Here is a 243,307-nt window from a genome sequence, read left to right on the forward strand (position 1 = left end):
GTTCTATGTTTTCAGAAGAAAAACGGAGCTAATAACAGTAACAAACTACCTACAGTACCTTTGACCACATTAATCATTTACAGCATTTTATTTTATTTCACCCTTACAATAGATATACTCTTTGTCGACACTATTACAGTTTGTGTGCCGTCCACTTAAATGAATTTCTGTAAAAAAAACAAGAAAAACAAAACTGTCTGCCACTGGCTTTTTATGTTTGTTTGTTCAAGGAGTTTATCTGTAATCGATCCGAGTGGAAAAACAACGGGGAGGTGGACCTTTAACAAAAGGTGATTGTCAGAGTGTGCACACAAGCGGAGTAGTGGTCAAGAGGGTGCGCTGTGTTTATGCTGTTACTGTAAATGTAGTCAATAAATACATTTGGCATGAATAATCTGTTATCAGGGTTCTGGTACCTCTTATCCACCGTGTCCTTACACGATTTATCCGTAGGGCAGTGAGGTGTTTGTACTCCAGCGATGCAGATGCCACGTGTATGAATATGAGAACGTTGGACACGTTCGGTCAGGTTGGTCCAACCCTCCGTCTGACCTCTGCTATTTCTACTTGAGATACAAGATCTCTTCTTCCAGGAAGGTCCTGGTCAAGATAGCGGCATAAATGGTACAAACAGTTCCAGAGACAAGACAATTTCCGATATATAAAACTCACAAGAGAATATAAAAGTTAAGGAAGTAATTAAATTGCCAGATCAAAGATATTTAAAAGATTATCAGATACATTAATTTCATGGGATACATGGGATGTTATATAGTACTACTATATAGTGTGCATGGATTTTCTCTGGGTTCTCCGGTTTCCTCCCACAGTCCAAAAACATGCAATTAGGTAAATTGGACACTCCAAATTGACTGTAGGTGTGAGTGTGAATGGATGTTTGTCTCTATGTGGCCAGGTGTGACCCCGCCTATCGCCCTATGTCAGCTGAGATTGGCACTAGCGCCCCTCGTGTGGAGGATAAAGCGGTAGAAAATGGATGAATGGATGTTATATACCAACATATGCAGAAGACAGATGTGCTACAGCAGCAGGTGCTGCGCCTGCCCATTTTTTGTAGGTGAACAACGTACCTAATAAAGTGGCCAGTGTGTTTATTTATTTGGATCATGTTGGAGTCGATGTGGGAAGATTGCGCTGGGCTCACGGGGCCTGTTGTCGATTGTCCTTGACAACAATGAAAGGGTGAGTATCGGGGAACAAGCACATAGATTGTGTGGTGACAGCAGCGTCTCAGTGCTTGTTGTATTGGTTATTTACAATTGCAGGCACACACACACACACTCAGACTGCTGTGACTGGAGTGGCTCTGCACTGTCTTTTGGCATCACTGTCATCACGGTCTGGCCTTGAGGTGACTTTTGCTGACAGACTGCTGTGAGTGTCAGGCCCCGCTCTCTGCAGTCAGGGGGTGTCGGAACAAAATGAGAGCAGAGCATTTTATTCCGCTCCAGGATGTTTGGGGGAAAAACATCCGACTGGTCATGTTCTCTTGCCCCACCTGCCATTCAATCACACCATTAGCCTCCAGAGCCAGAGAATAGATAAACACAGTTGCATATACCACCCATAAGTATGTTTGCATAAGTGTATAATGGCTTTAAAGCTGCAGTGTGCAACACAGTGTCCGGCAATAGTGTTACTAACCAGACTGAGGGAGCATTTATGTGCATACACCAGCAGGGCAGAGGCAAGAATTATTTATTTATCCTATATTATATATTTATTATCCTATTTATCTATGCAAGTGTTTTTTTGTGCAGTAAAATTCTGTTTTCACTCATAGCTGCTCGCAGTCGTCCGATTTTACCAGCACGATATATTGTGTTGTCGGCTGTCCTGCACACAGGAAGTGATGAAACATAATAACACAGAATTAAGCCTTACTATAGACAGGGGGTTTTGTTCTAGGCCGACATGTTTCTACAGGAGAATAAAGAGACAAACTGGCCAGAGTACGCATTTCATGTTATTAAGTAGAAGCTGCAAATAAACCTATAATCCTTTTTGGTATGGGAAGGCCATCATAGTTCCCTGATGTGCTCGGGTACGAGAGGGATGAGCGGAGAAATCTGTTTCTTATAGTCTGCCGTACACACTTGACCTTTAACTGCACAGACTCAAGAAGCAGAAAAGATTAGTTACACCTACAGTATATTAGATATAATTAATGATATCCTTATCATTCACTGCCTGAGGCTAAATGGAGCAGATAACGCTTAGTCGCTACAGCCTGACCCTTTTCCCTCTGTTGCAGCAGACTCTCCAACTTTCTAATGCATGAGATGTGGCTCGATGGGGGGGGGGGGGGGGCGGAAGACGGGGGCGAAGAGTGCCGCTCTCATCAATGGCAGCTGTTTTGGGCATGGCAGCTGTTTTGGGCGGTGAAGAGGGCTCACTCTGCGAGCGAGTACATGTGTTTTCTCTCACTTTCTCTCTCCTGCGATAGATAGGAAGCTTCACCCACGCCTGCTTGCTTGCACACTCACTCTCGGCATCCATCGCTGGCTCAGACCAACAGAAGCAAACTGATTTTATTAGTCATCCACCCCCATGTGATAAAAACTTTCCAAGAGGCTGCAGGAGGTTGAATTTCAACTTCTCTGCAAATATTTCATTACATGTGTGAAGTCCTTTTTGGTTTTTGCTTTTTAAAAAAAAAATGGCTCATGATATTGTCAGGTCTCAAACTCTTGGTCCTCGGGCCACATGTGGCCCCCCAGTCGATTTCCTGCAGCCCTAAACTGGTCAACAGGGAATAGCATTTTTATTATAATAAATTTTGGTTATATTTATCACATTATATAAATTCAACATTTAATATTATATATATATATATATATATATATATATATATATATATATATATATATATATATATATATATATATATATATATATATATATATATATATATATATATATATATATATATATATATATATATATATATATATATATATATATATATATATATATATATATATATATATATATATATATATATATATATATATATATATATATATATATATATATATATATATATATATATATATATATATATGTATGTATATATATATATATATATATATATATATATATATATATATATATATATATATATATATATATATATATATATATATGCTGCTGTAAATAAAAATGTATCTAAAATGAACTTAAAGGTCGATTTTTGTAAAGTTTCCAAAATAATACGCGCCAGAGGTCACATCGAGTAAACAGCAAGAAATAGAAACTAAAAATAATGAGACTTTCACAGAGAAGTAAAGTGAGAAACACATTTCTGGAAGGAAAAAAACAACAACGTGATGAATGGGCCGAAACAAAATGGATAAGCAAGTGAAAGGGAGTAGAAAGACAAAAAGACATTAGAGCCGAGTGCTACATTAATAAGGAGCATGATGCTCTTGACTGTTCATTTGGCTTAAAGGCGTTTTTTTCCAGGTTCTTATCGCTGCTTTGATAAAATACCTGTCACCGCTCTCAGCCGCCCCGCACACAGACAGCAGACGCATAAACAGCATCTTGATTTTGTGCCATTTGCCTCCTTGCAAAGGATGCATCAAGAAGAGGTCGCTCTGGTTACAGTAACTGAAAGCTGCATATTGAACCACTCTGTGTTTGTTGTCCTTAAAAGCTCCAAAAGCTCTTCCACTTTCAGTTGGAAGAGTGAGAACACTGCTGGAGTGGCGGTGTATTACAGAGGCTGTAAATAAAAACCACGTATTCCAGTCGTATGTTTGGTGGATTATAAACACCCTTCACGCCGTTTGAAGATTAAACAATTTACATTCAAGCAGAGAAAGGCAAAGTCTGATGAATTACCTGAAGATGATAAAAGAAGAGTGTCCTAAGAAGAGTGGCTGTGTGTGTTGTTGTATTTGTCCCCCTTTTTCTGACCTTTTCTGGTCTGGGCTGCCTCCAAGTCTCTGTGGGAATAATACACAGCTCAATGGACATCCTGGGGTGTGTGTGTGTGTTTATAGGTCACATATTCAGGCTCTTATGTGTTGTTAAGTAAAAGTTATGATTTATATCACATTTTTAGTCAGAATTGACAAAAGTAATTTGTTTTTGTTCATAAAAATGAGCCACGTGAACAGTGTGTTTATATAGTTGGTGAAAATGACAATTTTGTCTAGGTTGTGCTGGAAAAAAGGGATATAAGACTGTATGTTTTAAAGATAGTAATGGAAAAAAGCAGCCAAAATGCTCTGTGTTCTAAGGTTTCTAAGTCTTCGCTCGGATTAACCGAAAACCTCCCAGAAAACACATTCTCTCTATGGGATTTTGTGCAAATTAGCGTAAACAAACACTTGGAAAAAAAGGGCTGTCTATAGCAGCAGTGAACACATTCTGACGTAGGCTGTGGATGTTATTTGGTGAGTCTTTTGTTAAGTGGTTAAAATGTGTTTTTCCTTCATTCTGGGAACTGAAATAAATCCTTAAACTGCTGGATTATAAACCCCTGACATACAGCAAGTATCCGAGTACGTCTTCGTTACAGTTTATGCTGTGGACAAATGTGTATTTCAGGAAATGAGGACATCCATACAGCATTTCTTCAGATGCAGATGTCAGAATCCATCCCTGTAAACTCTCTCTCTCTCTCTCTACCTCTCTATTGCATTCCCTCGCTCCTCCTTTCACATCCGAGCTAAGCTCATCTTTGAAGAATTTCATACATGCATGCTTATCTGCCCTCACACCTTTGTGTCGCACAGCAACATGCCTCTTTCAGTAGGCGCCGGCTCTTTCAGACACACACACACACTGATAAGAAACCCCACAGCCTCATCCTCTGCCTTTACTTATCGCTCTCGAGCAACAAGGGAACTCTGTCTATCTGTCCATGTTTCTCTTCTCATAAAAAAGGTAGAGCTGAACAAGTGACTCAAAAACAGCTGCCTCATGTCAGCGTCGAATGATAAGTTGCTTTTTAATTGCAACCTGAGCACCAGACACTTCCAAAGGGAGGGAGGGAGGGAGGGAGGGAGGGAGGTGGTGGTGTCATCTTTCTGAAGCAAGAAGTAATAAAGGCTGGTGATATAATATCTGATGCGAACGGAGAGCAATTCGGTTAATATCTGCTCGGGTAACTGCAGCTGGCATCTGAAAGTGTCCACAGATGGCCTGTGGAACGTCCCCAATACTGAAGGCTGGACGGTGGACACAGTGGACGACAACTTAGTCCGTCTTTAAATATACCTGTCGTTGGAAGAGGCCACAGTGACAGAGAGGAATCCTGTCTGAGCTGTGACAGGAAAAGGTCACTCAAGGACACGAGATGCTTGTATTATCCTAAGAAAACGTGTTTTATTGCAGTTGGCGTCCATAATATTGCATTACATCTCATAACTGCCTTGGACATGTATGGATATCTTATATTCAGGAAAGTAATACTTCACGCCGCTTATATGCTGAAGGAAAATGTCATCAGATTAACAGACGGGGTAAATGAGATTCACCTTAATCTTCGTTATTCACTTTCCATGTACCTTCATCTGCTGCAGTCAGATTTTAATCTATCATATACCACAATTCTGATTTTGCTCTGAATTTTCTCAGAATTTATCATAATTCTGACTTTTCTCAGAAATGAACCTCAGAATTCTGACTTTTCTCAGAAATGAACCTCAGAATTCTGACTTTTCTCAGAATTTAATCTCAGAATTCAGATTTTTCTCAGAATTCGGACTTTTTTCCTCAGAATTTAACCTCAGAATTCTGATTCTATGTCTTATAACCCAAAATAAAACTGTCTTGGACACGTATGGATATCTTACATTTGGGAAAGTCATACTTCACACTTTACTGTTATGCTGAAGGAAAATGTCAACGTATTAACAGACAGGCAAATGAGATTCATCTTAATCTCCCTTATTCACTTTCCATGTCCCTTCATGTGCTGCAGTCAGATTCTAATCTATCATAATGAAAATAAAAATAAAATATCAGTGAGACATCGACGACAACAACAACAACAACGACTTCACTTGGAGCTGCCTAATCAAAAGGCTGCTGAGACTAAATTAACATAATTATGACACAAATACAGAGAGAAAATGTCTCAGAGCAACTTTAGAGTCCTGACAAACGGAGACGATGATGAATCTTATCCTGCAAAGAATCAAGAATCGGTCGACTGTGTGTGATCAGGCTCTGGGAAGATGATGAAATCAGTCCTCGGCCGTGACAGATCATTTAGCCACAGCATCAATCGTGTCTCCATTAACCCACAGCAGACAGACAGTCTCATCGCTGAGGACAGTGACAAGAGATGACAAATATTGATCAAGATATCACATCTTTTCTGCTGCGGAGCTTTTGCAACGAGCATGGGCCCTAACATGTCCTTCTTATCAGCCTGACAGACACCAGGACGTGTCAAGATGTCACTGCAGTGCTTTAAGGGCTGATCATCACGATGGCTACTGGTGGTCAAATGTGTGATCTTATATCACATCAGGTTCCAACTGGGTCTGTTTGATTTGATGAGGAAGGTGAACACTGCCACCATGTGGCTGAAGAAATGCAATGCGGTACATGGGTGAAAGAAATAGGTAAAATGAAATGTGCCAATAATTTGTGAATAAACGTATTAGGGCCACTTGTAAAAAAAAAAAAAAGATGAATGAATAACAGAGAAAAACATGAATTCTGATTTTTTTTTTTACCTCAGAATTCTGACGTTAATCTTTAATTCAGCTCTTCTGAAGTCAAACTGATTGGATTGAATTAAAGGGTAGTTTCACCCATTTTTCCCCCCACTTGGTCAAATGAAGAACAAACTAAAAATCATTGCAATGCTGCAGTTTGTTTTTAATTCACATTCTATTCCACAGTTGTATTAAATATGACCAGTTTTTAAATGTATTTATTTATTTATTAGATCTTTTACTCAAACTTGAAATATACACAGTAAAAGAGCAGGAAGTGACTTTGACGTCGACTTTCAATCCCAACTTCCTCTTTTGTTTGTGTGGATGAGACTTGTGTCTCAGATCCACTGTGTGATGATCAAATACCACATTTATCTGTCCCAAGTGGCCCTTTAAATATAATGAAAGTGTACTAAATACAAAGTCAAAGGCTAGTTGTAAAGTAGCACATAACAAAATGGAAACAATTAATTTCAATGACAGAGCTGCAATGCCACGAGTGACCAGCAGATGGCAGAACAGCACCACATACACAACACTACAGTTTAGTCTGGTCACCACAACTCCATTTGGTTTCATCTCAACAGAGCACTCCCAACAGTGCTCAGAGCCATCCCAAAATGATCTGCAGGCACTTAATCTCACCAATGAAATCATGGAATTGAACGTTAATATTGCATTAGTTGAAATCTTTCCATTAATCCCCCCTCATGCCGCCACTCTTGATCTCACTTAGCATGGATTGAGATGATTTTATGATGGTCTTCAACAAGCAGACGGCCCATCCCATCATAAGGGAGACTGTGAATTACCTCCTCAATCCCACCTCAATCCCAATGTAACCAGCTTGATCTTCAGCAAATCTCATACTCCACTCGCGTGGGATTAAACAGCCGTGCACTTTAGAGGAATAATCCCAACGCTGTGTATGTCTTGGCCTCAATAAATGAACTGCAGCGAGATTTCTATGGAAGCTGTCGTCACAGATCATTACGCTCACTCAGACTTAAACGGCTGTTCAGGAAATGTCTTCTTAAAGAGGATTGCATTTCTAATGATGCTTGTAATGACGCTTAGAGCCTAAAAACCCACAGGTAAACCCAGAGATATCGGATATTTTGCTTCAAATGGTAACATTGTGGCTTCAGGCCTTCATTGAGGAGAAACTGTGTGACACTGGCACTCACATTTATAATGTAGGCTCCTCCCACTTGCCGGCAATCACAATAATTAGCCTCCACCTGTTGGGAGGTTAACTGTTTTTCTCTCAGAATTCTTATCTTTTTTTCTCAGAATTTAATTCCAGAATTTTTCTCAGAATTTAATCTCACTTTTGCATTTCTAATGAAAGTTCTTTGTAATGAAAGTCTAAAACCCACATGTAAACCCAAAGGTATGATATTATAAACATTGTTGCTTAAAACTGAGTGACATTTTGGCTCTCAGGCCTTCATTGAGGAGAAACTGTGTGACACTGGCACTCACATTTATAATGTAGGCTCCTCCCACTCGACACTTGTGCTGGAAATCACAACAATCAGCCTCCACCTGTTGGGAGGGAGCAAACAAACAAGGGTGAATTTGATAGTTTAACTTACACAGAAAGCTTTTAACATCAGTATACATGAAATAAATACATTTGAACTATAAAACAAAAGGAGAAAAATAACACTTTCTAAAAGGTCATAGTCCATGTTTAGTCCTCACATGGTGAATCAAACAGTGAAAGTAAATCCTTCAAGTTACCTCCTCCTCCTCCTCCTCAGTACCAATATCCTCAGAGAGAAAATCAGCATTTTGGCTGCGTTTTTCCATCGCTATGTTTAAACGTACAGAGGCTATAAGAATGTGCAATATAGAGTGTCTTATTTCCTTTTTTCATCACAACCTAGGCAATCTGATGAAAAAAACATTTTCATTTTCACCAGCTATATAAACACACCCGAGCAACAAGTACTCAAAATGTGTAAAAATCGGATTGAATTTGAGAAATTTGTGAAATACGTCGCAGTTTTGTGATGCGATATAAAACGAATCATAACTTTGACTCAACACGAGTTGTGTATTATGAAAAAGTGGACATTGCATGAGTGTTTGAGCTGCGAAAGAAGAACAAACCTTCATTCAAGAGTCCAGTCTTACAGTATACGACCACAGTCTTCTCTGCTCTGGTAGCAGGCTGTAGCCATTAAGTCCCTATAAGCAGCAAACTGACAATATTGTTTGAGGACAGTTTTTGCTCCAACACACCTGATTCAAACGAGGGGGGCGGTTGTTGTTGTTGTCAGGCTTCAGCAGAGCTCGATGACGAGCTGGATATTTGAATCAGGTGTGTTGGAGTGAGGGAAACATCTAAAACAGGGTTTCCCAATCCTGGTCCCAGGGAGCCACTGCCCTGCTCCAACACACCTGATTCTAATGTGGCTCGTTAATCAGTATTTCAATCAGGTGTGTAGGGTTTTTTTTTTTTTAAGTTGTGTTGTGGTTTTGCACAAGTTGTCAAAATAAACGTAGAAATGTATTTTAAACGGTGAAGTTGCTTAATTTGAATTCCTTGTTTTCAGGTGTTGTAGAATGAGCTCTTATTTATTCACACCACTAATAAGGTAACGTGAGTGTCCTATTAAATCTGCATCACGGTGCGTCAACATTTCTAATTAAGGTTTTATTTCACCTCTGTCGACGATGCAATTAATGACCGGGCCTTTCTCCATTTGGAAACACAACATCTTTAACCCTTAGCGCACTCATGGTAAATTACCGTGGGAATAATACACAACTCCTTATATGGATATCCTGGGTGTGTGAGTGTGTTTATAGGTCACGTAGGTCACGGGGTTGTTTTTCCCTCTTCTTATGTGTTGTTGAGTCATTTTATATCACATTTTTAGTTGTGATATAAAGCAGCAACAATTGTTTTCTTTTCTTCTTTGTTCAGAAAAACGAGCCACGTGAACTTTGAACTGTGACGTATTTCACAAATTTCACAAATTCAATCTGATTTTAAACACTTTCAGTACTATTTGCTCAGGTGTGTTTTATACGGTTGGTGAAAATGACATTTTCTTTTCATCAGATTTTAAGTTGATAAAGGTCATTCCATTCAAAACACCACAAAACTGAAGAACACTGATACAAACGCACAATAACATGGTGTTTTTTTTATCCTTTATAGTGTTCTATTTTGCACTAAAATTGTGTTTCACACATCAGACAGTGCCAAGGAAATGTCGTTGTTTTGCTGTTCTGCACATACAAGCCTATATTATCCTATTAATGGAGGTGAAGTGTATAATCTTATATGGATTACACCTAATGCAGACATCGTGGACTTCGAGTGGCCTGATACAAAGTTTCATGAACAGCTTGAGGGAGGATTGCCAGCAAATAAAGCGGTTTGCTTTCAGCTAAGTGTTCAGATAAGAGGATGAAAAAGATTGAGTGTCGGCTGCTAATAGCATCTATTAAAAAGTGATTTTAAATCAGGGCTGAGGTGAGTCTGCTTGTAGTGGGGCGGGTTCTCACTGGCTCCCCTGTCCCAAAAGCTCCGGTCCCCGGGTTTAATCTGAAATTGAAGGCTCTCAACTGTGACGGATTATAAGGACTAACCCAAGCATAAAGCCAAAGCGCGGGACTAGGGTCTCTCCTAATGAGCCGGGGCCAGCCGAGCGTCGAGTGACAACAAGTCGCTGCTCCGACAAGGAGGGCGACTTTATGAGCAACAGTCATTTCTCTGACAATCAAATCATTTGTCACACACACACACACACAAGTACAAAAGAAGAGGAAAAGTTAGAACAGACACACAAAAAACAACACGTTTAATAAAAGGCTATTTCTATTTTTTTATGCTTTGTATTTTCAGTTATACACGTTTTTTTGAAATGAAAACACAAACATTTTTACTACAAGAAAAAAATATTTTCAAATTGTGCCTTAGAGAGAGAGAGAGAGAGATTAATATATCAATTATGTACAGCGGGACATAGGACGACATTTACTTTGTTTCTTTTCAAACTGGTGGTGCCAATGGTACAAGCAACATTAAAATGAATCTTTTAACAATGAAGTAAAGTCTGACTCGTTGGTAATCCGGATTAAAAATGGGATTAATGACACGTCAGACTCTATATAGTGCACATGAACCAATATTAACACGTCGCTCCCACTGAGCCCCGACTCCTCTCTGCCGCGCATCAGAAACAACAGCTTTACGTCGACACGTTTAAGTTTGGAAGTGAAATCATAAAAAGTGCATTTTGCGCTTTCTGTGGAGCAGATGAGTTTTTGAAGTCGATGACGACGCTGGGGGAGAAAAGCTGCAGGACGGAGTGCGTACACATGCTGACAGCAGATCACTGCATTCACTCAGGAGGAGGAGGAGGAGGAGGAGGAGGAGGAGGAGGACAACGGTCCTCAGTCTTTATTCTCCTCCTCTGCTGGACTGCTGGGATCAGTGGCTTTCTCCTCCGCCACCTGTCTCTCCTGTTTGGCCTCCTGCAGTCTGTCGTGAGAAACTGTCCCCAGCACTTTGGCACTGTGCTCCTGTGCTTTGGCCCTGAGTGCAGCAATGCTGTTCTCTCTCAGTTCCTCTTTAGAAATGGTGGACTTGCCGTCTGACCTCTTTTCCTCCACCTCAGCGTCTTCTGCCCTCTGAGAGCCGGGCGGCTGCTGCTGCTGCTGCTGCTGCTGCTGCTGTTGCTGTGGCGGCGGCTGTGGGGGCTGTGGCGGCTGGGGCACCTCGCACTTTTCGCCCGCCTCCATGGACTTTTTGTGCATCCCTGCAAAGAGTTGCGGGTATTCAGATTTAGAATTGCGTCTGTTGATTGGTAAGCCATCTTGGACTGAAAACATCAAGCAAAAAAAAATAGTTCCGGTTTAGAATATAGCATCTGAACGGTACATGATATTTACAATTACAACTCTATTTTGGAGTTTTGTTTGCTTTAAGTACTCAAGCTCAGCCAAATGAGAATCTCTATTGTACTTACAAAGACAAATGAGTAACTGTGTAAAGTCAAAGAAGGTAATAATATGGCAATACCATCTTATTTTCTAATAATAGTAGGTAATATTACAGTAATAATACATTATTTCCATCAGTGAAATATCTTTGCATGAAAATGTGTGCAAAACAAAATTGCAATAATGTTGAAATGACTCCTCCTACACACATCTTACATAATTACTTGGTAGTTCATAACATGTGAAATAACATGTGTTGCCTTTAACCCTTAGTGACAAATACACAACTCCTTATATGGACATCCAGGGGCGTGTGTCTATAGGTCACATATTCAGGCTTTAAAAATGTGTTGTTGAGGGACTGATAGTAATAGTAAAAAGTAGCAATAATTATGCAGAAGTCACAAAATAGATGATCCCATATTGTTATTGTGTTACAAGTGTTACCCTGGTGGGAATAGTTTTTAATGTTTGGGTGGAGCAGAGATCAGCCTCACCGAGCAGCCAGGGGGCGCACGACTCCATGATGCCGTCCTTGGCAGATTTAAGGATGGACTCGGGCAGAGGGATGGAGTGCCTGACCATGGCTCCATACAGCCCGTACTCGGCCATCACAGTGCTGCGGCCCCAGCATTTCTCCCTCTTCCTCCACTTGGCTCTGCGGTTCTGAAACCACACCTGTGATGGGACGACAGGTCACTGTCATTTTTAACCCTATAATACATTTTGTGGTCTATGGGGGGGCAAAAAACCTCATTATTTTCAATATACTTCATGCAAAGTGGATTATTTATGGTTTGATTATTGCATTTTATGGCAGCCTGGTATATGTGATGTAAGATTAGCAGAAATGTTTGCTTATATGCATTATAAAAATGCTAAATACTCACCTAGGGCACCAAAATACGCTCATAAAAAAATGAAAATTGTATAAATTATTATATTTTTTATTTTCTTTAAAAAAAAAATTAAACCAACATCAATCTTATCAAACTTTAATGCATTTGTAAAGTTTTTAACTCTTAAATTGCCACGTTTTGTCATGATGCACCTTCATTTTGTGGTCTAAGGGAAAAACCCCAATTCATTATTTTCAATATACTTTATGCAAACTGGATTATTGTTGGTATGCTTATTGCAGCCTGGTATATATGATGTATGTGATGTGATGTAAAAAACATTTGTTTATATGCATTATAAAAATGCAAAATGAATTCTGACTTTAATCTCAGAATTCTGACTTTTTTCTCAGAATTCTGACTTTAATCTCTGAATTCTGAATATAATCCCAGAATGTATGTTGTTTTATAATTGTTTTCTTTCTGTAAAATTGTTTTTGTTTGTTTTGTGGCCCTAATCCTCTTGTAGAAAATAAACGACACTGGACATATTCAGCATAAGAGGAGTGGTCATTCCTGACCACAAAGACGTTAACATGATGATTCCAGGATTAATGTTTTTGGCCACTAAATAATCCAGTTCCAACTTTTACAACATTTATATCTCCTTCTATTATATGTGTTGGCATTATTACATGCTATGACTGATAATGAGATATCAATAATTGTGATCATGAATGTGGCTGCAGGTGTTTATCCTACATATGTTAATGCTGCATAAATAAATGAAGCAAAAACATCCTCTAAGCAAAAAATGAGTCATGAAGATTTTTTCCACGTGTGTCCAAAATGTTCTCCTCAGATTTGTATTAATGATTCTGAACTGCACTATAAAGCTATAGGCTGTAATTTATCCACTAAACACATTAGTTACCTTCTCTGAAGGTAGTGGAGGCTCACATTTATTTATCAGGGGCACGAAAAAAACGATTATATTAAAATATTCCAGTGGTTATTTTCAAACCAGTGACTGTGTAACTTTAAGGAAACTGTTGCTTCTGTTTTCTGATTCAGTCCATTGATTCTCCATAATGTGCTGCTACAGGTGTGAGGGATCTCTGCCTGCTCTGTCAGGACTCATCTCCTGCTTCCTGCTCTGCCATCACAGACGCTTTGACACATGCAGGACACTGCACTCAGCCTCAGGCAGCAGCAGCAGCTGCTGAGCTGCAGGCTCTCTGTCAGCTCAGAGAGAGAGAGAGGCCAAATTGATTGTGTAGCACAACACAGGACTGTTAAACCTTCTACTTTAGGCTCCTGTGGTGATTCTGTGAGGATGGAGAGGAGGAGGAGGAGGAGGAGGAGGCCAGAGAGGAGATGAGGGGGCACATATTCAATTGAAAACGACCAAATCCCCTTTTTCTTCTTCTTCTGATAATAACCCTTATTTCATAACTACAGAAATTGCTTCCCTGTCGCTCAAAAAAGCCAGTTGTGGAGGCTGAGGCTGCTGAGGTTGAGGAGGAGGAGGAGGAGGAGGAGCGACCCTGGGGCAAGAAGAGCCTGATTGAAAAATAAGTTAATTTCAGGCCCAATCGATGGCGGACAGGCGGGCAAATATCACGGGAAATTAAACTACCGGGACTCGGGGGAGCAGCAGCAGCAGCAGCAGCAGCAGCAGCAGCTATTGACCTGTGCTAATACATTCAATGTAGTTATTTCATTTGAACTCCCTGCGTCTCTGCAGCAGCAGCAGCAGCAGCAGCAGCATCTTCCTCCTCCAGCTCATCTGATTTAACTAATTACACTCAGTGAGAAAATTGGGTGTTAATTTTATTTTGGATAGGAGCCTCCTCCTCCTCCCCCTCCTCCTCCTCCTCCAAATCTCTAGACACATTTACTTATTTATTTATTTATTTACTTATTTATTATTATTTATTCGCGTCGGTGGACACTGTTGCAGCTCGTAATGAGAACGAGATTAAAAGGCTTCCCGCGGGCAGATGGATGGTCCAGGTCACACCACACCACCACTCCCCCCCCTCCCCCCCTCCAGCCTTGATAGCTTGATTAGGTCGTTATAGGCTTCTTCTCCGAGAACAAATTGTTTCACATCCAACTACTGCGGCTGATGAGAGATTATCTGTCCTGGCTGCGCGTGCGCGGGCGCGCGCGAGGGAGGGAAGAGAGAGGAAGAGGAAGAGAGAGAGAGGGGCTTTGTTTAGAAAAAAGAAAAAGGGGGGAGCAGTGAGCACTGATCGATCCACGTGAAAGTGAAAAGATGAACGACCTGCATCTGCTTCCACAGGTGCTTCATTAATTGGGATTATAATTTAAGGAAAGTACAGATATTAGAGCTGCAGCTAACGATTATTTTCATCAGTGATTATTTTCTCGATTCATCGGGTAATCGTTTGGTCCATAAAATGCCAGAAAAACGATAATCAGTGTTGGTCAAACCTGGAAATGATGATGTTCTGGAATGTCTCAGTGTTAACTGATTTCTTTGTTCATCTGGAGCAAAGAAACCAGACGATATTCACATTTAAGAAGATCACAAATCTTGTTTTAATCATGAAAAAAAAGCTTCAAACCGATGAATCGGTCATCAAAATAGTTGACAATGAATCGAGTAATTCTTAGATATTTATATCATGTATATGTTACAGTTGCAAAGTCGGTAGTAATAATACAAGACATCATCTTCAGCCAGGCAATTATTTGAACATAAACATTTGTTAATGAGTGCATCTCAAAAACAAACTTAAAATCTAACGAATTGTTATTTTATGACCTTAAAAAATAAGTTTTAAACTGCTACAATGTGTTGATTATGTGTCCTTTCATAGTGTGTGTCAAGTTCTCCTCTGCGGGGGGTTTTGCCCCCAAATTAATAAGTAAATAAATAAATAGAGACAATAAATGATGTTTGATGTTTGTCTGAGGTTAAACTATTTTTTTTAGTGCTGTCAATTGTTAGTATTGACAGCACTGATATTGATCTAAATCGGGTAATTAGTCACACAGGTGTCCAACAATCCCTTAATCACTGAATTTAATGAAATACACACGCTTGTTTTTAAATTAAATTCGATTACATAATGTCAATTTATATAATTATGAAAGCAGACGAGCCTAAAAATAAGACAGTATTTTACCTGTATCCGGTCTTCAGGAAGCTCTGTTTTCATGGCCAGCATCTCTCGGGCGTAAACATCCGGGTAATGTGCTTCATTAAAGGCCTTTTCCAGCTCCTCCAGCTGATATGAGGTGAATATGGTTCTGTGGGAGCGGGGCAGTTATTTCATTATGTTCAATAACAAATAAAAAAAACAGTATAATTATAAACAAAACCTTGGATAAAACTGAATTTAAATTAAATGAATATATCCTTTAATAATAGCAGCTCAGAGGACTAATAATAATACTGATAAAAACCAATAATTACACACCTTAATTACCTGTATCAATATTCAAAAACACAGACTTTACAGGATGCATTTTGGCATCACTGTAAAATAATATTTTCAAGAAAGAAAACACATCCTGTAAATGATTATCAATGATTTTATAACAGTAAAAAAAAGAAGAAGAAAAGATTATTAGCCGAATAAACCAGAAATATCAACTAACCGGTGACGTCTTTTCTTGCGCTTCTTGCTCTGATTTACAGATGACTTTGGGAGTTTTCGTTCATTTGAAGACAAATCCTCGGAGTCTGGATTGAAAATAAAAGAAATAAAATAGAAATAAATAGAAATAATAAGTGAGGATAATAACAGAGCATATTTGACACAAACGCTATTTATAATTTACATTTCAATGTGAACAATTGACAAAAAATAGCAACAACAATAATGATAATAACTGTATTAAAGGAGAAAAACAGTAGCAGCTGAAACCCCCAACTTGTAGTTGCAGTGATTGCATCGTTTAATCTGTTGCTGTGTATTATTATATCATTGTTATTACAGTGGTAATGACAGTGTATGAGTGCAGTGTAATAAAAAGCAGACCTGAGCTCGCAGACTGGCTGGTGTCCATCGGCCCTGCAGCCGGGCAGAGGGGTCTGCTGTGCGGCTGCAGGTGAACGTCGTGTGCGTCCGACAGAACCGTCTCCAAAAACGCGGGCTGACTGTAAAACGACGGAATTCCACCAGGGCCGATTAATCCCATCCCGACTCCCACTCCCACGCCGGCGGGGCCCAGCACGGACCTGGCGGCGATGAGGTGCGCACCGGGCGGCAGCGAGCCCAGGCTGTGCCTCGGGGCCGCGGGCGGTTCCTTATTGAGCCCCAGTATCTCCTGGATGCCGAAGCCGGTGCACCTGTGCGGCGGGTGCGCGGCGCTGCTCTTCGCCTGGAGGCTGTTGCCGCCTCCATTTGCAGCCACGGACGTTTTCTCCGACACATTTAAACTTTCCGACAGCACGGCGCCTTGTTTCCCCGTCATAACTCGATTGCTACTTTATTTTTTTAATTATTTTTAATTTTATTTTATTTTTTTTAAAAAGAGACCTATGTCTTATTACAGCAGGCTGCTGGTCCCCAGTGCATGATCCTCCGTGTAACACACATGAGTCCTTTAGAAAATGGTCCTTTTATCCAACAGGTCCGACCCAACAAGAGGCAGCAGCCAGCAGCCAATCAGCTGCCAGGATTCAGGATTCTGTGAATCATGGATGCTTTATTATAAAACGCCCTCTCTCGGATAAATATCTGCATTTTTCCCGGGGACTGTGTGGATAAAAGAAGAAGAGGATTTAGACAGGATAATAATAATATAATGATAATAATAATAAAAAAAGAAGAAATGACATCTTCAAGATGTGCAGGGAATAAAATCCACGCTCACACAGAGAAATATCACACTGAATGAAGCCTTTTATAATAAACTCACTGAGCACGAGCTGCGTCTGTCTGTGCGCGTGTGATTTTTCGTTTGGCCCTAATTTAATCTTCCCTTTCACACGTCTTAGTCTTTGAAATGCTGCATGTTTGCAGAAAATTACCTCAATCTCACGGAATAAATCAGCGCGCGTGTGTACCTCCACACACACACACACACACACAGGGAAGCAGCTATGATCTCTCTGCCCAGACACTGGATCACACGGATGGATAATTGATATCCAGATGCCACAGGAAAGTCATCAAACAAGAAAAAAAAAAAAAAAAAAACGACAGCTGGACGACATGGACCCACTCTGCTGCATGCACGCTCCTGTAATCCCACAGCAGCAGCAGCAGCAGCAGATTATTATGATACAGAATGAGCCAACATAGAAAGACTAATAAATAACTTTATAATAGCTACTAATATACACCTAATAATGAGCTATTATTATTGTTGTTATAATTAGAGTTAATAATCTGTATTATAATCCAAACAATATGATGGTTAAAGGCTAATTATGACTGTGCGAGATTATTAAGGCCTATAGTTGATATTATAAATATGGCAGGATTTATTTATTTAAAGTGCATATTAATGATCATATAAATGTAAATAATATGCCAGATTATGGCCAGAGCTAATTTCAATCTCAGCAACACAGTGTGACAATAATAATAACATGAACGTGAATGTGTGGGATTATGTGAGGCAATGTTTAGAATTAAAGTGCAGAATAAAAAGAGACCAATGTTCAAGGAGATTAAAATGCAGATTAAAAGGAGACAATGCATCCGTTTACATGTTTTCATTAGGTGTGTGAGGGTCATTTGAGTTGAAGGTAACTATTGTTGAAATTAAAATGAAGTCACCGCCTATTAAAGCACAAGATTTTTAAGATTATGTCATTAAATGCTGTTATTTTTTTTAATTCCTCATTCCATTTTCTACATTGTTTATTGTATAAAAAGGACCAGTATGAGTTGGCCCACTTGCAGTAATAACAATAAGGAAAATACACTAATACAAACACCCACAGGGTATGATTATATTAACGGTGACAGTGTTTATGTGTCAACAAATGCAGCGCCTTAATAAAACAAAAAACAAAAAAACAAAAAAACAACTCCAGAGCTCACATCAAACGCCGTCGACTCATCATCCACTGATTAAGGAGGAGAAAATTATTGCTGCTGCAATTAGTGCTTGGCCAGTTGAAAGTAATTAGGGCCTAGTTAGTTGGGAATTCTATTAATGAAAGGAATCAATGTGATTAGGATATGCTAATGACACACCAGCCTGTTGGGATCCAGTCATTTATTAACACGGACGGGTGCGAGTGCGGATGACCCGTCAATTACAGGCGAGTCACTGCCCCACTCTCACTCCATCATCGCTGACTCTGCCTCTGTTTGTGTGTTTGCTTCCTTCCTTCCCCTCCCTCTCTCCCTCTCTCTCTCTCTCTCTCCCCCTCTCTCTCTCCATATATGACTTTTCATAACTCATCTCCATATGAACATGGCTGCTGCTCACTGATTTACATGCACAGGAGAGAGAGAGGGCCGCCTAATAAGGCTCTCCTCTCTAGATTAAGGGAAGATTTAGTGCAGTCGTGTGGATTGGGCCGCCCATCAAAGACGTGCAGGATCTGACGGCTGCAGCTTTAAAAGGCAAAACAGCTGTTGGACAGTTGTTTTGTTTGTTTGTTTGTTTGTTTGTTCATCTGGTGCCTCTTGTTCCTGCTTACTGCAAATGTTAGGGAGCTTATTTACAGAGAAGGTACAGATATGCAGTCTTTAACCTTCACTGAGGTCAAACACTGAGGAACAGGTGAATGCAAAAGAAAAAGGGGGCGGGGTGGGGGGGTGGGTGAGAGAAAGAAATAAACGCCCACTGTAATGAATATCATATCCTGCTGATGTGGCTGCGAAGAGCATGAAATGCATTTGTGCCATAATGGATACGCAGACATCTTGTTTATTTGCAGGAAGGTCACAGCAGAGATGTGTGAAGTGAATAATAACAAAAAGGGAAGAAATTGGTGTAAAAACGCCCTAAAAGGCCACTTTGCCACTCATTCAGTGTCTGAGCTTGGAAAGGGTTACTCTCAGGGAAACTCGATGAAAGCACACATGTGGAGCGGAGTGTGGGAGGTGATGTGATGCCCTCCTCTCTCACCCTCCTGTACAGAAGGAGTCTGCGTTCTCATGGCTCGTCCACAGTGACTTGTTTGGAAGCCGCCTGTTGGCATTGCTTAATTGGGCGAGGAGTTGATTAATTTGCACTAATTGACAGCTAATTTAAAAGGGGGCACATTGGACTGACGCTTGTGAGGGCACAGGGGTCATGTGAGGTCAAGGCAGGGCACTGAGGGTAGACGCGTAGATGAGCTGTGAATAGCCCCCTCCCTCCCTCCCCCGTCTGCTCTGTGTAGACTGACCCGTTACTTGGTGTGAGGGCAGACAGGCAGCAGCCACCAGTGTGTGTGCACCATATTGAGGACGACAGGTCTCTTACCCACATCAACACTGCTCAGTTTCCCCACTCGGCATCAACAAGTGTCCACATGTGCCTGTGGGAAAAAAGTCAATTATATATGCATGTGAATTTCTTACATAATACTGTATATATATATATATATATAATACTGTTTTTACATTTAGTCTAGAAACTATATGCACTTGTGTTTGCACATTACAACTATGTGACTTAACTAAACAAACATTTTAATGTATAAAACGGGCTTGAAACTTGAAACACACTCACCACAACAGCCTTGCACGATGAGCAGTTTTCAATTAAAGTGCATCTCGATTTACTACATAATTATTAAGTATTTTGAATTGTTTATTTAGCATGTGTTGTATTCCTGAAAACTTCATCAACATTTACCTTAACCACAGGAGAAATAGAGCTGAAACAATTACTCGATGAATCGATTATTAAATGAATTGTCAACTATTCTTCACGATTAAAACAAGATTTGTGATTGTTTTAGCTTCTTAAATGTGTATATGTTCTGGTTTCCTTGCTGCAGATAACAAGGGAATCATTAAAAACTGAATCATTTTGGTTTGTGGACAAACGATGACACGATTAATCGTGAAAATAATCATTAATTGAAGCTCTAGTTGTCACCTCCTGCTTAACCATCAACTTCAGCTAAATACAATAATAATATTACAGTACATATATACAAAAAATCAGCTACTTTGAGGATGTTAACATTGTATTGGAAAGTCAATGAGCCTATTCTTTATTAATCAAGATAAGATGTACTTTTATTCTGTTGGATAAATAAGATAAAAGCACAGTAGAAAAACACAATAACATGTGTACCAGGGGGGTCTAAACTTTTCTTCAAGGGCCATATTTGATAATGTACAGATTTCCGGGGACCAATGGTCCTTTTTTTTTAACATTTACATACAAATGCAGGAGTGAAAAAATGGAATAAAAACGTTTTAAAACCAAAGCTGCGGGCCGCACATTTCATCAAGGGCTATGATTAACCTAAACAATATAAAGGTAACAGTATAGTGTGCCTGTTACTGCTCTAGAGGTTCCACTATGATTAAATCTATTTGCACATGAATTATCCTACACTTTGTGCAGTTAATCTCCACCTGAAAGTGACTTAAAGTTCCTTAAAGCGGTAGAATTGTGTGAATAATCCATTCCCACTGGGGGAAACGGCAGCCTCTGTCCACACGAATCATAAAAACACTGGTTATTGGACGTCCGGGGAGGAGAAGTGTAACTTGTTGGACGTGAGTGACCAGAGCCTCGGCGACGTCTCCTGCAGAGAACAGTCCCAGGCTTTGTCTTACCTAATTACGGCGGATGGACTTCTTTTTTGTTTCCCATTCAGCATGCCTGTCTGATTCCCTCTCTGCTCAGCCACAACACTGAAGTGTGCTAATTAGAAAAGAAACGGTGCTAGTAATTATGTCAACCCTCATTATTGGCGACGACAATGAGCAATATTATTATTTTTTTTTTTTTTTACAATGCAGTGTTTTGTTTCAGGGACATTCCTGCGTCCAATCCTCATTAAAAGGGGGGAAAACAAGAGCCGGAAGCTGGGAATGTCCACAGTCAGAGAGGAGACACAGAGTTAGGGCCCTAATTAGAGGTTCTCAGGTCAGGCTAATGAAAACTGCTGCGTCACAATCGAATTTTCATGTTAAAACTTTATTATACAACCTCACAACTGCACACAAATCATGTTTAAAATAGAAATAAGAATAAATACCTGCAATCAAAAGAGGTCTAACAAGCTACAGAGAGATTCTGTTTAAGTTTTCCATTCACCCTTTAACACCGAGCGTATTGCGTATGCGTTACCGCGGTTACGCGACGGTTTCTGAAAGCTGAGAAAGTCGCCCGTCAGAGCCAACGTGTGGATATTACGGGAAATTTCACATGCGCCGTTTCAAGGAAGCCGGATAACCAGTGTCTTTGTCGCCAGAGAGACAAAGAAAAAAAATCTTATTGTAAATGTGCTTACACTGTTCAAATGTCAAATTTAACATGTTGTTTGTGTAGTAAAACTTCTTGTTTTTCTTCATTTTACACTTTTAAAACAGTATTTTAACATTTAGCACAAAATTAAGTCCAGTCGGATCATTTTGAGGGGGAGATGTTAAAGGGTTAAAGGAAAGGCTTCTATCTAGAATGGAGTTTTGTAAGAAGAGGACCTCGGCACAGTCTTTTGTTTGTCGTGTTTCTACACATATACATCACATTTTAGAAATCACAAACCAACAAAAACAAACAACAAAACTGGATTTGTCACTTCTTGGCTCTCTCCAAGATGTTCAGGAATTTCCCCCTGGTCATTTCCCTTGCTGAAAAAAACCAAAAACAAAACATGACACATTGAAGATAAAGCACAGCACAGGTTAACACACTCAGATTTAAGTCAGTACGATCAGAAGAGACCACGCTTTTCAGTGCTACACGGTTGCTTCTGTGGCTGCTGTTGTTTAGTTATGCAAAGCATGTATTTAATATCTGCAGCATCACGCTGAGAGGTAATTTATACCAACATCTGTTCAGCCACGACATGGAAAACAACATAAAATGGAGACGTAGTCGAAGAAGAGGCTGGTGATTGTCACCTCGATGCGTTGAAGCACGAGTTACTCAGACCTGCGTGTGCATTTAAGTGGGATTCTGTGTGTGTGTGTGTGTGTGTGCACCTCAACGTGACCACTGGCAAAATGTCTCCATCAACCTCAACCTATATTTAAATGTAGGACTAATGAAGACAGAAAAAATGTAAAATCTTTTGTTAGAATTATGCTAATTCACCATAACATATTTAACCCTGGGGGGGTGTTTATAGGTCACATATTCAAGCTTTAAATTTTTTTATTTTTTTCTGTCTTCTCATGTGTTGTTGAGTCAAAGTCATGATTCATTTTATCTCGCATTTTTAGTCATGATATAAAGTTGCGATATTTTGTGCAGAAGTCACAAAACTAGGACTCTTCTATCTGTCTCTAGTGGGTTGGGCTAATCCAAAATAGTGAAGACAAGTGCTCTGAATACCCCCATTAGCACTTGGTACTTCCCTCCTGATGAAATGAACCGTAGACTGTATGAAACTAGCAAAGCAAAAAAACCGACCAATCAGAATTTCGGTGGAGCCAGAACGTATCGACCAGTCAACTAGGTGTTTACAGCCCGAGAAGAGACGTCCGACACAAGAAACAAGCCGAACAATGCCGAACTGTAGATCACTTAAAAAGACTTAAAAATCCTTAAAAACGTGTGTTGATCTCCAACAATTACCAGTAAAATGTCTAAAATCTCAATATTTAACAGGAGTCTGGTGTATTTAGTGACAGCACTAATGATCACGAGCAGCATCACAAACCCTGCCGCTGTATTTCAGTCCAGTGACTGTCAGACAGAGTCTGTGCTCCGGTCACAGAGGAAGTACGGAAAATAATATGTTTTAATGAACTGATTCTAAGGATTCAGTTACACTGGCTTTACAAAGTCACTAGTCACTCGTTTGTGTGTGTGTCGTGCGTAAAACGAAGTCACACAGTTTCATGCAGCCGTGCAGTGATGACTCCGCCCACGTAGGTGAGTAGGTACTTTTTATTGTAGTGGAAAACCAACCTAAACCATGCCGTGTGAGGCGAGTTGAGGCGATGCTGGGACCATAGTGGAAAAGGGCCAATAGTCAATTATGTGTTGCTTTAGTGTGTTGATTATGTGCCACATAGTGTAGACAGTCGTGACACACTAATGTCTATGCTGTCCATCCTTTGTGCGACTGGTTCACTCTTTTGAAGGTCTTTTTCTTGCAAAGGACAAACCATTTTCTCTGCAGCAGCATCATCATCATAAACTGAGGAGAAGCGTCTTCCAAGTGCAGTGTACTTTACTCTTTAAGGAAAAGAAGCGAATCAGGCTCCACTACAGCCTTTATGAGCTGCACAGCTCCATCACCTCGGTGACTTTATTTTGCTTCTAACTAACCTTGTGCATCACACAAATATAAGACAACAGGCAGCGACGTGCGGAGTGATTGCAAATGGGCATTAAGGCAGTAAGTCATCCACCTTCACAATGTCTGTAAGAAGAATGTGATCGGGATCTCAACTGCCGTGTGCCGGCGTGAAGGGGGGCCCGCCTCCTCTGGCCCGCCGCGGCTAATGAAAAAGCCAGGGCAGTTTTGGTCATTTAGATGAGTCGCACAGCGCGGAATGATAATGGCGCCTCTGGGCGTGGGGGGCCACGTCACCTTGAGGTGTCCATCATTAGGTTAAAGATGATGCTAATTGGAATGGGACGGATTCATTTTGCACGTCGCTGTCTCCTCGAATCACACGGAACAAAGTCATCAGTGGACCACTGGGTGAGGACGACCGGCGCCTCGGATTGAAATGAAGCCGTCAAAATTAGGCGCGTGAAAGTAATTACACCGAGATGACCCTAAAACCGCCAAGTACATTCGTGTCATTTTTGTGATTAGGTGGAGTTATGCAAAGACCGTCAAAGGGAGGGTTCATATTTTAGATTTTTAAGGTGTCGTGCGACTCAATCTTAGCCCTCCGTCTCTTGATGAGAGCAAACTATAAAACGGTTCAAAAATGGCTGAGCCGTCTCCTCCCGAGACCGTCAACCTGCAGAGCGTTTCATTAATTATGGCTCGGCTCAAGATAGAAACTCGCAGCACTGATATCACATTAAAGACCCAATTACACATGAATCGGTGCTCAATTCACAACGTCTCTCTTTTCTGTAAAAACTAAAAAAAATGATATATAGGGGAAAACGATGCAGCAGGAAGAGGGAGAGCTCATGTTTTTGGTAATGGGGGGGGGGTTTACCAAACTTCAAACACCATTGAAGTTATTATGGCTGAAAGAGTCACATCTGTCAAAAACTCTCATGGGTTTTAATGATATCAGCGGGAAAGAATATTAAATAAAAATGTAACAAATCAGAACAAAAAGACACAAATGCCGCCTAATTTACGCATGAATGATGAATGAATGAATGCATTAATTAGGAGTGCAATACAATGCACAATAATGACACATGCATTCATTTGCATCTTTGTTGATAAATAAGCTAAAAAGTAACTTAAGGTTTGCAACAGAGACTGAAAAACACCCGAGATTAAGACAAAATTAGTCACAATAATTCATCTATTTGGGGTTTTTAACTTCTTAAACGTGGTGCTCAGTTTGAGGTTTGGAAGACACAGATCGACATATTTGTTTTTGTTTTTTTTACCATTTCCTGACCATTTCCAACTTACTTATTTATTTATTTAATTAATTAAATAATTGCCACATTAAATGGATCGTGAAAATAATGGCTTGGTGCAGCGCGAGCCAAAATAATGATGTGAAAATGGACCTCAGCCAAAAAAAGGTAGTAAAAATATCAATCAATATGGAGAAAAAAAAATTATTTTATATATTGTAATTATATTATTTGCAAACTTTTTTAACACACACTCTTAAACACACACACACACACACACACACACACAGACATGGTTTGTCATACAACAGGGGAGATCAATACTGATTAGGGGGACTTAGAGATTTGTTTAGTTGATTAGAAAGGTCAATTACTAATTTTGCACTAAGTTAATCAGCATCTTGTTACGACTGCCATCCATACTAAATGACACTTTATGGATTTCTGCGGGGGCCATTTCCGTGCCCTGTTGATTTGTTGCCATCTAATTATCATTCAGCCCCGACTGGTGTGAGATTCCATCGTTGTCTTGTACGCCGTCGAATTTGTACGTACATTTGATATTCACAATTATCAATTCACTTATTTATAATATATAAACAGCAACATATTAAAAAAGAAAACCACAGAAATCAGGGAAGAGACAGAGGATCTCTGTCTCATCATGGGTCTACTGAGCCTCGGGATAAAGACGTGTTTGATTTCGGCTTCTCCCGCAGTAAAAAAAGCAGTAGCAACAATGGAAATGAACTTCCATGTGAAGACAAATACACTCCACAGCTCGAGGTTATTTACGATGGGACCGTTTACTATAGAAGAATTAAAGAACCAGAGGAAGTCTAAACTACAGGAAATGCAGTGGTGCTGTTGCAATTTCCTGTTCCACACTGGCAAACTGTTTTCATTTGTCAAATCCCCGGTGGCTCAAATGTAAATTGCAAAGGAATCGCGCTGGTGTAACGTCTTACTTCCCCCCCCCACCCACACCCCCACCACCCCGTTTACGGTGAGTGAGCTGGGTGTCATTGTCACATCCCCTACTCTCAGCCCCCGCCACAATCCCCCTGTGTATCAAATGAGAGTAAGCGTCACTCTCATCTTCCACTCCCCCACCCCCCGATGCAAGATGGCACACTCCCAGTGAGCCACTGGACCCTGTGTTAGCTCCACAGACAGATGACCACCTGGGTTAACTGGAGTCTGCGACTGCCACCCCCCGCTCCCCACCCCCCAGTTCACTTTCATTAAGAGTTAAGAGGACTTATCTGACCCTCACTGCCCATCTCCGAGTGCTGCTCAGCTATTATGGGCTGTAAGCTTTATTTAATGGATTTAACATCTACTTTCACTGCTCTCGCCCCTCTGGGGACAAGGGAGACACAGAGAAGATGACACACACACACACACACACGTGTGTGAAGAAACACTTGGAGGCACATGTATTCAGCATATGCACCCCCTCCTCCCTGATACCCCCACCCTCGCCTGGCAACACATACACCTGACGCTCATGTTTGTGTTCAAAATTCAATTACCCACTTATTGATACTTCACAGGGATATTTAAGATGCAGACACGAGCTGTGATTTCCCAGGGGAGCCACTGGTTCCTCTTTATGTCCCAACCGAGAGGGCCCTCCTCTCCTCTCCTCCTCCTTCTCCAATGCATTTTCGCCTGGCTGACACACACACTCACACACACACACCAAAACAAACACATCTGCACCCTCCCACCCCCCCTGCCCCGGCCTATGCCTGTTCAAGAGGTGTCCTTATTAATAGGCAATCAGTCAAAAACCATTCATTAAAAAGCCTAAAAGGTTTTACACCCGCACTATGATTAGCTGGGAAAGAAAATCCAATGAATTCCTAATGCCTTTATGGAAATGAGGTGTCATTTCCGATCTGCTCAGGGAGGAGGCAAGCAGGCAGAACTAAGCAGCGGTGTTTGAGCGAGTGTGCACGCGCGTGTGTGTGTGTATGTGCAATTCTGCCTCCCTCTTCTTTTCTACACAGCTCCGACACTGATCCCGCTTTAGATATGGACAGACTCTAATAGATACAACCTGCTACACCGAGGAAACTTTCTGACAATATGCCGCACAATATTTCTGGATCAGCTAATAATGTGTAAGAAGCAACACCAAGGCCCACCATGCAAACTGTACAAGGCGTGAGGTTACTGAACGTTCAGGCGATGAAAGAACACAGCTCTGAACTGAACCTCCCTCCGTCCTTGTTTCACTTTCCTTCAAGGAAATAAGCATTGCTGCAATTCATCGCAACTATGAGCCTGCAGACACACAGGGGAGGTGAAAAGACAAGCATAGTGAGTAGTATTGGGTGAGGAGGATGAGGAGGAGGTGGGGGAGTAAAGGCAGTGGCGAGGAGGCATCCCCCTGTTCCTCATTCAGCGCCTGTCATCCCGGGCACTTCATAACCGAGCGCTCGGCGGTCAGCCCCGTCCTGATGGATTGATGGAGGCACATTAGCACCAGTGGGGCCCGGTGAATGCAATCATATTCAGCAGCGGCACGCGTCTAATAGGCCAGAGATTGATCCTGCGGGTGAGGAGGAGGCGGCGGCGGTGAATGTGGGCCCCATTAGAAGCTGTCAGGACAGGGCGACCTTCAGCCTCACCTTCACACAGGAGGATGTACCGGGGGTCAGAGCGGGTCTACGCTCGGTGGCATCGGAGGCAGAGCACAAGCGGTGCTGCACGGGTGCCAACAGGTGGTTTGATACCCAGTATAAGTCTAGTGATGGCGTTTTTGCCTGGATGTAGCAGCATCTTTTGTCTAAGCTTTAAAGCAACACACTTACTGTAATGTGTTTGATATTTAATATCTGTTTAAAAGATTACAACAAAAATACCTATGCTAGTCTGTGGATGAGAGAAGATGTTTGCATCACTTAAGAGAATAACAACCAACAAAGATATAGATTGAAACACATTTTTAGATCCTGCCAATGTGGTTTTTCTTCGGGTGGTTTGTGCTGTTAGTAAGCAGATTTATTCAAATGAAAAGGATGAATTTTCTGGCGATACTTTATGTCCCAAGGAAGAAATGATTAGATTTTAGAATATGGATTCAGTCATTTTGAGAAAATGTTTTAATCTTGTAAAATAGGGGAGTGAATTAATACTGGGGGACACTAAGCAGCCTTGGTGGAGGTTTGTACTTTCAAAAGGTTTTCTTTAGCTCTATCTCTGTGGACCTGTGAGTCAAATTTTGGAAATGTTCTACCACTGCTGAGATAATGAATGACAAAAAAACATAGGTTGTAAAATCACAGCAGTGTCTCCTGTTAAAACCTTGCCTCATTTGCATAGCATCCTGACGGCAATACAAGTGTTAAATGGGTAGTCGGTAGCCTTGAGCCCACAAGTGTGATAGAGCACCATTAACAACTCCAGCAGCCATGTTTAGCTGCCTCAAGACCCGAGGCCCTCCACTGACTCCCAAAGGAACACTCAGCTTTCAATTACCTCCAATAACAGCACTTATCAGAGTCTTCAGCTTTCCCCGGAGACGCGGGCTTGATGCCGGCGCTCAGTGGCCCAAGACAGGGGCATTCATCACGGGGTGGGGTAACAGCTGGGGCCTGAGGAAGAGGCACGCGCCAAAGCCCCTGTGGGACAGGACCAGGCCGTCCTCACACACACACACACACACACAGCACATTACTGAGGGTGCTGGTGGGAAGGGGGAGGGGCATACGGGGGCGTCACATCCTCCTTTCACATCTACGTTATCACACATGTACAAACATGAGTGCACAGAGAGTGCACAATCTGTAAGAAAAGGCAGAAAACAGCTGCTGAGGTGTATTCTAGCCAAGGAGTGATGATCATCAATGTCTCCTTCCTTACTGCAGTCGGGTGCATGAGTTTTTTTTTTCACTAGTTGATTGTGCTCTGCCCATTAACAAGCCCCCCCACTTTAATAGTCCACATGTTGAAGGGGGAGGGGCAGTAAATCCTGTCCCCTGCTCTTCCTCGGCTGTGACTCGTGCGGCGTCTCGTTTATGGGTGGTGAAGAGCGCACAAACATGATGAAAAAGTAGCCGAGATTTACAAGACCTCCCCTGACAGCCAGGAAAAGGAGAAAATTAAACCAGAGAGCATTAAACAGGCACCCATTACGGGGCTGCTCCCACACCAATAATAACCATCATTGTGTCCCATCATCCCAGGGCACATGACATGATTGCAAAAGCCTGCCGTCCCACACGCGTGACAGCGAACATCTTCATCCCAGCCAGATTACACGCTTCTCTGGGTTTGGAGTCATGGAAATTAGACACTTACTCAACAAAATCACTCTGTGACTCGTGGTCTATGCAAATGCAACACGTTACACAATCTACAGACACTTCTTGGTTTTCTGTGCTGTCCTAACTCCTGTAGTATGTAGGTATTTGTGCATGACAACATGGCCAAACATTGTAAAAACAACTCGGTCTGAAATCAACTAAAAATCTGATGATTAATTTAAAATCTTTATAAAGTTTCTCCCCCTTGTATCTCACAGATTTTGTCAAAGCTCTTCCAAATTTTGTTTGACCTCATTAGATTAATATGTAAGCCGTCATTATGAAGTATGACTCGTACGCTCAAGCCGCAGTGCAACATTTCTAATGCTCTTTCTGTGGATGAGGTCACATTACCCGTGTGCATGTTGGCTATATTCGACTGGTTTAAGCTCCATGTAAACTTATTTATATATCCGGTGGCAGTAAGAGGGCAGCTTTACCATCATTCTTCATTGCTTCTATGCTTTTTCACTGGGAAAACATAAATACCCATATTTCTCTTTTCAAAAATAAGAGCACTTATCTACTCTAATCCACACTCCACAAGGATTAGGACAATAGAGGCAGTGAGGAATGGATTAAAAATGAGATTTTGCATCCATCAAATGCTTGAGCACTTGTTGTATGGGCTCTTGAGCATGAGCATGAGCATGACCTTGTTTCTTACCTTTCCAAATTTAACCTGATTGACCTCAATCTATTATTTGAATTATTCACATTGTTAGACAGAAATAAAGAGCGGATTCTTAAATGTAAGCGAAGAAAATAGAAAATGTTTGCAACATGATGTATTTGGTTTTTGGATAAAAAAATAAATAAAAACAAACCACATCAGTTTGTATGCATTAACACTGTATGGGGCTTTGAATGTGAATGAACAGAGTGAGGCTGTACAAATCCAGCTGCTAAACACAGAAAGTCTATGAGCACCATCTAGTGGTATCATTTTATTATTACGTTTGCATCAACCCGAAGCCTTTTTAAAACCACAGTCTCTACTTGTGTAACTGTTTGTGTTGTTCATGTACTCACACTCCTCTAAGCCCAGCTGGTAGGCGAGGTTCTGAAGGCCTTTGACCTTCTCCATCAGGTTGGCTGTGGTCAAACTTCCTAGTTCTACAGAGGGATAAAGAAAACACTTATAGCAACATGTCTTTGGACTGCAGGAGGAAGCCGACGTACCTGGAGAAAACCCATGCAGGCGAAGGAAGAACATGCAAACTCACTGCACCAACACGGCACATAATAGCTTGTTTTAGCTTGTTGACAGTGTATGTATGTTATGTTCACTTGTAAATAGAGCTGCAACTAACGATTATTTTCATAATCAATTAATCTGTCGATCATTTTCTCGATTAATCGATGAATCGTTTGGTCCATAAAATATCAGAAAACCATAAAAAATGTTGATCGGTGTTTGTCAAACCTGGAAATGATGATGTTCTCAAATGTCTTGTTTTGTCCACAAACCAAAATGATTGACTTTTAATGATTAATTTGTTATCCAGAGCAAAGAAATTAAGAAAATATTCATATTTAAGAAGCTTAAACAATCAGAAATCTTGTTTTAATCATGAAAAAAGCTTCAAACCGATCAATCAATTATCAAAATAGTTGTCGATTAATAATCGATTCATCGATTAATCATTTCAGCTCTACTTGTAAATTTAAATTCTGCTCACACTCACTACAATCGGCCTGCTTTAACGCAGACTGTTGCTGGCACACAGTATGAACTTACCTTTGAGCATTTCAATATCTTCACTCTCTAGTTCAGCCATCCACTTGGGGGGTGAATTAGTGATGGGCTGTAATGTAAGACACAGCAGAGGTCTCAGTAGATCACGCACACAAGAGTTGTACTGCAGCCTTAAAGTACGTTACAGTACACCATGCCTATTTTCACCCAGTTTATCAATAAACATAAATAAATAAATAAATAAATAAAAAAATGTGACTCACATTTTTACAAGATGCAGCAAATTCTGCAACTCCGGGCACTGCAGGAGAGATTACAGGATCACATAAGATCCATGATAAAACAACATAAAATATTATTAAATCATAAAAAAAAAAAAATAATTATGCAAAGATGGGAGAGTGTAAACTTACACCGTTCAGGCCATAGGTCTGGCGACGCTCTGTCCAACTTCTCAAAACTCAGCAGAGAAGACTCAAAATCGTCACCTAGCCAGATAAAAAAAGGTTTTATTTCTGTTGTTATACTTGATGGAAATACATTATTTTTATTTCCTCTCAATTTTACTAGCAACCAAACATAGCATTTGCTCAAATCTTTGCAAATAGCTGTAGTTACATTATACTACCTTATACTACACAATGCAAATCGTCTATGACAAATAACAGGCTACTTATCTTTCCTGAAAATTAATTGGGCACACCTGCAGTAAACAAGATGTATGTATGTATTACACATCTAAATTAAATGTAGAAAAATCCTAAATTAACAGAACCTATTATAAAATGTACAAACAATTGGATATTTGGTCTGAAATAATGGTAATTCTATAAGAAATCAAACAGAATCCAGGTAAGTGTATGCAGCATCATCTCATGGACATGTTATCTACAGAAAGGGTTTTTCTCAAATATGAATAATTATTTAAAATACACCAAGCTCTAAGATCCAGAAAGTTGTGATATTGAAGCTAGTGGAAAAAAACAACAAACTGATATGTTCTTATTTTTCCCGATTTTTTTTATAAATATATATTGGTATAATGCTCAGGAGAAAACTGAAATAAATAAATACATTTATATGCGTTTTAAAAAGGTGAAATTATTGATGGTCCTTCAGTGAAAATGAGTGAATTCTTGTCGCTTATTCAACACCTTCACAGCGGTGTGTGTTCCACTATAGCACGGTTTGTTTTTGTTACACCAGTGTACAAGCTGCAGGGACTATAACGCGTTACAAGAGAGAGTTTGACTAGAATCCATAAATACTGACGATGCTGTGGACAAAGTGCAGAAAGTGTTAGCGTTAATATATCCAGGTTAGATAGAGTATTGTTGTTATGAGGTGAATCTGAACGGTAGGTCCAGGCTCTGTGTGTCTCTGTGTGCTTTCCCATTAGCCAACGCCACAAAACATCACAAAACAGTAGAAATACGGCGCTAACATATGTGCTCTGCCGTGTCAGCGTGTTCGTATAGAGAAACATGGGAGTCATTGCCGATTTAGCGAGCGTTACGCTGCCAAATGTACAATTTATGCACAGCACAGTCGAGTAAGGAATTAGAATTTACCTCCATTTGGCGACGCCATCTTCAGAATTAACACGTGACAGACGACAGCCAATCACAGCAGCCGTTCTCGGAGTTGACGTGTTGGGGTGTACTTCACAAACCCGCCACTGGGCGGTCAACAGTTGTGGTTGTAGCATCAAATTTGAGACCTAAAGAAACGGATACAGCCTACATAATGTGAGATACACTAATATAACAATAATAATTAAGACATACACCATGCAAATTTATTTAAAAAGTCAAAGTTTAAAGTACTACTTGTTTCTTTCTTTCTTTCCACATAAAAAACAGTATACTCGACAAGGAAGGTGAAATGTGAACACTTACATTTGACATGTTGTTGACTATAAACTATAGTAAAAAAAACTGTTTGCACTCAGTGTGTAGGTGCAACAGCTAAGGACTAAGTGAAACAGCAAGACCAAATAGAGCCATGGTGAAATAACAAGCACAGGCTATGAGAATATTCCACTTTATCAATCACACTGAAATGCAAATGACACAGAGTCAGCAGTGTCAAAACAGAACCCAGTACTGGGCAACACTATTAACAACACACAGTACAAAAATAACAGGCACAAAGATCAAGACAACTAAATGGGGGCAAAAAAAGAAGCATCTGATTCAATGCAACTGCGCAACACTTGTTCCTTTCAGGCACTTTAGCTTATTATTGTGACACATACAGTATACAAGTTCAGGATATACAGTATTTTGAGTGATGCAAGTTAAGGCAGTTAGGTGATGAGTATGTGTCATTTTTAATTGCCAACGTTCCTCAACACTCTGGCTCTCTTACTGCACCAATTCAAGTATCTCCTCAAGTTTTCTTTGTACCACAAAAATGTCAAAGACGCATGAATACTTAGGTAGTAATGTAGTGTGTATTGTCAGACCGTACCATAAAACCATAAAAAGACCATAGGGTCTGTGAGATGCATAGTTTAACTTCCTCATCATTTATAACAGTTGTTACACATCCCATGCTTTGTGTTATCTGTGAAGAGCTGCCTAGAACTCCCAGGAGTCCATCCACTTCAGACCAGCCATGGCGCTGCCTGGCTCATGTGCCAGCGGACCCGTCATCCCGTAAGAGAGCGGATGGAACAGGTAGAAACTGACAAGGGACAGAACATAGATTACAGTGAAGTCAACAAAGTACCTTTTTTTGATACAATGTACTTTCATAAGAGGGTTGTTTGCGAGATACTCGGCCACTTTGGTGCACTGCCATTTTAAACCTTCAGTGACTGTAATTGTAGCTTCAGCTGACTGAAGTTGTCTTTAGAGAAAGTGATAAATGTTGTTACAGAAAATGTATCTGCTTTCTTGCCAGGACTTAGCTAACAACATTGATACTTCTCTTATGTCACGTCTGCGTATTAAATATGAAGCTACAGTTAGATTAGTGAGGAATAAACACTGGGATATGAGATACATGTTGTATCTTGCTGGTTATGGATCAAATCATCTGTATAATCACAGAAACCTCATTAACTGCAAGAGGCAACACACACACATATATATGTCACTGCATAAGAATGAATCACAGTACAACATTAATACAGTAATTGCTGTACTGATCAGCTCACCTGTAAAGAAAAGTAAACAGAAGTACAATCAGCCCGGTTCTCTGGAGCCAGTCAGAATAAGGTGGACGGAGCAACAACTCAGTGCTTTTTAAGAGGATGTCAAAAGTAATTCCTGTGAGACAGAAAAAGATTATGTCATGTACCATTTTCTCAAAGCCTCAAACACCCTAATGCGACATTTAGGTGAGGTCTATAAACACGTTATTTAGCCAAAGTTTCTTCACAATTTGGATCTTCTAAACCAAGTAAATCAGCTACTAAAGGATCTTGTTCACAAAGCACCAACAAATAACTGCAGTACCGAAGCAAAGTTTCAGTAGACCCTCACTGGATCTTTAAAGAACTTATTTAGAATAAATATGTAGACAAAAATGGTTGATAAGTGTCTTTACTGTATGTAGTTTCTTATATTTCTAATGCATCTTTCCTACACACTCATCATTAACTCGCCCACAGTTTGAAAAACTCTTCTCTGAAAGAAGGAGTGGAATTGTAGGTGAACACAGTGGGATGTGATACCTGTGAGCATGCTGCTGAAGAGCATGGCAGGAAAGTAGTGGTGATAGTAGAGGACACGGCCCATAGCGTAGAAAGGTGCATAATGGAGCAACCAACCAAGCAGAAGCAGTCCTCCTCCTTTCATCAACACGTGAGAGTGCTCTAAAGTGGGGGTACAGAACAAATTATTTTATTTTTACAGCTGATGCATGCTCTGTCAAATCAAAGAAATCACCACTATCAGTGATTGTACCCATTCTTTTTTGGTCCAGGGAGAAACCTCTTTGCAAAGCTATGGATGCCACCGTCACCATGAGGAGATACAACCCCAAACTGGCCAAGTTCATCCACCAGATCACCTGAAAAAGAGTCATTTATTATGAGCTTTTTAATGTGTACTGATTGGGCCGAGAGCAACAGCAGAGAAATGAGAAAATACTTACAGGGTTCCCCAGCAGGTAAACACGATACTCCGTCTCATTCACCCCTGAAAACCTCAAACCCTTCACACACACACAAAAAAAAACAAGAACGTGTCCAAGTTGAAAATGGTCAAGCATTTAATTTCATATTTGCAATATTTTATAGCGTAATCCTTCAGTGTACCTGGTAGTTCATGGGCCAGTGCCAGGGTTTTGAGTTCATTTCATTGTCTTTAGGTTTCAAGCCACTGTTGCCCTAAAAAGACATTTTTTTTCAGAAAATCATTCCTTGTAAAAACGTTTTTTTTAAACACTAATGCTCAATGTTTCTTACTCTGATCATAACAATATGGGACTCCAGTAAGATCTCCAGAAAATGGGGCTTCAGCACAGACAGACTGATGTTTGGCACTGCCAAAACATACAAATGTAAAAGTTAAGTAGCTGCTGGCGAGTATTTGATGATCAATAAAAATATGAAGTTAGAAAGTCTTGAGTTTATTGTACATTTAGGATTGATATGATCTTCAATGTTCCACTGAGAGCTTGGGGTCTCCTTCAAGTAGGGACTGCACGTCACCTCCCCCTGTTCCCAGCCCCTGGGTGGAATCAGAACTTGTCGTACATTACAACTTACACACAAATAATTCACAAAGTCAGAGCAGAGATGACTACTTTTACCACTTTGGAAGAGTCTTGCCAGAGGAGTAAAGCACGCAACCGGTAACTCGGTGCAGAAAGCGGACTTTGCTGCGCAGAACCTTCACCAAATCACCCTTCCGACCTCCACACACCTCCACCTGCCACAGGTCATTACGGTCTCCTGTGGCATTCTATGGAGCGAGCAAAGATTTGTGATATGTTACACTGAACATGGAAGGTCATGGCATCTTGAGCTGCTGTTACGACTCAACAGCATAGATCAGATACAGTGGGTTGTACTCACGGTGCCATAGCCTGTGACTTGGAAGTGTTTTTTTGTCAGAGGGGCTTCATGGAGGTGGCTGTGAAGGTTGCGAGTTGTTCTGAAGAACGCAGAACATGAATCATTTAAATGGAATTAAGCAGATTATTACAATTCTTTGCTTATACACGTACTCTTTGTGCTCCAAACGGATGATGTCACCATGGCGAACCAGATCAGGGGTCCCAGATTGAGCTTGATGAACAATAGAGACACAGACATGAAGTCCCTGTGAAGTTTAACTCGTCTGTATCTCAAATCAACCTCATTTACTCACATTCATTATCAGCTGGTCTGTGAACACGCCACAGGTTGTTGTAGTCTTTATGAAGATAGGCTGTCACCTGAAAAAAGCAAAGGAAACAGTTGATTTATTTAAAATAAATACAATTATTAAAGGTGCATAATTATGTTAGTTAATGTTTAATCCGGACTGACCTGCTGCTGCCTTGCCCCCACTCCCTCTGGGTATAAATGCCAGTGAGAGTGCAAATAGCCTCCAGCAATTCGGAGATTTTTCACAGTAATGGTGGAGCCATAAGAAAGGTCTACATCATAAGAATATTAATACATCATAAGAACCACATGACAATGACACAACCACATTACTTATTTAATAAACACTGCTGCAGCATGATGTTAAATTTGTTTGGCACTCACACTCAGGCATGGATGCGTTGTGCAGGTTGTTACCAATTAGCCGGGACTGAAAAGCGGAACTGAAGAAACCATCTCCCTGTCCACTGGTGAGCGAATACAGTCAGGACACAAATAATTCAGTGGACGTCGTCGCACAAGCCAGTGTGAGGTGAACAGTAATCGCACAGATTCTGCAAAATATCACACTTACCTTTTGTTGAGCACGACAAAATGGACAGCAAATATTGTTACATAGAGAAAGAGTGGAAGAAGAATGAGGCCAACGACCCGCGCTAGGAAGTGCTTCACAATGTCCACCTAGGGCCAGAAAATAATAGTTCAGAGGAGCGACCAAACATCAGACAATATCGGTAAAACATGCTGTTGATTACCAGTGAGAGGCTAAGGTCTCCCAGAAGTCTCCAGAGGTCGAAGACTGTGTTCAGTCCCGCCAGAAGAATGACAAACAGGCCCACAAACTTAACCCCAAATGCACCAGCAAGGTTTGTGCCTGTCAGTAACAGCCACAGCCACCAGGAGGCAGTAAAAGGCCTGAAAGAAACAAGCAGGGGAGAACATATATATACAGTATTGATCAGCTTCCAGTTTCAGGATGACACTGCTTGGGACAGGGCAGCGAAACTAAATGTAAGGACCTGAGGTTGGTGGTCTCCTACCTGTGTGCCAGCTGGTTGAACTTGACCATGCTCAGCACGGCTGCCATGATGAAGAACATGAGTATAGGGTCTAACAGGATGTACTGGGATATGGTGATGCAGCCAGTGTCTGTCAAGACAGGGAAATTGAAGACATAAAATATATAAATATTGGATGTGGCAGAGCATATTTACACTTAAGCAGCTGAAATCAGAGATATATATAACAAAAACTCGTGCTGCATTCAGTGAAATACACAGAGAAATTAAAATAAAAGGTAATGTAATCGGTATAGTCCTGCATAAATATGTAATTATTAATCTATAAGATGATCACTTACCAAATATAAGCAGAGCGGCAGTAATGAGAGCAGCAATGTGAGACTGAGACAAGTCCCGAACTATGAGGTAGGCAAAAATCGGGAGAAAGGAACCTAGCACTGCACAAAACTGTACGGAAAAGGAGCAGACACAGACAGACACATACTTAGATAAGAAAATCTTACTTAAAATAATTCTGATAGTCACAAGTTTATCTTCACATCAAATCTTCATACCCCTCTCATCCCTGCATAGCTGTGGTGTTCATATTTATCCCCTGGCTTTACAAAAGGAAAGGTGCCATCATAGCCGGTCATGTAGCCAGCGAGGCCTATCAGCATCTAGAGAAGAGGACAGGAAATTAATGATAGAGAAGACATTTCCTATCACCAAAGATATGACTGCTGGCTCACTTTTCCAAGAGGTGGATGGACGTCAAAGAAGAAGGTCCTGTTGATGTAGTAGCTTCCCATCTTTCCAAAGTGTGTCTCATCCCAGCTGAAACACCAACATTATTAATTGTTAGGCAATGGGACAGTATGAATGACATGATTTTCCTGACCAATTGTGAAAATATGCTTTAAAATAGTTATTTGATGTTCACAAATACAGACAAATAAGGAACTAATGTCATTAAGGGCTGTTCTATAAACAAATTACACTACACTATGACAATACAATGACTGCGTTAACAAACAGCATGGACTCACCACACATGAGGGGGCTCTGTTATCTTGTAGAGGCGTGTAGAAAAAGACAGACCCACCACCAGCATCAGCAGCACTGCAGCTGAGGGACTCTCAGCTACAGACTCTCTGTTACTGACACGTTCCCTGGCCTCAGACTGAGCTAATGTCCCATTAGAGGACTGGGTGTCATCTTCTGTCAAGTGTCCAGCAACAGGAGGACAGTTTTTGTCCTCGGACACAACAGTCTTTTCCGAGGAGGAAAAGTTTTTCCTGTTTCGTAGTGATGCTGTTTCTCCTGTTGAGTTCCACTGTGTCAAGCGGTCTTGTGTTGCCATTTAGGAAAATAAAACCTGTAACAAACACCCCAGACTCCTCTTCCAGGCCTGGTAAAATCATTTACGTACAGCTAGTTAACATGTAGCTGTACTTAAACGCTAATGTTAACAATAATAAGGTGTTATACCTCTCTTGTTATGATAGCGTCTGTCCCAGATTCCTCCTTCTCAACAGATTGTCAGGCACTATTATAGACATATTGTCGTCAAATTACGAGAATAGCTTTATGAAAACACACTCGTGCTATATCTTAATAAATAGATTAACTAATAAATAGCAGCGACGTCCAAACTTTTTTTCATAAATACACATTAGCAACACTGGTAGCTCCAGTCTACACAACGCGTAGCGACCGACAGGGATTCTGGGAAGTGTAGTCCTGTGTGTTTCTTTAAAAATGGGTTCTGTATTGTTACTCAAACACATTTCCCAGAATCCTTATGGAAAAGCTCGCTGATTCCTGTTAGCCAATTGGAAAAGCAGCTGGAAAACCAAACAACGTCATTGCGACGTTAAAATAGGCCACTAGAGGGAGATGTCGTATAATAAATCGCTTTTCGTGTGCAATACATGAGATTTTTGTGAATATTTCTGAGCTTCAGTCCTGATTTATTTGTATATGACTGGATATATAAACCATCTGATTTCTAAATACAAACACTGTTCGTAGTATATTTGTGTTTTTCTCCTGGTCAATGCCTGCTGCTTCACTCCATCTCAGAAAGAGTGTGCCATTAATCCTAGTACACATGGAACTAGATTACATGTATACGATTTTATACATGAAAAACAAATTAACATAGTACACAGCTGTAACATTTAAGTGCTAGAATAATCCAGTAACACTTTATTTTTATTTAAAATCCTGAATGGTGTCATATAATTGCAAACATAATACTTTTAATAGAGTTCTGATGGTTTCCGTAGTTTTACTATCTGATGATCTGCTTTCACATGTACTATATTTGCACCAAAGTATTATATAACTACATTGAAATACTACTTTTAAATACTATATACTACATTTCATGGCAGAAAATTATTGTGTGAATGTATACAATAAAGTGTTACATGGTTTTCAAAGTAAGAGTCATCGTCAAGGAGATGGTTATTTCTTTTTATGTTTTTATTTTCATGACTGATAGCAATTACAGTCAAGAGGTAAACAAAATTAATGAGCATTATACTGTATTTCCAATGACCACAGCTTTACAGTGAGAAATGTATCTGGAAATGCTTTAATTATATGAACTTTGTCCTAAATGTTAATATTTCTGTTCAGGTTCAGCACAGTAAAGTACAGTAGACAAAAAGAGATTATGAAGCAGTTTGTAGGTTTGTAGATTATGAATATAGGTTAAAGGCATAAATCATCAACTTTAAGTCATCCTCCAAAGATAGAACGAGTTGCTGTTGGGCTTCCATAAGGACACTTTCATTCCTTAAGACAATTAATGCCATCATTTCCTTAAACCTGAATGTGTATGTGACAAAATTCCCAGAACCAAAGCTGATGTTGTCTTTGATACATTCATGACCAAACAATCAAATTTAGAGACTTGTTCACAATATTTAGCCATAACGTTGTGATGTGTTGTTGTTTTTTTTGCATTTCAAAAGCATCGTCTTTGTAACAAAATGTCTGCAATTAGAACAGTGCTGCCACTTCCAAAAATATATTTCATTGTCTGCTCCACAGGGCAGGGTATACACACACACACACACACACACGCACAGTTCCTCTGGTACAGTGTCAGCCACTCTCCTCATACATAAAAAGATATGCTTTAAAAAAAAAAAAGAAGAACATTTTTACAGACACAGATGTATAAATCTACAAAGCTATAATGCCAGAATCTCCTTACACTTTATGTTTTATGACAAACAAAATATTGGTTGTTCTATAATGCATTAAGATAATATGTAACAAACATAATACATAGTACTAGATCTGTACAAAACAAACCTCTCCAACACAGCCTTTTTGTCTAGAGATGCACACGCGGGAGTCGTCGTCTTCTGTGAGGAATGAAACATTATATTTACTTGAGGAGAGATGTTTGTGTTTTTACTTTCTAACTAACGTACCTTATATTTTGAGAAGTTAGGCTTGAATCAATCTTTGATGAGCAACGGTGCATCGTCTTAATTATAAAACAAGTTAATAGTGTTAAAAAGGAACAAAAAATAAAATAAAGTTTTGTTTTCATACTTGGGTCAATCCTACTGCACCTTTTCTTTTCAAACATAGAGCATCATATACATCTATAGTCTTTCCATGTCCCGGTAAAAAAGGTTGAAGATTTGAAAGTAAGAATTCTTCCACTTGCAGCTCGTATTGAATGTTGACGTACAGGGAGTCAGCTGAGGGAGAAGTGCTTTTTTTGCAGAGTTGTGATGTTTTGTCGCCTTTGGCATCCGTTCAGTCCGAGGCCAACGCTAAGGGACGACAACTGAGTGAGACAATATTGCTAAGAGGTTTGACAGTGATGCACAAGCTGCTTTTTTTCTTTCTTTTTTTATGAGTGTCTGATCTCACATGACAAAAGACAAATATTATCTCCCCACGCCGTCTCCGAATCAATTTAGTGAGACAAATAAAACTCGAGGATCCGAGTACGCCCTCTGAAATAGATCACTTTTCTTATACTTTGCAGAGGCCAGTCATGTAGAAGAAATAAATAATACAACAAGAAAAATAGGAACTGACAGAGAAAATAGTGTGGAAAATATATCTGTGTATCAAATTGCCCCGGGCTTACTGAATAAAAAAAAAAAAAATCAGTCCACAAAATCCCTTTAAGGCAAACGGATATCTGGAGAATGCTAAAACTCATGTAATACATTCACTGCATTGTATTCCTGGTCCTCTTGAATGTGTATGACAGGGATCTGTGTGTGTGCCTTTGTATGTTTGTTTGGATGTTTCAGCGTCAGTGTTGGAGGTTTAGTGCCAGGCCCTTGAGGAAGAGGGCAGTAGGGTGTTTAAGGGGGGACCTTTGAGGGAGAGGGAGAGGGAGAGGGAGAAGCCAGCGCTTTCGACAGTCGCCACCTCAGTTTCCCGCCTCCCTGGGCTCAGACTCCGGGATCGCTGGGATGCATTTGTGCGGCTGGGCGGACGCCACGAAGCCCGGCAAACAGGTGCACTTGTACGACCCTTCCGTGTTGGTGCACTGCCCGTTCTGACACAGGGGCACTTTGTCACTGATGTCTTCACACTCGTTTATGTCTGCAGGCAAAAAAAAAAAACAGAAAACAAAAGGAACATGAAGAAGCATTAGTCACCGGGGAGATTTCACAGCTGGAACAGCTGCATGCGTCACATCTGCTGCTGAGTGCTATGAAAGATGGGAGACTGGAAGTGAAATAATGATCAAACTCTGACAGTTCTTTCTCCTCCCGTTATGGTTCAATTAGTAGCTGTTCTGCAACGCTTTCATTAGCAGAGTTTGGAATGCGGAGATCAAAAGGTCAAAAATAATAATAATAGGTCTTATTCAAGAGTTGTTGCCCAATCTTTGTATTAATCGTCAATCAATCAATTGGTTGTTTGTTGTCTGTAGGGCTGCAATGATCAGTAGAATAATAATTATGACTATTTGAATGATCAACTGACTGGTGATTGCTGATTGAGTGTTGTTTTCATAAAAAAAAAAAAATTAAAACAAGCTCCTCTTGAGGTCCAAGAAACACAGATTTTCTAGGCCGAACAACTAAAGGAGTTGCAGCCCTGGACGTCTGTCTGTTGGAAGTGTGAATCAGAGATCTTGTATTCCATTGTATTCACATGTTTGCTTCCGTAGACAATCACATGACGAGTGGGCAAACCCCCCATGTGCAACCTTGTGAAACAACCAAGCTTCACAACAGCAACTCATCAGACTCGGAGAAGAAGTTGTTTGAAATATTGTTTCACCTTGTGAGCAATAAACAAGGGTGTTTTTAATTAGTTCCACAAAAGTTCACGTCTGGAGGCACAATTCCTCATTTTGTGTATCACTAATCAAACAGCGCCGTCACATTTGCACGTCAGCTGAACAGAATCTGAACTGAAATTAACAAAGCACTGGATTATGTTTACTTTTGGCCCCAAAGCGGTTTTTCTTTCCCTCGTCTGATTGTCATTTCACAGCGTTCGGTCTTAAATGAACCTTCTTCTGTTTATGTCATGTTTTGCTGGGGGGGGGGGGGGGGACGTTAACGGTGATATTTATAAGAGGAGGCATGGCACAAGTTGAGCAGCTCCCACATGTTTCCACCGCGTCGGTGTTCAATCACTTTCCTTGGCCGTAGCGCCGATAAGCATGTATGCAGTCGGAATATTGCAAACATAACATTCCACTACAACAAGACAGACTCGCAAAACAAACAAAATGCACTTAAAAGATATCATTTCTCATGGAATACACTGAGTGGCTGAGATTCAAGGCCTCCCTGCTCTTGGCAGCATGTGACCGGACAATTCCAGACCAAAGGCTAACACAAAAGGTTCTGTGGAATACACTGCTTTCATTAGTTTTTCCCATGAAACATAACTTAATGCAAGGTTGTCAAATTCAAAGCATTTCCATGAAATTAATGATCCACTACATGAGGAGTTACCTCACTGAAAATGAATTCAGGACCTGGCTCAAGACAAAGGCTTGAACGTGAAGGGAGAGTTCACAGTGATTTGATTTTTGAAGTGAAGTGACCGACTCTCTATTAGATTTTCGGAAAGGTCTGGACCTTCATACTTGGACAGCAGAGCCTGATACGTGGGTGGCCGGTGTGAACCTACCAATACAGGCCATCTTGTTTAAGTCAAGTTCGTATCCGTCGAAGCAGTCGCAGGTGTAGCCTTCTCGCACGCGAACGCAGCGGCCGTTCTCGCATCCATTCAGGACCCCACACTCCTCCGCTTGGAGACCCTCGAAACCGTTGAAGCGCTCTGAACGGACACAGAAATATGAATGAAGGACACAATGTTATTAGTAATATTTACTATACTCCACAGGGGGGGGGGGTTAGATGTCATGATACTGTAGCTAGCTAGAAAGCTAGTTAGCAAGTTAGCTAGATAGATGATTTACACAATATTTTATACGACGTACATGTACATTATGTACCTGCCCTCAAGCTGAGGAGAGCGTATACTGATGCAAACACTGGTTTCACATTTGTTATATATAATTAGCATTTTGCCTCTAGCTTATTGCTATTAAAGGGTTTGACTGCACTGGACATAATGATGGTCACTGGCTGGAGCTGATAGTTTGCTTGCATTTTACTGACAAAATGTTTTAATTTTGTGGCGGCACGTTGGCGTATTGGTAAGCACTGGTAGTGGTTAGCACTGTTGCCTCACAGCAAGAAGGTGCTGGGTTTGATTCCTGGTCTGGGACCTCCCTGTGTCTGAGTGGGCTTCCTCCGACCTTTCCTTTTCCTTTAAATCTCCATTCTTTCTATATTACGTTGGTAAATTTTGTCTTATTTAGGGAGCGCTTCATTGACCTTGCGTGACTGGGATTAAAATACAATTGTGCAGCCCTACTGGACATCCAAGTTTATTTTTTAATAAAATAATCTACTCCTAAAATGTCATTTTGGATGCTTCTTGTGGTTTTCAGGCAAAACTGGTCCAACTGTCTGTAGCCATCTCGCTTTACTAGCGCTATGAAGTTGTTGCCTCCATCCCTCGTGACATAAAATGCACGTCACTCCTTGTGTGCAACGTGGAATGCCTCCACTTTATTGAGACACAGAGAATCGTGAGGAGCTGATGGGCTTAACCGGCATTGTGTGAACTCGTATAACATTTATTTATATTTAAAGGATAAGAATATGCAAGAAACCACCAGATACCCACCAGGATAAGAATCCACTGGCCGTGGCTGTGGGTCCTCTGGTCGCGTGATGGGAACCCGGACAGGAGGCTGCTGGACGCTGTAGTCATTGTCATTGAAGAGCGGAACGCTTTCAGGAATGTCATAGTTTCCTGTGCGGCTGCCATAGATGTCCCAGTATGGAGGAGGGAAAGACTCATCAGGCCCCTCAGGACCGTACTCATACCCTTGATGCTCCCGCAGACTGTCTGAACCCCCTCTCCGTGGCAGGTTGCACATGACTGCATAGTCCTCTGGACACAACGGGATAATCACAACATTGATGGGTCAATACAAAGACAATTATGAAAAAAAAACAAAAAAAAACAGAATCAGCTCTGTGTATGTGCATACTGCTTCCCACCAGAGTCTCTTCTGGGACAGAAGGCACACTGTCCACTCCAGGCGACTCCGTACAGGCAGCAGCACTCAGTGTATGTAGTTCTGCGTCCCAGAAGAGGTTCTGCACACACATTGTCTCCCTCCAGGCGCTGCCAGCAAATATCCATGTGCACATCGTGATCGGGCTCAAGAGTGTCTTGGAGACAGAACGAGAGGGGATTCAAGAAGCTGAGTTATATATATGTATAAAAAACAAAAATGCTGAATTGCTTTGTTTGTTTTTAACTAAAGATAATTTGTGTGTGTGTGTGAGTGATTTGTGTCACACCTTCTGTGGCGTTGACGCTAATGCATCGCCGCCGCGTGCTGTCCAACACTAAAGGCGGGCTGCAGAAGCAGTTGAACGACCCGGCTGTGTTCACACAGGCTCCGTTCTCACAGGTATTCTCGAATTTACACTCATCGTAGTCTGTAATTATGTGGAGAGGCACACCATCGGTAACAGATCGTGACATTTGTAATACATTATTACACACACACACAATACTGGATGCACGGAGCACAGTTAATCTGTTATTGTATTAAAAATAAACCATTCACAGTTGCTGTTTCGGTAACACTTTAGACACTAGGGAACACATATTCACCATTAATTAGTTGCTTATTAGCATGCAAATTAGTAACATATTGGCTCTTATTTTGTCATTATTAAGTACTATTCTTCTGATACTACCACCTTATAAAGTCCATACTAAGCAAAGCATATTGAGATCGTAAGTCATATACAACAACTTCCTTCCTTACTTCTAATAAGCAATAATTCTATTATTGAATCTATCAATCGATCTATTTATTGAGGGAAAACTCTTAGTTAATGGCTTACTGGTCGTATAATGAGGCCATGCAGAATAAGGCATTAATAAGTACTTAATAATGACTAATTATGAGCCAATAAGTTACTTATTTGTATGCTAATAAGCAACTAATTAACGGTGAATATGTGTTCCCTAATCTAAAGTGTTACCGCCGTTTCTTACCCACACACTCGAGCCGGATGTTGTCATAGTAGAAGCCAGAGCGACAGTAGCAGGTGTAAGTGGAGAAGAGATTCGAGCACTTCCCGTTCTTACAAATGTCTGATCCAAACATCTCACACTCGTTTGCATCTGGGGGGGCGGGGACGGGGGGGACAGAGACAGAAGACTCACATTAGTTGTGAAAGAGAAACAACTCTGCTACAAAAACTCTGGCACCCTTCCTGCAATGTCATTCATTACACGTACAAGAAGCTGCCACACACTAATTACAGTTATTAGTGAGGTATGCAGGTGTCTCATTAGGCTTTGGCCTTGTAAAAATGGTGAGTCTGGCTCCAAAAGTAACTGACATTGCAGTTATAAGTATATAGTATATATATAATACACGTCTATGAAAGTGACAGTACCTATGTAAGGGTGCTGTCCGCCCAGAATCTGTGTGGAGGAGACAGAAACCGGCAACAGTCCACTGCCATGAGGGCACAACTGGTTATAATCATCTGGAAAACAGGAAATTGCAGCATTAGTGAAATCCAAAAATTCATTATAATAGAATAAAAAAAGCCCAAAGGTCTCTTCACAGTATGAGCGTACCTTTTCCTGGAACAGGGCAGCCATGAATCTCACAGTTGTCCCCCCAGCCGGCCCCCACCGTGCAGCAGCACTCCTGCTTGGTGGTGTTGTGCGACAGGACGTTGTCGCAGAAGTTGGCGTCGTTCAAGTTGTAGTAGCACTCCTTCCTCTCCTCGCCTGAGGCGGCGAACGGCGGAACCATGGCGGGATGTTTCAGGTCAGCGTCTGCGGTGGATACAGAAAGTATTTCAGCTCGGGGAGGTCAGTGCTCAAAGGTCATGGGGTTAACGACAGCAAAGGTGGTTCAAGAGATGCTACATTCAGATGACAAGGGTTAGAGTTAGTGACTGCAGTCTCAAATGGCACGCATGTCCACAAATACCACTTTGCATGTGTCATTAACACCATCAACTAGTAATCTAGTAATCGATTAATCGATTACTAAACGAATCGACAACTATTTTGATAATCGATTAATCTGTTTGAAGCTTTTTTTGATGATTAAAACAATATTTCTGATTGTTTAAGAGTATTTTCTTAATTTCTTTGCTCTGGATAAGAAAGAAATCATTAAACGTTAATCATTTTGGTTTGTGGACAAAACAAGACATTTGAGAACATCATCATTTCCAGGTTTGACGAACACCGATCATCATTTTTCAAGGTTTTCTGATATTTTATGGACGATTAATCGAGAAAATAATCGACAGATTAATCGATTATGAAAATAATCGTTAGTTGCAGCTCTACCGTCGACAGAAAATAACATATTTTTTGAGACTGCTCATTATTAAAGTGGGAGATATGTAAGATAAGATCAGAAATTCAGAAACAGAAGCTGTCGTAGCAAATTTGTTAGCCAGATTTAACTCTAGAGTTAAATCAAATGTTCTTATTTATGTCACATGGCTGAATTCCGGCTACATATCTGATCTAGGACCACATACTGAAGTGACACAGATCTGCATGTAGCCTGTACAGTCACATACTGTAGACCTTGTTCATATCTGGTATTAACATCCGTCGCCTGTGATCTGATCGCATGTTGAAGATCGACTGATCCCACCTGGTATTAAAGCAAAAGAAACTGTGTGATGATCGGGGTTAATACTGAACATATGAGCGCCAGAGTATAATGCTCAGGAATGTGTCCACAGGCCAACTCAAACCACCTCTGAATGTGGTTTTTAGAATCGGATCTGAGGACACATTGTGTTTGAACGGGGTCACATCATCACACATCCATCAGCGTGTCCTCATGCCTCCAGCAGGTAGCGCATTGCCCACGCCTGCCCACTGCTGAGCCTGCTCATTTGTCCAAAGGCAGGGGCTCAGGCATTTTACCCTTAAGCTGGCGGCTTAGCCAAATGGAAACACTGGCATGTGAGTCAACACACCATTCACTCTCACATGATTGATTAACACACGTCAAAAGCAAACAGTGGAATGTGGCAAAAAGGTACACAAAGGCATAGCTGGGGTTTAGTGCCCAGGCAGGAGAAAAAACATCCCCGCTGAGGGCGCGCCGCTCCGATAATGTAAATACACCCAATTTGTGCACACGTACGCCCATCGAACTGGACATGCGATGCTATTTCCATGACAGTTCTGTGATTTAGAAATTGCAGTAATGTGCATATCTAACATGTGCACTTAGGATCGATGTAGGACTGAAGAGCGCAGTGTGTCTTTAGTGCTTAATGCCAATAGCTACACCTTATCCTTGTTTGTCTTGGTGGGGAAATGGGGATACAGTAACAGCCTTCGGGCATTTGCTTGGTTCCACTGGAGGAGTTACTCCATCAATTGTCCAAGGGATTAGGCTAATACGAATTTTTGTAGGCAACCCACCCAACCATAATTCGAGCTTAAAAAATAAATGGAAACAGCCAGGTCAAAAGATACTCTAAGAGACATGGAACAGTTTATGTCCACCTCGTCACCCTTGTTGTTTGGATAATGAGAGACGGCTCATTAGAACAGGGAAAACTCCGTCTCCCAGTGATGGGACGGAGAATTAAGTCCTGTGAGTCACTGTGAGCGCTGGTCCTGCTCTATTACCCAGAGAGCGGCACTGGCTGGTGAAGGGATCAAATTCCTCATTGTCGTTGGGGCAGATGCACAGGAAGCTGCCGTCGGCGTTCTCACACAGGGCCTCACCGCACAGCGCCAAGCTCATCTCGCACTCGTTCATGTCTGAGAAAGACGGGAGAGGTGGACGCAAAGGTCAGTGAAAGAGCAGGAACAGCAAAGGCATGAAATAACCATATTGTGTCATCGCAAAAAGTAGTAGAAAGCCAATTGTAGACATTTATTGACTTGAGTATTGTTTCATGTATATTGTAAAATCTATCAAATGAGAATGAGTCAAACTTTCTTCTCTAACTGCCCTCGTTATGATAAATTGGGACAACCGACAACTCAATGTTAATCCTGAACTATTCTGGTGCACTGATGATGACAGAGTGGAATGGATGTTTAAATCACATGCATGTGCAGTAAGTTGTGTCTAAAGCCTGGAAAAAAAAACCCCTCAGGAAGTTTAATATTACGTGTAATTAACGTTCTGCTGTGGCTTACTGGTGTGTATTTCTAAATAATGGTGTCCTGTAAGCCCATTTGGGCTTATTCTCTATACAAATTAAAATAAACCAATAGAAAAATCTATCAATTATTCAAAGTCGGTCAATCCGCAGTAAAAATGGCCATTAAGTATTAAACGAAAAGATTTTTTTTTGATCTACCAAAACCACTACTTACTTGGATGGATAGTTTCCTAAAGTGGTAACAATAAACTGGACATACACTGTGCAATTTTCAGATTATTTTGAGCTGATTTTTCCACCCGTGCGACTATTTTTGGGATTTCGCGTGTCATGCATCGTGTAGCATGCACGGATTAACCCACCCCCCCTTATAATTTTGGTCGCCCCGCCCCCATAAGGTCACCACATCCGAGCATGGGACCGCATAGCGTGCGCACGTAACTCATCGCGTGCGATATAGTCGTCGGAGGTTTACAATATTCCCAGCTTTGACATACAGTAAATAATCCTGAGCTTATCTGCTCATCAATCAATCAACATTTGTCGCTGTTGTATTGTATGCGACTCAACTGGATTAAATGTTGTAACTCAATATTCCGTCTTTTTGGACAACAGTATTGTTGTGTTGCCAACAGGCGACTTCAGGCTTTTGGCCACACAGACAACACTGGTCCTTTTTAGCTCTTGGCTGTTGAATATTTATTGAAGAGCAGTCACACACCGACACATCTGGTCAAATCTCCGGGCGGGTTGGTGTAGCCTTGGTAACACTGGCAGTGGAAGGAGCCATCTGTGTTCTCGCAGAAGCCGTGGGTCCCACAGATGGTTTCGTTGACGCACTCATCAATATCTGCGAGGCCGGAGAGGAGAGGAGGAGAGGAGGAGAGGAGGAGAGGAGGAGAGGAGGAGAGAGGAGCAGCGTCAACATTTACAGTGTCACTCTGAACAATACACTCCAAACTGGCTCAGTAAACACAAGCGCTGCTTGTCCGAAATAAACACGGCGACCTTACAATAACAACAGAAATCATCCCCGTCAAAACATGTTGGGACACACTGTGCACTGATTACACAATCCATTAAGAGGCTTTTCAAACTGTGCTGTTTGTCAATGAATTCGCCGAGAGACGCCAAAGGAGCGTTCCTGGGTGAAGAGGCGAGGACGTGTGCAAAAGGTACGACGCGCAGGAGTTGAACGAGACGCTTCCGGTTAGCTGAGGTTTGTCATGCAGTGGTTTTTGGCAGGAAGTGCTTTCCGACTCAAAATGTTAAAAATGTGTTTGGCCTCGGCCGTAGGTGTCCGTAAAAAGTGAAAGGGGTCCCTATGAAAAGAGTAAGACTTGATTTTAGGCCCAAAAGGGAAGTTAGCGGCGTAATTACATCTGGCAGGTGGCAGCCCATAGTAGTTCCTTCTTTACATGGTAATAAATCATAAAGCAAGTTGAAGAGAGAGGGAGAGAGAGAGACGCCGGACCATGAAGCGGCGCTGCTGATTCTCCACCTCTCTCCTGACTGAAGGCAACATTTGTTAGCAATTTCTGACATACATGTTTTTGTATTTCTTGGCATGTGAAGTACAGACGAAAAAAGGCCAAAGAGTGAAGGGCAAGTCTGATTATAATTATTCAAAAAACAGTTGCATGGAATTGCCCTCTGGTCAGTTGCTTTTGGTACCCGTTGGTGTTTTTTGGACACGTCGCTGTCTCGGACCTTGCCTCTCCCCGCTCACCTGCTCACCTGTTCTCCATCACGTCATTGGCTCTCTCCTGTACACACCGCTCTGTTTCCACTCGCTCGCTGCCAGATTGTCTTTGTGCCATGTGCGTTAGCTTTCCATGACTTTGTTCTTTGCCTCCCTCCCTTTCTATCCTGATCAAGTTTTTGGACCTTGCCTTGTCTTTTTGAATTTGGCTGATCCCGATCCCTTTGTCCTTCCATTTGACTGTATACGTTTTTATTTTTATTCAATTCTTTTAACATCTACCTCATCGAGCTCTTGGGTCTATCTTCTGAAAAGACGCGGCGAGTTACTACGGCATAACTAATGTTTTTTTAGGATTCCCCGAATTGTATATTTTAGTGAATGTTTACTCGTTCTAAATAATAAACAGACCGAAGACAAAATGGCCCATTCATCTGTTTCAAACACAATACAAATGTATGAAAATGTATGATGTATGTCTTAAATTGCTAATGTTCAACAGTTCAATTTTATCCCTTTACGTTTAGACAATGAAAATAAAGTCATTAAAAAGAAGTCAGACTCAAACTGGAGTCGCTGCTTGCATATTTTTGTAAGTCATTAAGTCTGGAGTATAACAACCCATCATCCGATACGCACGGCGCTGATGACACGCCGGTCTGTTTTGTGCTAAACACGATCTGATTGTTGAGTTTTTCATTTCATAACAACCCCCGCCGTTCAGACTTTCCACGACTGCTGACTCACTGCGAGTTTTAGAAAAACGTGGAAAAATGCTGATAATTACAACAACAAACCCAATTGAATATTTGAATGACAAAATCCTAGGGTACCTCAGAGGTTTCAAAACAAAGTGACGCAGTACCATTCATCGCTTTAATTTTCCCCTCACTCAAAAACGTTGCTGTAAAAAACAAAAAAGGGAAAGGAAAGGAAAGAACAAGGCCATAGAGACCACAATCTATTGGGTTCGAACAGAGCACTTGGCCACCGTCCCGTCTCTCCCTCCGACTCGGAGAACTTTCTCAGGCTTGCTGAGAGGAGATAGTCCTCTGTCAGTGTTCCTGTCCTGACTTGGCCACTGCTCTACAAATGCCTCAGGGGTCAAAGATGAGGACTCCCACAAGCTAATAAAACTGCTGGGACAAAAATTGCCCTTGTTGTTTTGTGCAGAAAATGCCTAAAAGGGGCCAAAATTGCCCGAATAGACGAACAGTGGGCTCGTATGGCAGCGGGATAACCGAGGGGAGTGCGCGCTGGAAACCACCGAGCTGTCGGACGAGCATTTTTGCAGCTGAGACGTGAGATGGTGAGATAAGTGCAGAAGCAGCGCATTCTTTTATCCTCTCATGTGTGACATCACGTCATTGAAAATACACACATTCCAAACAACATGTTGTTTTGCCGAGTAAAGTGAAGGGGGGCGCTGTTGTCTGCGTTCGAGTGCAGTCGGGAATGTTGGAATGGCAGCGAGCGCCAGCTGTGAAGTCTGGGGAAGAAGGTGACGAAAGCTCGCCGCTTAATATATGAAACAATCGATGTCTGCGAGCCGTTTCTTCATTCATGTGTAACGTGGAACAAAATCTGTTTGCAAAACACATGTTGTGATGAGACGCAATCAAAGAATCAAAGTATCGTCCCGGGGAGGAATGAGCGCATCCAGACCAAGACTATTTTAAATGGCCTTCGTTTCTTTGCGGGGAGTTGACTATCCCGATGGTGTTTGAGTGGCAGCGTTTCATGAGCGACGCTACTCGATCCGAGTCCGCTCGCTCGTCACAGCGCTGATGGTTTGTGGGGGGAAAAGACGGATAACACAGGATGAGATAACTCCTTTAAGAGCTTGTCTTACACCAGCAGGACATGGGATTGCCTCTCTTAGTCTTTCCATGCAGTCATCGCTTACATTAGGTCACATGCAGAGCTGTGAAGTGCCAACGGGGGGAAGAGCTGAGGCACTTAAGAGGGACGAGGTGAAGAAGGGGGGACCCAGGCTTGGTGTTGTGACCCAAGATGACCTGATTCCTGGATCCGGTGATGCAGGAGTTGGGGATGGTGGAGGGGTTAAATGTGGGTCTCTGTGCCATGAATATATCAGGAATCACCAAAGCACGACACACACTTCTCACATGATCCGTCACCCCAACTCAGCGGTTCAGACGATATACTGTTTTAATAATTCTCATCATGTGTGTGTGAGGTGAGTAGAGCTGAAACGATTGATCGATTAATAATCGATTACTAAATGAATCGACAACTATTTTGATAATCGATTCGTTGTTTTGAAGCTTTTTTCATGATTAACACAAGATTTCCGATTGTTTAAGCTTCTTAAATGTGAGTATTTTCTTCATTTCTTTGCTCCGGAGAACAAAGAAATCATTAAAAAGTGAATCATTTTGGTTTGTGAACAAAACAGGACATTTGAGAACATCATTATTTCCAGGTTTGACGAACACCAATCAACATTTTTCAAGGTTCTCTGATATTTTATGGACCAAACGGTTAATCGAGAAAATAATCGTTAGTTGCAGCTCTAGAGGTCAGTGCACGTGTGTGTGTGTGGGGGGGATTGGCTTAAGAAGAAATAAAAGAACCTCCTCTCCGCGACTGTAGGACGAGTCAAAGGCGTTTGCTTTCAGTGAGACATATTTTTGTGCTTTAGCTGATGTTCTATAGAACCACAGTCTGCCCTGGATTAAGTACAATGTCAACCTGTCACGCTGTGTGTGTGTGTGCACTTGTAGGAAAAAGCATCATCATATATCACACACACACACACACACACACACACACACACACGGTAAAGTCTTTAGATTTTTGGCAAGAGTGTGATCGCAGGCAATTTCCTCCCTTGGGGCAAATCTTATTAAAGACATAGTCATAGCTTGAGGAAATTTATCAGCACTATTTTTGACTTGCAGCTAAAAACAATGACCTGGGAACAGGACACTTCTATCCTTTGTATAGTATCATGGCAAAGTTGAGCGCCGTCGCTGTCTGACGTGCTGCTCCGGGAAAACAAAACGTGTTTTTCCCCTTTTGTGTCACGGCCTCTAAATCTAAATGAGTGCCGCGCGCGCGGTGCCAAAGACAACCGCTGCCCATTGAAGGCCGGTGAGTAAAAATAAAACAACGCCCCTCCACAGAAACGGCAAATTACAGTGTCTGGCCTCTTCTTAAATATTTGATGATTTTAACAAGCAGACAAAAATGGCCCCAGAGTAATTGAGTTCCCCTCCCCGGACTTTTATTGGGGTGACGGCAACATCTCCCGCAACTTCCCCATCGCGAGGTGGAACAAGCCACTATTGTGTGCAGTGTCGGGGCTTCTGTGGGTGAGAGGACTTGGCTCTCGAACGGGGGCAGTGAGTCAGTGGCGCGCTGTGTGTGTATCTGTTTGTAGGGTCTAGTGAAAACACAAACAGCCAGTGGCGTCGCACCACGGCAACAGATGCGGTCAAAACCTCCGCAACCAACTAACCAGAAAACGAGCGGCCATTATTTTAGTACATCTACAGATTCCATCACGCTCCGCGGGAAATATCACGGAAAAGGTAACATATAGCACATCAGTGGCAAGTCTTTGGCCCCTAATGCTGTTCAGGGACGTATATTTCAGTAACACACTGATATACAAACTGTTTGACTGTGAAGGAGCGGAGGGGAACAGCTGCTTTCAATCGGCCCTTATCACACTGCAGGCCCTCGCACACTTCACTTAATGCCAGACAGACAACATCATAAAGTGCTGCGAGGAGGCAGCCACACGTAGCCTGGATCAGGGGGGGTTTGATGGAGAGTGGAGGACGTCCAATCTGTCACTGATCTGTGCTGCTGTGGCGGCGGCGGCGCGCTAGCCCCTGATCTCCATCTGTTAATATTCCAACGAAAACTCTGAGAGCTGCACCGTACACTGAGTGCATGTGTACGAGCGTTACAGTTCCTGGTTCCTCTGCTCGAAACACAAACACACACACACACACACAGACAATCGCCCACAGCTTCCAGCTCCAGTCCAACAAATCATTCCAATGTGATGCTCTCAGACTGCTTCTCCCCCCCCCCTCCCCCCTCTGCCTGTCACTCTCTGATGACTGTTTGGATCACGTCTTAATAAGAAGAAAAATATTTGGCTTCTTGTTTTCGTCTCCCATGAACCAAGCTTGTTGTTTTACGGCGCTATAACAGCAACAACGACGAGCAACAGCAAATAAAGAACAACGTTTCGGGGGCAACAAACCGTAACAATACCTCCGGTCCAAGGTGCCGTACACTGCCAGTAAACACACAGTGAGCTCCATGTATTCTAGGGGCCGTGGAGATGTGTCTGTTGTTGCTGGCCTGTTGTCGGTCCAGATGTAGTAAAAGTAACAGACCCGGCCAGTCAACCTGTGTGACTGCGCTCCTCCATGGGGAGCACAAAGAGGCGGGGGGACCATATCAGCGCGCCTGCCAATCTCTTCCCCACTCAAAAGGTGAACAGCCGCGATCGGGTTCCACCCTTTGGCAGAGACACAGGGTTTCCTCCGTGCGCTCTGTTGTCGGGAGAATGAGACCACTATCGGCTGCTTCGGTGAGAGCGCCCTGCCTTTTTTTTTTGTCTAAAGTGCCCCAATTTCAGGGGCCACTTCTCCTCATCTCCTCTGTGATCTCTGGTGTAGGAGGATTACGAGCACCCGATATCTTCGGGAATCACATTGGCCTCTTTGTGTCTGCGTGCCAAACAGATGCCACGGAGAAAGAATACGTGGCGCGGTGTGAGTGGATTTGAGGCCACTTTTTTCTATCGCTGCTGAACGTTAGCGCCGGAAAAATGAACACATTAATCGTTATTGCGATTTATTTACAAGAAATTAAAAGCAATAATCTGTGCCGCAGGTGCACCCATGGTAAATTGCTGTGGGAATAACACACAACTCCTTATATGGACATCCTGAGGGCGTGTGTGTTTATAGGTCACATATTCAGGCTTTAAAAAACCTTTCTTTTTCGTAGTAGTGAGTAGTGATATAAAGTACCAATAATTGTGACAAAATCAAGCGTTTTTTCTTTCATTTTTGTTCATAAAAACGAACCAAGCGAACTTTGTACTGTGACGTTTTTTAAAAATCTCACAAATTCAATCGATTTCAAACATTTTGAGTACTTTTTGCTCAGGTGTGCTTATAGAGTTGATGAAAGATAGTTTTTATCCATCAGATTTCCCTGGTTGTGCTGAAAAAAAGGATATAAGACACTCTATATGGCACATTCTTAAGTATTAACATAGTAATGGAAAAAAGCAGCCACAATTCTCTGTGTTCTAAGGGTTAATACAGCTGCATTTTGTTTACTCCCTGTGACGGCTAACCTTTGACCCCAATTGCCACTGCACCAAAGAATACGAAGCCACTGTGTACAGTACTTCTGCACCTACTCTGGTGAAAGAACATCCCACTTTTGTCCGACTAAACAGTTAAAAACTGTCGTCAAAATAGTGTAATAGCCCAAATCACCACCACAAAATGCTCTTGTTGTTGTGTTTTTAGTTAATGTCGCAGCTTCCTGGTCGGCAGTTAGGGGTAAACTTGCAGGAAATGTAACTTACATTGAGTTTTTACCCTTCTTACTGATGCAAAAGTGCATATATGTAAACATGACATGAATAAAACGTTCATTTTATTTGAGAAAGTTGTGGACACGATCGTTGTTAAGTTTCCCCCCGAGTTTCCCCTAAACTGCTGACCAGGAAGCTGTGAATCCGGATGCCAACTTCAGCGTCGCTACAGACTCCAAACACTAATTAACTTAAATCTCTTATTGTTTTTTTACATGCTTTTATAGTGATGTGTAAGCGTTCTCTGGAGCAGAATGAGGGAGAGATTATCAGAAAGTGGAGGATGTAATGCTGCAGGTCTGGAATAATATCCGCTCCGGCTGTTATTATACTTGGTTAAAGGCACCCAGGGGTATTTTTTTTTTCCCCGCTCAGTCTCTGTGGATTTAAAGTGCTCATTGAATCGTTTTTAAAAAAATTGTAAATTCTTGTACATACTTTGAACGGCCTGGGGGTTTATTTTAAGTAGTAGTTTAGGTGTACTTTAAACATGAAGATGCTGTTAAACAACATTTAGACTGAAGTAACTTAGGTTCCATATTTGCCTATTTGTTTTTTTAATACAACTGTGTTTTAGTCCTTTTTTGTACTAACCACGACATGTGTTTTGACCACTCACCGCAGTCTTTTGTGTCCTCATCTCCGAGGCCAGGCTGGCAGCCCATGAAACACCGGTAGGAGCCAATGGTGTTCTCGCATCGCCAGGTACCACAGACCGTGCTTCCAAACTCCTTGCACTCGTCCTTGTCTGTGAGAAGAGGGAGATTGTTGGTTAGTGACAGACAAACAGAGGCACAAATGCAACCACATGTGCAATCAGACACTAACACAGATGCGCGCACCCCCGCACACACACACACGTATTATTCCCTATTCTGCTTCCAGTGTAATGGCTGCAGAGCGGGAGTTGTTGGCCGGGAGGCCTGCGGTGGAGCTGTCCTCAGCAAACGCAGCAGGCATAAAGAAGTGGCCAAGAACAATATTATCACAGCAACCAAAGAACTTGTGAAGGAGCTTAAGAGAGACGTTTCGGGGGAGAGAAACACCTCCAGCTCACAATGGGGTCATTCATGCTTCCCTTGAGGGGAGAGGGAGTTTCAGGCCACGTTATCCAGGCACCCTTCAGTCCTGGAACCCACGGAGGACAACCTCTAAGCCAGGTTTGGACACTTCCACCGGAGCCCATAGATCCATCACAGCCAGCCGAGCCATACCTGTTACACTTAAGCCTCAGTGTAGAGACAATCAATCAGTGCGCTGGTTTACTTTAAAAGAGGAGAAGTTATGTCACTATGACATCATAACGACACATTAAAAAAAGGGGAAGGTTGAACCCGTCTCACCTTCACAGTCAGCCTTGTCCGCGTTGAACTTGAACCCCGTCTCACACAAGCACAGGAACGAGCCGTCGGTGTTGAGACACTGGCCGCGGATGCACACGTCGTCTTTACTGCATTCGTCCACGTCTGACAAGAGAGGAGCAGACGCTCGAATGAAAAGGGAGGGTGGGTCAAAGATTTGTCACCTGGTCGATGGTCGCTAAATATCCCCGTTTATCCGCCCGCCTTAATTAAATCCACAGGAAAACACCGCCGCGGAAAAATCATTTGTAATCAAGCGCTTGTCTGAGCGCGAGACGCATTGGTCAGTTGGAGCGTTTACTGGCACGCTGGCAAACGTAAGACGGAGAAGAAATAAAGCATTACGACATATAATTGTACAGTAATTGGCCTCGGGGTAAAAAGGTCAAAAATAATCAGAGCTTCCTTCCTTTCCCAGCCTTTGATTATCAGGTGAATCTTTCAGGAACGACAAGGTACACAGCCAAAACCCCTAACCCTGTGACTGCAGTTATTTTAAGGACTCAAAGGACGAAGTTTTCTCTTGGAGGAGAGGTAAAACATCTTCATCTGAACTTGTCCCAAGCATCGATTCAGTCTCACCCGACTTAACTTACCTTTTCCATCCCCATAAACCCATACGTCCTAATCCTCCCCTCACCTCCCTCTTCATGCTCACATCAGAGGGCTCTGGCTTATATTGTGTCAGCGGCGCTGTACACACATTGGCAGACTGCGAGAAAATAACACACGACAACTGCTGATTTATGAGATAATTAAGAGTCCGATGTTTGTGGTGGAATGCGGCCAGAGTACTTGACGCAGGGTGGGCAGTTTGCTCCGAGCCAGCGGATGATATCAGGCACTCTGAGGCTAATGTCTCGGTGGAAGGTTTTTCCCACTGCGAGGCGTGACCTACATCCGGGTACTTACATCCCGTCCTGAGTGATCCGATCACAGGTGGTGGATGACTGTGGTGCACCCACCTGGCCTTAAAATACATCCACCGGTGACTACATGTGATCGGACTGTAAAGTCTGTGTCTGTGAGTGGGAACGGGGCTGAATGAGAGCTCTACTCCCGCTACTGTAACATGAAAAATGAATTGAACTATTAGAAAAAGAAATCTTATGTTGATCAGTGGCTACAAACATGTTTTCTGGACAAATTCAGGATATCATTTGATAAGATGACTAAAAACTAGGTCTGAATGGGGCTTTAGTAACTAACCCCACCCCCTTGCCTCATACCTGACCTTACCTGCACCCTATCACGACAGGACATTTCCCTGGCAGACAATCCTCTGTTGATTTAACTTCACCTCTTGCTCACAGCACCCACCAGAAATAACAGCGCTCCAGTTCTGACGTCCTAGCCAAAATTGTTTTCGCGTATTTTGACAGCAAGCGTTACAGCTTGTTGAAAAGAAAATTCTCCCCTTTTTCGCCGATGATTGTGCTACATTTCTTTTTTTTTTCCACCCTCGCTGTGACCGGGCGGAATCGCTGGGTGCGGCTGGAATAACATCAAACTGATGTCGGCGCTGAGAGCGAAGAAAAAGAGCCGAGACGGTTGATGAGGCCATGGCCCATTACACGGAGCGTCTGGCTTGAGCGGGCCATGTCAGGGGTCCCGGGGCCGGGGGTTTCGGCACCCAGGGCAGTGCGGCGTGGACACATCTGTTACGCCGGCGTCGACACTGAATGACGGAACTTGAGAAAACAGGACTGGAGCAAAATCTGCTCGAAAGCGCGATGACGTTATGACCGGCCGTCTCCTGTGTTGACTCATCTGAAGAACGGTGGTCCGTGCTGCGGCGCGTTACTCTACCTTGGCAGCCACTTCTCCCGTTGATGGTGGTGTATCCATCGGGGCAGATGCATGAATAAGAGCCTTCAGTGTTCACACAGTCTCCTTCCCCGCAGATCCCCGCAACAGTGAGGCACTCGTCGATATCTGTCACACACACACACACACACACACACGCACGCAGCTGTGTCAAAGTGCCAGCATGAGGTAAGCCACAGGAAAATGGACGAACCACTAATGGTTACATTTGACTTTACCTCTGCAGTGTGTTCCGTCCGTCAGCTCCAGTCCAATGGGGCACGAGCAGCTGTAGGAACCGGCGGTGTTGTCGCACTGGCCTCCGAGACACACGCCGGCGTCCTCGCATTCATTCACATCTGCAGTTAAACACACACACACACACATGAGCATGACACACTCACAGAGAAGCTGTAAGTGTTCACAGCGGACATGTCAGAAAAGTCATGCATCATCCGTGCGATCCTTTCAATTTGATCTGGACCGCAACAGCCGCTGTGGATTTCAGTGACCACAAGACAAAGGGAGAAGCCACCCAGTGTGTGTGTGTGCTGTACCTTCACACGAGAGCCCACTGGGTGCCACTGTGAAGCCTGGATCGCAGGCCATGCAGGAGTAGGAGCCCTCCAAGTTTGTGCAAACACCCGTGGGGCAAACACCTGGAGTCTGGCACTCGTCGACGTCTGAAGATGAGGGGAAGAGAACGTCAAATAAGACAAAGAGGATGAAAAAAAAAAAAAGGACACAAAGACTGAGAGAGATTTATCTTTAAAGTTTTCCAACTAAGCAAAAGGCACCACTGTTAAGTCTCTTATCGGCTGCATGTGTGACACGCCCCCCCCCCCCCCCAAACCTAAAGCCTCCTTTATTAGACTGCACTGACAGTGTTTTATTAAAAAGGGTAGAGAGATAAGTATGCAGAATGGTCACTCAATCCAAAACAGCAAGCTATTACAGGTGGCAGATAATGACTGTGTCCACAAACGCTGGAGAATTTCATCGAGATGGCACAGATTGTGTTTCTCATGGAGAAAATAGTGCGGGCCATTGTGAAGTGATTGAGGCTGCTTTGTTTTGCCTTTGGGGGTGAACGGAGCGAGTTCAGCGGGGCGAGCTCGCTGCTGCACGCGGAAGGCAGGGGGATTGGCTGAGTCCATTTCAGACTCAGCCCTTAATATTTTCCATGGCATCAGAGACATCCATTAAAATCCTATCTGAGGCCGACTTGGACGCGGGCTTGTTTTGTAAAAGGTTTTTTTTCCCCAGCGCACAGGACACATGTCGGTGGGGGATCTTCCTCTGCAGCCCGCTGCACACTTCCATTCAAAAACACGCCACAACATATATATATATATATATATATATATATATATATATATATATATATATACACATAACTAACTGAGGTCACGTTTGAATCCATTTAAATAATCATTCCTGCGCCGCTTCCCATGAAGTCATGACAGATCTAACCTCCCCGGATTCATCAAAGCAGCCGTTTATCTGCGTCGATCTCATAAATCAACGTCATGACAAATTAGCGGAGCACATCTGTCATCGTGTTGTAGGTATAAGACAGTTTCACAGCAGTCTACTGACACTTCAAATGTCCACCTGAGGGCCAAAGATACATAGAACTATAAATACAGTCGTCGTCGTCTTACCTTCGCAGCCGTAGCCGTCCGCAGTCAGTTGCGTGCCGGGGTCACAGCTCCTGCAGGTGTAAGACCCGGGGGAGTTGAAGCACAGCTGGCCGCGGCACGCGTTCGGCGCCGAGCACTCGTCCACATCTGGACACAGATACGCAGACATATCACGATGGGAGATTATCATCTCTGACTCCAAATAAATAAATAAAGGAATAAATACAGGGCGCCAGATGTAATCAGTTAGATCGATAATCACTGGGGCAAGGAATTACAAATGTCAACACCTCAGTTCAACTATCCGCGGGACATTCGCCTGACATCATCGTGTTCTATTTGAGGCCTGTTTTTTTTTTTTGCCGTGTTGAGCAAGGATTAAACGTGCGTGGTGCCAAAGGCCCTCGCAGCCCGGGATCCAGCTATGATGTGATGTCTAGAAGAAGTATTTTTGGGGATTTTGCAAACAGATGAGGGGGCTTTCTGTCCGGGCTGTCACACCTGAAGCTGTTTACACACAAACTGAACCAGCTGGGAAACTTGCTGAATACTAAAAGCGTGATCCACAGACACGAGTCTCACCGTCGCATCGCTGCCCATCCTCGGAGACGGCGAAACCAGGCTGACAGTTGATACACGTGAAGGAACCCTCTGTGTTTGTACATGTTCCCTGGGGGCATGTAATGGCCAGTGCGCACTCATTAATATCTGGAGTGAGACAACAGACACACACACACAGGAATGAGACGTCTCCGCTGCCAAGTTGCACAGCAACAAGATCTACGAGCCTGGATTGAAGATAAATGTCGTGTCACATTTAAATAAACCAACCTTCGCATAACTCGCCGTCATATGAGACTCTGTAGCCTGTCGGGCAGCTCTCACAGGTGTAGGAGCCTTCAGAGTTTAGACAGATCCCATTGGAGCAGGTAGACAGAGACTGGCACTCGTCAACATCTGAGTGAAAAATCAAAAAAAATTAAAAAAGCACCGTCAGGACTGAATATTTGAAGGTAATTTGCAGGAAAAAACCTGGAGCCTGGATTTACCTTCACACCTCTGCCGGTCTTGAGATACCTCGTAGCCTGTCTTACACCTGGTGCAGGTGTAGGATCCTTGTGTGTTGGCACACACGCCACCCTGACACAGGTCGCCCTGCTCACACTCATCCACATCTGAAAAACAGGAGGGCCGAATTTAATTTACCACCACTGCAAATCTGACTGGATCAGGATCAAAATACAATTGTTTTCACCAGCATTTTACTTAAGATATACGGTATTTGTACATGTTTTAACCCTTAGTGGTACCCAGGGTAATATAGGGACATCCTGGGGGTCTGTGTGTTTACAGGTCACATATTCAGGCTTTAAAAAATGATGTGTTGTTGAGTCAAATTTATGATGGTTGTGATATAAAACAGCAAGAAGTCACAAAAAAGACATGTTTTTCTTCTGTTTTTGATCATAAAAACTTTGAACTGTGAAGTAATCCGATTTTAAACGTTTTGAGTACTTTTTGCTCAGGTGTGTTTACATCGTTGGTGAAAATTATGGTTTTTTTGCCATCCGATTGCCTTGGATGTGCTGAAAAAAAGGATATAAGACACTCCATATTGCACATTCTTATAGCCTGTGTACGTTTAAACATAGTAATTGGGAAAAAAAGCAGCCGACAGGCTCTGTGTTCTAAATTAGGATTAATTAATCCAACAAATTTACTACCCCTGTCACAATTTATACTGTGAACAGGCTTTCCCATGCATAAAAAGTGGGTCACATGTAAAAGAAAGGTCGGGGAAACATTGGCGTGACTCGTCACACGCGCACATTTCATACCTTCACATCTAAGTCCGTCAGCAGACGGTCCAAACCCGTGCCTGCAGTTCTGGCACGTGTGAGAACCCACCGTGTTGATGCAGATTCCTGAAGGGCACACGTTACCAGTGGCGCACTCGTTGACATCTGACAAAAAAAAAAAAAATAGAAATCATTTTCAGACGCTATCTTGTTGTCGTGACAGCTCGACGAGGAGCCGGGGAGTGCGATGATGTGATTAGTTACACCCAAGAGCCCCCTCAGATAATCCTTTGCAGACCTTCGCAAGCTTTGCTGTCTGAGGTGACTCGGTAACCATGGTCACAGATGCATTTGTGGGTGCCGTCCAGATTGACACAGCGGCCGTGGAGACACATTCCCGGGAGCACGCACTCGTCCACATCTGGAGGGGGGGAAGATACAGAGGGGAAGAGGAGGTGGGCCTCAGAAGATAGAACTACTTTCTCTTTGTTTTTATAAACCTTCAAAGCTTCTGCAGTAGCGCTGGAGAGAAGTGTTCACGGGGTACGAGTTGTTGATAAAGTTGTGACTGACGTTTACCTTGGCAGATGTTGTCCTGTGTGAGTTTGTAGCCGTGGAAACAGTTGCACCTATAGGAGCCCTCGGTGTTGACACACCTACCGCTGCCACACGCTGTTTGGTTCAAGCACTCGTTCACATCTGTGGGACAGAAGGGATCAGAATGTGATTTGGGATTTTTTGGGTGAAAAGGAAAGAAACGATCAAACTGTCTATGGTGGGGAAAACGGAAACAGAATATAAAAAAAGAAGTGTTGTATGCGCATAATTCAGCAGTAAAAAATTTAAAAAAAGAGGACACAATCCCAGCGTAATTAGAGAGCAGAATTCCTGCGAACAGCAGCCATTAAATTACATCAGTGCAAAGACCCAAACCTCATTCATGAAGGCTTTTTTTTTTTTTTTTTACTGCTTGCAGCAGTGGCTGTCTTTTCCACTCCATGAGTCAGAACGGTTGACCCAGGGATTATGTGGAAAACCTCAGGCAGAAATAATGTTTTATAGTGGAAATTATCAAGTGTTAACAAAGGTTTCACGACGTTGTAGAGGAGAAAACGTTAACTGAGCAATGGAACGGGACGAAATGGATCGTCTAACGCAGAGGTGGAGAGGTGGACGGCACCGTTAGAGGCGACAGAGACAACAGAAACACCGACTTTGCACAGTGAAAATACAGCGGGAGCGCACCACACGCCGGTGGGCACTGCCAGACATCTGTCAGTGTGGCCGAATCGCTTTGTTTCTGCAATTATCCGGCATCTCTCAAGCATTCACGATAGGCCTCGACAGGGGGAACGGAGCTGTTTTCTCTATCACACCGGCAATAAGGCTTATCCGCGATTTGGCCAATTAGCCACAACCTACTGAGCGATGGTCAATTGACTGTAGGAAACGGCGCAGACCACAGATGTGTACTGTGGGACTGTGAGTGCTTCACGGGGTGATGTTCGCAGAGACAATATTTGCCTGCAGCGTTATCCCTCCTTTGCAAAGTTACAGCTCAATATTGACAAAAAAAAAAATACTAATGACAAAACAGAGGAGAGCTGAAATGCTGTTTTCTTTGGACATCGAGGAAAGTCGCGAAAAACCCTAAATGAGGGCATCGGCTGTCAGACTCGCTGAGCGTGACAGCTGATTATGAAGAATTCCAAGCAAAGTTAATTTCCCCTCTTTTCAATCCTCATTTGGTCTCTTTAAGGTTTCCACATTCGGGAGCCTTCCCCCCCCCTTTCAGAAGCTTAGGTTTCCAAACAAATTAGTGGGGCACAAGGTCTTAAAGAGGGGGATGTGGTAAGTAACACCAGGCGGGCTGTTATGTAACAGTGGCAGCAACACACACACTGAGAGTTTTTACAGTGGACCGTGATGACACTGCAGGACAAATATGTGTTTTTGTCGAAGGCCTCTTTAACCGGCCATCTGACCCTCTTATGTCCCCCTAAGTCCACTCACCTCGTTCTGCCGGCGATAATAAAGCCGCGCTGGCCTCAGCGGGACCCGGGAGCACAGTGGCCAGCGCTCTCTGACAATAGCACACTGTTTGCTCAAGGCCGTGGCCAACAGAAAATATTTGGACTCTCCCAAATTGAAGTATTACAAACAATCTTTTCACGAGGGGCCAGTGATATCAAAAAGAGCAGGAAAAACACAGCGAATGTGGTTCAACAAGGTTGGGGATATTCAGAGGCTGAGGGGTTATGAATAGCAACATAAATGTCCCCCTGAAGTACCAAATGCAATTTATTCAATGTCATTTGGTGCACAACAGAAGCCCGAGTGTCCCTAATTCAACTCGTGCTATTAGGTTAAGTTTACTGCGTTGCGGGCGCATGTAAACGTTAACCTAATACAGGAAGCTTTTGCAGCGTAAGAGGGAAAGACGGCATCGTTTCCCTGCAGTGGTTAGAAAAGGCCCTGAGGAGTTTGGGCAGTGGTGGTGCTGCTGCCGGGGTTGCCTTACCCACACATCTGTCACTGACAGGGCTGAAGCCCGGGCCACAGGCCTGGCACTCGAAAGAGCCGAGAGTGTTGACGCAGACGCCGCCGGGACACGGGCTGGGATCTCTGCACTCGTCTATATCTGGGTGGGACAGTGAAGTAAAGGATTCATCGTTTGAATTACACGCATGGAACAAAGTGGGCGTGTGTTCCCGAAAAAATGCTGACAAACACAAACACAAAAAAGCAATTTTGTTCAAACAAGTGTTCTGTTACAGAGGTTTGGCCACGATTGTGCGCTTACTTCAACTTCAACAGTGTGAGTCGGTGCTTGTGTGTGTGTGTGTGTGTGCTTGTCACCTTCGCATAGGCCTCTCCAAGACTTGGCGTAACCACTGTTGCATTCACAGGAGTAAGATCCCTCTGTGTTGACGCATCTGCCGTGCTGGCACTTGCTGGGCATGCTGCACTCGTTAATGTCTGAAAACCAAGGAGAAGAGAACAGAAGGTGACCATTGTGTCCCACCGCTTTAATAAGGCAAGGATATTTCTCAAATGAAGAGCGCTGACGGACGAGACCTCGCGGTGCACTGACGCGGCTTCAGAGAGCAAAACGGCAGCCGTTCAGCGCTCGGCGACTGGAGACTCTTGCTGTGGACTCACCTTGACAGAACTTCCTGTTCTGGGTGATGACCTGGCTGTAGCCGCTGTGGCACTGACAGGTGTAGGACCCGTAGTTGTTTATGCAGCGGCCTCTCCCTTCGCACGGGTCGTCCTCGTCGCACTCGTCCACGTCTGCGACGGGAGACAGAGGAAGACAGTGTAAAGACGGAGGAGGGGAGCAGATGAAGCGGGACATCACACAGCCTGATTTTTTTTTTTTTTTAAAAAAAGCTCCTGGCTCAGCCGGGGTGGAGCTGAGGCTCAAGGTCATGGCCTTTCTGACTTTAAACTCAGAATTTCTGACTTCAAACTCAGAATTTCTGACTTTATTCTGAGAATTTCTAACTTTAAAGTCAGAATTTCTGACTTTAAACTCAGAATTTCTGACTTTAAACTCAGAATTTCTGACTTTAAACTCAGAATTTCTGACTTTAAACTCAGAATTTCTGACTTCAAACTCAGAATTTCTGACTTTATTCTCAGAATTTCTGACTTTAAAGTCAGAATTTCTGACTTTATTCTCAGAATTTCTGACTTTAAACTCAGAATTTCTGACTTTTTTCTCAGAATTTCTGACTTTAAACTCAGAATTTCTGACTTTATTCTCAGAATTTCTGACTTTAAACTCAGAATTTCTGACTTTATTCTCAGAACTTCTGACTTTATTCTCAGAATTTCTGACTTTATTCTCAGAATTCTGACTTTAAACTCAGAATTTCTGACTTTATTTACAGAATTCTGACTGAATTCAGACTTTAAACAGAATTTCTGACTTTATTCTCAGAATTCTGACTTTAAACTCAGAATTTCTGACTTTATTCTCAGAATTTCTGACTTTATTCTCAGAATTCTTAACTCAAATATGTTTTTCCTGTGTGGCCCTAATCCTCTTCCATGGCATCGTGACACAGATCAACATAAACACAGTTCTTGTGCTGAATAATTGCCTGCACTTGGATGATGACAGAATGACAAATGCTGGTCCTCTTCTGTGAGTGTGTGTCTGTAGTGTGTGTCTCCCCCCCCTTCTCTCTCAGTGTCAAACCACTACCCCAATCTCACCCCGACTTCCTCTCTCCCCACTTTTTCTTACCGATGCAGTTGGTCTGCAGTGCACTGAGTTTGAATCCAGGCTCACACTGGCAGGTGTAACCAGTCTGCACAGGAACACATTTCCCATGACCACAAATGGTCGGAGTGGTGATACACTTGTCACTACCTGATAAAATAAACAAAACATATGTACACATTACAACATGTTTTCTTTTCTTTTAACATGACAGACCTTGTAAAGTATTACACGTCCTGCACGGGAACCCATCTTGCTCTTTTATAAGGGATGCGGTTCCTGGATGAGAGGACAGGTTTTTTTTTACAGCTCTGCAGTGTTCTCTCGCTAACAGGTGGCGTGGCGCGCTGACAACGGGGTCAACAAGAAACAGGTCATGCACAGTAGAGCCTGACGTTAGTTTTGCTCTTGTGTTTCTCCGTCCAAATGGACTGTGGTAAAACAAAGACACCCCCTCTGTGTGACTTAGGACAAAAATACAAGATTACTATTAATTCTCCTCACTTCTCTCTCTCTCATTCACGCTGTTCTTCCTCCATTACTCATAAATCTGGCCTCTGTCCACTCAGGATAGCTTCCCTTTCCAAGAGGCACACACTGCACAGTCAAGCCAACTTGGCTTCAAGAAAAGGGGTCAAATAAAAGAATAATATTATAAGCTATCCCGAGCTTAACTATGGGTCAGCATGCAGTAATGCCCCATGAGATACACCACTGTCTTCCAGCAGCTGACACGGAGCATGAAAAATGAAACGTGAAAGAACGGCTTCATACTGAACACATGCCTTTAGGTTTGTGTCCGGTGCAACGATATGAAATGATATTCTGGATATTGTCTTGCCTGTGTTTTATTTTATGACTTTTAAACACGTGTAAGGCATCTTTGAGAGTGCTTTATAAATAATTATTATTGGTTTGGATGCTGTACACGTGATATTATTGTTTATTGGATTGAAAATCTTTGTGCATCCATCATACAAATTGTCATCAATCAAACATTTTTGGTTCTAACGGTAATTTAGTACCTTATGCCTTGTTTCCACTAGTGCGACTCAGCTCGTCCCGGCATTGACATGGCTCGGCACGGCACGGCACGGCACGGCTCGGCACGGCTCGGCACGGCTCGGCACGGCACGGCACAGTTGTGTTTCCACTAGTAATAGTACCTGGTACTTTTTTTAGTATCTGCTCTGGCGAGGTTTCAAGCGAGCTGAGGCGATACTCCGGTGACATCGCCAAACTGCCAGCCACTGATTGGTCAGAGTGACGTCACAGGAAGAGAAGTCCGACACAAGACTCAAGCCGAACAATGCCGAATTGTAGCTCAGTTAAAAAGACTTAACAATCCTAAAAAGCGTGGGTTTATCTCCAACAATTACCAGAGAAATGTCTAAAATCTCAATATTTTACAGTGGAGTCTGGTGTATTCAGCCACATTTGCTCTGTTCATGGAGGAAGTAGTGAACAAATAGTTTTAATTAACTGGTTCTAATGATTCAGTGACATTGAGTCACTCGTCTGTGTGTCACGTGTAAAACAAACAAAATCACGGCAGTTTCATGCAGCCGTGCAGTGACGACTCAGCCCACGTTGAGGCGGTACTATACTGTAATGGAAACATGACCTAAACCGTGCCGTGCGGAGGCGAGTCGAGCTGGGACCACAGGTGGAAAAGGGGCTTTAGAGACCATATACTGCATAATGTTGCATATACTTTTTCAGCAGAGTCAAGGTTAGGTCTCGACTTTGGAGAATAATGAGCCGGAGGAGTTCCTTTCTCTTTCAATAACACAATGTTGCAGAGCGGAGAGTCAAACACACGACACGAGAGTCATTTACAGGCCATTTACTGTAGTGTTTATGTGTCTTTTTTATAGGCCGCGGACAAGGAAATGTTTGCTTGTTAACGCAGTTTGGCATGTGGGAATTGGGGACTTTGACTTTTGCCCACTGCCAAAGCACGTTATTCTGTGGAAGCAGACTAGCTTGGAGGGTTATCGAGAATGTCGCCAGTTTTTGGAGAGACGATGACCACAATTGCACAATTGACCGAGAGCGTTCTTACAAACTGAGTCACTGGAATCCAGAACAGTGTGTATTCCTCGTGACCCCTGTCCTCTGGAATGAGGATCCCTGTTGCTTTGTATTATCGGTCCTGTTTTTTAACATCATGTTTTGTGAATATCAGTGACGGATACAGTTTTTAATTGACAGCTGTTGGACCTCACTCTGTCTTTTTATCTCATCACAGCAGCAGCAGCAGCAGCAGCAGCAGCAGCAGCAGCAGCACTGCCAGTGCTCTCTCTCTCTCTCTCAGGCCAACATCACATTTTAAGTTTATGTTTATCGAGGAAGTCTGTCAAAACAACGGCGAAATCCAAGGTGTGCACTTGTGTTTGACCGGGTGAGGAATTTCTAAGCTCGGCGAAAAAGAATGGTCTCTTTGTAAATCCATCCCTTTTTGAACAAACCGCTGACTCGCTGAGGTAGCGCCTATCCCTCCATATTCGGTCACAACAGCTCTCCCAGGTTTCCCAATACAGGATGAAATATTTGAAAAGCTCTGTGTCTTTATGAGACCCAGAGTCACCACTTTACCAAGTAACCAGTCAATCACACAACAAAGCATATTGTGCAAATCGTCAAGCCAGTGTGACACGAGTGTTTATTGCAAGTGGTCTGTGTGTGTGTCCTTTGAATCTGGACTCAATTTAACGATGGACGAGTCTGGAGGAGGAGTTTCTGTGAGGAGTGGGGTGCATGAAAAAAGCCAAAAAATGCACAAACACTGTCTCGGAGAGAGTAAATCATTATTCACCCGGGAACATTGCGATACACTGCTTGTTTTCCCAGGCACAATGGCCTTAGGTGTCACTCAGTGGGCCGCTGGATAAAAACAAAACAAAACCACTTTGACTTGGGGCTAAAAACAACACGGCGACAAAAAATAAATCAAAACGTAGGCAAATTCAGACTCGAACGTCAATGTTTTCGCTGGCGCGAGGGCAGAGTCTGCTGCCACTACAGCGCAGCAGGGAGCAATTTATAGAGAACACATTGCATGTCTGTGCCTGAGAGTCAGACTACGCTTGGCCCTTGAGCAAAGATATGCAAAATAAAACACCACCAAGAGGCATCAAACAGCCAGTGTTGATATGCTTGTCAGGGGTGAAGAAGCAGCGTTATATAATCTGTGTGTGTGTGTGTGTGTGTGTGTGTGAAAAAAGTGAAAAAAAAATACCTGGATATTCCAGCGGTGAGTCAGTCACAACAGCTGGCTGCAAAACAAGCAAATATTACTCCTTTTTTTTTTTAAAAGAAAGAAAGAAAAAAGCATGTTTTCCATTACCACGTTCATATTAACACAGAATGTCTGCTCTGTCATCGCATGTACTAACTTCTAATGTGTGTGTATCTAACACATGTGGTCTGAGAGAGTTATACCATCACAAACAAACTCTCCAGCTGAGATAGCTAGACCATATCGTCTTAAGATAAACATTTCCAAAGCCAAAAGGGGGTGACGGGGGAGGGAGGGACTTACCGGGAGTGCGATTTCCACATCTGCCAACAGACGGAGAGAAGAGGAAATGTTTATTAGTAGCGAAAAAGTTGACATTCTGCGAGAACCATTACTTCGTACACACGACACACACAGTACGCGCAAAAAAACGCGTCTCTGAGTGACTTGAAGAGAGACTGCATGAGTAATAAAAAAAAAAAGTAGTGGGAGAAACGGGGGGGAAATAAACACGACTCATAATGAAGACAAAGATCTCTAAATATTTACAAAAATGCTCCTCCTTATATAAATCACAAATGCCACAGCCGCGCCAGCAGAGTGACTCAAGAGCATTAAGATACGTTTGGACGTATGGCTGATGGCACTTTCGCCCTGATGAGTAGCAAACGAGAAGGCTCCTCCTGTTTGTTTGTCTGCTGGCGCACACATGCACTTGTGGGAGCACAGAGCATCCTGTTGATTAAAAGCCTCGTCCATTCTGTGAGACAGAAATTCCTATCGTGTAACGGGTTGTGGTAAAAAAAAGAAAAAAAAAGCCCAAGTGGTTAAATCAACACTGTGTTTGGCCGCTTTTATTCTCACCTTCGGGGTGTTCGGGTGTCTCTCTGGCCGGGTGAGAGGGATGGAGAGGTTGCTGTGGGGTCAGAGGGGGCTGACGTGGCACGTGTGGCGTCTCCTCGTACTCGGGACGCTGGGGCACTTGCGGTACGTGTGGGAACACGGGAAACTGTGGCCTTCCGGGCACCGGCAGTGAAGGCTGGTAGGACGGGGGTTCGGGATAAACGGGACTCTGCCCCTCCCACGTTCCTCCTGTGCTCTGCACGTCGTCGTCGCCTCCCAACTGTCGCATGGAAATCTGCACGTCGGAGAGCGAGTAGGTATATCCGTGTCCGGCCGGGCAGATCTCCTTGAAATGGTCTGCGGGGGGGGTAAGAAAACACATCAGCAGACAATGAGCCATAGAGGAATCACGCTCTCTGACTTCCAAAGCTAAAACAACACATTGCAAGAGTTTCATCGTGGCTCATATTTCCGTCTGATGTTCGCAGCAATGCCATAATCCATCCGTGTAATACTGTTATGCTGAGCATGCTGTGTGCTGTGAATGAGGGGGGGGGTCAGGTTTCGGCGATCGCTGCGACGCTATGAGCTGACAAGCAAGTAACAGGCGTCACGGATTGCTGACTTTTCAACTCTTAGGTGTTTGACTGTGAGGATGGAGGACTGGCTCGAGCTGCTGTAACTGCGTCTCAAAACCACAGCGATGGTGAATCCATTACATGTCCAGAAGCGCCGTGTCCCCTACCTGACCTGAAGTCAGCGACTCTACGCCAAAAGAGTCTGGAATAGAGATACGCGTAATAACAGACATGTGGTTGTTGAAAATGCTTGTGTAAATGCAGGAAACTGGGGGATATGATAAGCTACTGAATGATGAATTTAAAGAGGAGGGAAAAAGGGCTCTACACGACCACAAGCCCAAAAAATGTTCAGAACACGGATGTAGCAGCTTGTCAGGCAACACAAAAGCTGTCGTCTGAAATGTCTGTGTACTGTGCCAGTCGTGGCCGAGCAGCTCCACGGAGGTCTGTGCCTCTGATATCTGATCTATGACGATCCTCGTGAATCACCGGCCACAGTGCAGACACCAGACCAGACCAGTTTCACTTTGAAGATTAGATCTTTATGGAAAAAAAAAAAGAGGAAGAAGAAGACGACAACCGCTTCCCATGTTTCACTTGGCCCGAGCTGTTTATTTCTGCTGTGAAGCTTTGCCGATCTATTAGCGGGGTTTCTCCCTGGAGCTCGGAGTGATAACACAACAGCGACTCCCACTATTATGTCGGCTCTGAAATATGAAAACTATCCTGTTTTTGGTATTTCTCCACCACAAACAAATACGGTTATTTTAAACAACTTGACGTGGCTGGCGGATCAAAACGGTGAATGTGAAGTAGACGAGCCTTCACTGACAAAGCTCGCCCTTGCCTAAGATTACACGTTACATTTCTGTGTCTGTAAAAGTCTGGACAGTTGGATTTTGCAGATGGATGACGAGCATCGAGTCCTTCGTCACATCGCACTGTACCTGATCCTGGCAAAGGGCAGCGATCGCACCCAGCGCCCCAGGCCTTGCCGACCCGGCTGCAGCAGCAGATCTGCTTGGTGATGTGCTGCGCGAGGGGCATCGAGCATGTGCTCGCCGACACGGACCGGTAACACAGCGCCTTCTGGTTGGACACGGCCTTGTCCGCTAAAGAGAGGGAAGGTACATTTGTAAAAAAAACGAGTATAATACGTAATAGAATAGCTTTAAAATGATGCTTTTGATATGCGATACTCACAGACACAGTGACTTCTCGCCGGGTCTAACATGTAGCCGAGTTTACACATGCACCTGTAGCTCCCCTTGGTGTTGAGACACTCGGCATTCTTACAGATCCCAGGCAACAGGCACTCATTGATGTCTGTTGGAAAAAAGGCAGTACACGTCAGTCATACAGTATCTAGTACAATCTGATTTTGGAAATATCATGAAGTCATGTTTTTTTTCTCTCTCTCTCTCTCTCTCCTGACAGGAATTTCTGAACTCCCGCTGAACCTCCCTTTAACCAAACCTGGTGCAAGTATCAGTATCGGATTAAGTGTTCTGCATTTCAGAGGTTTCATGCTCACGGAGCAGCAGAGATGATGTCAGGCTTTAGAAAAAAATAACATTTTACACCTTGAAAGGTGACAAATTAGACTGCAATAAATCACATAGTCAAAACCAAACCAGCAGCTGCTGCAGAGTGGTGAAACACTGAGACTTGAAGGTTACACAGTTGTATGAAAGAAAAAGGAGGGAGGGGAGGAGGGAGGTGATGACATAAGGGAAACATGCACGATACATTTAACCACTGTGAACCAGACAACACTCATGAATACGCTCGTACTCGTGCATCCCTCTGACTGCAAGCTATTATGATCTCGCTTGACTTTGAAATCGTTCTCAGTCGAGGGGACACAAAGGAAATGGCGGAATGTTTTCGATTATCGTCTTCATCGGCGTCTTTCATCGCGGCGTCCAATAAGGTCACATCATCGTGAGCGCACATCAGAGGGCTCTGATCTGTAATGGGTGCGTGAGTAATGTGTAAACTTTGCTTACTGCTCAAACAGCTCCTGAGTCAATAAGCTACAGTAAAATGTGACTATGCCAGCCAGGAACGGAGGTTGTGTGTGTGTGAGTGTGTGTGTGTGTGGGGAGGGGGGGCATATTTCAGGCCCATCGTCATGCAATTACACTGAGAGCGGGCGAAGTTTGTTGTTTCACAGTGTCAAACAAAGAGGACATCATTAGGTCTTTTCCAATTACTGACGACGAGAACTCAATAGCCCTGCCACCACAGATTTTCCAAATTCTAATTAATCTGCTCTTGTTTTGTTATTTTGCTGTTTTTGCGTCCTGGTGGAAAAAATTAGCGTATAAAATAGTGAAGCTGATACACTCGGTGGACTGAAGCACATCCAACACCCCCTTTGTTGTCTGTTTCTATGTTTTTCACTCTGTTTTTCACTGCACTTCACACATAAATCTAATTCTCTTTGGACGCACTCGTCTCCATGTTGCAATGTAAACAAGTCTCACTCTTTGTTGACAAAAAAAGTGACAAGTTTGGAGGAGAAAGGATGAGGCAAATGCCGTGATGGTGACGCCGCCGAGCACAGATGACGTGTGTCTGCTTCTGAGATTCACACTCTTAAGACCGGAGCAACAGTTTAAAGGAATACTTCACCGATTTGCTTTTAGCTTTGTATTACTAGAATAAAGGGAGTATTTTGGAAAAATTGTGCTTCCCAACCTCAGTTTTCCCCTTGGTTCGAGGCTTGAAACTGCAACGCTAATTAAGCACTTTCTAAACCCACTGTTTTATTTGAATTTTTAGTTTATTTTAGAGTTAAAACCGGGTTTTAACCTGTTGACTCGAGCCTTTTCCTATTTTATTCCACCCTGTCTTTTATTTGACTGGTTTATTTGCTTTTTAAGTTTATTTTCCTTTAATTGTGTCCGCCATCTTTGCTAACATTGTAAGCCGCTTTTATCAAAAGCGACTTACAATGGAATTGAGTACAATCAGCCAGAGGTGGAGTCGAACTTGCGACCATTGCGACGATTACGTCTTTCGCACACAGGGTACCGGTCTTAACCACTGAGCCACACAACCCCCTTCTTCAAAAACACAACCCCTATTCTAGTAACACAAAGCTTAATGCAAATCGGTGAAGTATTCCTTTAAGCAGCAGTGTGTTATCTGGTCAGAGTTCAGGTCAACCTTCGTCACATGTGGTCTTTAATCCATGGTTCAGTTGATTCCCAGATTAGTGTTATTGTTACAGTCTGCTGGTGGCTTGATCGGGATTGGAAGTGACACGCAGGACAACTTGTCATGATCAGCACTAATCCCAACATCTATTTTGACTTTATGCTCAGTTGCTCCCTCGCTGACAAACAGTCCTGGGGATAAAAATCTCCATCACCGGCTTTTTTCAAGACCGTACGTTAGTGTTTAATGATATATATATATGTACTGATGACTGCAGTGCTTGCAAATAAGTTACCTAACTCTGGCTGAGGTGTCAGCTGCAACCTGGCTTGACCTTGCCCGCTCATAAATTCTAGGAAAAACAAGTTTCAAATAAACACCCACAAAATTTATGGAAACTGCAAAGAAAATTGGCAACATCAGCGTCTTTATTATGTATCAGTTGTTATGGCCAAAGGGAGAACCGTATGACTGCTCGAGAAGTCTCAAACCAGACATAAGTTAAGGGGCTAAAATTCATTAATTTTAGCTGCTGCCAATAGTGAATGCAAATACTGTCAAACCACTTCTCACAGCCAGATTCCTACAATTTAAACATACTATCCTGAGATATTAACCCGTCCACCCAAACAACACTCAGTATAATAAATGCAAAAGTGTTCATCTTGCTACCAATTTACCGCCAACAACAGATGACAACTACAGTATGTAAGCACAGAAGCAAAGGGTCACTTCAGCTGACCTTATTTATAAGAAGCAGCTGTTGCAGTTGAGGAATCGTCTCCAAAGTTAAAAGAACAGCACAAGGGCTCAGATGGGACATCTTATCAGGGCACCGCAGCGAGGACGTCACTGTCCGCCAAGAGGCCAGAGCATTAACTCATGCATAATAAAGGGTATGAGACAAGTCTTGCTTTGTTCCATTAAGATATACTGTAAACAGCTCAGAAATTGAGCCCCCAATTCGACAAGCGGGACACCACCCAGATACTGATGACAAAATACAAATAGAGCAAGTTTTGCCTCCTTGGCAGCCGCCGCTGCTGCGAGACCTGAAATTAGAAATGATTTTTGGGGAATGTTTGCAGCAGCCGAAAAAAGGACAGAGACTTAAAGCACTCCATTAAATATTGTGGGGTAACTGTCAGATTTGGAACAAACGACCCAAAGTGAGGAACATCTTGAAATAATCATAAAAAGAAGGTATGAATAATAAAGAAGACATTTCCATATTTGTTGGCTATTGACACACTATTGGAAAAGAAGTGTCTCCCTGTGCACATGTCTTTGCTTTTTTAAACATGTTTTCCAGATCAATCATCACCTGAGAAAATTAACAGACGGATCGTGTTAATAAAAAGACGCGTTGAACTTGCTGAACCAGCGGCCCAAACGTGTTATTGATGTATTCAGAGCTGCGCGTTGGCCTCCATCGGCACCACTAAGCATTGTCTTTAGATTATGACTCCATTAATCAGGTCGTGGATGGAGCTCGGACAGACTGTCAGAGCAGACAAAGTGTCCGCATCACTTTCTTACTTCATAGATCAAGCTGTGTCTCAGAGTCGAGAGGTTTATATATTCATGTTGACACTTTTTAGCGCACTGTATTGCTCAAAACATTATTGAATATCATACAGCCATCACACGCTTTGATCTACGGAGTGATTTTTGCATCCAGCTCTCAACAGGTTGGCGCTTACAGTTATAAAATGTTATATCATGAAAGATTTTTAATGTGTGATTTGGGTGTTCCTTTAACCCTTGAGCCGTATATTAACCCGTTTATTGCTCTAAGCGTCTACAGACTCGGTAGGTGGGAGATTAATGCTTCTTCGGCGAGCAGCCGTCTGACTTATGGCCACCTCTGGGAAAAGCCGAAACCGCTTTAAGAACAGCTTTTCTCCTGCTGGTAAAATCCACCAAAAAGCTGAGCAACAAACAAGTCAAAAAGACTCAGAGAGCCCGTCGTACCATTCTCCGCTTAGAACCCCAAAGACCAATTAAAACAGCTGCCTCAGACACTTATTGGCTGCTGAACTATGACCCTGGACCAAGGCTAAGTGTAGTGACCTGACCTGGTTCCCACAGGGGACAGACGTACAGCAAATAAGACTTTTATACGTTTCCTGAGCTGGGAAACATATGGTAAGTTTTTATCACATCCGTATCATTATATATATGTATAGATATATATATATATGAGCTTCTCTTTTATTATGGTTAAACTACATATTAAACCATTAAACTACACAGATATTTTATAGCTTACCTTGACAGTGAGTCAGATTCATCCTCTTAAAACCACTGGAACATTCCACTTGTCCATTCGCAATCACCGTGAATGCTGCAGAAACAGAAAGAGAAAGCACACGATTCAGAGGGGGAAAGGCGATCTTACGGTGCCTTGTCATTCTGTCACAAAGCATGGCATTCATTTTGGAGAGAGAGAGAGAGAGAGAGCGAGCGCTGGAAGTCCGATTTGACGGGAGGGAAGACATATAACTTACAGATGTGAGCATCTCGGAGAGAACGGGAGAAATGAAGTGACCCACAGCTGGGTCTCGGGGGACTTCAGAGAGAGAGTGAGAGTATGAAAATGGATCCCCATCAACTATATTTATAAGTGAGCACTGTCATCCAGCAGAACGTTACAATAACACTCACTGTCATTTAAAATCATGTTACCTCTCCTCGACCCCCAGGGACAGATGAACGAAGTGCTTACCTCGTAAATACGTGGAGGGAACCTACACGACAGCCTTGACCTTTGTCATCAACCACAGTGCAAATTTGCTTTAAACAAGAGACTAATGCTTTAATGGTGCACACCAGGAATGTGATGGTACGCCTCACAGGAAAGCCTCCAAAGCAGTGAAACTCATGTACTGTGTATTTCAGGTGCGTGTGTGTGTTTGAGGTTAAAGGAATACTTCACCGGTTTGCATTTAGCTTGTATTACTAGAATAGAGGTAGTATTTTTGAAAAATTGTGCTTCTCAACCTCAGTTTCCCCCGAGTTCCCCCCCTTTGTTGCGTACCCACCAGTGTCAGTTGGTCCCGTTAGCGTAACTGTTAGCAAAGATGGCGGACACAATTAGAGGAAAATAAAATTTAAAAGGCAAATAAACCAGTAAGATACAACACAGGTTGGAATAAAATAGGAAAAGGCTCGAGTCAACAGGTTGAAACCAGGTTTTAACTCTAAAATAAACTAAAAATGCAAATAAAACACAACACAGGGTGAACTAAAAAGGAGCTAGTGGAAGGCTTTGTTACGTGCCCGCCAGTGTCACTGTTAGCTTAACTGTTAGCAAAGATGGTGGACACCGTTTACATTCCGCGGATGAGGTTCCGTCCCCCTTACGAGTGGGCCTAAAAAGTGCGGAATTAGCGTTGCAGTTTCACTGGTGAGCACGTAACCAAAAAAAAGAATGAAGATATTTCTCGACTCAGTGGAAACTGAGGTTGGGAGGCACAATTTTTCAACACTTAACCCCCATGTTGCTCCTGATGCTGTGTGAATGACAGATGAGTGAATGGGTGCGAATGGAAAACCGCAGTGCAAAGCAGCGCTGCGTGGTCATCGAGACTAGAAAAACGCTATATAAATACAATTGACATTTACCATTTATGTGAATGCATCACTGCAGCCACACTATCAGTGACGGAGGCTTGTAATGACCACGTCAGGCCGATACAGTGCGCCTGTATCTGTGTGTCTGACAGGGTGTGAACGAGGGTATATAAAACAAAAGACAGTGTTTATTCATAGCAGATCTTTCTGGCATAAACTGACACAGAGTCTGCCGCGTCCTGTCAAGTTAAAAGGATTTTTGGAGGGGGAAATTGAGTGTTTTTGCTCGAGAGGAGCTTGGAAAACAATAACATCCTTTTTTTTCAGTAAGATTGAACAGGTTCTCATAGTCGCAGGCAACTTAAATTACAATCATGACTCTTTAAACAGCAATGGCTGATGTCATGTACGTTGCTTTCTCCTCCTACTGTTCCTTCACTTTCATCCATCCGTCCATCTTCTACCACTTTATCCTCCATATGAGGGCCGCGGGGGTGGGGGGTGCTGTGCCAACAACGTCTGCACTTTTATTTGCTTACTTTAACCGTGAAAGTGGCCAGAAAATGTCCTGTGAGTAAGTGCTTTTGTCCATTTTTCCAGAATTACTTTCAATATCTGGCAGTTGTTTACAATTTACTGCATGTTAAAATGGTGTATTAAAGAGACGAAAAACAAAATGTTGCACTGTAGTTGTACATGAACACCAGATTCTGCGTGTTAAATTTGAAATGTGAACAAAACACCCTGGACAGGGTCCACGTGGGTCACATGGAGCTGAATCAGCATTATGTGATCTCATCTGACAATGGTTTGAATGTAAAAGACATTCATTTATATCATTGACATTCAAATTCATGCAAAACATGACCTGGTTGACTTTAATAAACACCCAATAAATGTGAATTTCCTATTCATTCATCATCCAATTAGAGCAAAATAACAGGAGAAAATATCTCCCATATTAAATCATTAAAAACAAGAACAAATGACGGCGATGACAACCTTCAAATAAATAACTCTGACGCCAGAAAAAATAAAAACTTTTCACCAAACTCATTGCCACAGTGACAATGAGTCACTTATGCCACAGCCTCGCCAACATCGATAACACTTTCCCGTCACTGACGGGAAAGTGTGAGAACGAGTGTAAAGTTATGTGACCAAAACTTCTGCAAAACCAGAGCGCTGACAGAGTATGATAGAAAGAACTCGTTGATTTTAAAAGTCTGGATAGAAAAATGGACTGCACAGTTCTGAGGTTCTAAACGCAGAAAAATTAAGAAAAATGCTTCATCAGACTTTAATATTTAACCCTTTGACACTTACGTCTCAAAATGTCCTTCTGGAGTCTTTATTTTGCTCATTTTGACAACAATAAGGCCAGAAAATGTCCTGTAACTAAGTGCTTTAGCCCATTTTTCCAAGAATAACTTTCAATATCTGGCAGTTATTTACAATTTACTACATTTTAAAATAGAGTAAGAAGAATTTAAACAGTTGTATTGAGAAAAAAACACTGTACCAGATTTTGCGTGTTAAATTTGAAAGTTGAACAGTAGGAAACATATTTAAAATAACATTTTGTATGAATGTTTGTCTCAATGTGCAAAAAACAGGCCAAAAAAATGGAAACCTATGTACAGGCGTTTTCCCAACTCTCTCCTGTCTGGTGACAAAGACGCTTCATGCAACAGCGCGAGTGAAATTACCGTAATAACCACATGTTGGGGTTAAGTTAATTTAAGTAACCAACATAACAATCCTGTAACTACACAACCCAGCAATCAGTCATCAGTTTGTGTCATTTTCCCATGAGTGACTGGAATCTGTGTCACATGGTGGTCCTGGAATGTCCTGGAAGCTGCGCTATGTTTTGGTCCCGCTGTGAACCAGTGGACCAGGCAGGACAATTGCACCTGAGGGTTGACGGAGCAGAAGTGGGTCAGAACGAAAGGGGGGCAGTGAGTGAAAAACGGGGCAGTGAGACGCCCCTGTTCCCGTCGAAAGCACCTCCCCATCTTCATCTAATCCCCCTCAAGAGATTCTGAGTAATTAGATGTTGTGGTGGGTGGTGGGCACACCCTCCTGCCGGGATGGAATCAGAGAAACTCTGGCGTGAGCTACAGCAGGATGCACACGCCAGGGGAAGCCCAACGGGGGACGTTCAGGAGTCTCAATAAGGCTTATTAGTCGGGAGGATAGGACCTCTGCGGTCAGTAAGAGCTTTAAATGCTTGAAAATGTGGATCTAAGCAATTAGTTCATGAAACTCGGGGTTTTGCAACATTTTTATGCACCTGATCATTATTATTGTGACATTTTTTTATGAGCTCTTCGCGGTGAACTTTAAAGCTTCCGGCATGTAACTGCTGCCAAAACACCGGCACTGTCGCTTCTACCTCAGACTTACCCTATGTTTACCTTACCTTATGTTTCAGAGACCCAGGGTCAATTCCTTGACCTACCGTTTGCTTCCATCTCTCCTTACTTGTGTAGCTGTTAGGCTTCCACCCAAAATGCATCATTTTTGTGTCACCACAGACACAAAAACAAACAACAGCTATAATGAGAAACATGGACAGAGTCGTGTGGAGCTGATAGGTTTGATCAGCGTGACTGTAACAGACATCTGTGTATAATGAAAAGGTAGGAATCCGTTTAACCCTGTTTGACAAAAGACTTTGTCACGCGTCACTAATTCACTGTCCGTGCTGTGTTGTCCTGAATCAAATCAGAGTGGGATTCTCTTTCACCGTGAAAGTGAAACTGGCTCGGTGACGGACTCTATGCAAAAAGAAGAAAGAAAGCAAAGAGAGGGCGGAGGCAGCGGGCTAAGAAGGGAGAGAGTGATTTGATGCAAATGGGTTTTTCAGCTGCAAAGATCTTCATCTTTAATTGCTAATTTGGTAGAATCACTCTGTGGACCACCCAGCCCGGGGCTGTTCTACTAAGATGACTGAGAGGCACAGGGCTCAGAGCCCTTCACCAGCTTTCCCCAGGACCTGCCTGCGAGGCAACCTCAGTGTTGGACTCCTTCGTAGGCTGGAAAACTTGAGAACCCGTGGGAGACAGGGAGGGAGGAGGGATGGATGGATGGCATCCACACTACAGGAGCAGGGGATTATCGGTCTTTCCATTTCATTGGGAGACAATTCTTAAGGAAAACAACAAACACAACAACCAAATCCTCCCCAGGAGCCTGTCCAGCTATTTATTTCCTGACATGTTGCCATGGGACAAACTGGTGCCACATCAAGAAAAACCAGGAGCAAACAGATTTCTTTAATCACCAAGGAGGGTTTTTGGGTCTTGAGAGTCTCTGCTGCCATCCCGTCTTTGGCCTTGAAGCCAACACTTGATTTGAGCAAACAGTTTAAAGGGAAGTCATTCGCTTTCAAAACAGAATGTCTCCCTGGCACACGCCACATTTGCAATTTTGGCACAGTACATATAGCATGCCTCGTAAATAATGCACTCCATGCGCATGAAGCAAGGCTAATCAGTTAGGAGACATGGGACTTGTATCAACATCCTCCTGATACAGACACAGAAACAAGCTATGAGCTTTTATAATCACAAACAGTCTCGGATTGTATATCTGGATCATCCTGCATCAGTACAACCATCCCAAAGCACATGTGCGTCAACAGCGATGAGGCTTTGATGAAGAGATTATTTCATTTTTCTGCAACATTAAATCTTCACTCACAACATACTCTCTCCGTTTGCTTCTTATTCGACAACAGTATGCATTCGACGTCTCCGTTTGCAGTTTGACAATTTTCGCTTAACGCCCTTCTCCGAGACGCTGACGGCAAAAGCATCAAACACACATTTAAAAACAGACCCGCATTCCTCTGTAATCTGCAAATTCACTGTGGAATACTAACCACCTGGGCTGCTTCCAGAAAAAGGCATGCCACGGTACATTCACCCTAAAAATATGCTCAATTTAGCTCATATCAATTTAGGAATTGCAAAGCAAATTCCATCTGCCTCCAGCTGGGATTTATGTCTCGCAGTGGTTAGGTCTGCTGAACCCTGATTTGCCATTGTGCTGCCCGGCTAATAGATTCCATCGTTCTGGCTGTGAAGGGATAACGCTAAGTCAACATCAATGAATCAAATGCTGTCATGGAGATGTGACGTCGTTTGTCTAATCACAACGAGAAGCTGCTGTGGAGCCGTTCCAGTGCATCTGTTGTTTCGTGGCCTATTTTTGAAGCAAAGTAACTGCATCTCTGGCTTTTGTTGGTCATTAACAAGTGTTCATGTTTGATCAGCAGTAACAAAAAAGCAATGAGCACAGGCTTTGGCCCTTTGATGGATGTCAGATTAAATGTCTGGGGGAATGGACGGGAGATTTGGGAGATGAGTTCATGTGGGAAGATCCACAAGTTGCAAATCTCCAGGGGCCCCCTTCTGCTTTGGCTCATCTTTCCTATATTGATCTAAACCGCATGAAAAATAGTGTCCCTGTTATAGAGATGCAGAGAGGGAGAGCGCTTATTGAAACAGGCAGACAACTCCCATAGTTAGAGGTGGGAGAGCGTCTGGGGACGGCAGTGACAGTAAAAAGGGCACTGACATCACGATGACCCTGATGACCCAGGGATGTAGAGGCAAAGAAAGCCAAGGCTCCTGTGGGTGTGGTGGTTGCTTTGGGCCCTTGGGAAGCCTCCCAGCTCCACAGATGACAAGAATCACAGAAAGAGAATCTGCCCAGCAATGACAGACGGGAAGGCAAATGGCTTGTGGAGTTCCATTAGCTGTGAAACTCACAGTCAGGGATGGGCTGATGGCACAGTTACTGAGTCCTACCAACTCTACGATTATGGGTCAGACTCGGGCCACAGCAAATGGCCATCAGATGGCCCCGAGAACATTATGTCATCCTCTAAGAGCCCACAAAAAACAATGCACTAGATTGGGTTTCTGTTAAATGCTTCTTCGACACTGCCTCCTGCCCACAGGCCTGAGGACAGTTTTGATCTACGTCTCCAGCAGAAATTACAATTCAGCATCAAACTAGTTTGGAAGTCAAACAACGTGCAAATTCCTTCTCATCATTAGAACCAGAGGGACGACCGGTTCGCCTGGTTGATCTGGATCACATTATGACCCAGGAATCCTCAGCATGTAACTTTGAACGCCACTGGCTCCAAGATGGGACACACTGGCATTAGAGCCTCCGCAACGTCAGCCCTCCGTTTGAAACACAAACTATACGCATATGCATCTCCTCTCTAACAACCACAGTGCTGACATCATGTCGTTTGTGAGTAACAACAAGCAGAAAATCCTGCCGCATGATGCAATACATACACATTAACATACGATATCCACATCCACATAGACTGCACAAAACAGCAGTTTACTGTATTGTGAGACTGCACCGCTATGTTTATTGACACAAATGCAAATGTGTTGACAGCGATGTGGAGGATAAATGGGCCAAGAATAAAATTAGATTGAAATATTTGAAGTAAATCCAGGAATCAGACATTGACTACAACTGAACCTCATTAAAATGTGGCTTTATTGGCAAAACAATCGAGTAATACTTGCTCTATAAAGTGACCAGTGGTAGCGACACACCCCTAAACTCAAACCTGGCTTCCATGACCTTGTTATCGCACACTCACACTCACACTCAAGAGACACAGGAGACTCCTTTTTTAAAGCTACACGATTTTCTCTCTACACCACGAGCCGAACGGATGACCCGTTCGCTAAAAACAGCATCGTCTTTCAGGGGTTTGTTGTCCTCCAGGTTACACATCATTCCTGTCAAACGCATAAGACAGTATATGGGTCCAGGCCAGACAAAGGAAAAGCAGTTGAAAGATCCGGCCAAGTGTCTAAACTGAGAAGTTTGAAGGAATTCAAAGCATCTCTCTTATTAAAGCCCCATCCAAAACGTCTGGGACATAGTATATGACTTCATTTTGACTTCACTTTTTCCCCTCTCTCTTACATTCTCAACTCTTTCTGTCCTGTCTGCGTGTGACCTAGGACCCAGGCCTGCAATATGCTGCTGCACCCCGTCCCCCCCACCCAAAAACAACCATAAAAATGAGTGAACAGGGTATTCACTTCAAACTTCAAAGGATGGAGCAGAGGAAAACATCTGGGAGGCAAAAGAATTGTGCCGAGGACTTAGGAAGAGCAGGAACCAGGCACGCTGGGATGGATTATATCTACCATAGATGGAAGAGACAGAGATCATGACGCTTGTGCCGCATGTGCCACCATTCCTGCGTCCCATGAAGACTAGCACAGGGTCATAACCTTGACGCCGCCCAAGAGTTGTCAAGCTGAGCAGGAGTCTCTATCTACAGCGAAGGGTTTTACCACCCACCCTTCCTGCCAGCGTACAACCCGCCCTGCTGCTCCATCTCAAACCTACCGCAGCTCTGGTAACTCGCTCTTTTAAAAAAGGCAGCGCTGGCTCACACTGTGTGCAGAGTGGGTGGCACGTGTGCCAGACTCTCATCTTATTGCTAAACGTGTGTTTTCATTTGCTTTGCTGGTTTTTATGGACTTCATTTTTATGTCTGGGTGCGTGGTCGAATCCTGCAGCCTCCTGCAGGGAGATGAATTTAATGAAGTCTGCTATACAGTATGGTTTAGGCCTAATTAAATGTAATAAGTCGAGGAATATAACAGGCATCACTGACTTCACACCTTATTATGGAAGTAGGGGGCAGCTGCATTTGGCAGCTTTGAATATGCAGGAACATCAAGAGATCGACCTACTATAAGCACATTCTCAGCCTCTTGAGAGACTAGAAATCAAAGTCAAAAAGAGGCCTGTTTTCTGGACTTTTGTTTTGCTTATTTTAACCATTAAAAGGTACAGAAATTATCCTGTGAGTAAGTGCTTTTGCACATTTTTCCAGATTACGTATAAGTTCTGGCAGTTATTTACAATTGACTGCATGTTAAAATAGTGTATTAACAATTTCAAATGAAGAAAAACAAATGGTTTTGTTTAAAAAAACAAAAAAACAAAACCCATTGTAGTACCAGAATTTGCGTGTTAAATTTGAAATCTGAACGGTATAAATTGTAGTTTTTGTCTCAATGTCCAAAAACAGGCAAAAAAAATAGAAAGGTGTTTTTCCCTTTCTGGCTTCCTGCAACAACGCAAGTGAAATTACCGTAATAACCACATGTTGGCTTTGATGTGCAACCTCTAAGCTTTCAGAAATGGCAAGTTTTCCGCTGTGTAATGACAGTAATGCAAAAAGCTTGGCGTTAATGGGTTAAAATGAAAAAGAAAAAAAAAAATGTACTAACAGAATTAGATGGGATTGAAGTACGTAATAGGACAGGGCAGGAGAAAAACATCTACTCAAACTTTGGTGGCTTTAGTTAGTGGCTTACCGGGTTTGGTCGGACACTTCTGGCACTTGTGTAGACCCCAAGAGGCTCCCACACTTCCACAGCAATCATCCTGTTTGGTGAGGCCTGGCAGAGGCTTGCCACACTGCAAACACAAATCTGTGTTAGATGTCACTTTAAAAAAGTTACATGTTTGTACATGCACGCTCGTTTGTGTGTGTGCGCCAGAATTCATAGGTGCGCTTCATCAGATAGTATATGTGTGTGTGTGTGTGTTCCAGTCAGCGAGGAGGGAACCAGAGACAATCTGAGACACGTTACTTAGACGGGAACTTCTGACTTTGAACCTCCTGGCATGCCTCATTAGGGCATTTGGCTAATTGTGAGGAGAAATTCCTATCAGATCTTAGTTATTGGATTTTATGGCCAGTAAAAACCTCTGAAGCTTACGAGGCAACAGAGAGAACATTCTTCAGCGTAACACAAAACTGATACACTGGCAGGAGTGCAGGCGAATCTGTGAGCGTCTTTATCTTCCATTTCTACGGCTTTTCTGCTTGGAATCATCTTGAAATCATCACTGTGACTAGAAGGTTTAATTTCAAATTCTCACTTTAATGAAAGCAAAATAGGAGCCAGGGTTGAGAAAACAACTCTGTTGCAGACTATTGTGTTGTTGCAAGAGCAAACAGAAAGGCTGTCAGCTTTAACACATAATTACAGCTGAGCAAACAGATGCTATATTAGGTGCTTTTTCGGGTTAGCCCCTGGTTCCAATTTAACTATTGACACTAGCCATGTCACAGTTCAGCTGAGCTACATGAGGGACCTGTTCACTATTAATAAAGCAGCCAACAAACAGCTGGTTGCTAATAAATGATAGCCACCCATTACTGATCATTTAAATAATACTCGGTACTTGAGAGTGGGACAGATGCTGCGTTAGATGAGCCGTGCACAGACACTGCCACTTTAAGTCTTTCCCTGTTCCTGTGTGTTGTGACTGACATCCATACATTATCTCTACAGTACAGTGAATTTGCGGCACCACACAGACAACACAAGGCACCTAAGTACAGAGAGAAGGACCACACTGGCCATAACTCATAACATGCGTTTGTTCGCTCGCTGGTGGAACACGAGATGACTGGTGAGGGCTGCTCTCATAAATCCCGGTTGGACATAAATCACTCCTGCAGGCCCACTTCCTGTTTGAGAGCGAGAAGGTGAGGCCAAGTGAACGTAATGATACCTGTTACAGAGTAGGTTTTAACGACTTAACACGGTACCTGTCCGTCCACCGTTTCCTGGAAGCATCTTCCCACATGTCCGTCCTGTGGTCTGGCATGGCCGTTCCCGTTCCCGCTGGCGTGTGAGTGCCTGCTGTTATGCTCATTGGTGGGTTCGTGTCCATTTCCAGGCTGGGAGCGTTGCTGGACAGAGTGAGCCCCCTCCGTAGTGGCCGACCTCTGCCCGGGTTGCACCCGAGCGACTTGGTGGATCTGCACCTCGGCCTCTGGAGGATGCTGAATGTGGACGTTCACCAAGGACGGGTGGAGGGACACTGAATGCGAAGAGACACACGGATTATACAATAATAATCTCACAGACAGTTTGAATCATGTCGGGATGAAAGCCGCTGGCGCACGAACGGCTGTCATGCGACAGCTTCATCGAGACACACTCGGTTTAAACTTCATCACCAGTTTTTGCGATGTACACGGGGAAGTCCCAGCAGTGAAGACAATAACAACAAAGAGATTCAGACACGCTGGTTTAAATAAAAATCATCATAAAGAGCAAAAAAACACATTTGCTGAGGAGTTAAGGAGATGTTGCAGTGAGGAGAATGAGTTCCTTTGTCCTACTGACAGAGGGGAAGCATCCATCTTCAGGGAGTGCCAGGGTTTTTTCCCAGAATCCTGACCCACTTTAATGACTCATAGCCTCACACACAAACATCAGGAAGAGTCCAAGGAGAAGAAATTGACCTTATCAGGATTCCTGGACGTGAAACTGCCTCCATGTATGTGCGAGGCAAGCCAAAAAAGAGCGCTAATTCCTTTGTGGTGACATGACAATGCAGACGTGAGGCCTGTTCATGTCGTTTTATTCAAAATGGAAGGATGGAGGATTTTTGAATGAAATTTAAATAATCTACGACGGCCCCCTCTGCTTCTACTTACTGTGAGACACCGAGAGAGCACATGAAAAATAAGACCAGAAATGATTGAAAGTGAGCAAAACTTACTTTTTTTCATATTCCGTCTCATACTTTCATGATGTTGCCGTGCTCTGGTTCTAATTTTCGCTTCTGTTTTATGAAAGCGGCATTGTGCGAACAATACGAGGACTTCCACTGAGTCATCCCGTTAGGAGCTTCACCGCCGCGGCTGGTGCAACAGGGGCACGGCACCAAGTCGAAGTGGAACAATTGGCGTTTAAACGTTTAAAATTGAAAAGTATTTGGCAAAATCGAAGAGTTTCTGTGTAAGCGTTTGAAGTGATTAATGGCAGTTCTGACAGAGTCTGTGGCAGCGAGAATAAGCTCCTCCAGAAAAGAGAGAAGAAGTTAGACATTGGAGGGGAGTCAAGCAGCTGAAGTCGGCGTGAGATGAACGTGCCGACAGTCAAGCGGCCAGATTACCTTGCTGGTTGGACAGTGGCAGTGTGTACATGGAGTGGGAGGAGGACTTCGGCCCCTGGTTGCTGGCGTCCTTGCGACTGTGTGGGTTGGTTCTGGCGGGAGCCGGCAACGGCAGGTGGCAGAACTTCCCCGTTGAGTTTGACGGACACCAGCAGACGTCCCTGCCGATGCATCTGCCTCCATTGAGACAGGGAATCTGACAGAAGTCTGCACAGAAGAAGAGAGGGACGAGCGTGATGGAAATCGAGACGGAAAACAAGCGAGAGATTTGTTAGAGAACACAACATACATGCCATATTGAATTACACAGATTTATGCATCCTCGCACACAAGCAGCCAGTAATAAGTACCAGAGGGAGCAGTCCCGACATGTGCTGCGGCGGCTTCATGTGGAGATATGTTTGCAAACAGTTAAGAAACGGTCACGCTGTTCTCCTCCGCTGTGGCACGACCAGAAACCCGATCCCACATGACATTTATGGAGTTTTTAACTTCGGCCCCCCGAGGGCAGCGCCGTGACACCGCACCTCACGCTGCACCTCTTTTATTGGGATGTTGTGCGTCAAAATCGGCAATGAAACAGCACTCTGTGATGTGATGAGCAATTACCTCACCCTGTAATAGTTTGGAGTGAATAACAAGTGCATGCATATATCTGTATGAAACACTTGCTCGGCTGGCAGCAGGAAAAAGAAATTAGAAATGAAGAGAAAAACAATCAAAAAGCTGTCTGGTATCAAAGCGGGGCCAACACGCTTTCATTATGTAAGTAAATTGAAACCCGAAATGTGCTCCGTCTACATTTTTGATTTATAGGTTTGCAATTTGCCACGGGGAGAAAAAAGAGTAAAGGTCGGCACAGGCCAGATGGTGTTTGACAGCGCTACCTTAACAGCCTTTTTCCACTGGCCTTATCTTTTGTGCCAACTCGGCATCTTACATACCTGGGCTTGCTCCCATCCACGGATTCCCTCCGCTCACTCCTGACCTCCCCCCTAATTCAAAACATCAAAGGCTATCAAACGAAGAAACCGTGACAAATAAGAGCGGAGACGTGAAACAACCCCGAACCCTCTTCCAGCTCGGCAACACCACACACCACAAGTATGAGGAGCGTTCTGAAAGATAGACGGGAGATATACGGACGCTCCGCACCGCAACAACACTGCGGTGATGGGAACACGCTGTGAGCTGCAGCCTCTCTGAGACAGTAAACACACTAACATGGTGCACGCGGGGGGACAGACAGACAGATGCCGCACAGTCGGAATGGCATGTCGGGAATGAGCTCCCTGTCACGTAGCATTAACGACAGTGTGACCGGAGAAGGAAAGAAAGGGAGGCTTGGAAAAACAATAAAAGAGGAACCGAGAGGGATTATGAGAGGATAATGTTAAAGCAATTGACCGAAAGCTGATAAGAGACATCGATGCAGAGAAGATGTTATAACGATTAGGAAAGGCAGACGGAGGTATTAAGACCGGGTCCAGTGTGGTGTACACACTCCTCTGAGACCGATCCTGACCAAACACTGGCTCCGTGACCGTTGATTCTTGCAATAGACAGAGGCAGATACAAGGAAACATGGCTGGCATGTGGGATAAGCGATCATTTCAAACTGTCAGACAAAATAAAACCGCAGATTGTGCTCGGTGAAGGGACGGCAGGGATATGGAGGATATCTGAGAGGGTGAGGTTGAGCCCGTGCTACCGAGTTCATCCTGGCCGAGTCCACGAGTGAAGACATTCGAGGCTTTTTGAGGTAAAAACGGAGATTGAGCGAGCAACAGCTCATAATAGAAACTCGAAGAGGTGAAAACACTGAAGTAAAACACTGCCAGTGTTAATAAGATCAGAGGAAAAGGCCTGGCAGATGACAGACCAACTGAATGCAGCAAGTAGCCCAATATAAATACTTACAGAGCTAATTTGAGCAAAAATAATTATTGATATACTGTTGCTAATATCAATCAAAGTGAAGTTGGGTGCGTTTGACTACACAGGAATTTTATACAACAAAATAGAGTTATGTTAAAAATAAAGAGTTGTGGTTTTCCGTCTTTTTTTTTGCAAATGACCAAAATCCTCATATTTGCTATTCAAGGAGTAATTCATACATTTTCATTAAAATCTCCTTCCTGTTTTCCTTAAGGGACATTCGATGCAGATCGGTGTTGCAGTCCAATCGCACACTGAGGAGAAGCTGTAACGCAACACGAGTGATCCTACTGCGACTGCTATGAGGGAACATGTGAAATCACTAATTCATGTTTTTTTTGGCAATCGTGTAGATTCCTCATTACTGTAAGCACGGACTTCTGTGGCCAGGGAAGGTGATAGAGCGGCGGGTCGTGCCTTTATTCAGAATTTCCACATCTCCAATCGCATATAAGAAAATGCAGCTTGCCAAAAAAAAAAAAAAAACTAAATAATCTATGGACCAAGACAAGTAACGGATGCCAACACCTGAAAAGCAATACCTCTTGTACAGGAAATGCCTGACAACCTCTCTCCTGTCAGACGTAAATATCAGAGCTTCATAATCTAAAAGACGGTCACTGAGGAAAGAGAGAGTTTAAAAAAAGGCCTGTTTTAACATAAGCTTCCATTTTTTTTTGGCCTGTTTTTGGACATTGAGACAAAAAAACGCAAACAAGTGTTATTTTAAATGTATTTTACGCTGTTCAACTTTCAAATTTAACATGCAAAATCTGGCGACTTACATTGTTAATACAGTATTTTGACATGGCAGTAAATAGTATTGAAAGTTATTCTGGAAAAATGGGACATTTTCTGGCCCTTTTAAGGTTAAAATAAGCCAAATAAAAAGTCTAGACGGACATTTTGAGGCTCAGGTCACGTGTTAAAGGGTAAACTGAAATCATCTTTGCAATAATGTTGCACAGAAAAAAACCCTTTGGTCAAACCTCTGTCTTCATAAAAGGGTTATAAATTGTCTTTTTTTTTAATTGTTATTTTATTGTTAAATAAAATAACAATAAAATATTTGGCTGTAATATTTTAACGCAGGCTGGATGGAGAATAAATAAAAAGCATCCAGAAGATCATAAATAAATGTGACTCACTTTTATTCCCGACTGAAGCGACAGCTGACTGAACATAACCAAATATAATATACGACGTAAAATGTGATTACTTTACTCTAAGTACTCTAATTGAATTACGCTGAATAAATGATCACCTCAAGGCTATAAAACGCTCTCGTTGTGGAATGCAGATTATAGTCCAGTCTCACTCCAGCACCGGGGCAGAAACTATTCTTAGACCACAACCCGCTGTTGACTCGACACGTCGCGCTCCCTTGCCTGCCTGCCTGCCCGTCTGTCTGTCTGTCTGTCTGCCTGCCTCATTAAAAACCTCCAACAGCCAAATAAACACAAACACACATTTACTTCTCCCCCAATAAACAGGTTTCAGCCCGAGCTAATATCAGGCTTTGAATCAAGTGCTACACGCAGGGTGTGCATTAAGGGAACCCGTTATAACCAGACTTTACTGCACCGTGTGAGGAACATAACAGCAGCATGAGATAACCGCTTGGTGTTCCACTTGACATTCTTCCACGAGCTCGCACGCCCAAGAAATAACAGGATGCGAGGCTAAATGGAAAGCAATCTCCTTTTTAACACACTCTTTAACACATGCCTTTACGTAATGAAGGGGTGATTGCTACATAATAAAAACGAGGCATAAAAACAAACGGCTGCTTTCGGGACGAAGCGGAGGTGCCGGGAACGTGGCCCTGTGGAACGCCTCTGCCTCTGCTGTTTGGAATATCCACGCCGCGGTCCAAACTCCATAAATCTGCTAAATGTTTATGTTTTCATCTCTTTTCCGCGCGGCCTCGGCGAATTGCTATCGCATATTTGAATATTTGTGTTTTGATGGGTTACTGGCTGCATTGGCCGTCTGTGTGCTGCTGCGTTAGTATGACCTTCACCTCTCATCCTCCAGTAGTAATGAGTCGGTGTCTCAGCCGGACGTTTAATGCTCTAAAGCAGGGGTGTCAAACTCAAATGACCGGGGGGCCAATGAGCATCTACTCTGGTCAATTGGGGGCCAACAGAGGAAAAAAAGTGGAAAAAACAACTATTTATAGCCGGTGGGCAATATAAGATATTCATTATTATATTAGACAGAATTGCAAAGTAAAAGTGCTTGTTTTGATATAAAATGATTGACAATAAAAACATATTTATGATGCACAAAAACGGAGAATTACATTGAAAATTTAGCAAATAATGACAAGGATAATTGTGATTAAAACAGCTTAAATATGTCATTTCATGTTGAGTGTAATACATTTAATAAAGCAATGATTACAACTGAAGGTCTTATTACTATTATAAAAATATATATTATATATATTATATATTCTGTCTCTATTCCATCACGTCGCACAGTGGTGGGCGGGCCGCATGTAATCGATTGGAGGGCCACATGTGTCCCCCGGGCCACCAGTTTGACACATGTGCTCTAAAGTGAGCAAACCGAGGAACACGCACGGCTACAAGCGTCCCGTTGGCATCGACTGGCCCCTCCCTTTGTGAACTTGGAGCAAAGCCAACTGATAAATGGCAGGTTTAATGTAATCCCTATAAAATCCTATTCATGCTGCTACTCTTTCTTCCTCCCTCCCTCCCTCCCTTCTTTCATCCGCTCTCTCTCTCTCTCTCCCAGGGAGCACATTAAATGGTTAACAGTGAGGCCAGTGGTGAGGCGTAAACCGCAAAGGGATGGGGCGAAGTGTAAGCGTTGGACCACCACGTGTGTGTGTGTGCGCGAGGGGAGATTAGTCTCCTTTTACAGAGCCCACTTTTAATCTGCTCTATCCCCCAATCTCTCCCACTTCCCGTGTTTCTCTTTCTTATTGACAGTGAAAGTTTCTAGCACAGCACTCAGTTTTAATCCCCCCTCCTCTCTCAGCTCGGTATTCAGTAAAAGCTCAGCCCATAAAAAAGAAACTAGGATGGAGACACAGGGGGGGAAGTATGTGAGGATCAGAAAGTAAGCACAACGAGAGGGAAGAGGGAAGGCAGATGAGACAGATCAGCAGGTCCGGATGCGACACTCACAAAGTCTGAAGCCCTGGTTCTTTGGCTGCTGCTGCTGCTGCTGCTGTGCGGTCTCACTGTACACCGTGGTGACGTCTCCCTTTTCACAACTGTTGTGGCAGCGCCCGCCGCTGCACACCCTGCGGCACTTCATGGGCGTGAAGATGATTTTGATGCGGTCCAGGCTGGAGGTGAGGTTCGCCCCTGGAAAACAAACACACACCTGCATGAGAAGGAGCAGCAGCAGCAGCAGAGACAGGCCGGAGACGAGCTGCATCCTTTCTCCTTTCAGCCTCAGTGTGACACAATCCCCGCATGGGCAATGGGAGGTTTATAACTGTATGAGGGTGTGTGTGTGCTGACGACTGGCCAGTGGCATGCTGCGGCTGAATGAGTGATGTGGTTGTGCCACGGGCCAACAAATGGGAGAGAGGATAGCGTTAGTTCTTGGCCCCGGGCCTTCACAGCTCTTTATCTCTAGGACAAGGTGTTTTGGACGTGTGTGTGTGTATGTGTGTATGTGTGTGTGTTTGTGAAGGAGACGTAGAAATCACGAAATGCAAGTGAACGTTGTGTAATGTTGGGCAGCTGTTCAACAGGCCGTTGCCCTGGTACACGGCTCAAAAACAAGCGACGCATGAACAGTGGACAGCTGTGTGTGCTGGAGAGTGGATCCGGGGAAGATGACGTAGTGAGAAGAGACTAAAAAGACACAGAGAGAGAGAGAGAGAGAGAGACCATCTTTTGATTTGTTATTGCTTGAGGCGCCAGTGTTCAGTGCCTGTCATGTCTTGGAGGTGATGGGTCAGATTCGCAAAGATATCGCAGACGTGTCGCTGTGCACACACACGAGTGTAACACACGGCACACTGTCCTCTCTACGAAAACCAACAGCATCACACATGGGACATTGGAGTTCATCAGTGACTATCCTGGCTAACCATGGATGATAAATGAAAGTTAAGTGTCCTGTTATTCATGCAAGCTGTTGTTGTGGCCGAAAAATCACGGGTGCTCCTCCGACTGACCTGTCAGATCACTACAGGGTCAGAGTTTTGAAGAAGCGCTCAGTCAGTTTGGCTGGATCTGAGCCGACCGCTGTCTGCTTTCATCTGGCCGCAGGTTCAGTCGACCAACACGCACGGACAAATAGGTTCAAGATGCGCGTTGGACGCGTGCGATTATTGCCGACTGTAATAACAAATTGCCACTTGAGAATAATAAAGACATAATTCCTTTCTATTCACTCACTCCCGCTTTTATCCTCCACAGGAGGTACGTGGAGGATAAAGCGGGAGCCAATCCCAGCCGACGTAGGGTGAAAGAGTGGGGTGCACACGCTGGACAGGTCGCTAGCCCAGTGCAGGGTGAACTCACAGTGATGTAGAAACCATTCACTCTCACATTCAGTCAATCTAGAGGGTCCAATTTACCTAATGTGTGTGTTTTTGGGGCTGTGGGAGGAAACTGAACCCCACACACATGGGGAGACCATGTGAACCATGGGTGTCAAACTAATTTTTTAGTTCAGGGGCCACATACAGTGCAATTTGATCTCAAGTGGGCTGGAACCAATGAAGTAATAGCATAATAATATACAGTATAAACAACAAGCACTACAAAATTTTCCCTTTATTTTAATATTAAATGATAATTAGATTTTAATGTGGAATTTTCAGAAATTCATCCTGCGGGCCGAATTGGACCCTCTGGTGGGCCGGTTCTGGCCCACGGGCCATATGTTCGACACCCCTGATGTAAATGCACAGAAAGGCCCTTAGTCCAAACAAGATTTGAACTGGCAACCTTCTTGTATTCAGCGATAAGTGTGTATACTTTTATTATAGCTATATTATATCTTATTTCTGCCACATGTAATGCAAGCAAAGCCGATTTATTGTTGATTTTTTTGTGTTCCATTTAGAACTGTACGCATGTATCTTAGCCTCTGCAAATTGAGGGATAAAGAGGAAACATTAAGTGCATATGTAGAGAGAACCATGTGCTATTAAATCAGCTGTGTTTTGTCCTTACCTGCGGGCTGTAGTGCGTTGTTGAGCTCGCTGTCGCGGGGGGTGGGCACGTGACCGTTGAAGGAGTGCACGTTGTTCTGTCCGCCTCTGTGTCCATGCCAGTTCCTCTGCTCGTAGCCGTTCGTCGCGGGCAGAGCATTGGAGATGATCGGCCCAGAGGACGACGGATAGCGCTTCACAGTGCGCGAGGTCCCGGTCTGCTGAGAGGACGTGTCAGGAGGTCCCCGTCTCATTTGGGTCCTGTCAATCACATCATCACAAGACCATAAACACATGACCTCAGGTAAAAGGTTAACGTCCTGCACATCTATTCACTCACATACTCCCATTAGCTACAAATGAGGATCGCTAAGGAATCCATTAAAGCTCCATGACGGTAAATGATATCCCTGACGGGCAAAATCAGCTGCCTCAGGTCATAGCTTTGGTTCATGGATATTATCCATGAGACACAACTATTTCAAAATGATTTTGTTTTAATCAAATGAATAAAGCCATATAATTCTATTCTGTTAGTCAGAAAAGCATGACCCTCATAAATTGCGAAAGACTGAGTTAAACATAAAAGACGTTTCAAGGGAAAAAGAACATTTCATCACTTTAAAAAAAAAAAGAAAAGATAAAGAAAATAAAAGATTCAGATCAGACAACCAAAGGGATTACGGCTCACAGGTCCCAAAACCTCTCCATCACCTACTGCATGAAAAGATTATGAACTCCCTATTCTGTCTGTGGTCACAGGAAGCAACACCCTGAGGCCTGCACCGAGTGGGAGGAAGTATTAAAGCGAGCGTGGAAGAACAAAGTTCTACCAGAGCTGTAAGGGGCAAATTTTTTACCAGTGAGCACTTGATTTGGGTCAATTTCTAAGCCTGTGTTGTGTAACATGGAAGCTTGAGGGAAGCACGTGCCTCTCATACAAACACGCAGACAAGCCTACCTCTTTGCTCGTCTTGTATAGGAAAGCTCCGGGATTCAGTCCCATTAAAAAAAAAAACAGAAAAACATCTGGATGTCAGGGATCTGCCCCAACTGACAGTCAGCAGAGCAGGACAAAGATGAACAATGTGGGGCAGATCAGAGGAACAGCTCTCCAAAGCACACCTGTGGCCCTGTCGTGTAATTGTGGCTGTAATCAAAAAAAAAAAAAACCGGACGAGGATATAAAGCATCGCGTCCACATGTATTCTATGTGGATTTTAGCCACATATCATGTGCGGTATAAAACCACACGACAACCATTGGGTAAACAAACACACATGTGCATATTACTCTAACCAGCTTGCAACACACACACACACCGTCCCAGACACAGCACAAGCCTGCGCACGTCTCCTCTTTTCACAGGAGTGCAAGCCACATTCCTGCTGCCAATGGAAACGGGACACTTAATGAAAGGGAGGAAAAAAAGGAGTTGAATGTTTGATAATAGTCTCTCACGTCATCCTTTCAGAGAGTCCACCTATAAACTCTGACAGCTGCTGATCCAGATCCTAAATCAAAAGGGCGAGTCCTGGATATAGGATGTGTCACGGTGGGGAAACGAGAGGCGTTTGTGTCACGGGGTGGTAAGGACACTCCGAATGATGACAGGATTTTTTTTTTTCCAGTGACACCTGGCCTGCAAGCATCCTGCTTCACTTCCCTGGCTCGGCCAGATGTTTCTGCCTCAGTCTCAATGGCAGAGTGACTTCCTCGCAGCATGAGGTCAGGGCTGCTGCCCCCTCTCTCTCCCCGCAAATCACGGGGGCAGCAAAGGGTTAGCGCAATTAACTGTGTCCATGTTTGATGTCATCATTAGGAACTTCAAGGTTCCTTCCGATCCAAGGAGGAACCGCATCCCCTGCCTCGTTCTGGGCGACTTGAAAGCAATTCCGAAGTCCACGTTACTTCACAAGGTCTAAACAAACAGATGGTTATTGAATTATTGGGGGGGGGAAATGACGACGAATTTACAGGAAATTGTCCGTAAGAAATTAACCGATCAAAAAATGCATTCGTTGACAATGTCTGGTTTATTTCATCGAGCGAGTCGTTTCTCCAGAAGAAGAAAACTGCACGGCAACAACCGTGGTACGAGATAAAGCCGCAACCATTCCCGCCACAACAGCCATGACAGTGTCATCTACCAGTGCTGAAAGTGCTGAAGTGACAAACTATCTCCTCTGGATATAAATCCATGATCCCACAGGTTGGTCAGGTGACATCAGAGTGGAAGTTATAATCTGCAGCCTGATTTAACGACAGGCATACTGATATTAGGTAAGGGCGTGTAAGTGCATTAAAAAACGGAATAAAAGAGGACATTTAGACACCGTGTGACTGAAATGTTCATCCCCCTGCTGCATTTCCCTGTACTGGAAAAAATAGTGGAAAGAGAGGGAACGTTTGGACTGATGAGGAAACCACAACATTCCTCCACAGCAAATATTATAAGCGATATATTTCACTGTAAAACTAAAGCTAATGTACATCATTTAAAGCTTAAGGTGTTTCTATCATTAATGATTAACGTACAAGTTGGTTCAGGAAAACGTACGAAATTTGAAACCCAACTCCTTAGTGTTACAGTAGTTATAATCATTGGATCACTTTTTCCCCTTCAGCTCTATATGGAGAACCTCCTAAGCTCATGAATGATCACTTCACCGAAAACAACACACAACAATTTAGAGCTTTAGAGAGGGAGCTACTTACACTGTGTGCTGACAAACAGCAGTTTAATTCACCCAGATTCACCCTGAGCTGCAAGTTGCAAAAAACCTCATCGTGTCAACATGTCTGGGAATTGAGGAGGCATATTCTTGAACCGGACTAACGGTATACCACACTATGCTTGGCTAAAAAACCACCTTGTTCTGGCTCCACGGCCTTGATGTTGGTATCAATCGTCAGATCTAACTCGTGGAAAATAAAGTGCATAAGAATATCTAATAAAACAAGGTTCAACATTAAAGGGAGTTTTACTTTACTTACAGTGCGAGGCTCGACTTGGTTTTAGATGCATGACCAAATATTATATCGAGTTCACAGAACATGTGTTCAATAATTACATTCAAAGGGAAAAAACATTCTTGTGCGCCGCTGATAAATGTCCGTCCAAACGCTTGATCAAAGCGTCGGTTTGTTTGATAGCAAAAAGGGAGGCCTCCACCTAAGACACAGACTCACTGACGTTGTCCACTTATACTCATCATTATTCATTTCACATTTTGTGGAAAGCAATTAGGAGCAAACCTAATCACATTTGTGGAAATTACAAATCAAAGTTCTGGCCAACGATCTCCACTGTGTGCATGAAACTTCCAACGCGTCAGTGAAAGAATGACTTGGCGCTCGGTCGCGCTGAGCTGATCACGCCATTGCATTACGACGTGCGTGATTATTAGTCGTTGTGAAGAAGGGGGCGACGGGCGGCGTGAATGACAGCTGAGCCACTTGACCCAGCAGATGAGTTGGAGCACAAACAACACGTCGTCAACCGCTGCAAGAGCACGAGCCAGCACCGAACCCTGGAGGACGGTCGAGGAAGAAAAAAAACAACAAATCCTCTGATCTTTCTTTCTGTAGACCGTGCTGTCATTAGGACCTTTTTAAATTTGACTGGCGAGCAAAATGCTAGGTGTGCTTTGAAGTTTTGATCAAAGTGCCTGGAGGGGGGGGGGAGTGGAAGTGCCAGGAAAATCCATAGTGAGGATTTGGACACCACCACTTCCCATCCTCCCAGTGGTGACTGGGTTGTTTCTGGGAGACAGGAGCCTCACGGACACAGGGGGAAATTCTTTATTTATGTGATGATCCTGTTCACGCTCACACACACACACTCATACAAGCAGTGACCCAGATCTTCTGGCCGTGTTTACATCTTAAACCATTTGCTTAGCCCACTTGGCATGACTGGGCCATTACAGTGTTTATGTGAAGCAGTCCACAGCAACGTATGGGCTACAGCTGACTCACTCACTAACAGTTAAAGGAATACTTCACCAGTATGTATTTAGCTTTGTATTACCAGAATAGGGCTAGTATTTTTGAAAAATTGTGCTTCCCAACCTCAGAAATATCTCCATTCTTTTTGGTGACACTTGGTCCTGTTAGCGTAACTGTTAGCAAAGATGGCAGACACTGTTTACATTATGGGAATGAAGTCCCGTCCCACTACGAGTGGGTCTAAAAAGTGTGGAATTAGCGTTGCAGTGTCACTTGGTCACTTGGTCCGAAGCTTAGAACTGCTACGCTATATAAGACCCACTTGTAGGGGAATGGGACCTCATTCCCAGAATGTAAACGGTAAACAGTGTCCGGCATCTTTGCTAACAGTTACGCTAACAGGACCAAGTGTCGTTGGTAGGCACATAACAAAAAAAAGAATGAAGATATTTCTCGGAAACTAGGAATGAGGTCCCGTCCCACTTAAAGTGGGTCTAAAAAGTGCGGAGTTAGCGTTACAGTTTGGTCCAAGCCTTGGTACGCGGCTTAAAACTGCAACGCTAATTCCTCATTCCCAGAATGTAAACGTGTCCGCCATCTTTGCTAACAGTTAAGCTAACAGAACCAAGTGTCACTGGTGAGCACGTAACAAAGCAAAGAATGAAGATATTTCTCAACTCAGGGGAAACTGAGGTTGGGAAACACAATTTTTCAAAAATGCTACCCCTATTCTCGTAATACAGAGCTAAATGCAAATCGCTGAAGTATTCCTTTAAGCCTCTTCCAGTATACTCTGTCCCTATAAATCTCCATATAAAAACAAAGCATATTTGTCAGTTCATTTGAACGATAAGTTATAGATTTGCTGGCCTTTAGATGCCAAGTCGGCTGAAACAAGTCTCAGGATTCCGATATGAACTTTGTTTTCCAGGATCACACAACACTTCAGCACAAGTCTACCTTGGCAAAGCTCATTTTTCATTTTGATTCGTCTGAGAATATCAAACGTTGAACCCACAAGTAATGGCTTGGATTTTTTGGCTCACGGCAGCTAATGCAAAAAAAAATAAAAAAAATAATAGATTGATATGAAAAGCTCGTCTGGTGGTTGTCTGAAAGACATTTGGCTCGGAACGGACTGTCTAAACACGGGCGTCTGACAGCAGGCAGAAGTGTCTGAGCATCCCAGTCTGGATCGCACATACACACAACTCAACAACAGTTCCCAGCTTTGTCGCTTGGTCCCGTCACAGTCCACTGGTGTTGGACTACACATGACCCTCAGTGTGTGACAAGTGGCAAACCTCTGAGATCGTAGCTTTATCCAGTCAACACAAGAGTCCCATTATCCAGAGACAAAATCACGTCATTATTTGTTTGAATTCTTTTATTTACCTCTTTCCAGCAGGCAGCTTCAGCCAAAAACCTTTATTACGTAAGAACGGAGCATAATTAGGGCAATTTGAAAGCTACTTGGTAAACGGGTGAACTCAAGTTGATGGTATTCAGAGCAAGCGTGACTCAAAGTTTATACACGTTTCATGTCCTTGTCCTATGCAGTTGGTCTGACGATGCACCGCCGCTGTCTAAAAAAGCATTTGCTGAAACAATGAAAACGTTGTGTAGTGCTTTAACCACTGCAAGGCGTGGAACACAAGAATCATAAGTCTCTCGGGGGACACGCACTTTTTTGTCAACGAGGACCGTGCCTCGCAGAGTTTACGGCGTGTTGGGGGAACAAACAGTTTCTGGATACAACAAAGCACACTGGCCCCCGTCCCAAGACTTTTATGTGTTCCCCACAGAGTGTTGGAGCACAAGTTACAAGATTTGTAAGGAAACAAAAAACATGACCCCTAATATTAGGAACAGGAGTTTACATCTCTATGCTCTAGATTTGGAATCTGTGAATAATAAGGGAGATGGTTTTTTTCCAGCAAAGGCCTCGTCATTCTCCACATTTCACAGACGAGGAAGGAGAGTGCAGACTGTTCTAGTCCCGCGAGGCGTTATCCAAGAACATTAGCAAAGACCTACACTGTCATTCTTTTCTCTTTACTCTTGCTCGTTTCTTTTGTGTGTGTGTGTGTGTGTTATGAATCCTGCGACATCCAAAACATTAACGATTTAATTTAGCTAAGAAAACATTCCAGATTATAACGGTACTCAGTTCCAAGTATGACTCGTTGGCTTGCGAATTTTAATTTATAAAAAAAAAAAAGGCCCACAACTTACTTTTTGGGCATGTTTTCCAGTGTTTGATGTCGCGCTAAGGGCTCATGGAGCGTAGGGAGGGGGGAAAAGGTTAATCCAGAATTTGGTCGGTCTTAACGACCGTGGTGTATTTTAGGAGGTGAAAAAAAGTCCCTGTGGCCTGAGAAATAATTAATCCTTTCTTACCCACCCAGTCAATGCAGCAAACCATCTGCAGCACCAGCGGTCAAACCCCATTGTGGTCACACTCGTCAGACTTTTTTACGCAGAACGCCCAGTTATTCATCCTTCGCCGCCAAAATCCCCCGTACGCTTCTTTCAATAAACCCTGAGGTTTGATCCTTAGCATGTTACCAACGCATACACCTAACTTCAAGCAACAACAAAGTCATGCAACAGCATGGTGGTAAAAAAAAAAAATTGGTGCTCAAAAATAACTCTGTCACATATAAGTCTGACCCTAAATTACAGCTTTTGTGGATGTTAAACCTCTGGTCATAAATGTCTTAACCTCCAGAGTCGTGGCTTTTCTCACAGCCTGTTTTGCAAGATAGCGATGAAGCTGGAAACACTTATAATAATGAATATTGTAGGACTAATGTCCATGTACTACCACCTCTAAAGCCCACCAACTTATTAACATGCTTATTCACTAGTGTTTAATTAATGCAAAAAGTATGAAAACCTTTGGATTTTGCACCAGACTCTTTCTCAAGGCTGGTATTTTGGAGACGTTTATTTGATCAATGTGTTTATTTTAAAGAATTAAAATGTGTTTTCTGATTTTTCAGCTCAATAAATGTGAATACTTTCTGGATTCTTTGCTCCGGGGAAACACTGATCAACATTTTCTGGCATTTCACAGACAAAACGATTACTTGATTAATGGAGAAAATGATCGACAGATGAATCGATTATGAAAATAATTGGCTTGTTGCAGCCCTGAAGCACACGACTCCTCATAAAACAGTCAACTGACGTGCTCGTTACTAAACTGTTTCCCCTGCTTTGATGAACCAACTGCTGGCTTTGGCTGCAGGCGTGGATATTCAAGGGCTTAAAATCCCAAATTATTCTCCACTCATACTATTGAAGCTTTTGAATTGCGTAATCGCACATCAGTAACAAGACGCGCGGTAATTTTGGATCGTCTGCGAGTGTGGAATGTCGTTTTTTTTTATCTCCAAACACAAAAGTGTCGACGGGGAAACATACATGGGAATATCATAAGAGAAATGCTATATGGGGAGACTATGCCAAATGCGAGCTCACCCAGACACTCGGCATGAGAGTACAGTAATTGGCGATCCTTTTACCGGGGAAGATTCCAGCTCAAGTATAAACATCCTCTCACGCCGAGCCAGGAAAACAAGGTGTGTGTACACGTCTGTCTGAGCGCCAAATGGCATGAAAAAATGAAGTTATGTGCTTTAATGTTTTAGTTTGGCACACAGATTTATCTTTGATCAGTCTGGTTGTCCTAGAAAACAGACTTTTTCGGATTGTGGCATTTGATATCTGAGGTTCACAGAGTGAAAACCACACAAACGTATAAAAAAGGTATATGTGGTATAACGTGTATACCTGCGTATCACGTAACGATCAGGAGACTTCAGATGATGGATCGTCACCTGTCAGAACTCATTTCACCAGAGAAAGTTCCTATCCAACTATTTTGATAATTGATTATTCGGTTTGAGTGTTTCCTGAAGCATTAAAACCAGTTTCTGTGATTGTTTCAACTTCTTTACTGTAAATATTTTCTGGTTGCTCTGTAAGACAAAGAAATCGTTGTAACTGAATCATTTTTGTTTTGTGGACAAAACGAGACATTTGAGATTGTCGTCATTTCCAGATTTGACAAACACCGATCAATATTTTTCAAAATGTTATGACATTTTATGGACCAAACGATGGAAAATAATCGACAGATTAGTCGATTATGAAAGCCCTACTTCAGATGATGGATCATCACCAGAAAAAATTCTCACTGCGATTATAACCCTCCTTGAATAAGTGTAATTTCCCAATCAATTACTAGAAGTTGCAAAGAAAAATATGTTATTTATTTATAGGCATTAAATGGTAAGATTTCAGATTATATATATGAAGATGTGTGAAAGTTTCCTATAAGGCTATTATAAGTATTCAGTATTATTAAACAATGAAAAAAGAAAAGAAATATATGATCAAATTTGGACTAACAGTTGCCAGCTTTGCTATAAACAAGGAATCACAGGAAAACACCAAGTCACAGAAACATGTTAAGCGCTTTAATGATAAGCTGCTTTCTCCTCAACTAAGTTCTTCACGCATGGACGCACAAGGCCAAACATCAGTGAGTAATTAAGGCCCGGCCGTTCTTTGATAAAAAAATCTCTACTCATTATGACTGGGATAATTGTGGGTCCTGGCAGAATATTTCCCCTTGTGAAAAACTGGGTGTGCTGAGGGCTTATCGCACCAGCCACAGAGGCTGGACTGAATCATGTCCTCCGTCTGGAAACGGCCCTTCCAGGACTCTTGTTAGCAGCAGCAGCAGCAGCAGCGAGAGCCTGGGTGACATGAATTACAGCGGGGCTGGATTGATTCAGAAAGCTGTTTTATTCTCCTCCGGGGGCATGAGGCCATTTTTTATTAGTGCAACAACAAGTCTCCACCGGAAAGCGAAAATAAAAAAGTTTCATGTGAAATATATGCGGCAATAGCTGGATCGAAGAGCTAAACAGACACACACACACACACACTTCTGCCGACATGAAAATAGATTTTCTGTGAATTCGACCTGAGTTAGGTTTCATGACATCAAAAAACTGCTGTCTGCTTCATCACAGGCCAAAAACTGAACTTGAAATAACAAGTTTTCTTTTTTTTTTATTTCCAGGGGGCATTCGCAGTTGCAACCTGTCTGTTTTCACCTCTGCATTCATAAAGTGAGGTTTTCAAGCTATTAAAAAAATAAATAAAAAATCTAAAAAGAACACGACTGAGGCAAAACCCACGCGGTTGTTGTGGTTCAGGGACCAGAATCAAAAATGCCTGAAGACACGGAGACTTGAGAGGTCATTCGATACGCTCTGGTTTATTGTAGTTGCTCTGATCATTCACTTAATCAAATGCCACAGGACAGGCAGCAGGCAGAGCCATTACAAAGTGCTGACTGAGACTATAAACCTTCGCTGGCCGGTGTCACGTGTCAGGCTGCTGCGACAGCGAGCCAAGAGACGGCTTCTGACAAGACCTAAAACATCAACAACATAGGTTTTTTTCCCCCCCCTTTCTTTTTTTGTAATGCCAAGAATTAACAGACCATAACGTGACTTAAATAAATTAGAGAGCCTCCGATAGACTGACTTCTATGAAACGGAGTCAGGCCGGGTTTACTGTGAAATTCCACAGAATGTGATGTTACGCACGCTACCGTGTGCCTCAGGGTTACAACATTACCAAAGCTGTAAGTAAGTAAGTCACGTGGGAGTTGTAGTTTGTGTGGGAATGGAGTCTGCGAATACTGTACACAACCTGAATCCCTGCTACGTTCAAATCTCCGGCCCAATCTCCATATCCAAGCTTCCCATGGATGCACCTCACTTTTCCATGAAGAACGATACATTGGGCCGTAATTGCTTAACAATAGCATGGGGGGGGGGGGGGTCTGTGCCAATCCCAGTTGACATAGGGCAATAGGCAGGGTCACACCTTGGACAGTTCGCCAGTCCATCACAGGGACACATATAGAGACAAACAACCATTCACTCACATCTAAGTTCAGTTTAGGGTGTCCAATTTACCTAATCCCAATATTGCACCCGGGTCTTCTTGCTGCAAAGGCACGAGTTCTAACCACAACACCAACCGTGTGGCCTCTTTGAGTATCCAAACAAATGTTTAAGACGAGCGTAGATGATGGATTGTTGTCATTAAAACGTACCAGAAGTCACCAAATGTTCTTCTTTTATGGACCAAACATGTTCAGTCCTGCCCCCCACTGCAGGGAACTCATATAAAACATCACCTGTGGCTCACAGGACTTCACTAAATTGGGAAAACTTTCAACACCACTGCAATATCAACAAACAGCTGCAGCTCCCAGCACAACACAGATGACAACAGAAGTACCGACAAAAGCATAAAAAGCAGAAGGTTTTATCAAGTGAAGCCCAGTGGGCCACACAGGAAGGTGTCCAACGCTAAGCCAGGATGAGAACTTAGTGCAAACATAGTGATGATGCTGCAGTTCAGGAACTGTTTTTGAAACTTACATTTAGCCTCTTTAAACACGTTTAAAAAAAAAAAGAAAAAAGAAAAGGGAACTTAGATGTGTACGTTTGCCCCATTTGGAAATGAAGGCCCAGTGCTTGGCCGTCACAGAACCCTTTCATCCTCTCGTGCAAACAGAGCGACTGATGCGCAGCCCTGCTGCTAATTTGCACTTTCATCACATTCCCCATAACTGGGAGATGGATGCATTCTCCATCTGCCTAAGCCCCCAGAGCTGGAGGCTGGACTGCATCCTGGACGAGGCACTCGTCTCCTTATAAGTGCCGCACAGTGTTTGTCCCTCCAACAGCTGCATCTGCACATGCATGATGAGATAGATGCGGGACTGCTGGCACTACAGCACAGACAGTGTTCTGCACGGGGCTTCGGGAAAAGTTGGGATGGAGAACGAGGCAGTGAGACATATCTGTCCCACGCCAAGTGCTGAGTTCTCTATGGTCCTTTGTTCCCTCTGGCCTAGCAGGAAGCCAAACACTCATGGGGCTCATTTGGATTCATATTTTTAGAAAGCAAAAAAAAACAAAAAAAAACCAGCAACTCTTCCTGGTCTGCCTTGCTCAATGTTGTCGTTTTTAACTCCCACACAATCGACACCATATTTACATTTACACACGTTTTGACAACTTATGCCGATGTAAAATGGAACAAATTCAGTTTCATTGTCCCTTGAGTTCACCTGAGGACAGGGTGGCCTCCACACGGCTAACTCATAGTTAGCAAGAGCTACACCATGACCCCCAGCGATGTCACAAAACCATGGCAGAGGACGTCCATGCTCCGGAAAGACTCGATCCATTCACACGACAAGTGAAAATGTTCACCAGAGGCCGGGGCCGGGCGCAAAGGTCAAGCAGTTGTAGCACCAGCACGACCAACACAAACATGCAGCGAACCAGTGGACCCACACGGGGACACAAATCAGCTCTGGACACATGGTCATACACCTGGTTTGATCCTATTCATGTGAGAGGCACGCACACGACCTGTGGGGATTACATTTTACTTTACCAGGCAGCTATGCCTTTCGCCCGACCGATTCCCGCCAGCAGACGAAAAGGAAGACGTGAGGACGGGTTGTGTTCACGTTCTCATGGAGCGGTAAAGCAGATTGCCAGGTGGTACAGTAGGAGAACTTTCCCAGGGCTGGATGTTTAGAAGTATATTTTAGTTCTACAAACACTCGAATCTGATCAAAGGCAGAGGCATGAAGAGTATTATGAGATGGAAAGCTACTGTGGGGGTTTGGGCTTCTCCTTTAATTTATTATCCTCTCCACTGAGTTATGAGAGAGCTGTTGAGTGAATTTCCACTCTTGCCTTTTGGGCGTTTAGGGTCATATTTTACTCGAGCGCTGCGTTTCTTTTACACGGGCTAGGCCAAGATCTTCCGCGATGGTTGCAACCAAGAACGCCGGTGATGACTGTGAAACAATATTTCAGTACAGGTGCTGAGGTCACCTCGAGGATTTTGACAGAGGCTCCTGTCAGCGCTGGCCATGCGGTTTGTCTGTAGTGGGAGTGAACTGCGGAGCAGTGATCCATGATTAACACGGAGAACTCCCACCATGACCACAGTTTCCTCTGCGAAACAGCTGTGTGGCTGTGTGCAAAGCCTTGAGTCAACAAGCCGCACAACCACCAGTCCTATTACTCACTGGGCAAACAGTGGGTCTCACTCTGATATAAGCATAACAGTTAATGTGGAGAAGGATGTATGCATCACCCACTTTGCAGGTCTTCTGCTCCAAGTTACTGGGTGTTTTTTTATTTTCCATCAACATCTCAGTACGTTACTGGGTGGGACCTCGCTTGTGATCGTCCCTGAGGCAAATCACACTTCACTTCACTGTAACGAACCAATAGTGCGACATCTACGTGACAATTAATACAGATTTAATCGTTGTCCATTACACTTTTACGATAAGCCAAATCAAAATGTAATAATGCTACTAAACCTTATGTAAGAGAAAAGCCCGTTAATGGCATTAAGTATGTAGCTCCAGTAATGGAAAGTAGGGTCGGTCTTTCCAGTTTCGACCACAAAACTGAGTGCCTACTCAAAGTTATTGGATATTAGGCTTAAAATCAACACGCTACCACACTTGCGATGTGGTGACGAGCTTTGCACCGTGAGATGAATCTAAGTTAAACAGTCAGCGGGTCTAAAGCTCACGTTCTATGAAACCGTAATGAGAAAAGCACACAGGGATAATGTCATTGATGAGGTGCCAGTCGATGGCGGGAAACTGACGGGGAAAAAAAGTGAGGAGAATAATCCACCGATGCTTTTTGTGACAATTATATAAACAAAAATTAAGATTTGATGTTTATGTAATGGTTGGGACCGGCCCAGTAGCCCAGCAAATGTTTCAAGCCCTGATGGGCATCGAGATGACACCCCCATTAAACTCTGGAAGCTATGTTTAACTTTTTTTTTACAACCTTAACCCATGTGTTTTCACAAAAAATAGACAGAGGACTTAGGAAATGAATGTCATCACGTTCCCCAGCAGTGGTTATAGACAACGTCTATTTTCAATAATGCACCAAAGACAGAGGGATTTTCTTAATTGTTACGTATAATCTTCAGTTCAAAGATGACGGCAAAAGTGAGCCGAATGCAGTACGACTGTGAACAGCTGTGCGGCTCTGTTCTTCAGGTATGTGCTGCCAGCTGTCCTCACTCTCATTATGTAACAGACACCAAAGAGACACAACTTTAAGAGGGACGACCTGCACACAACACACATATCCTGCTCTGCCCTGCTCCATTTCCTGCCAATGACTAATGAATATTATCCATGTGTTCTGGCCTGGACTGCTGAACCACTGCCCCAGACCTTCTGAGTTAGATATGAAGACGAGGGTCTCCTGTTGCCAGTCTGTGCTGCTGAGGACAGCGGTCATGGGGAAACGGTGGGTTTACAGTAAAACGCATTTGTTCCGCAGCACACGTTGTCATTTATTTGCCGGCTACACATGTGTGTATCTTACATAGGTTCTGTTGTACCTATTTTTAGTTTTAGAGTTTTAGATCCCACATAAGAGACAGCTGAGACCTTGGGGACACAGCTGAAAGGGTCAGAGGAAAGGTGGAAGCCTGGAGACAGGAATACAACAAGAGGGAGTATGGTATGGAGCGGTGTTCCTGTCCTCCGATATGCATTGAACAGGAGGCACCTCATATGTTTTGTCCATCCCACCAAGACTTTTTAACCCAAGACTGTCACTGATAAATGTGCTGGAGCCATTTCAGTAGGACTATTTATGAAGCCGTTTAATCTCTAAAATAACATCTCACAGTGGAGGAGTGCCTGGACGAGGCTGACAGCATGTCTACCATCAATCAACTTTAACAGAGCAGAATCCCGGCTCAAACAAGCTCAAACTTTTTGGGAGGGAAGGATTTGTTACAAAAGGTTTGGCCCATAGATGCAGGCTTACTATCACAAAGGTGCTGTCGTGTATTAAGCAAAGCTCCCCAGATTAGTATCATTTATGGTTAAGAGTAGAACATTTTGCAGTTATTCAACAGCTTTGTTCCACCACCTAAAAAAACCCCAACCAAATACTCTACTGGCGGCAGGACTGCCTTTAAGGATCTGGTATACTTCCGCGCACATGCCGCATGGGCCGAAGTGCACGTCGCATATCGCAGACCTTGGTCAGTATCCTATAGTATCCCACTTCCCCCATCGGGTGGCGGTACCAGCCTAGATGCAGGGGATAGGACGCATTCCTACCAAAGAAGAAGAGAGCGATGCTACGGCTCCCTCGGACACGTCTGGTTCACAGATGAAAGGCCCCCACGGGCAGGGGAGTCGGGGTGTCAGCCGGTTCGTGGGTTGCCAGGTCAAAGCTCGGATAACTATCCTTGGCAACTACTTCTTGCTGTCCACGCGCACCCAGCGCCGGTTCCAAAATCTGGGCAGCAGACCCAGTGGGTCCACATTGGGTCAGCAAGCGCGGAAGTATACCAGGGCCTTTAGGCATAGGCATGTACAAGCGACTCGTTTAGCAATATATCCGTCACGCGTCGACTGATATCTCTTGCATTTCTTATCCAAACAACGTTAAAGTCCGCACTGCACACACTGGTGCCATTAGTAAGTCACCTGCCAAGTGTGAAGCCTGTCGAGCGACCTCATTGGCAGATATGTGATAAAGAGGCAAACAGAAAGGACACATCTTGCAAATGTTATCCAAACAATGTAAATGTCGATGCCGCACACACCGGTGTGTTGTTGTCCTTCTTCTTCTCTGTAATTTCTTGCAGGCTTTTGAACCTTCAAGCGTGCAATTTACAACTGAGTAACTCACAGACACCTCAGGGCAACATCTGCCTATAGTACTTTCTCCATGTGAAAGGAGTGGAAGTGGCTCATTTAGTGATATATCTGTCGTATTTCGACCAATATCGCTCACAATTCTCATCCAAACAACGCCAAAGACGGCGCTGCACACACTGGTTCCATTAGTAAGTCACCTGCCAAGCTTGAAGCCTGTCAGGCAAATGGTTTGACATTCCTGGAATCAATAAAGGGATGTTTAAACATGGAAACTTAGCATTAGTAAGCTACTTTGAATCCTAAACAACACAGCATTTCATTAGTAAGCTCCTGGGTAGGAGAAACATAAAGCATGGCTAATGTAAAGGAAGTTTATAATGATTAAATGCATGTAAATGTTGTCATAATTTGGGTAATTAAAAATGACTACAATGCCAAAGCAGACACAGAACGAGTGACATTAGTTGCTGTAAACAATCCTCGTGTTTCTCAATGTCTTATCAACAAAGCCTGTGTTAAGCAACACATACTTTTTTTTTTTGCTGGCCTGTGGAGAAATTAAACGAAGCATCGACTTCCCTGAGATGTTGACAAACCTCTTAATAATCAGCTGCAGACTTTACACTTTCCCTGTCTGCCGCCTGCTGTTGTGCACTCAGCGGGGGTTTTCGGTTACAAACCACAGCTGACTGGACACTGGGAAATGAAGGCAAAAGCTGACGAGAGACTTCAAAGTGGTCGACCACTTCTCTCTTTGTTCGACAGAACAATTTGCTTTGATTGGATTGATGTTCTCTCTTATTATCATTCTTTCACTCCTTGTCTGTCTCATTGGTCTGCCCCATTCCTTCGCTACACTTATTCTTGTTCTTGGCGCCACTTGACAGGCCGGGCCAGTGACGGGGTGCTCCTGACGCAACGGGCCCAGTCCACTCCAAGAAAGACACACATATATATATGTAGTGCCTCAAACCTTCTGCGGACTGGGTACTGGGTGTACAGTGTGGCCTTTGCTCCCTCAATTGGCGGCAAATGATCCATGTGAGTCTGACTGTCTGTCCTCCCCCGCTAAACTCTTTAATTGAGCTCTTATCTCCCCCATCTGACTCTCACTCTCTGTGACCTCACGTTGCTCGTGCTTTCCTGGCTTCGCAAACAGTGGAAACCTCAGCCTGACATACGAAACCAAGACTTGCAACGGGGGAAAAAAAAACGTTACACCCCTAAAAAGATCGTTCTCGGGCCAAGAGAATGCAGAAGGTTTGCATCGGCTCATGAGGCATGTGCGGGGGCTTTAATTAGCGCAAGCGTTCAAAGGAGGAACCGATGAAAGAGACAGAGTCGTATAGTTAATATGTTTAAATTAAGACATTTTACAATTTTACAATTTTGGCAGGGGTTTTTATTTTGTCCTAACAATTTCAGGGAAATCTCCCAACTCGTAATTGGATTATCCCTAAGCTGCATGTTTGGAAGTTTTGCACCGCAGCAGGGGGAAAATGGCTCATCCTGATTTTTTTGATATTGCAAACACTTAGTCACTGTCAACAGAGACATTACAGTGAAAATAGTCATAGTGGGGGCACCAGTGACTCAGGAACACTGTCTGCTGCTTACAGTGTCGAACCATTCACCGCGTTCTCTCTCTCTCTCTCGTTGCCCATGTGTGACTCAGGGCGCAAAAATGCCCTGTGAGTCAAGAACAAAGACGACATATGGACAGCAACTGTGCACTCTTCAGAGGTCTTGTATTGATTAGTGCGTTTACTATGCCTCCAAGATAGTCATTTTGGGAATGAGGATGTACAAAACTCCTTCATGAATCATCTGCCAGCACACTCAGAAGATTTTCCTTACGCTACCGCAAACATGTGGATGGCTCAGCCAGCTTAATTTCATAACCAGCGAATAACACGGGGTCCTTATAATTAAGTAAGAGGAGTGCCATTAATGTCAGATGTAATTGAAAATGTTCAAATGGCTCAGTGGAGAGACATTACTGGTTTAAAAAAAAAGTGAATTATGACCTCAGTCCCCCAAATAAATTATGGCTCGATAACAAACAAATTAGAAAATGACTGGGTCCAGAACTGAGCGCGATATTCGACAAAATAAGTCTGAGCCCATCAAAAACACTCCCGGAAACAATGACGCCCTCCAAAACATCCCGGATCAAGAATACAGCAAAGTAATTAATCAAACCCAAAAACTTAATTTCAACAACTGGAACTCAAACCGTCGAGTTGGAGCCAAGAAACTGCTGAGCCTGTCTGCTTAACTGTCTTTGGGGAATTTGCCGAACGCATTGAAAGAGGCTTTAGTCTGAGCAATTATTAGCTGGAGACATTAGAGTCGCAGTGATTACGTGAAATCAAAAAACAAACAGAGACGGTGTCCAAGGCCAAAAAAATAACTGGTTTAATACTTCTGTGTGGTATAAATCGTGCTATATTTTAAAGATTTACCTTCATATATTTTCAGACACGGTAGTAATGGAAGTAAAATGTTTTACTTATTACTTCTTTTACATATAATTAGTTTTATATGAAGATGTAACGTGTTTTCTGATTTGATTTAATGCGGCGATGAACATAGCGAGTTGAGCGAATGGCGTGTAATGAATTACATTTATCCAAAAAGGTCTTAATAACACAGCATGTCAATTAGTTTTCTGTGGGCCCGTGTGACAGTGAGCAAACACTTATTATTAACATGTGTTCTACACATTAACGCACGCCGATAAAACAATAACACTGTTGAATTAAGATTTTTAAAGGTTATTAACCTTTAGCGCTCACATGTCACAGATCAGGTGCACTCACTGTAAATTGCAGTGGGGATAATACACAACTCCTTATATGGACATGGGGGTGTGTGTTTATAGGTCACATATTCAGGCTTTAAAAAATGTGTTTTTGAGGGATTACTAGTGAGATAAAGTAGCAATAATTGTGCAAAAGTCACAAAAGACAAAAGTGTTTTCTTTTCTTTTTGTCCATAAAAACGAGCCAAGTGAACTTTGAACTGTGACATATTTCACAAATTCAATCCGATTTTAAACATTTTGAGTAGTTTTTGCTAAGGTGTGTTTATATAGTTGGTGAAAATCAAACTCTCTATATTGCACATTCTTATAGCCTCTGTATATACTGTACGTTTACATATAGCAATGGAAAAAACAGCCAAAATGCTCTGTGTTCTAAGGTTTAAACTCTGGTGCATTGGTGTACAGAAAAAAACAGAAATTGTGTGTTGACAGTTGAACTAGTATCTATCTATCTATCTATCTATCTATCTATCTATCTATCTATCTATGAATGAAGGACCTTTGTGTACCGATCCTTGTTTGGCAAAGCTAAGAGGTTCTTTTCTGTCTATAATAAGAGGAGTCGGGGAAACACAGCTGCATCACTTACATGGTGTGGGCAGGCTGTCTGGTGGTCGCAGGTCGTGGGGTCTGAGCCTTGTTGGCCTGTCTCTCCGCGGGCCTCCTCCGCGGTTGGTCTCTCTGGAAGGGGTTGGTGCCGGGCTGCACGCGCCTCAGGGTTCCCCCGTCGCGGATGTACACCTGCTCCGGAGCCGCCTCCTCACAGCGGGCGCCCTGGAAGCCCGAGCGGCACACGCAGGTCTGCGGGCGGCTGCAGGAGCCGCGGTTCTGGCAGGGGGGCTGGCAGTCGGCTGAGGAGAGAGCACAGATGGGGATCAAGTTTTCAGCAGGTCACGGAAGAGCATGTGACCCCTGATTGTATGTAGCAGTGGAAAAGGCGTTCCCTGCTACTGCTCCTTCACGGTCTCCCATGATCGCAACACTGGGGCTCACTTTAAGTTGATTCAATCAGTGGGGGCCATTAGTTTCACTTTTCAAGCCTTTTTGTCCTTTTCATTCAGCAGCGACTCTGGAGGGGCTGTCATGTTCAATTCCTCCCGAGTCTTTAACCACCGTGTTTAGTCTAAACGTAGATCACTTACATTAAATCCTTATTCAATTTCTCACGAAGCAAAGCCTATACTTCAGGCTCACTTTAGTGCTGCAGGCAGTGATTTCCTAAAAATACCTTTGCTCACTCTTCTAAGAATACGGCGTGCTTTCACTGTAACGCGGTCAGCTCATGAGAGAATGGGAAAACGGTGGTTATTGAGGCCAACGGCGACTAACTGACACTTCATCAGAGAAAATGCCTGCAGAGCTATGTATTTTTCATCTGAGAAATAAAAAGCTGAATACTGTGAAGGGGCTTTCTATACTTGAAAGATTGAATGTGTGCATAATGTTTATCAATAGTCTGCAAATACAGCACCGGGGTCATTTCATGGCCGTGGAAAAACAATCCCGCGTCACCAGTCTACCCCATAAACCCCCCCATCACACTCCCAAATTCTCCCAAAGTGCTGTGAGGCCCATGGCACACAATTCAAAGTACACAAGCTCTCGATCGTGTGACAGAAATGCACGTTAGTCGGCGGCACTTGAGAATTTATGACATTGTCCTCAGACGGTAAATCAGGCGTCCCGGGGTCTGTGGTGGCAAGAGCAAACAGCGGCACTCCGTCAACAGCGCTGTGGAATGCTAGTATTGACACAGATGCTGTGGACGCTGACCGATCGCAGACAGGAACGCTGCCACGGCTCTTGGCAGCGAGGAGTGCTCCCACCGGGTGAGAGCGGCGGGTCTACCTGCGGCACGCTTCCTGTTACCTGCGGTGCCGCTCGGACTCCCGACGCCGCTTTGTGTTTTGTTAACTCTTTGAAAGAAAGCGCCGACGACGTGAGCTCACGACTGCAGTGCGAACATGCGTCAGTCAGTCTTTTATTTCCACAATCAACGAGCCAAAGTAACCTCCGTATTTTGTCATTTCTCCGAGGCCATACGTATACGCGTGCATCGTCAGCGTGTGGTCTGATTAAATATCCGACAGTCACCGCTCTTCTTAAGGAAGCAAATGTATTTAGACCAACCGGTTCACTCAAGCGTTCCTTTTTAACTACCCGGGAGGAAAATGTAAGCGCTTTTTTTGTGATGAAGGATACACATTTAAAGAGAATGTGGTTGTGGATTTGTATAACCTAGTATGTGATCCAAATTTTCCATCATGGATAAAATAGGAATTGCCTGAGCTCTGTTTGGCAAGAAGTTAAAAACATCATCTAACTAAAAGTACAGGCTGGCTGGGCGCCATCGCCCTCGTCCAGAGTCTGTTTAACCTCAAGTCTGGGGATAAAGCAGTGGCTCAAACAGGCCCCGGATTCCAGTGACATTATATTGCAGTGGGAGAGCTCGGTAACGTGTGAAACGACATTCTTCCAAATAAACCGTCTGGAAATGAAATGAGAAACAGTGTGAGGCAGGAAAATAACCCGATAAGTGGTGTTTCATGGCTGGCACGCGGCGAGGGGGAGACGCTTTCAGCGAAGCGACGCGTGACCTACTTTTCGGGTTTGCGGAGCACAACGTTAACGCCAGATACTCGCTGACGTTAGCGCGGACAGGTCGGCGACTCCGGGGGGGCGGCTGGGTCTGACTTGTTGCTCCGGGACTCTGCCTCCACAGCGCATCCACTCTCTGTCTCTGGTGCTCTGCCTCTTGGCTGTCGGGAACAGTGTCACAGTAATCACGCGGATTTGTCTCGCACGTCATTAAAATTAATTGCCTCGCATTCTACCCATTTCATGAATACGCGCGGCAATTATTTCCTTGCAGGAGTCGCAGTAATAATAATAATAATATGAGAATCCATCGGAAATAAAAGAGGAGGAATGGCAAACATTCCTGGCGTTTCCACTTCAGCCTTAATTACGACTGAGGATGACCGGCCAAGTTTTGGGGGATTGTGTGCAGATCCAGTTGGACTGGTATTGGCAGCGCTGGACCTTCCAAGCAAACATGCTGATCCAGGAGAATCAGTAATAAAAGACATTATTACTTTGGAAACTGCCATTTCTTGGTCTGAGCTGAGATATCTCCATTTTTAAAAGGAGGCGGGATGTCAGAAAATCATGCTACGTGACGATAGCCGTTGACAAAGTTGAAGGATGTTGTTACTAGATGAGTTAAAAATGCCAAATACCAAACGCATGACAGCCAAAATAGTCTAGAATCCACTCGCTGGTTTAAAGACATACTTTGCCAGTAGTACTTTGTTTCACAATTTTTATGAGCTCACAAAAGGAATCCTGTTCATACATTAATAACAATAAAAACAACCTTGAGGCTTTTATTGAGGCCATTCATACTTTTCTCTCGTGTATCGCAAGCTCAAGTTTGACTACGTGCGCCCGTCCAACGGAAAACTGCCAGTCTTGTCACCACTGCACTCACTGGACTCTCATTTCCAACTCAGTGCTCATTTCCAGTCCATTACAATCCACCAGAGATTCACCTTTCCCTCGCTCTGACTCAAAGTAACACAAGCAGTCAAATGTTTATAGTCTTTTCATTCAGCAAAGGGCAATTTGAAACCAATATCTGCGATAACACACACACACACACACACAGAAACCTGCCTCGCTTTGCATGGGTCAACGGGCGTACAAGGGGGGAAACCTGACATTCTGGAAAATAATAGTGATAATGAAAGCATAATCTTGGGAAGGACTACGAAGGCTGAATACCGTTATGAGATTAAGACGCTGTGAGCTGCTGCGGAGATTAGAATTTAATAGAATATGACAAAAGGCTTGTTACCCACAAAGACAAACAGGAAGCTTGGAAGCGAGAGCGAAATAAAACGAGAAAATTTTTTATGAAGCTCATTCCATCAGCCATTGCAGTGTGGTCACTGTAAAATGTACTTTGTACAAAACTGGGATATAATCTCGTATTACGACGGCGGGGAGGCTCATCCCCAGAACAGAGCTCATGAAACAGGTCGAGTGTGAGGGGTTGCGGAAGGTTCAGACTCACTCTCCGGCGAAGAAGTAGGAATTTGCTCTATTGAGCAGTTAATGCAATTGCCTCGAAACCCTAATCATTTCAAGAGAGAGTGTTAATCTCTTGACGAAATGTGATTTCCACATGGTTGCCAGAACAAATGCTATCATTTCAGGTCTGCTGCAGTGACCGTAACACGGCATGCTTCCATTAGAACCTCTCTATTGTTGTAATCAGACACAGAAGCGATGCCGTTGTACGTGAAAGTTTATCCCCCCCCCCCCCCCCCTCTGCTTTGTTGGGGAATTTTGTTAACCTGCGTCTGACCCACGACGCTGTGTACGTTATTTTTGGCCGCGCTCCGTCGTGACTCCCCGATTCAAAACTCCTAATGAGCCACATGCCACATGCAGTGTGCGGAGGAGTTCTGAATGTGAGGGCGTGCGCCCGCAACTCGCAAAGCCGACTCTAGTGAGACGTGGTGTGTTCACCGAAAGCCCCCCCGCCCCCCAGAAAAAAACCCATCCTCCATCGCATCCCAACAACTTCCATATGGTCTTTTAAGCAGGAGGGTGCCATGATATATTGTGGTCTATGGGGCTGCCTTAAAAACACTGTGGCCTCAGTGTGAGAGCGGTGCTTTCCAGTGAAGCCAGGTCGTACTTTTCTGCTGAGATGCCATTAATAAAGAAAAAAAAACATAAAAGCAAATTGTTCTTGAAGAATCCTATGCAAGTACTCGTCCCATCCTTTTTCTATTAAAGGAGATTAAACAAACAAATATGTATAAACAAAAAAGGAGAACATCTCCTCGGTCCAGACATTGTGTACTAACTGGTTTCACCGCGACTTTTTTTTTTGTCAATGGTAGCAATTAGAAAAACATGTGGCACATGAAGCCCCGGCAAGACCCCGTTTTGCAGCATAAACAGACACAGCAGCAGCTGGAGTGGAGAAAGCTGCACTCCTGGTTTTGCAGGGGAAGACAAACCGAGAGTGAGCTGTCCGGCGTGTATGTTAATGATGGGTTAGGGATGATGGGGTGTGTATTGATTACAGGATCTGTCTAATGGCCCATAATTCTTTACAGCACTGCCAAGGGAGTGTTATACACCCCCAGAACCGTGAACTGTGCAACCCCCCCCCCCACACACAAATCCACACATGACATATAAAAGCCATGGAGGGCTCCGTGGTGTGCTGTCTGTGTTGCAGTCATTTCAACGCTGGCTTAGTGGCGTCGCTACAAACACCACAGAACTTTTTTTTTCTCATATAATATAAACTGCTTTGCCGCAATGCGTTTGCATTTAAGCTTTAAAGTCCTTTTGGATCAGCTGTGTCATGCGCCGGGTGTTGATTTGTGACGTCTCGCTGTATAAACTGTACTATGGGGTGTATAGTATATACAACTGCCACACACACACACACACACACACTACACGTGGCTTAGATGGTTAGAGCATGTGCTATATGCTATATGCCTTTGAACCGGTGTCTCAACACTCAAATGTGTTTTTGTTTTGACACAAAGAAACCAAAATAACTCTTGAGGATGAGTCGGCTACATTTGAACACACTGTGTTGTGTCACTGAAAGCAGAACCGGGCCTGTTTTATCTTAGTCGGAGATAGCGAGGCTGCATTCTTTGGGGTAAGTCTTTGCAGGTCAGAAAAACGGTAACACATGCATGTCCCCGATGCTTCGCCAGCTGCTCCGCACATGGCGAAACAGGAGAAGAGAGCAGCGGGTGTTTCAAGCAAGATCGAGGAGTTTAAATCTAAACAAACAACAACAAAAAGCAAGGGTTTTATATTACTGCAACGATGTAATCGTCTCATTGAGTCGTGCACATAAAGCATGCTGTACTAATGCCGTGTTTCCACGAGCTGGAATCGCCTGGGCACGGCTTATGCAGTGATAGTACCTGGTACTTTTTTTTTTAAGTACCTGCTCTGGCAAGGTTCCAAGCAAGCTGAGGCGATAATATGTGTGACATCGTGGAGGCGTCCGACACAAGAAGCAATCCGAACAATGCCGAACTGTAGATGAGTTAAAAAGACTTAACAATCCTTAAAAAACGTGGGTTAATCTCCTGTCTGGTGTATTTAGAGACAGCACTGCTGAGAGCAGTTTCATGCAGCCGCGCAGTGATGACTCCGCCCACATTGAGGAGGTCCTACAGTATATTGTAATGGAAACACAACACTTGAGCTGGGACACCAGGTGGAAAAGGGGCTACAGTGCTGGATCTAACATCCAGAGAATCTCATTCTCTTCTTTGAACTTGAACAAATAGAATCACGGATCAGAAAAAAATGATAAACAGGTGATTTGAATCTTTAACATGACTTACATTGTGTAGCTCTTCGTGTGTTCATGCCACAGGACTTTTTGTTCTGCTCAAACATATGACGAAGACACCTGCTGCATCCTTTATTTTTGTTTAATGTTGTCATGGACAAAGAAAGCCAGAGAGCCTTTATGCTCGCAGAGGTATTTTAAGGTCGGGATGGGGCCCTATAAGCAGCACAGCAGGCCAAAGAAAGCTGGAAGGCAATCAAAAAGAAACTCCTCTCTCTCTCTGCTGCATTTCACAGTCAATCACTAACTGCTCTCGAGACTGAAAACAACTTTATCCTTCCACGTAAATGAGGCACCTCTCCTAGAGATAGCAACAGGTTTGAATCAAGGACCATGTGTGTACTTTCCAGCGAGGACGGGGGCTCCTGCTTTCATTGTGCTTGCATCATGCTGCCATATGTAGCGCGTGCTTGCGTGAAAGGCAAAAAACATTGTGAGGTATAGCAGCGTGAACCCTGGGAGTCTGCTCCGAGAGCATTCTGAATTGTTCCTTATATTTACTCTGTGTGCGGCAGACCATGCCTTTAATCCAATTACTTCAACAGCCATGTCAACTGGAAAAGCCAAGGCACCTAATGCATACTGACGCCGACACGAACACATGGAGTTTTCTTGTTCTCCGTCACTTGATTGGTTCAAAATGACTCAATAAGCCGCTATGAATTCAGAACGCCGCGGTCCCCGGAGGACGAATCATAAAGCCATTTCCACTTCGCTCCGCTCCATCTCCGCTAGCACAATCATGAGATGGATTGTAATGTGGTAACGAGCCCGCTGGAGGCATTTCCATGACATCCTTCACCGTAATGGTTCTTCAGATGCCACCGTCCTCTCAGCCTGGGATTATTGTAGCTCAGACTATAATATTATGTCCTCTATGATATCCTTTTCATTCGTCCATCCATTTTCTACCGCTTTAGCCTTCGCACGAGGGTCGCGGGTGGGCTGATGTGCTAATCTCAGCTGACATAGGGCAATAGACGGGAGTACACTGGACAGAACTGGACCCTGTCCATCACAGGGCCACATATAGAGACAACAAACTATTCACTCTCAATTTAGAGGGTCCAATTTATCGAATATTGCATGTTTTTGGACTGTGGGAGGAAAATGGAGAACCTGGAGAAAACCCACACACACAAACTCCATGCAGGAAGACCCTTCTTCCAACCAGGGCTCGAACCCAGGCAAGAGTGCTAACCACTACACCAACCGTGTGGCCCCCCTTCATTCAAAGTGCAAAAACAAAAATGATGAAGGAAGGAAAGTAAAGTACATTTTCCAGTAACACGGGCTTTCGGATGTTTGAATATAATGTCCAAAAGCTGGAAACTAAAAATTAGAAAACAGTAATTTCACAGCGATAGATAACATCTAATGGAGGGTTACTGTATTTAGCATAAAACATGGCCAGCAATTTGGGCTTTCATCCGAAATCCACAACTAAGTAACTTACTATTTTGTAAACAGGTTTCCATTCATGATTAAAAATAAAAGAAAAAAACAATGCATGAATGTAGCAAATTGTACCGAGCCAGTACGCAGGTGTACAAACATTCCACGTTATTGACGTGTTTTATGAATGACCCGTTTCCATGGAAACCGTTCTATCTGGATATTTGACATTGGGAGTGTTCAGCTCAGCATTCATTGTTTTTAGACGCTGACAATATGGCCTCCCTCTGTTCTTCATCGAAGCAACAGGAATCCCAAACACAGTGGGGAATAAATAGAAGTGCATAAGCGCTGACCTAGAACAGGACGCTCCTTGACGGTAGCTTCACTCCCCGCTTGTAAGTTAAAAAAAAAAAAAAAAAAAAATGACTGAAATAAAGCCAAGCTCGCACCTGGTCTCACTCCATAACCAGCCGACCACACCACGCCACACGACACACGCACACATCTTTGGTTCTTAATAATAAAATTGGTTATGTAAAACCTGAGTCATAAAAACAAAAAAACTTGGTACCTATAATTACTACAGTTAGCAAGACCAGACGAGAAATACACACGACACAGCAGGGGGAAAACACAATTTTCTAAATGGATCAAAGCTTTCAATCACACAACATTGGTTATTTTCTGCTCAAGGAATTTTCACTTGAAAACACAAACGGGTCTGTTAACCATCCAGAGCTGTCCGCACCGAACATGCCAGCGCTTGGGCAGGACTGAGTTTTTCGTAGAGCCTCCAACCAGCAGGTCCTGGGAGACCGCGACGGAGACCTTTTTATATCGTAAACACATTTCTAAAGGCATGCAGGCGCACTCCCTGGACAACTAGTGATCCAATTCCTGTCATATATTTGCTCTGAGCTAAACCAAAGTGAACAAGGAGGTATTGTTTGGAAGCCATAACTCCAGACACCCAATCCAGCCTCGCGGGTGAAGCCGGCAGCTGACACTTTTTATATATTAGACATTACTTCAATCCCTTCAGCGAGAATTTCCTATACGCAACTCACACACGCTATGTTTTTACTTATGCTCCCACCCGACACGTTTGTTCCTTTTCTTTCCCCCACTGTGAACATGTTTTCTTAGCGCTGCCATCTCCTAATACAGCACGGGGCGGGATGGAGTAAAGATAGCCTGGGCCCCGCTTTTCTTTCCCCTCCACGGAGGTCTTCGACACGGGGGCTCCCAGTCCCACCTCATGTCTGGGGTCTTTTTGTTGGCACGTCGCCTGCCTTGGGGCTTCACTCAGCTGATGATAGCATAGCCCCCAGTCAGACCTGGGTGAGGGCCAAGCTGTAAGAGGGTCCAGATGGTTGGAGAGACCCCTGGCCTGATCACTTCAGATCCAATGCCTTGTTTCTTTCTGCCAGATTTATAAGTATTTACTCTTTTAATTTGAACTATTTCAACTCCGTGTTGGATGTAATTTACACCCTGGTAATGGTGCCTTTAGCCTTTAGAAGTCTTTGCATTGGCCAGGACAGGAGGGAGGGAAACCTAATTAGGTGACTGCTGGAGCCAGTCGGCTCGTTGTGTAATGAACTGGCTGAAATGTAGGTGAACTGTGTGTGTGTGTGTGTGTGTGTGTGTGTGTGTGTGTGTGTGTGTGAAAAACAGAGGAGAAAGAATTAGCCGAGAGAAAAAAAAAAAAAAAGAGAAAACTGTAAAAAAGTGACAGTAAACAAGTCAAAATAAGAGCGCTAACTCCAGTGTGACGACTGAAGAGAGCTGCGAGTGACCTTTTCTTTTAACAGGTGGCTGCTCAGTCATTATAAAAGGCACGGAAGGCAGAAATAAACCAGATAATTAGATAGATAGAGAAATGAGAGAGCTTGAGTCGCTATTTCAGTGACAAAAAAAAAAACATGTGGGTTCTCACTTGTAAAAAATTTAAAGATAACTTTTAAAGAAAAAAAAACAACCTGTTATTTCAGTCTGCAGCGAACAATGGTGGCCACAGACGTGACACTGAAACATGCATATGATATCAGTCGTGTAGCACTTCTATTCATAGATAGGCCTCTTTATGAAAAATGTTCAAAATAGCAACATTATAACGACAAGCTGGTGATCTCAACGCGTCCTTGTGCTCATACCGGGTTTAATGCTTCGTTCCCAGCCTACGTCTTTCACTGCACTGTTAATTATCTGGCTGTTGGGTTATCCAGTAGTGCAGTGGTCAAATAAAAAGTTAAGTAGTTCCACTTATAATTGAGAGGGAAAACAGAGCCAAGTAGAAAGTGTTTGTAATTTCCATGCGAGGACTCGACATGAAAAGTAAAAAGCAAACTTTTTACACAACAAACTTTTTGCGACGTTTTCTTGCTCAATAAACCTGATACTGCACATAACGCTTATCAGTGTGCTCATGTATCCTTTCAAGACTTCCCAGAAGAACAAATGACCTTGGATGCCGGGCAATAACGCTGTTATCTCTAGCAGCTGAATGAATAAATGAATGAAAGAGCTGCAGTCATTTAAAATGGAAAAAAAAATGTGAGTGAATTATGATTCTCCTTACGTTTTATGCAGCGATTGGTTCCCGGTGCCAGAGCCCAGCCAGAGCAGCACTGCTGACCTCCACAGACATTTGGCCTGAACACAGAGAGACACACTGGTTACAAAAAGGTACAGTCATGCACAGTACGTGGTGATAATCAACAGAGCAATAACACAGTCTCAGGTCCTCCTGGTGTGGCTGGGCCTGTTCGTATGAACACCAACGAGATTACTCTGTAATTGCGTTTTTATTCGATAAAACCCCATTTCGGCGCGAGTCATGAAATTCAATCCGAGCGCGGAGCCGCAAGTCCCCGATTCTGTCATGCGAGCGTCCAGAGCGAAAACAAATACAGCGTTACCGGAGCCTTGAAGGGATTCGACACGCGGGACGTTAAAAGCAAACACTGCGTCTCGTATAAATCACTCGGCAAATGAGAGATGACAAGGTGGAAACTGTTGTAACTGGGCTCTTTGAGCTCCTTTAACCCGCACTTGTGGCGCGGGCCAATTCTTTTGCGGCGAGAGAGATCTTCACGCCAACGCTCTCACACAACTCTCTGCGCCCGCTCATCTTACACAAGATATTACAGTCAGTGCGTGTCTGACTCGTGGCGATTTCAGGAGATAACAGGGGATTGACCCCTTGACCTCAGCCGGACTGCGAGCTCTGGCAGGCTTAACTTTGTCATCAATAAAACCACATCAGTGGCATCAGTCGTCACATTCAAATTCCATCACTTTAGTGTCTGTAATGGAGAACGTTATACAAAGCAATTAGGCTTTACGCCCCCCGGGTTAAACATATAGATAACGCCTTGTTCACACCTTGTTATATTTTTTTTTATTTAATCCTCAACATGAAGAAGTGGCGGAGGATCGTTTTACCACTAAGCGATCGGGATCTGTCAGACAGGTGCGGTGGAAACAGGAGGCGAGTGTTGAATGTAAAGGAGTGTAAGTGAACCCGGCGCTGCCAGCGCCTCGGGCTTCCAGTAAACCAACGAGCAGCTGAGTGGGAATTCCAAGAGGAAATGTGTCATGAAAGCACTTTCCCCACTAACAAGCAGCAGATGATTCATCCCGAGCAAACGGATCAAAGCGGTAAAAGTCACCGTGTGCAATGTCCCCGCAGATTTACCTTTTAGACTCAGAGAGCTGCGTTCATTAAACTCTGAAGTTTGTTTTTGTATCAGTGAGGGGCAAAGCATGTGCCCCGCACTGCAATAAAAGCATGTTGGATCTCATGCTATTTTCTTTATGGACTCCTTTAAATAGACAGCACCTCAGTGCGACCGCAGCTCTCTGACTGACACATGTGGGTTTTTTTTTGGTTTTTTTAAATGTGTGATAAGTCAGGGTTTGTTGGTCCGTAAAAGGCAGATTTAGCATCGCGCGAGATCCAAAGCGGTTCAGTGCCACCTTTAAAGCCACATGATGTGTTGTAGTTTGTAAGTTTGACGCACAAACAAATGTGGGATTCAAACCAGTGTCAAATAAATTCACGCAATCCGGATTAAGCCTCTCAGCTCCTCAGTGTTGCTGATGTTGTGACCCCTCTGCACACAGGAAGTGATTCATTTTCATTTTTAGAGACAGACGCTGGCGACAGCAATGTTGTGCTACTAAAGCAAGGCAGCGACTCGCAGGTTAGGCTGCAACTGGAAACACAAAGGTTTGACAGTGTTAGTAACTTAAGGACTTTTAACGATGTCTTGGTCAGAGGGTCTGCACGTTTGAAGAATGTAGACGGCTAAAAGCGGAGAGGAATTTGACGACAGTTGCCAGTGTGGATTATTTTCTCCTGGACAGGTAAGAAATTGAGCTTCAGCCAACTTTAGCAAACTCTCTCTCTGTGTGTCTGTGTGTGTGCCACACCACACTGTCGCCTCAGCGTGGGATATGTTGTCCTTTGTTGTGACTCCCTTTCACTTTCAATCTGATGCTGTCGCATTAAAAATTAAAATGAAACCATCTTCTTTGCATATTTATAGAGATACAAACAGTGGGTTCTTTCCAGTGATTTGAATTTGGAATGCAGTACCTGGTTTGGACACTAATGGCCACAGTTTTACATATTTTACATCTTATAGCCCCTTTGAGAACAACTGTATGAAACGCAAGCAGGTGGATGTGAGAGCAGCATTTTTGTGATATTTATATTTATGCCTACAGATTGCAAACCGATTGCCTGAATCCTCCTCTTGCACATAAAGTGTCTCCCCATAAGTCGGCTATATAAATAACCAATTTCCTAAAGCCAAGAGGCCGTGTTATGACCCACGAAGGAGACATTTCACCGGCAACAAACCCAGTGTGAGCCGTTTAAGACGGCCCGGGGTTCTGATGTGGACTGCCTCCAACACAGACAACAACAAACAGGTGTTTCTGATCACTAAGCACATTCCAAATACTCGGGTCGAGCCTCCACAAAAACGTGGCCACGGGCAAACAGCACACAAAACTGGGGCGCACACATTGAAGTGCTCATGCAGTTGGCCTCCTTTAACTATTTAAATACAGTGTAATGTCCAATCCTTGGGAGGAAATGGTGATAGTGTAACGTTGCATGAGTCTCAGTACAGTTCAGACACAGGTCAACCATTCATTTACACATTTGTTGGCCCCATTACAAGCAAACACTGTCAGTAAATCAGCATCAGTGTGTAACCGCAGCTATTATTCCATGTCCTGCCGTGACCCTAATGACAAATTACACATGTTTATAGTGTGCAGATCTGTTGGGTGGACATGTCATGCACCATGATCCAACAAACTTCATACATGTATTAGGGGATAGTCATAATAAGCTGTTTCTGTGGGTTTAGTTTGCATCATCACGTGGTTTTGTCTTACAGGAATAACAGTTCAGTGAAAAATAAGGTCACAACAAATGTGTTCATATTGGACAACTTAATAACAGAAGGTGCAGTTTTTCTGTGTAACACTTGGCTGTCAGTCTTACCCAACCAGTCTCCTTGTGTGGGCAGAGCTGGGCTTGCTGCTGTGCCTGTGGTTTCCTCTGCTTCTGTGCTGCTGCTGGCTGGCTGTTTGTCTGGCGCTGCGCTGCGCACCATCCCGTGGCGCAGAGGATTGCTCTTCCCGGGAGACGGCGGCAGCGTGAGTGGGTCCGGCTCTGCTTGTTTGGCTGCCGTGCGCCTGGGATGATGCGCCTCTGGGCAGGCGGAGCGGAGTCTTAGACCGAGTGGATCCAGGGGACAGTTCACCTGACGGTACCGAGGATGGACCACCGTCCTCAGGCAAGTGTCCAGGACTCCTCAGCCGCCGCCGCGGCCCCGCAAACTCTTTCCTCCCACCTGTCGCGTCCTCGTGACTGTTGCCCACTCGAAGAAGTGCGACAGTCAAAATCATTAAAACAGCGACTCGTGCGCGGTCCATGTTTGACGTGCAGCGTTTTGAAAGTACCGCGTAAAGGCGCAGAGATCGCGTTACAGTCTATCAAAAACACAAGCGAATAATAACAATTTAAACCCGCTAATTAGTCTGCAAGTGTTCAACAGGACTGCATCCTGTCCCGGGAATGAACAAAGTCTGGATTCCTCTTCATAATGCCCAGGTAGTGTCCAAATCAGCCGCCACACCACAGTCCAAAAGTGAGAAAACCCCTCTAAGCTGTTCTCCTTCGGAAGTTATGTTACACAAACATTATTCCATCTGCTTTAATTTATGCTGAAGAGGAAAAGAGTGCGCAAAGAAGAAGAAGAAGAAGACGCAGCGCGTCGGATCCAGATCCAGGGCTGCAGAGCGCTCACTCCTGCTCCAAGTGAGAGAGAGAGTTTGAATCGTGCTCCCATGAATATCACCTCCTCCTTGGAACTGAAGTCACCGGGATTGTTCGCGCGATGCGAGAGGAAACTCCCCCTCGTCTGCTGTATTGTTGCTCCCACTCACTGCAACTAGGTCCATGTGCCCACACGCACTGTCTCTGCCTCCTCTGCCAAGTTACATCATGTTACCGTCTCTGTGTCGTTCATTGTGAGCAGCGCGGCATCCGCATCAATCACTGCGCTCAGGTTATCTCCAGTAGTTAAGTGTTGGCAACTGCACATGTTTGACGTTTTAAATGAAAAGTGACAGGCTACTAAAACCCTGGAAATCAAGACAACATTTTTTTTTAATACTCCAACAGCACAAATCCTCGATCATCGAAGTCGGCGCTGACTGTTTTATGGTGATTCGATTAAGTGTGTGCTTCTTATCACAGCTGCACAGTGACTTTAAAAAGGTAGTGTGTGTGATTATTATTGACAGAAATTGAATAGGTATGTCTGTAGTATAAGTATAATCTATTTAAAACTAAAAATAAGTTGTGTTGCCTTTGTGTTGACATTTATTTATATATATATATATATATATATATATATATATATATATATATATATATATATATATATATAGACATTTCCCTGGTAATGGTTAGCGATGAACGCACGTTTTTAAGGATTGTTAAGTCTTTTTAACTGATCTACAGTTCGGCATTATTTGGCTTTGATTCTCGTGTCGGACATCTTTGAGTTTGAGTTGAGTCGAGTCGAGTCGAGCCGGTGGAAACACGGCATTAGTGTTATGAAGCAGAAGCTTACGACACAACCTAAGAACAGCTCCACCACATAAACCACTGACAAAGAGGAAGAGGAGTAAAGTACAGAGACTTTCTGATATGCAAAGGCCACCGTAGTTTCCTGATGCACCGATGGAAAAGTATGGCGTGTAGTCTCATCATTAGATCTCACATTTTTTATACACACTAGACCTTTAACGCACACAACGTTCTACTCGAACAGATGAGATTATATAAACTGTACGTCGCAGCAATCTATACGTTTACAGGTTCACGCTGGAGTCAATTATGTGGGGAGAGGACGAATCAAACTAAAAAGTCAAACCTCGGAAAACTGCTCAGGTTTCATAACAAATCCCATTTATTTCCCCCTCTCATCAATGCTGCATCATCATTTTCCCTTGAACCGTCTGGAAACAACACATTACTCTCTCTCTCTCTCTCTCTCTCTTTCCCCCTTCTTCTCCTGAGATCTTTAACAATCCACAGAGAGGTTTCTCCCTCCTCTCGTTCAACCCACAAAGATGCTGCATGCCTGTGTCTCTCATGAGTGATCCACGAGCGTAATTACCTCGCACAGCCACTGCCATCCAAAACACACACGGCGGAGGAGAGGAAGACTAGTAGTCTGCCCGTTCTCCTTCTCACCGTGGCTGAGGAACACAGTTCAAACCTCAGAAATGTGAAGTTTCACCAGGAAAACTTGTACGAACACTAACAGACACTAACATCTTTCCACTGACTCCTGCCCTCGTCTTTTTCTGTTGGCTTTCTCTGAGCGAGCCTGGAGTGGAGACTTGGCCTGAGCGCCACAGCTGATTACAGCTCATCCTCCGACTCATGGGAAATCTAATTAGAGAAGGAAGCTGCGTGCATCTCATGACTGTCCAGCAGTCTGAGGCCAACCCCAGGCATGTTGCTCCTCCGATCACAACCGTTTGACCCCGGCATCCTTAAAGGGTGACTGGGGCATGCGTGGACAAATCCTTTAGCCCTGTGTGTGTGAGCAGCTGGCTGGAGCTCAAGTGACACCTAAAGACTCAATCAGCATCCTAATCTGTGTCGGTGTGGAGAACAGTTGTTCCTAACTATTTTCTTTAATTGTACGAAACATTGACAAATGAGTCCACTCGATGCTGAGTAAGACCACAGTATATAGCCACACTACCAGCACTGTTTTATGTCAAGAGAGACAGAGGCAACAGCAACGTTGCGCTAGTAAAGCGAGCCGGCTACAAAAAGGTCAGAGTACGACTGAAAGCTCAAAAGGTGTCCACGAAAAGTTTCAGAATTTAACCCTTTAAAACCAAAGCCTCAAAATGTCCGTCTAGACTTTATTTTTTGTTGCTTATTTTAACCTTAAAAAAGGGCCAGAAAATGTCCTGTCTCTAAGCGCTTCTGCCCATTATTCCAGAATAACTTTCACAATCTGGCAGGTATTTACAATTTACTGCATGTTAAAATGGTATATTAACAACTTAAAATGAAGAAAATAAAAAAATGATTTAGAAAAAATGTTGCATGTTAAATTTGAACAGTATAAAATATATATGTATACATAGTCTTTGTCTCTCAATGTGCAAAAACAGGCCCAAAAAAAATAACTATGTACAGGTTTTCTTCCCACTGTCCTCTCTGGCGACAAAGATGCAGATTCTCTGGCTTCCTGAAACAGCGTGAGTGAAATTCCCTTAATAGCCACATGTTTTCTTTGACGGGCAACTTCTCAGCTTTGGGAAAACTGTTGGAACTTTTCCAAACCATTGCGTAATTACGGCACTGCGGTAAGTGCGCTTGCGCAAATGTGTCGTCTGCGATACGCTCGGTGTTAAAGGGTTAATTCTACTCCTCAAAAACCTGTTAACACAGCAGTTTTATGCAATAAACTGCCTCTTGACCCTACCGACCCCTGCAGTGCTGCTGTATACACACAAAAGCTCCCTCAGGCAGGTCTGATAGTATTGCTTGACATAGATAAAGGATGTGGCGCACGAATAATGTCCAAGACCAAAAAAAGAAATCCCCAAAACTTGCCAATGTGGTCAAACACTGTTTTCTACTGTTCAACTGTTATACTGCAAATATTTAATGAGCCAATCACATGGGCGAGCAACTTGAACACAGTCAAGGCAACATGCTGATGTTCAAACCAAACATCAGACTCTGGTCTGAGTATTTTAGAAACGGCACAACCAGCTCTAGGGTTAGCGAGTATCAGTATTTAAAGAGTGAAATGGCTAATCTGATTTGAGATGATAGAAAGGCGACGGTAACTCGTCATAATCAAAGTGTGAAGAAGCAGATGGGCTACAGCAGCAGAAGAAGAAGAAGACCACACCGGACACTTTGTTTGCTCCACTTTGTTTGCTCAAATAAAATAACTGCAGAAACACCATGGTGTTGGGAGTCACCGAAGATCTGTGTTGAGCAGGTATCTGCGATGATGATGATGATGATGATGATGATGATGATGATGATGAGAGTGGATCTCCATCAATACAGGAGGACGTTTTCCGGCTGTGACCGACGCTTCGACACAAAGGTTCCTTTGAAAACGACAACCCCCGGCCACTCCTATCGTCATTCAAACGTAAAGCGGAGTTATAATTGCATTACACGAGCACGGTAATAGCAACAACATCCAAGTCCTGTAATTACCCTGACGCATTACAGCCTGCGAATGTGTGTGTGTGTGTTTCAGGAAGAAAGCTCAAGGTGGATTTGATAAGTCTCCAAACTATTCAGCGCTTTCAATAGCACCACTTCCTCACTGGGGTTTAGCGTGTTACTATGAGGCACATGTTTTGTAGTTACTGAGCACACACACCCACACACACACTCCATGCCTTCTAATGAGTTCTATCACCAGAACCAGCACTACATGTTTACCTGTCAAGCATGGAGGGGCGCACATTTGCATCCATTCACCCACGAGTGCCTGCCTCGTCCCCCCCCGCCCCCCGTGCGCACACAAAAGTGAAAGGGTCAGAGTTCAAGTGCGCCCATTAGAAAGCAAAACAGTATCGCTGAATGCAGAATGTAGGGCTCTCATTTTAAACAAGTATCGGCAGTGTATTGCGAGCTCTGCTTGCAGAATTTTAAGTGATCCGTGTGAATCGGTCTCTGTGTGATAAGTTTCAATGGCGAGTCGACGTCAATCTCTTCATTAGCTACCTTTTTGCCGTTTGCATCAAAGTCCTCGGCTCCGCTTACTCTTTGCCCACCGGCTAACATAATACCGACATTGTTCAGACTGGGCAGCAAGTGAGGACCTGGGGAGAGAGAGGAAAATGAGGTTCGTTTGGCAGAGAAAGGCTTCATAAAATCTGCAATTATGTGCTTTATTAATGTAGGGTTTCTCAAACGTGACAGCTTTTCATTGGAAAGGGTTCTCCAGAAGACCTCTATTATCGTACCTCGCGATGGACTGAGCGGTGTGCATGAGACACAGCGTTCAAGCAACGGGAGGAAACCGTTGAAGACAGAGCGGGATATGTAATGTGCTTAGGCCCAAGACTACAGGGACTTTCTCAGCCTGTATGAATGAAGCGCTGTCAGCCTGGAGTAATAGAAGTAGGTCACATGGGCGTTATTTAAGACAAGCACTTCCACTTTGCCTTTCATGATAATAATGTTGCTAAAAGTGTTGGCTTGGAATAAAAATGCGCGTGATTCGAGGAGCATCCATCATCTACAATGCACGACCGAGTTGCACTAACAGAGGTTTTTAAAGATTTGATGAACTGAGAGTAAGGTTACCGACCATGTGCTGAACGCATCAACTGAAGTCGAGCCTCGTGTCAGAGAGGTCACGGTGGTGAAACAAACAATAAAAAAACAAAAAAAAGGGAACAGATTCATCTCGCTATACGTCTTCCAGTGATATTCCCAGCGTGGTTCCGTGACCTGGCGAGGTTTACCGGATAGTTTTCTGCCTGACTTGATGCTTGAAGCTCAATCTCAGATGCTTCCTCCTCGTCAAGCTCTTGGTGTTCAGGGGTTACACAGCAGGGTCTCCCGGTGAAGGATTTGTGTATTTCTCGCAGGTGGCAAAGCATCCACACACTGGCACACAAGCCTCTGGAAAAAAAAAAAGCTATTAAAACTATTTTCTACTATTTGAAATATGATCCTGGAAGCTGCATGACATCATGCCCAGATTATTTTATCACGACTGTCATTTACATTTAATCAGAAGTGAAAGTTTCCAGGGGGAATAATACTGTATAATCTTCAGTTCCAGTTTAGCACATAAAGTTGTTTTATCGACGGCGGCGTCAGCGGCCCTTTGAAACACTGTACTCTCTAATGTTTGGAGCTCTGATCAGTTAGAGAAATCTACTGCTCAGCCCTATAAGTTCCCATCTCGAGCCTTTGGCTTTTGTGGTGTAGTCCCTCCGTCTCTTGAAGTTTGATTTAAAAGTGTCTCCGATGAACAATACACGGAGTGATGTCATGCTACTGCGTGATGAATGCCAGTGGATCGGATTCAAAGGGTGGATCTCGCTGGCAGCCAATTAGGTCAAACGAGCGCTCGCCGTGACTTTACGGAAGTCGTATGTTTTCCAGGAGATGTGAGGCCTTCCAGTCATTAGCCAGATGTAGCCAAAACGTTCAGATTCACATGAAATCAGTCACAGTCTAAATCAATACCGGCAGTGTAGTCTAAATAAGAGAGGAACGGGGGGATTGTGCCTTCTGTGAGACGCATTCTTGTACACGCTCGGTATAGAGTCATCATGTTTTCTTTGGCTTTTGGTGAAATTCACTTAAGAAAAAGCAGAGGGAGGAGTTAATGTGCGTGATACATCATCCTGGCTGTTCACCCGTAGCTTTTTGTCCTTCTTTTCCCCACTTTTCTCCTCTTCACTCCCTTTCAGTTTTCCTGGCCCCTCAGTTCAGTATGCCTCTCCAGCTGCTGGCTCGGGGCCCCATGGGCTCCTCTTCCTTAAGTCCCCGTGTCTGTGACCTGGACACTAGGCCTGCTGCACTGGCTGTGATCAACGGCCGTGTGCCTCACACTTTCTGTCCCTGTTCGTGTTGTTTAACTGTATCCACAACATGACCATGGAAAATCAAGGTCAAGTGTTTTCCACATTAACCAGGAGGATAATGGAGATCTGCTATGATTACCCCACAGTCTCCACCCACAGGAAGAGGGAAGTGAGTACAAGTATCGACTAAAAGTATTTGACACACTTTCAACAACCAAAACTGATTTTATGAGATAGTTTAGTAACTGGAGGAAAATGTTAGGAAAACTGCAGGTGACCAATAGTTGGCCACCAAAATCTGTTGTTTCAGAATTCTGACTTTAATCTCATCTGACTTTTTCTTTAATCTCAGAATTATGACTTTTTTTCTCAGAATTATGACTTTAATCTCATCTGACTTTTTCTGTAATCTCATCTGATTTTTTCTCTCAGAATTATTACTTTAATCTCATCTGACTTTTTCTATAATATCAGAATTATGACTTTTTTCTAAGAATTCAGAATTTTCTCTGATTTTCTTTAATCTCAGAATTATGACTGTTTTTCTCAGAATTATGACTTTAATCTCATCTGACTTTTTCTTTAATCTCAGAATTGTGACTTTTTTCTCAGAATTCTGATTAAACTCTCATCTGACTTTTTCTTTAATCTCAGAATTGTGACTTTTTTTCTCCTAATTCTCACTTTTTTTTCTCAGCATTATGACTTTAATCTCAGAAGTATGATTTAAATCTCAGATTTTTTTTTACATGTGGCCCTAGTACTCTTCCGTACTACGGAACAGTACATTGAACACAAGTTTATTTTAGAGGCAGGACCTATAAAAGTACAGTTCACAGGATGTGTTATATCCTACTCATGTCCTCCAGAGGGTCATTGTTTTTTCAGCACATATTCAAAGATCTATTTAAAAACATAATGATGAATGATAAATAATGCTAAAAGTAAAAAAAAAAAATATATATGATGAATATTCTGTGCACATGTCTTTAAATCTTGGGTGTTTTTCCACAACACTGTTGGTGGCAAGTGATGCGTGTTCATCAACACGATTATTTTAGGTTTACTGGAACAAACAACAGCTGTGGCATAAGAACACGTCTGACACTGAAAAACAGCTTCTTTTACCACAAAGCCACCCACTCCACAGTCTGACCGCACACAATTTCAGGAGAAATTTACCACATTGTCAGTGTTGTTTTGGTGTTAGGCTGCAGCCTGTTGAGTAACACAGGTTCAGGTCTGTTTATCTAAACTGCTGGGAATGGATGATGCATAAGCCCCATTTAGTGGTTGACTCACTGATGACACGCGCCTTCCACCCACACACTTAAGCATGGTTTGTCGTTTGGATCAAACCAACCACGAGCAGTGTTTTCAAGCCGTGTTGTCATTCTCATATGGAGAAAATACATACATGAATTAAATGCTCACACTCGCGGGCTGCAGGACGGGCCCCGTGTTTCACAATAGTTCTCAGCTCAAGAAGCTTCAGCGGCATTCGGGATGGATCACGAGAACACTATGATGCAATTTAACCCCCGCAAGGTCAATTTGACCCTAAATAGCTTCGTATTAAGCATGATATATATATCATTCAGTCCATTAAACCTTGTCTCCCTGCTCCATTTAGTCAGAACAAACCGCCGGCCTGCCTTTACCTACAGTATGTCCTGTTTATAGTCCTCAAGGAAAAGGGAATGACACAACAATTAGCCATGATCACTTCAAAGTGTTGTCGGCCGCAGGCTCTCGCTAATGATCAGTCACCGCTGTCGGGTGGAAATCTATCCAGTGTGCGGGTCAGTGGGGTAACACCACTACAAGACTACACTTGAGTCCAAGCCTGTGCGACTGCCATCAATGAAACCTTGTTACGGCCCTGGGATCCATGGGACAGGAGCGAGCGAGGAGGGGTATATACTAGTGATGAAGCCTCTCTTGACTGCACTGACCTGTCTGCATGAGCCCCCCCAGGCTGACAGACACCAAGGCCTCTGACAGATGTTTGAGGGGGGAAAAAAATGCCCCATTCATTATGGCACTTTAGAGGAATCTCTTTGAACTGCTTCGTGTGAGTGTGTATGTGTGAGTGTGAGTGTGTGTGTCTGACTTTCCAGAACCAGAGACCAGCAGATGGACGGACACATGCATAGATAGATAGACAGACAGACAGATAGATAGATACATAGATGGACAGATAGACAGACAGAGACATAGATAGACAGACACATAACTAGACAGACAGACAAATACATAGATAGACAAACAGACAGATACATTGTTAGATAGACACACAGACAGACAGACGGACATACACATAGACAGGCACACAGATACATTGATAGATAGACAAACAGACAGATACATAGATAGACAGACAGATACATAGATAGACAGACAGACAAATACACTGATAGACAGACAAATACACTGATAGACAGACAAATACATTGATAGACAGACAGATACATTGATAGACAGATAGACAGCTACATAGACAGACAGATACATTGACAGACGGACAACATTGTGTCCATGTCTTTGTTCCTTGATGTCTCCTGTCACTGTCCAGCTCATAAATCACGTCCCTGTGGGAGATGTTGGGTTGGACATGTTATTGTGCAACACTGCCTCCAAGTCCTCACCACACTTGGCTTCTTCCAGAGTTTTCACACACACACAAACCTGTGGGTTTGTGCAGCTCGCCTTGTTAAGACTGTGTGTGTTGACTCGCATTTATTTAGGCGACCTACCCAAACCCTTAAACATACCCTCAACTTTAACCCAACCGTAGTTCAATCACACCATACTTCTAACCTCCACCAGGACCTCAGAAATGAGGTTGTGCCTCATCGGGACCAAGCCCTGTGGTTCACACCACAACAGTTTTTAAGGACACAACAAAAACCCAACAGAGACACATACACACTCACAGTGCTTGCAGAGTGTGAAATCATGGCATGAGCTTCAATCAGTCCGTGTGGAACTGGCCTTTCCTCCCACTCTCTCCCATGATGCAGCACTGGGTTCTAAATCACCCGAGGCAAAGATGACAACGACAAAACTATAAAGCAAAAAACAGTTACAGAGCCAATAAAACCGCTCTCCCCATCAAATTGCAAAATTATTTTTCCACAAATATAAAAACACAGAGGAGAGACCACAGAATTTATTCTGCGGACTGTCTTTTGTTAACATTCCAGTTCAGCTGTAATGTAAAAGTATTCGTACGCCTCGACCCGAGCCTGTCGGCACAGCTGACTTTTATACTCCAGCGCTCTGTAGGGCGCAGGAAGAGAGGCCCCGTGTGTCCAGAGCCCTCCTGTCTCCTGTGCAGCGCTAAGCGCTCAGGCTTCAAGGGCGAATGTTAATTAGGGAGCCAAGTTTTAATAAGCCTGCAGACAGACATGCTGCTACACAGCCCCAAGTGCCAGGAGAGGTGAGTCCACTTATCCCTCTGATCCTCATGACTTAACACGGCACCATGAGCAATGTACCCTTGTGCAGGAGCCACTGTTCACTTATCGTACGCCGTTTACCATCAAGTCAGAGAGTAGACGAAAGTGGATTTAGTGAAGTTGGAAGATAGAAGTGGATGATTATTTAATCTATCCATCCACCTTCTGCCGCTTCATCCTCCACAAGAGGGTCGAGCTGCCATATGGTCCTTTTCTACTATGGTCCTGGCTCACCTCGGCACGGCACAGCACAGATTGGTTTTCCACTCCAAAAAAGTAGCTACTCAACATAGAGACAAACAACCATCCACTCTTACACTAACACCTACGGTCAATTTAGAATGTCCAATTTACCGAATCCCCAAATCTTCATGTTATTGGACTGTGGGGAGGAAAATGGGAAAACTTACGACTGGGTGACAAACCCAGATCTGACTGAGCTTCACGTTCAGTGATAATTACACATTCACACCAGGTCAGTGCAATTACCCCTTGGTATAGAGTGCCTTGCCCAAGGACATGCGAGAGAGTGAAAGGTGTGTGTCATTCACTTGCCTTCTAATTATCTACTTAACAGCAGGTCAGGGGCTGTATATCAGCACTAACCGGTTATGTAAACTTGACAATAGAGCGACACCTTGGTCAAGGCATATAGTGATTAAAATTGGGTTTTTATTAATTGCAAAGCATCAAAGTGGCTTCTTTAAACTTAATCTTGGTTTCACTAGTTCAATCACTAGTTGTGCATCGTTGTTTGCATTGCACATCCCTAGAGCTTACGTTTCTGCAGACACACAGGTCGCCACAGCGGAGGCTTTGATTTCATTTTTATGACAAATGTAGTGGTTCACGAGCCGGTTGAATCAAGAACAAGGTCCTTTCTGCTTCTCTGGGTTCTCTGGTTTCCTCCCACAGTCCAAAAACATGCAGATTTGGCAAATTGGAAAGTCTAAATTGAGCGTAGGTGTGAGAGTGGATGGTTGTTTGTCTCCATGTGGCCCTGTGATGAACTGGTGACCTGTCCAATGTGTACCCCGCCTTTCACCCTATGTCAACTGGGATTAGGATCGGTAGTTGGCAACTGCACATCAAGGCTGTACTTTTTAAGGCTGTTATTATGGAGGGAAATGAGTTTGGCTGTTATGTCTACAGTGTCAAAAAGGCTCTCCGTGCAGAACAGAACCGGACAATCTGATTACAGTTCAGGCTGATTCAGTTGATCTAAGTCAGAGGGAAACGACTTAATGAAGAAAAACAAGATGCCAGTGGAGTAGAAAAATACAAGATGACAGTTATCAGAAGCCGTTATGTAAAACATAAAGGTCATAAAATTCTCCCTCAACTGTTTCTACTTGACTGCGCCGGCCCCAGAATAAGATAACCTGGAGGAATCAGTCACAGGGCTTGCATGACAGACCTTACTGTGGGTGCATTCTCTCTGGGATGTTTACATACATTTCCGAAACAAAACTTGGCTTAAAAACCCTGCACATTTTTTTGTTCTCCACCAGGTCTGGTGCTTGGAGACTGTAAAAGGGCAAATGGGACGTGGAACGGAAGAGTTCTCGCGCTCACAAACAACGCCGGTCTGTGTTTGCCGCTTGTAGACCGCTCCAGAATATTTTCAGCCTCCCTCCAACAATAAACAGATTATGTGGCATTTCGAGAAAACAAACACAGAGACAGATGCAGCCGGGGATCGTACCCCGCAAAAAGGCCTGGCTAATATTAGAGGCCGTGTTGGTGGAAGTGGGATATAATCCTACTACTGTTTCCACGCCACCTCCTTGCTTTCATCTCACATGTTGATTGTATGTGATCGGAGGTTCGGTAATCACTGGCCGTGATTGCTCGCAGAGGGATCCGCCATCTGTGCGCCATTTAGCATAATGAACGATTCCATGTTTGCAGCGAGTCGTCGCATCTACTTATTAGATCATTGCATCTTTCCTTATGATGACGGATTGTGTCGTGTTGGGTCACTCTTTTTTTTTTTTTTTTAAACCCACACGCACACACAAAAAAAACCACTTTGTGTGTGTCTGTGGCCAAGCCACATCTGGAGGAAACCTGGGGGCTGTTAATTACAGATCTAAACAGAAAATAGCTCAATTGGCTCATCGCAAACACCCAGGAACTCCTCTCGTTGCATAACAGCCTTTATTATGCCATTTTGTACTCGGACGAAAAGACAGAAAATGGACGTTTGTCATGTATATGCTCATGTGGTAATAAGTACAGCCTGTCTGTGAATGGGCTGAAAAATGAAATGTTACACAGCATCTAGCCGGAACGCTGATTTCCATGCAAAGCCTCTCTTTCTGGGGCGAATTCTTTGCTGATGTAATGTTTACTCTGCCACAGAAATCTCGCTGCTGCATTCTCCTGTGACTGTAATGCGATCGCAGATTTATTTAGTGGATGGAAAAATATCTCGACCGCAGCGTGCGGACAACGTCTTACGAAATTTGCATGTCCTTGTGGAGCCGTCGGCTCGGAGGGCTTCGCGGAGGGGCTTTGAAATGATGACAGTGGCCGAGAATTGATGGCTCCGAGTTGGGGGATTACATGAAAACGTCTGTGAAACTTGTCGGCTAATTGACAGGAGGGGAAAGTACAAAAGAGAGGGACAGCCCATATGATTTATTTCAATGACAGTGAAATGGCAGAAGGTACTATGAATATTGTGTGTTTGTGTGTATATTCACAGACTTTCACTGTTTTACCAGTGGGCCTCGGTCCCCGCGCTTCAGCTTCGTCCAATGGAAACAAACAGATTAGAAGCATGTCAACATCCCTCCCCTCTGTCTATCAACAGAGCGATTTTCCCCTTAAGTGCTGTGTTGTATTCTGTTCATTTAATTTTGAGGTTTTTATGAAGCATAAAGGCACCCTTTGTTTCGTCCGCAACGCGTGACGCTCGAGCCGCTGCTCCGGACGCACAAACCGCTCTTTTCTCGCTGCGGAAAGTGAGGATGAATAAAAAAGGGGACGCTAGGGATGTATCCCTGAATCAATAAGATCACAAAAGGCTGTTATGACGAAATAGGTGGGAGATGAACCTTGAGATGAAAGTTTAGCAAAGTGTTAGAGCACCTGGGAACTCCGAGTGGACTTTTTAGATCACTGATGTGGATGTATTTTGGATTTGTTACATATCCCATGTAATCTGAATGTATACTGTGCTGGACTCTTCTAATGTTGAAAATGTTCAATAAAAATGGATGTACAAAAAAAAAGGGGACTTTAAAAAGTCACACGCTTTCAAAGACGTTGTTTAAAGTATAAGATTTGTTTACACGATATTCTTGGTGTAACAGTTGGTGACCCCCCGGGGATGTGGGGGGGATGGGGGGGGGGGGTTCCTCTAAACAGCCTCATTTCAAACAGTCAACCAATGAAGAGAAAATATACAGGCAGATCCTCTCATAGCTCACACCCAGAACAAAACAAACACTCGTTGCCATGTCTGTGGCCTCTCTCATGTCCTCACTTATCTCGGGGTCTTTAATGTCCTCCCCAGAGTGTCCTGGATGGTATCCTCATCATCCCGCTGGGTGGCTGACAAGCCCTCAAAACAGGAAGGGACTTCTGCCATGACCTACAATGTGAGCAAGCAAAGCAGAGAGGAACCTGGGGTGAGTTACATCATATCCTACTGGGGCTGACTTGGACCTAGAACCTGGTGGGAACTTTGTTAGACGGGGAACATGCAGTGGTGCTTTAAAGCTGCAGTGCATAACATTTGATGTGATATTATTTAAAATGTTGTGTCCTTTCTAGTTGTACCATCGAACCGGACAGATGGAGTGTTTGTGGGTATACAGTGGCAGCGCAAGGGGGCATGTGGGGATACGTGTCAAACTTGTGTCTGTGTAAATCATGTTTTACTTAAACTTGAGTACATTTTTAGATTCTCTTTTACTTGTACGTAAGTAAAATTTAGAATAGTAGTACTTTTACTTGAGTAGAATATTTCAGTTCCTCTTTCCACCTCTGCTAATGACTGAAGAGGATATCTGGTAAAAGGTAAATCTGCTGTTTGTGAGAACATACACTGTACCTGTAATTAAGTCATGTTTTCACCAAGCTGTCTCTCTCTCTCTCTCTCTCTCAAAAGGTATTAGCCAGCAAGCTGCCATAAACATGGAGCTGGGCAAGCTTTAGCGGCAGCTGCTGATAGGATGCAGTCAATCTTTCTGTCACTCTGAACACAGCCTCACCCTGTTCCTCTCCTCTCTCGCTGGGGTGGTCCCCACAGTGTGCTGACCTCCGTTTAGGGTGACTTGGCTGCATGAGATCGCCATGGCAGACAGGAACACACACTTCCCCTGGATCAGCAGTTTCCACGAGGTGTGCTCTACCTTTCATCCACACGTCTAGATGACCGGCTCGCGCTGTGGATAATAATACTCCAGTTGTAAATGTAGTACGCATTGTGCCAGCTGAGACGCTCACACACACACACACACACACACCAGCCAAGCAAAATATGTGTAAATGCAAAAATCCTTATTTGTCAGTTTTTCTTTTAAAGTCTTTGATGCTCCCGTCAAACAACTTTTCTCTTGGCAGATTGGAGTAACAGAACAGAGGTGACGTTGATGTGTGGCTTTGGACTGTAAACAGTCGCTGGACTGAAATCTGGCCTTTGCTGGTGTGTACGCAAAAGAGGTGGCACATGTGCTGTCCAGATGTGGCTACTATTGTTGTGGTTTGCACGGCTGTGGTCAGTGAGACTTCGAACGAGAGAAAGTATGAATGAATTTCCCCTGTGATCTGACAAATCTAAGATGACACTTAGCTTAGAGGATGACTAAATGCTGCAGAACTTCCACATTGCTGTGGAAGTTGCCCAAGCCACAGACCGACACAGGGTTTCATTCTCAAGTACTGAGCCTTAGGTATTGTAATGTGGGGCTAATTTAATCTCCATACATTTCAATTTTCTGTCATCCCCCCTTCAAAATGGAAGATCTTTGCTGAATAATTCACAAATTAGGAAAGTATGCACTGACACGGGGAGTGAGACGGGCTTCCTGGCTCAGTACAAGTCGATGTTTGGCCAAATATGACCTCTTTGGGGAGCAGGATTTGCTCTGGCCCAGCGAGGAGTTAGAGAGCTCAGGATCAAACCAGTGGCCTGGGGGTTTCTACTGGCTCATAGTGGCTGGGGTTGGAAAGAGGACGGATGCTTGGCTCACTACTGACCAGTACCATGCAGTTTTGGTCACCTCTGAAGACCATTTGGATGGCAAACATCTCACTTTTCCCTCCTGTGCATGTACAGTGAGAGTCGGAATGAGTGGAAGTGACGCTGCATTTCTCATCGCCTCAGAATAATGTGTTGTATACGATGCAACATACAATTTCACATTACAGTACAGAAACAACAATAGGAGGGAGTAGTGTGGTAACACCATCTTATTTCTAATCCAATGTCCAACTTGGTAATAATAGTAATAGTGTGAAAATAAGAAGCAATATCACAGTCATTAATGCGTCTTATTTCCAAAGTAATACTCAAATATAAAAAGGTAGCCAATGAAAATGACTATAGGTTAAAGGTTTGTTTGAGCTGTCATGCTGCCTGGACACAGTTCTATGCCCTTGACTCCACATACATCAGTTTCCGTAGTGTAGTGGTTATCACGTTCGCCTCACACGCGAAAGGTCCCCGGTTCGAAACCGGGCGGAAACATATGTTATTTTAATTTCCCAAATTTTCCTAAATGCTAATCTCAACACTTTCCTATGTAGTAAGTATAACATTCATCATGTTCACCGCTTTGTATTACTAGAATATGGGTAGCATTTTTGTAAAATTGTGCCTACTTACCTCAGTTTCCCCTGAGTGGAGAAATGTCTTCATTCTTTTCTTTGTTACGTGCCAACTAGTGACACTTCCTGTTAGCGCAACTGTTAGCAAAGATGGCGGACACTGTTTACATTCTGGGAGTGAGGTCCCGCCCCCCTAAAGTGGGTCTAAAAAGTGTCACAAAAAAAAGAATTAAGAAATGTCTTGACTCAGGGGAAAATGAGGTTGAGAAGCACAAGTTTTCAAAATGACTACCCCTATTCTAGTAATACAGAGCTTAATGCAAATCAGTGAAGTATTCTTTTAAGTACATTAGCATGCTAACAAAGCTGAATGATGTGGTCGTCATCATTCCAAAAAAACCCCAAAAACTAAGCGATGAAATTGAAATTATGACCTACAGAGCAACATGGAAAAAACTAAACAAAAAAACACTGATGTTATTACAATTCATCCTGAAGGAATCACGAAAGTCTGAACAACGTTTCATGGCTCTGCGGCCAACAGCTGTCTGACATTTCTGCAAAAATCCAAAACTGTCAACCTTATTGTGTTTAAAATAGAAACGACAAAGCCATGAACGATGGAAACTGTTCCACCAACCGACAGTCGTGACTGTGCTCTTCCAGACGTTCTCGTCTGCTTTGATGGACCAGGACGGATGCCTCAGTGTGCAGGTGCTAACCATGCATGAGTGCTTGTAATACAGGTGCAGAGTCTGTCCTGTTCCTGCAGAGGACTGAACACCGGGACTGAAATCTTTCACGACACACTTGATATAAAACAGCTGCGCGTCTCAACAGGCATCTAAACGCCCCCCCCCCATGAATCAATTGCCTTTTTCCTAAAACCTTTTTCCTAAGCCTCGCAATGCAACCGCAGTAGACACAGCTGAGGAACTGGTGGTTGGCCTTTGTGGAGGGAGGGAGCGAGCGCTATAATACTTTGTATACTCACAGACACAAGAGCGTGTATTTGCCCGCGTTTGTGCCAAAGCCTGAGGGCAATATGGAGTCAGCAGTGAGGCGTAAACTTCCTTCAGTCCAGGCCTCCTGCTGCTGCTGCTCCTGCTGCGAAGGAAGCTCTGTCCTTCAACAACCCTGACTGATTAAGACTGGCCTCTAAATCAGCCCAGTCATCACAGATGATAATAAACACCTGCAGCCAATCCAGTTGGTCAGCAATCAGTGGCAGCCAATCAGGTAATGAGGACCAGCAGACAAGCCCAAGGCTGTCTAGCAGGAAGCAGCAGAGAGCAGTCATGTACCCGGAGAGATTTACAGCGTGCCACATTTGTGTTCGGCATCCCCGCGAAGATCAACGTCTGTGCACGATTACGTTTGATCAGAGAAAGTGACAGAGGCTGGGTGTCTGACTCAGAGGGGGGGGGGGGGGTACTGCATTTTCGATCATGTTAGAAGTCTTTTGGTGGAAGAGAACCACCCCATAAATTGACTCCCCCAGGAACTTGGCAACCCCCAAACCCCTCGAAACCAAGCTGCACTCAGGTCTGGAGACGTTTATGGAACAGTACATGGAAAATTTGTCAGAGAAACATGTTTTCCCAGGGAATTAGTATCATCAGATGAATTTAGCAAAAAAAAAAAAATGCACAGTGTTGTTCCTGCGAGATCTCCCACAGGGAGGGAAGAACTGTTCCAACATGGTACACCATTCTCGGCGAGTGCCAGAGGATGACTTGTCTGATTTGTGGTCCCTCTTTAGAGAGCATTCCTGGGGGAAATTCGAGAGAGACCATTATGCAAATCCACAGGTGCATGCCAAGACCAAATAACTGGACTCCTGCCTCCAAGTACTTCAAGATGCCTTTCTGCTCCTGATAGTGTTCAGACCGCAGTGTGAGGAACACACGGCAGGAACATGTGGGTGTAATGTGGAAGTCCACGCGGCCTGCATGTCCGCGGCCTTTAAGCACAGCAGACGAAAAGGAATGTAGTCGATTATCAAACGGACACACTGCTATCACATCCTGCATAGACTATCTTGACTCTCTATTGTGTCACCGTCTCCACGCGGTGGAAGGATGAGCTAGTTTTCCATTTTCACTTTCAGCACTTGGGTTTTTATCGCATTCCATAAACACGAGTGCTCTCACACATTAAACCTGTAGCTGATGGGAAAGCAGCAGGTGAATGGAGTTCATTTCCACGTGTTTCATGAGGTCACAGTATGTGGAACAAGTGCACACATATCTGTTATCTACACATTATGCCTCGGCCTATGTTTGCACAGCTTTGACGTGACAATATAAATCACAAAAATGTTGTTTTCAGTGTCATATATCGTAAATATTGACCGTGCAAAAGAGAACAAATGTTTTTGCTTCAGATTTGTGAAATATTTCTTAGGTTTCTGTTTTCAAAACCACAAATAGCTTTCAATCAGGGGCAAAACTCTCCTTTTGCTCCCGATATCTGACTTTTTTTGTTGCGATAATTATCAATAGATGGACTTTAAACACGATATAAAACAAAGTATCATGATTTTCAACACAGAATCGAGGGAAAGTTTGTATGTTTGATGCTTCAAACTGACCTCGTCTTTACGGGATACTCTTTTTAATCTCAATTTGACTTCCTACTGAAAATGTGGGGTTTGTTATGGGTTTATTGGAGTTTTAAGTTTGAGGGTCAGCTTCTCACATCCTGCCATAAAGGCGATACTCGTGTCACATGTGGAGCCACTGCCCCCTTGTGTCTAAAACGTGAACTCTGCTGATAAATGACAGTAAAGCTCAAGTTTTTTTTAACAATCTAATGAACTGCAAATGTTGACATGTTATTAAAAGTAATGTACACTACACAGATATTTCATGGTTGAGACTTTACCTCCAGCAGTGGCAGTGACGACGATGTCCTCATCTACACTGTGTTGTGTTCATCAATGGGCTGTTTTCCAAGTGCGTAATCTTCTAACAAGTAAAAGAATGACTGTTGCTGTTTGAGGTCAACACCACTCGAGTCATCTCCAAGTCCAAAATCCAGCTTTGGCAGTGGATGAAATCTTGCTCTTGATCCGCACTGCCTTACACAATCCAAATATGATGCGCACACAATGAGATAAGGCCATAAAAATCTGGTCCATCATTTTTTTTTTTTTTTTATTCCCATAAACAAAGGACCTGCAGTGCAGAGAATCTCAAACATTCATCAGCAGAGACTTGCTATTTAAAAAAAAGAAAGAAAAGGAAATAAAGTACCCCAGCTTTAAAGTCAAATATTTCACAATATCTACATCGCTAAAAGTCACACTCATCACCATCCAAACGTTAAATGCAGTAGTAGATGCTCGTGAAAAACATAAAACTACAGATCAGACCTCTTTATTTACTAATATACGTTTATATTAGTCATCTAAGCTAACTAACGCGTCAACTACACTTGCTACGGATAAATATGATGCCGGCCAGTTTGGTATTGATGGATAAATCAAACTCTGAATGAAAGATTTTCACTGCTCTCCGCAGAACACCAGGTCAACATTGCACAACCCAAAACACACACGGAGCCAAAAACTCGCCGACAAAAACCCCCTCCTTAACACTGTAAAAGTCCAGTTAAAGAGCAAGAATCAAATCCCACTGTATTGGCTGTGTTGAATCGGTGGAAACAATCCACCAAAACTCCAAAAAAAAGTGACATCATTGCCGTTCGACAAAGTTAAATCTCTTTAGTGCACGAGTGAAACGTTCACTGCCAGCCGTGCGAGGAGAGTGAGGGATGGAGCTGAATTCAGAGCGCGCTCTCTGGGGAACGTTAACGTGTTCAAACCTTAACGCTAATGAGACTAATTATTCAGTGTCCTTTTTCTGTACAAGCAGAGCAACACACACTGACTGGCAGCACACGCCGTTATGAAATGGCTCATTAACATGTCGATTCAGAAAAAAGAGAAACAAAGGAAAAAGTCTGTTGGCTCAAGATAAAGACAAAAATAAATAGTTTGACAATAATATAATGACAAAAAAATAATTATTCCCAAACCAGAAAGAAACGCCTTAGTTTGGAGAGGATGAAGGTTGTACAGTTACCACATACACCTGCTTCAGAGGACTCAGTGGTGTGGCGTATCAGATTCTGAGGTAAACACTCCAGAATAAAGCCTCCGGCATATGCCGGCATATGTCGTGATAGAAAGTTTGTGACGCTTCTCTTAAAAACACAGTGAACCCCAAAGTGTTTGGAAGTGTTGCAGAACTATTACCCACGACTGTCGACTCGGCTTCCGCCGTCTACGCTCGTCTCTGCACACAACCGGAGGCAAAGGGCATGAATAAGGCAGGTTATAAAGACATAAGAAAACATGAACAAACATAGCTTCAGCAGTTATGGGTCCAACGCAAATCCTTTTTTACGAGACACAATAAGTTAAAAACATGTATAAACAACAGCAATCACTTGGCTTCTTTTAAAAACCTCCATTTGTCTCGAAACGCTCATAGAAACTCATCGAAAAAAAAAAAAAAACATGTAACGGCAAAGAACCATGACGTCAAAAGAAGCAACGAGGTGAAAAAAGTATGAATACGCGCCAGTATGTACATCATCACAAGAATGGACATAAGAGAGTGATCGTTAGATATTTACATACAAACATCAGTCCCTGATCTATTAAGGCCAAAGTGCTGTCGATGCACACGTCACCCACGCGACCTGTGGGCTGCTGCTGCTGCATTGAAGTGTTTCCTCAGTTTGTCAAACTGCAAAGAGAAGCGTTCATACGCAGTAATACTCGAGGCCTTCGCGCTAGCTCGTCATTTGCCTTTCAAAACATATAAAAAAAACGAAGCGAAACGTGTAGCTTTTCAAAAATAAAACTAGCCCAACGCTCGCCGTCTGAGGTCCAGTCCTTTTATCTTTACAAAAAAAAAAAAAAAACGCTAAATAGTTTTTATTACGCATACGGTTGCACTGGATCAAGTTCACATGATCAAGACCTGATTCCAGTTCAGCCCTCTGTGACTTCCAGTAATGGCCTCTCATCCTGAGAGAGGAAGGAGAGAGAAAGTGGGTTCCAAGAAGCCCGAGTGTTTTGATGGAGATGAATTGTAGGTCGGGACCTGGTGTAGAGCTGGTGTCCTAGTGGAACCACGGCAACCACGGAGGAGTCAGAGCATGCCGAAGCCCTCGCTGCCTTCGCTGATGGCCAACTTCAGCATCTTGTGCAGCTCCTCGTAGGAATCGTAGGTCGGGAGGCACAGCTGGTTAAAACTAGACAGAGGCATAAATCCATCAAGAGTTACATTAAATGCGGTGTGTGCTTTATCCTCCACATATGAAATAAAAGGAACTGTTTTACTATGAATACACATTTAATTTTACACTTTTACAATGTCCCGCTGCTGTAAATGACATGGATGGGACGGTTTCTTCAAAAAATAAGGACTCCTGACAGACACACTACACTCATCCTAACCCCCACAGTGTGTTAGACAGTCAGAAATGAATAGAACAAGATCAGTCCGAGCTCTTCTACTCACCAGGTGTGTGCTGTGGGTAAGGTGCTGTGTGTGGGGGCAGCAATAATCTGAAAAGAGGGGCAAAGGGTGTTGAAGCCCCCGGGGGGAAGCTGAGAGGAGCCGGTAGTGAACTGCAGCAGACGCGCCAGTTCCTCCTGAGTGAAGCTGGACACCACGGCCCAGAACCACTTCATCACCTGCAGTGACAGGAAATCAACGCGCTCAGATATTGTCATCAGTGTCAGAGCACAGAAAAAAAAAAAAAAAGGGATTTTCCCAAAACATACTTTCTCTCTGAAGTGCCACGACCCTCCGACAATCACGGCATGAGCCTTGAAGTCCTGCACGTTTATATCGCCGGTGCCGCACATCAGGAGCTTAAGAGAGGAGAAGTCGTTATAAAATAGAATATAAATAGAAACGGAGGCGTGATTTCACTCTGAACCGTCACACATACCTCTAACTCGTTCTCATCAAATATGGCGAGCAGGTTTTCTGGAACCAGTTCGTTCAAACCTGCGATTCATTAAGAAATGATGCTAACTATAAACACAGTAGTGGTGGACAACAGATTAGAAAAACTAGTAAAAAAAAAAACCTCCTTACCTTTCAGGAAATGCTCCACCTCGTCCCTCACCTGACTGGCCAGTCTGTACTGGGCCAGCAGGTTAAGATAATGCACCTTATTGTCATTGTTGACAGCGATTTGTGCTCCTCCCGATATCAGCTCCACCACCTGCACGACACGGTAAACGTTAGACGCAAGAGACGGGATTGAGAGTGGACTGATTCTAACTCAATACTCCGCCTATTTCAAGCGAGTAGAAGCACCAGGGTGGCTTTGAGGAACATAATGCAAAGGTAACATATAAAAGTCAAATCTCCTCTCTTGAGACCGTGCTTGGTTTCATCTGCTCTTACTCTGCGTTGCTGTAGAAACGTGGCACAGCGACATGTGGAGAAACTGCTTCCACCGTCGATATAAAAGAACCCATTCTACTGTACGCTAGCGCAAATATGATCACTCTTAATTTTAAGTTATTACATCGAAATGAAAACAAAGTTAGGAATATCAGATCTGTGTCCATCCCAAACACAAGTCCTCTAATTAATTTAAACGTTTTTGAAAAAGCAGAAACACATGTATGTCATTAAAAGGAGGCGGTTAAACTCGGCGAGTTACACAGCCACTTATTGTGTGGACTCAAACAAAGTTTGAATACAAACTCACCACTCTCCTCCCCTTAAAGTAAAAATACGACGCCTGCCAAATAAGCAATATGGTTTCTTTTGCTCGTTTATTGCTCCTATCAAATGTGAAATTACATCAGGGATAAAGGGGGAGGTTCCTCTCCAAAAAGTGTTGCCTCACCTTCTCCAGCTGTCCCGACTTGCTGTACTTCTCCTCGGCAAACACCAGGTCCATTTCACTCACGTCATTGTTTAGGATGAAGCAGACTTTAGTTTTATAGAACTCCTGGTCGTCTGTCTCGAAGTACTGCGTGTGGGAAATCAAGTGGAAACACAACAAAGTGACGTTTGTTAAATAAACACGACATTTCATCTCCTCCGCGGAAGAAAAAAAAAGAAAAAGAAAGAAAGATGATAGGGTCGACTTCAGTTCTCAGCTTTGAAATCTTAGGAAGTTGGATTAACGGCAAAACATGCTGGCCTGGTTCGTCATTAAAATAAATAATGCAGAGAAACAAATCAGATTTTCCTGGCTTAGTGAGGAATGTTTAAGTGATGAGACAGACCAGAGGAACATCCAACTTCTGGGAAGAAGTCTTTTCTGTGTTCCATACCTTATAGTTCATCCTAAGGCCAATGATCTGGGCCAAGAAGGACCGTGTAAAACGAGCTCGGACCAGCTGTTTGTAGGATCCGCCCAGGGCGGACTCATACAGACACTTCCCCACAACGCGGCCTGCAAACTCATACATCTTTAGACGCAGGTGGGGCGGCCTGTCGGCATTTGGGTGCACCTGCAAGATAAATGTTAATTCTGTTAGTTTGTGTGGATTGTATGTAGATGTGGGGGTGGGAGAGTGGGGGGGTCAACACTTACAAGACCCTGGTTGTTGTCACTGAAACGAGTGAACAGCTGGTTGGAGGTGTCAAAGAGGGTCTTACAAATCAGCTCAAACCACTCTCTGCGAGGACCTCCCCAGTCCAGAGCTGGGGGAAAAAAAACATTTTCATAGAGCGGCCACTTCAGTGAATACCTACTGCTGTGGAACGGTTCGGTTTGGTACGCTACAGATTCTTTGTGTTTCCATGAGTAAAGTACCAAAATACCCGGTCCCAAATGTTCAATTTTTCGGTACCCTTCCCTTAGGAACATGGTTCCCAACCTGGGGTGCAAGCGCCCCTTAGGGGGATGCGGAGCTCTGAGTTTGTGAGGTTAATATAATTATATTTGCGCATCCCAATCAGTCACTCAGTATCAACCACTGGTTTGTCATGGACACAAGCAAGGAAAAAAGGTTGGCAACCACTGCCTTAGGGTACAGTACGGGTGGAGCTAGACCCACGACAGACCCACGTCACTCCCTTGTGACCGGTGTTTCTTCAACGCTCGACTTGTTGTGTCACATTTAGCATCGTTGTTGGCGCACCGGTACAGTCAGGCTACGTATCTTACCGACACGACTGTACCAAACGTATTGTACCATGATGGAAACACGGCTTACGTCGGTGACATTCATTAGGATGTAAACTCAGGACAAACCAAATATTACATTTGAAATGAAATGCTTAAGCTCACTTTGTTACACTCTGGGTTTATTTACCTTCCTCATCCTGAAACACGACCTCAAAGTTTTTGCTCCACTCTGACACCGAGAAGTTCCGGGTAGCCTTCAGGGACTGAGCAGCAGAAAGAAAGAAAGAAAGATGACTTGAGTCGATATTACACTTGTTACAACCACATAAGAATCAGATTCATAATACAAGACAGCAGCACTCACTGAATCCAGAATGGAGTGTCTCGTGATTTTTAGGCAGGTCTTGGTGCGAGGTTTCTTGGTGTGGATGTGTCTGAGTTCACGTTGAAAGAAGTTCACTTTGTCTTGGAACGTTTCGGAGCCACCTGACGATAATAAACCCATAAATCACTACTACAGTGGTCAACAGAACACGGGTGTTGCCCGTGACAAAAGCAATTCAAACACCGGACTGAAACTAACCAATGTTCTTGTGCAGGAAACGGATGAAGGTGGCAGCCATGATGTTCCTGTCTTTGCAGCTGAGCTCCACGGGAGGCTGGATCCCATCATCCACCACGAGAGTCAGGTACTTGTGAACAGGATCGGGACCATGATAGGTAAACTGAAAACGGAGCAGAGGATTATTGTGTGATTGTCACATTTAATAAAGGATTCTTTGGTTCTGCACTGATCTGCCTCACCTTTGTTCCTGGACAAACTCGAAAGGTGAAAAGGCGCCACGGAATAATTTTCAGGTAGAACTCCTTCACAGATAGTTGCTGTTAGACAGAAGAGTCAACTTAGTCTTTAGTTATCACACATAATACCTCTCTAACCTTCTTATATTCACTAACAGAAAAGTCCAGTGAGTAAGAATTAGTGACATAATGGTGAGACAACAGGCTGTTCAATGGAAGTATGTCAGGGAACTACAGTGTCCTACAGATGTCATTTTTCCTTCTTTATATACTAAGACTTCGCTTTAAAATACAGAAGTAAGTAAAGTAAAAGCTTTTTCGAAGGCTACAGAGACATTATTGTTTTTTTAATCTTACAAGGGTTACACATGTACACAAACATACTTCATTTTTACTCTTTTCCAGCATCTTACAGTTGTGGTACACCATGCTTATTTCACTTTTATAGCAGTAAAAGAGATGGTACAACGACATAAACAAACCAAAATCATGATTTCATGGTCACACACATGCTAGTGTGTTTTAGGCTTTGAAAGAAACACAGTCATCATTTTAAAACATCTTAAGCACGTTATCCAACATCTTAAGCACTTTTCAAACTTTGAAAACACTACATTAAAATTCTGATTTCAACCAATTAACCATCCTAAACGTGTCACACCGGACCTTTCAAGAAGAAGAAAAAACAATAAATCATTAAATGCTGGCAACTGACCTTTGGTGATATGTAGCAGTAGACCTTTTTTGGTTTCTTGACCTTCTCAGGCTGTCCCTCCACAGGAGAGTCATGCTCGTCCTCCTCTTCTCCCATAGAGGGCCTCCGCTGGGGAGTGAGCAAAGAGGAGGCTGGTAACTGCCACGATGAACTGCTGTAGTTCCCGCTGCTGTATAGGTACGCCTCAAAGTAGATACTTATGCCTGGAGTGGACACGTTCTTCTCCACACAGACCTTCTCATTCTCTGCAACATACAATGAGATTGTATGAGAATTAGGATTTGAAATTACAGAATCTACCCAATATCTATGAAATGCATTGGAATTCTCACCATTGAGAACAATAACATCAAATTCCCCATTGCTGAGAGGCTGATCCTTGTAGGAGATGCGGGCCCTGAAACAACCTGCCTTCCTCAGGGTCAGTCTCAGCAGAACCTGGCACTGCTGCTTGTTGAGTGACACTGATTTACTGAAGCATCCCTCCAGACTGTCGTCGTCTGCTGTGCCCAGCTGGAAGAGCAGAGGGAATTTCACTGGTAAGACCCTGTTCTCCTGTAAAGCTGTCGTGTTCGGAAATGACTGAATGTGATGGATAACAGAAAAAAAATGACTTACAGAGTGCACATGGACGCTGTAGTTAGCTTCATCGGTGAGACTTGTCGAGTTACTGGTGGGGTTTCCATACTCGTCCCTGGGCTCAATCTGCAAAGTGTGCTGCTGTCCATTAACCAGGACCAGCGTGGAGAAATGGTAGGCAATCTTTGTTTTAGATGGGACAACTGTACCTGGAGTGAACAAAGTTAGAGAAAAGTACTTAATACGCGATACAAAAATTCTCAAATCATATCAAAATATAGGTAGGCTCCAAAACAGTATATCATACCTGGCTGGAATATCTTGTAATAAGGGCTGTAAGCCACATTGAGGCCGCCCAGCTTGACAGCAACCTCATAACGTCCAGCTTTGCGCACCGTGAAGGCCATTTTAACTACATTGGACTCTGGTTCCTGCAGAACCTCCTGTGTAACAGGGATGTCCAGAGCCAGTTCAATGTGGGTGATGTTGACCCTCAGTCCCACCGGTCGATGGGCCGGGAAAGGCTGGCCATTCTTATAGAACAGCTGAGTAAACAGAAATAAAAACAGTATAGATACACATAAACATGCTTGTGTCACTGCTGTATTCATAAGTCATGCATAAATAATTTAACTTAACTTGAAACCATCAATCAATCATCACCTGTACTCTGAAACTCATAGTCTGTCCGACTTCCTGCGGTTCCTTCCAGTCCCACGACACCTTGCAGGAGCGTGGGTCCAGGTAGTTTCCCCGGACGTAGTCATAGATGCTGCGGTCACCGCGTCGCCCCGTATCCTCATTCTGCAGGAAGCTGACAACCCTTGCTGCAAGCTCACAGAGGAACTTGATAGTAAAGACAAACGCTATGATGGAAACAGTAATTCCACCTGCAATAAGAAGGGAAACAATGTGAGGATTTATTAAGATTTAAAAGAGTAACGTTTAAGACCTGGCAGTTAAGCGGCACCAGAGTTTCTAGCAGATCCTCAGGCATCAAACTACTGCAATGCTACTTGTAAAAGCTGCTGTGAGAGTACGTGTTTGAAGGTGGAATAATGACAAGTCAATGCAGCAGCATTTCAAGGCTCAGCAACACCCAAGAGCTAAACCTGAACTCACCAATCACGTAAAACATGAGGTCCCTTATCAAGAAGCACAGTGCCACAGTACAGCCAAATATGAGAGCTCCAGCTGAAAAGACAAGTGGACATTGTTCCAATTAATAATTAACAATGATGGAACATTCACTCATTTTATGAATTGTAATATATTTATCTTGAATACCATTGGGAACTGTGTTTTCCATTAAAGGAAAGTAAAACAAACAGATGTTGAGCTGTAAAAAGAGATGAAACAATTCTTCTTTAATGATGCTTTGTTAAAACTATCTGTGACTTTTAGCAACAGTACAATCCATCAATTTTTTATGTCTTAGATCATCTTGTAAATACCTCAGCTGCACTTATAGCACACAACCCCAAATTAAAACCACTCTGAAAGAACCACTCGACTCACCAATCGACCACTTCTCATTCAGACGCCTCTCGGCGAGGCTGTGCACCAGCCGGATCTCGAAGTCCTGGTCTCGACTCCCCCTGGAGGTCCTTAGGATATTGATGCCTGTGGACAACTTAATATAATCTTCGTAGTAGTAGCCCCAGGCAGCTAGTGACAGCTGCAGTTGACTGTCAAACTGTGATAGATCATCTAGATTCATACAACCCAAGGTCTTCAGCCTGCAGGGGAAAACAAAAGTGAAAAATACTGCAGACAGACAACGGACAGGAGCAGGGTCACTGCCCTCAGTGACTCAACACTAGTATCACTGCTAAGGGGGTTGCTCAAAGTCTGTTCGGCTAGTCTGCCAACTCAACAGCACGCAACAGTTAGTCCCTCACAATTAATGCTTTATCTTATCACACGATATGACATGATGCATCTGACCTTATTATATCATTTAACATTACAGCAGTGAGCAGAGGAAAGGTAGATAATGGAGGTAACCATTAATGCGAAACAAAATCTTTTGTTGTAACACTACCTACCAATGAAAAGGCCAAAACTGAAAAAAGTGAAAAACTTCCATGTAAAAACCAAACATTCTTCTTGCTATTTATCTGGGAGGAAAGCTGCTAGCTTCAATTTACACTATGGTGTGGTAAATGGAAAGGCAAGTATTTAAGGTTAGAAAATTCAGTAAATCACAAGCAACAACATAGGTAATGAATTGATGGCCCAATATCGGTATCGGCAAATACTGGTTGCTTTAAAATGGATTATCAGATATCGGTAAACATGCCAAAAATCCTATTGACTAAAACATTAGGCTTAGTAGGCTGCAACCTCTTTGCATCTATGCTTATGTCCTCTACAACTATTTATTTCACACAATGAAGATAGGCTGTGACGTGAGCAATGGTATTCTGTCCAAGCGTTCTATTATATCGGCAAACAGTCCAGCAGTGTGCATCCCTAGGCTTAACGGATGACGGTCATGACCTTCAGAAAGGTGACCGTGTCCCTTTAGAAATGTTGTATATGTTTCCCTCAAACCATATGGTCTGCGTTTTCAAAACACATCTGAACTTTACAATTAATACAAATGCAGGCGGACAAACAGAGAGCATTTTAACAAAGCAATATTTCCTCATCACAGTCAGTTCAGATACAATCAACAGAGAGCATCTTCTTAGCACAGCAGCATTAAATGACCAACTAAATCCTTATCCCTAATCTTATCCATAACTGCTTAATGCATAACCCTAACCTAACCACAATTGAAAACCTTAAACTTGGTTCCTCAGAAATTAGGTTCTATCTCATTAGGGCCAAGTGTTGGTCTTTCTGAGGACTGCTGGCTGTGACAAGGTCAGTATTTATGCCAAAAAAGGCCCTAAAAATGTAAGAAATACAAGTGCACATGTACACAAAAACACATCTGCAATACTGCTGCAGGGTCTCAGGATAACAGCCTCTAAAGAACACTGTTTACTGCAGTGACCCTCAGAAACACTGTGTCAGCAGACATGGTGAGGCTGCCCTCCAGTGGACAAAAATATACCAAGCTTTTGTTAACCACAGCAATTAACACTAAAGTAAATCAAGGTATTGGAAAAAGATTTGTTACATGCCAACAGCTGATTGCGTCTGTAAAGCACGGATGCTTGTGACTGTTTCCAAGATTAATGTTAAATTTAAAACCATCCATTGCTTACGTATGGTAATAGTGCTCCAGCTTCTCAGAGTAAAGCCACTCCTGGAAGGCAAAGTCTCGGAGCAGCTGGATGTGGGCCTCTGCAATTTGCCTCCAGCGCTGCTGTTCCTTCACTACCTCTTCCAGGCGACTCAGTACACTCAGACTCAGTTCTTCCAGTGTCTGTACATCTGGATGACACATGAACAAGCACATAAAATTCCCCATGTATGCATCAGCCAGCAACTCAGCAGAAGAGTTATTTAAGTCTCTCATTATGAGTTTTTAGGTCTGTGCTGATTGTGTCTATACTCCAATTGCATCCCATAAGCCTGATTATTTTGTATTTCCAAGCCAAAACAATGACTGGGGTCAAATGCAATCTTTCTGCATTAAACCTATATCAAATGAAGTAAAACACGGCACTTTTCCTACAAGAATGTGAGGACACAAGACATTTCCTTGTACTTAAAACTAAAGCTTAAACTGCTCAGTGCACCCTTGTTTTAACTGTGGACCAGACATTGGTAGCACAGCACCAATGTTTGGTCATCTCAAATGAAACAATAGAAAAACACTGACCTTCAAATAAGTGCCTGTACTGAGAAAGGCTATGTCCTTGAAGCCATTCCTCAATCTGACTTTCTTTTCCTTTCTTCCAGCGCACCTCCCAGAAGAAGATCCACAACACTGAGCAGAGGAGGAAGGTCAGGAAGAAGCAGCGGTCCATCAGACCATCTTTCAGCCTTCACTCAGTCTCCTCTGAGCTCAAAAAGATAAGTACCATGCACCAGGGAGCTAGTCAAGTCTCCTACAAGAGAAGACACAACTGCTTAGGCTCAAAAGCCATGGCGAAAAACCTCAAGCTTTTTAAGAGACGGATTCAAATGAGGAACAATGGTTAAACAGATGATTAAGCATAGGAGCTTCAACTGTAAACTGCTTTGTCAAGAAAGCATGAATATTTAAGTGTCCCCCTGGAGTGGTGCTGGCTGATGAGAGAATAATATTACATGTCATCCACTAACACTAAAATATGCATGAACAACTTGGCAAAAGACTGCCTATAACACCACCAGCAGCTTCTATGTGGCTATCAAAGTCAAAGAATAGATATACATGTTCCCAGTAGATCCAATTATTAAGTCCAGAAGATGGTCAAGGTAGTGATGGTGGACTCTCAAGCCGTGCAAATTACAGGTGTCAAAACCCTGTCAAATGTCATTGACCGCTACTGCCACAAACAACCTGGAAGCTAAATAGCGTTGTCAAAACGCCTTAGTCGAGTTCCCCCCCATGGACAACTGGACAAAAACAAAATCAATACGAACAATCCTCATTGGTCTGTTGACACCTGGAGCGACTGGTGTCGCGAAAGGCTAAGCTCAGCGTTTGTTAGCATCGTTACAATGACAGACAGCTGCACTCGCATTGGCTGACTGCTGCACGGTGCTAACAGCTAACCAAGTTAGCCAACAATGTCGGTGTATTTTCATAAAGCCTTGTAGTCAACCCACGTCGTTGCCAGGATCCACGTTAAACACGGTGACAGGACGCCACTTGTGAAAGCATATTCACACAAAGCAAACGTGCAAATCTTCAATTATCCTTTGTCTTTGGCGTAAAAAAACACTGCATCTACCTTCGTCTGTTGGATATTAGCCTCGCAGCCGGAATGTGTAGTAAAAGTGTCGATTACTTGATGACGTCAACAGTAAGCGCATCGATACACGAGGAGAAGGGTAGCAAGGTTTACTCGGCTAATGTGATCTTTGTCTCAGATTTAAACCATGGTAAGCGATTTGTAACCCCGTTATAGCGATTTAACGCATGTGTTAAAATGTTAGAAATGTTAAATGTTGTGTGTAATTAACGAGGATACGAAGCTGTTTTGTCGAGCCAGCTGTTGAGCTATGTTAGCTAGCCTAGCCTCCTAAATCTAAACATATACCATTTGTTAAAACACACTTAAAGTATTTCACCAAGTACTTTAAAAAGATACAGTATGAGATGTATAAATAGGCTCTGAACAGTGTCTGTATTTGTGTTTAATGTAGGGGAAGCAGAAAACCAAGAAGTTTGCTACAATGAAACGAATGATCAGCCTGAAAGATCAGAGAATGTGAGTATTGGTAACTGATTTCTCAACGTTGTTGATTTCTGTCAACAACTTTGGTTTATATAGACATTACAGTACTATGACAGCTTATACGTTTAACCAAAACAATACTTAAATTTAACTGTAAACATGTATGTAATTGTATTTGTTGTATTGTTTTTGCAATATTGACTTTTTATATATATATATATATATATATATATATATATATATATATATATATATATATATCAGTAGTGCTTTGGCCGACTGCCGATACCAATACGTTTTTCCCTGTGCCTTGGTTTTAGAAAAGAGAAAGATCGAGCCAAAGCAAAAGAGAAAAAGAAGAAGGACCCATCACAGCTGAAGGAGAGAGAAGTGTAAGTTAGACACAAAAAAGGTTGAATTGGATACCTTGATGTTTATGGCAAAGTTTTAAACTCATTCCATTCCCTTTTTAGGACAAAGTACCCATCATGCCTGTTCTTCCAGTACAATACTCAGCTTGGTCCACCGTACCATGTACTTGTTGACACCAATTTCATCAACTTCTCCATCAAGGCAAAGCTGGACATTTTTCAGTCTATGATGGATTGTCTGTATGCCAAATGTAAGTACTCTTATCCATGGGTGTTTTAAATAATACATGTTTTAATAATTGAGCATATTAGAGTTAAATAAAAATGGACTCCATTAATCTTTTACCATTCAGGCATTCCATATATCACAGACTGTGTAATGGCTGAGATTGAAAAGCTTGGACTGAAATACAGAGTTGCACTCAGGTACAAGACACTTGACAAAATAGAATTTTGGAAATAGTAATTTTTTATCATTTTCCTCCTGCAGAGTAAGAGTATTTTTTCGATTAAAGTATTTTGGTTGTTTTTAATTTTGCAGGATAGCCAAAGATCCCAGGTTTGAGCGCCTGCCATGCACACACCAGGGAACATATGCTGATGACTGCTTAGCCCAACGAGTAACACAGGTAATGTATTTAGATGACAGAGTAGCTCTACAGTAAAACAGATATTGATGATGTCCTTAAAAGTCTTAAAGTTGCAGTTCGGAACACAACAATAAAGACACATAAAACAAATGCAATCATAGTGCTTTCAAATTAGGAAGACGTTGCAAGGAAACTGGAAACACAGAAGTACCACATTAAAATCTTACTATTGACAAATTGCAAATCAACCAGCAGATGCCAGGGACACGTCTTCAGTTGTGTACATGTAGTGTTTCTGCCCTTTTATCACAAGGCACCTTCACCCAAGGCTGATCAAACAAATCAACAATCATAAATGAAAGAGTCATAGCAGCAAATAACACTTCATCAAGGCAATTACAGGAAAAAAAAATAAAAGATGCCTGTTTCTACACAGATGTGTGACTAATTTTTGAGTAACTAGTAACAGAAGACCTAATTGAAAGTAGCAGCATGTGGTTTGATAGTTATTGTAAAATGTTTGTGCCTAACAACTGTAAACCAATATTTCCACAGCACAAGTGTTACATCTTGGCTACTGTGGACAGAGATCTAAAGAGACGAATCAGAAAGATCCCTGGAGTACCCATCATGTACATCTCAAACCATAGGTTTGTGTTACTTTTTTCCCCCCAAAATGTGACTCTTTTGACCTGGAGTCAGTACCCGCTTCATCAAAAACATCTCCCCCCCTTCTGTTTTTACAGGTATAACATTGAACGGATGCCCGATGACTATGGTGCACCAAGGTTTTAAGATTTCTATAGCTGGACCTGTAAATGACCCGACGTTCCCCGTTTAATGTTCTTTTCCTTACATGTATATTAAAAATTTTGTTTGGATGATAAAAAAAATTGTTGTTCTTGCTTCTGTTGCCTTGATAATAGTGCATTTTCTAAATCACAATAAAAACACACTTCATGAACTTGACTAATTAATCATTCATTAAGTTGAATGTGACATGAACATGTGGTTATAACAGTAGTCGCTCTCTCTTCGGCATCTGTGTAAATGGATGCAATTAGAGCCCGAGTGGCGCAATGGCCATATAGTCAATTTGGGATCTGCCTTGCACAGATGGAAGGCAAGTCAGATAAAAGGAGGACGAGTGGGGAAATTGCTTTCTTCTTTGTGCAGTTTCCTGCATTACAGGCAGCACACGGCTACATCAGCCGCCTTCCGTCGTGTATCCCAACACGAGCGGTAGTGCGAGCGTCTAGTCGATGCTATTTGCAGCAGCTTCTTCTTTTTTTGTGAAACATGTTATTCATTCAAATAAATTCCACTCTGCGAATGCTACATGTCTGGAGTAGGAACATTGAAACATGGCCCCAGAGTGGTGCAGTTATTTACTGCGACGAGCAAAAACACTGTTTTGCGTCGTCTGTGAACATGGACCCGGTCCTGATGTCCACCCTCGGAGACTTCGAGGTCCACGTTCACAGTAAATCAGGAGGTCTTAGGGCTTAAATGGCAGCTGTTATGAGCAATGTACACTGTTACGGCCACTTTTCATAAGGGAACTACCCACACTTACAGGTAACCACATGTTAACCTACATGGACTGTATGCATGGAAGTCTATGAGAAAATTAACCTACTTCTTACTTGATTTGTAAGGTCAGTAAACTAAACCCCTCAAACATTCTGAGGTGTTAATGGTAATGCCACGTCTTCTGCTGTAGGACGTGATGTCAATCTTGTAAATTATGTTCCCAATTAGATGAAAAAACAAAATGTTATGAGAGGAAGGTAAGAAATGAAGAATATGCTAAGTTTTAATTATTTAAATAGTTGTATATTAAGTTGGATTTTGTATAAAAATGCACATTTTCTGTGCATATTACAATATTAAGAGTAAATACATTATTAAACCCCTATCTGCAAAACCAAAAAAAAAGTGACATAATCCACATGTCATTTTTTTGAATCGAGGTGATGTCATCAAATTGTGCGGTTATAAGGGGTGTATGGGGGGGGGGGGCATGTGGACAGGGCCGTGGACACCTCAGGAGCAGCACCTGCATGCCGCATTTGTCACGTCTGAGATCATCCGCTGTGCGAGTGGGTGCGCATGCGCAGTGAACGCAGTTCTGGGAGTGTCTGCGAGGATCCAGCCCCGCAGTCACTGGAGCTAACGAGAGGAGCATCTGCGCGGACAATGCAGCGGCGGAGTGGGGAGGAAATAACCCGGTGAGAGACGAACATGAAGCGGGATAGTTGTGTTGGGATTGTACGGCGGCAGTGATTTGCAGGAGCACGTGGTGGTGTGACGCGAATGACCTTTTCATAACGGTACAGGGGGATTCTGGTCAAATGCAGGACTCCGCTGTGTGCACTGTCAATCCTCTAATGGTCTGTTACAGCGTTACATTTGTCAGGTGTCGATATTTACATCCGCATTCATTGTAAAAAAAAGCTCTAAAGGCTTAGTGTCCTAATCTATTGTCTATCAGTAGCTGATAACATGATGACCTCCATGCTGTGTAATTAGAGAGTAATCCCTGCGAAGTCAATATTTCTTGATGTAGCTTGTTGCAATCCACGTATTGAATTCACTGCTTCACATTCACCTGCTCCAGCCACAGAGGTGAGCTTCATTCATTCATTCATTCATTCACAGCTGATCGCCTTTTCACTGCAGTGACTGTGTGAGACACTGGAGACACACACACACACACACATGCTGGATGACATGAGTTTGTCATCTGTTGTGGAAACCTGCTTAAACCTGTGAGCTGCAGATCAGACAGTGAACGCCTCCAATAAGGCATCAGGACACTTCTGTGCCAGGACTGTGGAGGAGGGATGCTGAGGGCCACTGTGGGCTCTGTGGAGGAGAGGGACGAGGAGCAGGAGGATGAAGGCGAGGACGAGCTGAGGGACGGAGGGGTGCCCTTCTACGTGAACAGAGGAGGACTCCCGGTGGATGAGGAGACTTGGGAGAGGATGTGGCGCCATGTGGCAAGAATCCACCCCAGCGGCGAAGCGTTGGGGAAGGAGATCCGAGGGGCCACCGACCTGCCCAAGGTAAAGAGTTTGAATATGCAAAGCTGCATCTGATCACACACACACGGCAGGAGCAACTGTCCACACTGACATTATGTCACTCGGTGGAGACAATTTACACCCATGTGTAAGGGAAATGATGAGTTAGTGTTGCCACGCAGTCCAAACAGAAGTATTCTGGAATCCACAAGGGCTGCAACTCATGATTATGTGAATTAATCTGATTATTACATCCATAAGTATCAGAATGACATATTCAAATATGTCATGAGGAGCAAAGGTAACAAGTTACATGATATTAGAGAATAAGGACCACACTGTGCATTTTCACCAGTCTTCCATGCTCTTTACACTTGCTGCTTCTTCGACCGAACAGAGACGAGCACAGTGGTCGAACAAGACCACATTCTGTAGCTGCAAGTGAGTCAATGTCGGGATTATACAATAGCAATGCAGTTGTTTGGCTCCTCTGTCTGTCCCACAGATTCCTGTGCCGAGTGTGCCTTCATACCAACCTACCACCACTGTCCCACAGCGCCTGGAAGCCATACAGAAATACATCAGGGAATTTCAGTATCCTTTGGCTGGTTAGAATCTGAACGTGTCATTATTTAGTGTATTTAAATATCATAGTTATAATGGGATGTGTTTGATTAATGGTTGTAGTAGTTTCTCTTTACCCTCCCTTTTCAGCACAAATATTAGAAGACTGAATATTCTATGTAAAGCAAAAGCTTGATTTACAGCAACCACCCATTCATAAATAATGCACAACCTATGAATATCAGATTGTTTCTTGCTGCTCTGTTTCTGTAGCATATGACCTTAACCGTGTCCTACAGGTACAATCACACAGGAATGCAGTTCTTTGAAATCAAGAAGAGCCGTCCTCTCACCGCGTAAGCAAAAAAAGCCTCCACTTAACCCCCAGCGCGATCATTCGTCTCAGGGCTTTGTGGTAGCAGTCACAGGATGTTTGTTTGATTTCTTACGGTGTCGTTACCGCGCTCCTGATGGCTGATGCATGTGGCTCGTCCGTGTGTCTGCTTTACCCCACGGGTTTGTGAGCAGGAGCTGACGTCAATCAGCACAGGGCCGGGAACACAATTACCCTGACCTCACTCTTATTAGATTTAGTCGCACAGATTTTATTTCCCTGGAACACGGGAAAACAACGCCTTTGTTTCACTGCAGCAGTCATCAGTGCGCCGGGCTGTTTGTCACTAAACAGAATTACATGCTGTTGTTGTTGTTGTTCAAAATTTTCCACACAGGTTGATGGACATTGCTAAAGAGATGACGAGGGAGGCCCTGCCAATCAAATGTCTGGAGGCGGTGATCTTAGGGATGTATCCTTACAGCTTCACAATGCCGTGATGGCTTCAAAATGAATTGTTGTGGGTGTGCAATGGCTGGCTTTTTAAAAAAAGAGTCCAAAAACATGCAGATTTGGGGATTAGGCAAATTGGAACCCAGATGTCAGATGGGATTAGCACCGTTTGCCCCTCCATTACCTTCATGTGAAGGATAAAGCAGTAGAAAATGGACAGATAAATCCAGTTCACTTTCAACAGGCCTGAGTAAAAGGAGCCAAATCTGCACTGATTTGTCCTTAACCCACCTTCACACAGTCACCTGACCAACAACATGCCGGGTGTGGAGCGCTTCCCCCTCAGCTTTAAGTCTCAATTCTCAGGGAACCACTTCCACCACATCGTGCTGGGAGTTCACAGCGGGGGACGTTTCGGCGCTCTGGGCATGAGCAGGAGAGAGGACCTCATGTTCAAGCCCCTGGAGTTCCGGACACTGATGGACCTGCTGCAGGAATACGACGCAGCCTACAGGGGCTACTGGCACACGCTCCACAAGGTCAAGATCGGCCACTACGTGTCTCACGACCCCCACAGCGTGGAGCAGATAGAGTGGAAGCACTCCATACTGGACGTGAACAAGCTGACCAAGGACGAGCTGCGGAAGGAGCTGGAGAGGCATACGCGGGACATGCGGCTCAAGGTAAAGCGCGGTGATGTTAAAGCTCCGGTGCAGCAGCCCATGCAGCCGTGATTGGCACATGCATAAATGCAGTCTGGCACATTCATTTCACCATGAGTCGCCCACACCAGATCTAAACGCCGCCCAATACTGAGAAACACAGAGTGAATCGTGTGGAGGCTCAATCAGCATTGTGCGAGCGTGTTTGACAGTGAACGTAGCGTTTTAACGTTTGTTTATTTTTAAAAGTAAACGAGGACTGCTGCTGTAAACGAGGACATTTCGCAGAAACCTTTATAGGACTAACGAGAAATGTCATTTGTCTTCAGCAGATGGGAGTCTTCTCTCAAATGGCACTCTCGTCACCTCTCATGCCGCACATAATGTCGCGTATAATGAAACTGAAGTCGATGGCTTGACTCTGCTTCGTGCATGGCTGCCTCGATCGATCACCACAGCTCATTGTGTTCCACTGAGTGCTCTGCTCATTCGAGAACCTTCACAGACATTAGACTTTAGAATGTCATGAATGCGACAGTCTAAAGTTGATTTGTGTGTACTGTTGGTACAGATCGGAACGTCGGCACATCCCTCTCCAACCAAAGACAGAAGAAACAGCATGGGTTCACCGCTCCGAGGGCCGGGCAGCCCCATACGCAGGATCAGCCGCGTTGAGAGACGGTATGACTCATTATGTGCTCCGGTTATTTCAGTTCTTTGCTAAAAATACAGTTCCTTTTTAATCTTGCGGGTAGAACGAGAAGTCGCTTTTGATTTAGTCACAGTTTCCCTCTGATGTGAATAAAGCCTTTTATTGTTTGTTTATTTGCAGCCCCTCTGGAGAGAAGAAGGTCTTGGAGCAGAACTCATCTACTGACATGAACGGATACCAGATTAGAGTCTGAAGAAATCTTACTACACACTTCTCATGGGCCGATTGGGTTTACTTTTAGGCTAATTTATTTGTACACACTGGCCTACGCATTGGATGCAATGTGGAATAGGTCACCAGCAACCTACCCCTACCAAGACCTGCCTCATTCCGCTTCTCCACGTTTGTGTCGGTAGTTTTTGGAGCAGCTACTGTGCTTCGTACTTGGTGCTGGCAACGCTCCTAAAATAGAACTAGGGGTCACAAGTGCAGTTTGGCCAACTGGAACGAGAGCGAATCGGGACGCGTCCTTAAAAGCCTGGTGAAGACGACCGCTCAGCGTCGTCGATGTGCTACTGGACATACAGCTTTTTTTTTTTTTTGGTGTTCATCGACAGTTTGTGTCGTCGTACTGTAACAAAAACGCGTCCTTTTTTTAATCCACCTAGCAGCAAATGCTTGTGTAGTGACTCGTTTGTAAACCACAACCCTTTGTGCCTTGTGTGAAAACTCGAAGAGAGAACACCTTTTTTTTTTTATTTAATTTTTTTATATCTAATCATTAATTGTTATTGCCTCACAAAACAGTATAATCGCCGACCACCCCAGTAACTTTAATATAAAGATATGACAGACAGCAGCATGTTCAGCAAGCTAGATGTAGATGGAGTATATCGAAGTGTACGAACGCTTCCGTCGAGTACGACACAGTTAGCGATGGGACTCCTGGGAACAGCTGACTGACCACACCTGCATTTCATGTAGATGTGAAATATTGAGTCGCTTTATATGTGTGTACTGTACAAGTGCTTTGTATACACTTTTTCTTTAAAATTGTAGCAACTTTATATACAATATTTCACTCGCCTGAAACAATGGTATCCAAGCAGTAGACTTTCATTAAGGCAGACGTGCAAAGGAGTTTGTTTACAGCACTTTTACCTTTTTTGTAATTTTTTTAAATAAAAAAAAAAGAAAAGGTCATTTTATACTTTCTCTAGTGTCACCGAATATTTAAGACACATTGGCCTGAATATGTTTTTATGTGTATAGTCGTTGTTCATGTTCCGTTCAATATCCTATAAAAACAACTGTTTTTTAATCAAAAGATTTACAGAATCACAATAAAGTGTCACCAGTGTTGAGGCAACACAATTTGTTGTTTGGATGTTTTTTTGTTGTTGTATTTAATTAGCTCCGTTTGCTGCACGGTGCACTCATTGAATGGGTGATGCTGTAATTGGAGGTTTGGTTGTCAGGCAGGGAATCGTGCCAGTTTTCTATCAGCCAATAGTTTTAAATGAGCACAGGGAGTCATTAACTGAGGGGCAGCTTTTGGCACCAAGGCAGATGATGACAATACACTGCAGAGATCGCACAACAGTGTGCCTGTTAGGTTTATACAAAAGGCACTTAATGCCAACAACTCTATATAAGCCAAGTACAGGCCTCAGAATTAAAACAGACCAGACTAGAATCTAAATATAGTTCAAGCTAAACATTTCATGCTGACATTGTGCAGCATTATTAATGCAGTTTTAGCGTCGCCAGTGTTCACTGTACTTATATAAGCAACTGCAGTAACACATGCTCAGGATCAGGCGTCCTGCTGTTTAAATGGATCCCCAAGTCCATCCCAAAGCAGCACAGCAATCAGCTAATATGGTTTAACGGCTGCTGCGTTCAATGCAAACCAGTCAGCAAGAAACCACTTTAGTGGATATGCCAGCGAGGTGAGGGGGCTAGGGTTGCATGCATGGTAAAAAAAAAAAAAAAAAATCATTGTCATGATCCACTGAACTATAGTAACACCACACCACGGGGTAAGTGGATAAGTGTCCAAGTCCGTTCCTATGGAAAGACTACAGATATCAGGCATTTGCAAGACAGAAGCAGAGGGCAAGAAATCCCACTTTTGTGCATTCTTTGCCTAAAAGGGAATAAACACAATCTATTTCTGTTGTGCACTGAAGACTTTGAGTGACGTTTGGTTACAAACCATGCCGACAGGAATGAATGGAGGCAAGTGAAAGATGTCCCACACATTATACAGAGCTCCATACTGAGCTCTGCCATGCATGGGCACTCAACTATCAACATTAATTATTCACTCTTGCATCAACCAGCCACACACACACCACCCTGTACAGAGCCAACATTCAGGGCTAAACACTAGTGGAAAGATGCATTTATAAATATTAAGATTTAATACTAGTGGATTCAATTATAGCTGTTTATTTATACTTATGGGAAGGACATTACATTCTTGTCAGGCCCAGAGATATGTATGTTTAAGATGAAAACTATGAAGCAATCAAAGTAATGGAAAATATTTATTTCGTTTTTTTTTCCCCTCCCGTCAGTACAGAACTGACAATCAGAAATCTGTCCCTCTGTTCAAAAGTAGGTTTAAAATAAATTAAAATGTGACAGAACCGTTACCGAACAACACAAACAGGTCAGTATATTACCATATCAAAACAGAAAACAATCACCACTTTCACATTTAAGCAAGATTTATCACGTCTCACGCCGCTCTCATGATTTACCTGAGGAAAACTGAGTGGAAAGAGACTGAATATTGGCAGTCATTTTTCCTGCCTATTTGTCAACAAAATACTATTTTCAAATCGGTTACAAAAACTATAATCCGCCGTTGCCAGGACTGAACTGCGAGTAATGGTATTCATACAAATTAAAAACAAAAACCAAGTGTGTACAGAGAGCAAGACCTGAATGGTTTGAATGGAAATTTGCTTATCCTCTGACGTCAATCCCACCGACTTCACCCACAGTCTATCCTATCGCGGGAGAGTTCAGGTCCAGCTGGAATTTGGCCACAAGACTAAGATGGTCAGAGGGGAACATGTGATTGGGAAGACCGTTCATTGACCACAAGACATCCTCTGACAGGAGACAGAGACTACCAATCAACTCCAGACCCTCACTCACAAAGTTGCCACAAGCTTAAAAAAACAAACAAACAAAAAGGAAACAAAGTTATTTGGAAAGATTTAACTCTTTGTTGTGTCAAATTTACAAGCCAACATAAAAATCATACCCATCTGAGCAGAGGTAGAGCTGCGTCTTGGGGAGTAGAAGATGTAGTCGACTGTGGCTCCCACTTCAGTGTGTACGGTTGTAACTTCTGGGGCGCCAGAGCCCGGAAGAACATGTTGATAGACAGACTCCAGGTCTAAGCAATGAGTGAGAGTGTGTCTGGAACTGTGAACACAAAACTTAGGATAAAATTATTACTATAGGAATAAAATTTCATGATTACATAGAAAAAAAAAACAACAGGTCAACTGACCATGTATCATAAGATGGATTTTCCAGTGAAGGATCTGTGCACAATTAAAAATGATGCAGATTTTAGGCAGCACAGGAAGGAAATGAGCTTTTTTAATATGTCTGCTCTGTCAGCGTGGTACAAAAATACCTGGTGCATTGTCTGTCACGCCCTGGATCAGCTTCAGGTCCACAGGACGGACGCATGCAGCTGGACAATAGCGCAGCTGTCGCATAAAGTCATGGCTGTAGTGAAGTTTCCCTTGGGAAGAACAAATGTGGGAAATGAAACATGAAAACTCACTAATACGGTGTGAAAAATCATACTGAGACTTTCACGACACTAACCTGATGTCTGACCCTTGTTCTCAAATGTGTTTTTGGATGCACTATACTGACAGTTGTCAGTAATTCCCAGGCAGCTGTGCCACAGGGGAACAGACAGTCTGTGAAAATGAGTTTTAAAGGACAGGTCCTCTTGACCTGATACCTGTAAGACACAGTGAATACATACAGACAAGAACTTTAAGAACAAGAACATAAAAAAGCCTAAATGTGTTAAACTAATTAATTAATTAGATGTCTGGTCTTCTCTGCTGGTGTCAGTCTCACCATCCATGCAGGTAGACCCCGGTAGTAGAGCGTGCCCGTAGTGATGAGTTGGTAAAGAGGCATGTGTGGGACCGAGTTAAAGTCTCCACACAATACAATGTTACAATGTTCACCCTTGGCCTTACAGGACTTGACCGTACTGTCAATCTCTGCCAGCATCATGGCTAACTGAGCCAGCTTCACGTCACCTCTTCTCGGGTTGAAGAGCAGGTGGGTGTTGCCCACACAAAGGGGCGGGCCCATCGCCTTGATCTCAGACCCCTGGGTGACCACAGGCCGAAGCAGCAGCACAATGCCAACATTGTGCCGGTTGAGCAGCTCCGTGTCCGGCCTGAAGAACTCCAGTAATGAGACGGACACCTCAGAGAAGCAGCTGCTTCTATAGCAAGTGGCACAGCCGTCTGTCTTGGGTCCTGTGCGGCGCTTGTACACACATGTGTAGCCTGGAGCAACAACACAATGACAAAATTATGTCAATGTCTTTGTCTCTTCAGCGTCCCCCCACTATTATTATATTGATTCGTCTTAGAGGACTAGGCATGAGACCATATCAGATTCTGATGATAAAATCACAACCTTGAGCAAAAAAATATTATGGCATTACAGTATTGGGATTACAGGTCTAAAATGTTGCCTCCTTCGGCCACGATAACATCAAAAACAAGTCATTAAAAACAGCACTTTCACATGGTATGACAGGAAATTTGAGTATTTTTGATGCTTTTTAATACTGCTTTAATATGCTTTGAAAACAGTAACTGGCCAATGTCTACAGATGACCTACCCATCTGACACAGCGCTGGATAAAGTTGTTCATGGTAGTGGTTTTCCTGAACCTCTTGGAGACAAAGAATCTAAGAGCAACAAGGAAAACACAAATCTTCAGTGGAAACATACAAATTAAATCAAATGTAGCTTGATTGATTTTCACGAAAACAGAAGTTGCATTTGACTCACATCTGGCGCCCATTTAAATATTTCCTCTAGGAGGAGGCTGCAGCGGTAGCTCCAGTCCAGCACCTCCAGAGGACAATGTATGTACAGCTCCTCATTGGCCTCCAGTAAATCCTGAGCGAGGATGTTGTAGGACATGACAGTGAAGTTCAATGATGTCTTTGTGAAAGGGAAAGGTATCAGCGCAGGCTCTGCTGCAGGTAAACTCTGCCATACTCTCCACATTACTGTGTGGAAAACAAGCAAATGTTGATAAACTACTCATGAGCTGCTTTCATGATGCACAGAGATGGGAAAAAAGCAGTCTTGGCTCGAGAAACACTTCATTTTAGACCATCATGCAACAGCTGAGTTCTATATACTGCATAAGTGTAAAAAAAAACTAGAACAAAGAAAGTCGACTCTCACCTTCAAATGATTCGGGGGACTCTAATGGAGGGTAATAGCTCCCAGCAGGAAACTGCCACAGTGGGCACTCTATCTCCCCTGCCAAGCCAAGTCCTGCAGGGAAGTGCAAGCTATTTTGCGTATTGCATGGCTTGCTGGTTGTAAGGTGAGTTTGAGAATGCTCACAAAACACCAACTTAGAACTGTTTGCCCCATCATACTCTTCATCAGCAGCAGGATTTATATAGTATTCATCCCAGCACTCAGTTACTTCACTGACAGCTGGAGTCTCAGACTCCATGCTTAGTGTCTGTGTCTGTTGCTCTCCTGAACAGGCAGTTTGTTCAATTCTTTCCTCAGCTGAAATGACCAACTGTTCCATACTGTGTGTTGGTGTATGTATCTGTATTTCTTCTAGTCCTGGACAGACGGTTTCCTTTATGCTAGCGTCTGTTTGCAACCACTTTATATGGGCTGCAAGTGCTTGTTCTGGGTTGATGTCCTCTGATGGAATATCAGTTGCCTCTTTTGTGTTTTGCCTCCTATACTCACAGATATTCTGTTGCATGGAAACTTCCATTTTGCCTTGTGGCAACTCACTTGTCATCACAGCCTCATTCTGTGGTTCCTTACTTGTTTTCACAGCCTCACTTTGTGGTTCTTCAATCGGCTTCAAAGCCTCACTCTGTGGTTCTTCACTCGTCTCCGTAGCCTCACTCTGTGGTTCTTCACTCGTCTCCGTAGCCTCACTCTGTGATTCTTCACTCGTCTCCGTAGCCTCACTCTGTGGTTCTTCACTCTTCTTCGTAGCCTCACTCTGTGGTTCTTCACTCGTCTCCTTAGCCTCACTCTGAGGTTCTTCACTCGTCTCCTTAGCCTCACTCTGTGGTTCTTTACTCGTCTCCTTAGCCTCACTCTGTGGTTCTTTACTCGTCTCCTTAGCCTCACTCTGTGGTTCTTCACTCGTCTCCTTAGCCTCATTCTGTGGTTCTTCACTCATCTTCGTAGCCTCACTCTGTGGTTCTTCACTCGTCTTCGTAGCCTCACTCTGTGGTTCTTCACTCATCTTCGTAGCCTCACTCTGTGGTTCTTCACTTGTCTTCGTAGCCTCACTCTGTGGTTCTTCACTCATCTTTGTCTCCCCATTCTTGGGTTCTTTGTGTGGTACAGCCACTGGCTGCTCCTTGTTTTGCTCCATCCCTGTATCACCTTCTTTATCTGGGCTTCCCTCTTTCATCCCTTCTTCCGTTTTTCCCTTCGCCGTACTGCTTGAGCAGAGCCACTGGTCCGGCTGGGTTGTCTGAGACTGGGTGAACCTCTTTGTCGTGACAGCACAACCATCCCATGCTGCCGTGCCATGGACAACTGCAGGAGAGAGACCTTTCTGAGAGGCCTCTATAAAAAAAGAGATTGGTGTTAAAAGCAGTGATGCAAGCAGATGGATCATTACAGCATAAATTGTTTTCGTTACTGGTGGGAAGGGATGTATTTGGCATTTACTCCCACATTAAATGCACACTGTTTGCATCAGGCGAACATGCAAATTATTTCTTAATTTGATCGATAACCAGCACAGCCGTTAATAAAGCAGTTATCAATAATGTTTGTAGCGACCCTTACCTTTTGAAACTCAAGTCTGCACTCATTATCATCAATTTCATCATTTAAATGATCTAATTAAAAAGAAACCGAAATGGCCCAGCAGTGTCCCTACTAATCTTTTAACCAAACCGACGCCATTGATAAAGTACATGTATAAGGATTATTCTGATACTACAAAAACCAAATGATTTTTCTTAAAAAGTGATTAAAAACAGAACAATTAAAAGATAAAACTAAAATACAAATTGATGAACTTGACAACTATACAAAAATGGGAATAAAATCAATATTCATAAAAATAGAAATAAAATACAACAGCAAAACACGGGCACGTGGTGACGCCCTGACGTCACAGGTGAGCGTCATTATCTTAAAAACAGGTGCAGACAAACGCATGTTGCCATGAGCTAAAATGAGCCAAGTTGCAAAAACACGACACGCACGTCGCAAACGTGTCCAAAAGGACAAAGTACAAGCGGCGGCTCACACAACGAAACACCTGTCACACAAAAGCTGCATTAAAACACAAACTTTAAACTTGTATTCGTACTGACAACGCCACGAACAAACCGAGGTAAACAGAGCTATAGCAACCGTTAGCTCCTGACATGGGAAACGCGCGCACACACACACGGCAAATACTATCACTTTAAAGCACAAACACGTTTATAACTGTTGTGTTGTCAGATTTACCTGAGCGTCGACCCGCGGTCAGGTACCGTGACAGAGGGTAGAGCGCATAAAACAACAAGCTGCAAATCATGGCTCTTTTTGAAAACTGCGCATGCGCGTTCTGACTGGTCAGCAGAGAGAGGGGTACCCCAAACTGCGACACACGTGTTCGAAATAATCTTAATCTACGAGTTTTGTTATTGCAACATTTGCTGTCATTCTGAATGCACAGTACTGGGACTACTCATTTATACTGCGATTGTTAAATTAAATCTTGAAAACTGTAGACAGATTTAGAATAATTACTTTTTTATTCTGTAAATTTCTTTTCATAATCTCACATTTTTCAAAAATGTTGTTTGTTGCAGTGTTATTCCACAAGACAATGATCTTGAATGCCGGAAGTAACTTTACTATCCTAACTGCAAAATGTTTTATTCAGAAGCAGAAATCACTCCCTCAGTTGTCCAGTTAATGAACATTATATTTATTTTCTCTCTTTTTTTATTCTATATTTATTCATTTATCTTGTATAAATTCGATATGTTTGTCTTGTATATCTTCTATATATGCTTCATGCACTCTCCAAGACTGATGTTTGTACAGAGGAGGAGGAGGAGGAGGAGGGGAAACAAATCCAGCACACAAGAAAGAAACTACAAACGATCACTGCCAAAAGCCTATATTGATGTTTTCAGATTCTTAAATGTTAAAGTTGCAGCTTGAATAAATAAAATCAGGCCATACACATCGATATAGAAAATAACTTTTTGTTGCAGCCCTGTAGTTGAGCCTTTCCAAAAACATTCCATTCCTTCATATGTGATGTTTTCGCCTCATTTTCTTTAATACACTACATTTGTATAAAAATCAGAGGATTGTAGCCACACTCAGGCATGAATTATTAATTGCACTACACATGACATGTTACCTGGGGAGTAGAGTTACCTGCTGGACACCACAGGCCTATTTCATTACACAGCACTAACCCATACCAGAAGACACAAGCCACATACTCTGACGGCTGACTGCAATGTCCACAATATCTTTTGAGTCTCTCTGCCTAAAAGACGATGACTGTCCTCCTTCCCCAAGACAAGCCCAAAGAGAGGAGGACACGTTTGACACAGACTTGGAGTCTGATGGTAAGTAGGTCTTGATAATGCTCAAAAAAAAAAAAAAAAATAGTGAAATACATTATGAATGTTTTGTTTTCAGAGGAAGACGAGGGCACGATGGACGCATCTGTAGCTGAAGTGTACTTGCAGGCCTGCAGGCTTGTGGGTGTGGTACCGGTCTCCTACTTTATACGAAACCTTGACTCGACAACCATGAGCCTCACCCACCATGGACTGGGACCTTTGGGATGCAAGGCACTTGCCATTGCTTTGGTGGTAAGTTTGAAATGCAAGCCTCCTACTGAGTAAATTATTTGCTGGTTTTATTATTTTTTTACATTTCTCATAAGCTCTTTGTATTCAGAATGACATGAATATCAACAATCTGGAGCTGGCAAACAACCACATTCAAGCTGAAGGGACCAAATACCTTGTGGAAATGTTGAGGGCCAATTTCACCATTCAGCACCTGGTATGTAGGACTGCAAACTCACCAGTAGAGGGCACACATGTTTTTCAGATGACTTCCATGGTACAGTTTACAGCATCTCTGTATCTGTTTCATGTCCAGGATTTGTCCACCAACAATCTGCAGTCTGCAGGAGCTGAGCATGTGGCTAAAATGTTGCTGGGCAACATTTCCTTAAAATCAATCAAACTTTCCGGTAAACGTGCATTTGACATGATATTAGGAGGATGAAACACAGTGAGTCCACAACAGTAATAAGATTATTATAATCATCTGTGATCGTGTTTACTTTAAAATCATATTTTTCCCAACAGGTAATGGATTTACGGACGATGATGCTAAATATTTTGCAGAGTCCTTCTCCGTAAGTTCATAGAGAATAGAAATAGAAACAATCCACATTTGCTTAAAATAATAGTAATAATAATATTTTGTTTCATTTAGAGCAATTCCAGAATAAAGGAGCTTGACCTGAGCCACAATGAATTTTGTGGAAAAGGAGGGGAACATTTGGGACAAATGTTGGGTACAGAATAATTCACCAACATTAATGTTTTCATAAATCTAGTGTATTGCTTTACTTCATCAGTGTTTTATCTTTCCTTCCTACAGCGAACAATGAAGCTCTGGAGGTGCTGGACCTGAGCTGGAATCATCTTAGAATGAAAGGAGCTGTAGCTCTATGTGCAGGACTCAAAGTATGTTCTTGATAAGAAATGAATTTTACTCATGAACTTCATATGCAACGTTTGATTGCATTTATTTCCCCATCGTTAGGTGAATGTGATGTTAAAACACCTCGACTTATCTTGGAATGGCTTTGGGAACGAGGGCGCCCTGGCCATGGGAGAGGCCCTGAAATTCAACAACACTCTGGTTCACCTCAACCTCAACAACAACCGCATCACTGACGAGGGAGTCAGCATGTTGTGCAGAGGTCTCGAGTTCAACGACACGCTCCGAGCTCTCATGGTGAGAGGACGACGTTTGAATGGATCCAACGCATGTGAAAACAGTGTTGCTGCAGTTTGAAGCAAATGCTTTATTTGATTCTCCTGCAGCTGGCATATAATTCTATAACAGTAGAGGGAGCACTGGCCTTGGTTAAAGTGGTGAAGAACACACCTAAAACTGCCTTGGAGGAAATAAACATGTGTGTGAGTGACTGCTGTGGCACCGTCTTCCATCCTGCTCTAACATTCCTGACATGCATTTAACACATTTGGAAGTTTTGTGTTAATCAAATGTCATTGTTCTGTTTTTTCCCAAGCAGAATGTGCTGGTAAATGAGAACTTTGTGCAGCTGCTGGAGGTGACGTGTCAGGAGCATCCAGGTCTGGATGTGCAGTACGGAGGGGTCGGGGGCTCCATTGCGAAGAAGCCGCCAAAACGTGTCGACCCAATGAAGGTCATCCAGGCGAGTCACCCTCTGAGACTGACTTCAAATCTGAAATCATCTTCTTTCATACATGATCTCACAGTTGTCTATCAAGGATTTTACTCACACAATAGTTCAGGAAAACTATCAAATGGCTGCATTTTCTTCCTACGTTTTAAAAAAAATGCATTCTCCATCATCTCCAAAAGGATTATCTGGATCAGCACAAGCTGCGTTTGTGGGATTTCTTCCGGAACATTGACAAAGACGGCACCATGCGAGTCCCTGTCGCTGACTTTAGGAAGGCAGTGCAGGTCTGATTTACTTATCTCTGAACTGAGGGATTTCAGTCCTCTGATGATGAGCACTGGTCCAAACTTATTCATTCATTATATCATGTCCGTCACAAAGGATGTAACGAATCAATATAATCAACGAGTGAGGCACAATAACTCACTTATGTAAGTACAAACTTTGTGACTTGTCTCTTTCTCTGTTTGTTGTGTAAAACTGTGGCAGCAATCGAGCATTCCTCTGGATCGATACCAGATTGAGGAGCTGATTCAGAGACTCGATCGTGACAGGACAGGGATGGTAGACTACAGGTGAGTACATACTGTATGCTGTTGTTTGATCATATCCACGGGTGTGGATATGATCAAACAATGATGTTCCCAGCTTAGTTAAGAACATGTGCAGATCTTGTAAATGGCACAGAGATAGAGAAAGAGACATTTCCCATGGTTTTTATGATGTGCAGGGGATTGGCAGATACAAGGAAACAGATGATGAGAGATCACCGTCGGCAGCTAAGGAAGGTCGAGTCCCGTCAGAAGAAAGAGAAGCAGAAGAGCGACCGTATCCTGAAGACCTTCCAGAAGGCTGTGGAGGCTGTAACACCTCATGGTTCCATGGTCATTTCTCCTGGTGCGGCCAAAGACGACTCGAGTGGCCCGCAGCACTTTTCTGCCACCCCCCTCAGTTCATGGCACCACATTCTTATGTCCAACAGCAGTCGTTATTCTGTCACTAACCTGAGCAATGAGCATGTCCACCTGCCCATGGTAGGCGGCACTGCGTCTTACTATCCCACCAGTTCCCTGGCAATGCATTCCTACTCCCAACCCAACCTGCTGGATGACTCTCTAAACTCTGCGCGGGGCAAGTCCATCTCTGCTCAGGGTATACGCTCTGATCCGGAGATGAGCCACAGCAAGTTGACCCCCACGGCGAACCACCTGACCCAGTCCAGGCCTGCTCTCAATGCCAAGCAGCCTGAGGTCACTAAAACCAGGAAAGTGAAGAAAAAGAAAACTAAGAAACCAGTGGAAAAGGGCTCAAAGAATCCCACGCAAATGTAAATAATATATGGAATGTTATAATTCACACCCTGGCATCTTTGTTATCCACACGCAACAAATAAAGACTGATTTTGATGTTGTATTTCGTCGTCAGTTTCCATAAATGAAATGAAATCAAGAAATGAGTCACCTGTGAATCAATATTTGATTTAGTCAGTGTCTCACGCACATAGATCATCTGCAAACACAAGACATCTCAGCTCATAACACTTGGGAACTCTGTCAGTTGTGATGCACACCCAAATATAAGTGTAGTCAACAAACCCTTGTTAAACATCAGATCTGTGATAACATACGTCTCAAATAACAATGCTGTGAACTAGGACAGGTGCTGCGTCTTGCCCAATGTTGAACCTGATTATATAAACCCCACAAATGTGCCTGTCGGAGTCAAAAGCACCGCACCACAATGATCGGCGCTCTGTGTTTCTTTGCATTGCTGAGCTCCACACCGGCCTGGGGGGTACGTAAGCCGTGACTTGAAAGAATATCCTCTGAAACTAACCAAAATTAGAGATCAGAAGATGTACTTAATCCTTTTTTCCACAGCAAGCCGGCCTCTGGAGTGAGGGGGGTGTGAGGAATGACACAGGAGGTGGAAGTGGGGACAGATGTACCTGTGATGCCTTCCTCCCCACTTCAACCTTTCCTATCAGGGACCTGGAGGAGATAGAGCAGACAGCTGTGGAGATCAGCCACAGACTGGAGCTGGAGATCGCCAAGGTATTCTGACATACATGCACAGTGAATGATGACCCATTAGTGACAAGATAATGATTCGTCTTCTTCCCCCCCCGACTTGATTCCAGCTGGAAGACTATGAGTTCAAACTGACAGCATATGCACAGAAAATAGTAGAGTTGACAGCAGAGGTTGAGATAATGGAGAAGAACCCTGATGACTACACTGATGCACACATCGAGGAGGTGAAGGTGAAGATTAAGCAAGTGGAGGCTCTGATCATAGAGTTTCAACTTTCTATCACAAGCTCCACCACCATCTTTGAGTCTCTGCGCGTAGAGGTAAGTACGGAGGATGGGTCTCGCTGACATCAACAGACTAAATGCTGAAAAAAACCTTTGTTATCGTTCAGATCACAGCAATGGAGGTGACGTTGAGTAGGCTGGAGGTGACCTATGACAAGAACGTGGTTCTGCTGACCCGCCGGAAATACATCAAGGTGCAGCTGGAACTGGAGGAGTGCGAGAGGCGCCACCAGGAAATCTTCAACCCCAACATTGGTGGGTTTATGCACAGATGCAAGAACAACGCCTCCTGGGGCTTGAGTTGCTCATTTTTGTGTCTCTTTCTCTGCAGGTTCCTGTGCTCACACTGGTCTTATCAAAGTCAGCAAGCCCATTGTGAGCCAACTGAATGCTCATCTCTCCAGTAGCCACAAATTTGGAGGCTGGGGGAAAGATTCGAAGCCTATTCCTAACAGAGAGTCTATGTACTTTTACTCAGGACAAAGCAGTGCAGTGTTGTCTGACATTTACTTTTACACTAACTACCATAATTTGATTTTAAGAAGCACCTTCCAGCATCATACCTTACCACAAAACTGGAGAGGTACGGGGAACAATTTCATCGTACGAGACAACACCCTGTATTATCAGATTAACAGCCCGTTCGGGTTGGCTAAACTGAATTTCACTACCATGAAATACGAGTCCAGGGTGATTCCTCGTGCGAGCAGCAGATTCTCCTACATTAACTCCCCAAATCAAAACTTCGACTTTGCTGCCGATGAGACCGGCCTGTGGGTGACGTATGCCACGGACCAGACCGGTGGTAAAATGGCCATCGCAAAAATCAATGAGGCTTCTTTTGGGATTGAGGAGGAATGGCAGACGAGTGTATACAAACCAGCAGTGAAAAACGCCTTCATGGTCTGTGGTGTTCTGTATGTAGTCAAGACGCTCGATATCCGCACTGAAGAAATCTTCTACAAGTATGACACTAAGACTAAGCAGGGAAGCGACATGAATGTGTATTTCGAGAGGTTTCGGGATCAGTACTCCAACCTGGACTACAATCCCACTGACCAGAAGCTCTACATGTTCAATGAGGGCTACTACGTCAGCTATCATCTGTGGTTTAACCACACAACTCAAGCCACAGTGGAGCCACCACTGGCCCATGGCAATGTGTCATTGTCAAAGTCGTAAATCCTTACTTGTGATTTGCTGAAATATTCTACCTTATTCCTTATAAAGGGAACTGATAAATGTGTGTGTCCATTTTCTTCTTGTAATTCACATACTGCATCATTTTTCTTCCTTTCTGCTAATAAATGATCTCAAGCATTACAAAAGTATCCGGTGTGTCATGTTGTTCATTTATGGATGTATTTTTTGGCAATTACTCATGATAGTACACACATGGTGTAATATGGATTTTATATATAGCTGAAAAATGAAACTTAAAAGGCCCATTTTCTATTTACTTGACTTGTACATTTCATTACAGTGGGATAACGGGGTTTATTTTAATTAAATAAGCATTTTTAGTCACAGTTTATACAACAGCAAAAGCCATTCAGTCTTGATCCTGAATTTCTAGAAATAAATATGTCTTTTAAGTTTTGCTTTCTTAGTGATTTTAAATTGTTTTTTAAAAAACCCAAACAAAAAACAAATAAACCAGACATAGTCATCTCAAAGATAATCGCATAGTGTTCCAATCTTTGGTCATAATGTAGCTGCAATATTTCACACATTTTGTGTCATAGTAGCAAAACAGTAGTTTAGAAATTAAAGATGACTGAATTCTATTTAGCTGTTTCTGTGTATCACTGTGTGCCATCTTTCAGTCACACTTATATACATCTTCAAAGGGTATACCTATATTTATGTACAATTACAATCCGCTAAAAAGAGAAAACAAAACAATGTGATGCGTGCACTAAATTTTTTTAAAGGTAACACAAGGAAATCAATGTTACAAAGGCTCAGATAAAAAACTCAAGAGCAGGATAAGTTCACAAGTCGTTTTGATAAGGTCAGTACACAGAGAAGTCTGAGTGCTCTGAGCAGAGATATTCAATAAAACTCTGACGTAATCAACAAAACTTAGTCACGCATTCGAAAACAGATACAAGGCAGAACTGGTGGAGAAACAGACCAACTGAAACACACTGCTTAAATACACAAGGGGAGGAGGGTTAACAAGACACAGATGCAGGTAATGAGGGCGGGCAGATGATCAACACAGGTGGGGAGGAAGTGAAGTCACCTCAAAAGATGTCTGCAGTGTTAAGGCTGTCTTAAAAAAAATCAAAAATATCACTTAAAGAACAGTTTCATTTACATTCACAAATGTTATATTTGGTAGTACAGGTCATGACTGTTATATCAGCGATGTTTTGTGTCTTTCGCATCATCATCCAGGAAATGTAGGTGTTTTTGTATCTTATGAGCCTTGCTTTGAAAATGCACCCAACCCAGTCACACATACAAGAGAATGCTAGTTAGCCACTTGGATTATAAAGCGATACAAAAAAACCTAATTAAAAATATTAATAATAATGATAATGATAATGGGAACTGACCTCTTATCTGCTCTATATTTAATGGGTTCAATTCATCCATCCATTCATCCATTCATCCACTCTCTCACCTACGGTCAAGAGTGTGCAATTTACCTAATCCCCATATTGCATGTTTTTGGACTGTGGGAGGAAGCTGGAGAACCCGGAGTTCACACAATGAGCAAGCACAAGGCATCAGTGGAGAGAAAAAAAACAGAAGAAGACATTTCTTACAGAACCAGACTCAAAGATGTGCAGCCATCTGCCAAGTCAGGTTGGGGGGAAAGGAAAAATGGGGGACAGAGGAGAGAAAAGACAAGAGGGAGGTGAGGTAGAGAAAGAGAAAAGAACAGTGTCTCTGACAGAGAGACACTGAAAATGTAGCTAAGATAAGATCTTGCGCAATACAGTGTCAATCATTGAATTTTATGACTTCTTCCTCTTATAAACTTAACAAGGTGTTGCTAACATTCGCCGCACATGGCATTTTTCTCATCCACACCCGTTGTCCACATCAGATCTTGGGTGTTGGGTTCTTCATAGCCCAAAGTGAGGGTGTGCAAACATGCACACATGTTGAGCTCACATAATAACTGTGGGAAGAGAGAAGGTGTCATGCCATGATCTGATAAGCGCTGTCTTTAAAATCCCTCAGCCTGAGCGTCCGAGGAGACACTCGAGAGATAAACCGACACACAATGCCGCCGCTTCTACTGCTGCTCCTTCCCGTCCTGAGTCCTGCTTTGGCCTGGATTGTAAGTGACTTTTGCTTCCCTCTCATGTGAATAAACGTGATGATATCTAAGGATATTTATTACAACTAACTTTAATTATGGTGGGATTTTGTTTGCAGCCAGTGGAGGATTGGGAGTCCGGCAATGTGACTGCATCAGTGGGCGACTCGGGCCAGTGTGTTTGTCAAGTGTATTTGCCCGACACCACGTTCCCTGCTGACCGAGTTCAGCACATGCAAGAAGTCAACATGGACATGATGGTGGAAGTGAACATACAAAAGAACAAGGTGCAGTATAAGTCTGACAATTAGACTGATGACTGCAAACATATGTCACGGTTAAAAACGTCATCATTACGGCTTATGTTGTTTTTTTTTGTAGTTGGTGAGCTATCAGGGTAAAGTGGAGATCTATTTGGAAGAACTGAAGAACCTGACTGTTCGTGTGGTCATGCTCCAGACCAATGCTGACGACTACATCAAACTGGACTTTGAGCTGCTCAGGATTGAGCTCAGAGAGTTCGAGGCTCTGGTGTCGCAGCTCAAATTCTCCCTCAACTCCTCCTCGCCGTTGTTCGACAGTCTGTATACTGAGGTGAAAAAAACCCAACAACCCTGTTTTTGAACCTCCACTTCATAGTAGTTCTTCGTCGTCATGATACTGGATTTCTCTTTGACCAACGTGTTTATTTCCAGATTCGAAACATGACGCTCATCGTGAACCAACTGGAGACGTATGACAAGAGCAACCTTCAAGTGATCCGCATTGAGTTTGCTAAGCTGCAGAAGAAGCTGCAGGATTGCCAGAAGGAGCAAGAGTTCAGCAATCCCGATATCGGTAAGGCAGCAAATCAGAAGGCCGAAGATAATGTGTTTACAATGCCAGTCATTTATGCTTTATTTTGGGTTTTTTTTCAGGCAACTGCAATCACACAGGAATCATAAGCGTCAGCAAACCAACAGTGGTTCAACTAAATGGTCATCTGAGTAGCAGTTATGTTTATGGGGTCTGGGGAAGAGACTCCAAACCCAATCGTGGCTACGAGTCCCTGCACTTCTTTGGTGCATACAGCGCTCCCCATGTGTATGACCTCTATTTGTACACTAGCTATGAAAAGCTGATTCTGAGAAATCTTTTCAAACATTATGACCTGCCATCCGAGTGGGTCGGTACCGGTGACAATTACATTCTTCGCGGCCACGCCATATATTACCAGCACAACTCACCCTTCAGTATGACCAAGCTGAATCTGACGACTGGAAAATACGATTACAGAGTCATTGCAGCTGCCAGTACGGCGTTCTCGTACAGATACTCAGAAAATCAAAATATCGACTTTGCAGCGGACGAAAACGGCTTGTGGGTGATGTATGCGTCACACGCTAGCATGGGTAAAATAGTCCTCGCAAAGGTAGATGAACACTCATTTGGCATCACGGAGGAGTGGAACACTGGCGCCTACAAGCAGTTGGCGGGCAACGCTTTCATGGCCTGTGGAGTCATGTATGTCACCCGGTCAGTAGATCTGAACACAGAGGAGATCTATTACGCCTACGACACCAAGACAAAGCAGGAGAAACTCCTTAACATCCAGTTCAACAAGTTCCAGGAGCAATACAGCAGCCTGGACTACAACCCCATTGATCAGAAGCTCTACATGTACAACAACGGCTACTATGTGGCCTACAACGTGAAGTTTAACAGAGTTTAACTCCTCCCTGTCGCGATCGCCCGTATTGTGATTGATACGACTGATCTGCTTTGTCACAAAAGCTCCTTCCATTTCTTTTTTTCCTGAATAAAATCAAACTGAAGCATTCAAATGCATGTTCTCTCCGTGTGTTTATTCATGGAAATATGAAAGACTGTGTTCGACCCAATATGACGACTAATAAAACCTTTCGTTTTCATATCACTGTCACTGTTTATATATGGAAAAGGTTGGACGCCATAGAAACAACGGGATATAAAATCAAGTACAAAAGGTGGAGGAAATTTGAAATTCTTAGTCTTTTTCTCAACAGGGACACGTGATAAAGAAGAGATAGGTTGTGCTTTTTACAGCTTGTACCACCACACCCAGAGATCTCAACACACTGACACTATGGAGGAGAAATACACAAGTGTGCCCATTCAGAAGTTTGTAAAAACCTGCACTGAGCAGAGGCTCCACATGTACTACAATGGCTACTGTGCAAAAGAATGAATCTCTTGTGTCTTGACTTGCGTTCAATTCAGTGTCACGCTTCTTCTGTTTCAATTTGAATTTCAATTTCAACATTTAAGAATGAGGGTAGGGAAGCGAAATTCAGACAAATCAGAGCCCCTGCTTTCAGGGTAAGGTTGCAGCATCAGAAACACAACTCCACCCTCCCCTTACTCCACACTGTAGCTCCCTCCCCCCTTCATGTAAGCCGGCCCTCCCTTGGGGTGGGGTTTACTCTCCTTTGTGCTGTGGTTGGAGCTTGGCTCCATCTGGTACTGAGTGCCAACATTACGGCTTCAGGGGTGGTTGGATGACATCAGACATAATTATAACTCAATCTTTTTGTGTGTGTGGGATGTGTCAACGGTCAACAACAAATAAAACCTGAACGCTGTCAATTTTAGGAGTGCAAGATCAGGGTTGGAAAAAGGGGGCCTTGGGTCTGTGTGAGTGCACACACACACACACAAAAACAGCACTGTCTCTTTAAAGGAGGCAGCATCTCTCAGGATAAGGGAGGGCGCAGTGAGTGAAATGGTGCTCTGAAGTGACATCACGCTCAGCCAATCAGAGGCTTTCTCCTCCTCTCCTTTTCCTGGGATGTGAGTATTGAGGCTGCTGTAGACATGGACTTCTGCTGCTGCTGCTGCTGCTGCTGCTGATGTTGCTGCTGCTGCTGCTGCTGCTGCTGCCGGGCGGAGGGTCCAGGGCATGATCGCCTCACATCAGGTACCGTCTCTTTAACTGTGTGTGTTTTCTGTGCCGTTTATACATCGGTTTTGGTGTGTGTGGTTTCTTCCTATGCATGGTGCATGCTGTAAGGGGGAAAAAATGGAGGATGCTGGAAGATGGCTCTTCACAACAGTCCTGAGATGCTGTCGCCTCCATGTCTGTAACCAGACTGGGGTGTGTATGTGTGTGTGTGTGTGTGTGTGTTGTGGATAAATAAATGGTAGAGGAATGCTCTATTTAACACAATTTGGTTTTGTATGACAGTGGGTAAGGGGTGGATGTCTCAGAGACCATGTCAGTGTATCATACATGTCCCTCTGTAAGCACATATTATTGGACAAACACAGTGGGAGTGTCATGTCATGTTTTCTGACACGTTCTGCAGGTTCTACTCATGCCACAGTGACACATGACACGAATAATTAACCTCAGATATGCATGCTTTCTCTCTCTCTATCTCTCGTCTTGGACGTTGCGCAGCTGTGCTTCTTTTCTTTCCATTCATCAGAAAATAGTACGCAAGCTTGTAGTCACTTCCTGTGGAGGTCTGGAGGTTAACTCTTTGTTTCCACCGGCCCAGATGATCATGCGCCGCCTCCAACGCATACACCGTGGATTTCCTGGGGACACACTGAGCCCGGTGACGAGAGACAGAGATGTGTCCTGTTGTTGATAAGACCAGGGAACAAAGGTGAGTGCCCAGCTTTAACACTGAAGATCTTACTGTAAATAGCCTTTTACACACTCAACAGCAGCGGAAACCTTTCACTTATTCACTTATAAAATCATACGAGTCACTTTCTTTTGAATAATTGAACACAACTGATGTACAGTATCGGCCAAGATTGATCGATTGACCCTGAAAAATCCCGTGCTCAGGCCCAGCTGGACCTTGGCAGGTTCAAAACAAGGCAGCCATGGCAAAGAGAGACTACCTGGTGGAGGCGGCCAAGCAGATCCGCATGGCACTGGACAGCGAGGTCAATGAGGACTACGAGGCCGCCTTCAGCTACTACAAGAACGGCGTGGACTTACTGCTGAATGGGGTTCAGTGTAAGTGAAGTGGTCAGTGCTTTGGTTTGTTTTAATGGCAGCGTGTGTGTGTGTGTGACACAGAATGGGGAATTTGAAAATGGGTGTGTTTGCAAAAGACATGTGATAGGAATGTGGACAAATATAAAAACAGGAAGTCACAAACCAAAGATTAAGCACAGAGGTTTTTTTTTGCTGGTTAGACAGTTTTTCCTCGCTCACAGTGTCAATAAGAGCTGTTACTGCTCCTTATCCTGGATCAAAGGCCAAAAGGGTTTTTGTGTGTGAGGTCTATTGTATCTCAGTTCTTTGACGTGCTTGACACTGTCTCACAGTGGACCCCAACAAGGAGCGCAGAGAAGCCGTGAAGAGGAAGACAACCCAGTATCTGAAGCGAGCCGAAGAAATCTTCATCACACATCTGCAGGACAACTTGGGGAAAGGGAGCTCTCATTTAGGGGTAAGACAATCACCACAGTCATTCTAAAATGACTCCCATTCATTCATTCTTGCATTGCTTTCGTTGCCAGGGTTACAGCAGCCTGAGATTCCGTCCAATCAGACACCTGAGTTCACCCATGGAGGATCTGGAGATGTGTAAGGTGATCGGCGTGACTGATAAGGTGAGACTGACGTTGACTTACTAAAGCTCCAGTGTGTAACTTCTGTCACAAAAACACAGCTAGTGTCGAATGAGGTTTTTTTTTTTCTTAAATAGTTTCTCAATCTAAAGCTCAGAAACGAGCGGTGTGTGACGTCTTCTCCTGCTGCAGCTTTGTGACACACAGAGGAAGAGGAAGTGTGCATGAATCAGGACTATGAGGATTAGGAGGAAACTTTTCATGGGTTTTTCAAACCTAACTCAAACCACCTTAACTAAACTTAACTCAAGCAAGTCCACTAGCTGTTTTTACGTCGTCAAAAACCAGGGAGGAAATTTTGATGCGTGTGAAGAACGCCAATTTTGACTCCAGTCCAATTCGGACTGGACTATGAATCGCATTATCCAGGTATGTTAGTTTGACTAAAATCAGGCTAGTTTTAGTCGAACTAACATACGCGGATAATGCAATTCATAGTCCAGTCCGAGGCGGTCGTGTTTACATGACATTAAGAAAACCGAATTATTGTCTCAGTCCAGCTAATATCAGACTTTTAACAAGTGTAGCTGTTATTCTTCTGCATTTCCGTCATCAGTTATGTCGTAAAATGCTGACTATTGTTTAAATGTAATGGACTTTATTTTGTTTCTTAAAGTTACGTACTACAGCTTTAACTGTCTATAGCAAGATATACTGTAGTAATTACATGTATCTGCTTTATAACTACAATTATTATTGTTTTTTTTTATCCCATCCAAGGTCCTGATTGTCCAAAGTATGGTGAATAAGGAGACATTTGTTGTAAAGGTGAGTATTCATTCTTCCTCCATAGACGGCCACTGGGGGATGTTCATTTGGCTGCAAAGCCGTGTTGTTGAGTTCTGTGGTGAGACAGCTGATGGGAGCCCTCTCCATCCTGTCTCCCTGAGTATCAGCCAGCATTGATCTGACTCACTTTAGCCAGCGCTGCTGCAACTCAGGTTTCAGCCACTAGAGAGAAACGCTAACAGAAAGACACTGATCTCTAAAGGGGGCCAATCCAAGCTGTCGTGCATCTCTCTATTCTTGCAGAGTCTGGTCAAGTCGAGCTGGGAGAGCAGGGATCAGCCAACCATCATTCCTCAGGGCGTGCCATACATGGTTAAGCTGTTAAGATACTACGTCAGCGAGGATGCTGTGTACCTGCATCTCGAGCACGTCAAAGGTGAGAAGTTCACCGAGGTTTTCTTTGCAAACATAAGCATTTCAAGAGTCGCACATTTCTAAACCCCGTCGTCGTAGGTGGGAGGCTCTTCTCGAAGCTGCACAAGCTACGGAACGAGAAGGCCCAGGAACACCCCGAATGCTTCACCTCCGGCCAGCACAGCATCAAGCTGAAGACCAGCTACACCTCTCCCACCATCAGCACAGACTACCAGCACAACACCAAAGGAGGCACGGTGGGCATTCCTGAGAAATTAGGCGACGAAAGCCCCGATACGGACTTCCCCACTTCCTGGGATGAGACTCAGCAGCGCGTGGAGAGCTGTGGCACTCACTCGTACATCGAGGAGACGGGCTGTCTGCAGAAGACTCGCTCTGCAGCATCACTTTACAGCAAGCTCGATCGATTGAGTTTGCATTCCGGCGTGCCGAGGAAGCAGGCCGACACTCGCATCCATCCACCAGCCCCTAGTTTGTGCTTGCACTCTAGTGAAACTCAGGAAAAGCCCGCTCTTCCTCTGTCCTGTGCTCGTGTCAGTCAAGCTCTCGACGTCATGTCAGAGGTCCACCGCAAGAAACTTGCGATGGGACTGCTTGAGTGCAGCTCCGAGTTTGAGGTGGCATGGAAAGCTGCAGACCAAGCACAGACCTGCGAGAAAATAAACCCCTATGCAGTGACTGACACGCCAGGACAGACTGCACCTCACACCAATCAGACCTCATTTATAAAAACGGGAAAGGGTGAAAATAATGGTTTGAGTTCTTCCCCTGCTATCTTGCATCTTCCTCTCCATTGCCAAACCCAGATCCGTGGTAGGGCATCATGGGAAACCAACGGCTCGAACCAGGGATCTGTTTTAAGTGGTTACTCTGCAGACGCGGTTACGGGCTCGGTACACGACCACAGCAGTCCCACCGTGGAGGAACGGAACGGTATGGTCATCATCAGGAGCACGGACCGAGCGGTGTTTTCTGAGCACACCTCAGAAAGCTCCTGGCCTTGCTCTACCTCACTCTACCACAGCAACACAGGGAACCAGATCACGTCTTCAGAGATGCCTCTGACCCTGTCCGGAGTGGAGTGCGGAGGGGAGACGTGTCTCGGTGAGGCCGGAGAAGGTGCAGAGGAAGCCTATGAATTGAGTCCTAAAGAGAAAGTGGCGCCTGCAAAAGAGGGATCATTTCTGGGCTGGTTTTCCTCTGGTCCTCTTGGAGCCCCATCCAGTAACGACGGTTTGCTTAAATCTGTGGAATCAGTCGGGCAGAGAGAAGACCAGATTATTGAGGTGGACGGCTGGTGTCACCTGCCTCAGCTCTCTAACAAGTCTTCCCAGCTTAGGGGTCGGACCCCACAGACTTGCTGGGGGCTTCCAGAGGCAGAGGTGCGTGTCTGGGGGGCACAGATCCTGTTGGCCTTGGAGAGTCTGCACCAGCAAGGCATCCTGTGCCGTGATCTCAACCCCAGAAATGTTCTGCTCACCAGCAACGGTGAGTCTGTCGATTCACTCTCACACTGTCACGAGGGAAAGGTGCAACACTCTTGATTTAGGTCCAACATTGTTCTTCCAGGAAAGGTGTGTTTGACATTTATCGGCCAGTGGAGCGAGGTCCAGTCAGAGATTTGCTCCAAAGCCGTGGAACAGATGTACTGTGCTCCAGGTAAATCTGAAGCTTTGTTGTAAGCTCATGTCCTGCCCTCTAGTGGCGAGATGTAGTCTGTCCACTCTAGTGCTGCACAACAGATGGGAATAAAGAGAAAAACTGAGTTTGTTTGTTGACAGAAATCGGTGGCGTGTCCAGGGTTACAGAGGCCTGTGACTGGTGGAGTCTCGGAGCCATGCTGTTTGAACTCCTCACAGGAATGGTAAGCAAGAAACACGACGAGAACCAAGCAACGTCTGTGATTGTGTCGCTGTGTTGGCAGAATTGGCTTCTCTCACACTCTGCTCACTGCATCTCTCAGCCACTGTGGCAGCTCCACCCGGCAGGAATCCACTCTCACACTCAGCTGCTCATCCCCGACCACCTGAGCACCGCGGCTGCATCTCTGCTCACCGAGGTTAGGTCAAACGCCCACAAGACACTTGTGTTTGATCTGTGCGATTGCAATAAACACACATAACTAAAAATGTCTTTTCTCCTCTTCCCATTATCCCGCTCCAGCTGCTTCAGTTCGATGCTGGCTATCGGTTGGGTTCTGGTGGTGGAGGTGTGAGTGACATTAAGTGCCATCCCTTCTTCAGCAGCATCTCTTGGAAAGCTCTAAGCTGCTAGCACTTTGCTAAAAGGGTGGACGCTCTCCCACGCCCCAATTTAGCATCCGTGTGTGGCCGGACGGGATGCAGCAAGCGATTCCCAAGGAAAACAAAACTGAGGAAAAGAAACTCCCAAAACACTTGTGCTATTTAAGGGGTTTCAATTCAGTTTTTTTTTTTTTTTTAAATCATCAATTCAAATTAAGTGACACTGCATGAAAACTGACGCCACCTAACCCGAAATTCTGGCAATTCCAAAACGTAGGACTGCCTGACATTTAATATTGTAATAAAACAAGTACATTCTGCAATAGGAGTGTTTGTATTCCTTCGTATACCCGGTCATTATTGACAGATGTTGTGTTTCTGAAGAGGACGGAGACAGAGGATTAAGGATACATGTCATAATCATGAACACGTCTCTCCAAAAGCTACCCACTGAAATCTGGTGAAGAGAAATCCCTTCCGTTGGATTTAATCAGTAAACATCCACGTTGTGAAGGACGGGACGCATGAGAAATAATCAAAGGCGATGCCTTCAGTTGAGTAATGCAGTTTTTATTGTTTAAAACTCTGTTTCTCTTAAATAGTCTTTTCTTGTACAGCATTAAATTTTCCTCTCGACAAATTTGATCACCTCAGACATTTTAGAAGTGTTTCCCCCCCAATATGTGCTCATTGTTCTCCTCTCAGCCAAATCATACAATGACGGGCACTGTGAACTCTATTTGCCATTCATAGTAGTTGTATGTAGAAAATGACATATGGTGCACATAAGTTATATAATATCCTCTTTTTTTTTTGATCTTGAAGCCCCAGACCCTGAAATTCCTCCACAAACAGCACCAACACTTTAATCAGTCTGACAAAATGTCCATTGCACACCCCAACTGTTTTTTTCTCTTCTTCTATTTAACCAAAACAACAACATATCATCTACAGTTACGGTTAATGTTCGTCGAGTGAGTAGAGCCACTGGTGCCGGTGCGGGGCGGTTTTGTTTGGTGGGGGCCTGGAGTTCACTGGGGGGGGGGGGGGGGGGCTCTCACACGTCGAGGAGCAGCACCCTGGGATCCTCCACCACCGACTTGATCTTGCGCAGGAAAAGGACGGCCTCTCTGCCGTCGATGAGACGGTGGTCGTACGTCAGGGCGACGTACATCATGGGACGGATCTCCACCTGGACACGGGGGAAGAAATCGAGGAGATTTGAGCAACAAGAAAAAAAGCTCAGCATCGGGACGACAAAAACGATCAGAAAACCAAGCTTTCATTTGATAGAAATGCTGAATGATGTGACTGAGAGAAGGCATAAACGAATGAAAACAGTCAGTTCTAGTCATAATCTACTCCTGATTGCAGTACTTTCCCACCATCTTCACATTTGGCTTTATGCCTTACGTTCCAATCACATTTTGTACCCGTCTGCTCCCCGTGTTTGGACCCAAATGGGGGAAGAAAAGCATTTATTTCACCGATGTGATTGAGGTCTTGATCTCAATGGGTCTTTTATCTGGTAACATAAAGGTTAATTAAAATAAAATGTGTGTTCTAATATGCTTTATAGGTGGCAGTAGTAATTAAAGGCATATGACTCCTTAATATTTTCAGACCTTGATTGTGCAGATGCTGCAACCATATACAAAATAGACTGTAAATCTAATCATTAATCTGCGTTTGTCCTTTATACATTATAAATTACATGTATCAACTGAACCACTTTTAGATCCACCGATGTTTTTATTTACTCTATTTTCTCCACTTCTCCACTAAACTATTTGGGTAAAATATATTATTTACATTTTTTCCTCACTTCAATCTCAATTCATTCGGAAATAGACGGTGTTAATTCAGTATGTTCTGTGTTAAGATTTAAAACAATATGACGCATTGCCGCACAAGATACCATCAAAATGGAATTAGAGCTGAAGCAATTACTCGATTAATCGATTGCTAAAGCTTTTGTCATGATTAAAACAAGATTTCGGGTCGTTTCAGCTTTTTAAATGTGAATATTTTCTGGTTTCTTTGCCCCATGTTACAAAGAAATCACCAAACACTGATGAACATTTTTTTTTCTGACATTTTATGGACCAAACGATTATGCGATTAATTGTGAAAAAAACCCAGATTAATCTATAATGAAAATAATATTAATATATATTAATATAATAAATAATATTTAATTGCAGCCTTTGTGATTTGCTAATTGAGGAATTCATAAACCTTTTTTTTGAGTGTGTGTGCGTGTGATTCTGTACGTTGAAGGAAAACCAACCTTGCCACCGATTGCAACAGGCCTGTCAAAGATGCCATGCATGCCTAAAATAGCAGACTGCGGTGGGTTGATGATGGGCGTGCCAAACATGGACCCAAACACGCCGCCGTTGCTTATGGTGAAGGTTCCTCCGTCCATGTCCTCGACAGCCAGCTCGTTCTTACGAGCCTGGGAAAATAAAACACATGCGCTCATAATTATTATTGATCACGTAATAAAAGAAACAATCAAATAAGAACATTTGACAAACATATTAAAGAAAGAAAAAAAAAAAAAAAAAAAAAGAAGTTACCTTTTCTCCCAACATATTGATGGTTTTCTCAATGTCTGTAAAATTCATTCCCTCCACGTTTCGGATTACAGGAACCACCAGACCCTGAGAGAGAAGTCACGTGACGTTGAGTTTTCTGCTCCTCACATTAGACTCGAGTGGGCCATCAAGCACTTACACTCAGTGTTACAGTATAATCCATTTGTCTCACCTTTGGCGTTGCCACAGCCACACTGATGTCAACGTAGTCCCTGTACACTATCTCTTTGGTTGTGTCATCAATGACTGAAACACACACACGACAAACATAAAACATTGCATACTGATAAAATACTAGCTAATTTTAAAAAAGGTTTCCTGATCTCATGTACCATTTCTACAGCATGCAAGGGGGCAACAGAACATGAAACCAAGAGCCTATTTTAGATTTTAGCTTGCTTTTAAGCCAGAGGTACAGACCACCTCTGCTTCATTGAGGTATCTGCAAGTAGGTCATGTTGGTCTGAGAGCAGTACATCTAATACTGTTGGTTTTGCGGTTAAAGCAGCAAGAGATACTGAAACTTCAATCTTTTTCTTCGGTGCACACACTTGCAGAAAGTCGCGCCAAAGACACGACACGACGAAGTAGTGATCCATACCAGCGTTGACGGCGGGCTGATCAGACAGAGCGAAGGCAGCAGCCTTCACAAACGCAGACATGAAGCCCAACTTGACGTTGTGTTTTTTCAGGAAGGCATCTTTGTAAGACTTCCTCATCTCTGAGATGTTGCTACGGGGGAAATGGAAAAAAAATAATAAAAGAAAATGCACAGATCAAGCCACATGTTGGTTTTAAGGCACACGCGAGATAGGTTTGTGGGTTTGCAGATTCACTACCCACCGATGGATAAGTGTGCTACTGATGGGAACTGTTGGTTTGTTTTTTTCTAAAAGTGACTTAAATCCTCAACATACTAAATGATTGTATTTATTTATTTATGTACTGATTATACTGATTAGTTGCTGTATAGAAAGTGCATGACCAACGGCTCTAACTGGTAATACTAGAATCATTAATCAGATACCATTACTGTGAAAACTGTAACCGAGGTCACAAATCTGACAAAATCATGTACACTATCATGTCTGTATCCTTTTTGAATTAAAGCCGCTGAAATTGGCCTGCTAATCGTTTCACCGTTGCTCATTTTTCTCTTGTATCTCCCTTTTTAATTGTTTGTTTTCCTGTCTCTAACCCTGTTGAAGCTCTAGGATTTCTCCCCTAACATAATTAGCCACTCCCAAGACACAGACTCTCCGAGAAAGGAGAGAAGAAGCGATAAAAATCTTCACTTTCTAGGGCCTGTAAATCTTATTGGGCTGTCATAAAAGCCCATATCAGTTGAGGCTGCTCTTCCACTCAGAGCGCAGGTCTCTGTGGGCCCCTGCAGATGCTCGGGCCTCCTGCTCTGACTAGCTCCTTCGGCTCCAGATGAGCCCTAGCCTGGGAAGTCTTCCTCCAGACCGTCAATGTCAATCCAATTAGGATACACAGAAAACCCTGAATAGCTGAAAGCTGACACCACACATTTGCAGGGGAAAAGAAATCCTCAAAGTGTCCTCTTCAGCACAGGGGGCAAGTGCAGACAATAACATTTCCTTGTAAATTAATAAAACCCATTTTAACAATTCTTATCTTCGTTTTAGATGGCATTACGACCAAATATTTACATTCCAGCGTTTAAGAGGATATTGGGTTTCAAAAAGCTTTTCCTCTTGGCCACATCCCGATCTATAATAACAACTTGTGTTGTTCTGGTTTTGACATTGATATACCTACAGCATACATAGTGCATATTTACACTGCAGTGGCACTGAGTGAGAATACACAGATTAAAAAACACAAAACACATCCATCAGTGAAAGAACAAATTTGATGCCCTACACTTAAAAGTGTAAGGCATCAAAGAGGGCTTAATAATGTAGGTCAACAAAATTTAGAATTTCCTACCTCATGTCGACCTCATTAAATGTTGTCAACATCGCACAGGTGTTTTGAGCTTCCTTCAGCCTCTGGGCAATTCTTAGTCTCATGCGGTTCATCTTAACCTAAAAATCATTAAAAAAAAAAACGTTGAAATTTTAAATAAAAAGTACAATTTCTACCTAAATATAATATTTAGGGGTTGTGGTGATTTGTGCACTTTACCCTGCTCTCTGTCCTGGCACCTTTAGCTCCTCCCTCTGCTTGGGCCACTGGTGCCACAGGAGCAGCTGTGGGCTTGATGGCTGAAACTATGAAAAAGACATTAAGAGTTAGTGTCTCTATATGTCAGTTAAGCAGAACTGATGGCGACCACTGTCTGCAGAACGATGATTAATCATGTAAGCTTGAGGTCAAGAGCACAGATGTCAAGCAAAACACTTCTCACATGACACAGGCAGTCTGTCTGATGAAAGCTAACCTGGTTTGGTGTCCATAGCATGTGCTGGCACAGGTGGCACAGGGGGCATAGTGGTGGGAATGGGGCCCACAGCTGAGGGGGGAGGAGGGGCAGCAGAAGGTGGTGGCGGCGGGGCTGCAGGGGCTTCGGCTTTTGGTGCTGCCGCAGCTTTGGGAGCAACAGCTTTTGACACAGAGACGAAAGGTTATGACTGCACAGGCTTTATAATACATCTTTTATTCAAGTATTCCATCTTTACATTGTTCGATTCACAGTCGGGGTGGAACGGTTCACGAAAAAGAACGGGGCATCGTTGTAACAACATTAAATTAACGTTGAAGTGAGATTATGAAACATCGCTGCATTTAAAGAACCATTTTACCTTCTAGGTAAGAATATAAACACGTATTCGGTGTCTAATCTTACTTAAAAGAATAGGTTTTTCCGCACTCAACACTTCACGCCCCACAAGAGTGTGTCAAGGCTACTTTAAGCTCCTGTGTGGGTGTTCACACTGGCTGTTTCTCTGCTGCGTGTCACTCATCCGTCTCCCAAAATGACCAATTATGGGGTGTCTGTATGCGTGTGTATGAGTGCGCATGACGGCACAGCTTGTTGTTTTAAATCTGAAACAGACTTAGACTGCCTGTTAAAAGCGGTTTGTTTTCTTATATTCTCCCACTTGTTTTTAGTGGTTGTTTGTAGTCTTAGAGAGACTGAAAGGGATAGAACAGAGAGCGCACCTGCGATGCAAACATTCCCAGCACTTCCCTGTTGATTTTGCATGATTATTGTAAACGAATACTCTGTCTAACTGCCATCCGTTTGGTGGCAGTTAGGTATAAACATAAACATGTTCTCCTTTATTAAACAAATGGGATCGTTGGTCACGCTCCTTCTCAAACCTCAGCCTCACCTGCCTCCTTGGAGGGAGAGGGAGGGAGGGAGGGAGGAAGGAGAGGGGGGGAGAGAGAGAGAGAGAGAGAGGGGAGGGGGTCACCCTTCACCTGTTTAATATAGTTTTCCTGTAGTTGAAGCTTTCATTTCCTACACATACAGCTTCTGATTACTGTGAACACTCTCATACGTTAACAAGGGTGTTGAACTGAAAACACAGCTGTGAAACATGCAGTGTGAGTCAGACGTTGCGCTGTCATGAACCGTGACAGGTGTACTGAACAAAGCAAATTTTTTAATGAATCACTCCACCCCTAATTTACAGTATAACTCCAGTATCACAAACCTCCTTTCCTAAGCTTGAAAAGAGGAGTTCCTCCCTCAACTTTGCCTCCATCAGGGATCAAAAGCTCCTCGATCACACCAGAAGCAGGAGAGGGAACCTGCACTGAGGTCTAATGGCAGGGAAAAGACATTTCTTTTTAGATCAAATTAAAACAAAAAAGGTTAAAGTACCAGGCAAAACATAACAGGATATAATTTTTCGTCTATATTACCCAGCCCTTATATGAGAAACAAACCACAGAATGAGTAAACAGAGTACCCACACCTTCTACAACATCCCATTCAAAACCTTTTTTTTTAAATAAAACTATTTCAGGAACAATTCCCTGAATGCCTCAAAGTGACATTAACTACTGAAGCAAACGAGAGGCTAACAAAAATGGTTGCCTGGCACAGGGGTTTTATAAATTCATCAATAGAGGACATCATGTAACTGCATGTGCCGAATAAGGAAACAACCACATAGACTAGTTTAATTAGACTGATAGTAAGAATATCTCAATAATGATGTCTGAGTGGATTGGGACTGGTAAAAGGCTCATTGGTAGCCTAAATGGTAGTTAATAAGCCTGTCAAGGTGAAACAAGGACAAACATAATATGGTTGTACATTAGGCCTATTATACTTGTTAACTGTTGCTATTCTAACTAGTCACAAGACATCCTCAATGTCATACCATTGCAACAAAGTACAGTTCAGATTTTAACCTTTTTTTTTTTTTAATTGAAAAAAAAAAGAAAAAAAGGTGATTCTTTTTTGTGGCATTTATGTCTGGATGTGTTCAACAACTTTAAACAACGGCATTCATCAAGTGAAAAAACATTGAGCATAAAAATAATGAACTGGTGCAAACAGACCTCAAACAGGTTGATCAAGAAATTCAACAGCAGTTCATAACAGAAATGTAATCTATTTATCTGAAAGGCAACGCCTTAAATAGACATGTATACGCTTTCAATGATGTCTTGGAACCATCGGAATGCGGTATGAAACATTTATTATTGATTTTACCTTATCTGTCTCTATTTCACACACCACCTCATCCTCCGAGACAGAGTCCCCAACAGCTGTAGGGACATAAAATAGTTTTAGCATTCCAGTGTACACCTTCTGTCGAGTTTGACTGCTCTTCTGCATCAGAAGCAACTGGTGGACAATTCTAAATAAAATAGAGTTACCTTTCTCCCACCTTACATCCCCTTCTGTGACAGACTCGGCAAATGCAGGGGTATTGACTGTGACAAGTTCATCTCCTGGAGATAAACACAGTAACAGGAGATGTTTTTTTTTCTCCACTCAAATTATTTTTCTGCACCATCATCTCAAGTGTATAAAGGATAAAACATACTGTAGGCTACAGACGTCCTGAAGTACTGGATTTGGAAGATGCTGGACCGGGGATCAGATTTTCTGGTGAATGAATAGATAAATAAATACAGGGGCAAAAAATAAAAACACATTTGACAAGAAATCATTCAATAATGCTATAAATTTGGTTGTGCATCTGGCGTTTGGGGGACAATTTTGAGGTGATAGCTTAATGGCAAAAGGAGATACTGACAACGGGAAAATGTGCATGTGGACATCAAAACTTAACTCATTCACTATACCAGTATCGTGAATCGGCATGGACTGATTACTGATTTCAAGATATATCGCGGTAATGAAAAGTAGCAAAATCACCTAAGTGTCTTCTCATTCTGTGCCTTAGGTATGAGCCGTTTTTTATGACTCACTCAAGTTGTATGTAGTGGAGAGTAACACGAGCCCCCAGCCGGGGTCATAAGAAAGCTAAAAAAATAACACCCAGGACAGCCCACCACAATGTGCAATGTTTCATTAGGCACAATATGCCGAAACACTAATGCATAATACTAAAAACTACACCATATCTGTATTGTATATAGTGTATGTATTACCATTTTATTTTATTATCTCTTTATATACTTTTCTTCACTTAACTTATATTCTCAATTCTGTCTTTAATATGCCTCCATTTCTTGTTTTTCTTTCTAGTTGTATGGACCGACCAGCACAAGCTTTTTTCACATTTGTACTGGTATAACCGGAGTGACGGTTCACTAAAGATTGTCGTACAATGTCAGACCGACTCATGCATAACACGCACTTATATTATTTTCCATCGGTCTTCAAAAATTCATTCATTTTGTGTACTTACACAGTGTTGTTCAAAGTGACAGAAGGGCTAGCTGACAGAGCTGTTGGAGAAAGGATAAGAGTAGCCTGCATTTAACATCTAGCAGAGGGATTATACAAAGACTTCATGATTTACAAGTAAACACACATACCTGTCGTGGCCCGACGAGCTAACACATTATTCCCCTGTGAAAAATATACAACCACAATCATGTCACCATCAAGATAATGACAAGGTAAATAAATAACATTAAAAGATGTGATTGTACATTCGTGGAATAGCAGTCGGATCAATTCAACATGCTGGACAATGACCTTTAACACAGTCAATAAGTTTTACAGAACAAACAAACCAGCAAATACAAAATACATGTTATGTACAAATATTTAAGAGATTAATGAACTTCTAATTTGACAGTCATTCATAATAGATAGATATTATATATTAAATATAGTATATTAATGTATATGTGCATCTAATGTAATAGCTGCACTCAGTCTTAATGAGCCACTTTAGTATTTACACTGATTATCAAACATTTGAGAACGAACATAACAGTTTCATATAAAATGTGCTAAGCAGGGTGTGGGTTTCTTTCATAAACCACAGTGTGACCTCAGCATGTCAGTTACAGGCAGTTTGCTAATGTACCTCTCTACACTTAGCCTAGTATGGGTAGCATGTGCTAGCTAGCAGTCTCAATATTGCTGAATAACTTTGACATAACTCGTATGAATACGCAGCGGTGGTCTTTCTACATTTAATATTAAAAGGTAAGAAACACGAGACAACGCTAATACGGAGCGTGGAGCTTTACAACATGAATACACGCTACTGCAGGGGGCTCATGAAGCAGAAGTGTCCTCCTGTCCTTGGCTTTCAATGTCCCTGTCCGCGGCCTACGGTGGCGAGCAGGCTAAAGCGGCTAATGCTAACGCTAACAGGAACCGTGCATTCACGCGTTTATCTTGCTTATTCCCTGCGTGTTGCCTACCTGGCGGATGGCAGAGAGGGAGCGGCCAAAATTCCTGGTGAGACACCGGGAATGGGACAACATGGTGGCTGTGTAACGGCAGCCTGTCCGCGGGAGGGAACTTCGGTCACACCGACACGATTGACATACCGCGCAAGCACCGAGGAAGTGGTATGGGAAAAACCAAGTGCTCCTGGTGGAGGGGGAGGAGAGGGGGGGGAGTGCTCTCTGTCGTCCACTCTGACCCTTCACTGCTGTCAAAATAGAATATGCCTTTGTAACGATATAAAATATAGAATAGAATAAAAGAGAATGGAATAATACTAAGATGAAAGCAGAGAAGATATTGCATACAACATATAAACAATATAAAACATTACAACAGAATTAGAATAAAGGAATATGTATAAAACAGCACACACTAATAATTATAATAATCATAACAATAATATATTATATATAATGATAATAATAATAATAATAATAACATATTATTATTATTATTAGATTATATTAATTAGCGTAAATGTACACACAATGGCCATCAACTGATCTGAAGACATTTAATTAATTTATTTTATCTATTTAAAACACATTTTAGCCACAGTTACTTCCAATCCAGATCCACTTCTTTCCTCCTTGTGCCAATAAGTGCTTTATCATTCTGATAAACCAGTTTTAATCAATCTGGGAATGGAATGGTAATGTTTTTGGGTTATATGCAGATACTATGTATTTTTCCCATTTATAGTTTAATTAATTATGATTAATATGAATATTTATGAATTTCTTCCGGTTGCAGTGAGCGTTTGTATTAATCCATCTCCCCTGAAAAAACATTAAGTGACTCTCACAGCAGCACCTTTTCATACACACCTTCCTCAATTCCTCCTGACATTTGTGTTGCTGATGTTAAGACCATGACCATCTATCTCTCTGTGCGTGCTCTCACATGGCCACGCCCCAGCCCTCATACATCATCTCCTCCTGCACTCAAATTGCCCAACTCTCAGTGTGCGCAGGCCATCTATGAGTTTAAACACAGCAGCATCAGCGCAACAGGTAAGCAAGCTCCCATCACCGCCGTGGAATCTGTCAGTGTACAGCGTGGGTGAAGTGAAGTGACTGCAGCTCTGCTGCTGTGGGAGTCTGACCTTAAAGTATCCGCGAGCAGATCTCTGTCTCAGAAAACTCATCGCTTCACTTTATTTTTATTTTTATTTTTCCCTTGCAGCAGTTTTGTGTTTTTGACACTTTGATTCCTGCTCACCTGATTAAACAAGGTAAGTGTTTTTTAAATAGAGTTTTCTACTGTTTACTGACAATATACTGGATATTTTCTTACATGTTATAATTGAAAACATTTTTGTGGGACACAACTGCTGTAATTAAGATTCAAAAGCAATTATACATTATAAATAAGGTTGCTCTTCAATGTTAATGTGTTTTTTCCTTGCTTGTGTGGACTAATTTACCATTTATCCATAAATACATTGTTATATTATTGCATATATATATAATTATAGTTATATCATTTAAAACTGTAAGGGAAGACAAGTACATATATTTCCCCACCACAAAAAAAAATAGAAAAGAATTAGAAACAGTTGAAAAAGTTGTGTAAATTAATGATAGAGAATTTTACAAAAATACAGTATTAAGTTGCCCAAAGTCAGTTACACATTAATTAACTAAAACAAACTACAACCTTAAAGTGAACAGTATCAGGTAATTCAGCTTTAGTCCATTATTATAAGACAGAAACCATGTGTGAAGCCGTGTCTCATGCGTGAACCCTGCGTGGATGAGTTGAAATACTTTTCATATAACAAATGTTTTTTTATATTTTACATTATTCCTTATTGCAACCCCTGGGTGAAATATAACTCTCATTGTTCAAGATTAAATGTGGGTTTTATTTATTTGTTTTATTTATTTTTTTAGTCAAGCTGAGGATGTTGAAAATAATGCATATCCTTTGATTTCCTTACATTTGCTTCTGTAGTCATTTTAAGTAACACTAAATAATATAATACAATTCAATTCAATTTAAAAGTCTCATGTTTTATAAACAAAATGACAGAATTGCTGCTGAATGAACCCATGAGTCTTTATTATCTCAATGTTTTCTTTCCATTTAAAATCTCCACCCAAAAGTAAAGACTCATGTTGTTCATTTGATGCCGTGTTCAACAACATGTCCTGATATAAATGACACAATAAACAACAACGTCACAGGATTAAATATAAATAAATATAGGGCTTTCTTTAATCCATTACACTTGTCTTTTTTTTTTTTTTTTACACATAGTTCATTAAGCTTAAACTGGTTTGTGTTTTCAGATCTCTCATTTCCACTGAACTCTCACTCATCGCGTGGGAGCTTTAAATTCCACTGAGCATGAACCTCAGTCTTCCTGACCAGAGCATGCACAACTCCAGCGACGGCTGCATAGACGACGACAAGCCTGGCGCCATGTTGCCTTGCTTCCGCAGAAACATGTACGATGAGCCCCTGGCCTCGTACTCCAGTGGCTCCATCATCTCTCAGCTCCTCCGCAAGACCATTCACAACAAGAGGGCACAAGACGAAAGCCATTTCTACCTCACTAGCTCCACTGCCGCTGACTCAGGCCAGGAAGACCAGAGCAGTGTCTCCTCAAAGGACAGCATAGTGGAAGCCACGTCGCCCAGTGGGCACATCTCTACAGGAACCAGCCTCGATGGTGAACATCCTTTTACCGACCACCTGCAGGCCAAACGGGCCAGAGTGGAAAACATCATCCGGGTCATGGCTGGCTCTCCCAACAGCAAGCAGCATGGAGACAGTGAGAGGTTCACCACAGACGCCAGAGACAGCAGAGAGGCCTACAGGGAGAACAAGCGCAAACAGAGGCTGCCTCAGCATCAGGAGAACAGTGTTGGAGGACCGCTGAGCAGAAGAGCTGGCAGCAGCAGCAACGGTGATGTCTGTCACGCCAAGGACGAGGAGTGTCACAAGTTGAAAGAGCAGCTCCACAGCATGCAAATGCTGCTGCGTCAGCTTCAGGAGAAGTTCCTTCAAGTTTACAACCAGGACAATGTCGAGCACGACGACAGAGACGAGGCGGAGATCACTGGCGAGCGTGACTCCCTGGCAGAAAGCCCAGGGTCACGCTACGCCAGTGTCGAAGATGATTTTGAGAGGAAGAACAGCAGGGTGACTGCAGACTGTAAGGACAGAATAAAGGTTGTGGGTTATCTGGTTCACCAAAGAGAAAGTCAGAACCTACAGGAGGCCCTCAAGCAGGAGCTCTCCACGGCTGTGAACGAGTGTGTGGACAGGGTGTTCAAGAAGGTGTCCTCCACAGGGCTGGACAAGTCCCCTCAGCCACGCATGTGCTCGTCCCCAGAGCTGCAGATGAGCGTGGGCGCAGACAGGAAGAGCCAGCAGGCCGGCGTCACACAGGAACCGCCTCAGTGTGAGGAGGCGGCAGCCAAACCCCGCTCTCTGGAGTACTATGAAGGCTTGTCAGCTCAAAGCCCACAGGACCAGACAGAGGCTCTGTCACTGGTGGTCCGCAAGCCGGCAGTGACCCCCATGAGCTCTGTCACCCCGACGGTGAAGAGGCCCTACCCCGTGCATCAGACGCCATTTCAGTTCAATTACAGTGCCCCGCTGCATGACAACCAGATCCTAGAGCACCTTCTCAAGTATGGGCCCCATCCCAGCTTTGGCCTCCCTTGCATGCCCCCATCGATGGGCAGGACCTCCCCAGACTCGGTGGACCTGCCGTGGGACGCCATCGCCATGCGGTCCAAGGTGACAGCGAGTCACCTCGGCCACCACGCTCGTCCGTCGGCCCTGGGTGGAGTGTCGGTCGACGGTCTGTGTCTCCCCCACGTCAAGATGGAGTGTGGCGACCTGCAGAGCATGGCCGAGCGAAACCCCTACATGTCTCTCAACATATCCTTTTTGCACTCGAATGATATGAGCAAGTGTGCCCTGCTTTTTTGCCTTTTCTTTATTTGAAAACAGACACAACAACCCACACTCAAACACACACATTGTTACCATCCAATAATTCGATTCCCCCATGCAGGCTGAGGTGAAAGTGAAAACCCTCATTGAAAGCATCACATTAAAAAAAACTAATTCAACCTTTATGTCACTGAGACCCATGAGTGTCGTTCACGTACAACGTAACAATACAATACACTAAAGTACAAATTAGAAGCAGATACAAATATTAGAATATGTGTAAGGATACACTGTATTTATCTTTTATTTCATCCAAGCTCTTCGGTTTGAACAATAGCTGGCCGAGGTTCATTGCAGCGCGGGCAGTTCCACTAACAAACTTCAAGGAGAATTTTTTCTTTGATCTCGGGAACCCCATCGAAAATTACAGCATCTTCTTTAATCTGAGCAGAGTAATGACTTTAAGTCTGGAAAAAGACAAATAAAAAGGAATACAAGGCTTTGATAAGAATTGCCAGGAACAAAAGCCAATTTTTCAAAGGCAGAGAAAGCACTGGTTTCTGTTCCAGGAAGCGTCATTTTTTCAGACTTGAAAAGGTGCAGGATCTATTTCTCCATCATCAGAGTGATAGGGGTGCATCTGAAAGGTCACATCTGAGTGCTGGCGGAAAAACACAAGTGCTCACCAGCCATAACACTTGAGCGCTTGTCTTGAGCATTTGTTGTTGGGTACCTTTTGTCAGAAAGTACACGATTAAAATTGAGTGCATGATAACACGGTATTATATTTTATTTATTTTTTTTACCTCACAGTAACTCAAGGAAAAACACTCACAAGACCTTTGTTTGTGCAAAAGAAATCTGTTTTTGCTCACAATCGATGGTCAGTGTGATTTACGTCACACATGTAAATTGATCATTTCCTCACTCACGTCTCATTATAAAAGAAAAATAACCCCCTTCAATCAATTTCACTTTGTCTTCTTGTTGTGAGGCATTAGAGAGGAATAATGTGTGGACGCCGCTCCGGATTTGCTTTATCTTTACAGTGCAAAGAGCTCTGCTGTGCTCTTTGAACAATACCACATCAATCTTTCATTCCCTCTCCCCTCATTTCAAAGGTAGTGTTCCCCAATAAATATATGGTGTGGTGACCTGATAAGGAAATATTATGACCTAAGGCGTAGTGGTGGACTACAGAGGAAAATGCTCCCGAGCATCTTCACATCTCCACGAGGGGCAACTTTTGAATTTATGAATATTTGCACAAAGAAAATCGACTCTGTATCGTATATATATATATGTTGAAGAAACTTAAATTATTTGCACAATTTAAAACAAGGAAACTATATAATACATTTACGCCTATAGGCTTTTTTTTTTTCCCGGAAGAAATAATATATATTGTTTCTAAATCAACTTAATCAGCTCCCATTTCCCAAACATTTCCAACAAGCCATCTTAACCGCCGGGCATGAAGTGCTCCGCTCCCTAATTAAAAATCCCTAATCTAATTCGTAATTCTGTTTTGCCAATAAGCACATGTTAGGGTCATTATTGACTCCCCGGTTAATGCAGAGCTGTTCTTTAGCGAAATCCAATTTAAGCTGAAGATTGAGGCAACACAATACTCCGCTCCACTATCACTTTGCGTGGACGTGTAAACGCCGTGTGTTACATTTAATTGTCTGCTGTTCTTTGCTGTCTTTTTTTCTTTTCTTTTTTCGCCTTAACCTAAACATGCACATCCAGGAGGGCCTCACCCCGAGCCATCTGAAGAAGGCAAAGCTCATGTTCTTCTACACGCGTTACCCCAGCTCCAATGTGCTGAAAACCTTCTTCCCTGATGTCAAGGTAATGTTTTTTTTCTTTAACATCATAAAAACAAAACAACCAGCAGATTGTATTGTATTTGTCCCGTGTTAAGCCCCCCCCCCCCTCCAGTATCTACTTGTCTGTGTGTGTTTGGGACAGAAAAAAATCAGCAGTGTGTCGGAGGAGAGAAACAAAAACCCAGAGGGTTTAGACAACAAAGCCGAGCTGAGCTGTCCGCATGTCCTGGGGGCAGAGGGAGATACCGGGGGCATTCTCTCTTTTAAAAAAAGCCACTCCAGTCAGCAAATGGAGTGACAAAAGGACTCTGTAGGGAAGGCATTGCTATTGAGTGTCAACAGAGAGTTGGTATTAGAGACTTGTGCGGCGGTGAACTGGCCCTAAACACAACATCCTGTGTGTTTTGGCCTCGGCCTCGTGTCATGCCTCCTCTTCTGTCTCCTCTTTTTGTCTTCTTATCTGCATCCTGTTGTTAGACCCTCTAGTTCATCCTCTTCCTCCCCTCTTTATTCTTTTTCCTTTTTAAAAAAAAATTATTTCTATCACAACCTCTCACATCGCATCACCTCCTCTGTCTCTAAAAACACCTCTTTTTTTTGGCTTTCTCTTCCCTCTCCTCTCCTATCTTGTCTCCTGGATCTCTGAGCCAGTTCGTGGTGGGGGCCCTGCCTCTCAGTCTGCCCTGACCTCTGGGGTCAGGGGGGAGAATGCTGCGGCTGCAGCCCTGCGAATGTCTCCTCCTTGCCTAAAATCCTGTGGTGGGAAGTGGCAGTGAACAAAAGAGCGCCCTAATCCCAGTGTCTGATTCCATCCTATCATCCCGAGTCAATGAGTGGGAAGCTTCCTTCTGTCGTTGTGCCGCTGCTTTCTCACCCGCCACACCAGAGAGAAGGAGTGTCTTTGATGCCTGCCCAGCCCTTAGGCATTTTCTCTTTTTCCGACTTTCTGGATGATGAGATAGAATAACAAGACTAATGTCAAGACTGAGATTAAAAACACAGAGTCCTGACAGATGTTTGGTCGCCTGGGATATCGGTGGGAAAGGATCAGAGCAATTTGTCCCTTCAAGTATTCAGTGGAGGCACTGAAATGTTGGCCGTTGTTTTACTCAAATAACAGGCAGATGTACAACATCTCTGTAATCGTATACTTGCACAGTTGTTTTCCCCACATTTGCGGGAGATTTGCCGTGCACTGCTTTAGTTCCCAAATGAGCAGTTTTTTTCATCAAAAATCTTCTCTCCATTCTCAGTTCAACCGCTGCATCACCTCCCAGCTGATCAAGTGGTTCAGCAACTTCAGGGAATTCTACTACATCCAGATGGAGAAGTTTGCGCGCCAGGCCATTGTCGACGGCGTCGGCGACGCCAAGGACATCACGGTGAGCAGAGACTCGGAGCTCTTCCGCGCTCTGAACATGCACTACAACAAGGCCAATGACTTCCACGTAAGTTGCACTTTGTATTCTTTTTTTCTTTGGAGATATTCAGATTAGTTTGACTCTGACGAATAGAATATGGCTCCATAATCCAGACTACAAACAATGGTAGAGTTGCTGGGCTCTGTCCAAAGTCAACAAAACTGTCTAAAGGTATAATTCCCTCTTCACCCTTCGTTAGCAGTCGTTAAGATATGGCGACGCCTAAATAACCAGACAGTTTGCCCCTCTTTCTATTATTAGACAGAAACAAGTGTGATCTTGTCCTCCAAATATTCCCCAATGGTCGTCTACTACGTTCATCATGTCACGGTACGTGTATGTCACGTATGCCCGTGTGCTGACCTGCAGTGTCACACTGTGCACCTGTGGCTGCAGGCCGGCACATTATCTAAACCCCAGAGTGACGCTTTATCAAACTGTGGGAAGAGGAAGCTGCAAAACCCCGCTAAAACAACTCGGGATTAGAGGACCGGCACGCCTGAGCGAGGCTGAGATTGCTACTGATGCGGAATGCTGAGAAAGACGCTTGCGGATTCACGAGCAGCGAGATGGAGGCCGTTTGGTGGGAAAGGGACGCGACAAGTTTTCTTTACCTTGGGACCAAGACATTCCTTTCCCAGGGAGGCTTTTGTGTCGGGAGATGAGAGGGGGAAAGAAAAATAAGCTATGCCAACAACTGTGGTGCTAACCGGTCAGTAGATGGGAAACAAGGGGCCGCGGGCCAGCGTGGTTTTCTCCCAGCATCCCTGATTTTTTTTTTTCCAAAGCATTCACCACAACGATCCCTATTTGCAGCTATTTCTGAGTTTTAATCAGTCAAGTGCTTCCGTACTTTATCGTCGACCCTCAGATTTCTGGTGGATCCATCATGGTGTTTGACAGAATCCCAGCTGGGAGTGAAACTCGCCGCGAGTCAGTTTGAGTTCAAGAAAACAAGACTGGCTAATCAAAGAGAGCCTGTAATTGAAACTTAATGATCTCGGTATCATATTTATTGTACTGTATGTGCGCGGAGAACAAAGAGATGAGCTCCCTTTCATCGCTTTTGAGCGTTTGAAGAATTACGCTGTACAGGTTCTTCGTTTCATATACTTCTCACTCGGAGACAGCTGAAGAGAGGCTTCAGTGTGTCTGGGAAAAGTGCGACATCATTTATTTATTATTTCTTCTAATAGAATAGGAGTTCTAACTCGATTGTCTTCACTTACGGATCTCTGTTCCGCTTTTTTTTCTTCTTCCCAGGTTCCCGACAGATTCTTGGAGGTTTCTGAAATCACCCTGCACGAGTTCTACAACGCCATTTCTGCCGCCAAAGATTCAGACACCTCTTGGAAAAAGGCCATTTACAAGGTGATCTGTAAACTTGACAGCGACGTCCCAGAAGAGTTCAAGACATCCTCCTATTTATAAGCGTGAGTGCAGTGGAAGGAGTGAAGTTAGTCAGCTGACGCAGTGTTATTATTATTTTTTTTTCATCATTTGTTGTAGTGGATTTTTAACGAGGTGAAAAGTCGGCTTAATCACGATCTTGTAAATCTGTATAAAAAAAAGAAGAAGAAACAGAACAAAGAAGCGTTTGCCATTTTGAAATATTGTCTTCTACTTTCAAATAGAAACTATTGATTATACAAAATAATGCTTTTGAGGTTTATTCTGTTGTTTAGTGTTTTCCTCAACACATTTAGAGAGTTTGTGGGTGTGTAAAAATGTTTACAAAGACGTGATCTTTTAGAGCGTAGCCTTATTTACTTATTTACTTATTTTCAATATTAGTTAGCAGGTTTTTTTATAGCTGTTTAACTGTACAAGCATCGCTGTTGTACGTTATATTGTGTTCTATACATTTGTTGTAAACTACGAGCTTGACTGCATATGCATGTGATGATAATGTATATAAAAGTCATGAAAAGAACATTCATTCATTCTCACTGACATTACCCCTTGGTGCACCCATGGTCATGTGATGTGGGAATAACACACAACTCCTTATATGGACATCCCGGGGGGCGTGTGTGTTTACAGGTCACATATTCAGGCTTTAAAAAATGTGTTTATTTTCGTCTTCTTATGTGTTGTCGAGTCAAAGTTATGATTCATTTTATGTCACATTTTTAGCAGTGATAAAGAGTAGCAATAATTGTGCAGAAGCGTTTTTTTTCTTTTCTTTTTGTTCATAAAAACGAGCCAAATCTCCCAAATTCAATCCTTTTTTAAGCATTTTGAGTACTTTTTGCTCAGGTGTGTTCAGATTGCAGAGGTTGTGCTGCAAACAAAAGGATACAAGTCGCTCTATATTGCACATTCTTATAGCCTCTGTATATACTGTATGTTTAAACATGGTAAACATAGAAAAAAGCAGCCAAAATGCTCTGTGTTCTAAGAGTTAAAGATGGCTTCCCTCTACAATACAATACAATACAATACAATACAATCACGTGCCAGGTAAATGCTTTATTTCTGCCTGGAAATGACTTGCTCTCCAGTCAAAGTGACACATCCCAGCATGCTGAGCACCTAAGGTGCCTCTAATCCATGTCCAGCAGCCAGCTGTTAAATGTCCACCCCCCCCCACCCCCCGACCCCCAAACTATGCCGTCCTCATTGTTCGCCCAAAACCAATTCAAGTCAACTTTTCTAAGGCCCGCATTCAGTGTGTGTGACAACTGTCATGTCTTAAAAACAGCCACAAAAGCATGCCCGCTCAGTGACTAATGCCTGAGGTGACCTCATATCATCGTGTTTTGCCACCAGTGCAAAATTCCACAAACCCACTGGCTCTCTTTCTTCCAGGCACCCGCTCACAGCGCGCCAATCACTATCACACCAACAAGTTTGGTGATGTCAGAGAGAGAGAAAATCACAAATGAAAGCCTTTTCATGGCCCGGGGGCTTAATATAAACCAGGCAAATCAAAGCAAGTCCACTGTTGTCCGTGGTATATTAATGAATATGGTTATTTCATATACATATATATAGATGTAGAGGTGCTTTTATTTCTGAAACTCCTACAAAAATATCCGCAATGGTCTTTAAAGTCACTACATTAGATGACGTCGTCAGTGCCCACAACCAAATATTTAATTGGAAAACCTGTTAGGCATCCAAGCACCAATTACATCAGAAATGATAACATTAAGGAAATTAAAACATTAGTTGGATTTGCTGATGACAAAGACTGTAGACAATAAACCCCGCGCACTAATCTTTTAATAGACATTTCCTTTCAATTAGATCAGTCGTCTCCTTCGGTAAATTGATTTACATTCTCGACTCAATTAAAATGCCTCTGGATTGAACCAAAGTGCTTGCGCTCAAATTAATTTGTTGTGACATTTCTTTGGTTCACCTCGAATATAATGAAAGACAACAAAGAAAAATACCTTCAGTTTGTTTCGACCGCCTCTGGCTGACGAGGCCTCCAACTTAAACCGTGCGACGTGTGTGGGGGGAAATTAGAAAAAAAGAAAAAAGAATATGAAATGAAAGGTAAAAGGCAAGCAGGGTGTGATAAGAACAAAACACGGAAATAATAAATAAAGTTGTTGTTTGACCACTTAAAAACTCCACTTTTATACATTATGTTGATCAACCTAACACATAAAGAGCTAAGTAAATAGAGGGCAAAATAACTTTGGACATGAATGTGATCACAGAGAAGAGTAACAGCATCATCTAGTGAAGCTCTACTGCAACACACACTGTTCACTTTTCAGATTCATCTCTGTTTTATATTCTTTGTGTTTGTAAAGTGATTTATTATTACATTTTAGCTAATAACCAGTGTTTTTTTTTTTTTAAATAATAATATTATTATTATTATGTCTTATTAAAGACACACACTGTAAATCACAGCCATTAAATGTATGGCAGCAGATCGTGTTGTGACTCAAAGTCTCCACACGAGGGCGCAGTTGTCGCTGTTTTTTTTTTTCACACAGCAAACACTCCAGAGAAGTGGACACGGTCCAATCCCATTATGATTATGGTTTTTGTTTTATTTGTGCACTGGGGGAAAAACAGAGTCACAGAGTCAGCGCGTGTGCGCTTTAATATTAATGAAAGTAAATAAAAAAAAAAAAAAAAAAAAAAATGGAGTCTCCACTGTCTCGCGAGCATGATCCCGGAAAGACAAAAGGGAGGATCAGAAGTCCCCCGAGCTGCAGCCAGAAGAAGCTGTGGGACACTGAGACAGAGACTCTCTCTCCGCTTTAATCTCCCGCTCAGAGACACATGAGGCTTATTACTCTGCGAGGGCACGGGGAGCACAAGGAAGTGCAACTTGAGAACGGAGGCCGCTGACTTTAGGCTGCCCTTCAGACAGCCACTTCTTAGTGTAGTTTGGTGCGATCACCAGTAAATCTTTATTAATTTTAATTGGAGCCCCCATTTAAAAGAGCAATTAAAGCGGATTAATCGAGCCCATCCCGTATAATGTCTTCTGTTAATTAGTTTGTCAGCACTGTTTTAATATCGCTTAATGACTTCATATTTCAGGGATGACATTAAAGGGATGCTGAAGGAAAAGGAATGGCCTTATCACAATGCGCTGCTTTAATAGAAGATGTCCCCCCCGTCCCCCTGTCGCCCCCCCCCCCCCCCCCCCCGCCGCCGCCGGGCAAGGTCAGGGCTGGGGCCGCTGGGGAGGAGAAGGCTTCAGGGTGGCATCGAGGCAGCCACCTTCAGGGATACATGTGTCGCACACACACACACACACATGCTCATCTCTTTCCTTCACTCATTTACAGAGAGATCCTGTTTTATTCCACTCCTGATGTGTGATGTGTATCTTATGGAGTTTACTCCATAAGATACACAAAAAAAAGCCGGGGATGAGCCACACGCCTCAAAAAAGCTCCAAAAAAGTCACTGACAATAAAGATCCTTTAAATGGGAGCTTTAGGACGTGCAGATCTTCTCCTTCTTTCACTGCGATAAAGACTTTGTTGATCCAGCGATGTTTTTTTTTACTGGAAGTGCATGTCCTTGTTATATTCTTTCTCTGGGGTGTAGACATAATATAATAATCCGATGTTTGACTTCTCTGTGCAGCATGACACCACCAGGATGCTGCATCTTCTTCACATGTACACATTTTCCATACATACATACACAAGAAAATGACCATGATTGTGGTTCGTCTGCTTTGTAAAGTGTCCTCGAGTGTTGAAAAGGCGCTTATAACTAAAATTCATTATTATTCTTATTGTTATTATTCCAAAAAAATGACCGTTTGCATGCACACGTTTCTATATGTCTCCTTTAACATATGAACAGTATAAACTGTGGACAATATCTGTGCGGCATATTTCTCCAGGGGTGTCAAACATACGGCGCGCGGGCCAGAACGTGGCCCATGCGAGGGTCCAATGTGACCCAGCAGGATGAATTTGTAAAAAACTTAAATACTATTTGTCAGTTTGAAATAACTGTGACTAAATGTTTTGTGCCTTGATCCGTAAGTTGTTCTGCACACGTTGTAAATGTATACATTTTAGCATAATAGTGTTGAAATTGCTCTTATTTTTGCTCTTATCTTAGGCTGTTATTTCACCGTTCCGGCCCACTTTGAGATCAAATTACGTCGCACGTGACCCCCGGAACTAAAACGAGTCTGCCGCCCCTGTTTCATATGTTTATTTAAAGTGCTGACAGAGTAGAAATGCTCCCCTGGTGGACACAAAGTTCACTGTTGCACTGGTTGATAAAGCTCTTCCGCACGCACCGTGTGATGTGATGTGATGTGATGCTGCTTCCACAGTGACATTCAGCCAAAAGGTGGCCCTGGCAGCAAGAAGTTGATAAAAATCAACAGCACATCCTCCTTATTGCAGCCGGGGCTGGCGCGCGTCCCTGCTAATTTGAGTGTGCCCTCGCACCTCCACTCTCCTCAGCAGATTCATAAATCTCATTCCCATTATCCCGCTAATTAGCCGGGATTACAGGAGCATGTAATGCCCCCGCTTCCCAATAGATTGATTGGAGGACGGTCTCTTTGTTTTGAAATCACTTCCTGATTGATGTACAGAGCCCTAGTTTGCAATTGTAATGGCCCAGATGTTAACAATCAAATGCGTTTCCGCTCCAGGAAGTAACAGTCTGTCATGGAAGAGGAGCCAGCCGAGCGTGTAACGACACATCACAGGAGTGTGGGGAAGGAGGGACTGCAGAGGAGGGGATGAAATGAAGGGGGGTTTGGGGGGGGGGTTGTTACTGGAGCCCTGGTTTGGATTGCTGCTAAGAGAGGGCATCACGTCCAGGTCCATCCTTCCATCTGAGCTGTGTTGTTTGGCAGCTTGTGCAGTAGCATTTCTGATGCTTTAATTCAACTTTGTGTTGTTTGAAGAGGCTTCAAATCTCTTCTTTTTTTTAGTTTTACTTTACGTTATATGTGACTGTAATCGAAGATGAACTGGTCCAGGCTTGAAGACATACAGATTCATCGAGATCATCAGCACCAGATCCTCCACTCTGCAGGTAATCCATTCACTTAACAGTAGAGGGCAATATTGTCTAACCAAACCCACCACGCGGACTCCCTCGCTCTCCTCCTTGTTCCCTCTTTCCTTACCCTTCAACCAATAAATCACTTTCGCGGGATAGTTAATGGATATAGAAGCAGATCATGAGTGAGCTATCTGCGGGGCGATAATTTAAGTGAAGATCCCCACAATGATTGCAGTGAAAGGTTATTTATTTCAACAATAATGCAGGACACAAAGGGGGAATCTGGGCGAGATTACCAGCTAGGGTACGCTAGAGTGCTCATCTCCAACGGAGCAGCGTGTAAATTGGGTTCACTTTCCCCAATGAAAATATAGACTGCAGTTTATTTCAACTTTATGCACATGGAAGGCTGTGCAAGGGCGGCCGGGGACTGAGAGATGGCAGAGCGTATGAGGGGAGGGTGGGTTTAGACCTTGAAAAATGCCTCTTTTGTCCCCGAGTCTCTGGAAGGCTGAACTATTGAGGTATAGCCCCCCCCATCTACCCCATTCCCACTCTCCTCTAATTAAAAAGCACGACGACAATAAGGAAATGGTCTAAAGCATAAGCACTGGCCTGAATAATGGACAGAATAAGCACAGACCTTTAAATGGTAAAGTAAAGTAAAACTCTTTGTGTGTGTGTGTGTCTGTCCTTGTCTCTCAATCTCTTTCTGTGTGTGTGTGTTTGTCAAGTCATGAGCACAGTGAAGCTGGGCACTATTGATTGACTGCACTCGTGGAGAACCGCAGGGCACAGAAGCCAGCTCGGCACAGACACTCTAGATCTCAACTCATGCAGAAAAATGCATGATTAGGGCCCAACTGACATGTCTAAAAAGTCCTGGAGAGAGAGAGGGAGGGAGGGATGGAGGGACGGAGGGAGGGAGCAGGAAATGGCTCCATATGTTGCCCCATGTGGTCACAGCATCCTCAAAAGTATGGCTCCACTCACTGTCTGGTTTCTCTGTCACTCCCAATAGCCTCTAATCATCAGGGTCAACAAACAGTGCCACGTGTAAAACGCAGGAAGTTAAGATCTGCAGCGCACGAGGGGTTACACGCACACTTGACTATACAATGTACACGTTAGAGCGTGTCTGTCTGTCTGTCTGTCTGTCTGTCACGCTGCTGGCTTTCAACTGTGCTGTCAGCCGAGATACGCATCGGACACGGATCCGGCCCCGTGTGAGATATAACCATCGGGTAACGGGATGGAGTGCTTGAGCGGCGTGATAAGCGCGGTCACAGAGACATATGTATCTGTGCCGTACGCTGTGTAAAAAAAACTATAAACAACTTCCTGTGTTGTGTTTTCATGTGACGTTCCCACAGAGTTTTATATTTTTCCACAGCTGATGGAGGGAAGGTGGAAGCGTAATGGTAAAGTAAGACAAAAAAAGCACAAGGCAACAAAAGATACAAAGATAGAGGTCAAAAGGTGACTGCTCTTAAACAAAGACAAGGACACTTACTGGTCAGCAGACACAGGAAACATGCAGGCTAAATACACAGGTGCAGGGCAAATGATGAACAGGTGAAACACATCAGGGCGGGGCAGGCAATCAGAGGAGGGAAACTCTACAGGAAGCAGACACCAAAACGAGAGGCAATGGGGATTATTTCAAAATAAAACAGGAAACAGAACAATTTCATATTTTGGCTGGTCCTCACATGGCTTTTTGAGGGTTAAGACTTGATTTTAGCATCAGGGTGAGAACTTAGGGTTCAGCTTTTAGTTATGATGGTTAACCCTCGCATCATGATATTCAGGCCTGCCTGGATTTATTTTGGTTTTATGGCTGTAGAATAATTATAAAAAAACGTTTTTCCCAAGATAACTTTCACTTTCCATATCTGGCAGTTACTCAACTGTTCATGAATGATGGCATTGAGAAGCTGGTGTGAACCTCGTCTGTGATTGGACGGTCGTTCTGCTGCTGTTTCTCTGCTTTCCGGTATCCATCCATCTTCTACAGCTTCATCCTCCACGTGAGGGTCGCCAGTGCATAGTTTTTGAATCTTCTAGATATCACAGACAAAGCGTGGTCACAGAAGGGTTAAGGTTAGGGTTCATGTCTATGAGTGTCCTCACTGTGAATGCTGTACAGACTGTACTGTATGTGTCACACAGGCCGCAGCACGAGAAGACATGTCCTCCTCACAGTTGCGTCTCGCTGCAGAAGCTGCAGCTCATGCCCGTTTTAGGTTCCAGCAGCTAGTGTTTTTGAACTTTTAAGATCACAACTGCAGAGAGATGATACCTTTTAGTGTCTTTGATTCCCTTCCTACATCGGTTGACTTGAACTGCAGTGGCAGGTGAATCCCCCTGCTCTGTGCCAAACCACAGGACTGAGGACGTATCTTTGCAAAAAAGTGTCTGAAGTAGATCAACTACACCAGATAATGAATTGCAAAGAGAGGTGAAGTGAAGTCTTCAGAGGGGATCTCTATCCCCAGATGGACCTACTGATCATCTGACTGCTTCCTCAGGGTGATGGAGGCTAAGCAGCCATGTCAGTGCTCTCTTCTCTCTCCAGATGGGTGGATCGCAGGTCAAATTTCCCCCAGAAACCGACTGGGGACATTTGGGTGTCTATAGTCCCAGGGGGGGACAGCATGAGACGAGAGAGAACCTGCCTGGGACTGGCAGCTGCGGCACGGCCCTGTGGCCTAACATACCCGAGGGTGTACCTGCTGCTCAGCTTGTGCCCTGGTGGCATGTGACAAATGGTGACATGCCGCTGCTTTCCTGCTTTGTTAGATCAGTGGCCCTGATTGAAAGCAAAGCAGCAGGCGTCTCTCAGATCCATATGTCTGCAGCGAGAGAGAGAGAGAGAGAGAGAGAACCCGAGAGGTGGGTGAGACACGCTCATCTGCGGCTCGGCTCAACAAAATGAAAATAAAGCGGTATCATTTCCAGCGCATAAACGTATGCAATTTTCAACAATGATGGGGCAGCGTTGAGTTGAGCGTATGCACTGCCATCATCTTATTTACATATGGATGAGTCCATTTTTGTTTTCACTCTCTTCATTAAAATGTGCTGCTCCAGTCATTCACAGGAGGGCTCATATTTCATGGAGGAACAGGGGCGACTTCCAGAGGATTTTGAAGAAACAAAACAAGAACGAAGACAACCGAGCCGCGGCCATTCCACTGGAGTTCCGGGAGCCTTTATTAAACATGTGGCATGATTGATAACCTGTCAGTCATTGGAATAATCACAACCAATCCCGTCTCCCGCAGCCAGCTCTGCCTCCCACCCTCATCCTTTATGCCCCTATCACCCCCAACACATCCACTTGCCATTGAAAAGCTGTAATTGAACGCGTTTTTTGTCATTATTGTGATTAATCATATTAATTTGAACTAATTAAGAGATGGTTTCAAAGTTATGACGATTAGATTAATGAAATTAGTTTTAACTTCCCCCCCCCTCCTCCAACCTAATAAAGAAGGGGAAAAATCAGACCCGAACTGTTCAGAAACAGTCAGCAATTCGGATTTTGGGACTAATTGAATGTCTGATTTTATTAATGATGAAATTTATAAAAGTCCTTGAGGGGGGAAATTAACGCAGATTCAGCTTCAGAGTGGAGAATTAATTAGAATTCCTGGAGATATTCCTGTCATTAAAGGCACAGGCCCTGTTAAGTGTGGTCCTACTGTGACTGGCTGCTGTGTACACACGGGGATTCTCCCCATCGTGACCAGAGGGAGACATAGAAGATTTTCCGGGGCCTCTCTGAGAAGCCCTCCTCGTGTTTCCTTTAATCCACATCTCTATTCATGTCAGAGTAGGATTTAAAAATGTTTGTGATCTGTCCGGTTGTAGCCTGATGTATGCTACATGTCTCCTTCACTTTAAATGTTTTAAAACTAGTTTTATTGTTTAGTTCTACGCACAAACCCTGACCCTACGCTTAAATGAACCCTTAGAACACAGAGCATTATAGCTGCTTTTTTCCATTACCATGTTAAAATGTACAGTATATACAGAGTGTATAAGAATATGTGCAATATAGAGTGACTTATATCCTTTTTTTTTAGGCAATCTGATGAAAAAAAACATTTCTTTTTCACCAACTATGGTGCAAAAAGTACTGAATTTGTGAATTTGGAAATACGTCACATTTCAAAGTTCACTTGTCTCATTTTTATGGACAAAAAGAAAAGAAAAGCGGCCTATATTTATGCCTGAATAAGATTATGTGACTTGTAAACACCCCCCGCCCCGGATGTCCATATAAGGAGTTGTGTATTATTCCCACGGCAAATTGCCATGCATGCAACTGCAGCACAAATCTGTGCCATGTGAGCACTAAGGGTCAAGATTAGATTAATTTATTTGCTTCATTAGATTGTTTCCTCTAAAAATGTTCTATTAAAGTAAAAAGACTTGAATAATAAACGAGTACAGGGAACATGGCTGCTCAGGAAGTGCATGATAACGTCGTGCAGCTTTAACACTGCATGTTAACATGATACTGAAAATCCAAATGAAAGTCCAAATGAAAACTGCACTAAATTAAAAGTCGTCCATTTTGAGTAAGATTAAGATACTTCACTTTCTTGTGCTACTGTGAAAATAAGAACTTTTCATTTCACTGTGAGTCAAACTGCAGAGTTTTGGGCCCATTCCAAATAATTCCCCTTTCTGTTGCTAGTGATTGACACGCAGGTCAAACCCTGCCACTCTGGGTGCAGTGGGGGTCTGACACTTGGTGTTGCACGGGCTCTTTCGCGCTCCTCCGGCTCTGCATATTCACCAGCCTGTCTCCCTCTCTGCAGGCCAATTCATAATTAACAGCTGTTGGCTTGTCAAGAGTGGCCCTGGCCGTGGCACACACACACACACACACACACACACACACATATATTTATATTCACTGTGAAGACCCCCTCGCCATGGATGGATTTCAGAGGCCATGAACCCATCCTCTTCCCCTGAATGATGGACACTCACCTGAAAGCTCAAATACATACTCACTCACAAACAGTCCCCCCCCCTCCCCTCCACACAACCTCATTCAGTTCCTCTCTCTTCTCCTCCTCCTCTCTCTTCTCCTCCTCTCCCTCTCTCCCTCACACAGCACCTTCTGCCACCATGTCAGGAACTTTTGCATTAAGTGCCGTCCGTCTGGCTTTGGGAAGAGGCAATATGAAAATGAAGCGTGGCCACGGCTGGCCCTCCGTGCCGCGTGTGTTTGTCATGCCTGTTTAGCTGAAGTTGAAATGTAAATATAGACCGCGGGAGATCTCGGCTGCGATCGGGCTGCTTGAAATTCTAATAAACAAGTAGCTGTCCACCTGTAATAAATGATACCCATAAAAGGGGGTGATTCCTCGGGCAGATAAAGATGAAAAGTAATTGTTTGTGCTCACACAAAATTAATCAGATCAAAACAGGGGCAATCATTTTAAAGAGACACCAGACCCATAAAAAAAGGCAAAGCTGTGATAAAGTATTGGCTATCAGGCATGCAGTCTGGAGGTTAGCATTACAATAATATGGAGGCTCCGGTATTCATGTGGCTGGAGATAGGATTATTGCATATATTCAAAGAGGGGGGAAATGTTTATAGTACATACATATACAAGTGGAGGTTCACAAAGACGTTCGGGGAACAAGGTCATAAGCAACTGCAGGAGGTGTGTTATAATTCTGCTCTCGCTGATTGCAATGAAGCAACGGGTTAAACGTGAATAATATTCCAATAAAGAGTATTAATGACAGTCACGGATGAGAAATGATCAGCAAAGAACAAGAGGTATCTTAAATAATTCACCAAAATTCTACTATGTACTGGGTTGATTACTAAATGAATAGTTTATAAATGGATAATTGCAAGGACATAGTTACACTGAAGGCATTTGAATGTGGCTTTTTTTTCTTTTTCTTTTTTTCCTTCCTTGTTTGCTTTGCTATGCTTTTTTGCCATGAATCGAACAGACTTGCGGTGCCAGCCAGGGGTGTTCCCCTTACCCAGATGAACACACACCAGGCACCGTGTCATCCGGGTCTGAGGCCTCAGATATGACTGGACCACCTGGAAAGAGCAGCGGCATCGCAAACACGGTTATTTTCACAGCTTTGATATGCTAAACACACAAAAAGCCCTACTCCGGCGAAAGGGCCAATGTCTGTTGGCCGGTGTTAAGCTGTACACATGCTGGGGACATAGAGGGACGCTCTGTTCAGCTCTTACGCACTGGCTCCGTTCCTATGTAATGTGTTTACCAGAGCAGTGGAGAGAGACTCGGACGCACGCAAACAACAGTGAGGCTCCATGCCCACTCGCTCGCCACCTGGGAGAGCGTTCACTCTCTATTTCTATCACATGCTGCAAATCTTCTCCCATTGTCTCCCAAAGAAACGCGTTTGGAATAATCAGTTACTCAGGAAGTGTAATAATTATATAAGATGTAAGACATTACATTACTCGTTAAATAAAAAGGGATTTCTTCTGGAAGTGAATTCTGAACTTTTACACTGAGTTCCCTGTGACGTGACTTGCGATTAACCCACTGTGCTTTTGTGTCATCACAATCGCGATTGTGATCTAGCGGCACATTAACTCCACATTTTCTCCCGTAATGGGAGCCTTTTGCACCGCAGCAATTTCCTACATGTTTCAGCAGAATAAAGCACAGATGTTTACTGTTTACGGCTCCGTTTAGTTCATGTGCAAGTGAGGACACAGTGAACCAGCATGCACCCTGACTCTCAGGAAGCTAAATGGAACTCAGCCACCACTCGTTTGATTATTTAACCGAGCGATTATCTGTCAAAATAGTACAACAAATATTACACTAATATATAACCGAGTAATGCATTACTGTGCAACAGTGCAAATAAGACAATGTCAAGTTCTAACGTGGCAAATGACAACATCGTGCTTCACTGTTTGATGGCAAAGCTGCTGAACTGGACGAGTATAATGAACTCTGAGGGTGTCAAACAGAAGAGATCAACAAGTCCCTCCATTTAGCAGCTGTCCGAATTGAGTAGGTGATGAGGCTACGGCTCCTCTGGAGGGTATAGTATGCTTTGGCAAGTGTCTCATCTAGTTACAAGCAAAGCATTGCATTTGAAAGAGCGATTGAGCCAGCAGCCAAAAGGCAGCACTCGCGCGTGCGAGGCTCACAACACAACGCCGACCCGAATTCCCTGCTCACTTTATTCTTGTCTGGCAGGTTGTAATGGAGTTAATTGTACAATAAAAGCTATTCTCTAAATCATTTCCTCTCTGTCCATACAAGATTGATCATGGAACCGATCCTTTCTACTGCTGTAATTTTCATATTTAATGAGCGTGACACCAAAACTATTACACTAATTAGTCAAATCTCACGTATCGGTAATGATGCTCGCAGTAATTAATATTGTATTTAATTAAAAAATGACCCATTTCAGCGGCGTGGATGCTGGCGTTGCCTCGCCTGCAGTTAAAGAAGGGGTGTGTGAGGGGCGACGATGGGGGCTGGGCTGTTGGACAGCGTGGTGTTAATGGATAGAGAGATGGGAGAAGTGGGGGGGGGGGGGGGCACGGTGGTGGTGGTGGGGGTGGCGGACAGGTGTAGGTGCGGTGAGTGGTTCTCTCATTTTGGCTGTGCTGCTGCAGAAATCCAGCTTCCTGCAGCATATGTCTGTGGGGTTAGCATGTGCTCCAAACCCCCTCTTTCTTTCACTGGAGGCAGCCGGCTTGTGTGATTTATGTGGGGCCCCTGTTCCACTGTGCATACACTGGAAAATCTCCAGTTTACACAAGAATTGCCTGAAAAATGAGATCTGTGACTACATTCTTTTCATTAGCGGCTTACGCTTGCGTGGAGCATGGGAGCCTCTGAGCTCCTAATGATGCTCACGCAGGCCCGGAGCCTCCCAGCTGCTCTCAGACTCTCATTACCTACAACATTCATGTCACAAACACTCTTATTTAATTTCCACAACAATTAAAAAGGAAAACAGTTGCTAAACTTGCACTGCTTGAGGCTGCCGAGCGCTGTGCGTGTTCAGCGGCGGCAAACAAAAATGTTTGTGCAACCAATACACACCCGGCGACACACATTTTGATGTTCAGCTATAAAGAGAAGCTATAAACAACAGCTATATTTTGATAGTGTATTCTATGCAGTATACAGCCAAAGAGCTCCCAGATAGGAAATGACATTAGGATGGATATACAACAATGAAATTTTATTACCAGGGGATCCAGTTCACAAATGCACACTTAGAAAACCAAAACCATACCTGCCTATCTGTGTCGTGACAGATACTCTCTGCATGTGGTCTGTTCCCCTGCACTCCCACAAACAAAACAACATTCAATCTCTCTTATAGCATAACAACATGCAAAGACCAGCCACTTTCTCTGAGCCCTCCTCCTTCTCCTCCTCCTCCTCCTCCTCCTCCTCCTCCTCTCCAGCCATCAGTAACAAACAATGATGCTCTCGTCCCAGGCAGCAGTTCAGTTCTCTTATCTAAATAAGATTTAGCCTTCATTTAAAAGGGGCCTCCATCAGTTTGGAGAGATGGCAGAGAAATAGTCAGCAGGATAGAAGACCTAGGGCACCTCATTTTATCTTTATTTATGTCTCTCTGCCTCGCTCTTTTCCCAGCAGCAGGACTGGGTGTGCACATGCCACTGCGGAGACGCACTCAACAATGTAATTGGGGTGATGAAAAATTATCGTGATTGGGGGCATTGCCTCTCTCTCTCTCTCTCTCTCTCTCAAACCCCCATAACCCTGTGCTCCCAAGCCCGCACCCACTCCTCCCAACACCCTCTCCCCCTGCCTCCCCGACCAGTAATAACATCTCCGGGCCCATCTGTCACCATCTAATGTGACAAAGTTTTTATCGCATGTATTAAGGCGGCCAGATTAAAAAGTAAATACGGCAATCTCACCAGGCCCTTGCGCTGGCAGGTTATGGCACATTTCACGGTGGCCTGAGCACCTCATCAGTGTTCCGCCGCCTGTGCCCCTGGCAGGGAAACAAACAGGCCCCCAGGGAGCAGAGCCTGAGGGGGCTGGAGGTAGAAGGGACCGTGGTGGGGCAGTGAGTGGGTTGTGGTTGGCTGCAGGGGGAAAAGAAGGGGATGGGAGGTGCTCGGCAAGCAAGGGGGATTGGGGTTAAGGAGATGTTAACGGATACCATTAATGTTATATGTCTTCTTTCCCAAGAGGTAGACAGCAGCCTATATTGCCCCTTTGTTCCCTCCACCTTTTTTGCTTCGCTCACCATGTGTTAAGAGTGTGGAAAAATGGGTAACTGCAATGGAGGGAGAAGAGGTAGAGGGGCCAGCAGACCCAGGTGGATACGATACCATGGCCTTCTGCTCAAGGATTTCACATAACAACTGAAGCACTGCATTGGATTCCGATTCTCCCAAACTTTCTGCCATAATCAGGTGATTCAGCCGTGATATGAAGGTATCCTCAGTCATCCTCTTCCTCTGTGCGTCTTTCAGCATCCACGGTCAGTGGCTCGCTCCTAAAGTGGGGTGTTTTCCATCTGGCCCATCCATCCCAGCTCTGCACTCAGGAGGAAACACACTGCGGTTTCCAGCACCTCGGCTGGCAGATGGGGAACTGAATGCAGTGTGCCTGTCAGATTAGCTCCTGTAATGGCTCATTTGGGCTCCTATGAGGAGATATTAGCACATGTGTTCCATACGTCTGTGCTGAGCTCCATTACACTACCAGGAGAATTCTTCATAAACACAAAACGCACACTCCAGGAGTCATCTTAACAAGAGAGACCAAGTGGAACAGCGTTGTGGGAATTCTCGGGAAAATTTAACATCAGAGTACAAGACTGAACAACATTGATTCTGTGGGACTCTGGACAGCCATTCAAAGTGTAAAAAGTGCTGCTTATTTGTGTCCCGCACACGCCGGGGTAGGTTGATAATGAAGTGGCCAAGGCCGCTTTAAATAAAGCCTTAATGAATCTCAGCAGCAGCAGGCTTGGCCGTGCCGTCGACAGAACAGGGTGCGGAGATTGTCAGCCGAGCACCTGGGATAGCCGGGCTGCGTGCTGGGCTGCATGGCTGACAGGCTGGCTGCTGACAGCTTTGTGACAGGTCAGTGTCTGTGCCGGAGCGCTATCTGTAGCCTCCTCCAGAGGGAGAGCCAGCGAACATGTGTAGCTGTCTCTCTGCCTGTCATTAGGGGCGCTTAGCGAGAGGGCCCCAACGCGCCACTCCAGTTCACAATTAACTTTGCAGGGCGCTGGGTGTGACAGACAGTGGACTGTGCAGGATGCTGTCGGGCCAACGGCGAGGACAGGGCGGCCGCTGTGCTGCTCCCATCCACAACAGATGCTAGTTCAGATGCATAGGACCTTGGTGTCACTGTCCGGCCTCATTGCCACCACGCTCCATGGACCAGAGATGGCACTTGGACAAAGACCAGGAAATTCATTGGCAGCAAATACTCTAGACACATGCCCCACTGTGCATAATGTAGTGGAATGAATCACGGACAGGCTAGCATACTGTAGTACGACTGTACAGTCACAGTAGTTTACTCAGCTACATACATGCAACAGGTCAACAAAGTAAAATGTCACGTGTTGCTCTTGTCACAACTGAACAAGGACCCAATTGCACGACTCGGGGGATAAAGTAAAAAATAAATGGTTTAAAAGTGCGACAAAAAACCACTCATATGAGAGAAAAACTACTAGCAAAAACTAGGGCTTGCCAAAATAGCAAACAGAAGTACAAAACCTGACAAATCTTAACAAGACGACGGCACGGTGGTTACGCTGGTTCTCAAGACAAGACAAACTGGCAACAGACAAAGGGAGACAGACCATAATATACACACACGGTAATGGGGAACAGGTGGAACCAATCAGGGCGGGGAAGACAATCCGACTGGCGGGAAAAACACAAGGGGAAGGGCCAAGTTACCTGAAACGAGAGGAGAGTGACATTTCAAAATAAAACAGGAAACCACAAGACAACAAATAAACAGCTTTCTTGGTCATGACAGCTCTCATGCAATCTCTTTTCTGTCTGTCAACACTGCAAGTTTAAATAAAATCACGTCGCACACATCGGTACAGCCTTGAATGGAGACAGAGTTTCGCTCTGAGGCCTTAATTCTTTAGAACAGTGTGTTTACATGTGCTGACAGGCGGCTGATGTCTGCCAGCCAGGCCACACCACAGATAAGCGGACACCCATGCTGCTGAAAAGGCCAGGGAACAAACGCTTTGGAGTCAATTCACCAGAAAGAAGCCCACCAGGAAAGGTCAAGAGGACACCTTACTAGATTCAGTGAGGAAGACGTGGGCTTTATCGGGCGGAAGAAATCAATTCATAAGCTCCTAACTGAAGGTTTTTCTGTGTGTGTGTGTGTGTGTGTGTGCGTGTAGATATGTGTATCACAGCGCTATAATATCGAATGACCTATTGTGTATGTAGTCTTTAACGCACACTTTTCAGTCACAACACTCACCTTCTCCGGCCGCTGAGCGTTGCACCGTGAATCTATAGCACCGCGTTTAAGTCACTTCACTTACAGGCACTGACGATGACGTTAAAAGAAACAAAATCACCATTTTAAAGGTTAGAGGGAGAGAGATTTTATACACCGTAATACAACACACTCAGGTGCACAGAATAAAGGGTGGATATCGAATAAAGCCTTAACAGATTCAGCTCCTTTTTCCCTCAGTATTTCTGCCAAGTGGCCATCTATCATTGATTCCTGTAGCCATTGTGATCAGATATGTGAATGACCTCTCATTAAGTCAAATGCAGCAGATTAATCAGGGCCAATGGGTCCTGTTCAGGAGCAGGATGGGAGACGGTGTGGAGGGGGGAGACATAATGACTAGGGTATGAAATGAGATTGAGAGAAGGAGGAGGAAAGGAACGTAAAGACAAGAGGAGAGAAATGGATCATCCTTCTGAGGCGGGGAGAGGTGAGAGGAGAGCGGCGAATGCATGCGCGAGCCAGGGGAGCGATGGATGTGGCTCCAACACTTACTAAATTAGTCCGTTCTTTCTGCATATTGTGTGTTTTCTTGTTTTATTATTATTATCATTGTTATTTAATTTCAGACATGTTGTTAACAGGTCAACAAAATACGACAACATTTAATTTAAGGTGTGAAAATCTTGGACAACCTTTAGCTTCAGACACTTCCTTCCATCATGAAGTAAAAATGTTTCTCTTTATTTTATAATTTTTAATTCTAAGTTAGCAAGTAATTTACTGTGTGTGTGTGTGTGTGTGTGTGTGTGTGTGTGTGTGTGTATACCCCAATATACACAACAAGCACTGCTCTCAGTCGACCACACATAACCAGGCTCCTCATTCCTCCCTTCCACGTGCAATATACTGTACATTTACATAAGTGCAATATACTTATATAATTTCCCATGTTCAACCGTCCTTTATTTATACTGTAAATATCAAGTCCATACCGGGTATTATCTGCAAACTGTCTATAATGTACATTCTACATTCTATTTTAACTCATTTTTTATAGTCTTGGTGTTTATATCTTTATATATGGTAAATGTTTTGGTAATGCATGTTTATTATTTATTATTTATTATTTATTATCCTTATCTTTACTGTCTTTGCTGCTGTAACAATGTAAATTTCACCACATTGTGGGACAAATAAAGGACTATCTTATCTTATCTAATTGATAATTATATAATATATTGACAATCATGTTTTTACAATTGCAGTATTAAAAACATTGACTCATAACATTTTTACAATGATAATATTTAATATAAATTCATAACCTGTAATAGTCTATCTTAGTCTGACAAAGCGGGCACCGGCGTCCTCACGTGAAGATCCCACACTGAACATAACACTGTCTTAAATCTTATATAACAATAAAATCACTGTTTGATTATCACATAATAATTAGGTGCCTTATAATGTGCTCTATTGTCTATCTGCCTGTGTGTGTGTGTGTGTGTGTCTGGTCAACTGAGATTGCCGTCATCCAGATTTGTGTGGACACTGATGGGTGGACAAGGTCAAGAGCCAGCAGCCCTTTTTGTGAGTGGCAATTAACAGTGAAGCAGTGGGAGGGAGGAGCCTGATTTCACTATAGCTGCTCAAAGTGCCAATCAACTCCACCCGGTGTGGATGCTGCTGGTGGACAGGTGTGGGGCGGCCGTGGGTTGAAAGGTGCCCGCGGTGACGGTCGACGGTGTCTTTCAACACAACTCGCACAGTTTAGCGTCGTTGTTGGGGCAAAATGGTATTCCTGATTTAATTAACACTTCAATTAGACGTGATTGCATAAACACTCGGCTAATAACGGCACAAACCCCGCTCGTAAGCCGCTGCAACATTTGAAGGAGTTTCTCTCATTATGGCAATGAGAGCAATCTTGTTACACAAATGGTAATTAGGCGTCATTAGCAAATACAAACTGGGTTAATTAAGGAGCAGGAGCACAAACACTTGAGATGGACTGATCAAAGTTGCAGGGTGACATCGTTAGGGAGCGAATGCATACAGGTCGGGCTTACGGGATTATCACTCATATCAGCTATAGAGCCGGGCCAAAAACAAAATATGAATACACACACAGACCCATCCATTATGGATTTTCTTTTTTTATCAGGCTCCTCCTTATCGTCCCAAGTTTTTTTTCTTTTTTTCTTTTTTCTCTTTATTCATGGAATATTCCTATGGTAATCTGTAGCTGCTCAGAGCTTTCCCCCCACTGCTCCTGCAAGATGGTAGACTCACACCTGAACTTTGATACTCTTTAGAATAATTGCATATCAGCATACAGCATCACCATGGTGCACACCAAACAAGCTCTTATGCATGGCAAAAAAAAACCCTCTGTTTGCATAGGCCCATTTATTATGAGTGATAGCGCTGCCTTCACTGACATTTCGTAAACTGGAAGCGCCTAATCTTGTTTGGGCTTGATACTTATTAAAATACCAGAATAGTCAGGCAGCCGATGTCCAAAGCAGCGCCGGCCGCGTCCTGATAGGCGTCGTGTTTTTGGTAACAAATATAAATACATTTGTCTTGTGGCGGGCCGGCCGGGCGCGTCTGTGTCAGACTCCCTGTCCGAGGTGAGAGGAGCTCTGTGGCTGCCTGCCTCAGTCACATGATTTATGGTCGGGGAAGTGGCGAGCAGGAAGACATGGCCGCGCGTGGAAAAAAAAAAAAAGTTTGCCGCGGCTGCTCAGAGCGGAGGCACGTCTCCAACAGCAGGGCCCGGAAAGAAATCCTGTCGATATCACGACAAGACCATCAGATGTCATTGCCTGTGAAGGCAGGTGGACGAGAGGCTGTGACGGTGGTGTGGAGGTTAGCAGATGAACACAGGTGGAGGGGGGTGGTGGGGGTTAGTGTACCCGAAATAATTGAATTCTACAATAGCTGGCAGATATCTGAATGTGACTTTGTGCGGCTCCAATCCTTTATCCCTTCCCAGTTTGAGTATTGACAGCTAAAAACAACAGCCATTATCTGTTAATTACATTAACATTTTATCAGTGGTGGGTTGCCGGGGTGCATGTCCCGCAGCCGTAAGATAGCTGTCAATCAGCACCAGGACCGTAGCGGGGAGTGGAGAGGGGGCTGGAGGTGCAGGCCCTGAAGATGTAGCCCTGCAGGGGGAAAAAAGGGGCCTTCGCTCTGCCGAGCTGCCCTGCCGCCCTGCCGCCCTCACACCCCTGCCCCCTCGTGTGGTTTCACAGGGCGGGGGCTGACAGAGCCTCCCCCTCAGTTGTCCTGCACACAGAAGCCAGGTCAAGATAAGTGTTGACACCTGCCAAACTATTTAGCCCCAGGGCCGGAGAATTCAAACGGACCTGTCAGGACAATGGATTTTGAGACACACACACGCACACACACAATTGTGTGATCAATGCCACACTGACTGACTGACTGCAGAGGAGCAGCCTTTTATTACAGCGTCAGTAATTACACTGGACTATCTGCAAGCTCGCTATCTAGGTGACTATGTCAGTGGCTGCTGGTCTGTGGCTCCGCTGGCCCCCGCAGCTCTTTTCTCATTACGGCGCTCATATGTTTTATTTACGCTGTCTGTAGAGTTTCCAGCACTAGACGGGGCACTCGCTTGGCTGGCAGTGCCACAGAGAGGACAATAAGCGTGGGTGCCAGCTCGCTACATGGCTTGGCAGTTTGGAGTTTGTGTGACGCGACCTCTGACTGCAGGTGGATCACAGAGCTCTAGTGGGACTCTGGCTGTGGAGGCTTGGCCCCGCCCCTCCTTCCTTCTCGCTCTATTTATTGATCGGTCGCTGACCTACAACTTAATATTTCACCCGCTTATTTACCCCACTGAGGGGAAACGTGGGGATCAATGGGAACCTTGTCTGAGGCGGGGGGGGGGGGGGGACCGGCAGGGGTCGGCCACTGAGTGACAGTAGCTCTGCGTCCAGCTGGCAGCAGGATAGCTCACGGTCAGCGAGAGAGAAGCCACGTCACTCTGGCCGTCACCACAATACGCCACATTACCTCGGTTTCACGGCACCGCCCCCGGTGAGGGAAGGGTTAAGGAGCCGCGGCTGGGCTGAATACACACAAACACACACACACATATATATACCGTATACACAACAAATGCTAAGAACCACTGCTGACAAAGAGAGAGTAAGAAAGAAAGAGATATCAAGTGTAGTAATCAAAATGAAAAATGGGTCTCCAGCCACTTTAAACAAGAGCTAATTTATCACCAGAAAGTACGGATAAGTAGCCGAGTTGTTGCCGTTCAGTAAGTACCCGTTCTGCACCAAATTATTCCACCCCTGCCTGCGTGCAACCATAAATCATATACTTCCACACATCTTTTCCTATTAGCGGCCGTGCTAGGCATGGGCGCGTGCTCAGCTACCAAAAACAGACTAATAGGCTACAACTTTTAATTTTGAGAATGCAACTCCCCCCTTCAATGATCCCCTCCTCCAATCCTTCATTTTATAGTCACCCCCCCCACCATCCAACCTCCCCCCCCCACACACACACTGCACAATATTCTATATTATCACATAGAAGAGAGCATTACACAAGCATGTGTATCATGTTTATCACCTGGTGCCAGCCTCGCAGGAACCTCATTGTAAAGGCTGTCCCCCCCCCCCCTGCAGTCCTTGTTTTTTGGGGTAGTGTGACTGGGGGGCTTCACATTACAGACGGGAGCGCAACCCGCCCGCTATAGATAGAGCTGATCTCTGAGCTGTGGACGCAGGGGAAACACCTGCTGCCTCGCTCCCTCGCTTCCTGGACGTAGAAACGCACAACTCGGACGGAGTGGATGCAGCTGAAACATCACAGTTTGGGTACATTTTTTTTATATCAATAGATAGTAAGGAATAGTACACTGAAACATACTCTGAAATCAGTTTAATATTTGGGGAAATACATTTTCTCAACTTGTCCTTATGACTGTGACCAAACAGGAAGCACTAGGGACACAAAAGGGACTGTTATCCCCTTAAATATGAAGATAAACCAGTAATTATACAACGCAAACACGTACACAGTGCATGTATCTATATACACTGTATGTCTTTTGTGACAACTGCTACTACTGCTTCTAGATCAGGGGCCTCAAACTCAAAATGAACTGGGGGGCCAGAGAACTTCTAGTCTGGTCAGGAGTGAAAAAAGTCCAACAAAAAATCGGGGAAAAATAAACGGTTTAGTGATTAGGAATTAAAATAATATCTTGATAATCCGTCACGTAAGTAAAGTAAATAAAAAGTGTTTGTTTTGATATATAGTTCACAAAAAAAAACTATAAGTAAAACAGAATTAAAAATATACATGTAGACAATTGTAATTAAAACACTAGACAGGCTTATATATGATTAATAAGTGTATAAGGGCAGCAGGACATTGACTGGCGGGCTGCATGTGGCCACCGGGCCGCGAGTTTGAGACCCCTGATCTAGATGAAACAAAGCATATCCAGTCTTATGTGTTAATTAATGAGCTTTAGAATAGTGATAGTCGCTGGGTTCTGTTATCTTTGGACACAGAAGAGTAACTACTCCGCCTGTATCTCCTGTGGCTTGCGCGCTGTGCTACTTTATCTCTCATTATGTTATTTCACATCACTTTGGCCAGCTGTGGTTGTTGCGAGTGTGCTTTATAAATAAACTTGTCTTGACTTGACTTGTTTCCCGTCTTTAAACCGAGGCTCGGAGGCTGCCGGCTTCAATTTCACGCGGAGATAGAAACAAATATGAAAGTGGTATTGATCTTCTCATCGAGTGTGCGCTGCCAGCATGTTGAAGTATTCCTTTAAACAACCGCAAGAAAGTCACAAAATGACCTTACTCTCTCTCTGGGTACATGCATTATGTGACGTGATCTACACCCCGACTCAAAGAACATCTCTTCATTGGAATAACAACAATAAAACAATGGCTCGTGCAATAAATTCATCACTCCGACTCCGTGCCTCGGACCGGGAAGTCCCAGGAAAGACAGCAACACCAGCCCCAGTCAAATGCTAAGGGGACGTTATAAGTGATGGATGGAGTCTTTGACTTCTAGTCGAAGTGGCATGATGGCCTGGCATCTCTCTGAAGTGCTCCGCTCGCACTGTGACCAAATCCTGTTATGTCCCTGTTTCATTGTGCTGACAGCATGAGGAATGCTTGGTTTTGTTCTCCCTACTGTTGCTATCCATCATCCGAGGAGAAAGAGAAAGAGAGCACAGTGGCACTTTGCTTTCCACCCCCCTATCCCCCCGACGCACACCTCACACATCCTTTCTTTGCCCCCGCCCCCCCGCCTCCGTCTCCTTTTTGTCTACACGCGTGTTGTTGAATTATCCCTGTACTGTTTTTCACATACTCCGCACTACATTCCGAGAGCGGTGCTCTCTTTATGGGGCACGTGGAAAGGACAGAAGAGGAGGTATGTGCTGCAGCTCTATTCAGAAACACTTAGCTTGTGAAGACAGCCTCCCCTTCCCCAATCAATCCACTACTTAAAGGCGGATGTAATTTGAGCTCAGTCAATGTGCTTGGTGTTGAAAGCATCCTGCCTGGTTTTCCTAACCTGGGAAAAAAAGAAAAGCACTAATGTCCAAGCGCTCTAATTAAAGCTGGAGTCTCACTTGATCACATTCTGGAGCGGTCAATGGGTGTAATAGTTTAATTATCCCCCCCCCCCCCCCCATGTGGTTAAAGCTAATATTTAATTAGAAAATAAACAGAAAACGGAGGCCTTGGTATCCAATCATGATCAATGAAGCAGAGCGAGGGCCTATATTGTAATGGGGGGGGGGACTCCCAGCTTATATTGCCACATAAAAGAATCATAATTAGTCAAACGTAATTAGCAGAACATTACGGAATCATGAGGCCGCACAGCAATGCCTTTCATGCTTGTGTGAAGGGAAAAAGCAAGGAGACGGCTAATCAATGAGCTATCGCTCTCCTGGATATGGATACGTGCGACAGAAACCGGCCCGTTCTTTAACTGTAACACAACACACTGAGATTTACTGTCCTATTTCCACTTGTTCGCTCGCTGCATAATCACATTTAAAAGTTCCTGCTCGATAACAACTCATATCTCTATCAATAAGGATAATAAGTAACAACGTGCGTGTGGATATTTGTGGAATATAAGCTCACCTCGGGCAAACTGCACTAGACATGCTGCCGTTATGTTGGCTAATAAGCGTGTGGGAGCCGGCTCTGCATGTGTGTGTGTGTGTGTGTGTGTGATGCAAGCTCAAGTGTTGAGATCTTATCTCATAAAGAGGCTTATAAATGTACAACTATCTCACGTCACATAAAAGAAGCCCGCTGATTTATTCCTGTTGATCAGACGCCGCGGGGCCAACGACAAGCGCTGTAACGGAAATCAACACCACGTCAGTCTGGCTGCGCCGAGACACGAGCACATGACTCGTCTGCCGGACTATAATATGGATTGAAATGGGAATTATGTACGGTTTTATCACGCTTCGCTTGAAAGTAACTCAAGGAGAGGAAGTACAGCGGCGCGTTGCCTGGCCTCGTCCACAGATGGACGCTACACATGAATATTGCAAGAGCGCTCCATCCCTAACTTTGGCAAGCTTTAAAAAACAAAAAACAAAAAAGCAAGCGGAGTAAAGTGACACCCAAGTTTACTAAGTGTTTATGAGGCATCACAGCTGACCAGCGCTGGACAATGACCCTCAACCTGTCTCTGTATGGTGCCCCAGAGGTGTCATAAAACCCGGGGCGAGGAGCTTTGCTTGGGATGACAGAGTACCAGGCGCTCTCCCACCAGGACCTAATTTCCCCCCGTGAAAATGGATAGCACGTCCATCGCGTAGCTTAGTTTAAAATGCAAAATGTGGACATTATCTGGCATGGAGATTCAGCAGCATCCATCACGCTATGCTAATGCAGCCCAGTGGTTAAGATATTCTAATGTAAGCCACCCTGGAGATGTAGAGGAATTAACACAAACAGAGCAGGGCGGCAGGAACACAGAGGGGTCAGGAGATAGGACAGGGGAGCTGTTCTTGAGACAGGCACTGCTGCCACACACACACACACACACACACAGGTGCAGGTGCAGGTGCAGGTGTAAATAAAACAAGCACACATGTTTCTAGCATGTGCACTAGCAGACCTAATCGTGTAAGATGAGACTTTTAGATACTTTAGAATTTGATGTTTCTACATTTGTATAAATGTTTTATTCCGTTTCTTCGTGTAGATCAGGAAATATTGACATTGTTTTGTAGTGTTTCGACTGTAACACTCTGCACCCGCAGCCCACTCGGTTTCATTTAGTAAGAACCAAGTTTTAGTTCATCCAAGAAAGCCAGGATTACACTCATACACACATTTCAATGTCAATCAAAGTGTCCTGAACACTTGGAATACACTTGATCTGTGCAAGGATTCTTAAATCTACGGCCCAGTTTTCACAGTTTCGCTCACAATATTTGCCTGCTAGCATTCGATTCTTTCTCCATTGAGAAATGTTCCCTCCCTGCATGGCTGGAGTAATGTTTCCATTCACACTGCAGTGAGCAGTGAGCTTGTTTCCCCCCCCGTGTCCCCGGGTTTGCTGTGCCGTGCTGTGAGTCCCGGCAGAATCTCCCTCTCCTCAGCTCAGCAGCGCTCATGAAAGCTCTGTCCCAGTCCCCTGCTCTGCCTGCCAGAGCTGTAAGGGAAAGCATTATTATCATTATATTAATGTGACATTAATTGCTTTTACTTTTTCACTCCATTAAGTGTGCTCTATCTCTTTGGGAGCCCGGCCAGATGGTTTATCACTTCCCGTGCTGTTGGTAGCACCATTAATGGGCTAAGACACTGGGCTATAAAATAATTGCGCCGCAGTGTTGGAAATGTTCATCGTGCTAATTGAAAAGTAATTGCGGAGGTATAGTGCAACTGTCACGCCATAAAAGCCTGCCATAGGAGAGGAGGAGGGCTTCCTAGTAAAAGGCTATTGTTTGCAGACACACAGGACAGGAAGTGGTCAAAGCAACGGCCTTTTACGCTAAATGTTAACAGGGCCAACGACCCATTGAAAACATGACTCCTTTTATTCTCCACTACCTCACGTATTCATGCAATAAATATATCACAATGAGCCTCTTTTTACACGGCGGTGATTTACATTATCTAAATGTTTTGTTATGTCTGTAAACCATGGCTACATACTGTAAAATTAGCACTGAGCAAGCAGGAGAATATGGGTCAATTACAGGAGCGAGAAATACAATTAAATAAGACACACACAGACAAAACAAGCACAGACTGAATTAATGAGACCAAAACACAAACTCTCATACTTTCTCGTGTGATATTTGTTGCATCCCTGGTTTTCCTCCTCACTACCGTGCGATATAAATCAGAATTACAATTTCAACCACCACGGCGCCATAAGTAATGAGATAAGATTTACTTCTAATGAACTTTGGACATTACACTGCAGAACCAAGAGCATTAAATCGTTAAAGTGTTAATGTAACATTATAAAATGCCATTAAGCTGGCGATTAATCAGCTTGAAAAATAAAAAAGGGAGGATTTAACTGCACAAAAACCTTCCTAGTTTCTTCACAGTGTTGCAGGAAATAACTCCCATGCATCAACGCTATTTTTGAGGGGGCAAACATTCAAAACAGGGAAATACTCGACTCAAAGCTTGCTTTTAAACCAGAGGCAGGTTCTCTGACATGTCGTCGTTTTTAGTTGAGCTACTTATGAAATTGAATTCCTCTTTTTTTCCCAATCAATGAGTTTTTATTTATACATGTATCACTTTACAATACCTGCATGGTAATCAAAGAGCTTCACATACAATAAAATGCAATAAAATGAAGGGAATAGAGAAGAAAATAGAAAATGTCCTGCTTATTTTAACCATAAAAGTGCCAGATAAATGCCTGAAAAATGATTTTTCCAGCGTGTTAAAATAGTGTATTAACAATTTAAAATGAAGAGAATCAAAAAATGAGAGGAAAAAAAACAACCACATATTTTGCGTTTTACATTTACATTTTGAACAGTATAAAACATATTTACTATAAAAATTGCCGTTTTTGTCTCAATGTATGTATGGAAAATATGTATGGGCGTTTTTTTTCCAACTTTCAAAAATCACACAGACATTTGAAATTAAGACATTATGCATGCTGGAACCAAACAAGATGCACTGCATTTAGACTAGTAGACTTGTAACATCTGCATAGCAGTGAAAAGATAAATTGTGCATCGTTATTATGGCCCCTAAAGAAGGCATGTATAAAAAAAAGGAATAGGGCCAAGAATAGAACCCTGTGGCACTCCGCAGGAGGGAATAACGTGAGATGATGAGAGGTCGCCAATCATAACAGAGAGACTTTTGACGGCCAAATAAGAGGTAAACGTGGATGCCTATATAATGTTTAATTTGAGACATAAGGACGGCATCTACAGATAGAGCAGTGTCATTGTGTATGGGAGTTTTTATCGGGATAAACAAAGGTTGAATTTGTACCATAAACATTTTCAAGAGGTAGATTTTCTGCAACTCAGTGGTGTGGGATGTGTGCAGAGTGCGGGTTCAATATCGCGTCCGTCCCGCCACTGCCCCTTTATTGATGAGCGCTTGTTGTTTGAGGTGATGCCGTGGGTTAACAGAAGGGCCGGTGGGCATTTGTTTAAGCCGTCATTACTAAAACAAAGCAGCCTCTCGCTGCTTATCAGCTCCTCATCGACTCCCCTTCGAGCTGCTGTCGCCCGGGCCAATCCAGTGTATTGACACCCATTGACTGGGACTTGAGACGGAACAGGATGGTGAACTTGTCCAAGCCCGATCAGGGTCAGGGCAAAGGACAGGGGGTGGGGGCTGTTTGTGTGTGAGAGACTGCCACATTCTCCCCGTCGTGGATCCGATAGAGCCGTGTGTGCTCTGAATCACTGACACGGGGGTGAAAATGAGGCCTGAAATTGAAACTGAAGTGGTTGATTCCCACAGTTGCGACGCCACGTTCGTTGACACCTTTTTGATTTGAACGACTCACACAGAGTACGGCACGTGGACTCAAAACTGCGGCTTCTTTAAAGAAAGGAATACACTCGGCGTATAGGTCACGCAAGCGGCATGAACTGTGCGCCACCTCAACCCTTCACCCAGTTTCCCCTCCCTCCATCGCTCTTGCCTCCCTTCCCAAGGTCAATATCCTCAACAATTAGTCCGAGGAGGAGGACGATTTAAAGCGTGTTCCGCACCCTCTCCAAATGCCCCCTCAAGGGCTTCCGGGGGGGGCAGCGACGGTATGTCAGACTAAAGTGAAAAGTGTACCCATTCCCTCTTTATGTCTCCATTTGCCAGCCACATTAGGGCCATTCATGAGCACTTAGAGGCCCCCCGAGCACATCCACACATCACCCTGGTCAGCTCTGCCCACACCTCCGTGCACCTTCCCCCCAATCAAATAACTATCATTAAAAGCCCGCGTGTGCGCGCGATGGTGTGCGTATGAACGACAGAGAGAGACGGACACAAAGCAAGAGAGGCAGTCACCAAGTATCTATATAGTGATCGTACTAATGTACTATTGATTCCACCCAGTCACCATGGCACCAGGACAATAGTCCAGTCTTGCTGGCCACTGGTCAGTCTCCCGGTGTCTCCTCCCCCCACCTGGCTGCTCCACAGAGGAGTACGTCGAAAAGGCACGCCTGTCTGCATATTTGTATGTATCCGTGTACCCTGTAACATAGAGGACAGCGGCGTCAGAGGACAAAATCTAAACGTATTCATGAACTTCATCCTCAAAGTGGCAGATCCATACACTCGTAAATCTCCAGCGCATCCACTCTGCCTCTCTTTTTTTTTTTCCTCCACCCGGTTGGCCTGTCAAGCCTCAGAGGCAGAGAAAACAAGAGCGGCGCAGTCGTCGGGGAGGAAGACGAGTGTGAGAATGTATCGAGGTGAAGCGAGTACAAATGTTTAGTACAGAGAGAAACTAGTCCCCTGTGAGTCCGTGTGCACTCTTACAGGAGGGGGGGGGGGGGTGGAAGGAAAGAGGCAGAAGCACAACATTCAGCTCAGGATTTGCTGTTTGTTCAACCACCAGGCCTCGTCTCTCGTCGTGGGATGACGTCATTGATGAATTCCAAAAAAACAGATTTTTTCCCGACGCTTCAGCCGCCTGAAAACAAAGACCACGGGACTCCATTTTTGATTCGAGTGAGTGATCTGCATAGAAAAGTTCATAAGCACGGGACATAAGGATACGGCCATAAAAGAGGGCGATAAAAACTTTAACTGTGACAGAATATTAAAAGTGGCAGTAAATTGAAGGCAGGCTGCAGAATGACCCTCGTGGAGTGACTTCCTCGCTCGGAACTGGTAATCTCGGTGTGTGTGTGTGTGTGTGTGTGTGTGTGTGAGAGAGGGGCCACTCACTGTACACAGAGAATAAAACATCTCCCGCCGACCCCTGACAGATATGGTTGTCTCTCACACTTTCATCCCGCCGGATAGTTAAGATTTAAGATAATGACACAACGACTTTCACGTGGATGCCGACATTGAATCTTTTTAAGAGGCCTCCTGCTTGCCGAGCGCGGGCGGCCTGTCAGCCGCTGGCAGTGAACGAGTGGAGTGTCTCGCGCGCGCACTCGTTTCCCCGGCGTCAGGAAGAAATTGTTCGTAACATCGGCCCCTCACACTTGTCTCAACTCATTTATTTCAGCCAAGGTCTGCGGATATAAATAAAAGGAAATGTTACTGGAGCATTTAAACTCAGCGGCAGCCTTGGGACCAGTAATGTAACCACATATCATCAAAAGTGCTGAATCTCCCTTTGTCACCACACATGACAAGCAATTCCTCCAAACATATTCACGTTTTGTTGCCATTCATACAAATAAATAATCACACAGAGCCCCGGACAGTGCTTTAAAGATGACCTCTACAGCAACACTGAGTGTCCATCAGATTTATCCCGCAGCGGCTAAAAATAGAGCTCTGTGATTATTTACCACCCACAGGCGTTCTCCTTTTTTGTTTTTAACGCGCCGCAGTAACAAGCACTCTCTCAGCAGGATTGGGAGGGGAATTCACCACGATGAATGCAGTTCAACAGGTGGTCCATAGATGGAGCTCCTCTCATTAGAATATGCATGACATTACATTAGAGTCACTGTGTGCTCTCCTTCACTCCTGAGCAGCATCTGTGCAGGTGAGCTGCAGCAGGGACAGCACATGTGGATGCAGGATGATTTAGGGGGGGGGTTTCATTCATTCATCATTCATACAAACACGAGTGACCACACAGTAATCGTCGTCGTTTCCTGTGCTTTGCTTAACACAGTGGACCCCTCGCGAGCGAGTGTCAAACCCCGGAGCAGTATGACTTAATTGAGCTATCCTGGGAAATCTAATTACAATAATACACCACAGGATTGTGTGATAATTCCCTCTGCTTCTGCTCTAACACCCACACACGAGGGAGGGAGGGAGGGAGGGAGGGGTGATGGGAGACGACATGTTCATGGTGTCGTAGAGAGGCACAAACTGAAACAACTGTCAAACATTTCACGTTTTAATGGGGATTTATGGGTCAGTAAACCTTTAAAGTGCAGTCAGTCAGTCAGATGAGATGCTGAGTACCGAGGGCCAAACAATGGCGGCGTAACGTGGTCAAACTAAATCATTTTTGTCCGTTTTTAACACACAATCACAACAGAACCACTCGTTTGATTTGCCTGACACTGATTGTTACGACCGTCTCAAAGGCCACAACAAACGTGGGAGACGCACAACCGACTTAGTACAGACAACAAGTAACATTTATTAAATAAAGGCGCTAACATAGAAACAATAAGGTGGTGTCTGAATGCGATGGAGCATGTGTAGTGCTGTCAGTGGTGTCAGTGTCTAACAAAGGAAACAGTGAAACAAACAAATCCTCCTGGTGCAGGTGAAGGAGTTGCACCCTGATCTCTGAGGGGAGGCGGGGTTAAATAGGCTGGGAGGCCTGGCCAGGTGCTCCCGGTTACTCAATCAGCTCAGCCTCCTCACACCTGCAGGAAATGTTTGGTTTGCTCATGAAGAAAAAAAGTGATTCCTTATGTGTGTGTGTGGTGTAAAAACAAAAGCATGTAAATAGAATTTGTATGTATAAAGTGTGTGTGTGTGTGTGTGTGTGCAAGGTCAAAGGGACGCGAGGGAGCGGCGGTGAACTAAGATGGGGGTTGCGACCGTGCCCAAGGCCATACCCCACACAGACGGGGGACCATATTGAAATTAGCAAATGGACTGCGTATAGTGTCGCTCGCTGCCCCATTTTGTGGCCTCCTCCGCTCTAGGTGATATACAGACGCGCCCGCAAAGAGAGCGTCGCCGTCTATAACCTCCCTCCTGTCCTAAAAGGAAACGGTGACGGTCTTATTTATTTACAGCATGTTTTGCACTCGTCCCATAACACCGTAAATTACCCGCGCGCAGCGTGGTCAAGGCTCCCCTCTTCCATCGGGCGAGGGTAAAGGACATTAAGCACGTGATCTATACGATATTTAATTCGGGGGGGATCACACATGATCCGTCAATTTCCGTAGATCCCGCCTTTGTTACACGAGTCGTATTTTAAATACAAAAAAAGAAAAAAAGATCCCGTTTGTGAATATGAACGTGTGAATTACGAGCGGCCACGTGTGTTATAGGGTGTACAGGGTGTCTTTAGGCCGCTCCAGACAGAGCGTCTTGCCAATATTTATGGGATTTCTGCAGAATAATCTCATGGGCGGGGGGGGGGTGTGTGAGTGACTTCCTGTCTGAGGTTTGTCGAGTGTCCGTTTCCGCTACGAATTCCTCGTGTGTTTGACTCCACGTGAAATGACATCACTTAATAAAATAAGTTGAGATTGGTTGGTTTGATGCAAGGAAGATGAATATTTAATTAGCTTCCAACAACAGAGACTCTCTCTCTCTCTCTCTCTCTGTGTATGTGTGTGTGAGTGTGTGTGTGTGTGCAGACTGAATTCCAGCATAGGGAACTCTCCGGGGACCAGACCTGGTCTCTCGCTGGAAAAAAAAAAGGAAAAAAAAAGACAGGGGCTTTCTCCATTATGGCAAACAAGTGCATTTGCTTTAAGGCCAGTGGAGATTTCTAACCTTTGCTTGACATGCCTAAAAGGTCAGGCCCATCTCTGGCTGCTTCCCCCTCTGGAGTTGAGCCGGACCATTCACCCCCGCCCCCCCTCTCTCTCTGCTGCTCCTTCAATTTGCACTGAAGGAAATCCTGCGATCCATGATCCATCAACCGCTGACATCAACATATGATCGTCAGCAAATAACAGTAACTGCACAACAATATGTATATTGAACAATTAAAATAAATAATATATTAATAATTCAAACTATTCTATAATAAATGCAGATGAGGTACAGTATGAATGTCTTAATTTGAGTCAAAGCACAGGCCCCCGGCGTCCATGGTAATAACGCAGCGATTGTGCTTAATGTGTGTGAAGTATGAGCACACAAACCATTCAGCGAGGAGTTTTTCTCCCGTTTTGACGGACATATCCGTGCTTATCACTTTCCCTTATCTGCCTTCATTATTTCCAAACCAGTGGTTAAATTGGAAAAGCCCATAAGGACATGTGAATACATGGCAGAGGCAATAAAGCAGTGTGGGGAGGAGAGACTCCCACACACACACACACACACACACCACAACAGTGTGTTCTTGGGTGGAGGGAGATACAGTCAGCAGATAGTTGGAAATATTTCTGCTCCCCCCACAGCTTCATATCAGTGAGCAGCACAGATAAAGATACAGTTGGGCAAATAAATCTCAAATGAAGGAACAAAACCCTTCACATGCAGTTATCTGTGTGTGTGTGTGTGTGTGTGTGTGTGTGTGTGTGTGTGTGTAGTTTATAACCTGCTCTTCCACTGTGCCTGTGTTGCCAGTGTTCAAGTGTTCGGGAACACAAGTGCACTGATTTAAGGTAAAAGCAGGGATTTCACTGCGGCACTGTCGGGTCAGTGTGGTCTCGTCCTCGCGTGGATCTTGGGGGTGGGGTTTATCAGCCGGAATGGCGACGCTTGTTCGTACAACTCCTTCCACACTTTGGCCCAGAAACATACTCGTGTCACTCATAAAATAAGTGATAAGACTTTTTTTTTGTGTGTGTGTGTGGGTGCAGATTATCTGACTGACATCAGATCCGCTCTGGGTTTTAAACTGTAACCTTTCACGGTGTGATTGTATAAAAGTGAAACCAGAGTAATTTGACAAACTGGGACAGAGGTCTGCTGTCGGCCATTAGGTTTTCAGCTCAGCCGTGCATTAAGTGATGAAGAGAGCAGGCGTGTAACCTGATAAATGCACTTAAAAACAGTGAAGACGGACAATGAGGGGGTGAACTCTCAGATGGCCCGGTTGCTGTGCCTGCGAGGCACTTTGACAGCCTATTGATCTGCCAAAGAGAGTCTTGGGCAGGGTCAGAGGTGTGGGGACGCATGGCTCACTTGGCTGCCAGTGGGACAGGTACAGGATCTATCAGGAGGTATATCCACTCTTGAGGCAATTACACAGTGCTTTTGTCGAAAGATCAGACGCGCCGTCGACCACTGGCACTCGGGTTTTCCTTCTCCATGGCATCAACAACAACAATACAGTACAAGCAATCTGTGTGTGGTTTGAAATTGATGTGACGCAATGTCTCCGTCCGGGACACTGACATCCCACGGTTGTGAAAATGCCCAGCGCCTGTTATTGAATAGTAATAGGCTTGTCGGCCCGTGCCTCCAATTTCACAAATGGAGCAATAAATACACATAACAGAATCAGTGGAACAATAAGGAGGCCCGTAAAAAAGAGGGTTGTGCCTCAAAAACAACGAGGAGGTGAGAGTGTGAGGAGGGGAAGGGAGAGAAGGGGAGGAGGAGGAGGAGGAGGAGGAGGGTCAAAAGATAATTCGACAAAAGAATAAGATGAGACGTGTGTGTGTGTGTGGAATACAGAGAGAGAGAGGAAGAGGAAGAGAGAGAGAGAGAGAGAGATGGTGGCCCACTCTTCATTTCTGTGCCACAAGCTCTCCTGGGCATTTGCGTGCTCCGTTTTCAACCTAAGTGTAATTTGAGCCCTGGGTTGATTCAAAGTGTATGCAGCAGCTCTGTTCAAACCCAATCACTCACTCTGACGTGTAATCCTTTCCCTCGCCATCATGAACGTTGCTTTGGGAATAATGAAACACACTTAAGCAATACACAGCCGTCATACAGCTGCGAGTGGGGGCCGCTGCCTCATAACTCTAATCAGAGGTGTTTGGGCCTGTCAATGAGGGTAAAGGATCGCCTCGCTACTGTATCAGTGGGAAACTTATCGACGGCGATGATTTGCATGCGAAACAAGGAGCGTTTAAAAACACAGCACCTGACACCGGCGCTCTCCGTCTTCTCCGCACGCGGGGGCCTCCACATCCGCCCTTCTGCTTTCCCCTCATCCTCTCGCCTTATGATGCCATTGTTTCCACGCAGAGGATTATTACCATTAATTAGTTGGCAAGACATTATTTCAAAAAGGGAAATTGGCTCTTATAATTATATAGAGAGGGGAATACTTTAACTCCCTAAAATATCAGCTTCCTGAAATAATGGAGCTGCAGCCCCTCACTTCCCCCCCCCCCCCCCTACCTCCATCAGGGTTAGCGTGTCCGTGTGCCTATTTCCTGTGACGGATCCATTTTCAACAGCTTCTGGCCCTGCAGTGGCAGCGGTTGACGGCTGCTTGGTTGGTTTGGGTGGCCTGCGTGAATCTCTGACTGGACTGACTCTCTGACCTGCTCTTTGTTCTGTGCCATCGCTGGGACTCCCAGTCGATGAGTAAATACCTCATGCAGAGAGCAGGTGTGAGGGTAACAGTGAACCTAAGCGGGCGAATGAGTCGGAGAGAGCACGTTCCACTCCAGGATAAACAAAACCGACTTTTTTTTAATGGTGTTTAACCACAGACCATATGTATAAAAATCAAACATCATTTTCTGGTTTGTTTCATGAGACCAACTAGAAAGTAAGAATATACAGAATAGCCACCAGGGGGCAGAAGAGAAGGATACAGGTCGTCAGTCCATGTCAGTGTCCAATGAACCTTTTCCTTTTGGGAGGAAACCGGAAATGTGACACGCTAACTCCACACAGAACCCGGGATTTGAACTGGCGACCTTCTTCCTGTGAGGCAACACTGTGACCCTAATTGACCGCTGGGATAGTCGACTAAGAGCCTAGTTGTTATAACCTCAACATGTCATCAGGCAAATCACAAACCATGAGGTTTCAAAAGTAGTTGCTACTTGTTTTTAGCGACGTTAGCTGCGTAATTAGCCTCAGTTCAGGATGAATCTAACTTTTTTGGGTCATTGTACATTAGCAACATGTTCATGTCCATATATGTGATTTAAGGTGGAATCGGGCTACAGCATTAGCTACGGGGTTAAGTGTATGCAATGTCATCAAGATGGTAAACATGGTAGCGCTAATAGCCGCTAGTTCCACTCATAAAACCGTCCATCTTCGCAGAGTCACAGCATATTTAATCATAACAAAAGGGAGATTCAGATTTCAGGAAGTATTTAATACATTGATCCTTTACCTTTTTGAAAATCAAAACGTAAAAGTTACACAGATATTGGTGAGTCATGTACACCATTTGCCAAAAATGATATATTTCACACCATAAATAGTCAGAAGCACAGAAGCAGGAAATCAGTCGCCTGCCCCTGTCCTGAGGGACCAATCCTTATTGTTCAGAAAAAACACAAAAACCCGCTTAGTCACCAAAATGGGCTGGTCAATGTGAAGCATGCGTTACGTTTACAAACAGGTGTATGAAGAGCAGATGAGGAGAGAAATGAAACTTTCAAATATTTTGGCAGGAGCAAATGTGGGAGAGAGAGAGAGAGACAGGTTCTCGCTTTAAAACAAACGGATGGCTCAGGTACGGTGACGTTTACAGCAAGGACGATAAAGAGTAGAAAGTTGACAATATGATAATGAGGTAGCAGTCAGCAGGACGCTGCATACTTTATTTCAATGGTATTTCGGCAAACCTACTGTTTTTTGTTTTTTTTTTGACGCTGATACATTTTCACACTTGGACACAGTTTGTCACGTAAAGACATGTTATCTTTTTACCCAACACAGTGCCACAGGTTAAAAAGAAACAGGGGGGGGACGACTCTGTCGTGGATGATCATTTTCGAGTCACTATAAAACACAATAGTTGTAAAGAGTTTCTGCAAAACGTTCAATTGACTGTACACTGGGCTCCTATTGAAAAGAGCACAAAAAGAAGAGTATTTTCTGTGAGTTAAGCAAAAATCAAATAAAGCTCTTTTTCTCATATACGGGACACGTGTGTCTGATTAGAGGGCGTTACAGTACTCCGTGTTCGTTACACAAGTGAAACATGCTCTGCAACAGCACGGTTTCAGTCAGAACTGGTCCCTGTTGTGTCGCACAACAGCAAAAACAATGCTACGCTGAGTCACCGTCTATAATGCAACTTGTTAACTGGACAGTGGCTGATTAAAGTCGGGATGACGGGGTGCTGGAGGAGGAACCATCCTCCAATTCTTGGCCGGTACAGGCCACCGATATCTCAAACATGGCAGCGATCGTACCCCACTGCAGTGTTGGGG

At 43.6% G+C, this 243,307-nt stretch overlaps 14 protein-coding genes, 1 long non-coding RNA gene and 1 other non-coding gene across 29 annotated transcripts; 8 read left to right on the forward strand and 8 right to left on the reverse strand.

The window, feature by feature from the left end:
• Positions 1 to 10,546: 10,546 nt before the first annotated feature.
• vsx2 (visual system homeobox 2) lies at positions 10,547 to 17,252 on the reverse strand. 2 transcript variants are annotated; one of them, XM_058615643.1, is made up of 5 exons: positions 16,525 to 17,252; positions 16,142 to 16,226; positions 15,667 to 15,790; positions 12,167 to 12,347; positions 10,547 to 11,485 (listed from the first exon to the last, which is right to left on the reverse strand). In XM_058615643.1, the coding sequence occupies exons 1-5, from the start codon at positions 16,958 to 16,960 to the stop codon at positions 11,121 to 11,123; spliced, it is 1,191 nt and encodes a 396-aa protein (XP_058471626.1). In that variant the 5' UTR covers positions 16,961 to 17,252; the 3' UTR covers positions 10,547 to 11,120. The 2 variants fall into 2 exon arrangements, with proteins under 2 accessions (XP_058471626.1, XP_058471625.1); XM_058615642.1 differs by having other exon boundaries at positions 10,547 to 11,548; positions 16,525 to 17,251.
• A 4,324-nt stretch (positions 17,253 to 21,576) lies between these two features.
• lin52 (lin-52 DREAM MuvB core complex component) lies at positions 21,577 to 32,848 on the reverse strand. Its single transcript, XM_058615821.1, has 6 exons — positions 32,722 to 32,848; positions 31,564 to 31,638; positions 31,414 to 31,451; positions 31,193 to 31,259; positions 30,484 to 30,567; positions 21,577 to 22,251 (listed from the first exon to the last, which is right to left on the reverse strand). The coding sequence occupies exons 1-6, from the start codon at positions 32,738 to 32,740 to the stop codon at positions 22,196 to 22,198; spliced, it is 339 nt and encodes a 112-aa protein (XP_058471804.1). The 5' UTR covers positions 32,741 to 32,848; the 3' UTR covers positions 21,577 to 22,195.
• A 329-nt stretch (positions 32,849 to 33,177) lies between these two features.
• Positions 33,178 to 39,127, reverse strand: pomt2 (protein-O-mannosyltransferase 2). 2 transcript variants are annotated; one of them, XM_058615819.1, is made up of 22 exons: positions 38,966 to 39,127; positions 38,524 to 38,885; positions 38,227 to 38,311; positions 38,050 to 38,154; positions 37,834 to 37,942; positions 37,514 to 37,622; positions 37,229 to 37,388; positions 37,048 to 37,154; positions 36,858 to 36,940; positions 36,636 to 36,745; positions 36,475 to 36,541; positions 36,332 to 36,392; positions 36,180 to 36,258; positions 35,915 to 36,066; positions 35,741 to 35,832; positions 35,568 to 35,644; positions 35,418 to 35,489; positions 35,255 to 35,314; positions 35,065 to 35,170; positions 34,833 to 34,973; positions 34,314 to 34,425; positions 33,178 to 33,838 (listed from the first exon to the last, which is right to left on the reverse strand). In XM_058615819.1, exons 2-22 carry the CDS (start codon positions 38,835 to 38,837, stop codon positions 33,733 to 33,735), a joined length of 2,307 nt encoding a protein of 768 aa, XP_058471802.1. In that variant the 5' UTR covers positions 38,838 to 38,885; positions 38,966 to 39,127; the 3' UTR covers positions 33,178 to 33,732. The 2 variants fall into 2 exon arrangements, with proteins under 2 accessions (XP_058471802.1, XP_058471801.1); XM_058615818.1 differs by having other exon boundaries at positions 38,524 to 39,127.
• An 816-nt stretch (positions 39,128 to 39,943) lies between these two features.
• On the reverse strand, positions 39,944 to 127,980 carry LOC131444517 (latent-transforming growth factor beta-binding protein 2-like). Its single transcript, XM_058614900.1, has 40 exons — positions 126,717 to 127,980; positions 123,774 to 123,847; positions 113,978 to 114,239; positions 95,850 to 96,088; positions 93,837 to 94,019; positions 88,741 to 88,947; positions 87,383 to 87,657; positions 86,136 to 86,238; positions 77,444 to 77,518; positions 73,210 to 73,332; positions 72,954 to 73,118; positions 71,447 to 71,782; positions 70,886 to 70,905; positions 70,583 to 70,619; positions 67,366 to 67,491; positions 66,273 to 66,404; positions 65,970 to 66,089; positions 65,632 to 65,751; positions 63,690 to 63,809; positions 63,409 to 63,531; positions 63,150 to 63,275; positions 62,361 to 62,486; positions 62,143 to 62,268; positions 61,894 to 62,019; positions 61,333 to 61,458; positions 60,226 to 60,351; positions 59,908 to 60,027; positions 59,672 to 59,797; positions 57,845 to 57,967; positions 57,121 to 57,249; positions 49,922 to 50,050; positions 48,716 to 48,850; positions 46,676 to 46,879; positions 46,489 to 46,581; positions 46,082 to 46,210; positions 45,373 to 45,513; positions 45,067 to 45,240; positions 44,687 to 44,956; positions 43,619 to 43,768; positions 39,944 to 42,067 (listed from the first exon to the last, which is right to left on the reverse strand). The coding sequence occupies exons 1-40, from the start codon at positions 127,148 to 127,150 to the stop codon at positions 41,892 to 41,894; spliced, it is 6,129 nt and encodes a 2,042-aa protein (XP_058470883.1). The 5' UTR covers positions 127,151 to 127,980; the 3' UTR covers positions 39,944 to 41,891.
• A 2,826-nt stretch (positions 127,981 to 130,806) lies between these two features.
• On the reverse strand, positions 130,807 to 142,698 carry LOC131444386 (uncharacterized). Its single transcript, XR_009233719.1, has 4 exons — positions 142,628 to 142,698; positions 141,012 to 141,185; positions 140,282 to 140,389; positions 130,807 to 132,413 (listed from the first exon to the last, which is right to left on the reverse strand). It is a non-coding gene; the product is annotated as an uncharacterized LOC131444386 (long non-coding RNA).
• Positions 142,417 to 142,489, forward strand: trnav-cac (transfer RNA valine (anticodon CAC)). Its single transcript has one exon. It is a non-coding gene; the product is annotated as a tRNA-Val (tRNA).
• Positions 142,699 to 145,701: 3,003 nt separating the features above from the next.
• arel1 (apoptosis resistant E3 ubiquitin protein ligase 1) lies at positions 145,702 to 157,704 on the reverse strand. 7 transcript variants are annotated; one of them, XM_058614942.1, is made up of 22 exons: positions 157,624 to 157,704; positions 156,564 to 156,792; positions 156,004 to 156,172; positions 154,304 to 154,524; positions 153,908 to 153,979; positions 153,449 to 153,675; positions 153,093 to 153,330; positions 152,825 to 152,994; positions 152,539 to 152,719; positions 152,207 to 152,451; positions 151,495 to 151,572; positions 151,274 to 151,415; positions 151,055 to 151,176; positions 150,878 to 150,953; positions 150,154 to 150,263; positions 149,891 to 150,070; positions 149,458 to 149,583; positions 148,692 to 148,821; positions 148,543 to 148,601; positions 148,373 to 148,462; positions 148,107 to 148,282; positions 145,702 to 147,837 (listed from the first exon to the last, which is right to left on the reverse strand). In XM_058614942.1, the coding sequence occupies exons 2-22, from the start codon at positions 156,709 to 156,711 to the stop codon at positions 147,735 to 147,737; spliced, it is 3,063 nt and encodes a 1,020-aa protein (XP_058470925.1). In that variant the 5' UTR covers positions 156,712 to 156,792; positions 157,624 to 157,704; the 3' UTR covers positions 145,702 to 147,734. The 7 variants fall into 7 exon arrangements, with proteins under 7 accessions (XP_058470925.1, XP_058470923.1, XP_058470926.1 ...); XM_058614940.1 differs by lacking the exon at positions 157,624 to 157,704 and adding an exon at positions 157,499 to 157,617; XM_058614943.1 differs by lacking the exon at positions 157,624 to 157,704 and adding an exon at positions 157,313 to 157,463.
• On the forward strand, positions 157,635 to 160,369 carry fcf1 (FCF1 rRNA-processing protein). Its single transcript, XM_058614954.1, has 8 exons — positions 157,635 to 157,774; positions 158,039 to 158,103; positions 158,391 to 158,462; positions 158,544 to 158,692; positions 158,795 to 158,867; positions 158,983 to 159,070; positions 159,587 to 159,681; positions 159,778 to 160,369. The coding sequence occupies exons 1-8, from the start codon at positions 157,772 to 157,774 to the stop codon at positions 159,824 to 159,826; spliced, it is 594 nt and encodes a 197-aa protein (XP_058470937.1). The 5' UTR covers positions 157,635 to 157,771; the 3' UTR covers positions 159,827 to 160,369.
• Positions 160,370 to 160,968: 599 nt separating this feature from the next.
• Positions 160,969 to 166,096, forward strand: vash1 (vasohibin 1). Of its 5 annotated transcripts, none has more exons than XM_058614953.1 (8): positions 160,969 to 161,659; positions 161,863 to 162,099; positions 162,563 to 162,651; positions 162,921 to 162,977; positions 163,353 to 163,427; positions 163,710 to 164,091; positions 164,642 to 164,751; positions 164,903 to 166,096. In XM_058614953.1, exons 2-8 carry the CDS (start codon positions 161,878 to 161,880, stop codon positions 164,973 to 164,975), a joined length of 1,008 nt encoding a protein of 335 aa, XP_058470936.1. In that variant the 5' UTR covers positions 160,969 to 161,659; positions 161,863 to 161,877; the 3' UTR covers positions 164,976 to 166,096. The 5 variants fall into 5 exon arrangements, with proteins under 5 accessions (XP_058470936.1, XP_058470934.1, XP_058470932.1 ...); XM_058614951.1 differs by having other exon boundaries at positions 160,969 to 161,262; XM_058614949.1 differs by having other exon boundaries at positions 160,970 to 161,659; positions 161,814 to 162,099.
• A 1,165-nt stretch (positions 166,097 to 167,261) lies between these two features.
• angel1 (angel homolog 1 (Drosophila)) lies at positions 167,262 to 172,563 on the reverse strand. Of its 2 annotated transcripts, XM_058614546.1 has the most exons (10): positions 172,481 to 172,563; positions 170,207 to 171,580; positions 169,802 to 170,025; positions 169,629 to 169,698; positions 168,845 to 169,287; positions 168,581 to 168,722; positions 168,384 to 168,494; positions 168,255 to 168,288; positions 168,003 to 168,166; positions 167,262 to 167,907 (listed from the first exon to the last, which is right to left on the reverse strand). In XM_058614546.1, the coding sequence occupies exons 1-10, from the start codon at positions 172,548 to 172,550 to the stop codon at positions 167,738 to 167,740; spliced, it is 2,802 nt and encodes a 933-aa protein (XP_058470529.1). In that variant the 5' UTR covers positions 172,551 to 172,563; the 3' UTR covers positions 167,262 to 167,737. The 2 variants fall into 2 exon arrangements, with proteins under 2 accessions (XP_058470529.1, XP_058470530.1); XM_058614547.1 differs by lacking the exons at positions 167,262 to 167,907; positions 168,255 to 168,288 and having other exon boundaries at positions 168,009 to 168,166.
• Positions 172,564 to 173,464: 901 nt separating this feature from the next.
• On the forward strand, positions 173,465 to 176,805 carry LOC131445047 (leucine-rich repeat-containing protein 74A). Its single transcript, XM_058615825.1, has 13 exons — positions 173,465 to 173,604; positions 173,678 to 173,853; positions 173,942 to 174,049; positions 174,149 to 174,242; positions 174,361 to 174,410; positions 174,491 to 174,572; positions 174,659 to 174,744; positions 174,824 to 175,018; positions 175,108 to 175,203; positions 175,320 to 175,463; positions 175,634 to 175,738; positions 175,944 to 176,029; positions 176,185 to 176,805. Exons 1-13 carry the CDS (start codon positions 173,493 to 173,495, stop codon positions 176,783 to 176,785), a joined length of 1,935 nt encoding a protein of 644 aa, XP_058471808.1. The 5' UTR covers positions 173,465 to 173,492; the 3' UTR covers positions 176,786 to 176,805.
• Positions 176,806 to 177,174: 369 nt separating this feature from the next.
• On the forward strand, positions 177,175 to 179,102 carry olfm4.1 (olfactomedin 4, tandem duplicate 1). The gene is made up of 5 exons (XM_058615587.1): positions 177,175 to 177,248; positions 177,335 to 177,508; positions 177,595 to 177,807; positions 177,879 to 178,026; positions 178,103 to 179,102. Exons 1-5 carry the CDS (start codon positions 177,195 to 177,197, stop codon positions 178,951 to 178,953), a joined length of 1,440 nt encoding a protein of 479 aa, XP_058471570.1. The 5' UTR covers positions 177,175 to 177,194; the 3' UTR covers positions 178,954 to 179,102.
• A 1,858-nt stretch (positions 179,103 to 180,960) lies between these two features.
• Positions 180,961 to 182,871, forward strand: LOC131444896 (olfactomedin-4-like). Its single transcript, XM_058615599.1, has 5 exons — positions 180,961 to 181,069; positions 181,168 to 181,335; positions 181,430 to 181,642; positions 181,744 to 181,885; positions 181,966 to 182,871. Exons 1-5 carry the CDS (start codon positions 181,013 to 181,015, stop codon positions 182,757 to 182,759), a joined length of 1,374 nt encoding a protein of 457 aa, XP_058471582.1. The 5' UTR covers positions 180,961 to 181,012; the 3' UTR covers positions 182,760 to 182,871.
• An 813-nt stretch (positions 182,872 to 183,684) lies between these two features.
• On the forward strand, positions 183,685 to 189,568 carry rps6kl1 (ribosomal protein S6 kinase-like 1). Its single transcript, XM_058615121.1, is given in 12 exon segments — positions 183,685 to 183,983; positions 184,467 to 184,677; positions 184,866 to 185,039; positions 185,354 to 185,478; positions 185,549 to 185,641; positions 186,380 to 186,427; positions 186,692 to 186,859; positions 186,862 to 188,311; positions 188,393 to 188,482; positions 188,605 to 188,687; positions 188,787 to 188,882; positions 188,987 to 189,568. Coding segments are annotated over 10 exon segments (2,400 nt in total). The 5' UTR covers positions 183,685 to 183,983; positions 184,467 to 184,677; positions 184,866 to 184,903; the 3' UTR covers positions 189,098 to 189,568.
• A 52-nt stretch (positions 189,569 to 189,620) lies between these two features.
• dlst (dihydrolipoamide S-succinyltransferase) lies at positions 189,621 to 198,609 on the reverse strand. Its single transcript, XM_058615123.1, has 15 exons — positions 198,447 to 198,609; positions 197,604 to 197,637; positions 197,474 to 197,513; positions 196,643 to 196,704; positions 196,473 to 196,547; positions 196,306 to 196,361; positions 195,296 to 195,404; positions 194,074 to 194,235; positions 193,818 to 193,903; positions 193,620 to 193,717; positions 192,268 to 192,398; positions 191,839 to 191,912; positions 191,649 to 191,732; positions 191,357 to 191,524; positions 189,621 to 190,258 (listed from the first exon to the last, which is right to left on the reverse strand). The coding sequence occupies exons 1-15, from the start codon at positions 198,507 to 198,509 to the stop codon at positions 190,124 to 190,126; spliced, it is 1,377 nt and encodes a 458-aa protein (XP_058471106.1). The 5' UTR covers positions 198,510 to 198,609; the 3' UTR covers positions 189,621 to 190,123.
• Positions 198,610 to 198,687: 78 nt separating this feature from the next.
• prox2 (prospero homeobox 2) lies at positions 198,688 to 207,796 on the forward strand. The gene is made up of 5 exons (XM_058615124.1): positions 198,688 to 199,708; positions 200,769 to 202,371; positions 204,133 to 204,240; positions 205,472 to 205,666; positions 206,903 to 207,796. Exons 2-5 carry the CDS (start codon positions 200,827 to 200,829, stop codon positions 207,068 to 207,070), a joined length of 2,016 nt encoding a protein of 671 aa, XP_058471107.1. The 5' UTR covers positions 198,688 to 199,708; positions 200,769 to 200,826; the 3' UTR covers positions 207,071 to 207,796.
• The last annotated feature ends 35,511 nt before the right edge of the window (positions 207,797 to 243,307 follow it).

This window comes from Solea solea, chromosome 18 (assembly GCF_958295425.1).
Source record: "Solea solea chromosome 18, fSolSol10.1, whole genome shotgun sequence".
NCBI classification, from domain to species: Eukaryota; Metazoa; Chordata; class Actinopteri; order Pleuronectiformes; family Soleidae; genus Solea; species Solea solea.

What these genes read in the sequence shown, in the direction of transcription:
- LOC131444517 (XM_058614900.1), bottom strand. Translation starts at nt 127,150, where the DNA reads ATGGACCGCGCACGAGTCGCTGTTTTAATGATTTTGACTGTCGCACTT. An exon ending in TGACGGACTTAGATGTGAAG is followed by an intron (nt 62,487 to 63,149) that starts GTATGAAATGTG and finishes CCTGTTTTTCAG; the next exon opens with ATGTGGATGAGTGTGAGCAG. An exon ending in CAGCCAGTGCCGCTCTCTGG is followed by an intron (nt 46,880 to 48,715) that starts GTAATAGAGCAG and finishes TATCCACCGCAG; the next exon opens with ACGCTGACCTGAAACATCCC.
- dlst (XM_058615123.1), bottom strand. Translation starts at nt 198,509, where the DNA reads ATGTTGTCCCATTCCCGGTGTCTCACCAGGAATTTTGGCCGCTCCCTC. An exon ending in AGCTCGTCGGGCCACGACAG is followed by an intron (nt 197,514 to 197,603) that starts GTATGTGTGTTT and finishes TTTCTCCAACAG; the next exon opens with CTCTGTCAGCTAGCCCTTCT. An exon ending in TCAGCCCGCCGTCAACGCTG is followed by an intron (nt 191,913 to 192,267) that starts GTATGGATCACT and finishes TGTGTGTTTCAG; the next exon opens with TCATTGATGACACAACCAAA.
- LOC131445047 (XM_058615825.1), top strand. Translation starts at nt 173,493, where the DNA reads ATGTCCACAATATCTTTTGAGTCTCTCTGCCTAAAAGACGATGACTGT. An exon ending in ATTTCACCATTCAGCACCTG is followed by an intron (nt 174,050 to 174,148) that starts GTATGTAGGACT and finishes TTTCATGTCCAG; the next exon opens with GATTTGTCCACCAACAATCT. An exon ending in ACCCAATGAAGGTCATCCAG is followed by an intron (nt 175,464 to 175,633) that starts GCGAGTCACCCT and finishes CATCTCCAAAAG; the next exon opens with GATTATCTGGATCAGCACAA.
- fcf1 (XM_058614954.1), top strand. An exon ending in CAGCTGAAGGAGAGAGAAGT is followed by an intron (nt 158,463 to 158,543) that starts GTAAGTTAGACA and finishes TTCCCTTTTTAG; the next exon opens with GACAAAGTACCCATCATGCC. An exon ending in ATGTACATCTCAAACCATAG is followed by an intron (nt 159,682 to 159,777) that starts GTTTGTGTTACT and finishes CTGTTTTTACAG; the next exon opens with GTATAACATTGAACGGATGC.
- vsx2 (XM_058615642.1), bottom strand. Translation starts at nt 16,960, where the DNA reads ATGACGGGGAAACAAGGCGCCGTGCTGTCGGAAAGTTTAAATGTGTCG. An exon ending in TTCCTGAAGACCGGATACAG is followed by an intron (nt 12,348 to 15,666) that starts GTAAAATACTGT and finishes GTCCCATCACAG; the next exon opens with GTGTGGTTTCAGAACCGCAG. An exon ending in GTGCGCCCCCTGGCTGCTCG is followed by an intron (nt 11,549 to 12,166) that starts GTGAGGCTGATC and finishes TGATGTTTTCAG; the next exon opens with TCCAAGATGGCTTACCAATC.
- pomt2 (XM_058615819.1), bottom strand. Translation starts at nt 38,837, where the DNA reads ATGGCAACACAAGACCGCTTGACACAGTGGAACTCAACAGGAGAAACA. An exon ending in TGCCGCTCTGCTTATATTTG is followed by an intron (nt 37,623 to 37,833) that starts GTAAGTGATCAT and finishes CTGTCTTGACAG; the next exon opens with ACACTGGCTGCATCACCATA. An exon ending in AAGTCACAGGCTATGGCACC is followed by an intron (nt 36,067 to 36,179) that starts GTGAGTACAACC and finishes CTCGCTCCATAG; the next exon opens with AATGCCACAGGAGACCGTAA.
- lin52 (XM_058615821.1), bottom strand. An exon ending in TTGCTGCATCTTGTAAAAAT is followed by an intron (nt 31,260 to 31,413) that starts GTGAGTCACATT and finishes CTTACATTACAG; the next exon opens with CCCATCACTAATTCACCCCC. An exon ending in CCAGCTGGGCTTAGAGGAGT is followed by an intron (nt 22,252 to 30,483) that starts GTGAGTACATGA and finishes GGTTTTTTTCAG; the next exon opens with CAAGGGAAATGACCAGGGGG.
- vash1 (XM_058614953.1), top strand. Translation starts at nt 161,878, where the DNA reads ATGCTGAGGGCCACTGTGGGCTCTGTGGAGGAGAGGGACGAGGAGCAG. An exon ending in AAATACATCAGGGAATTTCA is followed by an intron (nt 162,652 to 162,920) that starts GTATCCTTTGGC and finishes CGTGTCCTACAG; the next exon opens with GTACAATCACACAGGAATGC. An exon ending in ATCAGCCGCGTTGAGAGACG is followed by an intron (nt 164,752 to 164,902) that starts GTATGACTCATT and finishes GTTTATTTGCAG; the next exon opens with CCCCTCTGGAGAGAAGAAGG.
- olfm4.1 (XM_058615587.1), top strand. Translation starts at nt 177,195, where the DNA reads ATGATCGGCGCTCTGTGTTTCTTTGCATTGCTGAGCTCCACACCGGCC. An exon ending in TGGAGCTGGAGATCGCCAAG is followed by an intron (nt 177,509 to 177,594) that starts GTATTCTGACAT and finishes ACTTGATTCCAG; the next exon opens with CTGGAAGACTATGAGTTCAA. An exon ending in TTGAGTCTCTGCGCGTAGAG is followed by an intron (nt 177,808 to 177,878) that starts GTAAGTACGGAG and finishes GTTATCGTTCAG; the next exon opens with ATCACAGCAATGGAGGTGAC.
- arel1 (XM_058614942.1), bottom strand. Translation starts at nt 156,711, where the DNA reads ATGGACCGCTGCTTCTTCCTGACCTTCCTCCTCTGCTCAGTGTTGTGG. An exon ending in CCTCATGTTTTACGTGATTG is followed by an intron (nt 153,676 to 153,907) that starts GTGAGTTCAGGT and finishes TTCTTATTGCAG; the next exon opens with GTGGAATTACTGTTTCCATC. An exon ending in GGTGGAGCATTTCCTGAAAG is followed by an intron (nt 148,602 to 148,691) that starts GTAAGGAGGTTT and finishes AATGAATCGCAG; the next exon opens with GTTTGAACGAACTGGTTCCA.
- prox2 (XM_058615124.1), top strand. Translation starts at nt 200,827, where the DNA reads ATGAACCTCAGTCTTCCTGACCAGAGCATGCACAACTCCAGCGACGGC. An exon ending in ACCCCTACATGTCTCTCAAC is followed by an intron (nt 202,372 to 204,132) that starts ATATCCTTTTTG and finishes CTAAACATGCAC; the next exon opens with ATCCAGGAGGGCCTCACCCC. An exon ending in ACAAGGCCAATGACTTCCAC is followed by an intron (nt 205,667 to 206,902) that starts GTAAGTTGCACT and finishes TCTTCTTCCCAG; the next exon opens with GTTCCCGACAGATTCTTGGA.
- LOC131444896 (XM_058615599.1), top strand. Translation starts at nt 181,013, where the DNA reads ATGCCGCCGCTTCTACTGCTGCTCCTTCCCGTCCTGAGTCCTGCTTTG. An exon ending in TCGACAGTCTGTATACTGAG is followed by an intron (nt 181,643 to 181,743) that starts GTGAAAAAAACC and finishes GTTTATTTCCAG; the next exon opens with ATTCGAAACATGACGCTCAT. An exon ending in GTTCAGCAATCCCGATATCG is followed by an intron (nt 181,886 to 181,965) that starts GTAAGGCAGCAA and finishes GTTTTTTTTCAG; the next exon opens with GCAACTGCAATCACACAGGA.
- angel1 (XM_058614546.1), bottom strand. Translation starts at nt 172,550, where the DNA reads ATGATTTGCAGCTTGTTGTTTTATGCGCTCTACCCTCTGTCACGGTAC. An exon ending in TATTTAAATGGGCGCCAGAT is followed by an intron (nt 169,699 to 169,801) that starts GTGAGTCAAATG and finishes TGTTGCTCTTAG; the next exon opens with ATTCTTTGTCTCCAAGAGGT. An exon ending in CGTGACAGACAATGCACCAG is followed by an intron (nt 168,289 to 168,383) that starts GTATTTTTGTAC and finishes AATTGTGCACAG; the next exon opens with ATCCTTCACTGGAAAATCCA.